Raw genomic sequence first — 268,472 nt, 5'->3', positions numbered from 1 at the left:
AAGTTTTTCAAGTCACTCACTTTAGACTCTCACTTGTTTGGATCACTTCTTGAATGGTTACAATTGAGGGGGGTCACCCCTATTTATATTACAAGATCTATACTCATGTTTTCAATCTATTGGCTAGGAAGTGGGTACAGAGATTTCTACGAAATCTCTAAAAACCTTCTAGAGTGCTCCTAGTTGCTCCATATTCTCTAGAGAATTCCTCCCTTGGCTGCCCATTAATGTATAAAACATAACCTAAGTCCATTTGCTAGTCCCAATATGATATTCTTTTTTAGTTCTTTTGCCAATTTTAAAGGCTCCTACCAAAAAAAGGATGTGACATATGCCTTTACGGAAAGTATGGTGAGTATGAGGACTGTGTCTATTTGACACTGTCAAGGCTTTGTGAGTGCCTTCGCGAAAGATAAAACCTCATACTCGTTGGTCTTGGTTCTGGGTAGTGGTGCTTATTTAACCCGTCCAAATCGAAATCAACCCATTTAGGCGGCTTGACCTGTATCATAGGCTGGACAAGCCAACCCGGGTTATATTCTAGTCCCAGGTTGGACTTGATTTTAAGTCCCACAGGTTAGACGGGCCCAACTCGACATTGAGCTTGGGTTAGGGCAAAGTCCATCGGCCCTGCCCCCTCTCAATTTTTTCCGGACACTGACAAGCATTCAGAATATGTCTGGTTTATGCACTAATAAGTGTTCACGTCTCTTTGTTTTTCTCTCAATCTGGATGAGATGTTTAGAAGAGTTTTAACGGTTTCCATAAACAAACTTCTCTTATAAATAGTTGCACTCTTTTAGCTAAAGAACTTTCAGATTAACTCTCTTCCTATAACAAATTTTAAAGAAGAAATTTAGAACTTTGAAAGAGAAATTAGAAGTTTTTAGATAATTACTTTTTTAAAATTTTATTGACAGACCAACCTAGTGCCCTAACCTAGCTAGGCATGTCCGGACACTATTCAACCCGACGTAGTTGGCCCGGATTGAAGCCCGAATGATCCGATAGACACCGCTAGATCTGGGGATCACAAGCAAAGACAATATTGATAACGGTAAAGACAATATTAATTGCAGTACATGCTTAGAGTAGTTACAAAATAGGTAGTGAATAACACATGTCTTGGTAATTGAGTTTAATTACCTTGTGAAGTAAGGGAAAATGCTAGCATCTTGTTTTTCTCAGCGTTTAAATTTGACTCGTCTTAATCTAAACGGACTCAAGATCGACCTAAATAAGCCTTTCAGACAAATCAGACATCACCAGTCAGACAAAGATAAACCGATCTCACATCTAACTTGAATCAATTCAAATCTGGAGTCAGATTTCAAATCTGATTTTGGAAAAACAATCCCATAAAAAACTAAGAAACCCTAAATTAATAAAAGACCTTTAGTCACTTCCATTAATTTTAGTATTTGTCCCCTTTAACTAACTCCACTCAAAATTAGTAAGAGTAGTTTGGGTAACCGAGCAGATGGTAACTCAAAAAGCTTGTACATGAAAAATCTCTTAAAGGAATGCGCATCATGTGTGATGGATCTTCTCATCTTCATTCACAATCTTCCCATGTACACCAATTTTATAAATGTTTGAGTGGGGAAAATATCACCAACATGAGGTCAATTCTTCAACTTCATATTTATGTCTATTTTTGTAAATTATCCAATTCTTTTGAAGTACTAGGCAATACTAACAATTGCTTTGATTTTATACAAGTTTTGCCCAACTTAGTGATTTATAAACTATCTTATTTGAGATTTTGGAGTAAATTGAATTTGATTTATGAAAATAAAAAGTTTCATTTCAACATTTGAAGAAGTATTCCAAGAACATCTTGTTATCATTACAATAAAATCCATCAAAAAGTTAAAGTAGCACATAAAATTAGAGAAGAATACAACAACTAAAAGAGACGTAAGAGAAAAATCAAGCATTGAAATTCTAGTTAGGATTTTAAACAAATACCTGGATATGAGTACAATATGGAAAGTTTATCAAAAAGTCATTTACAAAAGATTTATTTCAGTTATGAATGGCTTATTGTGGTGGTGATGGTTTTGCTTAGTTATTTGTTAGCATTGGCTCTTTTAATATTCAAGATTGTTGTATGCGTGAAATTGGTGTTCTTGTAATTCACTTGGCTTCCATGAGGTTTCTATGTAACTTTTTCTCTCTATTAATAAAAACTCTGTTTTCTCCTAAAATGGGAAAAGTATCCAATCAGGGGCGGAACCAGGATTTTAAGACGGACAGGGCTAGCCTGGGCTAGCCTAAAGTTACTAGAAAAAAAAATCAAATTCTAACCTACTTGATATTTAAAATGATGATCAATACGCAATTTTTGTTGCTATGATATACTTGTATTTGTATTCATGAAAGTGAATATTGATTACTCTAGGTATTATTTAAATTCAATCCTCAAAAATTGCACATATCATTTCGATGAAATTACTTTTAGGAAGATAAAATTGTACTAAATTTTCTTAAAAAAACGATGCTAATTTTAACGTATTCCTGAAAAATAATTTGAGAAGATTGAATACATTAAATATTAGTAGAAACCATAAATTGAGTCAACAATGAAATTATGTAGTAAACAACCTAGAGTTTTTTTTTTTTTTTTTGTTGAAGGAGTAAACAACCTAGAGTTGGTTGGGGGATAAAATAAAAATAATAATTTGAGAAGATGGGATTTGATCCTAGGTCGCTAACATGGATGGGTTACTAACCAACCAAAGCAACTAAAGAGCCTTCACAGTTAACACCTCTAACTAATTTTTTCGACAAATCCAGACCGGGCCATAGCCCGGTCTGGTCTCCACATGGGTCCGCCCATGTATCCAATCCAACATTTGAAATTGCTATATAATGAATCCAACATAATTTTCATTCTCTAATTTGTTGAGATTTTTTACTTTCTGCACTATTTTAGAATTTAAAGAAAAAAAAAACTAAAAGTTTAGAGCGATAAGTTTGATAGAGATAAGCAGGGGCGGAACTACAGCTAGGCCGAAGGGATCCATGGCCCCCGTCAACCTAGCCGTATTGACTGTTGTTGTAACCTTGATTCACAAGGATTGCAAATATTAGTTCAAAGAGTACATAAAATATAACAACAAAGACTTGAAGGCTTTATGGCAGAACCCTTTGTTGATGACTTGAGTAAATCGAGTTCAATCCCTTGTGCCTACATAACTTTTACAATGTAGTCTTTTTTTTTTTTGTTGAGGATTTTACAATGTAGTCTTAGTCTTTAAGATTAATGCTATATATAACCGTCGAATTTCTCTGGAACTTGTTTTTTTGATGAAAGAATTTCTCTGGAACTTGAATTTAAAAAAGTACAATTTATTTTGTTGAAAACCTCACACATATTTTCCAATTTTTTTTTATTTTTATAGAGTTTGAGAGAGAGACCACCACTCACATGAATTGGACAATAAAAATAAATTGTGACTTATTTAGCATAAGTTTAGTCTCAAATATCTCTATTTAGAAGACGGTCTCAAGTGACGAAAGTAAAATGAGGTTAAAAAAATCATAATTTTAACCGATGGCAGTACTGTTATTTCGAATTATATATACACAGAGATCATTTTTTATAAGCGAAGTATAAGTATAAAATGTAAATAAATTGTCAAACAAAACAACCAAATTCGTATTAAAGTGACCTCCCTTTGTCTGTACTCCTGGTTCCGTCCCTGGAGATAAGACTTAAGATGGAGAGATTTGAGAGAGATAGAGAGCGCCAAAGGGAAAGAAAGAAAGAAAGAAAGAAAGAGAGAGAGATCTGCAAGAAGGAGACACTGACGAGACAGAGAGAATATATCTCATTTGTTCTATACATACTATACCAACTTAGTTATTACACTAAGAAAACTAGAGTATGTATTAAAGTGAACATGGTAGAGAATCAATTAGACTATATGTATTAAAGTAAAAATATGAGAGAATAGATTAAAAAGGATCTGCAAAATTACCATCAATGAAGCATGAACTTAAGTAGCTTTCACTAAATCAACATGATTGTTTACTGAGCTACTACTCTTCTATTGTATATCTGCAACATTTAGCTGTCAATGATGAATGAATATGCCTATAAAGAAATTGAAAATAAAAAGGGCCTTGTGATTAGGGGGAGCAATACTCATGACCCTGCCTAGACATTAAAAACAAGGCAGCGGCCTCGCACCATCTTCTCTCTCTTTCAATCTATCTCTCTCTCTCTCCTGCTGCCTCGCACCATCTCTCTCTTGTTCTCTTAATCTTCTTCTCTTAGTCTCTCTCTCGATTTCTCATTGTCTATCTCTTACTATCTCTCTTTCTATCGCTCTCATTAAGTGTGGATCTCGATCTCTCACTGTTTCTTAATCGATCTCTCATTGTTTCTCCCTCTCTCCCACAGACACCGCTTTGGTAAAGGGAAGTGTTCTACAATGAAACCGATAGAGAGATCTAGAGTGAGAACGACGAAAAGATAGTCAGAGAGAGAGAGAGAAAGAGAGAGAGAGAGAGGGAGAGAAAGAAAGCAACAAAAGAGAGAGAAGGTTGTGTGAGTTAGAGAAGATAAGAGAGGAAAGAAAAGAGGTGGCAATGGTGGTGGGAAGTTGTTGTGGTGAAGGTGATAAAAATGATGAAGATTAGGGGGCAATGCTTGATCAAGTGAGCTTTTGAACTAAAATAAAATATTCCCTCGAGAATATACAAAAAAACATGGTTTCCCTAGAGAATTTATTCTCCAAAAATTATTCTTTATTTCCCAAGATCGCGGCCAAAAAAATACTTCTAAAGCTTTGTAATTATTTTTATTAAGATTTACGATTTAAATTTGAAAAAAGAATTGAAATGAGTGAAGGATATGGTGCCTGAAGTCTGAAGGAATGGTATCCTTCCGAAGGAGTGTCCTTCGACCAAGGATGCAATGCGTGCAATTTGGCTATTAGGATCTTAATGACCTTATTCGGAAGATCATTAGTCCGGTCCAATCAGGGGTCGTAATGCTTAGCTAGAAGCCAACTACGATCGTCGAATCAAGAGTTGATTCGCGGCTAACATAGACCGGATCCTACAAGGGTTACACAACAGAATAATGATTTGAACGGAGAGAATTGACTAGATGGATAATGGCAAATAAGTGGATTGGATCCGTTATTGGTAAGTCCAGAAAGATTCGGAGAAGTCCGAAAGAGATAAACATGTCCGGGCCCAAAAGGGAGGCCCGGAATGGCTTTAGGGAAGCCGGCCATGTGATGGCCGGCCAAGGCAATAGGGCCGGCCATGTGATGGCCGGCTAGGCCCTAAGTGGGCCGGCCAAGGAAGCCCATAAAGGGCTATGTTGGCCGGCCACACTTAAGTGACCCAATGGAGGGTATTTTGGGTGTTGCCTAATAATTAGGTTTATGGAATCCTAGTTTGAGTCTAATACCTCTTCTAGGGAATTCTATATATACCTAATTATACAACCTAAAGAGAGAGATTGAATTCTCAACAACTGAGAGGGTTAACTGAAAGAGTTTCAGAATATACATCTCAGAGAGAGAGAGAAAATGAGTTTTCTCAAGTATCTAGTCAAGAAGAAGGAGTTCTTCATCTCAACCTTCAAGAAGGTCCTAGCTGACTGAAAGGAGGGAGTTCAAGTCATTATTCGGTGTCTCAAGTAGAGGAGCTACACTTGGAGCTCTTATCTTCCGAATACTGATCGGAATTTAGTTCGTGGGAAAGCGATTAAGAGGTAATCTTCTTTCCAATCTAGTTCATTGGTATGTTCATGTATAGATCCTGGATTAGTGTTAAACATATGATGTTTGAGATTCCGCTACCAACACTAATAGACAATTAGGTGTATGAGATACACTAGGTTATTCCCCTTCAGTGGCATCACGAGCCGTTTGCATGAACTATCTTTGACTAGATGAATTAGATTCATACTTGAACAACTAGATATTAGTGTTTTAATGTTTGAATAGAGATTTAAACATAAGTTTGATGAGATCAAATTAGGGTTTTGGATGAGATTCATGGCCTAGAAACACTAGAAACAAAGTTTTATGAAAAGAGTTTTCATAAACAAGTGTTAGGGTTTTAGAATTTTGATAGAAATCATCAAAACCATGAAGATTGGTTGATGAATTGATCAAAAACAGTACCTAACAGCAGCTGGAACAGAAAGAAAGAAAAGAAAAAGAAGTTGGAACGGCAGGATTTCCAAAAAATTTGGAAACCCTACTGGCCGGACCGGCCAGGACGCGTCCAGGACGCGTCCGGGCCGGACCAGCACGTCTCGGACAGACAGTCCGAGACAGACAGGGACTGGAAATCCCAGTCCGTGAAGGACCGGGAATCCTAGTCCGAGCTGGACTAGGAGTCCGAGACTCTCGGGTCTCGGACATCCCAGAGCGTCTAGGACGCGTCTGGGAATCCCAGTCCAACACGGACTAGGAGTCCGAGACTCTCGGGTCTCGGACGTCCCAGCGCGTCGGACGCGTCTGGGACATCCCAGTCCAAGACGGAATAGGATTCCGAGACAGGAGCGTCTCGGATATCCCTGACGCGTCTGGGACGCGATCGAGGGAACCTATTTATAGTCTCGGTCTAGGACCGAGACACTGGACGGGCGTCCGGATGCATCGAGGATGCGTCTGGAGCAACCAGAAGCATCTCGGATGCGACTGGAAGCTTCCGGACGCAACTCGGATGCGACCGGAGCATCCAGAAGCGTCTAGGACGCGTCTGGACGCGTCCAGAAGGCATCCCAGATGGGATGGCCTAGCCGTCTGTGCACAGAAGCGTCTGGGACGCGACTGTGGGGCACGGGTGCATCCCAGACCAAAAATCCGAGATGGCACGTGTGCTGTCCCGAGACCAGACACGTCGGGGACGCGTCTGGGAGTTCCAACAGCTCTCGGATTAAGCATCCGAGAAGCATATGCAGCGACCGGATGGCCTGGACGCGTCTGGGACGCGACCAGGACGCATCCTAGACATCTCACCCGAGATGTCTATGGTCTGTCCTAGGACAGAAGCGTCTAGCTGGGCTAGGACGCGTCTGCCCGAGAGACATAGCATGGCAGGAATGTGTTGTCTCTAGGACCGGACCTTGACCGGGCTGAGTCAAGAGTTGACCAGAGACCAGTCATGGGGCTTTGACCAGGGTTGACTCAGATCCTTTTGAGTGAGACTCAAAGGCCTTTTGGGCCATGATCTGAAAGGGAGTTTTTCAGACTTTTCTCCCGGTTCCGAGCATAATTTTTCCGACTTAGACCCCGGTTAGAGGAGTACCCGAACGGAGTTTTTCCTTATTTTGATTTTGGAAACAATTAAGGAAGAAACGTAATGTTTTAGTTTGAGTATTGAGAATACGAAACTTTAGAAACATTAGACATAGAGATGTCACAAATTCCCACGAATAGCTATGCGATAGCAAAACCTAGAAACGAATCTAGGATACATACTTTATTTATTATGATTGTCATATTTTTGTATGTATGGATGTATGTGATTGCGTAGAATAGTATACCTTTAGATAGGATTATCGTTTCTTGTTCTAAGCGCAAGGAGTTGTGCCCGAATAATACTTAGAGTATAGGGTCTTAGAATCTATTGACGAACTGAATGATGAGATCATGGTTCAAGTGGGAGTAGTCAATAGAGGTTCTTGGATAAGAATCCAATCGAACCATAGGCGAACAAGAAATAAACTTAAAAGATTGGATCTTTTAAGGGGTAATACTAAGATTTAACAAATCATTACGCAAACCCACATAAACTTTTACGTAATAAATCATGAATGGTTATGCAAGAGTTCACAGTAACGCAACTTGATAAATTACGTAATAAGTCCCAAAAAGAATTTTGAGTAAAGCCTACCCAGATTAAGACACCTGTTGAGCCCTTGTTCATCGATGGTGGGTCATGCCAAAGCAGGGTGCCATCTTTTACCTCGGGACAATACGGGTAGATCTATGAAGAGGTCTACATGTCTAAATGGTTATTCTCAAACGAGTCAGCAAAAGGGTTTTGGATTTCGAGGCTAAAGGACGATTTAATGTTTAAATCGTTAACCAAGAGTCATATGAGATATGATCAGTAAGGAGTTACTCACCCAGGAGGGTGAAGTTAAGGGCAGTGCCAAAGTACGCTTAGCTTCACAGGAATGGGATCTTGGAATTATATTATTCTAAGGGGACAACAAAAGTAGAATAATATAGGCAAATTAGGAAAATTGCCAGGATAACAAGTTTAATCACTTTCGCATTTCTTACATGTAGTTTAATTATGACAACAAAAGACTCAAGCAGCATTCGCTGGCTTCTGGAAAAAGAAAAGTTGAATGGTGACAACTTTATGGTATGGGAAAGGAACTTAGGACTTGTCCTAAGATCCGAACATAAGGCAAACGTGTTAGACACACCTATTCCTGTTCTCAATGAAGATTCGACTGAACAAGAAAGAGAGCAAGAAAGGAACATTCGGAAGAGGTCCGAACCCATAACATGCCTCATGTTGGCAACCATGGAACCTAATCTTCAGGATAAGTTCATAGAGATGGATGCCTACACCATGATTCGACAACTTAGGAATTTGTTCCAAAAGAAGTCAAGAATGGAGAGGTATGAGATTTCAAGGACGATATTGGATATGCGTCTTGAAAAGGGAAAGCCTGTAGGGCCACATGTTTTCAAAATGATTAGTCTTTTTGAAAAACTGAATCGACTGGGAGTCGATAATGGCCGAGATTTTGCCACTGATATTATTTTGCATTCACTTCATAGTGGGTTTAATCAATTTAGAATGCACTATAATATGAATGGCTGGGACAAATCTCTAGAAGAACTACACGCTATGCTCCAAACAGCCGAAGAGAACATTGTAATAGCTGAACCTAAGAAAGAAGTTCTAATGGTTCATAAAGAAAAGGGATTTAAGAAGGACGGGAAGCAGAAATTCAAAAGGAAGAAAACGGGTAGAGTGAAAGGTAAAGAAGTTGCCATGAACAAGAGTACCCATTCTGATTCCAAGTGTTTCTATTGCGATGGCACGGGCCATTTGAAAAGAAACTGTCCAAAATTCCTGGAAGACAGAAAGAGCGGAGCTGGGAGTTCCAGTCAAGGTAAAAAAATTGTTAAAAGTTATTCAATTAAATACACATTCCTCAAGGTATGCGATACCTAAAAGACTTTTATCATTGTGAATGACAGAAGCGAGAGGGAGCTGAGTATTTATTGAAGAGGAGATGAACCTGTCGAAAGCTGAAGAAGGCAAGAGTTGCTGGAAAAGCTCAAGAAGGATCATAGACTCGATAGGCAATACTTTAAAGTAGTTTTAGTATTTCTTTTTCCTTTTTAGAACATTGACTCTGTAATGAGATTATGGGAGTGAATAAAATATGAGATATTTTATGATGTTCTTAAAAGAGCCTATCTAACTTTTAAGTAAATTTTAACGAACGATCCGACTTAGTCATTCTAAATCTTGTAAGAGTACAAGAGTACAGTTAATCGTAGAAAACAATGTTGGACATGAAAGTCTGCGATTAGTGTGATTAGAATGGACATAAGACTTGATTGTGGAGGAGTTTTAGAAACAAATCCGAAATCGAGAAGTGGATCTGGATGACTAAAGAATATGATGAGATCATGAGTTCGATAGTCGTCGGTCTTCCAAAACACAAAGTCTAATACGTATCTGCCAAAGAGAGTAAGAGTTACTCGGCTTAAAACGAAAGAGAGTAAGAGTTACTCGTCTTACGTGACAAGGGATGTCAACTTGAATGGTTCAAGGGACGATCGCCTAGAAACTTCTTAAGGAGTTAAGAAGGTTGCTCAAAAACCCCAATGAGTCTTGGGAAGATTCAAAAGAACTATAGCAGAAACCACTCTGAAATTGGATCGGAAATCCAAAGAGATAAGAGTAAGAATGGTTGAATCTTGTGAGACAAGAAGGTAAGTGGGAGTGAAACAAGAGTTGTTTCAGGGGTCCTGTATGTGGGAGACATACAAGAAAGGACTAGAAGACGAGGGTGAATTAACCATGGGCATCAAAAGTCTATGGAGATAGACCTTAGATGATAAAGACTCGTTCAAAAGGAGTTTTGGAGAGGTCTGAATAAGAAATTCTCTTGGAGAGAAATCCTACCCAACTCCCGTGATAAACACAGGAGAGACACTTATGTTAGGAAACATAAGAACGATCATGAGATGATTGTTGTTTACCCGTACATCTAAAAGGTACTTGGAGTACGAAAAGATGTCGTCGCCCATACAAGTCAGAAGATTGAAGAAAGTCATAAAAGTAATCTTCCGAAAACAAAGATAGGAATCTTTTAGGAAGGGCTAACAGATGGGAAAGAGTTTTCCATGCTGGGAGTCGTTACTTAACTCTACTAGATAAGAAAGTAAAATTAGAACTTGGGAAGTACTAATTTCAGTGGGAGAAAACTGATAATATCATAACAGCTTACGAAGAGTTCGAAAGCAAGATAATTACAAAGCAAAGTGAAAAGGAAACTAAACTGTCACCTTAGAACGATCATGAGATGCTCGGGTCTAAGGAATTAGGATCCAGGAGGAGAATCCTAAAAAGACTTGTAAAATTGAGAACGTGAAGGAGTTCACGCGGGTGCTCAAATTTTACAAACTCTTGTTATCCGAAATAAACTGGGTTTATTTCGTCATCTAAATTGTGGTTTAGAATTTAGACGACAGTCCAAAAGGATGGAGTGTTCCAGGTAGGTTTATTAGATACGTGATCTAATGAAAGAAACCCTACTAAGTGAACATGGAAGCACATCATCCTACTATCCCTAGTCCAGGTCATTAGTTGGACAATAATGACTTATGAAGACTAGCATGAGTGATTGACAAGATAGCGCTGTTTCTTGGGCTATGGGAATAGGAGTATTCAAAGGTCAACTTCATGGGTGTATAGTTGATACACTGGAAACCCGCCGAATGAGAGTACTTCAAGAGTTGAAGTTATAAGATGTCATAACTCTCATTTAAGCAAATTGGAGAGATTCCTCAAAACATGAGTACTCACTCAGTTTATGGAAGGAATGTCGAACTTTGGTACCGTCAAACGCCATCCGTAAAAAGTGGTTATAAAAGCGGCATACTGGGGGAGACAGGATAGACATGAAATTGAGTGGGAGTACAAGAATGGATTATGTTTTCCTGAGTAAAATCGGGATAAAGTATCTCCGGGCCACTTGATGAGATACAACTGAAAAATGCATGGCCGTGCTCAAACGGATTAAGAGTTAATCGTTTGGATTGGAAGTTGTTCTCGGGATCAAGAGAGTCTGATAAATATGACATATCAGATGAGATACGAAAAAACATGGGAATCGAGCATTGCACTTGTTCTAAGTACAAGTGGGAGACTGAAGGATATGGTGCCTGAAGTCTGAAGGAATGGTATCCTTCCGAAGGAGTGTCCTTCGACCAAGGATGCAATGCGTGCAATTTGGCTATTAGGATCTTAATGACCTTATTCGGAAGATCATTAGTCCGGTCCAATCAGGGGTCGTAATGCTTAGCTAGAAGCCAACTACGATCGTCGAATCAAGAGTTGATTCGCGGCTAACATAGACCGGATCCTACAAGGGTTACACAACAGAATAATGATTTGAACGGAGAGAATTGACTAGATGGATAATGGCAAATAAGTGGATTGGATCCGTTATTGGTAAGTCCAGAAAGATTCGGAGAAGTCCGAAAGAGATAAACATGTCCGGGCCCAAAAGGGAGGCCCGGAATGGCTTTAGGGAAGCCGGCCATGTGATGGCCGGCCAAGGCAATAGGGCCGGCCATGTGATGGCCGGCTAGGCCCTAAGTGGGCCGGCCAAGGAAGCCCATAAAGGGCTATGTTGGCCGGCCACACTTAAGTGACCCAATGGAGGGTATTTTGGGTGTTGCCTAATAATTAGGTTTATGGAATCCTAGTTTGAGTCTAATACCTCTTCTAGGGAATTCTATATATACCTAATTATACAACCTAAAGAGAGAGATTGAATTCTCAACAACTGAGAGGGTTAACTGAAAGAGTTTCAGAATATACATCTCAGAGAGAGAGAGAGAAAAGGAGTTTTCTCAAGTATCTAGTCAAGAAGAAGGAGTTCTTCATCTCAACCTTCAAGAAGGTCCTAGCTGACTGAAAGGAGGGAGTTCAAGTCATTATTCGGTGTCTCAAGTAGAGGAGCTACACTTGGAGCTCTTATCTTCCGAATACTGATCGGAATTTAGTTCGTGGGAAAGCGATTAAGAGGTAATCTTCTTTCCAATCTAGTTCATTGGTATGTTCATGTATAGATCCTGGATTAGTGTTAAACATATGATGTTTGAGATTCCGCTACCAACACTAATAGACAATTAGGTGTATGAGATACACTAGGTTATTCCCCATCAATGAGTAAGACAAAAAATCAAAGTGAAAAATTGAGAACTAACTAGGTTCCCACCGCGTCATACGGACGCGGTAGATCCCTTTTGGCTGCGCCGTCGTGTTAAGAATATTGTAACAGTTGAATAGCCATTTTACATTTAGAGAAAACAATAATTATACATTAAACAACCAAGAGGAGCAATCAAATACCAAACTATTTACATTTAAAAAAAGAGAATTACATTTAAAAAAGAAAAATAATATTTTATTGTACATTTAAAAAAAGAGAATTGCATTTAAAAAAGAAAAATAATATTTCATTGAAGCCTGAACTATAAAATAGATGTGAGAGATTGTTTTTTTTTTCTTACAGTGAAAAGATATCAGTCTGGCAAGAGTCCTATTTATATATTTTTCGAAGTAGTTACCTTTTTTGATGTATTTACATAAAAAGATTTTATATCCGTCAGATGTGTTCCCAACTAAATCTCTAAAATAAAATGGGCGGCTAGACTTATCCCCTAGATAACCGACTGATCTGTTTTAATATAATAGATTTCATGAAAATGAAAGAGTTCCTATTGAAAGCCTTGCATAGAACCTTATAATGTAGAAATAAGATTTCTTTAATTTAGTTTTTTTTTTTTTGATGAAATTTCTTTAATTTAGTTGTCATTTGTTATTTTGTAGAATTATATAATTATTTTTGGTGAACAACTATTTTCACGAAAATGATAATCATGTTTAGCAAATGATAATCAGTTATTCCTTATATTGTATGAATGACGTTTTTTTTATATTTTATATTGCTAATATGATATTATCGCGTTATGTTGTCAAATTGAAATTTTTACTTAATATTGTCAGATAATCTTTTTTATTAAGATTGTAAATTACTTTTTTATCCTTGTGTTTCCAAAATGACATTAGTACCCTTGTTTTGCCAAAATTACATTAGTACCCTTTAAGTTACCTAAATGACATTTTTACCAAGCTGTTAAAACAATTTTTTTCTCTTCTAAATTACCAAATGGCATTCTTACTCCTTTTAACAAAAAAACTGGCATTCTTACTCTTATGTTGTCAAAATAACATTTTATCTTATGTTATCAAAATTGCATCCATACTCTTTCTCATTGGCAAAATGACATTTTGGTAAGATATGAGAGGAAGAGAGATGGAGGAAAGGACACAAAGGGGTGTGAGTAAAGGGCGGAAAGGAGAGAGGAAGAGGAAGAATATGAGGAGAGCAGGAAAGATAATCCGATCGTTCAAAATTTTATGAGAATTGATGGCTTATTGAAATATTTTTATCCTTAATCAACTCGATTTCTTTGTAAAATTCTATGAGAACGGACCGTTCAAACATCATAGTTTGATTTCAATCTTACTAAATCATTATTCTATCAATAAATTATAACTAAATGATATTAGAATCATTTGAGTGTAGAATCAATAAGTATAGATGCAAAAGAGCTAATATTAATTATCCATTTTATTAAAGTTGGCAGAGTTTAAGGTGTCATAACATATATGAAGAGTACATTTATGTTTATTTTATGTACTTCTATCACTTACAACACTATGCCATTACTACATTTATATATTTTTCAATTTTACCAAACGTCTCTTAAGTAACACTTCCTTCTTTGGTCATCTTCAAGTTATCTGCACCCATAGAAACAATAAAGTTAGGGCAAAAATCAATGTCCATTCCTATATTTAACTCATAATATCTCTACCATAGCCCCTTATGAACACATATTTATAACTAACCTTATAAGGTTTAACCATATCATTGTCTTAATCTTTTAGTTTAGATCATAATAAGTCTTAGTTGTCTTAGAGATGCATTTGAGGTAAAACAAAAGGATTATCCAAGTAATCAAAACGATTACGAAGAATACTTTTGGCGTATATACGAAAATGAACGTAAAAATGGAAAGGAAGTTGATTTTTATTACCATTAACAGCGCCAATGGCATCGAGTAACTTGATTTTGGTTATTGGCTTGGTGATATGGTAATCCATTCCAGACTGCTTAGCTTCTTCAGTCGAGTCGTCACCAGTTACTGCAATTATTGGTATATAAACCCCAAATTGCTTCTCTAGTTCTCGAATTTGTTTTGCTGCTTCATACCCATTCATTTTCGGCATCTGTTTTCATAAACAAAAAGTAACAAAAAAAAAGGAAAGTTTTGAATGATACACAAAGAATTGCATAATGCAGCTAAAAAGGAATATATATATGAGAGACGGGGAGTCGGGTTTTACCTCGCCATCCATGAGAATGAAATCATAAGGAGGAGCAGCCTTTCCTTGTTCTTGTATATTTTGACCAATTTCTTGAAGAAAAGTTTTGATTTTCTCAAAAGCTTCTTCTCCATTTTCACAAAGTTCAACAATGCCACCAAGTCCATAGATAATAGCCCCTGATACTTTTCGTAAAACAGCAGCGTCGTCGACAACTAAGAATGTCATTCCACTTAGAGGTTTGTCATCTTCTTGTTTCACACGCTCAAGTCGAACTGAACTCTGTTTCGGTTGCAGTTGAATTTCAGGAACATGAAGCTCTTCAACTTGATCAATGGGTTGCAATGGTTGCATGTCGAAAAATGTTCCTCCGAATTCGGGTAGTAGTCTTATAAGTTCAAACAGACGAGACCCATGAAGCGGTTTTCTTATAGTATAGTCACTGATATTTAACAATGTGCTCCTATGGATCATCATATCTTCATCATCACATATCGAAGATGAGCCTAGTTTGACAACTTTAAGTCGAGGAACATAGTGCTTATTACGAAAAGTAGATATTACTGAGCACACCTCGGCTAAATCATCAAGGTTGTCGTCAATTACAACTAGTGTAAAAGAAGAAGATGAGCTTACTTTTCTGTGGTGAGAAGACCCTTCAGTTCCACTTGATGAATACCCAAAATCGGATATCCCTGAAGAGCTGAGACTATTGTTCGGGTAGCAAAACCAGGGGCTTCCATTCTTTAAACTTTTTTGAAGTTGTGTTACATTGCTAAAGGACGTGACCTTTACGCCTAGGATTTGCAAGAAGTTCTTGATGATTTTTGTTCTTTCACTGTCATCAAGTACTAATACAATATGCGAACCTTCTGAAATGGGACTTTGGTTCCTTGTACTTGGTCCTACTAAAGATTGATTTTGACCATTTATGATGACATCTCTTAGTACCATACTGTCTTCTCTTTCTCCTATAGTATAAGAAACATTATCGCCTTTCGACAGAAATATGTTAAAGCTGAAACAAGTTCCACTTTGACCATCTTCCTTGTCGACAATTCTAATCTCTCCGCCCATAAGACGCACCTACAATGCATAAAACGTAAGCTCAATAAACGTAAGCTCAATACACAAATGTGTGTGTGTGTGTGTATATATATGTATGTATAGGGTGTGGGAGTATGAAGTTTGGAGTATATACCAATGATTGAACGATACCAAGTCCTAAACCGGTGCCTCCTTGAGTCTCCTTCACTTGAACAAAATTCTCGAAAATAGAAACTCGATCTTCTTTCGGGATCCCTTTTCCCGTGTCGTCCACTTCAAATAATATCTCCAAGGAATCTTCATTCTTTTGAACAGTATGAAGTGCATTGCTATAATCATCGGAAGTATTCTTGTAAACCAACCTCAACATACTTTTCCATGTACCGCATTTCTTCGAAGGAAGTATAGAGGTTTCTAAGCTCGGTTTCTTGACCCAAGCACGAAGTACGATGTGCCCGTTCGAAGTAAACTTCACGGCATTACTAAGCAAGTTGTTTAGTATCTGTTTAAGTTTTCCTCGGTCCCCTTTAACAATAGAAGACTTTAGAATTGACCCATCACAAGGATCTAGCATAACATCTAGTCCTTTTCCCATAGCCCTTACGTATATAAAATCAACAGATTCCTCGATAACTTTGGCAAGATCAAAAGGTTCTTCTTGAAGCTGCATCTTACCCGCTTCAATTTTCGTTGCATCAAGAACAGAGTTCAATAAATCTGCAAAACATTTGATCCAGTTGATCACACAAAGTTCATAAACAATTTGTTAGACCATGATCAAACTTTTTATATATATATATATATCTATTATATAAAACAGAAGGGAAAACGATGACTGGGACAAACATCCCTTCTTTAATTATGCATATTGTCTAGAAGTCCTTCTCAAATTTAAAATATAATCCTTCGTAGAAATAAAGTTACCTATTTAAAAAACAATAATCGTTTCTTTCTTAGAAATAAAAATTCTACTTTAACAAAAAAAAGAAACAAAATAAATTTCAAGGGTTAAAAAAAGAAATTAAAATCTCTTTCTCAATAAAATAATAACTAATTTAAGAGAAAATAAACAAAAATAATAATAACTAATAAAAATCTCCCTCTCTCTCAATAAAATATAATTAACAATAAATTCCGTAACTTATTTCAACAAAAAAAAAAAAAAATCGTAACACTTGATTGATATTGTTTAGAAGCCCTTCTCAAAATTTAAAATATAGTCCTTCGTAGAAATAAAGTTACTTATTTAAAAAACAATAATCCTTTCGTTCTTAGAAATAAAATAACTAATTTAAGAAAAAAAAATTTCAAGAGTTAAAAAAAGAAATTAGAATCTCTGTCTCTCTCAATAAAAGAATAACTAATTTAAGAGAAAAGAAACAAAAAAATAATAGTACAAAAAAAATAATAACCAATAAATATCTCTATCTCTCAATAAAATATAACAATAAATTTCGTAACATTTGATTGAAACATGTGTCCGTGTCGTAGGACACGGGATATACCCTAGTATAATATAATGTAATATAATATAATATAATATAATATAATATAATATAATATAATATAATATAATATAATATAATATAATATAATATAATATATGTATATATATATATACAATGTAAAAAGCTTACGTACCTAGAAGGTCTGAGGAACAAACTTTCATCTGAGATAGATTAGTATGCATATCGGATCCAGCCGATACCTCATGAAGACTTATATCAATTAGACCTGTGATTGTTGCCATAGCACCACGAATGTCGTGGTTAGCATTTGCATAAGCCATAGTCTTGTTCATACTCTTCCTCTCTGCTTGTTGGGTGAATTCCATTTGCCTTACAAGTGTAGAACAAAGAACCATTTCCCTTCTTGCAGCTTTCCAAATCAAGGTAACAAAGAAAGCAATGGCTAAAAACATACAAACCAGCGATACTACCGATAGTGAAAACGATACATATTTGTATTTTTTAATCATCACCAATAACCCATTTTCAGGTAAAACCAATACGGATACCTACAAAACAAAGACGACATATCATAAGATTGAAATGAACACCGTATAATGTAAATTTAATGACTAAGGACGTACCGAATGAACGCCAGCTATCACAAGGGGAGAACAATAGAACATATATTCTTCTCCTGCAACTTTGACATATCTCGCCCGTAGTAACTCGTTACTAGGCTGACATGAAATGGTTAAATTTTCGTTTGTTTGAACACCATCGTTTCTCATAAATTCGAATGAGACATTGCCATTTTTTACTGTCATACTAGCATCGAGAGGCCCTGAATGAGCGAGTAACTTCCCACTGGTTGTAGCCAAGAACAAAGACCCACTGAAGGTTTCTATCTCATTAATAGATTTTGCAAAACTTCTTATGGGTATACCAAGAGAAACTACTCCTCCATTAGTAGAAGCCATGGAAAGAAACAAAGGTTCATTTTTCCCCCTCCATCCATTTCCAACAATTCCATACCCTTCACTACTATTCATTGCCTTCTGAAACCAACTTGAGTTAACAAACAGTTTGTTCGGGTTCACGACGGTTACATCTCCATATAACACCCCGGTGTCTTCATCAACTAGTTGAGTGTACCAAGTAGAAATATTAGGAGTTGTTTGAACAATAGAGGTATTTGAGTATATAGCTAAAGTTCGATTAGTTTCGGTGTAGTAGGAAAAGAATAATCCGTCTGGTTGCATATAAGAAACTTGAGCGAAGGGAAACATCGAGAACATTAAGAACAATTTCGGTACCACCTACATTACAACCATCAATATCACAATATCAAGAGCCCACCAAAAATTACCCCACAAGAATGAAAAAGGAAACATAAAGTATGCTAATTATAACAATAATGGAATGTAATATGTGTGTATATATATATATAGAATAATGTGGTTTAAATAGCTAACCATTTCTTTAATCTTAGAGAAAGATGACTCGGTTGCATCGAGAGAAGCATGTAAAAGTCTTGCCAAGTTTGCAGTCACTGAGTTTATAGGAAATCCTTCGATCTTTTGAATATCCGACAAGATTTTCTCGTGAAAGTAGTCAGAAGCAAATTGAATACTACTTTCAACTCGTGCAACCATTGTCTTGTACGAAAAGATAGCTGAAATGGGAATGACTAACACCAAGATTGCCTGAATCACAAATTTTTGTTAGAGATATAAATAATGCATTTATTTTCGTTGTAAAAACTCCATACATATATATTAATACTTTAAATAAATAAAAAAATATCATTTTGTATTTACCAAAACAGTGAACCAAAGAAAAGGTCTTAGAGCGATTGATGAGCTAATCTTCATTGTTAATGAGCCTCCTTGAATATGCAAGAGCTTTCTTTAACTGCAATATGAAAACACAAAAGAATAAAATTGATTTGAAAACTCGAATCGATCCCCTCAAGACTACTGAGGTTTGTAAAGGCCGGTTAACCTTTAGGGCTCGTTGCTCATACGATTATTCTCGTATTTATTCTAAATTTTCTAATATAGACACATTTTAACAATAAAAACCAACATTATACAATGGGAAGGCACAATTGCCACAAAAAAAATGCTTTCCGCATGTGTTTAGGTTTGTGACATAAATGTTACAAATAAGAAACATAATAAATGGAAAGGCACACAAAAAAAAGTTTTATACTAATTGAAACAAAGGTCCTTCCCTTTTTCACATAATTAAATTGACTTTGACAGACAGAAATAGATTTTTACTTTGATATATATATACGTAAATCAAGAAGTAATAAAAGTTTTATTTGTTGAAAAATAAGTACTAAAAGTTAAAGACGTTCACTATTGTTAATATTTTTATCGATGATTGAACATTTAACGGCTTTGAATACCGTTAAAAAGAGTAAAACCTCAGACCATAACGGGAATTAAACTTAAGTGACTAATCTTTGCACATATTATTGCATAATAGTAAGATGTACAATAGATTAATTGGGAAAATGCTTTATTTGCATGGGGTAAAAAATAAACTAGATTTTCCCTCCTTGTCTAATTCGAAGGGTGAAATCCTTCTAAATTTTTCCTTTTCTTTTTGTTGGACCGATTACATCATACAAATACTAGAAGAATAAACCATATGTGGGATATAAATCATTAGAAAAGTAAAAAATGAACATATGGTTATGAAGAATAGACTTGTTTTTATAATTTAATAGTTTTCCATGAAATCGACTAACGAAATATAGTTTTTGTGTAAGTTTAGTTGTTTTGGAGAATTGTGTGCTCTTATCTATCCATTTAAATCAGATCTTAAAAATACTCTTCATCTCTATTGCATTTGCATGCATGTTTTTGAAGCTAAAATATAAATCTGAATTTGAGAAGTTAGACTTTTTTAAGATGTGATTCCACCAAAATGAGTAATGAATGCAAGAGTGATTGCTTTACAAGTAAAAAATGTATGAAAAAATTCAGAATGAGAGCTAGATTCTTTTCAAAAACAAACATAACTTGAAATAGTAATATCTTTAAAATATTATATTGGAAATAGTTTAAGATAAAAAGTTTGATCTTCTTTTGATTAAACCTTATTTATCTAAGAAACCCAAAAATCAATATCATTTCAAGAAAAAGGGAATAGTGAATTTCACCTTGGAGCTTCACTAGAGAAAAGGAGAAAAATGGGCTCTCTTCGCAACTTCAAGATTTTCAAGAGTGCAACGAAATTGTACTCGAGATTACTGAGTGTAAACCTGCAACACAATTGCTTTGCTGAGAAGTATTTATAAGAAAAAGAGAACACAGTTTTCAGTCCACGGTTTTGCCGATTCAGGTTTCTTTACCACCCCTGGTTTAGATTTTACAAGTGTGCAATATAAACTAGTCATTTTTGTAAACTCTATAGTATCAGTGTCACTAAGGCGATGATTCTCTAGAAAAGTAGTCAAACTAGATCAAATAGTAGGCAAAAAACAATCTTTTCCCTTCTCCAACATAAATGCATATCAAATTTGTTTCAAATTTAAAAGTTTTATATATTAACAAATAAAAAATTTGTCCTAAAATGACTAAATAATAATTGAAAATCTATTGTTTTAAAGAGAGATCCTCCTTCATATCCACATTAATTAGAATAAATTATTTTTGTCACATAAGGTCTAAGATGATTTCATCAAATCAATGTTTATAGATGAATATACTAGGATTAATATTTTCTCGTTGGAAAATACTTTTGACACTACGAGAGGGTATAATAGATATTTCTATTCATTATTATCTACATGAAAACACGAAAAGAAGTTCATGAAAAATCGTCAAACCACTGTCAATGTGTTCTACAAAATCTACTTCATGCTCGTAAAAAATTCTCTTTAAATTACTAAAACTAAGTAAATCTCTTTGTCTGTTCGACCTCGCCTGGATGTACGTCTAGACCTCGCCTAGATGTACGTCTAGGTCTTATTGTTCATTTATACACCTCTCTTTGTTAGTTAGTTTAGTTTGTATAAGTTTCTCTATCACATAATATAACGGTAGAGTGTTTCGCACCTTAGTTTTTAATCGACTCAACTATAATGAAAGAAACTGAAAATAAATAGATAAAAATATGTAAATACATACCTAAAAAACATAAATTCCCATGGTAAGAATTCCAACTTTTCCTCCTGAGGTTGGTAGTTCATATCAATTTCAAAGCAAACCATGAACAAATGAAAATGTAAGAGCTAAAAAGCTCCAAAGAATGGAGGTAGAGAGATAGATAGATAGATAGAGAGATAGATAGAGAGAGAGAGAGAGAGAGAGAGAGGAGGAGGAGGTTCTCACTAAAAAGAGAGGAAGAGGAAGAGAAGTATCGCCAACTTGGCTCCTACAAGATTTCCATTTTATTCTTGATTTCTACCCATTATGTGAAAGCTCAAAAGATTTGGAGAAGATATTTGAATTTTTATCTTGATAACTCAGAAAGATTTGCAGAAGATATTAGTTTCACTTCTGACAATATAACAAGAAAATTACTATTTCTTTACCACCCAACGATTCAGAATTACAAAATTTTCCAAACAAAATTTAAAAACTTCCTTGTAGTGTCTAATATTGAGTCATTGGCCCTGTCAATTTCCAAAAATTGCATTAATATTACTTTTCTTTACATTCTGTACACCACAATACCTACAAAATCTAGAGAGAGAGAGAGAGTATGAATGCTTTAATTGCTTTTGAGAAGCAACCTTGCTGTTTGTTGAAGTTCACTAAGCAATGTGATGCTCTTGGCTTCTAAATCTCCATGACAACTTGAGTTGGCTAGAATAGATTTTAACTCTTGTATGATAGCCAACATTTTCTCGTCTCGTTTGTTTTCTTCTTTTAGTCCTGGCTTGTGTTTTCCATATATTGCCTCGAATTCTCTTGACATAGTTGCAGCTTTTTTGAGTACGGAGTCGGGAGTTCCTGAAAGGCCAACAATGATTAGAACATGGAATAAATGTATATGACCGGCAACTTACCCGTTAAAACTTCAATAAAAGAGAATGTAAAAATTGGGATGAAGTTATTCAAAATAAACAAACAACCAAAAAAGGACCTATCCATGCACATACTACATACACGCCCACACACCGACAGATACTTTTGCGAGATGATAGACGATATAATCAGACTATCAGAGCATGCTTATAGTATGATGCAATTAGAGTTTTCTTGGTAACACATTCAACGGCATTGCCTGCATCTGTGAGGCACGGATTGAGCCTTGGCCCTTGTGTGTCGGTGAGTGTATGTGTATGGAGAGAGAGAGAGAGAGAGAGAGAGAGAGAGAGAGAGAGGTAGAGGATAGTTTCGGCTAGTTATAAGATGACTATTTACCTGCCAACCGTGCAACATTAACACCATAACTCTTTGGACAAGCACCAGGCATCAGCCTATACAGAAACGTCACTTCTTCAACACCTTCATCTCCCTTTCCAAGTTGGCATCCCATATGGCATAAAGACACCTTCAGATACACAAGGTTGGAAAACTCAGAAACTACCTTATTTGCAAACAGATTTTTAAGACACTGTTTAAGAGGACTTATTTTGTACCTGAGGATCGTTCTTGTAGTCCACAGCTAACCGGTGATAGTGAGTAGAAAACATGCCTCGGCATTGTATCTTGTGAACAAAATGATGTAGAACTGATTCCCTGTCAAAAAATAAAGAGCATAGAGAAGTTGAGAGAGAGCTAGATTCTGATTTAAGTAAATAAAACTTTATTGAAAATCATTTGCGAGCTAAGAAAAATGAAAAAAAAAAGGTTATATTTGAGTTCTACTCACGCAATGGCTTGCCCATCTGAAGTTGATGTACCACGCCCAAGTTCATCCAATGCTACTAATGACTTATGGGTTGCAGAAGACTGCAAAATGATAACTATTATGAGCATGTAATGGTTGGAAACATGCTTATGACATTTAGATACATATTAGATAACTAGTGTAAGATTATATTAATGTCCGTGTCAAGGGTTTCCTTCTAGACGGCCTAATATTGTCTGGGTTTTAAGTTAATCAGGGTAGGCCGATCAAGTTCTTAGTTCCGCCACGTGTGTGCATATATGGTATACTTCATGCGACGTGTCGGAGGTGTGATCAAATCAACAAGCAACCAGTATAAGGAAGCCGTTAAGAAGCTCTTGTTTGTCAGTTTGTGCCTACATGGTAGTTTGCATGTAATTGTCCTAATACATTATTTAAGACTACTTGAACAAAGACATGAGACAGCTCTTCGATGACTTAAATTCATAAAGATGAGACAAATGTTTCCAACGTAGTTGTACTTTGGAGTTCCATTAACTTGTGGAAAAGCTTGCATCTTAACCATAAAATTGAGATCATAACTTCACACGTAATTATTTTGCACTTGACAGAAAAGGAAAATTTACCAGCATCAACGCAGTCTCGGAAAGTTCAGTTAAGAATGTACTCTGGCCTGACATAATATGATCTTTAGCACCCATTCGAACAAATATTCGATCAACAGGGGATAGTTCGAAGAACTCGGCAGGCACATCAGCTCCCAACTGGCAAAAACACAAAGGGTAATGTTCAGTCTACTACAGAAAATGGCATAAGTAAAGTTGAACTGATAAATCTATTAGACAAACAATAAATATCTTTTAAAACCTAAATAGGAGAAAAATAAGACAAGACCTACTTGAGTTACTTCAGTCCTATTTATAGTCATTTTAATAACATTCAAAAATTACAAGGCCACTGGCAGCATGCCAGCACATTACTTCATAGAGGAGTAAATGAGTACCTGAGCCAAAATTACGGCAATGCAAACTTGGCGAAGAAGAGTCGACTTTCCGCCCATATTGGGACCCGTGAGTAAAATAAAACTGGCGTGTCCAGGACCACCAATTGTGATATCATTGGGAACAAACGCACCCTTGCCTAAAGAGTCACTTCTGAGAACAGGATGTCCTAAACTTTTTGCACAGAAACGTGGCACGTCACTAGAGGATGATGAATCTATGATAGTTGGACGGCAGGTGGGTCCTTCATAGTAGTCACTGGCAATGGCTAGGCTGATTAGAACATCCAATTCTGAAAAAAATGTACATAAATTTTCAGGATGCAAGATGCCAAGACTAAGAAAAATTTATGTTTACTAGATTCCACATTTTAACTTTGAACCGGGGAGATTTTTTGCTACCATTTACTAATCATTTAAGGCACATAGAGTAATACCTGCAGTTACGGAGACCAATTGCCTCCACTTATTATGATGCTGACAGAAGGATCCAACCAACCGCTGTAAAATGCTTTTTAATGTCGATTCTTTATCCGCTTCAGCGTGAGAAAGCTCCACTAGCAACTTCTTTATTTCAGGGGTCCAATACCTTGAAAATCCCTGCATTTCCAGCATATGAGTGCAATTTCAGTTGAAGTGAAAACAAGATGGCAAATTTTTCAGTGGTGCTGGTGAGAATGTCCCAAGGCCCTCAGACGGGGAGTTCGGAGGAACTTCGCGGAGATCTTTACGACTGACAAAGATTGGAATTTGGGATACACCTTTCTTAGCAAATGCAGCATAACAGATTCCCTCATTGCTCAGGATAGCTCACTAAAATCATTTGGTTGGAAAATGTTGTGTCGTTTGACAAAGAACAGGCTAATCTCCCTAGAGAAATTAATCTAAGAGAATCCTGTTTGGTTGGGCGCTTAAATGTTTTACCCTCCATAGTGAAGAGAACTCTTCGTAATTGATATTTGTGGTCCTTTAGCAAACAGATGTGCCGATCCAAAGAAAGAAATTAACCTTTATAATGAATTTGTAGTGCCCGGATACATGATATAATTGAACCAAATAGGGATAGTGAGGTTGGTGGGTCAAATAGAGAGAAACACCTTAGGTTCAAGATTGAATTCCTTACTTGGCCCCTGCAGGTTTTACCCTGCTTTAACTTTCCCCAAGACAACTACGGCGAAAAATTGAATTTTAGTTAATTGAAATACCTACTAAAGCTTCTTTCCATACCTTTTTTGATGAGCACAACTCATAATTCCTCGGAACTCTATCTTGCGAACTCTCAGGTACTTCCAGAAGGTATGATTGTTTCCCAATAGTCACATAGTTGATCTATGTCAAAACCCACAAAATTGATGTTAGAGTAGTAACACAGAAACCAGGAAATAGAAAGTAGTATTAAGAGGTGAACTTTGTGGCTTACTGATGAATCTCCAAGTATTTTCTGTTGTTCTTTCAGATGATTTGCCAATTTGTACTCCACTTCTTTAACTACTTTACATGCAGAATCATATTCCATATCTGCTCCTTCATGGGGTATGACCCGTCCAGAATGATCAGCTTCAACCCAATCAAAAGCATCCTTGAAATGACTTATAACTTGGTGAAGGTCAGGGAGATCTTTACCTGTAAAAGTGGATGGTCCATAAGATGCTATACTTAACATATAAACCATATGGAGAAAAGGAAAGAATAGATATACCAGGTGTCAGTAGCCGCTGGAGTAAACAAGATTCGACATTATCTAATATCACACTAAGAGAAGAGCATGCTTGAGCCATCAATTCGCAACCACGAAGAGCAGATACAAACTCTTGAAGCTTTTTCTTTGAAGCATCCTCGTAAAGAACTACTTTATTTGCATTCCTTCCACTTGCTTCACTGAATTCCATTAGCACCAAAGATAATATATCAAACCCTAAACCAGAAAGTGTAAAAGCATGAAAAGATAATCCATTTCACCTAGCAAAAATTGCTGTTCAATTTTACCTGCTAGCAAAAAGGCGTGCCAGCAAACGCTCCATGTCTGGAAGCTTAGATATCTCCTTTCGAAAGTCAAGTACATTAGGTAGTGCATCTCCCTGTAAAACAAGTCAATTAACGCTCAAATAAATAAAGTCACGTAAAAGCCATAACTTAACTTACATCCAGAGTCAAAACAGATGAACGCTTCATAAATAGCATAAAATGGTATAATTAGCGGGACGAAGTATTTGATCAAATGACCAAAAAGCAACAACGGATGACACAATTCAACTGAAAAAGAAAAAGTAAAACTGGCCCAAATTCTTCGCTATTATATATGGAAGAAGATCTCTACAGAAAAGGCATCTCAATAAGCAAACTTAAGTAATTGTACAGGCATCACTTACTTTAAGAGAAGCTACAGCATCCTGTCTTTCCCTAATGGACTCCACCAAAAATAATGGTCTTGCAAGCCAATTTTTCAGCATCCGTTTCCCAAATGAAGTAACACATTGGTTTACATGAGCATACAAAGTCCTACATTAACAAATAAATAATCTCAAAAATCAAATGAAAAGAATTAGCTTACAAACTTAATCTCAGAAACATGTATATATACCCGGTAGAACCTCCGTCTCTGTTGTTCTCAAACAACTCAAGATTCTCAATTGCAGACGCATCAAGTATCATGTATGGTTTTTGAGGGATATCATGAAATCGAGAGCAAGGTAACAAGTCAAATTTGGCACATCTAAGCAGTGTTTGATCCAAAAATGCCTTTCTTAGATAGAAAATGCAGCCCCCGAGTGCAGAGATCGCATAAGTACCACGATCGCCAGCATTGACTAGTTCAGAAAGAACATCCGGTAAGTATCTTCTACCATCTTTTGCAATATTTGAAACAGGAGTTTCTACACCTTTATCTCTTGATCCTGAAACTAGCTCATCATTAAGGTGCCTGTAAATAGATCCCACTTCAGCCACAGTTTCTTCAGCATCCCAAAACTCCAAGACAGGAACTAATTCATTGACCAAGGGATTCCTCGTATGCTTCAGAAGAACTTTCTCACTTTCAGAGGTAAGCAATTTAGCAGGCTTTATGATTTCAACAGGCCTTAGCTCAGATAAAAGGGAACATAACGAGTTGCGCTCTGCATCGTCATAGAACTTCAAAAAAAAACAGAAAACAAAGCAAAGGGGCATTCAGCCAAAAATAACATTATACTAGTGTGTATTACTGTAGAGATATAGCTTTATTATAATAGATGACAAAAATGAATTGCTCAATTAACTTCTGATGTGGGCAGATACTTTAATTTTGAATACCCAAATAAAATAAGGTATTACAAAAGCTAAGTGGTGCACGGAAAGATGGTTACTACCTACTGCAGATGACCTATCTATATTTTGAATAGTTTTGGCACCAGAAGACTCATTACATATCAAGATTTTGTGTAGCGGAAGAAAAAGAAAACAGGAAACACTAGTGAAGGTTAAAAACTCAAAACTACAATACCTGCCCAAGCATAAACCTGCTCGTAGAGACATCGACCACACAAACACCAATAATAACACCTTCCTTCTGGTTCTCAGAAACCTTGACCTCTTCTGTAATTGCCATGAGGAAAGAAGCATCAGGTTTTGTTGTCAGCATGTCACCCTCAGTCAGTGTTCCCTTTGTAACAATTGCACATATTTCACGTTTGACAACCTTTAAAAACATAGAAACATGTCATCCACTGATATTTGAGCATAAACTCCATGAAGAAATGATGGTATAGCAACTAAGAGGTCTAAAAAGAAAAACATGAGTATGAGATAATTAGCAATTAGCTCCTTGTATAGTAATTCATTTAAAGAAGGGCAAAATCCTTCTCGGGGATGAAAAAGTGACCCCTAAAAGTTCATGCATGGAACTGTCAAGCGTGAGGCAAAAAGGCTACTAGACAAAAAATAGGGGTCCAAACAGGAATTTTCCCTTTAAAACTAGAAAGGCACTTTGCAAGCTTACTCCTTAATCATTCAACCAATAGGTACCACCGAAATCTCCAAACTCCAAAACAAGAGTGAATTACTACTAGCTCATGGATTCCAGAAAAGGACCAGTTGTCATGGCAAATATTATCTCATCCACATAGAAGTGGGGTATGTGGGGGAGACATAAAATCTGGTGCACCAAATGACACAACATTGAAACAAAATCAATTTTAACAGTCTTTAAAGATAGCATAAATCATGACCTAACCTTATCTTTGATACCCTTCTCCTTGCGACGCAATTCAAGTTGTTCAGGAGTTTCTGTCTGCTCTACAACGAGAACTCGATACCCCTGCTCAATCAAGATAAGAGTAAGGCATCCACTTAAATCAAATGGACTCTAAGAAGTTGTTTTAAAGCTCATACGAACATGTAGTAAATATGTATAACGAAAAAATATGAGTAGCACCTTTCTAGCCAATTTTTCCACATTCATTGAGAAATTCTTTTCTGGAAATCCACAATGAGGCTGATCTCCCTGGTAACACAAGCGTGTCACAAAAAGTAAAATAGGGGACGAACCAACAGGTTGCCATAATGCGCTGTCACAAACAAATATAAAGCTTGACATGCAACAGAAAACTCTAGTGAGTGCTTAAGATTTAATTGTTCTTCCTTGATATCATTGACTTGGGAATATGCTTCTGAAGTAGCAGTAGTTATGAAGCCAAATGGCTGACAAAGGGATGACAAAATGCACCGTAAACAAAAGTAAACAGCAGATAGTACCTTCATGTATTGCAAATCAAGTTCTTTTGTTCCTACATGTGCATCCATTTCATATAGTTCATAAAATTTTCCCATCTGCTCCAAAAGAAAGAGAATAAATTATCAACTGGTCCTTTAAGCGGAACCGGAGTTACACTTTCAGTTTTAGCAAGACAATAGTTGGAATACATGTGTACCTTGAAAAACAAAACCTTGTCCATATGCTTTGACTTGAACTCCCACCATTGTCTCTGTAATTTCAGAAAGCAAAAGATAAACAGATAAAGCACTAGAGCGAGAACTTCTGGAACAAATTCATAGGATAAAATATCATTCGAAATATAATTACCTGACCACCAGTCAAATTTTTTACAAAATCATGAGGCAAGTATAGAGTGGTTGGATCATAATCAACATCTCCGGGGCGTCTTCTTTTTGCATCCCTTCTTTCCCTGGAAAAGAAAGATAAGAAAGACAAAATAAAGCCTCATGAGGAATCATTGTAAATCAGAATATTTAAGGCCAAAGAATTCACGGACTCAATATGATCGAGTTGAGTTAATTATCACACAAAATAACACGTTTGCTGCAGATGGAAACAAAAATATAATTCCACAAGGATTATTGTAGTTGCTCTTGACATAAATTATCTCATCCGTTCATTGCCCCGAATCCCCCTTCTTGGTGTTGCCCCCAGCATTGAAGTTGCTTTCAGTATACAGGTTTGAAAGTCCCTATTTTCCAACAAGTTGCTGGATGGAAGCTGGCGGCAGGGCTTGCTTAACCGGATACACGGAATTGGGATCTCTCTCGCATGCAAATATTTCAAGTGGTAAACCCTCAATATATCTATTATTGTTGCAATGAGCAGCGATACGATGATGAGTATATAAAAGCTAAAACAATAAATACCGAGCAAGACCAATTTGGAATCAATGGAAGAAATGACGATGTGGAAAACAAGAAAGGCATCCGAAAATACTTACTTCCCAAGGAAGCGGAACTTTTCTGCTTCACGCTTGCCAAATCGCTCGGCATCATCACTCGTCAAAACATTACTCGGAGTTGAATGGCCTTCTACATTAAGCATACATGTATTTAATAGTCAATAACAATATTGGAGTAATTCATCTAGCTATTCATGAATCAGTCTTTAATATTTTCTGCAATATGGCATTTAAAATTCAAGGTTCAGGTAGTCCATAACACTTATAGGGTTGAACATTAGCTTTTATTGTTTTAATGGTTTAACAAGGATCTAACCTGACCAAGAACTACCCTTAAACTGTAGAGATACACCCTCGACTACACAATATCACTTTTTTTTCCCAAATATTACAACTATGGAAATAAACATACACATAAAGAAATCAAAGCAACTTCCATTCTTCATTTCAAGTTAACTACTAAGCTTTTGATGTTGAGATATCAAATATCAAGAAATTTACTTACTTTCAGGATTTGTTGCCAACCCAAACAATCCTCTACCATTATCATCTTGAGACTTCTTCAATTCAACCTTATCCCCATTTCCTCCATTTTTGCTCTTCTTAACAGAACCTAACTTTCCCAAGTCAAATGCCTTCCTCTTTCCAGACCCGGGATTACTTCCTCGTGCACGTTTCAAACTCTCCGCTTCCTCTTCATCTTCTTTAACCAAATCCATCTCTTCCATTTCATCATCAAACAACTCTTTCTCAACATTTTGCCCCCAATCCTCATCCGCCGAATCATCATCTCCTCCGCTTCCCCCTTCAACTTCATTGTCTTCTTTTTCTTCATCCTCTATCACCATTTTGCGAGAACCTGAACTCCGACTACTTCGCTGAAGACGTTTCTCCATCTCGTCTTCTTCAACATCCAAAACAACTTTTTCATTCCGTTTCAATCGACGAAAACTTTTAGGTTTTTCTTCAACCCACTCAGTCTTTTCTTTTTCTAGATCCAATAACTCTTCTTCAGCATCATCATACTGAACCAGATGTTTACCTATAACACTATCAAATGACTTAATAGAACCTTCATACCAACTCTTGTCCAAAGGCCAATAAACCCTAATTCTTTTCCCTACCACTTCTTTTCCCGACAACTTCTTTGCAGAATTAGGTGTTTTACTAGAAACTGAAGCAGGAGTTTTAGGAGAATGATCTTGTGAAGCTCCCCCAACGACAAGAAGAGGTTTTTTCTGTTCTATTCTAGAAGAAGGGGGTGAATGAGAAATAGGGCTAGTTGTTTTAGGGTTTTGTTTGGGAGGAACAGGAGTGGTGGTAGTAGTGGAAGAAGGAAGAGAAGCAGAGGTCTTTCCGGGAGTGAAAAATGACGTGATTTGACTTTGTTTGTTTACTATTGGAGATCGGCCATTGCTGAGACGACGGGAAGGAGCCATTAATGGTGCCGATAAGGTATAGAGAGACGGGGTGGAAGGCAGAGAGACGCACACAGTGAGAAAAGGAAAGTGGGAGAGAGATGAAACCCTAACAAAATCGATCACAGAGAACGAGAAATGCGAGGGTTTTGTTGTATAAAGATGGTGAGAATGGCGGGAATAATAACGGGACTTCCCGCGAAGTGTTCCTTGTGGAGGTAAATTTGGCGGGAACTCAAACTTTGCGCCGGTTCCCTCTTTCTCCTCCACTTTGGCCGAGTAGGCTATGTAGCCTAGGGGTGTACACGAACCGAGCTCCTCGAGCTTGGCTTGACTATTGCTCGTGCTCGACTCGAACATTAACGAGTACGAGCTTAACACGAGCCCAAAAATCATACTCGATTGTGTAAACGAGCTGAGCTTGATCATTCTTTAGTGTATCTCGAGCTGCTCGTGAACAGCTTGTTTAATATATTGTTATAACAGTGTAGTACATAATTACGTATTAGTATTGAAACTTGTACATGAAATATCAGCCATTAAAAATTATTATTTTATGTGACAAATGACCATTGAAGTATTTTGATAATTTAGGAATTTGTTTAATTTGAAGTATTTTGATAAATGAGCTTAAAACAATGAGAGCTCGAGCTCGAGCTCTTTCAAACTTATACGACTCGAGCTTGAACAAGCGGACAGTTACTTGAACGAACTTGAGCTCGAGCAAACAGTCAAATATGCGAACCGAGCTTAAACATCTTACTATTCGGCTCGGCTCGACTCGACTCGAGTACACTCATAATGTAACCTGCGGGCAAGAAAAATAAATTTTGACATTATAAGTCCCCTAATTAAAAAAAAAAAAAAAGTATACTCAATCCGTCTCGTGGGACTCTACTTGAACGACATGTGAGAAAAGCAAGAGTTTCTCTCTCTCTTCTCACATGTTCAGTCACGTGGAGAGAGAAACTCTTGTTTATCTCACATGCAGTTCAAGTGGGAGTTATAAGAAGCGGGTTGTGTATCCTTGTTCAAAAAAATTTGTACACCAATATCTAGTCCAAATATAGATATCTAGGCTTGTTTTATCATCTCAAGGCAAATAGACTTCCCTCTAATATCCAAATCTTTCTTTTTGTACCACGTTCTTGCTCGCTTCTTTCATTTGACCAAAAAAAACATATTTCACTCTTCTTTCTTTCGAAATGTCTGGAACTGACGAAAGCCGCAACTCCTAAAATGTTAGACTTCATCTTTGTTATCCCTAAATGGGAATTAACCTTCTCATTCTTACATCTTTTTTTATAAATACTTAGATAGGTTTGGTGTCTTTATCTTCCTAATATATCTAATGGAGTTTTAATCTGAGTTTTATCTGATATTGTTCATCAGCCTGATATTTTTGGTTCAAACTCGGTTTCATAATAATAGGGGTTTTGGATTTTTTTTTTTGCTCTAATGGAGATTTACCTAATACACCTGAGTCTAATGGTGTTTTCTAATTGTTTTCTTTTTCGATCTTAACAAAAAATCAAATATTTTCTCATATTCGTTATATTGTTTAAACCTTATTTCCAATGAACAAATAGCTTGATTATCTAACAAAATAAAATAATGAACTCTGAAATAATTGAGATGATTTATCATCAGTCTCATCAAAATGTCTTTTTTAACGAATTACACGCCTCCCGGGAAAATTAGATCAACTTCTAACTCATTAGCCATTCTCTTAACGATGATCATAGCCTCTTGAAATCAAGTTTCTCTCTGTTTCTTGAGCGAAACAATTAAGCCTTTCACTAGTGTAACAACAACATCTATGTGAATATCCTTTGATTGCAAACATTTGTTGACCTTATTAACCATCACCAATACCAAATATTGATGTCTAATAAAAACTCGAAATCTACAAGCTCGTGTCTTGCTATAGATTTTGTTTCAATTCTTGTTGTTGTCTCGTTGTCACTTTCTGCTAGTTGAAGCAAAGTTTCTCCAATTTGCGGAGGTTGTGATACAATCGTTTTGCCACTTTCAACACAACTTTCCCAATGTGTCGACCGTAGTGGTTTTAGAGTAATTCCTTTTAAATACATTTTTTTTTAATTTGCTACCGCTTTGTAGAATTTGCTACCCAAGCTCTAAAAATTTAAACTGCCACTTAAGACTTCTAGAATTTATGATAAAAGCCTTATCTAATGTAACAGACACTCCATGATGATGATGTGGAATCATTTATTATTCTCCAAGATTAGAGTGTCTTAGTTAGATTCTCTAAGTACCATTATACATTTATACCAATAGAAAACATTAGTTTTTAAGTAATACTAGTGTACATCCCGTGCCCTAGGGCACGGACACTTGTATCAATCAAATGTTACGAAATTTATTGTTATATTTTATTGAGAGAAAGATTTTTATTAGTTATTATTTTTTTTGTATTACTTTTTGTTTCTTTTCTCTTAAATTAGTTATTATTTTATTGAGAGAGAGATTTTAATTTCTTTTTTACACCTTGAAAATTATTTGTTTCTTTTTTTCTTAAATTAGTTATTTTATTTCTAAGAAGGAAAGGATTATTGTTTTTTAAATAGGTAACTTTATTTCTACGAAGGACTATATTTTAAATTTCTAAAAGGGCTTCTAAACAATATGCTTTATTAAAAAATGATGTTTGTCCCCGTCATCGTTTTCCCTTCTGTTTTATATAATAGATTGAAGAAACTTTTGACATAAACTTTTAAAGGCTTAAGTGACACTCTAAATTATAGAGTTTGAGTTTTACATTGGATATGCTCTAAGTTCAAAGCGGATGTAATACCACTGGAACAAAACCCAATATTTTTTAAACACCCTAGCCCTAAGAGAGCTTAGATTTAGTGTGCACAAATAAATCTATTAGAATAAAACATGCTAGTCGATAACCGAAGAGACAAATATGGCCGTCCACTATTTGTTTTTTTTATGAAATCACTCAAAACTATTTAAAAGAACCTCTCACATGATTCTCTTAACCACTTCTATCGTGTTTTTCTTCTCGCCAAGAATGAAATTCTTTGCTGAAAATAAAAATCATAATTAAACGTGATTTACACAACCACCATAATTTCCTCAAAATTATTTAGAGGTTAAGAGAAAGAAATTTTTTGTTGAAAATCAAAATCAGAATTCAATGTGATCTTTCACAACAACATTGCCTACGAAGGATATACAACGTCCACAAGAATTGCTATTCCAGTAAAGGGAGAGGCTACAGGCACCCGAATTGATATTCGCGTCGAGTGTATGTTAGCACCCAATAACAGACAAGGTGCCTATTAGGGAGCCACCCAGTCAGCCTATCCCTTCTTCTTCTTCTTCGTAATCATCAACACTTTATCATGGACACAGTTTTGTTTCCAAACCCATCATCATGAATCAACAATGAGGAGTTAGAGAGATAAAAAACTATGTTTTACAGAGAGAATGGGAGTAAAACCATCATGGAAAGAATTTTGATTCCAAACAACCTTGATTTATGATGAGTAGTTGGAGAGCGAAAGAAGCTTGATCCACAAACACCATTAAAAACACTCTCGAAAACCCTACTCGCGGTCTGGTCTCGGATCCGGACAAGCCTGAACCCTAATGCAAGGGCTCGGATTGGACCAGTGCGAAACCTCTCGGATTGATCTGAGTTTGAAATCTCGTTTTGAGTTTCAGACGGGTCGATTAGTGTCCGGGTGCCAATAGATGTTTGGGGTCAAAGGAGATCGACCGTAGTCAATCTCATCCCCAAGTGCTAACAACACTTTCTCCTGGTGCTTTTAGCAGCTCTCTCCAGTAAAAACATTAACATAATGAATTGGTAACAATTTGGCCTTCTCTTCCCAAATTGTTTTTCCCTAAATTAATACACATATAGAGAGAAAGAGATTAAGATTCCCCAAATTTCCCAATACCCATGTAAATAATAAGAATTGAAGGAAGCATCAAAAACAGTGATAAATTACCATTAATAAGATTTGGATTTTTGGATTGGTAAGTCTCATCAGTCTGTTAACAAGAATTCAGTTTATATGGAAGGAAGCATGAAGAACGGTGATAAATGCTTCTGGTTATGTGAGTGAAATATGTTCTTTTTACAACTCGATCTCAATTGTGTTGTGAAGAAAATTATGAGTAGGAAAAAAAATGAGACTTACTCCCATGGATCATACCCAACAAGAAGCATGTCATTTTCATAATCTACATGTACAAGTTTCCATGATGAACCTCTTGGATCATCAAGAAGTCCATCAGGGCCAAACATACACCCAATTTAGCTCATCATAGTTTTTAAATCTCGTTGAGTCAATTGATCTCCCAACTGATCCTAGCTTCTGAATCTGGCGAACAGATATATATAACTCATGAAATGAAAGAAAGACATAGCTTCTGGTTATGTACGTCAGAAGCATCTTGTTAGGATTAGTGCAAATTCTTGTGAGAAACTTCATGAATCAGGCAACAATGGTACTCGTGTGAGTATATGTGGATTGGGCAAAATTATTCTTTAAGAAGATGATTCCTTGTTGTTCATGACAACCACAAATAAAACCCTAGTTGTTCATCTTCCTGCCATGAAATATCAGTCTGAAATTTTAAAATTGTAGGAATCACTGAGATATACCCTAATATGCTATGTTACCCCTGGCTGCTTCTAAACTCTTCTTTAAAAATCTTGTCGAATTGTTGGTAGAGAAAGAGAATAGCAGAGAGAGAAGAAAAATCTTTGAAGGAGGGGAGGGAGATAGCCAAAGACGCGTGAGAGCACGGGAGGAGAGAGAACGCGTTTTGCTTTGAGGATGAGAAAACCGTTTTCCCATCTTTTTGATGGGAAAATTTTAAGACCCTTTTGCCGACCTTTTTTTTCTAATGGAACACCCCCTTTCTTACTCATGAGGTCTTATCAAACAGCGGAAATCCATTTTCTCACGAAAATGTTGGATTTTCTTACTTACGAGGTCTTATCAAACGGACCCTAAGTACAAAATTTGGGGTGTAAAAATCTGCTCTACTTTATACCATATTTTCGATCTTATACGCAATAAATCATGTAAAATACGCCCAATTTTCAAGGCAATCTGTTCACCTAATATAATCTCTCACATTCTCCCTATTTCTATTTCTAGGTTTTACAGGGAGAGATTTTCAGTGATAGATCGGGGATATGAACTTTGAAATTCATCAATTGTCGATCTGATTGTTTCTCTAATCGATTATTTGATAAGTTTTTCGGCGGATTTTGAGGAGTTTTATCAAAACCAGATTTTGAATCTGATCTCGCTCTCTCAAAAGAAAAAAAAAACCATGTTTCTTGTCGACTGGTTTTATGGCGTACTCGCATCTCTTGGTCTATGGCAGAAAGAAGCAAAGATCTTGTTTCTAGGTCTTGATAATGCTGGGAAAACTACTCTCCTTCACATGTTGAAAGATGAGGTTTTTATTTCTCTTTTTGATTTCTGATCTGATTTTATTGATCTTTACAATTTTGTTGTTGTAATTGTTGAGAACTTTTTTTTTTTTTCTTGTTTTACAGAGATTAGTTCAGCATCAACCAACCCAGTATCCGACTTCAGAGGAATTGAGTATTGGAAAAATCAAGTTCAAAGCTTTTGATTTGGGAGGTCATCAGATTGCTCGAAGGGTTTGGAAAGATTACTACGCCAAGGTGGGTTTTTTTTTTTAAAGCTCTGATTTTTTTTATTTGATGCTATGAATTTGTTTGAAGTGTTTAGTAATTTATCATCTTCTGCTATTTTGATTAGTTGCTTTTCATGATCTGTTTGTTGCTTGAACTGGAGAGTTGTAGTTCTTAATTTAGGTTTCTTAATTCATTCCATAGTTGCCTGTGTTGCTCTGTTGTTAGGCTCTTGTGGGCGTGTGTTAATTCATGTTTCAATCTAGCCTCCATTTTCGATGTGGATTTGGCTTTTTTTTTTTTTTAAATGTATGCAGTCTTTGTTTGTGTATAGTATTTTCGATCATTTCATCCTACCATTTTCTAGTTTCCCCAGGTCTAGTTTTTAGCTAGATTGTTACTGTTTAGTTATGCTTCCTCTTAGCATGTCAATTAAACTCTTATAGAGGTTAATTGTGATGGAGTCCAGTTTAAATGTGAGATTGCTCTTATCGATATATACTAACATTGGAGAGCAGGGTAAGTTCATGACAAGTTTTCCAAGGAAGGCGTAGTTTTCTAGCCAACTTACGTGTGTTCTCTTTTTTAACGCCAAGCCGTTGAAAAGAAGAAACAGAAAGAGTTCCAAGATGGATGTAAAGTTCTCAATCTGAATAGTCAAATGAAAAGCTAATCTCTCCATGATCCATAAAAGAAGAAACTTGTCTGTCTATTACAAAAACCATTTTCGCATATGAAAATCTCTATTATAAAATGACACAGCAGCCCACTCACTAAACATTATCGAAAGAATGAATCAGTCTTCTAGTTCTAGCAAGTAGTGTAGTTGATGAGAATTTGTGAAGCTCACTATGGTTGAGTGGTAACATGTGTGTCAAAGTCGCTTCTTACTGCATCCAAAAAAAGTTGTTCGGACTTCGGAAATTAAATTGGCTAATAGAATAGGCTTATCAATTATGTTATTTTGTCATCTTTGGCTGGACTCGACGATGCAAGTCCATACCTGATCAAACTTGAAGTCGACAGTTTATTTGGGCTTTCTACTTATACATTTCAATTTGCAGACACAGCCATCAATTTGTATCATGTGGTTTTCTCATGCAGGTTGATGCAGTGGTGTACCTGGTCGATGCTTTCGACAAGGAGAGGTTTGCAGAATCAAAGAAGGAACTAGATGCTCTTCTCTCAGACGAGTCCTTGGCAACTGTTCCATTTCTCGTCCTTGGCAACAAGATTGACATCCCATATGCAGCCTCAGAAGACGAACTCCGCTATAACTTAGGCCTCACCAATTTCACCACCGGCAAGGGAAAGGTAAACTTAGCCGAGTCTAACGTTCGCCCACTTGAGGTCTTCATGTGCAGTATCGTTCGCAAAATGGGTTACGGTGATGGGTTCAAGTGGGTGTCTCAATATATCAAGTAGAACAGGTAAGAATATCGGGCCCAGATTTGCGACACCTTACTATTTTCCATCACTTGCCGGCTCTCGTGTTGACCTTGGATTGAAAATGTTGAAAGATACAGATATTTAATCAAACACTGCTCTATGTAAAAGCAAACTTGTAGTAAATCTCTGTGTGGTTTACTTAGCTGCTGCTTCAATTTAGGTTTTATTTGAGGTATTGGATTGTGTTTTTTCGTTTGGAAATTAGAATTGTTTCATTTTAAAGAGTAATAATGAGAGTTAAAAGTTAGAAATCCTTGGATATAATTTGGGAGCTTTTTCTGTTCCTTGTTGCCTTAGTATCAGATGCAATTAGAACAAATTGATTCCTATTTCCTACAGCAATAGGGGCCGATTTGTTCAAGGTATTGAGAATTTGTAAAAGACCTGACATTTTGGAATTGGAAGTTGAGTTTAAGTCTGAAGATCACTTTTCGGTGAGCGGCTTAATCCACATTCTTATGATCTACAAGGTTAACCCATCTTTCTTCCTTGTGACATGAAGATGGAGATTTGAAAAATGATTTAGTTGTCATGCTGCCATGATAGACAGGTGGAAGTCTTAGATATAGATAGGTCGAAGCGATTTAGTTTTGTTAGTTTAGTACAACTTGATGAATAATGAAGGTAAATCTTTACGTGATACAACCACATCTAGAAATTATCTGTTGTGAGGGGTTGAGATTGCGGATCGCAAGGCTAAAGGAATTGGACTACTCACCTGAAGTCAGACCATCAATTCTCCTCGTTTTATGGGCGTCGACAGCGTTTTGGGCTTAATCTGCAATTACGAATGAGACACACGTACCCCGAAGATCTTTGGGTGCAGGGGTGGTTTCGATCAAAAGGGACTAGGTCAAGTTGATCGTTTATCAAACGAACATTAAGTACTTCAGTGGACAAGTGTGCAAATAGCTACTCAGACAATGGTCTGCATAAAGTGAAATTTATGCAAGGTACCTGTATAAAGTGATCGATAGGAGAGAGAAAGTGACATATGGTAAAATGAATGATTGTTGACTTTTTGATCGTTAGGAGAGAGATGAGAGAAAATGACATGGCAAAGTGAATGCACTCTTTGGTTGTGAAGAGAGAGAAAGTGATATGACAGAGTAACTGCGTGCGTGATTCTTTGGTCGTAAGGAAAAAAAATCTACCCGTCAACAAGAGAGCGAGAAATTATGTTATGATATGAAATAAGAGCTCCCAATATGTATGGGAGAGGAAAAAGGTAAACCTGCAAGAGATAAAAGTGATTGAGAGAGAATAAAAAGGCAATCAAAAGGGTTTTTCAGTGGAAGTGGGACGATCCTCTTTACAGCCCACCTCTTTCTCTTAGTGTCTGAGTGGTCAGCTGTCAACTTGAATGTGGATAGCATAACGTCTCCAACGGGTAATATTGGCCAAAGACGATTGATTGCGAGAGACGATCACGGAGAACGATCTTCACACTGAAAGGATAGAGATCGATATGCTTATCCAAGTAAGCCTCCGTTGTAGTTGGGCTGCGTGGGTATGCCCATTAGCGATTTACTTTCTGGGCCTAGGCTGACTAGTCTGGATTATTAGGGGCGTTCTGGACATCGGATTTTGGCCCATACATCATCTGTTGTATTTGGTGATTGTTCAGAATGCATATCTTATTAAAGCATGAAACTCTTTAACCTAATTCATGTCCTCATTAGGTAAAAAGAAGTTAAAACTGGCCCCACATGTATGATTCCTATCCTTTGACTTCTGTGGGTCAGATTTCACCGGCTGAGAGGCAAGAAAGAGCAGGTCAGAGTTAGCTCCGGTCAGTGCTTCAAAGTCACCAACTCCATTTTCCTCTATCCATTACAAGTTGGAACCGTTTAACAAACACATCCAACATGTCCATCATCCTCATATATATATATATATATGTGAATGTGTGTGAAATTCAATTCACTCTTAATCCATAACTTACCTCTTCAAATCTCTCTTAATGGGTAACCTCATTTCACGTCGAAAATTCGACGCAACCGGAAAACTAATACTCTCTGATGGCACGGTTCATAAGCTCAATCATCCGCTAACAGTTGCAGAGCTAATGTTAGATTACCCACGACAAGTTGTCGTCGAATATCATCCGATAATGAATGGAAACAAACCTACACCATTGCCCGCTGACAAAAAACTAGACATGAAAAAAGCTTACTTAATGCTTCCAATGAAGAGAGGGAATTCAACATTTACAGCCGATGAAGCACGTCAAATTCTTTTAAAAGCCGATGCTGTACTGAAATCAGGATCTTTTATGCCTTCGAAGGGGATACTTACTCTGTTTGCTCGAATCCGTCCTGTTAGAAATGAAGTTGTATTGAACAAGAAAGATGATGGTATAGTTAAGGAAGAAGAGGAATGCAAGACTCTGCTTCAACTTTTACCTGAAGTTTTCGAAGATCAGCAGGAGTTTCTAAGTAGACAGTTTTCAGGCAAAGGTTGGAAACCTAGTTTAGATACCATTAAAGAGAAGAAAATTGATAACAAGGTACCTCACTGGTTATTTTAGACTAACAATGTCGACAATGTTAATACGTGCCTTGGTTATTTCAGAACATTATATGGTTGTATTGTACCTACATGACTGGTGAAAAATACATATATTAAAATGCAAAGCTTTCTGATTCCATTTTTACTTGTTAACGGAAAGTTATTCGTCAGATGAGGATGAGTAATATTTATACTTTGATATAACTAAGCAGGATTATATAAATCCTCAAGAGGGAAGTTTGTTCTTACCATCAGACATGGATTATGTACCCTGAAACTAGTCTTTACAAAATATGTCTCTAAATCTTCACACAGATGCAAAGAAAGACTACATATGAACTTTAACAGACCTAAACGTGTCGCGCTGTGAGTTCAAAGGGGTTAGAGAGGGTCTAACTTGCCTTTGAATATCAGTTCGCGTTGTCAGGATCGAGAAGATCTTCCAACTGCAAAAGAATTGGTGATAGTGAATTAGTCGATCTATATAAGAGGAACTACAACTTCAAAACTTTGACTAGAAAACTTCATACCTCAGCTTGGTCGTATGCCAACTTCATCCTCCGATATTGTTGCTGTGCTCGGTGTGATCGGAAAAGAGCTTGGACTTTCACTACTGATCTTTCAACCCGATCTTCAGCTTGCTTACGACTCAATTTAAAGAAGTCTTCTTCCACGTCGTTTTCTTCCTTCTCAACTTCTACACGAACCTCTATTTGTGCAATTTGAAGCCCACGTAATCCTCTTCTCTTCTTCCGCCACCGCATAATTGCCTTTTCAAGGATCCCGACCGACCAAGTAATCTTGCGGTATTGCTTCCTCGCTTGAAGACCTCGGAATGCGGCCTAATTTAAAAAATTCAAGATTGTCAAGAATTAAATGGCCAAAAGGCCCAAAACTCCATAGACCAAGTTTTCCTTTTCAGAAAGGATCCATTAATTAGTTTCAGGTTTCAGCTCCATACGTAAGATTTGGATAGAGTAGTGTTTTCCTTTTTTTTGGAAAAACGGCATAAGGTCACAAGTTCACACGTAGTTTCAACAGGTTTGTATAGGAAGCCCGAAGACCAAGCCTAATAAATATTGACAGGTCTCTTTAAGCAGATACAACAGGAAATTGAGACTTTGGCCCAATTTCCTGTAAAATTAAATTTTCTTCCTTTATTAAAACATCTTTGATTTTCTGGTCATGATAAAATTGATAGAACATGCTTACTTGAATTTTGATTGCCTGTCGCCGTAAATAGAGAAATTCTTTTCTGATCTTCCAAGTACGGAAAGTATACTGTATTCGGACAGCAGCTGCCATCTTTTTTCGTGATTCATAGTTGCGGAAGGCCCGTTGAATCCTCATTGCAGAAATAATATTTCGAGCTTCCATCTCTGGATTGGCTTGCTGAATTGCCTTGGTACGAAGCTTTAGTGAATTCTCTCTGAAGGCTGACTGAATCCGAGATGCTGCCTCAGCAGCTGTCCGATATGCTGCCAATGATTCCTTCTGGCAAACTTCTTCTTCATTCAGGTTGGCATAGTTTGTAATATCAGTTGAACTTGTTTGCAGGGAGCCACTGATATTTCCAGATATAGACATGAGTCTGAAATGATCTGTTAATCCCTTTTCAGCAAGATATGCGGCTAAACCATCATAACCATTTTCTGAAGCAAGATCAGAGCAAGTATATCCACCAGGGAATTCCGGTGTTGGGTCTGTAACTAAGCTTGCATTTGCCCCAGCAGATAGAAGAACTGCAACCATTTCCTCCCTGCAAAGTAAGATCTCAATTTGTCAAAAAGTACTTAGAGCTAATTTTATAACTGAAAATGGTTTACACAGTCCCATCTCCTAGGAAATACATGATTTTTGTTCTGCTAGATTACTCTATCAATAGCTAACTGAGGTAGTGCTTTGTTTTTCTAAATATTCAAACAGTGTCGATGCCCGTTTTTTGTCTCTTTAATCAAATCAGTTCTTAAAGTAACCAAATTGAGACATATTCTCTAGTGAAACCTTCTGCATTTGAGATGCAAACTTGTTTTAAGATCTAACTCAATTAGATAAAAAATGAATACAAAAACTCACGTTTAACATACAAAATGAGTCCAGATTTCATAGAGAAAGAACATTACCTAACACAGTTCCCAGCTAGTTAAAAATGAGTAGAAATAAGCAGAATCAGTATGAAACAGATGTAGTTTAGAGAGAATGATCAGCCAAAAAAAAAAGACGTTAGTACCTTCCGTAGTATGCGGCCCAATGAAGAGCTGTCCATCCATGAGCATCACGAAAATCTAATGAGAGGCCAGAACGTGAATATGGGCGTACAGCCCATGTATAACCCAGGATTGAACAGAGATGGATGATTCCTTGACCTTGTTGATCACGAAAAATGGCCTTTGACCCATCAATCATTCTTTCAAGAAGCCACTCATGTAATTTGTTCTTCAAAGAGATCTCTAAAAGACCTTTTTGGGCTTCTGAAAATGAGATCTCACTTTTCCCAATTCTGTTAATCAAAGAGTCCCAATCTTTGATAATGTAAGAGGCGGTCAGTGCAAATTTCTTAGCCTCCTTTACAGCATTTGGTGATACCTTGCTTGATAGAATGTTCAGGCTATTGGTAGCTGAGAACAACAAATGAGCAAGCCTAGTTTGAAGTTGAAATTCTTCCCATTTTGGTTCATCTTTTGGTGAATTCACCTTGCTCAGTAAAGAAGGAGAACGATACTCAAAAGTTACAATTTGACTAACCGGTGTATGGCCATCAAAACTCAAAAATAGATTGACTAATCCAGCGGTATGAGGTAAAGCTTTGCATCGATATACCCCATGTTGAATCATTTCTGCAGGCACACATTCATCGCCTAACACAAGAAGTAAATTAGAGTCTGCAAGATGTGAAGGTCCTCCGTGAAAATAGCCAATCACTACAACCTGTAGAAATCATAAGCCGGAATGCCAAATTATCATTACTAGACTCCGATACAGAACTTAAATGTAAGCTGGTTCATGTTCACTTGAGAAACTTCTCAGTTGTGACAAAAAGAATATCTTCCTCGAAAAGAAAAATCTCATTTTAGAATTTAACTGATGAGCAATTTTCTTGAGTCTTGACCAATGCTTACAAGATACAAATACAAGGAAGCCCATAAAGGAACAACAACTTCCAGAAACGCTGTTACCTCTAATATATTTTGAGACTTATATCATTTACTTAATTTATTATTTATGTCGCTTGAGAATTTGAGATGTTAGTTCATGTAAAATTTTGGTGATTTCAATACTAAAAAATTGCGAAGAAAAAAGAAAAATACCTTTGTTTCTTCAGTTGAAAAAGCCCAAGCAGGTGAAACTTCATTAATGGTGAAAACTTGCTCTTGAACAGGGGACTGACTATGATCAGTTGTCCCAGTTATACCTGATCCATGACCATTTGAAATTGGGGATTCAACTAGCAGCTCATCTATTGAGCCTGGGGAATCAGTCATAATATGGTTCATCCACCTCCCAAAACTGTCTTGTGTCTTTAGACCATCTTTGACAACATTCAAGAATTGATTAGTGTTCTCCTTAATCGGCTCAAAATCTTGTCTCTGGATATTTGATGTCCGAGTATCCATATTCTGTAAGTACCCAGAACTGCCGAAAGACGACGGAGATATAGATATATTATTGGACGGGAAACTCTGGAATAGAGAGTTGCAGAAGAGTTAATGTACACACTACAGTTAGAAGGTATAATAAAGATACAAGTTCTAAAGGATTTAAACAGCTTATTATCTGACAAGATCCCAAAGCAAAGTGAACAACCGAAGAACACCAGCAACTGAAGCTGATGATTTTGATTAAATATGAAAACTAACTTCCAGAGTCCTGAGCATTTTGATTAGAAATTGAGGAGCAAAGTATAAAAAGCAAATGTATTTACGGCAAAAATCATAAATATTGGTAATATAGCACAACTGCACAAATAACAGCAGACACCAAGGAATTGTCTTAAATACAAGAAAAAACTAAGAACCAGGTATACCTTCCTAGGTACTGTAACCTTCAAATAAATGGCCATCTAGCAATACAACACATGTATAAAGATGAAAAAGAACAAGATTTACTTCACAATCACATTATGAGCTTACAAATTTAAGAATACGTTGATCCTTAGCTCTGGATTGTTTACAAAGCTAAGAATCATACATGATACCAGCAGAAACAGATGTATTCGTATTCTTTTTGGAAATGCAATATGTGCTGAGAAGAAACCAGAAAAAGAACTAGAAGCAACCAACCAATAGAGAAAATTAAATAAGAGCTATAATAGATTCTGAAGATGAAAGAAAACTTTCCCACAAAATGTCTGATGCGCTCCCAGGAGATGGATTAAAATATTCAATTTTTTATTTTGATTTCAATGACGATACGGTTTCCTTACATTTTCAAGGTAAACTTTGGCCAGAAATGAATTGATTGACATGATAGGTTGTTGCGAAATGTGTGCTTGTATCTAAGATATCCAAACTTTGAATTTGGTAATATCTTATTTGGAATTAGTACTGACATATTAATTAAATGTCACACATGTGAACTTACATTACTTTGCAAGGCGGTAGTTAAATTTTGATTCCATTGCTCCGCACATGAAACGTTGTCTGTCACATATAAGCTGGGTCAGGGTTTTCCTTCATTTTCTTCACAAACATAAGTAACAAAATGTAGAAAAGAGATATAGGTACAACCTTTTTCATTGGAATCATTCGCCAGAAGGTCATCCCAATCAAGTGTGTTAATCTCTTGAAGCCTCTTTTCATGATTGCTCACTGTCATTTTTTCATTACGTTGAATTATGTTGCCTACCAGAGAAAATGCCACAAGCTATTACAAAGTAATGCTAGACGTAGAAAACTCACATAAAGGACTAATTTGTGAATATATCTGATAGTCGCGGAATATCTAATTAATTGCATATGATTAAAGTATTATTTCCCATAAGTTAAGCGTAAAATAACTAACGAACTAACGACAGCCAGAAACTCCATGATTATCCATGTGATCACGCAAATATTTTTCTCACCAGAAGGCGCACGATTAGCCCTAGAATCCGTTTCCTGTACTAAAACTCCAGCAGCATGAGTCTCCGAGTAATATGAACCAGAATTTGAAGTAACAGGTGTTACAGGAGAGCTTTGCATCTGTACAATAGTTCAGATAAACATTAGGTATTTGTTGTCATTTTTAACTATCAGAAAGGAGAGCAGCTAAGACGCCATAAGAAGAAAATGATATCTTCTTAAGCTCGGTCATGGTGAGTTCCTAATCAGCGTGAATTCAAATTTGATGCTTTATGCCTAGGTTTTTATGGAACATCGCGATAACTAAACTATAGGAGTTTGAACCATGGCCATTACAAACCTGGCCATCTTTTGGATGGTCTGGGTCGATAATATGTTATGCAACATTTAACTATTCATGAAGATATCGATACCCGATGGATCCAGTAGCTTTTATGTTTCAAAGAAAAATAAATTAGCTGATTTTCTAAGAGACTTAAAGTTTAGAACTCGGAAGCATATTTTGTGAACGACAATTCGTGGGTGGTCGGAGGTAAATAGGTAATTTACACTAAAAGCTAATATGACTTGAACCAACCTCTGATGTTTCACGATAATGTACAAGGACTATGTGTTCGTATTTCCTGAAAAGAAGAAAGAACAGCAGAAGTCAGATCTCTGTATTATACAAGTTTTATCAACAAGAAAGCACATTAGCATATAGACCCATATCAGGAATTGATGAATCAATAATTCATATTGAACAACTGGATCAGCATAAGATTTGAAAGATACATACTTATCAAGTAGCCAGTAACATCTTCGAACAAAGCTGGGATTATCCTGCCCATGTGCATAGTAGACATGGATCCTTTCTTCACTACCTACCTGCATCAGTATTCAGTGTTAATGAAATCAAGCATGCGTTCCGGAAAATAGATGTTTATGAGAAGGATGAAGTCTTTTCCAGCCAATAAAAAATTGAACATAGATAATGAGGTGGCAAAAGAAACTGAAACCGACTCTTCATACTTCATAGAGATAGAATAATTCTTTCAGAATTGTATCATTTGAAATTTATATTATATGTATATATATATATATATATATTCCTGTTTTAGTCCTTCCTTGCTCTTTGTCAAATGAATCGTTTGGTGGAATATTATTGCATAATACACTCACCTTCCCTAACTTAGAAATATACTATTGTCTAACACAAGTGTGAGCGAGTAACTATTGAAGCGGCCAGCGGTCTCTGACAAATTTCAGTGTGTCCGATTATTGACACAGCTAAACAGAATGCTATTTAGAGAGATTCAAGTTTTTAACTCGAACATCTTACTTGAATGTGGTCAATCCAACAGACAGGAATATAAAAAACAAAACTACGATTTAGACTTGTTTAACTATGTTTATCTAAAATATCTTACTTTTAGGTGTTCATGAGCTTCCTTAACAGTCTTCCCATCATTTTTCTTCTTCCAGTTATGGCCATCTCTCCGAAAGTTCCTTAGCATTTTACGATCAAACAATTTGACCGTTCCACCTAAGCTCCAAAATTAGTAGTTCAGCAACTAAATCCAACTCAGTGAATTACGAATATGAAATAAGCATTTAAGCGAGTAAATGCAGCTCAGAAATTGAGAACACTTAGCGAGTAATTACTTTCCGGCAAGTGAACTGGTTTGACGTTGATTGTGAATAGACATGCATTATAGAGGACAGCATGAATTTCATTTGGACGCAACCACCTTGATGCGGCTTCCTCCATCATCTTTTCAACTTCTAAATCTGCCCGTAGAAAAATGGAACCATAAACATAATATTTCTTCTAAAGATGCATAACAGGATCTCTTAACCAATCCGAAAAATGATAGTAACTAATTAACTATTGTAATATATGAATCCAGAAAATACACAAACTTGAGCACAATCATCCAACCCCACAGACTCACAAACACGATTTATAGTTGTGTAGATTGCAAAATCGGGTCCTAGACTTTTTAGCCAGAGAAGCTAAAGCATCCAAACCTTTAGCAAAATCATCCAAAACCACAGGCTCACAAACACGATTTAAAATTGTGTAGATTGGGAAATAGGATCCCAGACGTTTTGGCCATAAAAGCTTAGCGTCCAAAACTACAGTATGTCATACCAATCTTTGTAATATACTTGGCAGTGCTTGAATAAAGGTAGAAATTATGTTTCAAGGGCTACCATCAATAAGTTCCCTCATATAAAGCCAAAAAACACATACAAAAACAAAAGTTAAGTACTTTCCGAAGAAGTAAGATTTTAATCAGACACTCTTGAATAAGTTAAGTAGCCCTAAAAATGGTTTTCGACTTGAACTAAAGGGTCTCAGAAACATAAGAAATAGAATGTAATCGCTAACGATATACCGATGATCCTGTACAAGATTTGTGGAAAGGAACAAAACTGTCAGTGAGTCAGATAAGCCCCAAAGAACCGAAGCGGAGAACCTTGAATTCTAAATAGTATACAATTTTTCCAAATAAGAATCCTCAACAAGGACAACCTGATGAATTCAGTATGAAGTGAACCTATAGTTATAAAGGTCTAATCTTTTGTTTCTATTTAAAAATTAAACCCAAATTTGTATCAAAATTTATAGCTTTTTCTGACCCATAACAACAACAACACAGCTAGGTTTTTTCATGATCTCATCAAATAAGTTCTTCAATAAACTGTATGATTCAACCTTAATCTCAAAAATTATCACAAATTCAACTTAATCTAAAGCAGAAAGCAGTAATAAAAAACACCCAATTAACCACAACTCCAACCAACCAAAACAAATAAATTAGTTTATAATTTTCGATCAGTAACAATAAATTCTGGAGAATAAAATGTAAAAAAAAAAAAAAGGAATTATCAGGTTTTGAATCTACCTTCCCATGTATGAAACCCATGAATCTCTGAACCTGCAAGTCGAATTACAGAACCTCTTTCCATATCCAAAACCCTCTAAAGAAGCTTAAAAAATTATGATTTAATCGAACTTGAACTGCGTAATGAAAACCCTATGAAGCTTCAGATTTGCCTAGTCGTATTAGCTCTAAAAGTTACGATTTTTTTAAACTTAAATCCCCAAAAAGAACACCATTAAAGTTACAAACTTTTAGAGAGAGAAAGAGAAGCATAGAGAGACTGATTCGTTTTACTGTTGCAGAGAGAGAGGGAAGAGAGAGACGATTGTTGGTGCTGAAACTCAAAACAATGGTCTTACCGTTTTTTTGTTAATGACGTGTAATAAAAGTTAGTATTGGTCAAGTCAAGGAGAGAGAAAATAATTAAAAGCAAAAAAACGTTTTTTACTACCGTTACAATCTATTACGATTTTGAACTTCATAATTAAAGACTTCCCCACTTCCCGTCCACGGTCCACCCGTCTCTGATGTAGTGGTTAGACACCCCTCTTAAGTTCACGAGTTCTTGAGATCGAGTCTCCAAATTTAGGCTATAAAAATGGAATTCCCCTCTCCCCAAAATCAAACCTAGATTTTACTTGATAATTATTGTAGGTATAAAGCCCAACAACAAAGATTCTACCAAAATGTTGTAGCCTTGTAGGCCTCTGAATTACACATCCGACTTCTCATAATTTGTGCTTAATTCGGAGGTCTTTAGTCGCGCACCCTCAAGGTTTTACTTGTGTTAGAACTAAAAGTCGCGGAAGCTATCGAACCTACCCTAGAAATTGATCCGATTATAAAAATTATCGAAAAGCTATGTCAAAATCAAATATGCGAACATAATTTAACGAGGTTCGGCTTTAAAACCTACGTCCTCGGGCGAACAAGAAATCTTTATTGAAGGATAGATGAAGACGACTAACACAACTCGCAAGTTCGTCCCAAGACGGTACCGTATAGAAATTAACCTTCTATACTAGATCTTCAACGACCGAGAAATTAAACACCGCTCAAAACTATGAACAAAATTTCTCTCTCACTTGCTCTCTCTCTAGCTAGGGGTGGGAATCGGTCCGGACGGGCGGGAAACGGACACTAACTCAACCGGTCCGGGCGGAACGGACACGAGTCCTAAGTGTCCACTCGGACATCCGGACAAAACGGGCGGACATTTCGGGTTTTTCTCCAACAAAGTGCCCGTCCGTGACCGTTTTGATAGTCGGGCAAACCGGGTATCGGTCGGGCGGATACCGGTCACTAATGAACAAATAAAGAAACTTTTATTCGAAATTAAAAATGTTTAGTCGCTAAATACAACTTTCTAAAACTTCCACTTTACAATTTTAAAAAGTAAATCATGAATTCAAAATCGCAAGATAAGCATTAATATTTCTCATGGATTATGATCGGTTTCTATGCTTCTTCTCATGGATTACGATCGGTATATTGTGGATTCTCGGGTTATTTATTTTTACTCTTGAAATCTAATGGTTGTAGCTAACTCTACAAATCTAAAGGCTTAAAATCAATCATATAGGCGGGCGGGTATAACGGGTAGGATAAACGGACGGGTGTGGACGGGTTCGGTCGGGCGGACGATATAAGCGGGCGGACTCGGTCGGACCACCGGGTAAAGACCTATGCCCGCGTCCGTCCGCTTAAGATCTTTCGGTCGGGCGGGTACGGACCGATTCGGGCATCGGACGGTCACGGACCCTTAGGACTCGGACGATCGTGGACGGGTTCCGGGTTTTCGGGCCAAAATCCCACCCCTATCTCTAGCTCTCTCTAAAGAAGAGTTGTTGTTGAGTTGTTGTGTTGTGTTGATGTTGTGTTAATGTGTTAATTGATGATACTCAACCCCCTATTTATATTACTTTCTCGTCCAACGCCCAAAAGTCGTATGCATTGGGTCCAATCTTTACCTGAGATCTGTTGTGCCTTCAAATTTGACGCAGTAGATTATTTATGCTACACTTATTGTAAATGAGGTTGGAATACAATGCTTATACTTTTCAAACACAATACTTATACTTTTATCTTGAAACAGAGCCTAAGACATACTTTATCCCGTTGCCTTTATTGTAACTTAAATGCATATTTTGACTCTAACAAAGGTTGATATGGAGAAATATTGAAGTTTAATTTTGACTATTACACAATGACAAACAGATTGGAACTACATTATATTATATTTTAGTTCGAGTTGAGAAGATATATAGATATGTAATGAATCTATTTTAGATAATCCTATCATCATCTTTTCTAAGATGAACCAATAAATTAGGCTTACTGGTGATGATTATGTTGTTAAGTGTTTATTTCATTTTGAATCAACGAAAACAAAGACTAGACAGACAAAAGAATAAAGAGAAGAACATGATATCATGGGTGTTTAATAATAAGTCACCCGTTCACATTTAGATTTTGCAGATAAACTTCTCTTTATAGAATTCTTTTTTAAGTTTGGAAACCGAAAGATGAGGTAGTATGTCTACCCACTTTAAACATTGTACGATTGTGATTTTTCTAATGTTAATATTTTAATATTTGTATGTAAGTCCAAAAATTATGCATTAAAAGTCTAATACCACCATGAAAAAGGACAAACAAAAAGATCTATTCCAACTAAAGTTGAGTATCCCTTCATCAAAAAAAAAAAAAAAACTAAAGTTGAGTATTTGTTTATATATGTGATTTTTATGTCTATCCCGAATTAGTTGCTTTTAACTTTTTAATTTGGTCAAATCTAAAAATAAATATTTCTGGACTACATTAGTTCTAGTTTGAATTTGAGAAAAATATTAAGTCCTAAATATTCAAATGTTATGAAACACAAATAGAACCTAAACTTTAATTTTGGTGTCCTTAGGTTACCCATAATTCTTACATTTTAAATATTTTCATGTTATTTTCGAGATCAAATTACCAAGGGAGAAATCAAAGCCTAGTAGATGAAACAAGATAATGCCTTGATATTTGATAGTTCTAAGATAATGAAATTTTAGTTGTTTATGTCTTTGACACCGTATCATAGAAACATGAAATGCCTTTAAGCTTTTACTACCAATAACTTGAGAAAAAAAATGTCAAATGGAAAAGAGAAAAAAAATGATAAAAGAAAATTCCTTCAAACTTCATTGTACCTTGCCATAAACCTATTTAATATATATATTAAAGAAATAAACAAAGTGAAAGATCAAAATAATAGACAAACAAATAAAAACTATTCTAACAGAAAAGTGGCTATATATCAATAATTCAGTATAATGGCTCACTGAGAAACCTTATTTTATTTTGTAGAAGTACAAAAGAGAAGAATCAACAATAAAATATGATACTGGAAATAACTATTATTTTAATTTATAACAATCATTTTCCTAAACAATTCATATCTAGATAATATTGTTGAATCGACCAGTAACGAGTAACAGTAAAAATCTGCAACTAACTTTTCCAAACAAAAGTTATCTTCTGCCGAACAAACAAAAAAGAAACCTCTTTTAGAATAAAAACTTTTGGTGTTCAACTTTTGTTTTCAACTTGCAACAAAAAGAAAAAAAAACTTTTGTTTTCAAATTTGATGGGACATAACTAGTGGATATCCTTGGCTTTGGAGTGGTAAAACTTTGAAGTGTTCATAGTAAATTCTATGCACCAGTGGGGGCGACATAAACTTGATGGAGGAAATAAAGCACTAAAATCACTTCCCATAGGTTATTTTGACTTCCATACTCAGACATTGACAAAGTTCTCTAGGTGACTAGTGAGGAAGAATTTGCCACGCCAATTTGGTTGATTTGTCTAATCAATTGATTAACCAATGGGGACACTAACATAAACATAATTCTGATTAAGACAACTTAAGTGTCTTTATGTAAAACTATTACTATATAGACCAATTCATTCATTTTTCTTCAAAAAGATATATGCTTTTCTTTCCTTTTGGGTAAGGTGGTTCTAAAGGTTTTCAACGGAAAACAAAGGTGGTTCTAAAGGGGCCTCTGATTTTTTTTGGTGCCCCAGTTTTTTATCACTTATATTTTCAGAAAGCTCATTAATTTAAAGTGAAAAGTATAATTTTTTGTTTTTTTTTTTGTTGAAAAATGAAAAGTATAAATTGATCATCGATATATTGAATCAAACTCAGACCGCAATCTAAATCAATCTCGATGTAAATCCTAAAACCCATTAACTATATGTTACTTCATGATACAGTAAATATGTAGTATCACCAGAGTTGTTGAAGTCCTTTCTTTTTAATGAAACATTTTAAAAATTTGGATTATTTTCCTAAATGGCCCCTAACTTTGTGACCAGCTTCCTGCCTAGCCTCTTATTTTATCAAAAATACTCAGATGGTCTCTTTTTCAGATCCCGTTATAACACCGTTAACTAGTCATATTCTCTCTCACCTCCATCTCATCGCTTCTCTCTGCCACCTCATCATCTTCTCCGGCGAAGGTCGTCGGCGGCGACCTTCATAAATAAAAAAATATAATATTTTCTCTCTCTTTAAAAAATAATAATTTTTTTATTTCCTCTCCCTCTCTCTCTCTAAAATTCCGACGAAGGGGTTTCACCTTCATTGGAGATCGAACAAACCTTTTCGTCGGAATTTTAGAGAGAGAGGGAGAGGAAATAATTTATTTATTTATTTTTAGAGAGAGAAAATATTAATTTTTTTTATTTATGAAGGTCGCGGCAAGAAAATGGGTCGGTCGGTGATATTCGCCAGAGAAGATGATGAGGTGGCGAGAAAATGAGGTACAGAGAGAAGATATGAGATGGAGGATAGAGAGAATATGACTAGTTAACGGTGTTATAACAGAATCTAAAAAAGGGATTCATCTGAGTATTTTTGATAAAGTAGGGGGCTAGGCAGGAAGCTGGTCATATAGTTGGAGGTCATTTGAGAAATAACCCTAAAAATTTTCTTTTATAAACTCTTTCAAATCAGATAATGTTGCTAACAAGAACCTTATTAAAACTATCCCTATTAATGAAGATGGTGAAGATCAGAAGAAATGGATCCTTACAGATTCAGGTAAGTTCACGGTTAAATCTATGTATAATCATCTTTGTACCAGTATGAACTCCCCTATGCCCCAGTCGCCCAACTGGAAGTGTATTTGGTCTATCCCTACTGTGCATAGAATTCAAATTTTCATCTGGAAAATTTGCTCCAAAGCTCTTCCGGTGAGAGTGAGAATAGGTCAATATATTGACAATAATCTGAATTGCCCCAACTGCAATGAAATTGAATCTATTGAACATGCTCTTTTACACTGCCCTCTAGCTAGAAACGTGTGGTTCTACTTCAGTATCATCTCCATTAATATTACATCAGTGACGGACTGGATCTTCTCTTGGGAGAATGCTTCGAACAAAGGTAAAACGGAAAGTAACATTCACTATGCTACCATCTTATGGATTATATGGAAAACCAGATGTGACCACTGCTTTCAACATGAAATCAACTCTATTACTACTATCATAACCATGATTAAAAACTTTCTGAAAACAATTCTCCCGCTGGAAAACAATAAATCTATCCTTCAAAATAGATGGCAACCCCTAGAATAGTTTTGCTTAAAAATAAAAGTTGATGTTTCCTTTATAAATGTTGAATCTGTAACAGGTACCAACTTAATTATACATAATTCGAACTCGAAATTCATAGAAGCCCACGCAACTACTATTAGAAGTCGAACCAGTGAGGAAAGCGAAGTCATAGCTATCCTGAATGGACTGCTATGGGCAGAAGCAAGAAAATATAAAGACATCATCATCGAGAGTGACAACATCGATATCATCAATAACATAAAGAATGGCAGGCAAAGAATTCAATGGCAATCCAAAATGCACATCCAACAAATTCATGAAGTAAAAAAGAGATTATTCAAACACACGATCAGGAAATACAACGCTCCTGCAGACAAGCTAGCGAAATGGACTAGGTTAAAGAATAGAACGAAGACTTGACATAATGTTCCCTATTTTCTTGTTAATCTGTATTGTAAGAATGTTTTAATTTCTTAATATTAGAGATACTGTTTCGACAAAAAAAAAACATGTAGAAGGCATGACGCAATAAAAAAGTACTTTCTTTAAGGTCTCCATTCCAAACATATTAGGTTAAATGAGTGTTCACCATATATTGTTTTATTTATGTAGATTCTCACCCCTAATTAACTGACATCAGGTGAAAGATTTCCTATTTAATTAATTAGACTTTTAAATATCTGTGAATATGAGACAACCTTTTTTTTTATGAATGGAGGCAATTGCCTTATTTATTAGCTACTTGAGCAAAAATTAATGTTGGCTAAATCTGCGGCCAACGAGCTTACAATGCCATTCGGAGTCTCATAGGTCTCCATAGTTTGATTTAATTTAAGCTTAAAATTGAACTTTGCTAATGAATGAGCGACATTATTTGCTTCTCGACGACAATACTTGATATCCACTTGTTGAAGTTTCGCCGAATCATCTTGAATTCAGTTATAATAGATCGAATCCTCCATGGTGAATTATCCGGGTGATCTGAACAAGCTTTTATAATAGTCAATGCATCTCCTTCAATGACACACCCATACTCAGGAATTTGTTTCGCCATGTATACAACCAATTGTATCCCTCTAGCTTCAGCCTCCATTGCCGTTGAAGCTACACAACTTCTCACGACAGCCATTACAAACTCTCCTTTGCTATTCCGACATATAGCTGCAACCATTGCTTCTCCATGCTCAAAAGCTGCATCGCAATTTATTTTAAGTAAGTCTGAGCGTGGAGGAACCCATAACCGTTCTAGTTGTCTTGATACAATCTCTTCCTGTGTATCTCTACTTGTGTTATAACTTGAGAAGTCATGAAACATTGTTTGAGCATCTTGTATTATTTTATAACTGTTCGGTTTTATCTTCTCAAAGGTGCATTTGTTCCGCGCTTTCCATAAAGCCCACGTAACATATAATCTCAACACGATAACCTTCTCATCTTCATTACTCATAATCCACTTGCATAGTAGTGTTTTAAAATCATCTGTTCCTTCGACCCTCACATATAATGGAGAACACATCCATGTCTCCCTTGCCTTACTACATGTACGGAATAAGTGGTCGATATTTTCATCCTCCTCTTCACAAATTGAACACTTCATGGATACGTCTGGGTTAAACTTTAATATTCTCATTTTTGTTGGTAGAGCATCGTGTAAAATTCTCCAGATGAAGGTGCGGACTCTTGGAAGTAAGCGAAATTTAGTCCACATATTCATCCAAGATAAGTCATACGATAATTCATGCCGATGAGATGAACTCGGTTTCTCCTTATGAATAGTAGTATATAGCGATTTAGCCGTGAACGTTCCTTTGTTTGTATGTATCCAAATTAACTTATCCTCAACTCTCTTCACATTCAATGGGATTTTAAGAATTTCTCTTATAGATAACTCATCGAAGGTCTCTTCTATCAATCTTTTGTTCCAATGTCCGTCCTCACTAATAATATCTTTAACAAAGAATAGATTTTGCACCTGATCATCTACATCTTTCAAATTTGGTTTGAATCCCCTTAAGGTTGGTACCCATGGGTCATCCTAAATTCGAATTGTATCTCCTTTCCCCACTTGATAACAAACTCCTTTTTCTAAAAATTCCCTCATCTCCAGTATGTTTCTCCATGTGGTCGTCGAGTCCGCTTTCAATTCACAATTCCATAGGCTACCCGTTTTAAGGTATTTCGCCTTCATTACCTGAACCCAAAGTGTCATTGGTTCATTTATAAATCGCCAAGTGAGTTTTCCAACCAATGATTGGTTTACTATTCCCATATCCCGAATACCCAAACCTCCTTCTTTCTTACTTGTTTGCATCTTCTTCCAACTAAGATAATGCATTTTTGGTTTCTCCATATTATGCCCCCACCAAAAGTTCCTTTGGTATTTCTCAATTTTTTCTATAACACCTTTGGGTACAATATTCGTAGATAGAAAATAGATAGGTATCGAGGCAAGTTCACTCTTTAAGAGTATAGTTCTTCCTGCATGAGATAATGAAGTCCTCTTCCAACCAGCTATTTTTTTTTCAATCTTTTTAATAATAAAATCATAGGAGGTGATTTTATGTTTTGGTAGTAATAGATAGTTCCCCAGATACACATCCTTTTTCTTCATCTCCTTAACACATAGAACACTCAATAACTTCTTCTTCTTTTCCTTTGTACAGTTAGCACTAAAGTGAATTGAGGATTTATTGTAGTTGATAAGTTGTCCCGAACAACTCGCATAAGACTCCAAAATATTTTTTAGTTGCTCGACATTTGATTCAGATGCTTTCCCAAAGAAGAATAAAACATCAGCAAACATGAGATGACTTACACTTGGTGCATATCTATTTACTCAAAGTCCATTGTATAAACCACTTGCTTCTGCATAACCTACCAATTTGGTAAGTGTCTCTGAACACATAATAAATAAGTATGGGATAAGTGGACAACCTTGTCGAAGTCCTCTTTTACTGTAGAAGAAACCTTTCGGTCTTCCATTTAATAAGATTGAGAAAGATGTTGTCGCCACACAATTCATAATCAATGCATAAGTATTATCGATGATGCCATACCTCTTAAGGACCTCACTCAGAAAATTCCAATCCACTCTATCATATGCCTTCGCCATATCCACCTTCAACGCAAAATAACCCTACTTGGCTGAAGTATGTGCAGTTGAATGGAACATTTCTCGAGCCACTATTATATTGTCAGATATATCTGACGTCCAGGCACAAACGCATTTTGAACTGATGATATCAGTCTATCTAACAGAGGTCAAATTCTATTTGTTAGGATCTTCGCTATTATACGGTATATGACATTGCATAAAGAAATCGGCCTGTAATCGACTGGTGTTTCTGGTGCCTGGACTTTAGGAATTAGTGTAATAAATGTATGGTTCAATTTACCAGGGAGCTTCCCTGATTCAAAATTAGTTTGATCTGCTCTGTAACATCATCTCCAATAATATCCCAACATCTTTTGTAGAATATGAGACAACCTAAATTGTGTATTCTCGTAACAAAACGCCATACTTATGTGTAAAAAATATGTGCAAACGTTATAGTGACGTGCTAATTTGTACAAACCTCAAACTAATTGATCATTTTAGACAAATCAAAGTTTGGTCCGTGGAGTATGCTAATTTCCTCCATTTTTCGGTCGTTTCATTATTTCTAGACCAACGAAATACATGTTATCCTTCAGAAATCTTTTATTTAATATCGGTAGCATTCTGAGCCAATTATAATCCTTTATTCAATATCTTCAATACAGGTAGACAATTCATATCTTTCAACAAAAAAGAGGTAGACAATTCATATGAGATAGTAACAACTGATCAATCTACCCCTCAAAATACATAAATAATAGCACATAATATCTAGCCCAGCCATTGTGCACCTCACCAAAATTCTGGATATTTGGTGAGCTTCTCATTTAATATCCCATGGCATGGATACTTGTGGGTTAATTTGGCTTCTCTCATTTATTGTTCCTTAATGTTGACGTAGACATAACTCAAGTAAGTAGTTTATATGGTCTGTTAACGGAAGAAAACAAAAATTTGGCAATTCTAGAATTTATATCAACACGGTCAACCACTCGGAGAACCAAACTTAAGATTCAGAATTTAAAGTTTGGTTTAAATTTAAAAATACATACAGTAAAAATGTATGGGCCTTTAGAATCATTTGGTAATGCCAATCTCAGTTAAAATTAATTGCTAAATCTAACCGTTTCAGATTTACCATACGGATACATTTGAATTTTTGCTTAGTGAAATACAAGGAGAGCCTTTGTATGTGTCGATTTTAAGTCCCTGTCAGGGACTAATCCATTCTACCTACATTTTCCTACATAAACATAAAAATCAACCCCACCATTTAAAATCCTACTGTTACATCTTTATCAGCCTTGGAAGTTTCTAGATACTAAAGAAGTACAATCTTTCATGGACTGATGGACCCAATTTATATGTACCCTACTAATTTTATATAAAGAACATATTGGTTCTTTTAAAGGTTGGAAAAGTGAACAATTTAAGTATGTAAAACTAATTTAAGTTATTTTGAAATTAATTATAAATTTTAAATTTATATCTACTAATTTTTTAATATGAATTAGAAATTCTAATTTCAAATTAAAATGATGTGTTTTCAGGACTCTGAACTACTTTTATGAAAGGTTGCAAACTTTTATAAAAGTTGTCACTTTGTTTGTAAATAAGACAATAGGTAAGACAAGTAAGATCATTTAGAAAAATCAGAAAATAAATTCTCGTTTATTTTATTCTCTAATAAACGCTTAGCTAAATCTTGATTGTTCTTGTGCTCCTTAAGTAAATCTTCACATATTACTTTTTACAAATTTAAATAAGGTTTGTCATATCTTGGGAGACAATTTGCTCATAACTTATAAGTGATCTTAAGTTGGAGAGGGAGCAAATATTGCTTCAAAGAAAGCGTATTTAAATATACGTTTCAAGTCTCTAAAATCCCTAATTTTATTGTTGCATTACTAATTTTTCTAACATTAAAATTGTTGTGATCCGTTGCATTTGTCCAACAATCTAATTCAACTATGAGAATATATTCTCGTTAGTTAAAATTCATATGACGAAGTGTTGTTGGTGGTGCACTGGTGGTGGGTCGGTAGATGACCCTATAACGAAGATATTCTCAAATTGAATAAGGAGAGGTGTGTGGAGAAGAAGAAAAGATGAAATGGGCACATACGCTTCGGCTCAATTTAAAGTCAAAGCAGACGTTCAATGACAAATTAAAGCTCAAAATCGAGTCAAATCACAATTAAACTAGATAATGGTTTGATACAATCATAGCATAATATCACATATTGTTAGTTTTTTTTTTTAGAAATAGACTACGATCTACGTTAGTCGTTACAAGACATCGATACATCATGAAGATGTGATGAGTACAATAACCGCTTAATTTAAATCATAATGAAAGAAGTCTAAAGTCCGACAAATTTATTATAATATTTACTTTTATGTATATTGCCTAAATTATATGGAATAAATCTTGATGGCAAATTGCTTCCACCGAGATTCGATCCCACGATCTCATGGGCTTAAGAGGAGTGTCCAACCTCTACACCAAAAGGTGGTGGACATATTGTCTAGTTATTATTCAAAAGCAGGAGCTCTAGATTGTCCCTAGTCCTTGCCCCTTAGTCTAATCCATCTTCCACTCAAACATCTCTTAGCTAATACTAAGTCTGTAGGGGAAGAATAAGGTGTGAGCTCAAATTCACAACGATAAGCATGAAAAAATAACACACGGTTTTACTTTTTTTTTTTTTTTTTTGTTGAGGATCACACGGTTTTACTTTAGGTCAAAATTGGCGGAAAAGAGAGAAGAACATTTGAAAATGTTCACCACTTACGGCACTTGGTAGGCATGCCGCATGCCTTAAAGTTTTGATGTCCGCCCCAGATAGGGTTGTGTGCCCTTTAAGTGTTTTATGCACTTTTTTTTTTGTTGAAATAAGTGTTTTATGCACTTAATTACTTCTCATTAAAACCAAACAAAACAACATACATAAAAGTCTACTTTTATGAGGGCAATTTTTTAACTGCTTTATTCTAAAAAATTCACTTCCATCGTTACGTTTATATAAAATTGTCTTTGTATTTGTGAACTAGAAGAAATTAACTCCAAATTGTCACGTAATTTCATATGTCTATTTTTCTTTTTTGATATTTTTTGCTTGCATCAATGGATCTGGACTATTTGATTTTATTTGCGTTTGTTTTCTTCTTTCTGTTTTTTCTCTTGTAACCGGTTAGCAGATCTACAGATGAAACCCCAAAAAAGAAAAATTCAAGGGTGCTTAGAGAAATAATGGCAACTAGTGTGAGATGGGGAGTTTCAATGGCACCCACATTTGTTTAATAGCACCTCCCTTTTATCCGCGCCTCTCAGTTTTAGAAACGTTTTGAAAGCGCCCTCTCCCAGGACAAGCATTCTCACTTTTGTGTTTGGACCAAATCGATGGATTAAAACCATTTGGTACACAAATTTTGTTCAACCCTATCGATTTTTAGAGGGGGGCGAAACTCTTCTCATTTTCTTCTTCAATTCATTATATCCCAAAAACTTATAATCACCAACCTCTTTTTTTTTTCTCTCTAGGCTCGATATTTTGTATGATAAATCTTTGAAGCTTCTGATGTTTGAGATAATCTCTGAAATCTTTCTTTTTCTCTTGAAATTCGTCATTGTAAGAATTTAAATTTGGTAAATTCTTGTACGTTTATGGTGTCACCTAGTGTTCTAAGCAGAATATCAAATATCTATTGCGTCTAACACTAGTATCCCGGGATCTCATGCATGAACTAATGGTTAGAGATATACCTTAAACGTTTTTCCTACGGACTAAATTGACCGCTTTATCTCGAAGATCAAGAACTCCAATTTACAGCTCATCTACATGAGACATCCAAAAATCAACTTGATCTCCCGCCTTTCAAGTTAGCTAGAACTAATAACATTTTTTTTTTAGACTAGATAGATAGATTTTGAATTTTCTCTCTCTTTCTCTCTTTAGGAGGCAGAGATAGAAAAAGCTCTTAAAAAATACATTTTGTAACATAAACTTGCATGGGTTGGGATACCTCAAAAAGCAAGACTCATTTGAGCTAAATCGAACTATGCACGTGTAGCTCGATTTTGTCCGAGCTAAATCAAACTATCCGCATTGGGTTCCGGTCGGATCCAACTATAAATATCGGATTCCCGCAGGCAGAATCCAACAATCATTATTAGATTCTGGCCGAATTTAGGCATGATCCAAATATCTAACTCGGATCCTGGCCTGTTTTTTGGGGCATTTTGTACTTCACTGGCCTAGTAGCCCCAAAATAACAATATTCCCAATTTTCACTCATCTTCTAATCTATTCCACTTATACGGGTGGCGTTTGTGAGTTTCATAAATTTTGTCTCTTACTCTTCTTATATACTAACACACAAGAGAAGTGAGAGGTAGAGAGATAGAGAGAGAGAGAGAGAATTATCAATCAATTTGTGGGTTTGAATGGCGGTGGAAGGAGGAGATATAGATGATTTGCCAAAGAACCAAGCAAATTATACAGCTTTAACACCACTTTTGTTTCTTGAAAGAGCAGCTTTAATTCACCCACAAAGGAAATCTTTAATTCATGGTTCTTTACACTTTACTTGGCTTCAAACTTACCATCGATGTCGTCGTTTAGCTTCTGCTCTATCCAAAAACTCAGTCGGCCTTGGAAAAACTGTAAGTATTTCCAAATTTTGTGCAATTTTGTTGAATGGGTTTCGCTTGATTTGATTATTTGATTGAGACTATGTGATCAAATTATGATTTATTCAAAGTGTTAAATGGTTAGAATTGTGAAATTGATAAACTTTGAGTTGTTATGGGTAATTTTTAAGTACTTGGAGTTTTAGGGTCACGAGGTAATTTACGAGTAATGCTAGAAGAGGCTACAAGTCAAAGCCTACTCTAGACCTACATGGAATTAATTGTCTTCATTTTCGAGTCACTCTTGATGGACTTTTTCACATTTTGTAGACGTTTGAAGGCTATTTAGATTCGGGGTAGGTCTACTTTTGTAGCCTCTTCTAGATAATACAGAAATGAGGATATAAATCAAAGTGTTAAGCACTTGAGCTTCTCAAAATGGAGGTCCAGAGTTATCGAGGAGAACTTGTTGGAAGAATATGGAGATGTGTAGTTATTATTGTTGATGAGCTATTTGAATAATTCAAAGAGCATTGCCCGTTAAAATCGACTGTAGAACTGATATGTGATTTTTATGCAAATAGTCAATTAGGTTTGACTTTTGTATTCCTTGGTTTGACGGATTCTCTCTTTAAAATCATGTCAAACTTTTGCCACCGACCACTAATAGTCCACGAAATACGCTTTTTGAAAGGTTAAGTTTGTATTTGAAAATTGGCCTTCATTATCTCATATCGACTATTTGTTGCATAAATGATAAAAGGAGCCCAACCTTCAAAATATGGCGATGTCCTCCTTTGGGATTTTATGCGTGACAAGATACAAGGTCAATGGTAGTATCTAGGAAGAGTACTTGTTCCTCATTCTAATAAGAGATATTGATGTGCATTCATACCGGACCTAAAAAAAATTGTTGCCAGTTTTAGGTCGATTATCAACATTTGAGCGCCGATCAATTCTGACAAGACTGCCATCGATTGGTCAGAAGTTTTAGCTTGTCCAGTTTCGACTTTAGTCAAAAATGTGCTACTAACCCAACGTAGCATTATTTGTTCCTCAGTAATATAAGCGTAGTTGAAACTTGAAATGAGTACTTAAAACTGATATTTTTCATTGTCAATAAGCTGGTGTTAGTGAGTTTTCCTCCTCACGCGCTGAAGTATGAGATTTCATTTTGCTGTTTGTTGAGTCTTAGGCAGTCTCTTGAGACACAAAATAAGAATGTATACCCATCATCAAATGCTCCAATTTTATTTTATTTACTTCTCAAATATGTATTATAGTTGTCGCTTTGTTTTAATGAAGTAATAGTATTATATTTGCGTCTCTGTGAGTATGTGGGAGTTATGTTATTGAATCTCAGGGACATGGAGAGAGGTTCTTGTAGTCATATTGAATTTGACCTAAATTTGTTGTAGGTCATGTCTTTTCTTGTGTCTTATGACAGGTAGCTGTTATAGCTCCAAATGTCCCAGCCATATATGAAGCTCATTTTGGGGTTCCGATGTCCGGAGCAGTGGTGAACTGTGTTAACATTCGCCTAAATGCACCAACGATTGCTTTCCTTCTTGGGCATTCCTCAGCCTCAGTGGTAATGGTGGACCAAGAATTCTTCCCTTTAGCAGAGGAATCATTGAAGATACTATCTGACAAAGAGAAAGGAAATTTCAAACCTCCACTTTTGATTGTCATAGGTGATGAAAACTGTGACCCTGCTCAATTCAAACGTGCACTTCAGAAAGGAGCCATCGATTATGAGAAGTTTTTAGAAAGTGGTGATCCCGAATTTGCTTGGACACCACCGAAGGATGAGTGGCAAAGCATTGCTTTGGGTTATACGTCGGGGACAACATCGAGCCCAAAAGGAGTTGTATTGAGCCATCGAGGGGCGTATTTAATGTCCCTTAGTGGTGCTTTAATATGGGGGATGACTGAAGGAGCTGTATATCTGTGGACTCTTCCGATGTTTCACTGCAATGGTTGGTGCTATACTTGGACACTCGCTGCTCTTTGTGGTACAAACATCTGTCTTCGCCAGGTATATCTCTTAACCCCGAGATTTTCACTGTTTCTTTCTAAAGAAAAATCATTATTTTCATACTATTTGTGCTGTCAGATTAATGAAACGTTCGTTCTGGAGAGCCCATAAATTCAACTACTAATTTAGGTGGTGTTTGTTATCTTGCCTTTAGTTATTGGTATTAGGTCTTTACCTAGAAGCCCGATTAGCAGAGAGAACAAGATAAGCCGATAGATGTTGAGTTACTTATTCTCGACTTGAAACCCAAGAAGTCGCAAAAAGTGGTGAGAAAACCCTTTTGCTACTTATTTGTTTCATTACCAAGAACAGATACAACGTATTAGTAGGAAATTAAAAAGAAAACCGCTAATATAAAATCATTGGCAAAGCGTAAAACGGCTAAGATTTGAAATATATGACAACTGCTAGAAGTATTTCTGAACTAATCGACGATTAGATGATCTATTACACTTGTAGAGACATATTAGAAACTTTTGTGACCTCTTGATATGGATGTAATCGGGGAATCATTGTTGTTTACTCGTCCATTTGATCTTAATTACATACATCATGTTTCATTGGTTGCTGCTATTCTAGTTTTTACTGATCAAATTACATATTCTATTAACATATATTGGTTTTGGTAGTTTTTTTCTTCGTATCTTCTAGTTTTATATCTGGGTTTGTCGTCATATTTATAAACTTGCAGGTAACAGCCAAGGCAGTTTACTCAGCCATAGCCACTCAAGGAGTGACCCATTTCTGTGCTGCACCTATTGTCCTCAACACAATTGCAAATGCCCCAAAAGACCAAACCATCCTTCCACTTCCACGACAAGTTAATGTGATGACAGCTGGTGCCGCACCACCCCCTCCTGTCCTAGCAGCCATGTCCAAGCACGGTTTCCGCATAACCCATACTTACGGACTCTCAGAAACATACGGGCCTTCCACTGTGTGTGCCTGGAAGCCCGAGTGGGACTCTCTCCCATTAGAAGCCCAGTCCCGTCTAAATGCTCGTCAAGGTGTCCGTTACATCGGGCTAGAAGGTCTAGATGTCATTGATACCCAAAAAGGAACACCAGTACCTGCTGATGGAAACACCATGGGAGAAATCGTTGCTCGTGGAAACTGCGTGATGAAAGGCTACCTAAAGAACCCAAAAGCAAATGAAGAATCTTTCGCGGGTGGGTGGTTTCATACTGGAGATCTTGCAGTAAAACATCCAGATGGTTATATAGAAATCAAAGACAGGGCTAAAGATATTATCATCTCAGGGGGCGAAAATATTAGTAGTGTAGAAGTTGAAAGTATTTTATACCAACATCCTGCAGTTTTTGAGACATCAGTCGTGGCAAGACCAGATGAACAATGGGGAGAATCTCCTTGTGCTTTCATTACATTGAAACCAGGAAAGGAAAGCTCGAACGAAGAGGATTTGTCTCGAGATATTATCAAATTTTGCAGAGAGAAAATGCCGGCGTATTGGGTACCCAAGTCCGTTGTGTTCGGCCCTTTACCAAAGACTGCGACAGGGAAGATACAGAAGCATATACTGAGAGCTAAGGCCAAAGAGATGGGTCCTGTTAAGAGAAGTAGATTATAGGCAGTCTGGTGTATAATTTGGAATGTCTCACAGGTTTATAAGTATGTAATAACAATGATATTTCGTATTGTAATCAAATACTACTTCAATCGTTAATCTTTCTTCGAAGTTCAGTTTTCTTTTTCTTGTGTTTTTACGGTCACATTTAGCAAATATGTGTTTGCTAAATGACATTTTGACATTAAATAGCCGAACTCTAGTATAGAATTATAAATTTTCTTTTATTAAATAACCCATGTATTCTGATAAAACTATAAGAACTTGATATTCACAACCAACTGTTTTCGAGAATCTTAGGCTCGACTCAACCCAGTATTAGTCCAAGGGTTTTTCTGTCGAACTACTATCTCGATTGGATGTACAAAAGGTTGAAAAGTACGAATCGTTTGATTACTTATCAACGTATTATTCGGATCTGAATCGAATATAAGATCTGATTGGAAGTAGGACCAATTTTCTTGTCCAATCTCGTGCAAGGGTTAAAGACTCTAAAATCTGTAATAGATTAGAAAATTGAGTCTTGGGTTTACATCAATCAATTTGGGGAATTGTTTGATCAGTGAGTGTTGAGTGTGGGCTCAGGTAACAAGGGTAAAATAGCAATAGAATAAACTCATATGGAAAAACAACCCTAACTATTTAAAAGCATACAAATATACTAGTATATGTTATGTCAGAGAGACTTTCTTGATCCCACATCTTAAAATTTCATAACTTTTACCATATACGCCCAAGCTTAAGTGTTTTTTAGGGCTGCCCACTCTTTTGGTGGCCAATATATGGACAACCAATTTTTATATATGGACAACTATTTTATGTGGACAAATAAAAAGATTGAAGTTTTTATATGAACAACAAAATTTAAGGGGACATCACTCTATTATTTTTCAATCTTTTCCTTTAAGAATTAGAGATTTTATTCTAAATCCTTTCTCTTTTCTTCTATAAACCCTAGACATTCTTCTTCTGCATCATCCACAAATTTGTAGAGAGAGAAACCTTGGAGAGACATTGTATTTTTGGATCAAAATCTACTTCTCTTTTCTTCCAAATTTGTTCATCTTCATGAACCTTAGAACTCATTAAAATAAAACAAAAAAAACTTAGAAAACTGGATTTTTGGATTAAACAAATCTGCTAGTGTCTCCTAGAAAATTGCATCCAACCTCGTCAACAACTACCCACAGTGCAATTTCTCTTTACATAATCGGCAAGTGGTCTCTCATTTTCTTTAAATTCCATGGGATGGACTGTTTTTGCTGGTGTGGTATTTTCTGATGTTGAAGGGTCACTAACAATGGCTGGAACCCCAAGTGCACTTTTAAATCGTTCAAGACAGTTTCAATGAGTATGATCATTTTCATGCATGAATGGATGACAACCTTTCTCCTAAGATGCACTGAAGGAGGACTCCCTTGTGGCCTTGTGAAGGAAATCAAAACATATGGGATAACTTACATCTTTCCGGTTGGGAACCAAATGAACAGCCTAGTTAGAGAAAGAGATAGATTGGTAATGGTTGATTATGGAAGAATAAGAAATTAGGTTTTTTTATTTTTAATTGATGTTTTTGTTATTGGTCCACAAATTAGTAACTATTAATATTTAAGGTTTTATGAAGTTGTCCCCTTATTAAATCAAAGTCAAGCAAACCAAACATAATTGACTCATATCGGACCCAATAATAATTGTCCATATAAGAAAACTGGTTGTCCACGTATTGCCCACCACTCTTTTTTGTCACATAAAAATGGTACTTCTAGGGCATAATACAACACCCTCTGTTTGCTATCTATGTCATTTCTTCCCCTCATTTGAAAGTAATTTTGAAAACACAAAAAAGGTGCCGCTTATGTAGTTATGTTTGTCGCAAAATTTCGACTATAGCTATTTTGTTAAAAAAGAAATTATCGACCAATAGTTTTGCTTAGTATTTGGAGGTTTTTGGATAAATTACGTATCTTATTTGTGTGTTGGTGGCATGGACTAGTTGATATTTTAATGTAGTGATTTGTATTAAACAACTATCAAAGACAACAAATAAATCTATAACATTATGTAGAGATAATTCATGACCTATATAAGGAAAAATATTTTCTAGATGTGGTCACTATATCTCTTCATTTTTGGACCTATATAATTAATAATAAAGGCAAAGAAGTTCAATATTTATCCAAAAAGGGAGGAAATAGTTGGGGATAAGAAGAAATTTATTGGTTGGTTGGGATGGCTATATATATTATAAATATGTACAAGAAAATATTCTTTTTTTTTTCTTTGTATTTTGTATAGAGCAAAATTATGATAGAGACCAAGAAACATATGTGTATAGACATCGAAGTTACACCAATCCCATGTTAGTTTGGTAGCACAAGCAAACACAAAAGATTATCTAGTTAGGCTTGTTGGAGTCTCATCCAAATGTTTGGATAATTGAGTTTCTTTCTTTCTTTTGATGGCCAATACGCGGACAACCGTTTCTCCTATATGGACAACTATTTTATGTGGACAACCTTGACAAATTTAATTTTTTAGATGGACATCAATTTCTAAGGGGACAAATCTCTATTATTTTCACTTAAGTCCCCTTAAAATCAGATTAATTATTGATGACCTCCCTCTCCATAAACCCTAGATTTAGTTCAGACTTCTATTTCTTGTTCTTCATGGTCTTCTTCATCAACAAACACACTAATTTCTAAAGAGAGAAAATCAGTGGTGGTAATGGCACCAAAGAAAGACAAGGGAGTTGCTGTAGTATCTTCTCAAAGACAAAGGTTAGAACCCTAAAACTCTAAACCCCCTTAAATTGCTAAACCTAGAATCAATATCTTCAAAACCCTTTTTTTTTTTTTTTGAAAGTAGATCTGCTCGTGTTTCGTATGAAATCAACGAAACACGAGCAGATGATCTGCTCGAAGCCCACGAACTACTACTGTTCGTGGGCTTCAACCTCCGAAATAGTAGCAGTGAAGTAGGACTTCTCTGCTACTGTTTCGGAGGTTTCTCCCGAAACCCAAACAGTAGCAGTGACTGCTACTGTTTCGGAGGTTTCTCTCGAAACCAAAACAGTAGCAGTCACTGCTACTGGTTTCGGAGGTTTCTCCCGAAACCAAAACAGTAGCAGTGACTGCTACTGTTTCGGAGGTTTCTCCCGAAACCAAAACCAGTAGCAGTCACTGCTACTGATTTCGGGAGAAACTCCCCCCATCAGGTGGATTTTGCAGATTTCGGAAGTTTCTTCCGAAATCTGTTGTAAATTTCGGGCGAAACTTCCGAAATCTGTTGGAAATTTCGGGAGATAACTCTTAACTTTGTAGATTTTTAGAGGGTAATTTTTCACTTCATGTTTACATATTACCACTCAATTTTATTGTTTTTCACTAATTTTGACTCCATTTCAATGAATTAGAGGGTAGTTTTCAACTCCACTGAACTTAAAATTGCTTGTAATTTGATTTCATGTGAAGCGGGAAAAAACAAAAAAGGGATGATGTCCCAGTCGTATTAGAGCGAAAAAGAAGAGCAGAAATAAGGTCGAAGAGCAATGCCGACCAACCAATGAATCTTGCGACCAGAGAAAGTATCCCAAATCAGACTGAATCAATGTTAAATGAAGACATTGATCACGAACAAAACACGGAGTCTGAAGAAGGATATCCAATTGAGAGGTCGTTGCTGCACATGTATAAGTGGCATATAGCGAATCGGATTTGGGATGGATCAGTAAGTTGTTGAACTTCTCAATTTGGTTTTTTATTATTAAATTTTAATTGTTAACGAGTTAGCTAAAAACTTTTTTCGTATACTTGCAGATAACCGAGAGAGTATTAAAGGTCAAATCGCCAGTTAAATGGTTGAACAAGTGGGATTTGGGAGAGGAATGTAGGGACGTACAAAAAATGGTGAGTGCTTCAGGGTTCCTTCCTTTCATCGAAACTGTTCACCGTAAAGTTGATGAAGTCCTCATCTCTGCATTTGTTGAGAGATTTTACCCGGAGACGAATACTTTTCATCTCCCATTCGGAGAGATGATGGTTACTCTTGAAAGCTTCCGCTATAACATGCCCCATTTCCGGCATGTACATCCAATTTGGCTCCTCCGCTCTTTTATCATAGCAGCCTATGGTCACTTTCAAATTACGCACCTCAACCTCAGACCACATATTCGAATAAAATTCTTCGTTATTTACAATGTGATCATACATTACTTTTCGAACTTCTCTTCCAACATTCTTTGACGAACCAAACACAAAGTATCCAACAACATGAAACCCACAGTGTCCATCGGAGGGAACGTTGTTGATGTCGATAACATATTTTTTCATTTTTTCAGGAATCCAATCCAAAAACTCAGAATTAGTCATTGGCAGATGTTCTTCTTTCTCGGTCGACCTTTTCCTAAATACAGGGAGTTTAGCTGCTTTCTGCTTGAACAAAGTTTCTATATTAGCATCAAGATGGTTTAAGGTATCTTTATACCTACTCATATCTTTAGACAATTTATCAACTGCTATCTGCTTAGCTCTTTTTCTAGCCATTGCCTTATCCTTCACAACCATCTTATCTACAACTTCAAAGTGTGATGGTTTCCTTTTGGTAGAACGATCTTTTTGACTTGATTTATTTGGTTGACGCCCTTTTCCAACAATAGGTTCAGTTGGCTCTCTCATATTAGTTGTTTTTGGAGCACCCAATAACCTAAGTTCAATCCTCATTTGTTCTCTTTCCGGTTTTGAGGCGTTAGCCCATCTTTCCTTAGCCGTTTTAAGTTCTGGTAGGTCTTCGAAATTCAAGTTTTCTACCTCCGCATACACATTATATGATAGTTGTCTCCAGTAACGGTCTACGACATCAAGTGGTATTGGTGTTTCAGAACGACAATAATCTTGCAATTCGTGTTGACAAGGAAGCCCGTGGGTACTACGCAGGATGCACATACAAACATTAGCACTTGCCCAAGTTTCAACCTTGTGTAGCTCTACCAACATAGCTTCCATTGCACGATGGGCAACCACATTTCTTAAATTATCAAATATAATTGTTTGGTGGTGATGCTTAACATTCCTCAAATCTTTCTCAAATGAGTCTGTTATTCCGATAAGCTCGTGTTCAAAACACTTGTGAGCTGCTTCCCAACAAACAGTAAAACCACCAATAGAGTTAGCTAAAAACTTTTTCAACCTACTGTGTTGTCCCTCTGCTCTACTTGTGGAGGTGGTGCCGTAGTGCCGTATTTTGTCAGTCCAACAACGCACAAAGTGTTTCTTATACGGTGTTAACCAAGTATTTCGACAATATGCTACCAACCCCCCTGAGACTTTACTCCACTTATTTGCAAACCTATCACATCTATCTGTAAATGTTTCCTCTGTATCCGACCATGTTATCATTTGCCATTCATCGAAAAATTCATCCACAATCTTATTAAGCTCATCTGTTTTATCATCAACATTTTTATCATCAGCATGTTTACCTTCACAAATAACCTTCTTTAACAATAAGGTTGCATGAGCTCGAACGTTCTTGTTTATATGCCATGAACATAAGATGTGATTAGCGTCCGGATACACAATTTCTATTGCACTCATCAAAGCTTGTTCTCTGTCAGTGACAATAACAGAAGGAAGATCATCCACTTTATACAACTGCTTCAGACAATCTAGAACCCATACGTAGTGTTCTGTAGTTTCCTTAGACATAAAAGCACATGCTATTGTGAACGATTTTCCTGTTGAAGTTGTGGAGACGGCCTGAAGTAGAGGGTGCTTATACCGATTTGTCTTGTACGTGCAGTCAAGGATCAATATCTGAGGAAAACATTGAGCAAGATCTATGCACTTTGGGTGTGCGAAAAAAAGATCTTTCACCTGATTAGAGTTCTCCTCACACCTATACTTCACGAGATAGTGGTAGTCAGTTGATAACTTCATAAACTGTTGCAATGCTGATCGTCCTTCACTCTGATTTACTCTCAACTTTGCCCTCTCATTGTACAGAGTTATCATTGAAGCAAGACTTTCTGAGTTATTTTTTTTTAGAAGCAACAAAAGTTCTTTGGGTCGCACTCCACTTTCTGTCAATCTCCAAACAAGTTCCCGTTCATCCTCCTTCAATCGAGAAACAAATGCATGACCTGTGAGATTTTGCGCCAACGCGTGGTTGTGACGTCCGTTTAATACTTCAACACTCCACTTTCCGTATTCCAAACATTTTACTCTGATAGAAAAAGGACAATCACACTTTGAAGAACTTGTGCGTCTTTTTTTGGCGGGGTCTGTGTTGGACTTGAAATTCTTCGCCTTGTGACTTGCATATGTACCACCCCTAGAACACCTCAGCAAAGTGAATGACCCTTTCCCTTCATTATTTTTGTTTCTTCCAGATCTTTTAACTAGGACGAAGAGATTGTTCTTCCCTTTCTCCGTGCACCAGTCAACAACTGACTCTCTTGACTCGAAAAACTGTGAAATTAGAGAGAAATATTTCCATCAATTTGTACAAATGGAGTATTAAAAAAATATACGAAGCGTAAGTAAAATAAGCATACCCTCTTAGTCATGAAGTGTTTACTAAAGTCAGGAAATTCAGTTCTTAAAGGTATGGCCTCGTCTCCAAGCGATGATGTTTGTGAGTCAAATTGGGTGCTCTATAACACAATTTTAAAGAATAAACAAGTAGTATTAGAAAAAATAGGATGCCATCCTGATTTTATATGTACTTTGCCAATTTCGTCGCAAAGTACATGAAATCATACCATATTTTCGTAGTAAAAGCCCAGAACGGTAACAAAATTTCGGAAATTTCATCCGAAATTCTGGGAGTTTCTACTTCAACTCGAACTTTTGCCATGAAACCGTTTTGTCTTCTTCCAAACTACAAATACTAAAATACAAAACAACATTAGCAAAGTTATAGTTTTACCTCATCATTGTTATTAATTCGTATTAAAGAAACGCCGGGAAAAACGTCTTCAGGTGAAGATTGAGGGGTTTTATCTTCTTCATCCATTAGGGTTTGATAAATAAAGAAGAAATAAGAATAACACTAAAAAGAAATAAGAATAACACTAAGAAGAAGAAGGAAGAAGAAGAAGAAGAAGAAGAAGAAGATGATGATGTTGATGAAGAAGACAGTTAGGTTTTTTTTTAATTATTGTTTTTGTTAATGGTCCACAAATTAGTAACTGTTAATTTTTAAGGCTTTATGGAGTTGTCCCCTTATTAAATCAAAGTCAACTAAGTCAAGCATAGTTGACTTGTACCGGGCCCGAAAATAGTTGTCCATATAGAAAAAACGGTTGTCCGCGTATTGGCCACCTTTCTTTTTCATTATATTGACAACCTCATCCTAACTTCCCACAGGTCAGAAGTGTTTGATATATCTTGCATGCATGAATTTACTCCATTGATTTAATGTAAGGGTTATTTGTTAAAAATAAGCGAAAAGATAAAGAACGGTAGAGTGAGTGATAAAACAAGTGGCTCTGACATACGGGGAATAAGCAAACTCGCTACAAGGATTACTGGCGAACTATCACAGTAGTTTCGGTAGAATCACAATTGAACTACTCAAATACAATTACGCATATACTTACAACTGAAAACTAACGATCGAGCTCCATGATTTTTCTTTAATTAGGTTTATGATTATATATATCAAAGTAGAAACCCAATATTTATGATTTAGTTCTAATGTTATATCAATTTGTTGGTTAGTAATTTCAAAGATCAAAATCATTTGTAATGATCTAGTCACTCAATACACTTTAAACATGATCAACTCACCTAATAATCCATATTGAACTTTTAGACAACTTATCTTTAATACACTTTCTTCAATCTTTTGATTATTCTTAGTAACATGTTCACTAGATTAGGTTAAGATCTTATTTTCATGCCATTGGTTAAATATGTCCAGTTGGATGATGCCACTTGGGCAATTGGGACCCAGCCATGGATCTATGTTGAGTGCAAGAAAAGGTGTTCATGATTAGTTTTTTCTTTTAATTTGAAGAAATATAACTTTTGCAAGGTAGTTATGACTTAGGAGTGTTGGTGTAACATAAAGCTGCACCAAACAAACTCTCAACTTCTTTCAACAAAAAAAAAACTCTCAACTTCTTTCAACAAAAAAACAGAACAAACTCTCAACTAAAGTGTAGAGACTTTATGGTTTATGGGGAAAAACTTGTTCAATGTGGTTTCCCATCTAAATACAACAAATTGACTTGTTATACGATTGTAGCTAAGAAGACACTTTTCCAACCACTTGAAATTCTATTGAATTCAACTCATTAAATTTTAAGGCATCATCGGAAAATTATACGTAGAGGTTAACCCTTTTTTTTTTTGTTGCAACAGAGTTTAGCCCTTTGAATATAGTCTACATTACTAGAATTTATTTTTAAAGAATTACTTGAATAAAACTGTCAGATCGAGTTTTCATCAGAACTCAATTAGGATTTAAGTGGTCTTGATATAATCTTGACAAGTATAAGAAAACCAACAAATTGGGAAAATGAAAAGGAAATAAGAGAAAAGATGTAAACGAAGATATAAGTTCACAGCTATACATTATGGACTAGTTTCCTTAAAAACCTATCCTACTCATGAGATACCACCTATTGCACCTTTATTTTGGTTAAACAAACAAAGTACAAGTGGGAGGTTCTTTTTCTTCCCCATACAATTTTTTTTAACTGATTCCCCATACAAATTAGAATGTTTCTTTGTATACCCTCGTAAAAGTTTTTAGTTTTCGGGTATTTAGGGTAGCGTCTATAAGGTTCAAGTGCCAAAAAAATGAAATTCTAGCCTTATACTTAACTAGGTTCCCACCGCGCCCTACGGGCGCGGTAGTTCCCTCTTGGCTAACGCCGTTGTGGTTCATTACGTCCCGGTTTTACGAGTAAAGTATTTTCGAGCATTCTCCGAGAGAGTGAAAATTTTTTTTTTTTAATGGTCGCCGGTCGGAAAATTTTCCGGCCGGCGACCAAATCGGAGAAGACAAAGAGGTGAGGTGGAGAGAGAGTGAGGTGAGGTGGAGATAGATTGAGGTGAGGTGGAGTGTTTTTTTTTATTTCCCCTTAAAATTTATTTCCCCGGAAAATCTCTAAAATTTTACATATTCCCTTTAAAATTTCACACCCCGGAAACTATTTAGCTTTCCCCAAAGCGCTAGCCCAAATTAAGCCCAAATTAATTAAACAACAAAGATGGAAAGCAGTTATATTTTTGTGCCAAATTTTTAATTTAAACATGATTTACAATTAAGGATGAAATTATTTGTAGTTCAAGGTATTCTCATTGTCTACGAAAGCTATTAATTATGGTTCTCACTTCTCAATCAATCGTTTCAGTCTTTTGGATATATATGGCTATAGTGTGGATAAGAACCCTCTTATATTTCATTCTCTCCAATTAATTATGCAAATTCATTAGTTGGGTGATTATGAAATATGTCTTTGTACCGATATGTTATGTTTTTCTTTGTTAGGAGAAACTGTAATTAAGTTTGGAATGACGAACATTCTAAAGTACATGAATATATTATGTCTCCACACTGAGAATTGAGTTGATGGTTGTTTAGTTGTAGAGTAGTTACTTTCATATATCTTATATAAGATCGAGATAACTAAAGTTGAAGTACTCGATCAACTTTAACAAGAATAAAAACCTTATTACCAAAGTATATCTCTTATGTATATGTGACATATGAGTAACTATCTACAAGTCCAAACTATGAATGACTTGATCTAGAATCCCCAGTTTATGTAATACCTGTCAAAATAATACATACAATTATGACAATTGTATTCAAATTAAGATAATTGACGCTATAATTAGATTTTGTGAGAGCGACACCACCTATAATTAGATGTGGCCCCAAATACACTAAACATCGACTTCAAAGTTTTGACACACAATAGCAAAATCATACTTCCGCAATATTTCACAAATAAGTGTAAAAAAATACCTATTACTAATTTAGGCAAAAATTAGTAAAGCTTTGGTCTTAAACAGGGCCGGCCCTGAGCCCAAAGCGAACAAAGCGTCGCTTTGGGCCCCAAAATCTGAGGGCCACATTTAGGAGGAGTTTAACTGGAGGTGCTTTTATATTTTCACTAGGTCACAACCTGTTAAAGAGAAAAAGGGCCACAATAATCGTGAGTTCGGCATATTTGGGCCCAAAACAAGGTGAGTTGATGGGGCCCACAACAAAGTAAACAAAGTCATTAATACCTTGTCGGTCTCTCATCCTCTCCTATGTTTCTTCTTTTGACTTTTTATCCTTGATTTGTTCTGTATATACAGTATCTTTAGTTTTATTATTGTTCTCACTATCATCCTCAGTAACATATCACTATTGATACTATTGTAAACATAAAATTTTATGTTACAATTTTAATACTAACAAATTCAAAGTAGTTATATACTATTAAATTAATATGACAGGGCTATTGATACAAATACAATAGTTTCATTAAGAGCACATTTTTTTTTTCAATTTGACACCATTGATTCATTGGGTTAAAAGACAGCCCATCTTAAAGATTATTTATTTATTGATAGTATCTTTTGTATATGTGGTGTTCATCTAATTCACTACCATCATTATCTCTCTCTCTCACGCTTACGTTCATCAAGTTTTTTCTTTCTTAATTGCTCAACTTTTGTGTTCGACTACCTCCCTCTCTCCCTCACACACACACAGGGGCGGACAGAAAATAGTGTTAGAGAGGGCAAAGGTGAAGTCTAATAGATAGGATCATACATAAAAAATTTGTGGGAGTCAAGTGCCCTTACCATTAATTCTTTATTAACCCAATTCTAGAGAGGGTCGTTGCCCTCTCCAACCACCCCCTAGTTCCGCCCCTGCACACACATCTAGTTGCTAGAAAAATCAGAGACCAAGATAAACAGATAGAGAGACGTTATATTCAATTTATCAGTGATGGTCGGTGATCATGTTGATGGTAGTGAAGAAGATAAAGACGAAGATAAGAAGGGACGCTTCTAACAAAAATAATTATTTTACAAGATAAGATGAAGATGAATATAAAATGAGTGGGTCTTCTTTAAAATTTTGAAATATTTCAAACAGAGAACACATAATATATTGTCAGAAATTATTTTAGAAGACATCATATGTGAAATTAAGGGTCACATTCAAAAATTTCGCTTCGGGCCACAAAAATGTCAGGACCGGGCCTGGTCTTAAACAACATGAATTGCCGTATACAGTTGTATGTTCACTTATAAATAAGTTAGGTTAATGTAACAAAATATATCATCATGGGAAATTTAAACAAGTAATATTTTTTACCAAATCATTGAAATTGATGATTCTAGATATATGCTTTTAAGCATTTCAAAAAAAAAATATGCTTTTAAGTAAAACAAGAAGTCAAATTTTGTAATTAGAACTATCAATCTCCATGAATGAGATTCATAGTAAATTGATTGAGGGTCTTGGTTTTTACTGGGGACTCACCAATCACAAAGAGATACGGCTCGTCCGTGACTTCGTCGAAAATAAACGCGCGAATCACCAAATGGACCAGTATCGTAATTTCTTCAACTTCTAGGGGTATATTCAAAAGATTATCATTAGAATAAGTAGGACTCTAGGTTACAGCTCATTTTGTCAACTACGTCTTATCTGTTTATCCAATTATCTTGATGATGTGGCAATGATTTTCAGTAGGGCCAGACACATCAGCTTCCTCTTATTATTGGATATAAATCCATGTTTGTCCTTGATAACAATTCTGCATTCTAGATGCAGAGAACAGTTGCAGTCTGATATTTTTTGGGGTTAATTCTAATTTGGATTCTAGGTTGTGACAACCGGTGAATTTGGTCCCATATTTGTCTAACATTTTAAACTGGTTGCCAAAACTATGATTATGTTCTTCAAATTGGCGTCGATGTATTTGTTTTCCTTCTACCTTTGTTTCAAAAGGTTTTTCCATCTTGTGCACTACATCATCATTGTCGAAAAGATCATTCGTAAACGGTCGACCTATCATTTTCCGACAACTATCGATTAATTTTTTTATTTCAATCTCCCTCTCTTCTTCTTCGGCCACCACCACTTAAAAAATTAAAAGTTGAAGGTCGGTCGCCAACAACTTTCTGCTGGAGAATAAGGTTAGGGTGGAGAGAAAGGCAGAGACGAAGTGGAGGAGAGATGAGATGAAATAGGAAGAGAAAAGGAAAGATGATGTATAATTAATGTGTTTACATTTTTTGGGGAGTAATTCCATTTTGGCCTCTAGAAGTATTTTTTTGAAAAATTAAAATAAGTTTGTTTATTTGGGGTCAAACCGAACTGTCGAAGACCTATGAGGTACAAAACGGCGAGTTGGTAACAAATCGGGGCCAAAGAGGAATTAACCCTTGTAATTTTGAGGGTCAAATTGGAACGATGACAAATATGAGGGCCAAATCTTTTGGTCACAAAGGGGGGGGGGGGCAAATTGAAATTGATCCTATTTCCTTTTTCTTTCTAAGTTTCAATGTTTGCAGTGAAGTAACTTGAAAGTTAGAAATCTGCAACCAAAATTCCACTTCTCGTGATCATTTCTTCCATCAGCACCCATGACCTGCTTCCTTCTCTTTATATCTCTTGTATAATTTCCTAAATTTATCGAAAAACTATGTCCTTTTATCAGTTTAATTAATTATACATTTTTAAAATTTTATAAGTATCCCCAAAGGTTCTTACTAATGCTACTATGAGATTCACCTAAGATTCTAAATTCAATATGGATCACCGCGTGTGCCAGAGCTCTCACTAGCTGACTACCTTTGTCCCTTAGATAATTGTAGTTACATATGTTCTAACCTAAGATATTCATCCCTCCATTTTGGTCATTCCCTCTGCCCTCCGCTGACGTGGCGACATAATATTTTTCTTTCCACTTAGCACGAAAAATAAGATTAAGGGTCCAAAATTACACAGACATCCAATGTTCAACATGTTAGGTTCAATCACTAAAAAAAATCCGACAATAACTCTAGTACTCTATACATCGACCACTAGAATCAGGTAAAATTGAATAATCGGATTTTACGACGACGTCTTATAGATGGGGCAATGTAACAAAAATGTACATGATATTAAAGGTCTGTAATTGTAAAAGTGAAATTTTTTTTTTAATATAGAGGAGAGAAACAAGAGTCGTGGTGTACACTCCAAAACTTATCAGCTTATCACAACACTCACTACCACTACACACTTTCTCTCTCTTTCTCTCCATCTCTTTCTGTCACTCTCCCCTCTTTGCTTTAACAGTTAACCAACGACGTGGAAATCCAATCACTAAACGGTATTTAACATCATCAATTTAAAATACACAACCCATTTTCTCTCTCTCTCTCTCTCTACCCCCATTTTCTCTCCCTATATAAACACTCACTTTCCCTCCTCATTAACACAACCTCCATCCTCCCCCATCCCCACACTCTTTTTTCTTTCTCTCTCTCTCTAAAAATGACCACCACCACCACCATTACCACCATGACAACCAAAACTTTCTCTCTCTTATGTCTAACAATCACAATACTACTTCTTTCTCTCTCTACATCAACAATATCATATCGTTCACCATTTGCTTGTAACCCAAGAGATTTAAACACAAAAAACTTACCCTTTTGTAAAATTAATCTACCAATAGAAGAAAGAGTAAGAGATTTCATCGGACGGTTGACATTACAAGAGAAGATTAGATTGTTAGTTAATAACGCGGCGGCGGTTCCACGACTCGGAATTCAAGGATATGAGTGGTGGTCGGAGGCACTTCATGGGGTGTCAAATGTGGGCCCCGGTGTTAAATTTGGTGGTCAATTTGCTGCTGCTACTAGTTTCCCTCAAGTTATCACAACCGCTTCTTCTTTCAATTCTTCTCTCTGGGAACAAATCGGACGGGTAATACAATTATTTTCATTATTTTTTTATTCATTTTCTTTAAATCATTCATAAATAAATTAGTGTTTTTTCATTAAAAGAAAATATGTGAAGCTCATTAGCTATGTTTAGCTAAGGGGTTCTCGTATTTTTCCATTTTGGAAGGAATATTTTTGTGGTAGGGTCTAAGACCTAAAGAACCTAAATTCTTTTTTAGTTTTAATTTAGATCAAGAGTCCACTTTCAAAATTTTCAAGTTCGGATCTTCTATTTTGTTTCTGAACACAACACATATATACGAAAGAAAGTTTATGTTCAGATATATGTTGATTAAAAATAAATATCATTCAAAGATTCATTATCATCACATTTACGTAACTAAATTTAAGAGTTATATTCTATTGACAGATTTAATCACGACAATATTAATGATTTAAATATACTTAGACAGGTTACTTTTTATTATTTTTAATCAAAAGAATGTGTTAAAAAGTAGAATGAGTTATCAAATTATTGGAGTCAAAATTTACTATAAAGAGCTCAAAATGATTCGAGGTTTAATCATCTAATCAGTATTTTGATTAAATATATTATTCTACAATTAATATTCAATTAAGATTATGAAGAATCCATAACATTGGGTTGTTTTCTTTTCTCATATCTTACATCATTTAATCCCAACTCTCGATTTGGACTATAAAGTAAGAATATTTTTTCATTTTTTTGGTATGAATCTACCAACCACATTCCTCCCTTTATTACGCTGATGTGGAATCTCAACAAATAATTAGATTCCGAAAATACCCTTATATTTCCCAATTCGGGTTGGCTCGTGAGTGATCTAAGTGGGACCAAGGGAAAGTGTACAGCAGTACAGGTTGAGAAAGATTTGATATTACTTGACCTAGTTTTCAGCGTAATTTAGCAAAACAATATCTGAAAATACTATAACACGCAGGTGGTGTCAGATGAAGCAAGGGCAATGTACAACGGAGGAGTAGCTGGACTGACGTACTGGAGCCCAAACGTGAACATATTACGTGACCCAAGGTGGGGCAGAGGACAGGAGACTCCCGGTGAAGATCCAGTTATTGCCGGTAAATATGCAGCTAGTTATGTCAGGGGGTTACAGGGAACAGACGGTAACAGGTTGAAAGTAGCTGCTTGTTGTAAACATTATACAGCATATGACCTTGATAATTGGAATGGTGTTGATCGATTTCATTTCAATGCCAAGGTATGAATTTATTCCTCTTATTTCAATCTATACATTTTGTGTGAAAATTGTGGACAACAGGTCTATACGTATCTCATGTTAGAAGGTTGTATGCGCAGATGACACATCCTGTCTCGATATATAACAATATAACAATGATCAAAACTATGACTAGTAAATAACAACTGTTATCACAGAAAGTCGGTTTATCTACTTATGTAAGCTTTTCATGTAAAAATTAGGTATGAGAAGTTTATACACAATGAGTTAGATCTCTCTCGATATACTTACGGAGTACAGAAGATATAGATAGCTATTGTAGTTAGACCTTAGACGTATCATACGAAGTTACTATTTGCAGACCTCTCACGTGAAAGGTATATCTGTCTGGAACCGGTGGGGTCGTTGCTTATATACTTTTTCTTTTTGGGTTGAAAACTGGCCATATACTTGGAAGGTGTAAACATATGTCTTTGGTGAGATGTATAAGGGTAAAGTCATTTTAAGAAGTTCTGCAAACTAGTCTATGGTTATTATGTATTTTTCCTAAAATTAGACCACTTGCTGAAACTTTAATGGTTTAGGGGGGCCACTTATGTTCTATGGTATTTAATGGGCTTTGGTGGGCTCCATTAATCCACTTAAAATAGTTCTGTCATGATCAATCATATCTTGAAGTAGAAAAAAATATTTCTCTTATTTCACAACTTAATCTTTTGATAGGTATAGTTTTGGCTTTTTTAAGTTTGGTTCTTTCCTTCCCAAAAAAACACTCTATTATACCATATAGACATCCTATCATTCTAGGGTTTTAGAACTCTATTTGGTTATTCCAACCCATTTGATTTAGGGTGGTGGTGATCATGTCCTAATCACTTTAATGGTTGATTCTTGCTTATATCTTCATGATAATGATTTTTAGAAGAAATATTAATTGCAAATGCTAGTTTTTGGTTTAATGATTACTTTGGCAAATTGGCTTACCATGATCAAATATAGTCCTTACACAAAACATATTACGTATTCTGATATTTGTTATACATTATCATATTTTGTAGGTCGTACAGTCACGATGTTCACTTTCTAAGAAAATAAATCAAATTGTTCTAAACAATTCTTATGAGTGATTGAACAACTGCAAATTTTTGGAATTTCCTTGATTATCTGAATTTTTTCGAGATTGTTTCGTTTTCATGTTCAACCCATATTTACTTGCATAAGTAAATATTTTTTAGTTTATATCACGGTCAACTTTACATATGCATTTGTTTTCATAAGATTCTTATACTATTAGTGTCATTTGGCCCTGTCTAAATTGACTCGATAGTCGATACATAGTATCTAATTAGAAATATTAACTTTATTATCTTCGATTAAACTATTAATGAATAAAAGCTTCAAGATCCATATTAATGGTTAGGAAGAGATCTCTGCATTGATAAGATGCAACTTGCAAATTTGCAGTGCATATATATATATATATATATATATATATATATATTATTGCTTTTACATACAAATCTAGTTAAACTATTATACTTTTCACTCATATCTTGTCTGCCATTTGACATTCTACCTTTCTTCTTCAAGACAAAAACTAGAAAACACTTCACACCCTTCTCTTCATTGTTTTTGGATAATATTCTTTTTGGTCTTTTCCATGGCCCACCTTAATTTTTTATTTCCTTTACTTGTTATATCTTCAAGTTGTTGAAGTATGAGGGCCCAATATTTAAGATTAGTTTGGGTTCAAAAGATTCCTCTCTTTAAGTATGTATATGTGAGTTATTGAATTTGTTCATACTTTATGGCCAGCAATTGACTACCTAACTAATTTTTTTATAATTATAGAGGATTAGTGTAAATATTTCGTAATCAAACTATTAATTGTAGTCTATTTGACTCAGATTTACCATAGAAACACCATAAGTTTAATTTTTAACATACCGAAGATACCCTTTGATAGGAGTAATTGTAATTCATTGCGCGTACGCAGGTAAGCAAACAAGACTTGGAGGATACATTCAACATACCATTTAGGGCATGTGTAGAGGAAGGGAATGTGGCTAGTGTAATGTGTTCTTACAATCAAGTCAATGGCATTCCAACCTGCGCTGACCCAAATCTTCTACGTAACACAATTAGAGGAGAATGGAAACTTAACGGGTAAGACCACGAAATTGCTAGATTTCTTAAACTAGACTTGAAGATTTATGGTTTTCTAGAAATCAATACTAATCTTTTTTATAAAACATTTGATCTTTTAAGAATGATTTTCTTGAGAACCAAAAATATTGGTAGTGAATTATATGAGATTTACTAGTTTCTTGGGTGCTCTTTACAGTTATATCGTTTCAGACTGTGACTCTGTTGGTGTTTTTTACGACAACCAACATTACACTTCTACACCAGAAGAAGCTGCCGCTGATGCAATCAAAGCTGGTAATTTAAAAAAAATTAGTAAAATTTTTATAGTATTTTTTTCGTAGTGAAACTTTGTGAACTTCCAAGCTAGATGAACTATTTAACACTGGCTAGAAATGCTCACCTCATATGCATAAAAGCATGGGGAAGTGGGAGGTGGTCCAAGGTGGGCTTAAACCCTAACTCACAAGAGTAATGTTTAATGTGTATTTTGGTCTTTCAAATGCAGGTCTTGATTTAGATTGTGGGCCCTTCCTAGCAGTTCATACTGAGTCTGCCATTAGAGGAGGGAGACTGAGTGAGTTGGATGTAAACAATGCATTAGTTAATACTGTCAGAGTACAAATGAGGCTTGGGATGTTTGATGGTGAGCCATCCCAGCAACCTTATGGACATTTAGGTCCAAGAACCGTGTGCGACCCGGCCCACAACCAGCTTGCTCTCGAGGCCGCCCGTCAAGGTATTGTCTTATTGAAGAACAGTGGCCCATCACTACCGTTATCGATCTTTCGCCACCGAACAGTTGCCGTTATTGGGCCCAATTCCGATGTTACCGTTACCATGATCGGAAATTATGCGGGTAAGTGGAACCAACTTTTCTTATTCTAAATTTCATCAAATAGGTTTGGATTGTGGGTAGTTCAATAAACATACCAATTTGTGCTGGTTTAGGTATTGCTTGTGGATATACTACTCCTGTACAAGGAATAGCAAGATATGTTAAAACTATTCACGAACCGGGCTGTGCGGACGTAGCTTGCAGTGGAAACCAATTATTCGGTGCAGCAGAGAACGCTGCCCGTCAAGCAGATGCAACTGTTCTAGTAATGGGTCTCGATCAATCGATTGAGGCAGAATTCAGGGATAGAGTAGACTTGTTTCTCCCTGGACGCCAACAAGAGTTGATTTCTAGGGTAGCCATGGCTTCCAAGGGTCCAACCATATTGGTTCTAATGTCTGGTGGCCCTCTCGATATTACATTTGCTAAGAATGATCCACGAATCGCTGGGATCTTCTGGGCTGGGTACCCTGGTCAAGCTGGAGGGACAGCCATCGCTGATGTCATTTTCGGACAAACTAACCCAGGTACGACAATATGACAATTTTACTTAAAAGACTTCTTATTTACTAAAGTTTGAGCTCGGCGTCGAGAGAGGTTCATGCACTCGGAAACAAAGACCTGTCCACATAATAACATGTAGGCCTGGGCTTCTTAGGAGCTATATCGACTTGGACTCGATTTGTCTGATAATAACACACTTTTTCTTTTATTTTAGGAGGCAAGCTTCCAATGACATGGTACCCACAAGATTACCTAGCAAAGGCACCAATGACTACTATGGGCCTCCGGGCTGATCCAGCTCGTGGTTATCCAGGAAGGACTTACAGGTTCTACAAAGGCCCAGTAGTGTACCCATTTGGGCATGGAATGAGCTACACCACATTTGTTCACACCATTGCAAAAGCTCCAACAACTCTTGCAGTAGCCTTAGGGGGTGGTCACCATGGTAAAAATACAACCATGGTAAATGATGCAGTGAAAGTTACACATGCGAAGTGCAATGGTCTTTCGGTCGGATTACACATAAACGTTAAAAACACTGGTTCTAGAGATGGTTTCCACACGATACTTGTCTTCTCGACTCCACCAGCTGGGCATTTAAGCCCTCACAAGCAGTTAGTAGCTTTCGAGAGAGTTCATGTATCAGCTAAATCTCAACAACAAGTTAGGATAGGAATACATGTTTGCAAATACCTCAGTATAGTCGATAAATATGGTATCAGACGAATACCCATGGGTGAACATAATCTTCATATCGGTGATATCAAGCATACTGTTTCCCTTCATGCCGCGACACTGGGAGAGCTCAAATCATAGACGAAATAAAAATTTGGGTAAGGACGGGTATACCCATGAACCCTTTACAGAATGCCGTTTATGTCCTTGCCTTTTAGGACTAAAAATTAGTCATTATTGAATTGGAAAGAAGAGGAGAAGGGCACGCAAGGTCTTTTCTCTGTCTCCATTTTTTAGTATTTCTTATAGATATTGAAACTGGCATAACTAGCCAGTTAGTAATTTACCCAAATATTGTTATTTGCAAAGTTGGAAAATTAATCATTTTCCTATTGATTCATATATATTGTATTAAGCTCTGAAAAAGATTAGGAGCATGGAATTTTATTGTTAAACTTGGCTTGAATAAATTGGTTAAATTCTAAAAAGTTATTAAAAGAAGTCATTTCTATCTTATTTTACATTCGTCCTTTAAATTGTTCAATTAAATTATGAAAACCATATTATAAGAAAGAAGCAGCCTATCCTTAATTACTAGCTCAGCAAATGTCTCTCACACTTAAATGTCTTCAATCAATAACGATGAGAAGTAAAAAAAAAAAATCGGACAAACAAACATCAAAATAGCCTCAACTCTTTTTCCACGGAATATAACATAAGTCATTCCAAGAAGAAAAGTACACCACTCCGTTTAAAAACAAACCGAAGTCAAATTTGTATTGAACTACTTTATCTCCAAGCTGTAAATAAACTTAAAACAAAAGCATTCAACCGACCCAACATCGGGGGCTAGGGTGCACAAAACAATTGCAACAGTAGAAACAAATGCATCAAACCGACCCAATATCCGAAGAAATAAGATAATTAATCCAATGCCCCAATGAGATCTCATTAAAAGAGAGATTAGGGTATGATCTTCATATCCCTAAACCTCTTTACCAATACTGGGATACTCTTAAGCGTGTCCCCGTATCCAAAGAACCCAAACTCTTTACTCTTATTCATACTACACACGTGCTGAAATTCAAAATGTAAAACCTTATTAAGACCATGAAAGTCAGAAATCTTCTCCAATTCGATCTGAGAAAGCTGATTCTCTTCAACAATGGCTTCCCACACTTCCCCTTTGCTCCTCATCTCATTAGACCAAGCATCCACCCACTCATATTCCTCATCTACTACATCCAACGGTCCTAAAGGCTCCACATCGAACACCTCACCAAGTACTTTCCACAAACTCTTCCAAGTAAAAACGTCCCCGTTTGTGCAATTAAATTCTTGGTTCTTTGCCGTGTCCGACACCGCTGCCCATATCTGTTGTTCTGCGAGTACCCGTGTATCCGTCACATCACAAAAATTCTCCCACGTGTATTGAGTACCGGGATACCTGAAAGGCGAACCCTCGTGCTTGCATATTGTAGCGTAAATTGCTAATGTGAGGAGGGTGTTATAAGCAGTTCCCGGGGATTGACCTATGAGGACAGACGATCGGTGAATCGACCAGGATAATGATGGAGAAGCGTAAGACAACAAAGTATCTTCAAGATCGTAATAGAAGTTTTCAAACGGTAACCGATCCATATCTTCACGAAACGGCATCTCAGGGTTGGGAAGCCTACTACCATCAGTCGAATCGAAAACTGGGTCCCTATAGAATTTAATATCGGTTTGGAGAGCAATATGTTTAAGTTTCGAAGAAGCAGGATTTGAAGTCAAGACGTTAACGACATTAGTCAAGATAATGGAATTTATCATTCCGTTACTTTCTTCGTCACTTCGGGCATGAATTGATTGCAAAAAGAGATGGGTGATTTCATGAGCTACAGGAGTTAAATGAAGATTTGTTTCTTCGGATTCTGAGCCGTCAAAGCAGAGGTAATGGTCGACTAGAGACGGAGGGAACCAAGATGGCATGGGACTATGAGACAAGCCATAGACAATCCATGGGCCACCGAGAGCGTTGGGCTTCTTGAGAGCTTCGGCTAGGTCTAGACCGGCCGTCCCGGTTACACCAACAACTAATGCTACATTTTGTTGTACTTCCTCCATATCTAAAGTCTTAAATTGCTAATAGTTGATTTTTCATTTCTTCTCCATTTCTATTGTATTTATAGGATGAAGTATGGAAAGTTCCTTAATGGTCAGTGGTCAAAGTTGCCAACCAACCCACATGGATGACAAGCTTGATAAGTTTTTTTTTTATGAGAGAGCTTGATAAGGTTTACCAACCCTTCTCTCTTCACCCTTTTCATTATTATGGGAATCCAAGAAAGGTCAAAAAGATAAAGAACAACAAGTGGGCAAATGGCCATTTAGTTATAAGGTTCCTGCCAAGTACTAAATTGCTAATAGAGTTACATTCATAATTTAGACTCTCTTTAATTGTCAATGGAGATGTTAATTTTTCTTCTTGAATTTTAACTATAGTTCGATGAACAAAATTAAAGTCTAGTAGAACACTTTATGTATCAATAACATAAATATGTTAGCGTTTATTTTGCCTCTTATCGATTTTGCATTAGATAAAATTGTAGAGGACAAATAATTTATGATACAATCACCCGCTCGATCATATGTTGATGTAACCTTCGAAAAAATAATACTTTCCTTAGGAAAGTCGTTACAGTTTCTTTCTCAATGACGCGTTTCAAAGTCATAATACTTTTATGGTCCAGAAAAGGCAGCATCGTAAGCATCTAGACAACGGAAAAACAATAAAAAAAAAAAAACTATAGAAAATGAGATAGATAAATAAATAATTGCCAAGTGGACTAAACAAATAAAAATATATGTGCAGGTAGGAATTAAAATAGCAGCCGAGAAGAGTGAAAAGAACAAAAATGAATTAATAAACATAACAAAGTGGATAGGCACTAGAAAAAAATACTGGAGGAAGAAAAGGGAAAGAACAAATTACTAGTAGCGAGACAAAATTACAGAAAATTGGGGCGAAAGTTGAGGGATAATTCTACAAAGTGCTATAGGTGTACCTTTCATCGCACTCCTTCTAAATTTGCCTTTGAAGGAAGCGCTAATAAAACATTGAGAAGACGTCTTTAAAATTACTGTTGAGATTAATGTGAATATCAATTACATATCCTATTACAGATTGTTTTAAACAGTCTCTAATAGGGCGTGTACGTACATACATGTATGGTTCGAGTTTTCACCTCAGGTGCCAGTGAATTGCAGCCCAACATTTTCTGCAAACTCGGCTAAGCATTATAGTGTAGCGAGGCTTCTAATGGAACAAACTTTGACATTTGGAGGTTCAGAGCGAGCTAGGAAAATGTGGCTCCACAAGTCATAAGATGTGGATATGCACAAAAATTGTAAGTCCCATTAATGTTCATTCCATCTATAAAGGACAATGATACATACTTTTTTTTGTTGAAAGAGACAGAGACACATACTATTGGATCCGTCTTTCTGAGGTTCAAGATGAGCACTCTAACTGCCACCACTAAGACATCTTGGCCCCTCGAAGTCATATAAAGATCTTTAAGGTCATCCTAGGTGGTATGAAAGTGAAAAGTCCATCTTTTCAAACTCTATTTATTACCTTAATTACATGGGACAAATCTTGATGATAAACATCAATCAATAAACATAAACAAGAAGAAGATCAACTATAGTGGAAAACCAAAACTAACTATTACAAATAAAAAAGTGAAAATTACATAAAATTTACACTCTATGTGACCACTAATCCTTATCTATTATGTGAATTGACTACATTATATTATATTGTTATGGAATGATGTTCGTATCCCTCAACCTCTTTACCCACATCGGGATACTCTTAAGCGTGTCCGCGTACCCAAAGTAATAGTCATAGTGTTAATGGAGTGTAAGAGAAGTGTAAGGAGAGTGTGTGTTAATGGAGTGTAAGAGAAGTGTAAGGAGAGTGTTAGCTTTAACCTTTCTTATTATTGTGTTGTAGTTTAATATAGTGTGGCCTGTCACACTATAACCTAAGCTCCTAACAACCTAACCACCCATAACAAACTCTCAACAGACTCTCAACTAACTCCTATATATATTTGTAAACTCTCAATTCTAAATACAAGTTTTCATTTCGTCTAATATGGTATCAGAGCTAATTCCGCTTTCTCTCTCTAGATTCTTTATCACCATCAACTTCGTCTTCATCTTCTAATCTCTTTTCTTCTGTTATAATCAACAAGTTTGGTGTTAAATCACAAGGTGTTCGACGAAATTCCTCAGAAAGGAAAGCTGTTTCAATCTTCGTCTTCTTCCTACTCGACTGTAATTTTTCTCTCTCTCTAAAATTTCTTTCTATCTCTGCTAGATTTCAATCATTTTAATGGAGTATCCAAAGATCACAACTGTTAGTGTTAGTTCAATGGCAAATGCTATCCCTATAAAACTCCAAGGTGATAATTACATAACCTGGAAATCATTACTTTTGCCTATATTCAAGAAATATAAAGTTCTTGACATAATTGAAGGTACGAGACCTTGTCCTTCTAAATTTCTGGTTAATGATGATGAATCATCCGATACTATAAGTCAATCGTATATTGATTGGCAAGAAGAAGATCAATCACTACTTATTTGGCTTAATTCTACTCTTTCTGAATCTGTCATTCCTTATGTAATTGGAGTAAATTCTGCAAGAGATCTATGGTTAACTCTTGAAGAAAATTTTTCTTCATCTTCAACTGCTCATGTTCTTCAATTACAGAACAAGCTTCGAGAAATCTCAAAAGGAAACTTATCAATTAGTGAATATCTTGGATCAATCAAGAAAATCACAGATAATCTTGCTGCAGCTGGATCTCCTGCTTCTAAAAATGAAATAATCATCACTATGCTTCGAGGACTTCCTTCTGATTATGATGCATTTGCTGCTGCAATCAGAGTTCGAATTCCACCAGTGACTATTCATGAATTACACAATCTCTTAGTTAATGAAGAGATTACTTTGACAGATAAAATAAAACAATCTTCAGATCAGATAAATCAGGCCTTTCTTACTTCTTCTTCTTCTTCTAATATGAATGTTACATATGGTCATCATCCACAAAGAGGTAAACAATTTCATGATAACAAGAAATCTCAAGGAAGAGGAGGAGGTCGATATAATCAAAACTATTATAATTCAGCCAAGTCAACTCAACCTAATCAACATGGTGGAAATTCAGCCAATTCAACCAATTCATCCAGTTCTTTCTCTGATAAGCCTCCTCCTAGATGTCAAATCTGCAACGAACTTGGTCATGTTGCTTATGAGTGCTATCACAGAATGAATTTTGCTATTCAAGGAAGGAATCCTCCTCGAAATCTCTCTGCTATGCTTGCATCAGCTAACATCAATGGTTTCAATCCCTGGTTTGCTGACACAGGAGCTTCTAATCACATTACTCCTGACTTATCCAATATAGCCTCAACCTCAGCTTATCATGGCAATGCCACTGTGAACACAGCAAGTGGTCAAGGTATGTATATATCTCATATAGGTAGTTCTAATGTTCAAGTTAATAAGCATAATTTCACTTTAAAAGGAATTTTACATGTTCCTAAAGCTTCACACAACCTTCTTTCAATTCACAAATTTACCAAGGATAATAAATGTTCAGTTACATTTGATCCTGATAAATTTGTTGTGAAGGAGCTTGTATCTCAGAGGATGCTTTTCCAAGGACCAGCTGAGAATGGGTTATATCCAATGCCTCTTCATGTTTCTTCTTCTTCATCTGCTACAGCATTACTTACTACTGCTACTACACCTATCATGTGGCACAAGAGGCTTGGTCACCCTTCTTTTCAATCTCTTCAAAAGCTCAAACAAATTTTACCCTTTTCTGTCTCTTGTAATAAACCCATCTTCTGTGAAGAATGCCAACTAGGAAGAAGCAAGAAGCTTCCTTTTTCCATCTCTCAAACTCAGACTACCAGACCCTTTGAGCTACTTCATTTGGATATTTGGGGTCCAACAAATGAACCTGCTATATCTGGCTCAAAGTATTATGTCAACATTATAGATGATTGGAGCAAGTACTGTTGGGTGTTTTTGCTTTCTAATAAATCAGACTTTAGACATGTGTTTACTCAATTTGTTGCTAGAATTGAAAATCACTTTCAATGTCATATTGATACTATTAGAACTGATAATGGAGGAGAATTTCTTCATAAAGAACTATTATCTTTTCTTTCTTCTCATGGAATTAGACATCAAACCACTTGTCCTCACACACCTGAACAGAATGGTGTTGCTGAGTCCAAGCATAAACACCTCATTGATATCACTAGAACACTTTTACTTCAAGCTTCTCTTCCTTTTTCATTTTGGAATGAGGCTCTTCTTACTGCTAATTTCTTGATTAATAGACTCCCAACTAAGTCCATAAACTTTCTGAGTCCTCTTGAAAAACTTTACAATGTTCCACCTGATTATAACATGCTGAGAGCCTTTGGATGTGCTTGTTACCCATGGTTAAAGCCATATACCTCTCATAAGCTTGAACCCAGAAGCATTAAGTGTGTCTTTATAGGCTACTGTCCTCAACAAAAAGGGTATAAGTGCTTGGATCCAAGGACAAATAGAATTTATACCTCTAGACATGTAGTTTTTGATGAGTCTTCTTATCCACTTATCTCTGGTGCTTCTTCAAATTCTCCAAGTACACCTACTGTTCAAATTAAGCCTTCTGCACCTATTGATATACCTATAGAGCATGTTACTCTACCTATACCTGAGACACCTATTGAACAGCCTACACCTGAAATTCCTACTGAAGTTCATATTGAACACAGTGATATACCCACATCTGCACTACCTACTGAAGTTCATATTGAACATAGTGATATACCCACATCTGAAGTACCTAATGAAGCTCATATTGAGAATAGTGATATATCTACATCTGAATTACCTACTGGTTCTAGTTCTCAAAATGATTCAAGTGTTCCTTTATCTACAAATACTCATCCTATGATTACAAGATCTAAAGTTGGTATTTACAAACCTAGAGTTCTTCAGGCTACAAAATATCCAATACCTCAAGCTCTATTAGCATCATCTATCCCAGACACTCCATCTTGTTTTACTCAAGCAAATAAGGTTCCTCATTAGAGAAATGCTATGAAAGAGGAGTATGATGCTCTACAAAGAGCAGGTACTTGGACTCTAGTGCCTCCTCATCCTTCTCAAAATTTGGTTGGATGTAAATGGGTATTTAAAATCAAACAACATGCAGATGGTTCTATAGAGAGATACAAAGCTAGACTTGTAGCTAAGGGTTTTCACCAAAAGGAAGGTGTTGACTTCTCTGAGACTTTTAGTCCAGTAGCAAAACCAACTACAATTAGAGTGGTACTTTCTCTTGCTGTTCAGTATAATTGGTCTATAAGACAACTTGATGTAAGTAATGCTTTCCTTCATGGACAGCTTAAAGAAGAAGTGTATATGGTGCAACCATCTGGATTTCAGGATTATCTTAATCCTAATTATGTGTGTAAGCTACATAAGTCTCTATATGGCCTCAAACAGGCTCCAAGAGCATGGTATGAAGCTCTAATAGATGCCCTGTTAGGTCTTGGGTTTACTTCATCCATGTCAGATTCTTCTCTATTCATAAGCTATGTTCAAGGAGTACGGTTAAACATATTCTAAAACTTAGAGATAGTACGGTTTTGGTTTTGATTTTGGTTTTATGATTTTGGTGATAAAATACTAAAGTACTAACACAAATAAAATAAATGAACTCAAATTGGGGAGAAGTCTAGGATTTTGGAATCCACTCTATAAAATCACTTTTTGGAACAAATACTTAAAATGATTAATTCTCTTTTCCTATAACTCAGAATTTCGGTTAATGAACTAACCTAATTCCGGGGGATGTTTTTGTTAAAACCGATAAATCATAACAATGTAATTGTATTTATTTTGAAAAACAAACCTCTAAACTATTATCTATCAAGTGATAAGTATACACCATCAAAGGATTTAACCTAAGCATGATGTATCAAACCTAAAAGTATAGATAATGAATAGAAAAGCTATTTAACAAACTAAAACAAAGTAAACCATGAAGCGTAATAAAGAATAATCAATCAAAGATATATCTCTAAAAGATCAAAAATGAGTTTCATCGTAAAATCCTAGATTAGAGATTTAGCTATTCATGATCAAAACAAATATGACAAATAAGAGAAGAAAGAGAAGAACAACTAAACTTCTTTTTGCTGATTTCCTGTCTGGCAGCCAAACGCTTCTCTGGAGAAAATAATTTTCCAGCGTCAATGGAAAATGATTTTCCAGCAACACTTCTTGACCAAACGCGGTCTTCTTCTCCAACAGAATATCTCTCTCTACTGTTTATTTCAATCTAGAGATTCAAAACTTTGAATATTCACATTACTCAACTCCCTGTCTCTCTCACAAAGAAGAAAATTGAATAATTGAAGATGAGTAATTATATTAAATGAATAATTATAAAACAATCATCTTTCTCTACAAATTACTTTCACTCTCTGTTTCTGTCTCACTTTCTCTCACCCTCTGTTTTTATTATTTCTCTCACAAAAATATAGAAAGCAGTAGAAGATCATGGTGATTCAGATATATCTCTCTTAATTTCAGTCTATTTTCTCTCAATCTCTATTCTGTTTTCTTTCTCTCACTAAAATAAAAACAGAAGAAGGAAATGAAGATGATGATGATGGTAATAACTCTCTGTTTTCCTTCTCTTTCTTTCTCTGATTTTTCTAATTTAGTTGAGCTTTTTGACCCCCAAAGATGAGATGAAAATTGATGATGCCCTATCTCTCCTGTTTATACCCGAGAAGAATATCCTTCCCTCTCTGTTTCCTTCTTTTACCTCAAAAACTCTCTTTGAATATCTTAGTAAAAAGATGAGAAGAACTTCCCAAAAATCGAGAGATCTCTCTCTCTTACCATCTCTGTAGAAATCTATAGTTGTCTCTCCATCACATTTCATTCTTTAGAATTATCTCTTTCCTTTCTCAAGAGTTGGAAATATCTTCAATAATTTCCAGCTTTCCATATTCAATGAATCTCCAGCCATTTGAAATCTTCTAAATCCATCTCCTAAAGATAGAGCTGCCACCAATAGAAATCGAATCCAATCTTCATCAATCTCTTGTCATTCCTCCTATGTTTAAAATAAATCCTCTCAATCCATTTCTATCTCTCGAGATTTTTGTTCATGACAGAAAGAAAGAAAACTTTGTCTGTTAATGGCAAAGTATCTTTCCCTCTATAGTTTTCAAGAAGAAGAAGAAAAATAAGTATTAAGTAAGAAATCCTTCCCAAATAATACCAATGATATGGTATCCATTTAGAAAGATTAAGGAAATCCCAAAATCTCCATAATAGTTGATAGAGACGAGAGAAAGATGAGGGAAGAATCTTGCTGTTTCAAATCTTCAATTAAGTGAAGCTGCTACGGTACATCTCCGGACAGATTAATAGGTTGCAACGTGCTTTAGAGATGATGACGTGTGTGCAAGGGTAGCATCCACCGTTTGATCGTCTATTGCATATATGGGGGTATTGTACTTTCCTTTCTTGCGTCACATGGAATCACCCATGTGGAAGCGCTCCCAAATATGACCCACGCTGCCCAATAGTCTACCGAATTTCACCATGAACGTTGGACTGTCCGCCACGTGTCTCTGAAGATCAATATTGACTTGATTTTGACTTAAACTTTGACCGGTTCTAGTTTGTTCATCCGGACTCCAATTCGACTTCCGTTTTCACCCACGACCTCGTCTTGGACTCTACTTTTTACCCGATCCTCAACATTGGTTAAAATACCAGAATCTCCAAATGACCAAACTACCCTTTTGTGCGTCTTTCTCTCGATTTTATCTGTTTTCGGGCTCAACTCTTTAGAAAACACCTGAGTAAGAGAAACAAGCAAATCATCAGAGTAACCGCTCGAAATTGACTAACTAGCCCGAGTTAAGAGATTCAGATGGGACATTTTCATGTCTCATCATTAGGAGCCAAGCCTTGTTCTACTCCTGCAATGGTTGGTTCTAGATTATTGCCTAATGACAGTCCTCTTTTATCTGATCCTACAAGTTATAGGTCTATAGTTGGAGCATTACAATACCTAACTTGGACCAGACCTGATATATGTTTTGCTGTTAGCCAAGTGTGTCAGCATATGCAGTCCCCAACTGAAAACCATCTTGTGGCTGCTAAGAGGATATTGAGATATCTAAAGGGTACTCTTCATCATGGTCTGGTTTTTAGACAAGGTGATGTGTTTCTCACTGGTTACTCTGATGCTGAGTGGGCTGGTGATCTTTCCACAAGCAAGTCTACTGGTGGCTATATAATTTTTCTTGGGGCAAATCCTATTGCTTGGTCAGCAAAGAAGCAAACAAGTGTTGCAAGGTCTTCAACAGAAGCTGAGTACAGAAGTCTTGCCCAATGTGCTGCTGAATCTGTTTGGATTTGCACATTACTAAAAGATCTTCATATCTTTCTTCCTTCTGCTCCTTCCTTGTGGTGTGATAACATCTCAGCTTTATCATTAGCTTCTAATCCTGTGTTTCATTCCAAAATGAAGCATTTGGCTATTGACTTTCACTTTATCAGAGAATTGGTCTCTTCAAGTCGATTAAAAGTGTCATATATCAAAACAAGTGCTGAACCTGCTGATGTATTCACTAAGGCTCTACCCTCTCCAAGATTTCGTGATCTAAAGTCCAAGCTGAAAGTGCTCGAGAGTCCCTTTCATCTTGAAGGGGGGTAATAGTCATAGTGTTAATGGAGTGTAAGAGAAGTGTAAGGAGAGTGTGTGTTAATGGAGTGTAAGAGAAGTGTAAGGAGAGTGTTAGCTTTAACCTTTCTTATTATTGTGTTGTAGTTTAATATTGTGTGGCCTGTCACACTATAACCTAAGCTCCTAACAACCTAACCACCCATAACAAACTCTCAACAGACTCTCAACTAACTCCTATATATATTTGTAAACTCTCAATTCTAAATACAAGTTTTCATTTCGTCTAATACAAAGAACCCAAATTCCCTACTCTTATTCATACTACAGACGTGCTGAAATTCAAAATGCACAACCACATTTAGTGCATCAAAGCAAGCCGGCCCATGTCCCTCAACCTCTTTATCTATTACTCCATTCCATTATATTACATTGTTATGGAATGATGTTCATATCCCTCAACCTCTTTACCCACATCGGGATACTTTTAAGCGTGTCCGCGTACCCAAAAAACCCAAATTCCCTACTCTTATTCATACTACAGACGTGCTGAAATTCAAAATGCAAAACCACATTTAGTGCATCAAAGCAAGCAATTTCCTCCATTTTCGTCTTAAAAAGATTATTCTCTTCAACAATAGCATCCCATACTTCCCCTTTCTTCTTAATCTCATCTACCAAATCAAATTCCTCATCTCCATCTAACGGCCCTAAAGGCTCCACATCAAACACTTGGCCAAGTACTTTCCAAACACTCTTCCAAGTAAAAACATCTCCATTTGTACAATTAAATGCTTGGTTCTTCGCGGTGTCCGTCACGGCCGCCCATATTTGTTGTTCTGCAAGTACACGTGTATCTGACATGTCACAAAAGTGCTCCCCCGTGTATCGGGTACCAGGATACTTGAAAGGTGTACCCTCGTACTTGCATATTGTAGCGTAAATTGCTAAGGTGAGAAGGGCGTTATAAACACTTCTCGAAGATGCACCTGTGATGATAGACGACCTGTGGACTGACCACGTTAATGATGATGAAGAAGAAGCATATGACTGTAAAAGATCTTCAAGGGAGTAATAGAAATTTGGGTACGGGAGTCGATCTGCATCCTCGTGAAATGGAGAGTCGGGTTGGGGGAGTCGTGTTCCGTGAACCGGGTCGAAAATTGGACCCATATAATGTTTAGTACCTGTTTGGAGAGTAATATGACGAAGTCTAGAAGTCGACCGATCTGAAGTCAAGACATCAACATGACGGAATTGACGGCAACGTTGGACTCTTCATTTTCGCGGACTTGAATTGCTACCCAAAAGACATGGGTGACTTCATGAGCAATAGGCGACAAATAACGATTTGTTTCTTCGAAGTTAACGGTGTCAAAGAATAGATAACGATCGACGAGAGAAGAAGGGAACCAGGTAGGTTTGGGACGACGAGCTACACCATAGACAGTCCATGGGCCACCGAGAGCGTTGGGCTTCTTCAGAGCTTCAGCTAGACCCAAACCGGCCATCCCCGTTACACCGACAACTAGTGCTACCGATTTATGATGATTTTGGGCCGTTACTGAGTTCTTTATCTCCTCCATCTCTGATTGTGTTTGTTGTTTCTTCGTTTCTTTCTCCATTTTCTTTGTATTTGTAGAATAAAGAAAGTGTTGTAATGGTCAGAAATGCTTACACATATAGATAAACACCAGGATTCTGGCTCACTAACCCTTTTTGTCTTTATTGGCGGTGTCTAAAAGGACAGATGAAAGTGGACTTTAAGTTTCCCAATACCATGAATCTACTGATAGACTGTCAATATCGGTAGAGATGGTATAATCTTGGGTTATTTAGTAAAGACCCCCCACTTATTTAGCTATATTAGAGAACCACCCCCAAAAACGATTATGCTTTAGGGGTTACCCCCATTCTCTATTTATCTTATATTTCATTATCTTATATTATTTATTCTAATTTTTATTGCTTTCTAGATAAAAATGCTAAAACAATAGGAAATTAGTTTGAAAATAAAGCTAAAATCCGATACCGATAAGGTTTTTGGACGCCCGAACCTCATGGGCAGACATACCTAATACTACAACAAAGGGAGAGTATTAATACTGAAAAGTGAGCACATGGAGTTACACATATCCCTTGTATGTGTAAGTTGTAACTAGTATGAGTGGTGAGCTTCGGCCTTCGTAAGGAAGCACCACATCCTTGAATGTGAGAGGTGGCTACAAGTCTTTTCTCCTGAACGCACCTCATCCTTTCCTCCTTAAGGATATTACATAGGCTACTACATAAAACCTAATAGCTCCGTGAGAATAGTTTATGGGCAGTCACACAATTTCCTATAACAAATTATATTTGCAGGTAGGAATTAAAATAGGAATCCCTTAAAATTGCATGCAGGAAGAGTGAAAACAACGGAAAATGATCTAAGAGCAGCACTGATGGCAGTCGACTGAAGTCGAAAATCAAAATTTCACCCTCAGCCGACTGCTCCAATGAGAGTCTATTGGGGCTGAGCGGAGGCTCAACCCTAAGAGCACCCTTCAGTCGACGCAGAGTTTTGGGTCCGCTGAAGGTGCACACATGACCGTTGGGACTCGCCAATGGTCATGTGTCCTGTGTTGGATTTGATCCAACAACCAAAGTTTTTTATTTTATATTTTTAAAATGTAATTTTTATTTTCTTAAACAAAATTAATTAGTTTTAATTTTTTTCTAAACTCTAACAAAAACTCATGCACTAGTATTAAAATAGATTACTAATTAAACTTTTATGTTAATAATCCAACGACCCAAATCAATTCATTGTAACAGTTGGGTATAAAAAGTGGAAAATTCAAAATCTGAAAACCTACACAAGAGTTTTCATATACACAAATTTAATGACATTAGAGTCTTTTTTTTTTGGAAACTGACTACGATGAACGATAGTCATTACAATGGCGTTGATACATCAAAGATGTGATAAGCACGATATCGCCAAATTTAACAAGAACAAGCCTAAAACCCAACTAACTATGACCTAAAGCCCAACTACATTATTTATACCATAATAATCTCAAATTCAATAACCCAAAGATTCCACCTCCTCTGGGGATTAAACTCGGGACCTCCAGAGACTTTTGGAGTATATGTCAACACTTTAACCACGCGGGCAACAAGTGTTGACATTAGAGTTGAATTTGGAGACTGAACTAAACGTTGGCAAAAAGTGTGGACTAAATTTAATTTAGCTCCCAGGGTAAAATACTTTATATGGAGAATTCTTCATGATGCACTTCCAACAAAAATCAAGGCTCTCAAATATATCGAACCAGCTTCACGTCTGTGTTCTATGTGGCATAAGGAAAATGATGATCTAGATCATTTGTTTATGACTTGTAAAGTGGCGAGGGAACTCTGGTTATGTTCCCCCTTCAGATTACGGGTAGATGGAGATTAGCCTTTTAATAAATTAAATTGTCATTGGATACAAGAAGAAGAAGATGAAAACAATGTTACTCTCCGATTTTATGTGGCTTGGTTCCTGTGGAGAGCTAGGAACAAGTGTGTCTTTGAGGGAGAGAAATCGAGTTGTTATAAGATTACCCATGAAGCATCGGCTATGCAGTTGGCTTTTCATGGTACATTTATGAATCCCTCAACGTCAGTAAGAAGAAATGAAGAACAAGAGGTCACAATTTGGGCTTCACCTGATAGAGGGAAATTGAAGATCAACTTCGATGCAACATTTTCGAAAGGAATAACTGATTTGGCGGTTGTGTGCAGAAACGAGTATGGGAAATTTGTATTGGCTTCTACAAACACTATTAGTACTTCCTCGGCAATGGAAGCCGAAGTTAGGGCTGCCTACTTGGCAATTGAGATGGCTCTACAATTGCCGGAGTATGAATGTGTTATTGAAGGCGATGCCTTAACTATTATTAAAGCTTGCACAGGAGAAGAAAAAGACATTCCATGGAAAATTAGATCCATATTAATGAAAATCCAAAGAGAAAGTATACGGCTTCATGGTTGCACCTTTACATTTTTGCTATCGTAATGCAAATCAAGTAACACACTGTTTAGCAAAGAATTCGACACTATTGAATTTATTTTAAGAAGGGAGATCATCGAGACTCCCTCTTGCATTGTAAGCCAACTGACGGCAGATAAAACCAAATATTTGCTCGAGTAGCTAATAAAATCGGCAATATCCCCGTTCATAAAAAAAAAAAACAAATAAAAATAAACGTTGGACATATTTGTAATTGAATTCATTGCCTGAGGGTATTTTAGGACTTAAAAAACCAAACCCTAAATCAATCGGAACCCTAATATATTAACCCTAACCTTAGAGAAATGGAAGTCTTTCAGCCGTTCTGAAACATTTGGAGAGACAAGTTCCACAAAAATTTAAGGTAATTTTATTCTGTTCAATCTCTCAAATTTTCACTACGTTTTTGCGTATTTGGTGTCTGTATGATTCATACTCTTTAACTTCTCTCGCAGATTTTCATTTTTGTATCTTCTAACTATTTCATGCTTTCAATTGTTGAATACCATTTTGTTCTTCTCGTCTGAAACCCTATTATTTAACCTAATGCTAACTTTGTACTTCTTTTTTAAATGACTTAATGGAAATCAAGCGAAGAAATATTTAATCTATCTGTTGTCCATGGTGTACTGATCTAATTAGCTTAGGTTTATACTTTTCGGTTTAGAAAACATCCTAGGGTTTAAGTTGGTATGATGTAGAAATCAGTGGTAAAGTTGCAGTTAGGGTTTTATAGAACTCGACCCCTACTTGATATAAAGTGAAAACTATTTCGTCATCGTCATTTATCAGTGTGGTTGTCAAAATTAATTTATTGTTGTTTTAGGGTTTTGTGAGATTTCATTATTACAGTAGTTTCTTTTTATGAATCTTACTGTTAATAATTGGTCTTTGTTTTGCTTAGATCAATTTCAATTTTTCTTCAATTGATAACTACTTAAATCTAGCTTTTACTACAATTTTGTTAAGAATATGAAAGATTTCTGGTAATTAACAAATCTTATAATGTCAGGTAAGAAATGGTGAAGCACAACAATGTTATCCCAAATGGTCACTTTAAGAAGCATTGGCAAAACTATGTGAAAACATGGTTTAATCAACCAGCACGAAAGACAAGGAGACGGGATGGTATGTGCTCTGAAGTTTTATGTTTTCTTCTTCTCGTTCAGTGGTGTTCGCACGATTTTGTGTATTTATACGGCATTTGGTTAAATTTGCAGCACGACAGAAGAAGGCCGTAAAAGTTTTCCCTAGGCCAACTGCTGGAGCTCTTCGCCCCATAGTGCATGGTCAAACTCTCAAGTACAACATGAAAGTCAGAGCAGGAAGGGGTTTCTCTCTTGAAGAATTGAAGGTTTGGATAATAAACGTTCTCTGCTTAATCATAATCCTGCTTATAAATATGTCCGTTCAACTTGATCTTTGTGGTTTGATTAGTCTTTTACTAATATCATCAAAATCTGATAGAATGAAGTGCTTGGAATTTCAATTTTGTAGGCAATTTTTTTCTTCTTATAGCCACTATCTCATGCTTAATTTCGTCCACTAAATCTGTGAAAGGAGAACCTTGTTGCACATTCTGAGTTAGAATATAAGATATAGAAAGTTCAGATATTACATTTTTTCCTGACTTAAAGAGTACCGTATATTGCCTACTGATAGTTTTCATGTGTTAAAGATTATTCAATGATTTCAATCTGATCATGGGATCTTCTTCTTGGGCTACAGTACAAGTGTGACGTGAAATGCTGATTATTGGAACTGTCTTTTCATGAAGGTCAATGTGTTTCCAGATTGCGGCTATGGTTATAATTGATATTGATTTGTTTCTATGTTATAATGATTTAATTTTACAGGCAGCTGGAATCCCAAAGAAACTAGCACCAACTATTGGTATTGCTGTTGACCACAGAAGAAGAAACAGGTCATTGGAGGGTCTCCAAGCTAATGTCCAGAGGCTGAAGACATACAAGGCTAAGCTTGTCATTTTCCCAAGGCGTTCAGGCAAATTCAAGGTAAAAATAGATTATTTAATTGACAGAATCGGTATTCGTTCGGAATGTGATAACTATTTTTCCATACTATTTTGTCTATTTCTACATTTATAAAGCATTCATTAGCCGTTTCAAAAATTGAAATATAAGGCTAAGCTTATCAGCAACTAATTTATGTGTCTTTATTTTTTTTTTCAGAATGGTGACTCAACTGCAGAAGAGTTGGCATCAGCTACTCAAGTACAAGGTGACTTCATGCCTATTACCCGTGAGAAGCCAGAGGTCGAGCTTGTGAAGGTAACAGAAGAAATGAAGTCTCTCAAGGCTTACCAAAAGCTTCGTTTGGAGCGTACCAACAAGCGCCACATGGGAGCAAGGCTGAAGAGAGCCGCTGAGGCCGAGAAGGAAGAGAAGAAGTGAAGTGCTAAAACTTCAGGTAGCTGAACTTGTTTGAAAAAATAGGTTCTGGTAGCGACAAAAAACTTAAATTTTGTTTTGATTATTGCAAGGGAGTTGGTTTTCAAATATTGGTTGCAATTTGATGTTTTGAAAGTATTATGTTAGGCTAATATATGATGGTTATGTATTTCACACAATCAATCAACTGTCTATGTAGATTAGTCTTGTTTTAGTTGATTTTTGTGCCAAGTCAGGACTGTGATCTGACTTCAGCTCTGAATTAACACGAGTTAGGGTTGTTGTCTGTCTCTACTTAGATTGCTGGCTTCAGTTCTATGCAAGCCTTCAGGTGAGTCAGATTCAGACCATGAGATAAAATACACCACTATGTTGGACTTGGCTGCAATATTTTAACTAGTGTTAATGTTATGAACCATTGGGCACCTGGCTTTTAATATTAGGTTACATCAAGAACTAGAAATGGGAAAAAACAAAACCTTTTTGATTTTGAGATGCGCTCTTAAGAATCATTATATTTAATATTGAATTTATGCACCTTGAAGAGTAGGATGTTCAATATGGTTCAGAGGTCTCACTATAAATGTATTAAATGAATAATTTCGATAACTAACATTATTAAAAATATCTTGGGACTTGTAAGGCCTTTCATGTCTCAAAACTGAGTTTTTGGTTTCAAAATTAGTTTGTATTTTGTTTTATGGTGGGGTGGTTGTGGTTGAGGTATGGTGGTGCCTGTGGTGTACTGAGGGGCGGTGGTTGCTGTGATAGTGGTGGAAGTGCGGTTGCAAAAGTGTGGTTGAGGTATGGTGGTGCCTGTGGTGTACTGAGGGGCGGTGGTTGCTGTGGTAGTGGTGGAAGTGCGGTTGCAAAAGTGTGGTGGAGGTGTTGTTGTGATGATCATTGTGGTGGGAAAGGCGTGGTTGAGGTTAGTTGCGGTAGAGCGGAAGTAGATGAGAAAAAAATCGTAGTTTTGAGACATCCGAAGTAGTGAGAGAGATGAAAGTGGTGGTGAAGATGAATTGATGAGGAAGATGAGGGGGTAAAAGACAAATAGATCAAGTCAATTTGGGTCAAATTTTGATGAACCAAGTCTTCATGCCCCCAACCAAAACTGGATACTCCCACTCACTGACTGTTTTTTAATGTCGAATGAGGGGTTCCTCTTTGTACGTGTACGAACCACACACCTGACAAAATTCCAAACAACCTTACTTTCTCTACTTTCATCTCTCGTTGGAAAATCTTGCCGCCGGAATCTTAATCATTTTTCGAAGGGTCCCTTTACTTTCTCCTCTTCCTTCCCTCTCTCTCCTGTCCCTGGTAAAGGGGTTCATCCCCTTCGTCAGAGACAGAAGTGAAAGAGAGAGAGGGTAGATAAGAAGGAAGAACAAGAAAGAGGTTTTTGTTATAAATCAATCATATATTGGTGGTGAGACGGAGTGTGGTGCTTCTTTTATAGAAGTTAAGCACCCTTTCCTAGTTTCCTAGTGAGCCCTTTTAAAACCATGAAGTCCAAGTGTGCCAAAGCGGACAATATCACTAGCAACCCAGAAGGCTGGTCCGCACCATCCTATAACACGTTATCAACATGATTGCTCTGTGATGTGGTTTTGGGAGGACGTGTTGTAAAACAATCAACGTGTTGTAAAACAATCCCACTTTGGTGGTGAGACAGAGTGTGGTGTTCTTCTTAAGAGATTAAATATCTTTCCCTAGTGAGGTCTTTTAAAACCGCGAGACCCCAGGTAGACCTAAGCGAACAGTATCACTAGTATTCCAGAAGGCTGGTCCGCACCATCCTATAACTATTTTTTGTTTGAGTTATGGCAACCTTTCTCGTTTTGACCAAAATTTGGGGCAAAATATATTGGCCTTTATAAGAAACTACATTACCTTTAAAACTTCCCACATTTTTTTGTAAGTTTGGGCTGCTTTAAGGGCCCATAATAAAGTTCTTTTGAGCCCATGAGGCCCAAACATCGAAATTACGATGATCTTCGTCCCCCTCCAAAATTTCTCACATTATATCTGAATGTACCCGATAAACCTTGCCTTTTCCCTCTCTGTATTCAGGAAGCCGGAGAACAAAATGAAGAGAGAACTTTTGCTCTCTCCTTCAAACTAAACCTCCATTAAACCCTAGAAAAATGCCTGAAAACCCTAATTTCAACTTTACTTCTTATCTCTAATTAAAATCCTAGTTATCGTTTCTTATTTCCCCCAATTTCCAAATGGAATCCACTCTTTCTAATCCATTTTTGGCCAACAATGGTGTTCCACCATTTTCCCCTTTATCCAGGGAAGATCTCTTGTTTAAATCTTCCTCCAGCTTCGTTTTCAATCCCCGTGTTTTTCGAAGAAAACAGTGTTGTAGTGATAGTAGAAGAAGATTTAGTGTAAAATGCTCAAACAAACCTCACAATTTCATCCAAATAAAGAGAAAATTCAGTGACTTTATCTCTATTGAATTTTCTAGCAGCTCAAAATCTGATAATTTTCGAAAAGGAGGTGAAAATCTATTGGAATCTATACGAAAACCAATTGTATTGGCATTGTTTTGTTTAGCTGTTGGTTTTATCCCAATTTCTAAATTTCAAAGACCTGTAATGGCTGCTGCTTCAGTAGGAGTTATGAACAGAGAAGAAACTAAGAACAAGAAGAAGAAGGAATCACAGTGGAAAGATCATGAGTTTTCGGGTTATACCCGAGAGTTATTGGGGAAAGTTTCCATTGTTATTGAGAAAATTGAAGAAGTTAGATCTTCTAAAGGAGATATCAAGCAAGTTGATTTAGCATTAAAGGAGGTCAAACTGAAAAAGGAAGAACTTAAGGGGCAAATTCTTGATGGGTTGAATTCTGAGCTGAGAGAATTGAGGAGAGAAAAAACTGATCTTGTTAAGAAATCAAAGGAGATTTTTGACTCGTTTTCGAAAAATAAAAGGGATTATGATATGTTGGTAAAGAAAGTTGATGGTGGAGAAGAAGTGAAGGAACAGATAGCTAGATTGGATGAGAGTATGGGTGAGGCTGAGAAAGAGTATAATGAGATTTTGGAGAAGGTTAGTGAGATTGAAGATATAATGTTGAGGAAGGAGACAATGGCTTTGAGCATTGGAGTTAGAGAGCTTTCGTTTATTGAACGAGAAACGGAGCTTTTAGTAGAGAAATTTAACCGTGAACAAAGTCTTCGGAACATAAAAAGGTATTGCTTTCTTACTCGTGTCGGAGGTATACTAGTTGAAGTTATTCGTAGGAAGATATACTTGAGCTCTATAGTATTGCCTACTTGTTAAGTAGAAATAATGTACTCTTCTAGACATACTTTCACATTATTCATAGTTTTGTGCATGCTGATTTTGCATGCCGAGTTTAAGTCTTAGAAAGGTCTTCAAAACATACCCTCCGAATTTCAACTATCGTTGTTGAAATCTGATTTCACTTTTGAAATCCGAAGGCCAAAATGCGCTAGTGATAGTTCGCTAACTCTAGGCAATGAACTATGTAAAGAACTGCAAATTGCATGTTTTGTTCCTCACACATTGAGGGATGATAACATTGTTTGGATTGATAGATATTTAACTAGACAATGATGTTTTTGGTTGCAGTGTGCCTAAAACTACTACTAAAATTCTCTCCAAGTCAGATATCCAGAGGGAACTAGAAAGTGCGCAAAAGTTATACTGGGAACAAATGATACTGCCTGCTGTTTTGGATGTTGATGATTCTGAACCTCTTTTAGATCGGAATACTAACGATTTTGTGGTAAATATAAAACAAGCTTTTAAGGAGTCAAGAGAGTTCCAAAAAAAGGTGGAAGCTCGTATAAGAAAGAAAATGAATAGGTTTGGCGATGAAAAACGCTTTCTTGTAACCACTCCGGTAGATGAGGTTGTAAAGGGTTACCCAGAAGCAGAACTAAAATGGATGTTTGGAGATAAAGAGGTTGTTCTTCCCAAAGCTGTACGCTCAAACTTGCTACATGGGTGGAAGCAGTGGAGAGAAGAAGCTAAGGCGGACCTGAAAAAGAATTTGTTGGAAAATGTCGAAGATGGGAAAAAGTATGTGGCTCAAAGACAGGTAGGTCGAGCGAGAGTTACTTCCTTATCTTTTTGAATGAGTACACCGAAATTATACTGATGATGTTTGGTATCCTACATTTGCTGGCGGTTCTGATCCTTCATTTGTCTCCTAAATCCTGATTATCAGTTACTTCAGATTGACATAATTCAGATTATTATTTTTGATTACTCTTTTTTTGATGGCTGTCTTTTTTGATAGCTTTGTCTTTTTTGATGGCTCTGTTGGTTAGTTTGTAAGTGATGTATTCTTTCCCTTATATGAGATGGCATAGTTAAATTATTTAAATATTTCAGGAACGAATCCTTCTAGAGAGAGATAGGCTGGTTGCCAAAACATGGTATAATGAAGAAAAGAAAAGATGGGAGATGGATCCAGTAGCTGCTCCTTATGCTGTTTCCAAGAAACTTGTAGACCATGCCCGCATTAGACATGATTGGGGTATCATGTATATTTCTCTCAAGGGTGATGACAAGGAATATTACGTCAATATCCAGGTCCCAATCGCATATTTAATTTGACATCTTCATATTTTTCATGTATATATCCCTTTTATGATTCTAACATTACTTGGTACAGGAATTTGACGTTTTGTTTGAAGATTTTGGAGGATTTGATGGACTCTATCTTAAAATTCTAGCTTCTGGTATACCAACTGCTGTACAGTTGATGTGGATCCCATTCTCTGAATTGGACATGCGCCAGCAGTTTCTCCTGAGTACAAGGCTTATTCAGCAATCCTTTCTTGGATTATGGAAGACTGGAATTGTGTCTTATGTGAGACATTGGTGTCTTGAGAAAATAAAAAATATTAGCGACGATGTAATGATTATGATTGTTTTCCCCATTGTAGATTTCATCATTCCTTATCCGGTAAGAGATTGCTAAAAGTAGAAAAGCTTTTCTATGTTTCTTCTTTTTCATTTCGAGTCCTTTTTTCTAAGAAACAAAAAAATGCATTTTATTGTAAGAGAATCACAACTTCTCATTTGATGATGTTAGAATATGTCTCATTCCAGGTAAGGATGAACTTGGGAATGGCTTGGCCAGAAGAAGCAGATCAAACTGTCGGATCTACTTGGTACTTGAAATGGCAATCGGAGGCAGAAATGAGTTTCAGATCCAGAAAGGAAGATGGCCTCAAGTGGTTTCTTTGGTTTTTAATTAGAAGCGTGATTTACGGCTATGTGTTGCTTAACATTCTCCGCTTTCTGAAGAAAAATGTTCCACGAGTTCTAGGTTATGGACCTTTACGTAGAAACCCAAATGTGCAGAAGTGGCGAAGAGTGGTATAGCCTCTTCTCTGAATCTAGTTATTGCCTTGAATTCTTTTACTTAGTTGGTAATTTGGTAATGACAAATAACAAAAATCAGTCTGAGTAAAGTTTCAAATTAAGGTGAACTCTTCCTCTGAAAACGTCATCATGTTTGGAGTTTATCATATGATGTTTCACACAAAAGAAAATGTGGCATTGATCTAATATAAAATGTTTATAGAAATCCAATGCTGTGCAAGATTACAGTACCCCTGCCAAACTTCTGTTGATATATGTAACATTCACACAAAAAGATGGTCTTCTCTTAAAAAGTTCAGTGTGATACGATGATACTATCAGTTTCCAGAAGAACGGAAAATATACATAACGTGTTAAAATACTTCTTCGACAGATCCTAGCATGGCAGCCAGTTTGTGCTCTATCAGTGTTGCACGCTGATAGTTGTTGAAGCAATGACCCGGAATAACACTAACTATAAGATCATGTGACTAGAAGTTCAATAACTCTACTTAGTCGTTTTATTTTTCTAAATGCATATTGATTATGTGCAAGGTGGATCAGTAGAATTGCAGATAGAACAAGCTTTAAGTGTTTCCAATTTAATGAAGGTTATTAAGGTCATATTTGTAGACTGTAAGCACTCTTGCTCATCCAGTGATCCAGTAATCGGTTCGAACATCTGGTAGCTGCAACCTTGCAATTAGAAATCGGAACTCACCGTACTCTGGTATCTCATAAAATATAGAAAACAAGTAGAAAACTAGAAACCATATCTTTTTTCTTTCTTCCTTCTTTCTTTTGGGACTTCTTGCAAAATCACCATTAGCTCTTGATTTATCTTCAGTTAGTTACTTTGTTGCACTACCTAGTTTATCAGTTGCATCACTTGGTTTTCTTTTTTAGTTGTGACTTCTTTGGAAAGCTGGCATTATAGTGCTCATGTTCATTTCTTTCTTGCAGAAATCTTACTTTAACTTTAGGCTACGTAGAATCATCCAGAGGAAAAAGGAGGGTGTCGATCCCATAACATCTGCTTTTGATACAATGAAGGTTCGAATGCGTATGCCTTTTGAAGTCTCATTCATGATATTTACAGTAGCTTCCAACCAAACAACTCACAATCATCTTCTGTAATTTACAGAGAGTAAAGAATCCTCCTATAAGGTTGAAGGATTTTGCTAGTGTTGACTCAATGAGAGAAGAAATCAATGAAGTTGTAGCATTTCTACGAAATCCCAGTGCTTTTAAAGAAATGGGTGCACGACCACCACGAGTACGCTAATCAGGATAATGCTCTCCAGAGATCACTTCCCCTTTATTTGTTCTTAGTTCCTATTCATTTTAATTTTCAGTTATTGCATAATTGATTAACCCATTAAGTTTAGTGTTCTATTTTTAGCCTTCGTGGTTGCAAGTGTCACTTCAGACTGCTCATGACTGCGTTTTTGTGCCTATCTCGTAATGAGACTTTGTGACTTTATAAGTGAAATGGGCCCAAATAGAAAACTGATTTCATAATAAGCATTTTCCTCTCCACTATTGAGCGAGACATTTGAAGTTCATTTTTACCAATTATTATTGCAGCTTAAATGGAGAACGTAATTTGAATTTAATATCTTTGACTCAGATTGGCAGTTATGGGTTCTGCAACGTCCCAGTATCTCAGATGACACTATTGATCAATCACATTGAAGGGTCTTCATGGTGACTCTACATTTACCTCTTAAGTTGAAGCTAGAACTGAAGTTGTTTACCATATACATGTTACGTCGACTTTGGATAGCAAAGCTTGACTAGTTATATTAGCTGAGAAATACTGGTCAGTGAGTGGCTGAAACTAACTTAGAGTACAATAATAAGATTGAGAATCCAAGTAGATGGAAAGAGACAAGGAAAATGAAGTTAGATTTCTCAATCTAAAGAATAGAAACGTCCTGGAGTTTAGGGATTGATTAACTGAATTTCCACCACTAGGATGCGTGCCTATTGTTTCCGCTACTTCTGTTCATTTCAATAATTGTGCTACATGTAATAGTTTTTGATAGTTGTGGTGCCAGTGCATGCTCGGCCGCACTTTTTGTAACAATTTTTATTCTTACATTGCAGGGAGTTCTCATTGTGGGTGAGAGGGGGACGGGGAAAACATCCTTAGCAATGGCCATAGCTGCTGAAGCTAGGGTTCCTCTTGTTGAAGTTAAATCCGAACAACTTGAGGCTGGACTGTGGGTTGGCCAAAGTGCATCAAACGTTCGTGAATTGTTTCAGAATGCAAGGAGCATGGTTGGCCTCTATAAACTTGGTTATCAACTTCACTATGCAAATATTTTGCATGATGATGTTCTTCCAGCAAAATTCTAGAGTATATTTGTGTCACTACTCACTATTGTGTTGTTCTGTTGTTTTGACTTATGAGGTTGTATGTTTTAGCTTAACCCGATCTCGAAATTATTTTGATATAGTTGAATATTTATTAACTTACTATTGAGAAATTACAGAATTATTTAAAGTTTATTTTCATTCTCATAGATGGACTACACTTTTCATATCTATTTCGTTGAATTGCCACATTGATGCTACTTGTAGGCACCAGTGATAATCTTTGTAGAGGATTTCGACCTGTTTGCTGGGGTTCGTGGCAAGTACATCCATACTAAAGATCAGGATCACGAGGCTTTCATTAATCAACTTCTTGTGGAACTTGATGGGTAGAACTCATATCTCCTTCTCTTGTATTTTGTTTGGATATTGTACTAACTACTAATATTAGTTATACATTAGAAGAATAAGTGATCAAGTTAAAAGCAATTATCTAGCATTTATATACATCTTAATAACTCGGTATACATTCTACTTAGTGTTTCTGTCACTCATTTTTGAGATTTGGTCTGTCTATAAAAAGAGAAAATCAACAAGGCAATTATCTCAATATTGAATATAAGAATGTGCAGTCGCTCTTCACGGCTAGGGCCCTCACTTATGAGAATCAAGTATGCTGCTCCTTGCTCAAATCAACACTATCAGCACTCAGCAGATGCAACTAACAACGCTGTTCTACTAGAACTCCAGATGTTTATAACAGAAAATATGCGAAGGCGAATCTCAATATGGACATTAAACTTAATCTCTTGTCGTTTATGGATTGCTTTCATCTTGTCTTTTCTGGCTCACTTAAAGCAAGCTTTTCCTAGTTTTGTTTGCTATGATTTTCAATGCCTCCTTTCAGAAATTTGTTTTACTTTGTGCAGGTTTGAGAAACAAGAGGGGGTTGTTTTGATGGCGACCACCAGAAATCTTAAACAAATTGACCAAGCTCTACAAAGGCCTGGTCGGATGGATAGGGTATTTCATCTTCAAAGGCCAACTCAAATGGAAAGGGAGAAGATATTACAGATAGCAGCAAAAGAAACTATGGAGAGTGAACTCGTTGATTTTGTTGACTGGAAGAAGGTAACTTTGACCAATTATTATCTAGGTGTATAAGCATGGTCATCTGGAATATTCTATGCATTTGGAGAGTTATGAAGATTTCTGTAACTGTTAATATACTATTTGCTCTATACATCTGTTCTAAATGGGTAATATGCTCTTGTCCCAGGTTGCTGAGAAAACAGCGCTTCTACGGCCGATAGAGTTAAAACTTGTTCCGGTGGCCTTGGAAGGCAGTGCGTTTAGGAGCAAATTTCTTGATACTGATGAACTGATGAGCTACTGTGGCTGGTTTGCAGTAAGAAACTAAGAAACTGTAGATAGTTGTTTTTGGCTCAGGCTGAACCTATGGCATTAGCATGACAAATATATTAGTATAACTTACCCTAGCTTTATTTTATTTCCATTGCTAGGTTTTAAATACCATTGTTATGTCCCCTGAAAATGTACATTCCTCAGATGTTCTTACTTATACATCTGAACACAATAAATACTTTTAGACATATCTATTCTAATTAACATATCTATTAGATTATTCTTGCTATTCGAACTGTTTACCTCTATCCATCTCATCATGGGTACCCCTTGCTCTGTATCTGTAGACCTTCAGTTATGCTGTTCCTAGATGGATGAGGAACACCAAGATTGTCAAAAGTGGCAGCAAATGGCTGGTAAATCATCTTGGCCTGGCATTGACAAGGGAAGATATGCAGAATGTGGTGGATTTGATGGAACCATATGGTCAGATAAGCAATGGAATGGAACTTCTAAACCCTCCACTTGATGTAAGAAGCTAAACGTGCTTCTTTTTCTCCTACTTGTTGTTCATTTTCTTTCTCTTCTTAACTGATATATGGTTTGCTTATCAGAAAAATAAAAAAGAAATTGTGGCTTTGACCAAGTAAATTGTGTAGTTGGTGGTTCTAATATAGGCACCTGTATCAAGTTCTCCAGACAATGGAGTACATCTCGACTAGGTTCCTCACAACAAGGGTGCATGTATTACTGCAGGCACATCCTGTGATCCTTGTGAACTTACTCAATATTAAAAAATCTCTATTCTAAAGAACCATCTCTTCCTGGAGACTAATATTTTTCATTCATCGCTTCTCTGTTTTCTTCAAGTAAGATATGAGCTACAAGTTCACAACTAAAATTTCATATCTAAGTACAATTGGAATTATTTCTATATTTGTACTTACTAGACTGCTTTAGGAGTATTTATCATTGCAATTTTTTGTTTGATGTACTTCTTTTGAAAAATTAATTGGAGGTTCCCTACACCTACCCATGTTCTTTAGAGTATTTCCACCTCTTATGATAATCCATTGCTTGTGTTCCTTTGAACTTTCTTTTTGATTAGTTAGTCACAAAAAGTCGAACTTCTTGTTGTTGTTAGTGGAATTTGTATCTAATATACGGTTGGAAATAACTTAATCTTTATGGTTTTCCAGTGGACAAGGGAGACCAAGTTCCCACATGCTGTCTGGGCCTCTGGTCGTGCTCTAATGGCTCTTCTTCTTCCAAACTTTGATGTTGTTGATAACATATGGCTTGAACCATTTTCTTGGGAGGTTAGTTCTTCTCTTCTCTTCTTCCTATTTCGCATACTTAAAGCCCGCGGTTCTTATGTGTGTAAAGTTCTTATTAACATCAGGTCTAGTTCCTCTAAGAACAGATACAGTAACACTTTATGCGTGGGTGTACCGTCATTGAAGTCTTTCATTCCCTTCTACTAAGTGTATTAATCTTCAGATTGGATCATCTAATGATCTGACCATGCAGTTATGTTGATAGACAACTTCGAAGAGTCTAATTAATGGAATGGTCCTAAGTCTTCTTTCTACAGGGAATTGGATGCACGAAGATTACAAAGGGTAAGAATGAAGGTTCTGTGAATGGAAATGTAGAGACAAGAACATACCTTGAAAAAAGGCTTGTATTTTGCTTTGGCTCATATATTGCTGCTCAAATGCTACTTCCATTCGGGGAAGAAAATTTTCTTTCATCCTCGGAACTCAAGCAGGCACAAGAGGTAAATGTTATTCTGCTGCGTTTATGCAACTGCTGGAGTGTAACATTGCCTATTCGTTTCATTTTTACTCTAATCCAGCCTGTATTATAGTTCAATATGATAACAGCTTTAACTTTATCTGACTTCCGGAACAGATAGCAACAAGGATGGTGATTCAATACGGATGGGGCCCTGATGACAGTCCAGCTGTTTACTATAGTAGCAATGCGGTATTTACCTTTCTTGGGTTTCCTAAATTTCTTTTAAGTGCATTTCAGTAGGGTTTCAGATGCTGTTTTGTATCCTTATTTGGACCATCAGATGTTTTTTAGTTCAACCCAGACTTACTACAGATAGGTTTTCCATTTCATAACTTGTGAATAACATCATGAGACTGAACCATTCACTCCTTCGATGTGTGAAGGTAGGAGAGGAAGTTCACAAAAGCACAAACTGAAGTTAATAAAACACAAATTGTATTTGAATACCTCCACTTGGCATTAATTCAGTTATTGTGACATGCTTGGTTTTACCTCATAATTTTCTTCCTCAACCCAGTAAAGCTTATGGCAAATATGGTACATAAAAAATCTCGAACGATGAAATGATGGTGGATAATACGTATACTTTTACTCCAAATAACATTTTCTCCTACTAGCTTAACTTGTATACTTTCTAAGCTGGTTGATTGGTGCTACTTATTCTTCAATAACACAGATGACAGCCTTGAGTATGGGCAACAATCACGAGTATGAGATGGCCGCTAAAGTTGAAAAGGTATAATCGTGTGTTCACATAGATGTACTCTCTCTCTCTCCCTCTCCCTCTCTCTCTCCCTCTCTCTCTCTCTCTCTCTATATATATATATACATATGTTTTGAAGTGCTTCCCAAAAGGAAACCAAAAGAAAATGTAGCAGAATAGAAAAGCATAATATTTGTAACATTTGTGTTGCTTTCTCGAGGCTTGTCACATCTACTATTCGTCTAAGTGTTTCCTGTTTATGCAGATGTATAATTTGGCTTATGACAGAGCTAACGAGATGCTTCAAAAGAATCGCCGGGTGCTTGAAAGTATTGTGGATGAATTGCTTGAGTATGAAATCTTGACAGGAAAGGTAAAGAAAGCCTAACTCTGAGATCCTTCCATGTGAAAATAACAACTTTTGATAGTTGCATCCAGTCTAACTCAAAACCTTCGCATCTTACGTCTCTTTCTTAGTAACATCTGAATCATCTTATCAGGATTTGGAAAGGATTTTCGAAGAAAATAGTGGGATTCAGGAGAGAGAGCCATTCTTCTTGTCAAAATCGAGTATTAAGGAGGTATGCTCTCCAACTCCCAACTGAACTATGTACCAATATATTCTTAGTTTGTTTGATTCTAAAAGCATTGACTTGCTACAAAAGTTCCCGATGCCAGCATGTAAGGTTCACGATGACAACCTAGAACCCCTTGATCTGTTTTTATTCTTCCGATGAGTTTTATGTGTTTAAGATAGATATATCAAAGCTCAAATTCCTCAAAGAAATGATTAAAACCCACCTGACCTGAAGAACTATATCTCATTTTCTTCTGTTATTTTGTTCCTGTTAAACAATAGATTAGGAAAAGTTATTGCGAAATTTAAATAACTAGGTCTTGTTTACGCAGCTTCCTTCTAGCAGCTCCTTCGGCAACGGAGATGCATCTGGTATTACTCTTTTAGGTGCGACGACATAGAAATGCATCAGGTTTAAGAAAGTAACCTCTGAGAAACAGCAGAGTGAAAACCGATTCAACATTTGCCGATGTGGTCTTTGAGTAAGATTCATCTTTTTATTCCCCTTTGTTTTTCTCCTTGAGAATGTAGAGTTCTGAGATCAAAATGTTTGTGTCAGAAGCGGCTTTTTTTCTTTCTTTCGTATAAGCATTATTTCTTCTAGAAATGTAAATTATTAATCAAATCTTTGATTTTGTAAGATAGATCTTGATGTGTATTGTACAAGTCTTCAATTCTTCAAAGAAATGCTTTAAAAGAGAGGAAGAAAAAGTGAATATTGAGATTGACTGAATGCCACGCAAAGGGGTGACCTAGTACTCCAGGAAGGTTGAAGCCCGACACTGTGATACTTCTACTTTTTCATTTCTGTAATTCAGTAGGGGCCAATAGTTATTATCATATTCGGATAGATAGAAGTCAGACGATCGGTACATAAACCAAAGCTAGTAACAAAAACACAACGAATAAACGAGTGGTTACTGAGGCAACTAGTCTAGTGAACCTATTCAATTGCTTTATCGCAATTTGAACAACTCGAGAGCGTGTTTGGTTGATGTAATTGACAGTCTTGACATTATCAGATTGGGGATGTAGCTCAGATGGTAGAGCGCTCGCTTAGCATGCGAGAGGTACGGGGATCGATACCCCGCATCTCCAAATTCGATTGGTCTTTTTGTTTATTTCCGTTTTCTAACCTACAAATAGAGGGACTGTTGATACAAAAAGTAGCAGGGTGTTTGGTCTAGTGGTATGATTCTCGCTTCGGGTGCGAGAGGTCCCGAGTTCGATTCCCGGAACACCCCCTTTCCTTTTTGATTTTGTAATATATCCCACAACCACCCACTTCTGCCATTTATTTCTGAAGAAACTAATTTCACACCCACCGAGGGTAGGGCCACCGAGGGTAGGGGGGATTTTCTTTTCTGATAACACACCCCTTGTATCACAAATCAAAACGACGATCAATATAGAGAGGAAAATTTTCACAAATTTTACGTACACATTCAATATAGAGAGGAAAACGACGATCAAACTTCTCTTTGGGTGACATTGCTTTGAACCCGTTAAAAGTAAGTGAAAGCTTGTTTCTTCGGAGAATTTTCACTAGTAACGGGGAACATTCATAATATGCGAGGAATGATACTTTTTGTACTTGGGAGAAAGTGCACCTTGTGTTCTCAACTATAACAACAACAGGATGTGAAGGCCCATGCACTCTTGCTCACTGTACCATGCTGGCGTATAAATATTTTCATAGTTTGGTGAAAGATGGGGATGCTCGTGCAATTGTACAAGCTCTATTCTTTCCGCTTGCAGACTCTCTTTGGGGTTGTTGGTCTCTTGTCTCTTACATACGTACGCATGTTGGCCACGCATCATAGGGTAATTGGATTTCTTTTACTTGTTGTCTACTAGTTGTAGAATGTTACCCCCATTTTTCCTTCAGAATGATTTCACTCTCTCTCTCTTTCAAAGATAATATCGAAAATAATGAACGAAATTCTATGTTTTGCCAAGAAATTAAAATACTAAAAGGCAAAGGGATAAAAACAGACAATTCAATACTTCAGTATCAAAATATCTTATAAGTCTTTTTCTAATTAAAAGTTAGAATCTCGAAGTAAATAAGAAAAATGTAGCTGTAGGAATCAGAAGAGTTTGAAGAACCAGAACAGTTTGAATAAGGAATATAGCAACAACAAAAAAGAACACTACTCATAAAAGCTCCTGGGATACCACTACTCTACCTCAGCTCGCCTTATAATAAATGGTTCTGATCGTTCATGACATATTTGAAATCAAAATTATCGGGAAGAAATTTGTTCCGGTTCTATGCAAAGACCTCCTTAATCTTTGTCCTCTGATCTTCTGTTAGTGATGAAGGGAAAAGAACTTCAAAAGTAACATATAAGTCTCCTTTCTTTGAGCTAAAATGCAAAGGCATTCCTTCCCCTTTGAACTTCTTCACTTCCTTGGGTTTAGTAACTCCCTGGCGATAATCCGTGTGTTAACTAGTTGTGCTTCTAAAAAGTGTTCAAAATAAATGCCATGGATAAGTGAACGAAGAGAATTTGTTTACCTTGGAGCTGATGTCCACTAGATGCTCGTCAAGATGTTTGATGTTCTTTTCAAATCCAACAAGAGCTTGTACCTAAAAAAAAAGTGGATTCCTCAGACAGTGGGAAGATTACTTTTCCCGATTGCTAACCCATTGGAGAGAGCGACAGAGAGAGTTTTCAAACAATAGAACTAAAGGAAAGAGTACCAAGGTTATTGTAACAGTTGTGTGAAGGTCATTTCCTTCCCTTCTGAAGATATCATGGGGGGCAGTCCGGATTTTAAACTGCCAAAAAGGACAAAGAAAATGTTTAATATTCAAATTCGACATCGGCAGTTCTAGGTCCAAGTTAAATTGAACGGGTGGACAAAACCTTCAGATCTCCAGCCTCCCCATCTATTTTAGGCTCACCATCCTCATAAAACGAAACCTCCTACAACATGTCAAGACAGAGTATTCAGGGTTGTAGTATACAAGTAAAAAAAGTAAGCTTTCAGGTAATCGCAATACATAGAATATAAGTCTGAAAAACAGGTTACACATGAAGGTGAAAGACCCAAACCACAGCAAGAGCAAAAGTAACAAATATTTCGGCTATCTCCAAGTTCAGAAACCCAAAAAAATTACGCGTGCATTTAAGGGACAGAATGGTTCAAAAGATGGGAATTACAAGCGTATATTATAGGCAAGACTACAAATGGAGAATCAGACATTGTGTGCTTGTGGCGAGAGTGTAACACAAAGTTTCTCAACTGATCAAGACAAGACACGGAGCGCAAATAGAAAACTAGAAATATGAAGTACAAACATCTGGGAATCAAATTCTGCAACAGAATGTTGTACGTTACACTACTTCTCAAGTTCAAAGAAATTAAAGATGGCAAATATGACACATTAAATCCGAGGCTATAAAACAAGAATTACATGCTCCCTTCAGCTTCAACATGAACAGGAAAAAAGATTTTGTGCAAAGAGGATGAACAGAAAGCAACAAGTATATGCTATAAATATCTAGTCTAGTACTAACAAATAAAATAATCAAAGATATACGAAAAATTAGTTGAAGTTATAAAGCTTACTTGGCCATCTTGCATTCCTTTCTCAATATCAACTGTGATAAAATACCCCTCCCTTGCATATTTAACATTTGGACATTCTTCGCAGACCTGAAGACAACATCATTAAAACATGAAGATGATATAAATGACATGAAGACGTTAAATTTTTTATGTCGTTATAAGTTTGAAAAGATTTTGACATCTGAGTGAAATACCTGCTCTGTCATTTGTTGAAACATCCCAGGACCTATTTGCCGGTGGTAAACCTCATTTCGGCAGTTGCAACGCCTTTTACCGGGTGCTGGCTTTAAAACGTTTTTCTCTCTCCATACCTGATAGATTCATCAATATTAACATTTAACAGATGAACTGGTGAGAGGTGATTTTATGGGCCTAACTGATTGAATTGTCAAATGTCATTTTCAATGTTCTAAATGAGAGTGAAAAGCTATAGAAGATGACAATGAGGTAAAACTCGTTATAAATTTTTCAAGCCACAATATTGAAATCACATAGTCATGAATAAGTTTCAAACCATCTATAAGTAGGTTTTGTTTCAGCGTGAAGAGAGTCAGTACCTTCAAGGTACCACCCATGTATAAATCTTCCAACGAAGCATCCAAATCAACAATAACATCATCGCCTCTTGCAACCCTCTCTTCCTCTTCTTCTCCACCTCCACCAAAGAAACTAAACGGAAAATTCATCTAATCAGCAAGGCTAGACAGCAAAATCCAATACTTTTGAACTTACAGAAGCACAGACACAATAGAAAATGACCATGTTAAAAATAATTAAAAACAGCAATAATAAAAAAGAAATAAAACAGACAATTTCATCTTAGAGTGCCAAGTGGACAAAGAAACATTAAGTCTAAAACTACGAGAAAAGAGTCAGGTTGTCGGAGTAACATGACAAAGATATGTAATCACTATTCACTATCACTTCCTTTTTCTTAACAAAATAGTAAATCCATCTGCCAAGGGCCAGACCCACCCAATTCTCTAAATTGGAGGAAAAATGAGAACAAAAACGAAGAAGTGCTCTCAGTGTTCAATATATCCATAACCTCGCCACTTCGTTCTAAGCATGCAACTCGTTACTGATCAATTTTCAAGTAACAAAAATCCCATTTTAAGTAAATAACCTAACTCCTTATCACAAGAAAACACCATTTCAAGTAACCTAACCTAACACCTTCATCAAAAAAAAAAGTAAATAACCTAACTCCTTATCACAAGAAAACAGGATTTGTACCACAAAAAGCAAGCTAATCAGATCGAAATAAAAACTTACGAGCTAAAGATGTCTTGCATATTCATCCCTCCACCTCTTCCACCACCACCCGCGTGTTGCTTTAAACCCTCTTCACCGTATTTATCGTAAATATTCCTCTTTTCTCGATCACTCAACACTTCATATGCTGATAAATGGAGGGTTTTGGAGTTACATCAAATGTGTGCACAACATTGTAAAGAACTAAACTAAAAATTATACATATTAATGGTTTCATTGTTTAACCCTAGATGGCTAGATAGTAATAATATGAACTCAACAAGAATTAGTAGAATTTGTATAAAATCATTAATCATATATGCGTAGTAATTACCATTGCTTATCTCAGCAAATTTCTTGTTAGCTTCTTCATTTCCCTGGTTCTTATCAGGATGATATTTCAATGCCAATTTTCTATAAGCTCGTTTGATTTGTTCATCTGAAGCACCTTTTGAGAGTTGCAATATATCGTAATAGCTTTTCCTACATGAATTCAATCACAAGCTCAATTACAATCTAGAGAGAGAGAGAAAGATGAACTTAGCTCAAGTAAATGAATCATACCCTCCAAGAACAGAAATGGCATATGAAATAACGAAAATGAATAACAGAAATCGAGCAATTTGATTCTCCATTTTTAAATCTTTACTACTAATATCAGGAGAGATTTGAATCTATCTCTCCTTTTAGAGAAAAATCTAGGGTTTAGCTATTAGATCTAGGGCTGGATTGAATGGAGAATCATGAACAAGAGAAGATCGCAGATTCAGAGTAATTTCTAGGGTTTTATATCTGGGAGAATTTCTTCTTCTCTTGTGTCGCAGATTAAACTGACTCCGATGTCAAAAGCCCCATCTTTTATTGCCACGCAAGCCTTCCGGATCCAGTTTTTCCTGACGTGGAAATCCCAATCAGATTACCACGTGGAATTTCTGTAGTATTAATTATTTCGATGTCAGCATAAAAACAATAAGAATTTAGCATAGATTCATTGTCACTTCCTTCCTACTAATCATCAGAGTGGATGGAATAAATGGAGCTCGCTTCAGAACTCAAGTGGCAGGTCCAAGAGAAAGGTGGCCAATATATGGACGACCAATTTTTATATATGGACAACTATTTTATGTGGACAAATAAAAAGATTGAAATTTTTTATATGAACAGCAAAATTTAAGGGGACATCACTCTATTATTTTTCAATCTTCTCCTTTAAGAATTTGAGATTTTATTCCAAGTCCTTTCTCTTTTCTTCTATAAACCCTAGACATTCTTCTTCTTCAACACCCACAAATTTGTAGAGAGGGAAACCTTGGAGAGACATTGTATTTTTGGATCAAAATCTACTTCTCTTTTCTTCCAATTTTATTCTTCTTCATGAACCTTAGAACTCACTAGAATAAAACAAAAAAACTTAGAAAACTGAATATTTGGATCAAACAAATCTGCTCGTGTTTCTTACAAAATTGCATTCAACATCGTCAACAACTACCCACAGTGCAACTTCTCCTTACATAATCGCCAAGTGGGTCTCTCATTTTCTTTGAATTCCATGAGCTGGACTGTTTTTGCTGGTGTGGCATTTTCTGATGTTGAAGGGTCACTAACAATGGCTGGAACCCCTAAGTGCACTTTTAAATCCTTCAAGACAGTTTCAATGAGTATGATCATTATCATGTATGAATGGATGACAACCTTTCTCGTAAGATGTGCGCTGAAGTAGGACTCCCTTGTGGCCTTGTGAAGGAAGTCTAAACATATGTGATAACTTACATATTTCCAGTTGGGAACCAAATGAACAACCTAGTTAGAGAAAGAGATAGATTGGTAATGGTTGATTATGGAAGAATAAGAAATTAGGTTTTTTTTAATTTTAATTAATGTTTTTGTTATTGGTCCACAAATTATTAACTATTACTAATAAAGTTTTATGAAGTTGTCCTCTTATTAAATCAAAGTCAAGTAAAGCAAACATAATTGACTCGTATCGGGCCCAATAATAATTGTCCATATAAAAAAATTGGTTGTCCACGTATTGCCCACCAAGAGAAAATCATATGATTCAACTTATTGTTTATTTGAATCAAGAAGGCGGTTTAATTTCTATCTTTTTTTTTTTTGATGAAGAGGTTTAATTTCTATCTAGTCATATTTGTTTTCATTTTTGAGACAGTGTCTTGCCATTCAAACCATCATAAACCTCTTTTAGATCTGTAGCTTTTCCTATTTTTCTTCCATATCTTACGTACAACATTTTCAATGACAAAATATCTTATGTTGTCCGCATTAATTTTATCATAGATTATACATGGTTATCCCATTAACCTTATATAAGCAACTCCATTTTTGAAGATGCAGCCTCCGATTATATATTGTTATCTAATGATCGCCATTCCTGTTGTTTCATTCATTTCCTATCCCACTTATGAAGTTGTTTGATCCCACGCCCACCTCAGGGGAAGCAAACATCTGCGAAGGAGGGCAAACGAACAACGACAGATGGAGATGGAAGGATAGCTACGAAGTGATGGGGAGGATAAGGATGGAGGTTATCTTTCCTGGGGTGGGGGATGGAATGTTAGTTTCTTCTTTGCAGAGGAGTTTGAAACTCCGATTGGGCCTCTTCACGTATGGGAAAACAGAAGCTGTTCGTGGACCGACCGAAACACTGATACCTTGTTAAATTAGGGGATATCCAAATAAATCAACAACTACCAGCTATATCAATTTCTCTTAACCATTTGCGTTATAATGCTTGAATCTTAAAACAAAGATAGACAGACAAATAATTCAATTATGATGTTTTATTTTTGAAACAGTAAAACTAAAACCCTGGTCTCTCCAGTAGAGAAACACAAGTTCCCAACTAGCCAAAGTGAGCTTTTGTTTGATTAAACTACACTATGCAGATGCTCTAGAATTAGCTTATTATCTCATTCCCTTTTGCAGATTAAGTTTCTAAGAATAAAACATCGGTGAAGATTACCATGTCGTTCTCTCTCCCATTGAGTTATAAGACAGAGCCAATCTCATCAAACTTCGAGATCTGGGGAGGAAAGAGATCATGGTACTGGTTTGGCTGCTGCTGGGTTTTCCCCAAAGATATCTGTTCTTTTTTTAGAAGACTCCTAGAAGTGTTGCTCCGGCAAAAACAAGAAACAAACTTCCACCAAGATACCCAACCTGTCCACGAATAATTAATAATGTTAAATTGTTTGTATTTCACACAAAATAAATGAAGAAATATGTGAATTATGAAATTGTGATATTCGTTACCAGTTTCTCGGAGATGTAGTTAGCAAGTAGTGCCCCTCCTATAATAGCAACTAAAGTTGCAATAAGATGTCCAGCAATGGCTCCACCAGCCACACCCCACGGAGACTGTATTGATATATAATATATATCATACAAATTATTCATACTATTGTTATCTTCTATTACGATTTGAACTCAATCAAAATATAGATAACTAAAGCTATGTGGATCTTGTAAAACAAAGAATTTAGGAAAGACATATTTTATCTTGCGATATTCTTCAAGATTCACGAGGAACACCGCATACCTGTGCAGCACCTAAAGCTATTGTCGCAAGCATTGAACGATCCCCCCATTCCTGCAAGTTTTCATGATTTTGTTACTGTGCTTATTTTGTAAGACTTGGAATTTCTACTCAACATTTTCGCTTTGTATTTTTACCACTAGTGATCAATTATAAAATGGTTGTACATGACTTATAATAAGTTTCCTTTCCGAATGACAATCTGTTGCGTTTTATAAATCGAAGGAACCTAATATTTTCTAGAATCGTGATTTATAAGAAAACAATCTCATATTTGTTTCCAATTCTGTACTCATTAACTAGATCAGTTTTTTACATGAATGTATGCATTCTTTTGAGGGTTCCATAATATAAATAAACCAACTAAAAGCATGAACTAGATTGAGAATCTAAATATGGATGCTTTACTCACAGCAAAGAACACGAGGCTGAATGATTTCCAGATTATTTCCAGTGGATTCGTTAGCCGCTTTGCCACCTGATATTGAGCAGATAATCCAGTATCAGGAAGCAAGAAAGATAATAGAAATAAAATTCGAAAGATACAAATTTTGTGGAGTCTTCAACCGTCAGCAAGGAACTTTAATCCCCAGAAATCTACTTCACAATAACATAGAATTAGACTTTAAAAATATGACCTTTTCCTTCACGAGCTCCTCCGCTTCAATGTATTCTCCAAGTTCAGGGCTCTTTTCAGTACTCTTCTTCTCATTTGATGGAAGATCCCATGCGTCTTTTAACGATTTGAGACCAAAGAACATAAGAAGAGCCACCGCTGCATATTCTCCAATCGGTAAAGCTGTTCAAAATGCATTAAGTCATTCAGAAACCGCAACGAAAAAAAATAAAATCACTGCGACACAATTTTTTTCAGTTTTAATCAAAGTTCTCATTTTATCACATATTTGTGAACTTACTTGTCTGAAATTGTGAGGGTACTGACTGAAATATCCTTCCAATTACCACAGAGAGGACTGTCATTAGTGAAAGAGCTCCCATTGATCCTAACAAGACCTGCTCAGGTAATTACACGGTTAGGGAAATGGTTAAAGCTTCTTGACCATATCTTGATTTCTCAAACTTTTACTTGTTTCCTTCCTTTAATACTTCTTCTATCTTTTGCCTCTTCTTTCCACTCATTTTCTAAACCTAGAACTCTAATGTATAAGAATGGCCACGAGAGAATCTGCATGATGAGCATGATATTAGATTTTTATTGTCGTTACGAGGTAATAGTCAACTCTTCATCTTCGAATGATCTGAACAAACTCAGTGACAGATTTGTTCAAACTCAAGTACCTGCTTAAGATGTTCAATAAATAATTCTCTTATTTATAAAGGTAAATGTAGGTTATACTGTGTGAGGTCATGCCATCTTGACTTATGAGCCTCAGGTAATAAGATGGGTGATTTATCACAATTTATGTAGCGGTCCCGTTCATTTCAAACATTACAATATGTTCAGATTTAAAGCCTGATATACATAACACTCACCCTTGAAATGCTTCTATGATCAAGTGAAATGCAAAACCTTGTCCTAAAATAGATCAAATAAAGAACTAGACAGAGGAGAAAATACCAGAAATGGGAATAAGCTAAGACATGTTCGGAATTTCTAAATATAGAGGGCAAGATTACATTACCAGTCCTTTCTCATATTGCATGGCCAGCAATGCAGCAATGAAAAATGTCTGTTCAAAGAAGTAGAGTATCAAGCCATATTACAAAACCACTTTGCTGAAGGAACCTTAGCATCACAGACAAAATAATAGGTACTATTACGAAAGAACGAAAGAAAATGCAAAAATTAAGCAGATTAAGTCTCTTAATCACTTAAAAGAACTTCTTTAGCTAACCCAAAGCCAACAATCTCTAGAACTAGGGGAGTAATGATCCAAAAACTGCACAAGTATGAGGTGTTAAAGTCTAAACTAGCTGAATCAGATAAAGAAAGAAGTTTTGCCTTCTTCAATAGGCAGCACCAAATCCAACAGTAAGCCATGAAAACTATGTAACATGCGGATGGGCGTCACATACACAACCTAAAAACCCAATACATAGACACAGTTGTATACATATATTTTCTTTTTTAGTATTTAGGTCCTTTATCTTCACTCTAGAAAGAGTTATTTTGGATCAACCATTTTCAGAGTAAAATTATATAAATGACACAAACCTAGAGTGGCATCGTAAGGACTCGGTACAAACTTGTGCACGCACACACACAGGATGTACATAATCTAACGAAAACTCGCTGAAATGATTGCTAGTAACCGAGTATTGGATACGTCATACGAGTAAGCAAGAAATGGTGAAATACTGAAAAGGACTACGGAGTACCCGTGTTACATATCATGAAAATTATAACGCGGTACTATTTTTCCTTGAGGGGTACAGTCTAGTGGGAGGGATGTTTGTTTAAGAGCGGGTAGATGGATATCAATACAAAAATGACTAGAAAAAGGAAAGACAACATGAAGAGGCAATTGAATATAACAGACAAGTACAATTTTTTGTATTAATTTTTTATGGTCAACTCAATTTGGTATGTCGACGCAAGGAAACAATTATATTTAAACCACCAAGGTAAACTTAACGGCTTTACCTTATCCCCTATCTCAGAAACAAATATCAATGTGAAAGCAGCAGTGAAGCCTGACTTTGCAATTGCCGCTAAGAGAGATTTAGGTCCACCATTCACAAGAGCAATTAACAGAAATGCTGAAGCACATCCAAGTAGCACAAAAATGATAGACGCCAAATATGGACCTAAAGGCTTATCCCTGATTAATAACAAGAGTTATAACAATTATCAGCTCCAGTTTAACATAGTAAAAAAAAAAAAGCTATTGCATCGTTCAGCAAGTACACACATTATGAAATATCTCAAGAAAGGTAGAATGTGAGTGTCTCCTTGCAGCAGCAGCCAGCAAGTAATGTGATTAAGGAACTGAAGGATCCAACAAGGAAAACTTCACTTAGGATGTGCTTTACTGTATTCAAGTGATTTTTATCCTTTTGTGTCATCGAAGTACAGAACATGGAACTTTTCTCTAAGTGTAAGACCGATTGGTTTAATCCTGATAACATTTCAATTCAATTTGTAACAATTTTGAAAACAAAACTAATCTCTGAGTGTCTACACAGTATGGAACAGTGTTCCAAATTTTGAGTTTATAACTTCAAACTGTTACTCGAATCATTTCTCTTAAAATTTTAAGCTTATGGCTAGGGCCATATTTGACGTGAGGGAAAGGAATATGATTACCAAGAATGACAATACCGTAACACAATACCTTACTTCGCTATTTGGTTTGGTCAGGATAGGAATGGTCGGGGTTGATTTTTTCCTTGGGCTATTTGAATTACGATTCCAATGGAAAGGGAATAGCAAACCCACCCACCACCCTGAGTTTTGGATAGCCCCTCTTAGTAGGAATTCCATCCAGCTATGGATGCGATTGTTGATGCATTCCCTTGTACCAAACATTAGTTTTGTAACAGCATTCTATTTCCGCAATCGAAAAATGGCACAGGTGTCTAATTTTCTTTACGTCATTAAGATTTGTGACTATATTTATATGTATAAAGTCGAAGACTTTCTAATGTTTTCCAGCATAGCATTATCGATGAAGTTTCGAAAGCTAAAATTTCAGTTCAATGTTTTAGACATCATTTTCCTAGAGAAAATAAATCTTCATAGATAGTATAAAAAACACAATTTTGAAATTTTTACACAAAAATTGCTACAATTAGTTAACTCACGATTTAGATTTTGATGAAGAATCAATAATGATCTTCTTATCCTCATTTTCATCTCTTCCTTCATAATCACCAGATCCAATACTGACATTTGCTGCTTGAACTCTAATTGTATGACGAATTGAACTCGTTCTTGAAATTACTCCAAATCTCACTATAAGCAAGTTAAATGCACTATTAGCAACTAGAAGAGAAAAAAAAAAACACAAATAATAAGAAAGATGATAACAGATTCCAACAAATCAGTGATTAAAAAGATAAACAATAAAATTCAGCTAGTTTAGTTGATTCTTTTCTTGAATACATGATCAATTCAACTATACTTAATTCATTCATATTGAGACTAATTAAGGAATTTAGAGCAGAAAAAATTATAAAAAGTGTTAAAGACGAAAGGAAACGAAGGTGATGGAAGAACACTTACTTGAAGGTAAAGAGGTTTTAGTTCTTCCTGATAAATTGGCAGAGGTAAAGAGTAATTGCTTCTTCTTCTTCGTGCCAAGAAATCTAGGAGGAGAATGAAGAACCCTAAGCCCTTCCATCTTCTCTCTCTAGAGAATCTCCCTCCGTTTCAACGATAGACAGTTCAGTATCAAAATTGGGGATTTGGAAAAGAAGATCAAGTACAAGGTGTATTGAGTATTTACGAGCTGCCACGTGTACATAAGGAGATAAAATGGAAATCAGCTAAAGCGGCATTTATCACGGTTCCATTTTCTTTCTGCTAAAGTTCTCGTCCAAACGACTTCTATACTATATTTTATACATTTTACTTGTGATGTCTATAGCTTCGATCTGATCTAAGGGTGGATGTTCCGCCACCTTGGACTCTATAGCTTCTTCGTCTTCGTCAAGTAGAAAGTGGAATGTGTGGGTAAATAGTCAATCATCGTGTATGTATGATTTACGAAGACTTTCTCAGCATGGTATAGTGGAGACCTACTGCATTTTCATCCTGGCATATGCCAATATAAGCTACAATTTTTTAAGTCTTGCACTTCTAAGATTGTTGTTGTGCATGACGGAAAGACGGACGGAAAACGAGTAATGGTGGACCTGTAAAAGATGATAAACTCATGAAGTCTTGGGACAGGGGGATGGTATCGACTAAGGGGGCTTTGGCGGTCAAATTAACTATAATAGTAGATAAAGAGTTAAAAGAGGGAACGCTAGAGATATTAGCATAGTTATGCCATCGAGGTATAGCTCATCTCATAAAGTGTTCAGGGCTCAGTGAGTAAATCGTTGGACTAATTTCGTAATATCCGGGACTAAGAGTAGCATTTCAAATTATCTGAGGAGTATAGATCAAACAAGGAGCGCAAAGGCGTAGCATTTCCAGATGGATGGAGACAGAGTATGTGTGAGTCCAAAATCGAACAAGATATGGTGGAAGACTTCTAACCAAAACTCTTCAGCTTATCTAGTAGTCAATGACTACCAGAGGAGAGAGTGATATCTAAAATGTTAGGTCAAAGGTGAGAATATTAGAGATTTTTGTCTGAGGTTCCACATAACCTCCAAGAAAAGAGTTTATCTCTATTATAACTTGTCGAACGTGTGTAACCCTCGTAGAGGCAAAGAGCACAAATCTGAAATAGTATGATCAGGGATGTCTCTCGGTCCTACTAGGTTATACTTAGAGCCAATGATCTCTTGTAGAGAGAAGCTTCATCTTACTATATGCGTTGACTCTAATTTTGGCGTGTTTGTGGTAGAGGAGATCTCTTACTCTTCGAGATAGCTTGAGACTTGATCGTCTATACTTGATGAATGGACTTCAATATAAGTCGAGGTTTCAATAGGTTGGATTTTGGACTAAAGTAAACATCTCAGGCATGCTACAAACGACTACACGAGTAGGTATATCTTATATTGGGCATGTTGGGTTGGAGCAGACGGGCGGGAATGTTAGACTTATGTTAGACTTAAGTGGGCGTGGTGGCCATGTTGGGCTTGAGTAAGTATGATAGGCTCGAGTAAGCTTATTTGCATGTTGGTCTATAGTAGAAATGTGGGGCATATTGGTCTTTAATATGCATGCGTGTTCGGTTTCTCGTTGGGGAGTGTCAACAAGTTAGACATATTTGTAAGGCACAAACATATTAGATGCCCTTCATGCGAGGCTTAGGAGGTCGTAAGTAGAGCCGGCAACTTTACATCATATTTTGATGTATATTGAGTGCATCATTGAGCCAACTACCATTTTTGGCCAATACATCATTTATAGTTCTCCTATCACTCGTATATTGTGTTGCTAGCAATCTAGAAATAATAACTTCTTCAAATCGCATAGTATTTTTTCTTTCGTTTCACCCATTCAAAATCTTCGAAAATAGTGGTTCAACTATGACCATTCTCTAAGAAAACATAGACTAAAATTGTGTTCCCTGAAAGACTATATGGCAATTGAATCAGGTTAAAACATAGATAAAATTTGCAATCTGGTCAACATCAGAGGGATTTTTGTAATCAGACGAATCTTAAGGACCTAAATATAATTTTAAATTAAAACACAAAAGGACTTCTTTTTTTTTTTTGGTTGAAACAAAACACAGAAGGACTTGCCTCTCTGTTGTTCGTGAATTTGTCTCGTTGCCTCATCGGGGTTGGTGTTAGGGAAAAAAGGAAAAGGATTTTGAGTAGATTTTTATAGATTGGGAACTTGTTGTTCTTTATAATTAGGTGGGCTTGAGTGTTGTAATCATGGTTTTAACACGATTTTGGTAGGCATTTGTGAAATTGTAAATACGATGTAAATGCTAGTGAAAGTAAGTTTAGAGTAATGAGAGAAGACGAGATTTAGAGATGAATTCTCTGTAGTTTTGTATTGATAATCATATGTATTTATAGAGTACAAGTCGGTGTTAGGATATACATCAAAAGATACACATAAAATCATAACTAATATGTATACAAATCACATGAAATCATAACAGTTTGGTTAGATCCGATTGTGCTGTTGTGGGGCGCCTCTATGCTGCTGGTCCGTGGGCTATGTTGCTGGTCCGTGGGTTATCTTTAGTATTTGACCCGTAATACTCCCCCTCAAGGTGGAGCAGATATAGTAATGATGCCCAACTTGCCAATTGTTTTCATAAACGCGTCACCACCAAGTGGTTTGGTAAAAATGTCGGCAAGCTGATCAGCAGTTGGTGTAAAGCGAGGAGCAATGGTATTGTCTTTAATCTTTTCACGAACGAAGTGACAGTCGATTTCAATGTGTTTCGTTCGTTCATGAAAGACTGGGTTGTCGGCTATGTGAAGGGCCGCACGATTGTCACAATAAATAGACATAGGAGAAGAATGATTAATACCAAGGTCACGGAGAAGTGACTTAATCCATTGAAGTTCACAAGTGAGATTTGCTAATGCACGATATTCAGCTTCGGCCGAAGATTTTGCAACAGTGGGTTGTTTCTTGGATTTCCAAGATAATGGGCTGGATCCAAGCATAGTGAAAAACCCAGTAGTGGATCGTCTGGTTGTAGGGCAACCAGCCCAGTCTGAATCACAATAGCCCGAAATGTGAAGTGGACTTGTGGCCGAGAGAAATAAACCATGATTAATACTTCCCTTAAGATAACGAAGTATTCGATGAGCCGCATCTAAATGCAAGTTTGTTGGATGTTGTAAAAATTGACTTAAATTATTTACTGCGTAACAAATGTCAGGCCGAGTGACGGTAAGATAGAGTAGTCGGCCAATGAGACGACGGTAGATGGATGGATCGGAAAGAGGATCCCCATCAGAAGGACCTAAGCGTAATTTTTGTTCCATTGGAAATGGGGATGGACGAGAAGCTGTGAGTCCTGAATCATTGATGATGTCAAGAGCATATTTTCTCTGACATAAAAAAATACCTTTCGAAGACCGGGATACCTCAATCCCTAGGAAGTATTGTAAGCGTCCAAGGTCTTTGATAGAGAAGGTGGTATGTAAGAAAGATTTCAAATCAGAAATCGCAGAATCATTGTTACCTGTGATGATGATATCATCTACATAGACAAGGACATAAAGGACGATGGAAGATGTCTGCAGAGAGAAAAGAGAATAGTCAGAGAGTGATTGAGTGAAACCGCGACGGATAAGAACAGAGGAGAATTTCGAGAACCATTGCCGAGAAGCCTGTTTAAGGCCGTAAAGGGATTTATGAAGTTTACAAACTTTCGACTCCCCCTGTCGAGTGAATCCCGGAGGAAGTTTCATAAAAATTTCTTCATCGAGATCTCCTTGAAGAAACGCATTGTTGACATCTAACTGATGAAGGGACCATCCCTTGATGGCAACAATGGAGAGAAGAATTCGAACGGTGACAAGTTTAGCGACCGGAGCAAACGTGTCATGATAATCGAGACCCTCTATTTGAGTGTAGCCTTTTGCAACAAGACGTGCCTTATACCGTTCAATAGAACCGTCGGAACGAAACTTGATCTTGTAAACCCATTTACAACCAATGGGTCGTTTACCTTGAGGAAGATCAACAATGGACCAAGTTTTATTTGATTCTAAGGCCGAGATTTCTTTGGACATGGCGTCCCGCCAATGTGATGATTTCATTGCTTGGGAAAAAGAAGTGGGTTCATTATTGGAAATGACTGAACCAAGAAATGCTTGATGAGTTACTGAAAAAGCATCCAAGGAAAAATAATTGACTAGAGGATAAGGAATATTGGATTTTATAAGAGGAGGTGTAGAATTATAACAAATGTAATCATTTAGACGAATTGGAGGACGTCGGACACGAGTCGGTCGAATAGGAACAGTGGACTCGGGTGAATAATTGTCTACTGTTAAGTTATCAAGTGGGGTTTGGTCATTAGATTCCAAAGAAACAGGAGTGTTATTAGAAAGGGTAGGAGTTGTGGCGCCTGTAGAATCAATGGATGGGCCAGGTGTTGTGGCGCCTGGAGAAGCAGGGGTGCAAGTAGACGTTGTGGCGCCTCTAGAATTAGGTGCTATGATGTTTTCAGAAAACCGGTCCAGAGCTGGACAGGAGCTACTGGTTCGGTTAGTATGGTAGTGGGACCGATTTTGTGATTGATGAGAGTAAGGGAACAGAAAAGAACCATTGTCGGAAATGGATATATGAGTTTGTTGTCGAGGAAGAGAAATGGACGACATAGGAAAACGATGTTCATGAAAAATGACATCACGAGATGTGATAATTTTTCGTGTAGAAAGATCATAGATACGATAACCTTTTTGGCCAAATGGATAGCCAACGAAAATACCGGGAGAAGCACGGCTATCGAGTTTTGTTTTGACGATCGGACGACGGAAGTAACATAGACAACCGAAAATTCTAAGATGGGTGAGGTCAGGAGAGGTACCAAGTAACTTCTCATGTGGTGATAATCCATTGAGAACGGGCGTCGGTAATTTATTTATGATATATACCGCCGTTAATACACACTCACCCCAAAAGGAAAGGGGAAGGTGAGCTTGTAAGCGAATTGACCGAGCAACTTCGAGTATATGCCTATGTTTTCGTTCAACAACCCCGTTTTGTTGGGGGGTATGTGTACAACTAGTTTGATGTACAATACCTTGAGATTGAAACCAAGATTGGAGTTCCCGATTTGTGAATTCGGTTCCATTATCCGAACGAAACGTTTGTATTTGTGGGATTAATATGGAACTATTTCCAGATTGAATGGAAGAGATGGAAGTACGAAATTGATTGGTAACAAAATTAGAAAAATTAATAATGTGCCTAGTAGTGTCGGATTTGTTATGTAAAAGAAAAATCCACGTGCAACGAGAATAGTCATCGACCATAGTCAAGAAATAACGACATCCAGAATTAGATAAAACAGAAAACGGACCCCATAAATCCGCATGAACAAGTGCAAATGGACGAGAAGAGGTAGAGGTACTAGTTGGAAAGGGTAAACGTACTTGTTTTGATAAGGGATAAATATCGCACGGTTTATTAATAAATGAAATAGATTGCATACATGGAACTTTCGAAATTAAATACTTAAATCTAGATGGCGATGGATGACCCAATCGCCAATGCCAATCATTGAAAGTTACATTATTAATAAAACTAGAAGAAATAGAAAACGAGCTAATCCTAGGGTCCGTACGAAGAAAATAGAGTCCCTCATGACGATCACCAAGCCCAATCCTCTTGTCCGTCGCTGGGTCCTGAAAGACACACGAGGTAGAGTCAAAAATCACAGTACATGATAGTGAGATAGTAATTTCAGAAACAGATAATAAATTAAGTTTGAAATCGGGAATATGTAATACATTTTTGAGATAAAATGAATCGGAAAATGAAATGGAGCCGATGTGAAGAACTCGTATTCGAGTTCCATTAGGAAGACGTACGAAGTAATTGGGAGGAGCAACAACATAAGAAGAGAATCGTTTCAAAGAACAACATATATGTTTTGCCGCCCCCGAATCTATAACCCATGGAGAGGATTTGAAACACATACCTGTGAGATTGATGGTCGGTTCTGTTGAACTGTTAGGTACTGTTGGAGTGCCTGTAGCAGGACGGGTCTGGTCCAATAAACTAATGAGGCCCTGGTACTGTTCCCTGGTCAGGGATGTTGCTGACGGCACCACTCCTTGCTGGGTCTGTTCATTGAGTACTGGAGCAGCTAAAGGAAACTGTTGTGGGCGGGCACGAGGTCGTTGCTGTTGCGGACCAGATCGAGGAGGATATCCATGCAACTGAAAACAGGAAGCTCGAACATGTCCATGGTTGTGACAATAGTCACAGTATGGACGTTGTCTCTTTGGGCGAGAAGGTTCAGTACTTGGTGGTCGAGAAGGATGTCCAACAGCCAAGGTTGCAGCTTCGGTGACGATAGAGTTGGAGTTCATGATATTCTGCTGGACCTCTTCTTGTTTGACCAACGAATGGATCCGTAAAATGGACGGAAAAGGGTCCATGAGAAGAATCTGGCTCCTGATAGCAGAGAAGCAATCGTGGAGCCCTTGAAGGAACTCCATTGCACGTTCCTGATTAAGTCGATCAAGTAAGGACTTACCTTGTGTACAGATGCATGGTTCAACGATCATAAGAGATTGCAACTCGTCCTGTAATGACTTCAATTGGGTGAAATAAGTGGATACATCTAATCCCTCTTGTTTCAATGAAGATATCGCTCTTTTAAGTTGATATATCTTTGGGGCATTTGTTTGAAAGAAGCGATCGTATAGGTTTTTCCAAGTTTCGGCAGCCGATTCATCATATAAAATAGATGATTGAATATCCGGGGATACGGAGTTGAGAATCCAACTTGCAACTAAGTCGTTGCAACGTTCCCATGAATGTAAATCCGCGGGAGAGGTTGGTTTGACAATAGTACCGTCAACGAAGCCAAGTTTATCCTTGGCACGAAGAGCTTTTGTCATACCACGAGACCAGGAGGCATAGTTATCTCCTGTGAGTAGCGGAGTTATCAACACCGTAGTGGGTGAATCGGAATGATGAACGTCGAAAACTTGAGAGTTTTGAGCAGCGGAATGAGAAACAGTAGTACCATCAGAAGAAGACATCGTAAAAAAAATCAAATCAAAAGCAACGAGGCTCTTATACCATGTGAAATTGTAAATACGATGTAAATGCTAGTGAAAGTAAGTTTAGAGTAATGAGAGAAGACGAGATTTAGAGATGAATTCTCTGTAGTTTTGTATTGATAATCATATGTATTTATAGAGTACAAGTCGGTGTTAGGATATACATCAAAAGATACACATAAAATCATAACTAATATGTATACAAATCACATGAAATCATAACAGTTTGGTTAGATCCGATTGTGCTGTTGTGGGGCGCCTCTATGCTGCTGGTCCGTGGGCTATGTTGCTGGTCCGTGGGTTATCTTTAGTATTTGACCCGTAATAGCATTCTTAATTTATCTCTGTACAAGTTGGTATTTCTCTGCTAACAATCCTTGGTTGGATTGGTAAGAACTTAGAAGTATAGTCTTTCGCTTTAGAGGTTAAGGATTCGAAGTACGCTAAATTTGAGGCGTTGTCATCTAAATTAGGGTAATTCTTTAACGAATTTGGTTTTTTGTATGTTTCCATACAGTTTTAGGTTTTAGATACTTACAAATCAAGTGAGTTTGAAATTAATGTTAGAGAAGTTATATGATATAGCTTATTGATCAAATGACTATACTAATGACTCTAAAATTCAGTTCATTGTCGAGCATTTATGGGTTCATTATAGTACTCTGACAAAATTTCTAAAACAACAAAGTTGTATACTAGGATTAGCTTTCCAGAAGAGTATAATACAAATCATTTGAAATTATAGTACTCCAAAACACCGAACGTTACAGAAACCACTAAGAATTACTACAACAACAAATAATTAACATCTTGAACATGTCCTAGTTAAAGAAGGCTACGAGATGATGTTGAGTATTGTGAGAGAGAGCAGGAGTTCAACTTTTCGAGTTGGAGTGGTGATTGAGATGGATCAATTGATGGTATAAAGTTGCTTTTATAAGCATGCTTTCAATGTATCTCGAATAACTATATCTATTTCTATTATGATATAACCGAGAGATTAATTACTTTAATGATAAGAAAGTTTAAGTTATCCAACAACTACTGGATAAAGACATCAATTTTGGTAATGTTAAGTGATTCCTAATTAGGCATATCTAATGAAAACTCATGAGAGAATTGTCCATAAATAAACAAAAATATCAAGTAAGGAAAATAACACTACAAAAATAGGGTCTTTTAGCGACGGTTTCTAGCGACGGTTTGTATAATCTGTCGGTAACAATTACTAATACCGACGTTTTTTTAAAAAGCCGTCGCTAGAAAGTTGGATTACTTCGGACATAATTTTTTTTCTAAGGGGGTAACACCAGTATTCACCCCACCTTCTTGCTTCTTCCCGTGCCTTTCATGTTTTCCTAGGTCAAAAAATTTCAGAGAAGAGAGAGAAAGAGAGGGAGAGAGAGAGAAAAAGAGAGAGCTAAAATCGCGAGATTATTGAGAAAGAGAGAGAGAATATCGTGAGATGTAAACCCTAGAAATGGTGAGATGAAGCTACTATGATGCGAAGTTTAGGGTTCTTCGGTTCGCATCTTGTTTAATCGATCAGTCCAGGTTAGTATTTCCACTCTCTAGATCTTTGTTCATCTTTATTTCTTCTGTATATCTAACGACGTGAATACCTGATTCTTAGTTAATTAGAAGTTTATAATTGATTTCATCATTTTAGATTTCTTGTGTTGATTTAGTAAATGGATGATTTTAGTGGGTACAATTTGGATTCAAGCTTTTACAGGAACAAATTACTCATCTGATCTAAAATCAGTACTTGGGATATACAGATTGAGTTAAATTATTTAACTACAGCTTCAGATCTTGAAAAAGTTCTTGGTCGATCTTCTGGTTTAGCTTACTATATTTTCCTCTATGGGTTGTACTTTTCATGGCTAATTTTATGAGTTTCATTGTTTTTATGGATTGTTTTCTTTCTATATAACAATAGAAGATAAGACAGTGAGAGCATTTCTTGTTTAGTTTCATGTCTTTTGATTGATTCCTACTTATTATAGTTTTCAACTGTTTAAGACCATGAATTTTCGATCCTTCAGTGCTGCTTTTATTTCCTACTTAATGGTGATCATTTGAATGAGCCTAATGAAACAGGGATTTTTCACATTTCTTATCATAAAGGCAAGGAAAACCCACCAAAGTTCCTTGCTCTAACTTGAACCTTGAGTTACCATTAACTAAAGGAGAGTTATTCTTATTCTAGTGTAAAAGTGCGGCACTGGTCACATGGAACGTGTTGTCGAACATGAAACTGTTCGCTTTTCATGTGTTTGCTTCAAGATTATCCTAGTGTAGCAATGTTCAGATGGTCCTCTACTTTTGCAAGTTACTTTTTCCCTTCCGTAAAACGTCTTCAAACATTTTTCAACAGCATATTAGATTTTAGGCTATTTCTGTTTTATACTTGCAACTTGCATATGCTGTCTTACGTTACAAATGTCCAACACAATATGTTCTAATTTGCACTATCTACATTGAGTTATTGTTAGATGCCTTCTCACATAGTGATGTACCAGGCTGCAATTACCATGTAGCTACTAATTGGTAGGGTTTGAACTGGGAAGTGTATAAATGTATTTTTTGTGCTTGTTATATCTGGCTAGACAGATGTAACCTCAGTAGGTGTATGGTATTTTCCTTCTGTAAGTACCTGAGATCAACTTAAAGCATGTCGTTTGAGCATGTACATGCCAGAAGACTGCGATAAACGGTTTATTGTGTAATAATAAGTCATAGAACTGGATTTGATTCCATATTGGTGGTAGTGAAGGTGGTTGTTAGAAGTTTTGCTTAATCCAGATGGGGAACTCAAAGTGCTCCTACGTTTAGTTGATCAAGTAAGTGTATAAGGTGATAGCTTTCCTTTCTTGGTCATAATTCTCTCGTCCTTTACTACCAAACTGCCCTTGTATTGGAAGTATATATGCTACTGTTATTGTGATTTCGAACTTGAGCTTTTCTTTCTTATTCACTACTGTTAACATGAAATATGTGGTAGAAGATGCTACCCTATAACGACAGGTACAACCGACATTAGTATAACCATATTACCTCTTTGGTGTGCTAATTTTGTCTTATGAATAGGTAGTCGAAGACAGCAATGTGATCATATTCTTTCAAGTTTAAATATACTTGTAATTTTTTTTATTCCTACTGCTCTTTCCCCTTTTAACACTGGAGCTCATTTGTTGCCGACCCAAAATGAAGAACCTTATGTCTTGGCATCTCAGGTTCGACAAGTGTTTTACGTTCAAGATCCAAGTGAGCCTGAATGGAATGTTGTTGTAAAGAATAACCCGAGGGACACTTTTGACATGGGTAGTCGTGAAGATAATGACCAACTATTGGATAGTGATCCATTTCTGATTCCTATTAATGTCAATCTTGACGATGAAGAAATTAGTATTGTTAATATGGATGTACTAGGCGAGATTGTTAGTGCGGATGAACCAACTAATGTAATTCAGAATGAAAATGATGCCAGAGACAAGGTCGATGATGAAGATGTGGAGCTAGAATATACTTGTGATGATGATGTTGAAAGTAATGAGCTCGAGGACATGGAAGATGAATATACTTCAAAGGTATGGGTTTTTGACATCAAATTTTTAATAACCACTTCTTTGCTGATTTTACATTTTAACTATTGAATATCTTTGTAGGACTCTTGAGATTCATCACAAGCACCAAATCACTCAACTGAAATGGAACAACAAATTTTCTTTTACAGGTAATTTATTATTATAGGACAATACTTGTTCATACGCTCCTCCTCAGCGTAGAACTTCAAATGAACAACAATGTTGTCACCAACTTTAGCTGTAATAGTAGGACTAGGAAACTGACCATTGTGGGTTCAATCAACTTTAGCTGTAATAGTAGGACCAGGAAACTTCAAATGAACAACAATACTTGTTCATACTTCTTCTTTGATGATTAGTTTTTTGATACTTCCCATTGTGGGTTCAATCAATTATTGCTGCTATATCACTAATCAAGAAGAGTTTTGTCTAGTATTTATTGAACACCTTGTCATTTTTGAATATTCCTAGAGTAGTACAAAAAGTAATGCCTTAAATAAGATTCATGAATACCCTAATCATATATCTGGTTTTGTTTTGATCCTCATAATTGCCTGTAATGTCCTGAAATTTTCTAGACAATGTAAGAACTGGAAGTAGTAGTTGACCTATGGAACTCAATTTTTCTCTCACACTTATAGTCTTTGTGTGGAGTTATGCACTTAAATAATGTTGTTGTTGTCAGATTTGCTTAATTTATTGTGGGAGTCTAGGGTTCTTACTGTTGAAATGCTTAAGTTAAATTGTTTGTTGCAAAAATCCTATTCGCTTATTATTTGATTTAGGCATTGTAGTCAGGTTGGGTTGAATGGTGTCTAGTCCTAAACACACTACTTGAAGATACAGTAGTAACATATGATAATACTTTACAGTTGTTATTTGTGGTCATTTATTTTTTTCCTGTTACGGGACATTTAATTGTTATTTAAACATTGTTTCAAACTCATGTATATTTCGGATATTTGACTGCAGGATCTCAGAGATGAGCACAAAACAAGGCACATCTTCGATGATCTATAACTGGTTTGCATCAATTTTCCACAAAAAGCAAGAGCCATCTCTAATCTGTGGTGGAAGAGTGGCCTAGTATCACTTTTATACAAACAAACTAAATAGTCTGAGATCCATCAAGCAACTGCATTTCCATTTCTGGTTTTCAATTTTAGTTCAATTCAAGACTAGTTTAAGATATACATTAAATCAGAATTTGTTTGTATTACTGAAGGTCAATTTATTATAGTATTTTGACAGATTTGTAAATGTTTTAGATTCCAAATCGGAGGGTCAATTTATTGTTTCAAAATACAATTTTTTTTTTTTAGAAAATTAAAACTTATCAGCGACGGTTTTCTGTCGTCGCAACTGTACAGTAGCAACGGTTTTTCGGTACAAAAACTGTCGCTAATAATCAATTTTAGCGGCGGATACCCAACCCGTCGCTACCAACTGTCGCGAAAAGTATCCCCGACGGAGGCTTCCACGACGGATTCTGTTCCGTCACTAAATAGTTTCTGCGACGGTTTTCTTACATTACCGACGGTTTTAATCCGTCGCTAAAGGTCTCCATTTTTGTAGTGTAAGGAGAGAAAACAATCACCTAAGATAAAAGGCGGAACATATGGGGTGTACTATGTAATTAAATACCTAACCAATTTGGTACAACTATCAATTATATGTATGTCTTTTTAAAATTGTTTAAAATTTACAAATGAATTGGGATTCAGTTCATCTAATTATCTGACATATTGTACCACATACATCAAAACAAATATAATGACTAGATGTGATTGATAGTTTTTGCTTTAATGGCGATAAGAAATGGTCGTATGAACGGACCCTTCGTACAATGAATTAATTTTTCATCAATTATTTGCTTTAAGCAAATTAATTTATTATACGATTTCTGTATCACCATATGTTGATAAGTTATGAATTTTTTTCATTTCCAAACTAAAAAAAATTTGAAGTCGGTAAAATCAATTAAATAACTTGAAATTCAATGTGTGGAACACATGATTTAATTTGGGCACATAATAGAACAACTCTTATAAATATCAAAGATCTAGTTGTACTTTCAATAATGTTATTTGTACAAAATGAGTCTCAATTTAATCCAATCAAACTCGATTTCACAATCAACTATTTAGATTTTTTATTTCAATCTTGAGGAAAGAAAGTACTAGATCTTTTCCATTCTACACAAGGGAAAGAATTGAAGTATACCCTCATTGACTGTTTGGTGCACCACGACCTAGCCTACGTGGCTAATAAGATGAGTATTTTTTTTCTTTTCACACCCTTTCGAACGATGTGAAAAGTTGTTATTACTTCTTGTTTTATTCAAGGCGGTAAAGTGGGGGGGTCAACGAAGTTGAACGAGAGTGCACCTCTATCAAGATTGAACGGGAGTCTGCCTTTATCAGGGTTGAAGATGTAATATATCCTAACATAGTACATTTTGGGTCCAGCCATTACAAGGACAAGACTGTATAAAGAAATAATAACCCATTCAGAGTGTCATAACAATATAAATGTTCATATTGACTTGGTTCCTGAATTATTGGAGTTGATGATCACCAATTCATGATTCATAAGAAAACACTCAATTTCCTCGAGTATTGGAGTACTTGAACTAGGAAACAAACTATTTGTACCAAATCTGGTCCTATAACTACTGATACAGTCGTTTTAGATCACAAAATTTGAGGAGGTATCACATTAATTAATTTATTCTTTTTTATCTAGTTTTTTTTTTTTTTTTTTTTTGTTGAACGTCTTTTTTTATCTAGTTAGTATATATTTCAAAGTACGTACCTTTGTTTTTTTTGTTAAGCGATATTTTCAAGTACAGTGCTATGAAAGTAAATATTTTGATAAATTTCATTTGATTGTATTGCTATATTCAAGTGAAAGTAATTTATCTCATCGAAAAAAAAAAGTGAAAGTAATTTACAGGGCCGGCCCAAGTATATCGGAGGTCCCAAGTGAAATAAAAAATCGGGGCCCCGTAGAATGGTTATTAAAAAAAATTAAATAGAATTTAAACAATGCAAAGGGTAGGAATCAAACTCTTAACCTTTTTTCCAAGATCTAAACTCTTTACCACTAAACTACGTTTTAAATTGGTTTAAATTAAAATTAGTTTTTCGAAAGTTACATACGAAATAGGATACATGAGGCCTTGATTATTTGGGGCCCAAAGCGACCGCTTCCCTGGTAATTTATTTGAAATTCACTATGGGGCCATGAACATCCAAAATGCTAGGCAGGACCAATGCTTGCATTATTAGGAGAAGTACCTTGTCCTTTTATATGTTAATATATTGAGAAATTTATTAGATGAACGAAGATTTGATCGATCAATATCACAGTAGTTGGTCACATTATGAACACATGTTATATGCCATGGTTATTTCAACAACAAAAAAAATATGCCATGGTTAGTTGCTATCAATATTCTCTTTCAAACTTTAAACCTAACATTAATTTGTAGATGTCAATTACCATTTGAATAGAGAAGTTTAACATACCTAACAGAACAGTCATTGTATTAGAGAACACGATTGTGAAGGAAATTAATCCGAAAGAGATACAACTCCACAGATATAATTTAGTGGGTGGGTCACATAAATTTGTGAGTTTTTTTTTATATGGGACAAGTTTTGATTTTTAACTTTTGAATAAGGGAATTAGTAGGGCTTTCATAGAAAAAAAGAACAAGGGAAGTAGGGAACTAGACAAACAAAACCCATATTTTATTTACTAGCTATTTAAGCTTAATTTGCAATAACTTTACAAAAACATGATCAAGAAAGAAGCCAATCAGCTAAAGCTTGTTGCTTCTCATGATCAAACTCCTCAACTACAACATTTTCATCACTTCCCCACAACCAAGAAAATAACATATCTTCTCTCTCATCCCATACTTTGACATGATCTTGATCAACAACATTTCCACTATTAATTCCAAAATCAAAATCCCAATTACCCCATTCTTCTTCAATACCTAATGTCATTAATGAATCACAAGAAAACTGATTTTGATCTCCATTTGAGCTTATAATCCCAAGACTACTAGTAGTGGTACTACTTCTCTCTTCACTAGTTGCATTACCCATTAAGCTATTTTGACCTTCTTGATTAACTTCACTACTACTAAAGCTCATTACCCCACTTTCTCTCTCTTCACTAAATGTTGCCACACTATGTTGGCCTAACATCTCATAACTCATAATTTCATTAGGGCAAAGTATCCCATTTTCTAGTTCAACATAAGGATCTAGCAACAACCCACTTTCTCTTTCCTCAATATTATGACTCAATAATATTCCTCCACCATCATCAATATGACAAGGACTTGGTATAACTATGGTACTTTCTCTCTCTACTTCATATGAGTCCAATAACATACTTTCTCTCTCTTCCACTTGATGTACCATGACATTACTCATATGGGTCTTTTCTACTTGGTTGGATTTGATTGTCATTGCATCAGCCTCACAACCACTTTTGGCAGTAGTTTTCAGTATTGTTGGCATTTTCAGTGGTTCACTTTTTGGGGGAGCCTTTACATTAATGGTGATGTTCTTCTTCTTCATTGCTGCCCTGCTTTTCCGGCCACCTTTGGGTTTATTATCACCACCACCCCCACCATTAATGTTCATCTTTGCAGTAGCCAACTTCTTCATGAGCTCCTCTGGTAGAATTGAAGAGCGAGACTCATTAACACTGGAGATGGGTCTTCTGATGAAACTATGAATTTTCCTACTTAAATGAGAATTCCAATAATTTTTTATCTCATTATCTGTTCTTCCTGGCAGTTGCCCAGCTATCACTGACCACCTATAGAACGCAATTAAATCCTAGGTTAAAAATCAATAAAATAATTATATATAAGATGGATTTTTGTATTTGATAAGGTAACTTCAATGTTAGTACAAACGGTCCCTCGAGGAGCTACTTATGTTAATTGGTGTACCCGACTTAAGTTAAAAATGATAGTAATTTGATAGTTATGTTTATGACGAACAAAAGTTGTTATCAATGTTAATAACGTTCATGTTTTTTTACGTGTCAGCTAGCAGTTTAAGTTGTACGTTTAGATTTCTCTACGTTCAAAAATCTGGGGATTATTAGGATGGAGTATTAGGGTTTAAGGTTTAAAATTTGAAGGCTGGGTAGAGTCGTATGTCGCTTATATACTGAGTCATGTCAGACAAAAACAAAAATACGTAGACTAACACAATTGCAATAATCTGTAGGCCATACTTAGAAGTTAAAGGTATGTCGGAACAACGGAAAAATTTCCGGTTCTAGGATTTTTTTTTCGGAACAAAAATGCTAAATGGCTCAAAAAATGAGGCCGCCCACAGGTCGAATGCTGATGTGACTGGCTCCCATATGACATGCCACTTCTCTCTCAACACGACTTGTTTGATGGGAGCCAGCCACATTAGTGTTTGCCCTGTGATCAGTTCATTTTTCAGGGCGTTTAAATTGCTATCAGCGACTACCAATGATTTAAAGTGGAAAGTTATTTAACAATTCATCATCTCCACAGAACAATTCATCATGTCTAAAGACAAAAGCAACTTATTGTAGGTACGGTTTGAACTTTCATTTTTATCACAAAAAGAAAGACACAAAAAGGTGGTTTAATTGAGGCAAGAAAGTGTTTTACTACTAGTATTTTTGTGAAGTAACTAAAACAAGGATGCCTTTATAAGAAAAGTCCTAACTAATTGATAGCAATAACTGTCTTGGAAAAGAAAAAGAGAGTAGAGTTTGTTGTCAAAAGATATTGATTGGTTGTACTTAAACAGTTAAATGCATATTTAATTATCACTTCCTCCTCACAAGAGAGGAAGTGAAAGTCTAGATGATTAATTAGACAATAGAGTACTGTGATCACCTTCACAAGAGAGAGAGAGAGAGAGAGAGAGAGAAAATTAAACTCACCTGTTCCCCAATGAGTTATGCAACTTAATTATCACTTCCTCCTCTTGAGGAGTTATATTTCCTCGCTTTAAGTCCGTTCTCAAGTAATTAATCCATCTTAATCGGCAACTTTTTCCACATCTCAACAATCCTTCAAAATTTTAAAAATGTAAAATTAGAAACATCTATCAACATCGTAATTAAGTATTCATTAATAAAACTAGTAAAAAGAAAGATGTACAAAAAAATGTTGATGTAGAGACAACTATCTGTTACCTATGTATCCTCTTGCATAATAAAAATGATTACGAACTCAACAAATTATGTTAGAACCAAGAATGTGACTCACCCTGACTATCTATTCAAACAAAAAAAAAAGAAAAAGAACAAGAGAAAGTGTAACTATACAAAACTGTCGTTTGTACGGACAAACTACTTATATGCCTGCAAACACTAGATAGCCTCTCAGACAAAAGGTTGTTTTACGAGTCGTCTACAGATTGTGGCGGTCAAAATGTGACCAACCCATTCGTTTATTTTACAAATGATCATACTTAGAACCAAGATTGTGAAAAAACAAGAAAAAGTGTAGCTATACAAAAATGTCGTTTGTACGGACAAACTACTTGCGTGTCTGCAGATACCAGATAGTCTCGCACACAAGAGCTTATTTTATGAGCTGTTTCCAGATTGTGACAGTTAAAATGTGACCAATTCGTTAGTTTATTTTACAAATGATCATACTTAGAAACAAAAATAGGAAAAGTAATTTAGAGCATGCTTATATGATTTGATGTACTAACCTGCATTCTTGGGTAATGATCTCCATGATCCTTCACCATGAGTTTCAATGTACTTCAACAAAATCTCATCTTCTTCAGCTGTCCATCTACCTTTTTTCATCCCAATTTTCTCACAACATGGTGCTCTCCCCATTGTCAAGTAGTATCAACAACAACAACATACAAAAAGATCTAGAGAGAGAGAAAGAGAAAAACAGAGTTTCACTTTAGAAAGTGCTCGAGTGTGTTTGTTTGTGTAACTGTCGGATTCGTCAAGGAGGGGTTTCTTAAATGTGTAGAGAGTTGAAGGTTTGAGAAGGTTAATTAACATAAAAACAAATCAAAGAAAGGGACTCTTGTCTTGTCTCTCTAAATAGAGAGAGAAAGAGAGAGAAAGTTGAATGATGAGCGGTGAAGAAATATGACACGAGAAGAGAAAACGGGAAAAGGGTAATCGTGGCTGGTTGACTATCGATAGGTTAATCACGGGGCTTTTAATCTCCCACGTTGATGCCGGCTATTGTACAGTAAGTCAGTGTACCCCATTTAGCACTATTTAATGACAATGTAACAAACTTATTTAAACAACTCTCTCTCTCTCTCTCTCTCTCTCTCTCTCTCTCTTCACTTTCTTTCTTTTTCTACTTTATTTCTACACTTTTCTTCCTTTTATTTGGCCCCCCCTCTATTTATTTCTCATAGCCTTGTCTAGATGGATCTTCTACAAATGTGCCATGAGGATCTCACAAGTTAAAGTAATATGTTCTTTAGATATTTTGAGAAATTATTTGTTAATTGTGAGCATAGAGGGTTTTGATTTCACTCATTGTGGGTCACCAAAGTTAGGGTTTTCACTTAAGAAGTTGATTGACATGAGTTATATGTAGGTTGATTATAAGCTTAAATAATGTGCCTTCATTAAAAAATTTAGGAAATTTGTTTGTAGGTTCATTTGGTTCTTTTTACAAAAAATCTACATGTGTTACGTTAAAACCCGACGAGTATAGATGCTTTCACATGCCAGACTTCCGATCATGTTCACGTTGTAAGAGTCACGTCAGCCAAAAGTATGTTACACAAAGAGACAAATGCAGTCGACAATAAGCTTGTAAGGTTGTTTCTCGAATATATCACTAACCAACACCATACTTGGAAAAGAAATAATATCTTTCCGAATCATGGGAGTTGGATTTTACAAACATTGGTAAAGCAAGTGTAGTAATATGGTAGGTGAAAGATGTAGAAAGAGTTAAATAATGTGGACCATTTTACTTCAATGTTATTTGGTACGCTCTCATAAAAGAACGACCAAAATATCAACAAACCATCTTTTAAATATTGTAACAAATTCATTGAAGCTTTTATATATTTCTTTAAAGAATATAAAGATTTAGAACTTAGGAATATTCTAAGGTAGGTTGGCAAAATGTCTAGTTTGCATCACTAAAAAGTTGTCATAAAAAAAGGAAAAAAGAAACAAAAAATGAACCTTGTGACTTGTGAGATGTAAAGGAGGAGCTAGGTCAAATTCAACTCTAAAAGAGTTTACCATATCATATATATATATAGTTAGTTTATTTTGACAGGACAAAAGGAAAATGTACAAGTAATTTACTAGGAAATTGTATTTGGTGATTTTTCTTTTGTTAACTCCAAATTTCTTGGAATTGAAGTATGAACACTGCAATGTGCAGGCAAGGACAATAACCATCAATAAGCCGGCCATAGTAATGTGAAGGCAAATACTTAAAAAACCCAACAAGAGCTCAAAATGACTAGAGTGGTATGAAGTGTGTCATGGATACATTTTGTATTCTATAATTAATGCACTAATTTTGAATTTTCAAGGACTAAAATCTTTCATATGCATTTATATTTTGCAGTTTGCACCGCCTGCGGTGGGCCAACCAGGCCAACCAAACCAGTTGAAAACTCACATTGGGTTTAGGGAAAATCAGGCTCGTACTGATGACTTCCACCATGTCAAGGTGCATGTGGTTGATGTATATGTTGTTTAAGGCCAACAACAAAGAAACAAAAATGAAAGCATCGGCGTGATTGTGATGTATACCTAGATTTTAGTTTTACTATCGACAAGAATAATAATCGTCACTAAACTATACATTTTGTTCAGACATAGATTAACTACTTGTAGATTCCTTAACTTTTTTCATTTTGGAAGTCGAAAAACTTGTAACCTACTTTATAATTTTATAGTTAAGTTAATCAGCTAACCTCAAAGTCTCAAACCAATAGACAATAGTATATATTTCCATACCAAAAGTAAAAAACATAAAGAAAAATTTATAAATAGTTACTCTAGCACAATATTAATTACGAAGAAACAAAATATTTCTTGGACCATGTGAGTCGAATTCAAACCTCTGTTTGAAGATAAGAAAAGATTTGAAAATAATGAAAGGATGAAAGAAATGGGGTAAAAGAGGACAGAGGTAAATTCAATTTTACATTAAAAATGGTAGTTTATCATACTTGAACATTTATAATCTATTTGTGATGATTAAAGAAAATAAATCCTTTTTTTTTTTTTTCGGAAATTGATAATATATTCATCATAAGAGTGGTGAGGAGACATGTAGTTACAACTTACAAGATAAGTGACCTAAAAGAAAAAGTTAAAATTACATGTTTCTTACTAAAACTTTCCAATTCATATTATACGAATCTCAACTTATATCATCAAAACAACAAAGTGAAGAGCCACATATAAACAAGAAGTGTTTGATCCAGATAATCAATTGAGTGACAGTCGATCTAGTGTCGTGTAAAGCTCGGTTGTTTTTCTCCTTCCAAATTGTCTACCAAATAACAAAAGGCAGTTATTGACAATGAAATGTGTGCATCAAATTGATTAATTTGGAACTCCTAACAAATTTTGTTTCCAAACAGTGGGAAGTTTTAGAAATGCAACCAATAAGTGTTAGAGGCGGCTCCTTCCTTGGCAAACTCCCCCTCTAATTTTTCTTGAGGAGGGGGCCGCCTCTAAAAGTAACTTCCTTAAAAATAGCATCTTCATTTACTCATCATATGTAATTTGAGACAAGTTCAAAAAACCCAAGCTCATGTAATCAGCAGCAGAAAATTGATTAGGCTATTAAGCAGTTGAAGTAGTTGTAGAAATTAAAAGCAGTGGGTAAAGTAGTCCACTTGGGTTTTGGGTGTTTGTCATTATAACTTGAAAATCAAATCACTATTAATGAGATACAAAGTCTATACTTATTCTTACTCGACATGCAGAGTAGTACGTAGGGCTGTTATATGTTTGGTCGAATCAATTTTAGGGTTGAAGACACACTCTAGTCTAGGGTTGGGCCACTGTGGCAGGTTTCCAATACCATACTTGTATAACATTTGAATCGTACTTTACCGATTAACTTAAATGAATCAAAATACACATATACTTGACCTCTCGTTCAATAGTTGTAACACCTACCTATTCCAAAACCAACTAGTGTAAATCTTATAAACAATATGTTTCAACGCTGAAATATTCTTGATGTTGATTTTTGAATTGGGAAGTTTTTATAGGTAATGTACTAATGTCTATACAAGTTGACCAAGTATTGTGAGGCCATTTCTTTATTTCTCATTTTTTTTGGGTGTTTATCCTATGCTTCTTTTTATCTCCCAATCAATAAGCCGAGGTGAAAAAAAAAGAAACACACCGGTGAGGTTTATGTGCGGGAATGCTCATAGACGGGTGCATGCAGATTGCTTTTGTTGATCCAAGACAGTGAGAAGAGACTGGTATTGATCTGGAGTAAGGGAAGTAGCTAAAGGCATCGTGAAAAAGATACAATCACTTGTGACAGGAGCAGTTAAGGGGTCGTTGCAATTCCTGTTGCGGGATCGCGGTGCCAGACTGAGCGTGGTAACCGTGCAACTACTAGCAAGTAGACATGAGGTGACCGTGGGTTTTGCAATTGTTGTAGTAGGGTCTGGCCCATTCCGCCCTGGGTTTGTTAGACCGACCAAACCGTGAATAACCCCGTCTTAGGGGACCGACGACAAGATTAGCATCTTCGACATCAACGTTGGTGGAGGAAATAATGTTTTGTTGAACCTCCTCTAATTTCATAAGAGAATGAATGCACAAAATCCATGGTAAAAGGTGTTTTTATAAGATTTGGCTTTATGACTGAAAATGGTCGTGAAGACCTTGAAGAAACTCCATTGCTCGGTTTTGAATCGAGCGATCATGGAGAGATTTGCCATGTCCACATATGCAGGGATCTGCAGTCATTAAAGACTGTAACTCATCTTAAAGAGACTTGAGATTAGTGAAATATATAGAAACATCATACCCCTCTTGTTTCAGAGAAGATATAACTCTCTTAAGTTGAAAATCTTGGGAGCATTGGTTTGATAAAACCGATTGTAGATATGTTTCCAATCATAAGATGCATTCTCATCATAAAGAATAGAAGAACAAAGAGATGGGTCAACAGAGTTGATAAGCCGACTGGATACTAAATCATTACATCGTTCCCACAAATGCAGCTAATTGGGATTGGTGGGGTTGAAATGTCTCTTCAATAGAGATTGTCTTTAGCTCGAAGAGTTGTTTGTTAATTTAAATGTAAACTCATATTTTAACTAATAAAGTAATTAGAGATAAAAGTTAGTGGGGAGTTATTTTCTTTTGTTGATTAAGTTAGTGGATTAATGGATGAGTTATCATGTTAGTTGTGGTCATAGTTTGTGGGTAGAATTTGGGTCTATAAATAGACCAGTCTTCGTAGTTTATTTTAATCAAATCAAGTCAAGTAATTCAATTCAATTAAATATCTTCTTTACTCTTCTTTGTTTGTGCACGTTATAATTTCCTTCATCATTCGAAAATTAGACACCTTTAATTTCTAACACTGTTGTCATTCCTCGAGACCATGATGAATAATTATCACCATGAGAATAAATGTGATTAAAATAGAGAGAAAGAGACGAGAAATGGAGAGGCGGATAGAGAGGGAAGCGAGATAGAGATGGAAGATATAAATAAATTTGGCTCGGTATTTCATGTAAAATGAATACAAGTATATATAGGCATACATAAAAGAAAGAATTTAAGTATGCTTATCTAGGATATAATATATTTTTTTTTTTGGAAGTCGACTACGATCAAAGTATGTCGTTACATTTGGCATTGATACATCAAAGAAGTGATAAGCTCGATAACCGCCCACTGAACCTCTAACAGAACCGGCCCTATAGCCCAACTAAACAATGACCTAAAACTCAACTACATTATTTATACCCTAATAATCTCAATTCAAATAAACCAAAGATTCCACCTTCTCTGGGACCTTCTCTGGGATTTGAACCTGAGACCTCCAGGGCTTTCTGGAGTTTATGTCAACACCTTGGAACCACTTGGCCTATCAACCATTGACATTTAGGATATAATATCTAAACTGTGTTTATCTATCTAATAGATTGGTGATCCAAGTGGAAGAGACTCTCGAGCGGACAAGTAAAACTAGGTCAGGTGACGGATCGGGGTGGATGCTAATAGAATTTCTATGGGCACACATTATTGTTACCATATCTGCCCAAATCACACTTGATTTGGTCAATTGACTATGACTAAGTCAATTGTTAAGCCCTTACGATATTAAAAAAAAAAAAAAAAATTCTCATCTTTTTGTTTTTCTTTTCCTTTTAAAATGTGGGCTTCTAAAACTCTTGATTTAGCTAGAGTGCCTTCATCAACGAGTTACACGGGTAACAAAGTAATGTGTGCCCTTAACATTTTCAATTTGGAAGTGGGAGTCCGTTAACGGATTCGGTCGGCCGGATTATCTAACCAGGCGGACTCAGTCGGATCAAAGAACCATGCCCACGTCCATCCGCTTAAGTTCTTTCGGTCGGGCGGGTACGGATCGATTCGGGTATCGGACAGTCACAGACTCTTCGAACTGACGGTCGTGGGCGGGTTCCGCATTTCCGGGCCAAAATCCCACCCCTACCACTAGCTTAGTAGTTAGTACTGACCCAATAGGTCTTTTTTTTTGTTAGAGAGGTGTAAATGAAGTGTAAAATGGAAGGTGCAACGAATAATACGTTTTCTCCACACCACTGAAATCTCAATCCTGATTTGACCCGCAATCCTGGGTAAACGGGACGCCGGAACGGGCTATTTCTTGTAAGTCCTTGAGATACGTTTTTCGCAACACAACGAATTTGAACCGTCGATTAGCTTGATGGATTCGTGAGAAAGTATGTCACCCTCGCGGTAAAACTAAGGTACCAAAATTTCTAAGAGGACTATATAAAAATCAGTCATTTTTTTTTCTTCTATTAAGAAAGTGAAAAAAAGAGAAAAATGGAGAAGACTCAGATCTGGTTTGCTTTTGGAATTCTAGGGTTGATACTCGTATCAGCTATTGCTGATGATGTAGTTATTCTTACTGAAGAGAACTTTGAGAAAGAAGTTGGACAAGATCGAGGAGCACTTGTTGAATTTTATGCACCTTGGTATCATCTTTCTCTCTCTAGATTTTATTATCTTTTTCCTTTTTTTTTTTCCATTACAGTTCGATCTTCTTTTCAATGGATTTATAGTTTAGTATTGTAATGATCTGTTAATCCTGTATCATATGATGAATCTTTTGTTATTCAGTTTTTCTTATGTAGATCCGTAATCTATTGATAGTTAAACCTGTAAATGGATTCCAATTCTTTTCCGATTTTGTGGTTTTATTGATGTTAAAGTGTTTTCTGTTTAATTGAGCTAGATATTTCGTGATTGATCCGGGAAGATCTCTTTTTTTGATCTTTTGCTTGAGTTTTTTTATCTGTTTTGTGTTTGAGTCTTGTTGAAGCTTAGAGTTTGTGATCGATTATGGATCCTTTAGACTTGTGAACTGGTTATTGTTTTGAGATGGCAACTATAAGGGTATAAGTTTGAGCTAAAAGTAAAATTAGATTTCTCATTGACTGGAAACTATTAGGATATGGTTAAGTTTGATTCATGTGCTGTTTATGGTTTTGGATTAATCTTGTCAGCTGATGTTTATTCTAATTGATCTCACCTCCAAATATGAAACCATGAATTGTAACGATTATGATGTATGACGTTGCCCCATCTCAGGGAGAAAAAGTGTAGCTATAGGATTAAGTATATGTGTATAAAAGTATAGCACTAAGAAGTTCGAAGGTTTTGGTTAAACTATGAATCAAATTTGAATTAGTACTCGTGTTTTCACTGTTTGAACAAGCGATTTGCGCATAAAGATTTGACTTTGGGTTTGGTTTTGTCTTGTCGCGGCAGGTGTGGTCACTGTAAAAAGCTAGCTCCAGAGTATGAGAAGCTTGGTGCGACCTTTAAGAAGGCTAAGTCCGTTCTTATTGGAAAGGTACCTCCTTTACTTTTCTCAGTTTTATGATTAGTTTGGATTCGGAATTCAGTCTTCTTAAGAGATAGCACTTATGGTACAAAAATGTTCTGTTAGGTTTATATAGTTATTTATTGTTTTCTGTTGTTTAACAAATTAATGATTGAACATAATATAGGTAGACTGTGATGAGCATAAGGGTGTTTGTGGCAAGTATGGAGTTTCCGGTTATCCTACACTTCAGTGGTTTCCTAAGGGCTCTTTGGAACCAAAGAAGTAAGCATCATCTTCTGTACTATCTAGGCTTGCAATATCATTCCCAATTCCTACCGTCATTTTTTCTTTTTTCTGGATAGTTTTGACGCCAATATCAAATCTTCTTTGACATATTTCAATGTGCAGATACGAAGGTCCCCGTACAGCAGAAGCACTTGCTGAATACGTGAACACTGAAGGCGGTAAGTGCATAAAAAATCTTGAACGCAGTGATGGTTGAGGACTTCAACTCATCCTACATAATGTTATTTAGAATTTTAGGTTTTGACTAAATTATTTTATTGCACATCTTGACTAGTTAGATTTATTGCCTGGTGTCGTTTCTAAATTTTATTTTGGTTGCTCGATGCATGTAAACAGTGGTAATAACAGTTTCTTTGACAGTCATAGAGTTTACACAAGACTCCAAAGCTTTTTTAGCTTCTTAGTTGTCTCTGAAGAAGGATTTTGGAAGCATGCATTGATCTCCTGAGTCAGCTATTTGCTTGCTTATCTTTTTCTTATGTTGACCCAAACCTGCATTAAATGCCCCAGTTATCTTGATAATGGTGTCTAAGACAAAATCTACCTATATCTGGGCATGCTTGCGATTTGTTTAAGATACTTTTCCATGTGTACTATGAAAGTATTCAATTGATATGAATGTTAATGATTGTGTGAAACATCTACTTGATTTCTAAATGTATTTGTGATGACAGGTACCAATGTGAAGCTTGCAGCTATTCCTTCAAGTGTCGTCATTCTAACAGAAGAAAATTTTTCTGAGATTGTCTTGGATGAAACTAAGGATGTCCTTGTTGAGTTTTATGCACCATGGTAAACTAGATCTTCATTTCTTTTAAACTATGCCCATGAAACTCCATTTGTTGCAATGTTATATAACATAGCAAACCTTTTTTGATACTTCAAGAATAAACTCTTCTCAACTTATCTTGAACTGCTCTCTGATCTTATAAATAATATCACTTGTTGCAGGTGTGGTCACTGCAAAAGTCTTGCTCCAGTAAGTAGATGAATCACAATTTTCTCGTCCATATTAAAATTATGTTAGTGCTGAATGTCAGTAGTCTTATATATTATATCCATTTGTTTTCACAGATATACGAAAAGGTAGCTGCAGCATATAAACAAGAGGGAGCTGTCGTAGTTGCTAGTCTAGATGCCGACAAATACAAGAACCTAGCTGAAAAGTGAGTCAGAGCACTTAAAATCCTGTAGTATTGGTATAACTGTGTAATTAGTACTTGAGAAACTGATTAAGATTTGTTGTGACTACCCATGTAGGTATGGAATTAGTGGTTTTCCTACATTGAAATTCTTCCCCAAGGGAAACAAAGCTGGTGAAGACTACGACGGTGGACGAGATGTGGATGATTTCGTGTCTTTCATCAATGAGAAATGTGGTACTAGCCGGGACGGAAAAGGACAACTTACTTCCCAAGTCAGTAGCAACTGGAGACAGAGTCTACTTCCATAATCTATTGATAGATGTTTTTAAACTACTCGTTCTGATACTTTTTTATTGATTCAGGCTGGTATAGTTGAGAGTCTGGATTCCTTGGTAAAGGAATTCGTTAGTGCTAGCAATGATGAAAAGAAGGCAATCTTTTCTCGTATTGAGGAAGAGATCGAGAAGTTGGAGGGATCCACCGCAAGGTAAAGAATTCGTCAGTTAAAGAGATTTAGGTGATTAGGTAGCCGGTTGAGTTGAGTAAAGAGTTACTTAAACTCTTATGATATCTCACTCACTCACCTATTTTGTTTTTCTTTCTAGGTATGGTAAGATCTACTTGAAGGCAGCCAAGAGTTCTCTAGAGAAAGGTACCGACTATGCCAAGAAAGAGATTGAGCGTCTCCAACGCATGCTTGACAAGGTAAAAACCGTAGTGATGAATAAATTCATAACAAAAGAAAAACCGATCTTTTATTTCCTTGCAGATTTGACCACATATACTAAGCATAACCTGCACCTGCACCTGCACCTGCACCTGCACCTGCACCTGCACCTGCACCTGCACCTGCACCTGCACCTGCACCTGCACCTGCACCTGCACCTGCACCTGCACAACCAATCTTTTATTCCTTGCAAATGTGACTACGCATTCACAGGCACACACATATTGACACACACGGAGGTTAATAAGAGCATAGAAAACCCAGTGTTCTTGAAACGGAATAACGAAACAACAATCACTTTTTTGTACCTTCATTTCAAAGATTGTGTCATTTTGTGATTCTCTTCCTTATCTTATAGTACTTTCTTAATTTTGCAGTCAATAAGCCCAGCAAAAGCAGATGAGTTCATCCTAAAGAAGAACATTCTCTCCACTTTCACTGCTTGATCTCAAACTGAAGTTGTCTCATCCTTTTGCCACATCCAATAATAGGTTCGAATTCATCTTCCATTATCATCTTTTAAGCAGAGTTTTCTTGCAAAAGGGATCCATACAAGGGCACTTCAGCGATTGATTTAAATGCAGTTTACGGTCTTTTAGTTAGCGAAGGAGATGAACATAGGAAAGTTAATTTAAATTCAGACTCTTTTCTACAGTTTTCATTTTGTGTTCTTAGATATTTTGAACGCCTGTAAACGCTTTACTGATTCAAGTGAGACAAGAAAGTCACGGCTTCTTAAAATTTAATCTGGTAAAATTGTTCCCGATGATATTTGTTCCCCGTGTTGAAAATTTTGGCAACCCTCCTTTCGGGTTTTGGATCCAAGGGTTTCTTGAGTGGGAAGAAGAGAAACTGGAGAGAATGTGATGAAGAATCCAAAATCAAGTCACTTGATTCAAAATTAGCTTGTTTGACCTCTTTCCCTAACTAATCAATGAACTAACCAGGTAAAAGATGTGGTAGGATCAAAGTCATCTGTGTGAGGTCAAACTTAATAGGTATCCAAGATCTTTAGATGGTTTATGGAACCTCTTCTATGAAGAAAGCACTGTATAGATAATAGTTTGTATTTTTGGGTCATTACCATTATCACGCCCAAGGAGAACTCTTGAGAAGTGAGGGAATGCGACTCTCGCATCACTCAAGAGTGCAACCTCAAAGCATCTCCAACACAACACAAAAATTCTAAATTCACATAGGATTTTTTAGAGTTTTTCTTTAACAACTGTCTCCAATGTAAAATTCAACCTGAATATCTAAAATAACGTGTCAAGATTCATTTCAGAGCATCTTTAGATGGCCAAGGAGGAAAGAGACTATTTAGAGATTCACTTTTCTAGCTCGCCACATAGGATTTTCAGAGTTTTCCTTGAGTAATGCATTGGCGATGCTCTTAGTAAGTAACCAAATCACGATCATAATATTTATGATGTGACCTAGGATTTTTAGAGTTTTTCTTGAGTAATGTCTTGACGATGCTCTTAGTAAGTAACCAAATCACGATCATGTGTAGTGCAGTATTTATGATGTGACCTAATCATGACCATGTGTAGTTGATTCAAGTGGCAGAGGAGAACCTCTCACCAAGCTAGGTGGAGTATAGGCGAGGAATGTATCGAGCCTGCTAGGAGGTTGGGCGTTATTGTGCCTTTCTCTAATGCGGAGGTCTTTAGTGGGCTCATGGCCAGAAGAAACCCGACCTGTTATGCTTAGATCTAGGTGTCAAAATGTAGAGAAACAATAACACCTAAGATTTAGGTCGTCACACTTCAGAGGTAACTGGATCACCCATTATGGATAGCCATTCTGATCCTAATTTTGATGTCATTTAAGAAAATCCAAGAATCTTCACACCTGCTAGAAGCCAAGAACTAGCAAATCATGGGTTCTCATCCATTGTATCAAAAGTATTGCTCCCCTAATACATTGTTTTTCACTTTCTTTTACATGACTTTCCATAGGATGCAAGAATGTTACGAGCAAAAAAAAAAAGCATAGGTTGCGCCGTTGCAGGGACATCTTAAATATTTTTCTTTGTATAAAGACTTTGATCAATTAGGATTAACTTAAGCATTACCACGTCCAGTAATTTTCACCTCCACCTCTGACCACCGCCCACCACCTCCGACCACCGCCCACCAACTCTCTTTTTCTCTCAACAGTTAGGCGGTGGTCGAGGGTGAGGCTGAAGATTTATTAAGCACAGGAGGAACAAACAAGTTGTTTGTGAAGTTGAAACAAAGTTGTCCCAAGTCAATTCTAGCTTACCGAAGTCTTTGTGGTGAGGCTGAAAGATCAGGAAGTACAAGAACAACAAGATGGTTTGTGAAGTCGAAAGGAACTCCCCTCAATTCTAATTAACCAAATTCTTTCTGACCGAATAATATATAAATTGTCCCAGACCACGACCAAAAATAAGAAAGTATTAGATTCAATATTTAAAAGGAATCCTAACATTATAAATCTCCATTGAGGTAGCTATGAACTTCCTAGTTCTAAACACTACCACCTACTCTTAGAATATAAACAAATAGAGAAATTCAAACTGAGATAGTTTTCAATGGTCCCATCTGATTTTTTTTTTGTTGAAAGGTGGTCCCATCTAGTTGAAAACAATCTTATAGTAGACATTGAAAAACCAGGAGATTTTCATTGGTCCCCATCCTTTTCAATTTTCATAGTTAACCAAGAGAACCCCAAAAAAAAAAAGTTAAAAAGTTATTATCCTTTTATTGTCTCTATTAACTTTCTTTTTCTCTCGTCACCAAAATCATGACATTCAAGCAATGCAAAGATACTCACGCATTATTGTTGCATCACAAAATAACAAAAAGTACACACCATTGGTACTGTTTCAACTACCCCTAGGGTCCCTCCACCTTTTTTCTTATTCAAAAATCAAAGAAATGTCTCATCTTTTTAAATCATGCCATAATAGTTCCAATAGATATATAATTTTCACATCAAGTAAATAAAAGGTATTCAAGACACTCAACTAGAGTAATGCAAGGATACGCTACGCTAGATCTACACAAAATCCACTTTCTATTTTGGAAGCACATTCTATCATTTTGTGTCAATTTAGTAGTGAATTTGATATCTACAAGCTTAATATCTTATTAGTCTAAAGTTTGCACGTGACAACACTGTAGTCACACGTGATCCACGTCACTAAATAAAAATCTTAAATTCCCCTTAAACACACTTAATAGATATGAGAATAGTCCTAGACAATTCATAATTTCAATTTCTAGTGATTCAAGTGGGTTGTTGTTTAATGTCCTTGTCTAAATCAATCTAAACTTTCATAGGTAAGGATTTTCCTAGTGAGGGTAACCTAATCAACTTTCACCTTTTCAAAGATCTCAATGATTCACTCATTCTTACCCAAAGTTAAATTCTAGACCTCAAAAAGTAGATGAACAAAAAATCAAAGACTAATGATAATATATATTGAAATTGAAGAGATGAAATAACCCCCAAAAGAAAAACACAATTTATTTATAAATTGGGGAAGAAATCTACTAATAGAAAAGACAATGAAGATCTAAATTATTAAAAACCCTCATGATCTTCATCACAAGCATAAACTATATCTGATTATCAACAGATTCTAATTAAAAAAAAATTAAAAGAGATTAATTTATATGAATCTCTAAGAAAAAGGGGGAAAAAACTATACATAATAATTTAAAAAAAGGTGATAAATTTACCTAGATGAAACTGGCTTTAGTGATCTGGCAAATACATTCATGGCTCCATAACCCTTTGAACTAAACCCTAAGCATCCCAATAATCCTTGTCTGTATGGCAAGTATGTCTTCTTCTTCATCTCCTCAGCTTGAGCTCTGTTTGATGTATAAAGAAGTTCATGAGCTGATGGAGGTACTCGACGTTTCCCGATACCGTTAATAGGTTTTCCGGTGACTGATCTTTTTGTTGGGATTGATTGACGTTTAGGTTTAGATGTTTCTTCAGATTTCTTTTCTTTAAGAATAGGAGAGAATGAAATTGAATTCCAGAATTTCTCTTTCATAATGTTTCCTCTTCCTTCACTTTTACTTCTTAGAAAATCTTTCAAGAAAATCCATCGTTTTGAGTTTCTACCAGATGATGATGACCTAGAAGAAGAAGCTGAAACAGAAGGCGTTGTTTCTGTTGATGGATCATTAATCTGTTTTTCTTCTTCGTTTTCTCTCTCTTCATTGTCTTCAAGTTCTCTCCATTCAGAAGGTAATGTGCTTCTTAAAGGAGACATAGATCTAGCTCGCCGATGAAGCGATCTATTACGAGATCTCATTTCTCTTCCAGTCATTAATGAATCATCTCGTTTTAGAATCTCAAATCCTCTTAAATCCTTTCTTTCTTCTTCTTCATCTTCTTGTTCGACATCTAGATCTAGTAATGGAGTTAAGATCTGAGGTCTCTGTAAGTGAGATGATAACTTCATCGGTCGGATCTGACCGTTTAAGAATAACTCATCAGCTGAACTCATTGATCCAGTTGGTAATGAACCATTAGAAGGAAACCTAGCTGAAAATTGAAACTCAAATGATCCAGAACTAGATAAATGATCACGAGATGAAGAAGAAGAAGAAGAGATGAAAGCTGAAGGAGATCGAGACGAAGAAGATGAAACGAAGTGCGTAGGACTTGCTGGAGCACTAAAAAAGTAGCCATTATGACACCGGCCTGGACTTGAAGGAGCACTAGCGTAAGGAGTAGAACAGGCACTGTCAATCTCATCGGTGAAACACTGACTTTGTTGTGAATCAGATGGCTCGGCATTGATAAATATTCCAAGTTCATCTTCTTCGGATGTCTGGTATTCGCCATTTTTAGGGTTTTGGAGGTCCATTTTTACAGTTGAGAAAGAGTGAGAATGTTTATCTGGTAGAGAGAGAGAGAGAGAGTGTCTCTGCTTCACTGTTTGTTTGTTTGTACTCCAAGTCCAACCAACCTATAAGCATTGGATTTACTTTTATTCTTGTTTTAGTACTCCTAAATACTCAATTTCCCCCATTAAAGAAGACCAATGCTTTGGGGACCAAGAAAAATGTTGTTCGGATGGAAGACTTCTGCCGCAAGTATTCAATATTTTTTTTTTTTTTTAATATCGATATAATGGTCATTACAAAGACGTTGATACATCGATACGATGTGATTAACATGATAACTGTCGAATCACTATTGTCTAAAGACCAACGAGATTAATATCCTAAAACCCAACGAAATGAAATGGCCTAAAGCCCACAGAAACTACTTAGATTTGCACTCCCTATATTCAATCTATTTTGATCTGATTGACTTTATTAAGTTAAAGACAATACCTTTAAAATATACTGTGTGTTTTTTTGTCTCACTTTCTTCTGTTCATCTTCTTCACCAGATGACAACCATGATCGTCAACGACCACCTTCCATCCTTATCTCTTCTACTCATCTATTTCTCTCTATCTTTGGCATTACAATTTTTGGTGACACCTCAACGTGAGGTTTAACCACTAACATAAAATGAACGCTTCATCTTAGTACCCCAAATTATGGATAGACCCGATGGCAAAAGGATATAATATGACGATGATATAAGTGGTGGTGGTGGCTATGAAGAAAAACGAACAAGATAAATATAGACGGGAGCGTTTGTCGTGAAAATAAGTAAAATAGGGAGCTTCAAAAATGATTGACCCCTAAAAATGATCTGCCTCTAACTATAGAGTCTCACAAACTACACGACTTCCTCTTGAAATTGTTGTCACGGACTCCCCGTAAACTATTTCCTTCGTCCACATAGCATCGCCGATAAAAAAAGAGGAAAAGTTTTCTCAACGAGCAACCGCGAATCTAATCCTGCGCATAGATCTTCTATGTCACGTGGATGGTTGACATCGGTCTGGTAATAAACCGAATTTGTCCACTTCTTTTAACGAGGGTAAGGAAAACCTACCATCTCAGACTTTGGTATCATTGCGATGATTGACGTTATTCTCGGCTAGTTACCCACGGTAAGGTTAGGTTCAAGGAGCTATTTATAAATACTTTTTGGTCGGTTCAAGTAAAGGACATAATTTCCTTAAAGTTAGGAATTACTCGTGTAAAATGTTAAATTTATATTTTACCCCATTCAAGCCCCACTCAATTACTCCATATCAAATATCCATATTTTACTGCCTCCGGTGTCTATCGGATATGAGTCCAAACTGACAGTTTTTCAATAGGGTTATTTAGAATATAGACCCCAGTTATTTACCTATATTAGGGATCCACCCCCAAAACGATAATGCTTTAGGGGTTACCCCCCATTCTCTATTTTTCCGTCAAAAGCCCGTTAAGTTGCGAGCGTGTCAGTCACGTGAGTTTCTTTTGACAAATTTGCCCTCTCCATCAGCTTTACAGTTGGGGGTCTTTCCCTAAATAGTTGTTTTACAGTGGGGGTCATTCACCATTTTAACACTACTTCCTATTTTTCATAAGAAAGTTGTGATTTTAGTGAAAACAAAGTTCAACCCTCTTCTAAGTGAGTAACTAGGTCGAGGTTTAACCTGGGTTTTGGAGTTCAGCTATAATGGATTTCTAGAAAAGAAGGTTTCAGATAATTGCCAGCTAAAATTCAGAAGTTTTTCAATCTTTTTCTCTTTTTCTCAAGATCAGACTGTTATTCGTGTAATGTAGTTGGTATTTCAATCTGTTCAAGATCAAGATCAAGAGAAAAAGATTGAAATACCAACTACATTACATGAATAACAATCTGATCTTGAGAAAAAGATTGAAAAACTTTTGAATTTTTTTTCAAAAGCAAAGAACTTTTGCTTAATTGCTTCAAATTCAAGATCAAGTACTGAATTGAAGAACACAAATTTACGAAGAAAACATTAAAATTGAGCATAATGACTCAAACCTAACAATTATCTCCAATTTTAGCTGGCATTTATCTGAAACCTTATTTTCTAGAACTCTATTATAACTGAACTCCAAACCCAGGTTAAACCTTGACCTAGTTACTCACTTGGAAGAGAGTTGAACTTTGTTTTCACTAAAATCACAGCTTTCTTATGAAAAGATAGGAAGTAGTATTAAAATGGTGAAGGACCCCCACTGTAAAACAACTATTTAGGGAAGGACCCCCAACAGTAAAGCTGATGGAGAGGGCAAATTTGTCAAAGGGAGCTCACGTGACTGGCACGCTCGCAACTTAACGGGCTTTTGACGGAAAAATGGAGAATGGGGGGTAAACCCTAAAGCATTATCGTTTTGGGGGTGGATCTCTAATATAGGTAAATAACTGGAGTCTATACACTAAATAACCCTTTTCAATATTTGGGAGGAAATAATGTTCATAATAATATAACTCTTGCTTGTTGGACATATTCATGCAAGTATAAGCTAGTTGCTAGGCAAAAAAAGAATATTAATGGCATATGACTATGCATATATTTAACAACTGTTGAAGTCAGAAAACTTTAGTCATTAGGGCACTGAGGTATAAACTAAATTTATGCTTGCAACTACTGTGATATAACAAACAAAAGTTGATAGACTTTTTCGAACAAATTTAGGATCAAGAAGTATTTCTCTTGGTATGTCACTTTTGTTGTAAATAGTTTCTAGCACCTCCGTTGGATCACCTTTATTAAATAAACAAATGCAATTGAGAAAACAATATAAAGACATAATGCAACCATAGCTTTGGTATTTGAAGTGATTAAAAATGTATTTTTATGTGGAACTTTGAGCATATAAACAAAGAAATCTCAAATCTTTCACTTTTCTTGATTCTCCCAAAGAGGAATCCACATCCCACGATTATCAAGAAAACCTTTACTCGAGGTCCTCCACTCCTTACTAAAACACTTCAGTGGGTAGCTACTTCGCTCTGATTAAGATTAAAATAACATTCAGTTATAATATAGATAAATGCAGATAAAGATACCGGAATTGATCAGTCTAACTTGTAAGATTTTTGTAGTATAAAGTGGAACGTTGAATTTGAGTAGAAGACATTGATGTGAATTTGCATTACCACTTTGTGAGAGCTTCTTACAAAATTGGGGTTTTATATGAGAGAGGAGCATTTGAAAGTAAAGAAAATCCTTCAATCCATGATGTTTTGGGTGGCAAACGGACTTTTTCTAACTCAAATTGTTATCTTTTGGTGTACATAACCCATCTAATACTCTATTTATACTCAAACTATAATACATTGAGATTGAAATGTTACAAAGCTGGAAAACTTATTTTGGAAGATAATATCATCTATGGAGTATAATATAGCAATTTCTTATGAAGGTAGACGTTCTTTTTAAGAACTTGACTACGATCTACGTTACTCGTTACAAGCCATTGATGCATTATGAATATGTGATACGCTCGATAACCGACTAATTTAAGTGACGAACGAAAGATGCCTAAAGCCCGACAACATGAAAGAGGCCTAAAGCCTGACAATATGAAAGACGCCTAAAGTCCGACCAATTCAATACATTATTTACTTTATCATATCATAAATTATATGAGATAAATCTTGATGGTAAACTACTTCCACCGAGACTCGATTCCACGATTTTATGAGCTTAAGAGGTGTGTCTAACCACTACACCAAAAGCTGGTGGACTACGAAGGAATCTTAACGAAACAACAAAACTTTAATGTTTTAAGATGGTCTCCAGTAATCTTAATTAGCTATGGGCTCTCAAATCCACAAAAAAAAAAATCAAAGATTGGATAACATTGTGGGGTTCCTAATTCAAATTTCTAATTCGGAAGCAAAATCAACAAAATCATAATCCAAGTGATAAAGTTAGTAGATGACATATCTTGTTATCAAAAGTTCTTCTCTAATAAAGTAAGATGAAAATATGGGGGCCATTTTTGTGGTTCTGATGTACTTATATTAATGACTTACCTATAAAGTCTGTAAGTCAATTATAAAGCTTGAATGGCATGTCAGTTTCACAAATCAACCTCAATTATTTGATATCTAGAAACTTTATTTGGTTGATATAGGATTCTTCCATGGTAAAAAGAACAAGGACAAAGAGAGAGATTTGGTGGTAAAACTTCAGGATTCAGAACCACAAAATTAGGGCCCCAAGCTATCTCTACTGTCTCCCATTCCAAGCAAACTCTCCATTATTGAACTAGGTAGAAGGTGGAAGCTCTGTGATAAGAAACCTCAAGGGCCCATGCCTGATATGACTCCTATCAATCACAAGTCACAACAAAAACCTTCATGATTTTCAAGTAAACATAAAAGTAAGGGTGCCCTAGAGGGACCATCCTTTTGCTCTTAGTCCATCCCTATCTTGGCACTCCCCGCCCACGGATTGGGGCAGTCCGAGGGAATTCGGACTGGGCCTTACGCCCTTACCCGCTATGCTCAAGCCGAACATGGACTAGGGTAGTCAGAGTGCCCTCTGACTGCCTCAATCCGTGGGGCGAGAAGATAGAGAGGCCCAAGTCTTCCAATTCGTGACGCTGGAGTTAGTCTAACAATTGATTGTGGGAGTAGGCTTGGAATGAGAGGAACCCAAGACTACATACTGAGTATGTTGCAGACATTGCTGAAAATTGAAGTAACATGTATCTAAGCTAGACTAAATACAATTTCGTCAACAAATGAAAGACCTCAATTTTTTTCTCTTAACATCCAATCCAACTTCATTCATATTCTTTAATTTCGAAGGGGACACATCTCCAATATTGATTATTCATATCTTTATCGACAACGTCTATAGTTGAAGCTTCCATACTTCTCCACCATGATATATCTTTCTAAATCCATCTGCTACAAATTCATTCCTTCTGGCAACACTTTGCCATTTTTGCTTCCCCCGTCGACCATTCATCTGCGCCTCAAATCCAAGCGTTCACTCACACAATTAAAAAAGATTTTCGTTCACCAGTTCTTCCAAATTTTCATTTGGCCAAACAAATGAGGATAACTTATATGCTTCTACTATTAGTACTATTAACTTACCATTCTATTCTACTCCATGAGATAGTTCACATTTAACATCAATGGGCGAAATTTACCTGTACCACGGACTACTGCACAAGTTAACACATTGCACATAGTGAAGGAGGGAATACTGGTAAACATTTGGAGCTGGAGAAACTGCATGCTCTTCAAGATAGGCTATTCTGGTAGCATTTTGATTATCACATAACATGTCCATGGTTGTCCGACCGCAAAGATCTTACCCTTATGAGTTCAGCCGGAACTCATTACACACTAATCAATGGCATGGGTGACGCCTATAGTAATGTGACCTAAGGGGCTTTCACTTGAGAGCCCTGTGCTGAACTAAGAAGGGCTAGTGGGACATCCTTTCTGAAGTATAGCCCACCTAAGGTTCAAGGAGAAAAAGAGAGGCATGGGGAATCCACAAAAGTTTTGTGAAAAGGATGCTCTTATCATGTTCTTGGTAGAAAAAAATCCAAATTCCTCTATATGATTTCCACTCATCGTCGTCATCGACACTTTTATTCCTTGTAGAGAAGGATAGCTGCCTCCTGGGCCAGAGCTCTATGAGCAGTAACATCCATGTACGACTCGGTTACAAGGGCGGTGAACAAAAATGCCTTTGTAGCTCACTTCCGTCATCAATGGGTTCCATTAATAACTTCTTGGAAGAGCACGTAGATATGATGTTAACGAGGTGCGAGACTTTTTATCTGACATTTGTTGAGCTTCTCTCTTCGGGAGCTCTGAGAGAAGGGCGGGCTAGTGCAATAAGCACACCAATAGTTCAGGTATTGGTCTTAGTGATTTTGTGAATTTGGAACTTTGAACAATCTAAGATGTCTCATCGATTCTATGTCATGTTGACCCCAATCGTTTGGTGTTCAACTAAACAAGAGTGCAAAATATAAAAACAGAAGTAGAACAAGAACTTCGGAATCCAACCAAGAATTTTGAAACAACTGAGCTCGAAATAAATGATTAAGAGATCATAAAATTAATTATATCTAGCAAATCATGATCCAAAAAAGTAAGGAAACATGTAGGTTTCCCGAAAATACGTATTAATCAATCTTAAGACCTAATTATCACTCTCAAATTCATCTTCTCACCTTCTGATATTGCTGGTTCTTAGTGTTGTTAAATCCTGAATTCATTCCTCTGTCCTTGCAATTTCCACCTCCTTGTCTCCTCATCATTGGAGGAAAGTCGAACTCGCCCGAATCAAGTTTTCGCCTCTGGTACTCGAAGTTTCTACTACCCTTATTAATGGTTGGTTGTAATGGAGGAAGATTAGATGGAGCCATGATTTTCTCTTCTGAAAAGTTTCTTCTTTTACTGTTTGAGTTCATATTCTGCGTTTCTCTTTCTCTTTTTTGAGCTGAAGAATGTTCTTTCATTATCAAATTAGAAGACTCTGATCTCCTCAACTGATGATTTGTTGACTCCTTAACTATAGAATTTTGCCTCTGGTTTTCTCGAATTGATTTATCGACTCTTGGGTTGTGAAAATTAGGCGAAATTTGTTCAGATTTGTGGGAGTGATTAGACCCATATCTGTCATTAATTAGAAACATGTAATTTTTTGGTGGGTACATCAATGGTGGAACTAATAGATCTTGTTGGTTCTGAATTGTTTCATAATTGAATTGATTCCTCCTCTGGTTATGACCTTTTTCTGAGTTCTGTTTTCCATTGACGAGTTCTGTTTGAGCAGGAATATTTTCTTTATCCTTTTTAGCTACATAACTGTAAAATGGGTAAAACAAAAAGCTAGGGTTTCGAATCATTTTGTAATCATAAGAAAAGGGGAGGTCAATCTAATTCTGAATTAAGAACTGCAGCTAAGAGATTGAAAAATTGAGAGTGAGAAAAGAAAAGTACCTAAAATTGGAGGTTTGATGTATTTTCTGGTCGAGGTTTCTCCAATCTACGCCTTTTTCTTGAAGAACAATTTCTCTAGGTCTAGCAAAACCAAATGGATTGGGTTTCTGCTGATGACAGATTTGAGTTTCTTCTTTCTCAACCTCATCAGCCCATGAAAAACCTGAAGTTTTGTTGTTTTTGTTACCCACCACCATCTCTCTCTCTCTCTTTCCTCCCTGTTTTTTTTTTGGCTCTAACGGCTCTCTCAAGATTAGATTCAAAGCAAATGTTTGAAATTTCAAAATTGACGTATTGCAACGGTAAAATAGGTGAACAAGAGAATGGATTGGGCCAGTAGGACAGGGTTATCCGGCGGGCTGGGCCAGTAACAAATTTTATTGCACATTAGGGTTATCAGACTGAGGCCTCGTTTGGTTCCGCTTAAAAAAGCTAAAAGCCAGCTTTTAGCATATTTTAAGCGCTTATTGAAAACTTTACGCGTTTGGTTCAAAAAAGTTGTAGCTTATTTTAAGCTAGAAAAGCCCATTTTCTCTATAAAGCAGAAGCCACAGACTCAGGTAGGATAAAAACCATTTATGGTATTGTTTAACGAAGGTATAATCCGTGTCGATGGACACAAATAGGTTAAGAATCTCAACCGTTAGAACTAAGTTTGTGAACTGTAGTCTCAACCATTGAAAATAAATTTGAAAAATATAATCTCAATCCTCGTAAATCCCTGCTTTGACTTTCAACAAAAAAAAAAAAAAAATCCCTGCTTTGAAACACATTACCTTTTCTTGCCCATAAAAATGCTAATCGTAAAAGATTCCATGCTCCACCACTAAAACCCTTTTCTTTCTTGTCACCTTGGAATCCCCATCCTTAAGCATATTTTGATTCCATCCTTTTGAGTAATGGTGAAATGCTGCGGAAAGAAGCTTTGAATTTTAAATTTTTGTAGTTTGATTCGATCACATTAAAAGTAATTAATGACTATATTTATATGATGATATTTTGTACGGTAATTGCATAAACACGGTGGTGAGGTGGGATCCACATGGACCGCGGTCTATTCGACCGAATGCCAGTGGTCAAATTTTGCCATTTTGTTACCCTTGGTTTCCTAGTTGACATGTTACACAAGAACACTTACTTTGGTAAGGGTAATTTTAAAGTGTTATTAGACCTTCTTTCCTTCACAATCTCACTCTAAAATCGGTATTGAGAGAGGCGCCAGTAACACTTTGAAGGGACGCCTTAAAAGCTAACCTTCTGGTAATTATGTCTAGATTTTGAAATGTGGAACTCACACACTTTCTTATGGTGCTGCTAAAAGCACCCAACTGAATGAATGGCTCTTAGTGGGCAACTCTATCATCACTCGACCATTTCCAATTGTTTTGTAAGCACCCGAACCAATGGCCCAACCACCACTTCTTCGTCCTCTTCTTCCACCACCTGTTGTCCACCATCACTATTTCTCTCTTGACTTGAGAGATTTAGTCAACCCTAAATAGATAAAATGGAGAGATATATCATAATGACGGTGGAAAAAGTGGTGGAGGCGACATTTTTTGTTAGAAGGGTCGCTGTCAACCCTTCTCTGGAGTCATATCTGCATGCTGATAGCTAATAGAATATTCGGGTCAACGGCCATTGACTCTAGTTAAAATAACTAGAAAGGATGTACATGGAATAAGTTCAAGTTTTACCATACAAGCAAGGGTGGAGCCAGGAATGAAACCTAGGCCTGGCTAGCTAAAAATATATTGGCAAGGTCAAATGGCCCATTGATGGTCTGGTTATTCCAACTCAAGTTACAAACATTTTTTTCAACAACAAAAAAAGAAAAAGTTATACACATTTCAAATTTAGCAGATTAAATTTTATAATATATTTATAGATTTTCTTGTTAGTGACCATAGTAAATACATTGAGATTTACACAGATGTGTGCGAGATCTACACTGATACATTTGAGACTTCTATTGAAAATAAAAGAAAGAACAAATTGTTCTTAGACAACATGGTTATTTCTTCAATGATTATTGTAGTATTCATTTCACTTGTTCTTTTAAAAAATAAATGATAATGAGCCAGAGAAAGGGAATGAAAGAGATCAAAAGTAATCCTTCTATTCTATGTCATCTAAGTGACTATTATCTCTTCTTCACCCTCTTTAGTATCCGACTCTCTGCCTCTCTCTCCAAAATCATAGTTGAAATTGCAAGGTATTAATAAGAGCTAACCCTAACAATCCAACGGTTTCAATCTTAACCCTAAAATCTAAGGGTTTAGATGGGTGCAAAAGAAGGATGACAAAATTAAAACACAAAAAACAAAGGTGGGACTCGAACGAGGAACCTAGAGCACGGGCGTCCTTCACTATGAGTGTATGACCAACTAAGGTGCCTCATTCATGCTGAGAGTATTAACCACTTTTATTATAATATAATCCATCCCTGGCTGCAGCCTAATTCATGCTGAAAGTCTTAGCCACTTTTTATAATACTAGAAATCCATCCCTGGCTGCAGCCAGGGATGGTCTCTATATAGATCCGCCCTTGCATCAAGCAAAAGAAACATCTCATAGAATGTTCACATACTTCCATATTTATGGTAATATGAATCAAACGGTGGGATATTCCTATTTTTTTTTTAGTTGAAGGGAATACATTAACATAAAAGAGTCTATTACAGTAAACTAAGAAAAAAAAAACACAAATACAACAAATAAAGTAGTACATCAAAATATCAGAACTGAAAAAGTGCATTGTATAACTTCGGTTTGTGGAGCAGCCTTCTTTTTAGTTTTTTTTTTATTTTTTTCAAGTGCTATTTGGTTTTAGTTTTTTTTTCGATGAGTAGTCGATAAAAGCTCATTGGAGTGGACCCTAACTTTAAACAGGTAGGAATGGGTTAGTAGAACAAGAATAGGAAAATCATGATCATGCATATTTTGCCTCAAGTCATGAATCATTTTCTTACGCCACTAAACTTTGAGTATTTTTGAAGAAATCACTACCACATTTTCTTTTCTCTCTCTCTCTCTCTCTTTGGAAACAACCCTCTCTGGCTCTCTCTCTCTCGTCCATGACCACAAATTTCTCCCCTCTACAGATACACGCTCCGTTTTCCTGCCCTAAGAACCGCTTTCACGTCATATTTCACACTACTATTTTTCTCCTTGTTAAAGTAAACCTCCAAATTCTCTCTATTTACTATTTTGCCACCTCATAAACAAACTAGGTTTGGTTTCCCATTTTGCCCCAGAATCTTAAGACTTGACCTCCTATATCCACCTTATAAACCCTGACCCGATATCCACCATTACATTGAGTCAAGGAGTTCATAATGACAGAGTATGTTTATGTTTAAATCTTATTTGAAATATGACTCAGAGTCTAAACTAGTTTTTTTTTTGAGAATTCGACTCCGTTCTACGTTAGGCGTAACAAGACATTGATACATCATGAAGATGTAATAAGCACGATAACCGCCTAATTTTAGACCAAGAATGAAAGAGCCTTAAAGCCCAACAACAAAGAGGCTTAAAACTCGATAAATTATTACATAATTTACTTTATTAATAACCTAAATTACATGAGATGAATCTTTGATGACAAACTACTTCCACCGAGACTCGATCTCACGACCTCATGGGTAAGAGGGGTGTCAAAAACCATGACACCAAAGACTGATGGACGAGTCTAAACTAGTTCAAGTTACGTTTCAGATTATTTTTTTGTATAACTTGTCTGAATGACTGATTCTGCTTGATTTTGAGGCTATTTGACTTTGGCGACTCTTATTTAAGCGAGTGAGATTCACGCAAAAAAAAACATCACCTAAGTGGAGGTGTTACCCCTGTAATTGACCAAGTGGGTCGACCCGATGGGTATTATCCGAGTCACTGTTTGCTACAATGGGCAAGATCGTCATTTACATCCTTTTTCCGATATATAAATAGTTTAGGTACGTCTCTCCTCTATTACACATTTCTTTCTTCTCACCCTGCTTAAAGCAGGGAGGGACCAAAACACAGAGAGACCCTCCGACCTTCATAAGAGCACATCCCAATTAAGGGTCTCTCTCTCTCATGGATAAAGAAGGCAACAATGCTGCCATCATCATCCCCACAACCAACAATGGCACCACCACCATGAACAACAACAACAACAACAACAACAACAAAAGCCAAGGTAAGGCAAAAAAGCATGGCCCCTTACATGTTCTTAAGGTAGCTTTGTTTATGTTAAGACGTCGATCGAACAAGAAATCGAATTCTATTCATGTTGAGGTTGCTTCTAAAGGAATATGGAAAAAACTTGTGAGTGCAATGCGTCCATTACACCATCACCAACTTCCAAATCAAAATTCCCCACCACCCTCATCAATTGATATGGGCCCTATTGATATGGGCCCTATTGACATGGGCCCTATTAATATGGATCATCTTATTAACAATGATGCTTCAAAGGGGAATGATTCTTTTCATGACATGAACTCTCAATCACCAATGTCATCACCTCATGTGATTGTTCATGGGCCGGGTTCACCATCTTCTTCTTCGGGTTCGGATGATAGCATGAGTCGTTACGCTTCCGCTCAAAACCTTCAAGAACTAGATCGAAGCGAAGATCAACACAATAATTGTGATTTTGTGATTGAAGGAGATGAATATTTTTATGGTGGTGATGATTTGATTGATGCGAAAGCCGAGGAATTCATAGCCCAATTTTATGAGCAAATGAGGCTTCAACAGTTGGATTTGATGAACCGTTATAATGAGAGGAAGAAGAAACAGAAAGAAGCCATTGAAGGATATTAAATCAACATACTTGCATGCAAACATGCAATCTTCTCTATTTATATCCTTTTTATAGTTTCATAAATATATAATATGATTTGAATGCCATATAAAAATAAGGGTTAAAAATGGGGTGGTGATAATAAATGAGGGGAGTGCTACTAGCAAGAATGTGTGGGCATATTGGATTGGTGTTATTTTGAGAAATATATATCTCACATATAATTTGTATTATTTCTTCCTTATTTTTTTTCTTCTATTTTCCCCTTTTTGTAGTGTTTATGTAGAAGAAGTGAGGTTGTTAAATTAATTTGGGTGCCTTGTCAGATATGATATACCATTCACCACTTGCTAATGTATTCTTTTGAGTTTTTTTTTTTCACAAAAATTTGTTTGTATTCTTGATAAATAACAATTTTCGAGCGGACTCATATTGATGTTTGTTTGTCCTCTTCTTTTTGTGGCAGTGGACATCTCTCGCCTAGGAAACTAGTTCTTAAAGGGTGAAAGACCCATACCTTTTACGATTTTTTTTTCAATTTAGACTTGAGAATTTCAATCTAGACCTGAATCAATACTCTTAAAGATATTATGCTGCCAAACATAGGACTTTAGAGAGGCCTAGACATAGTTACTCAATAATTTTTGAATAATCAATATAAGAAGCATTACAATTTCAATTCAATTATAATCTTTTGTCCTTTGTAAAACACAAGGTTTTCTTTAGGTTTGAATACCCTAGAGGCCTAGACATAGTGGACTGTCTGAATTCGAATGTCTTAGTGTTTTCTCTCAGATATCTAAATTTGAATGTTTTAGACACTCCTTTGACTGTCTCATATGTTTGGAATTAAATATTTCACATAAGACTCTAAAGAGTCTTCATCCACTAGAATTCCTATACTTTTTTTTCTCCTTCACTTTCCCTAGAGGAAGACAAAAGTTATTCTCCTATCTTTTCAAAATTTATTTATGTCCAGTTGGATTTGGCCTCGTTATTAATTCCATTCCTAAGGAAAGTGTCAAATATATCCACTAGCCATGGAACGGACTTCTTCAAACCCAATGGTAATTTAAATTGAAAAACTATGAGAGTCCAAGTTAGCTGAACAGATTGATGTCATTTGTAACTATCTTTTATGTCCTAATTACAATACTAATAAAAATTAAATACTAATTCTCAACTTATGAGGCAGTTCCACGTGTATATATATTAAAACTTTAGGGTTTATTTATAGGGCTTTTAGGGTTCATAATGTCCCTTACCCGAGATTTTTTATATGTTTATTCCGCTTAATTAATATATCAATGGATAACTATATGTTGCCCCCCTACATATGACTATTTCACCAAAAAGACCCCCAAAAGATGTCATATTTCTGTTTTGAATGCTATTTGATTTTTTTCATCGGTCAACTTTAACTGTTATCTTCTCTTTTCATTTTCTTACCTCTCTCTAATAGGGAGAATTTGACATACACCCCCACTATTATATGAATATTAGGACTACACCCCCACTTTTTGAAAACTTTTGATATACAACCCCCACTTGGACGGAAATCGTCAACTCAGAGTTAAGTTGGGTGTGTGCGAAACACACGCGCCAACCATGACGATTTTACCCTTTTGTAGTTGTTGAAATATTTTGAGCGATTTTGACATACACCCCCACTATTATATGAATTTTTGGTCTACACCCCCATTTTTTGAAAAAAACAAAATTTTTCAATTTGCCCTCCAACGATCATCTTTTACCTTTTGTCTTATAAATTTATTTATTTTAGACAAGCTAAAAGGTCAAAGCGAAAGAACTATTTGAGATATCAAACTATAGAAAAGATGGGAGGAACTATTTGGGATATCAAGCGAAAGAATTTATTTATCTTATATGGGAGGAACTTATTTATCTTATTTGACATATAAGATAAATAAGTTCTTTCGCTTTGATCTTTTAGCTTGTCTAAGATAAATAAGTTTATAAGAAAAAAGGTAAAAGATGATCGTTGGAGGGCAAATTGAAAAATTTTGTTTTTTCAAAAAATGGGGGTGTAGTCCAAAAATTCATATAATAGTGGGGGTGTATGTCAAAATCGCTCAAAATATTTCAACATCTACAAAAGGGTAAAATCGTCATGGTTGGCGCGCGTGTTTCACACACACCCAACTTAACTCTGAGTTGACGGTTTCCGTCCAGGTGGGGGTGTATATCAAAAGTTTTCAAAAAGTGGGGGTGTAGTCCTAATATTCATATAATAGTGGGGGTGTATGTCAAATTCTCCCATACTTTTTACCACGACTAGCAAAAAAAAATGTGATAGAGGATAGGAAAGAGTTCTAAAAAGAGGGGTAAAAAAAGATAAGATAGGTGACCTGTTCAAGTTGACTAACGGAAATTTTTTAAAAAGGGCCAAAATGGAAGTTGGGCATCTTTAAGGGGTCATTTTGACAAGTTGGTCATCTTTAGGAGGCCAAATTAGAATAATCCCATATATCAACATTGTCGAGCCAATATTTAGTCAACCGGGTCAATATGTCAACGAATTAACCTGAGTGGTACGTGCACTCATGTACAAAAAACGAGTCTTCGATAGAGCTATTGGAGAGGAAACCTAAATCATCTATGCTCTCGCGCCCTACTGTAACCGGAGAGCTTAGGAAGGCCGCACGAGTCTATAGAGCACCTTGAGCTCCAGTGCAACATAAGGGGAAATAAGGAGGTGGATGATAACAACCAATGCCACAAAACCAGGCTCTGACCAAAGAAACAAAGCAGTGAAGTTTGTTCCACACCTTGACCTTTGTGGTGCCAAGATAATGACGGTTACTCAGAAGGTCAGATAGCCAAAGTCTATTTTTCTAATTGGAGACATTATTGACCAAACATACAGTCACAATTAGTGATTCTTTCCATGTACGTCCATTCCACCTGGCTAGCAAGAACAGTGGTCGGTTACCGCCTCACAAACCTCTACGTATCACACAAGTTTGCCTTAAAAGGAGATCATAGCCGAATTTAATCTTTACAATCCTATTGATCTCGCATACTTTTGCACTGAAGTGACTTGGACGTCCAAGTATGTTCACAAGTACCCCTCACACCTCAAATCTACATTACAAAAACAAGAAGAAAGAATCAAACCAGAGTTATGAAAGTTATTATCCTATTAATACGAGGAAGCTACTTTTCGATACTAGCAAATAGTATTGCATTCAAAGAATATCACGTGTGTATGTGTTGATTGTGTGGGAAATACTCATCAAAAGGACTCGAAAAACATACATTTGTGTTCCCGTCATCGAGGACTTTTCAAGCTAAGAATCAAACAGAGTTGGTTGCATATAAACGAGATATTAACCTTCAAAGACTGCATAACATATATAGACAAATTTGTGCCCGTAGGGCTATATCCTAATCTAAATAACAAATGACTTTTTTTGCCGGGTCATAGCTTAGTTTGCGTCTATAAATCTCACGTTCAATTCTTATTTGCCAATCTTAATTTTTCTTTTAAAACAGTCTTAAGATAAATATTTAAAAGTCAAAATAACTACCTACTTGTTATAAACTCTCTTATTATTTAAAAATTCCAACGATCATTTTTAATGTATGTTTACTATTTGAAAATCTCGGAAGGACTAAAATATTTTACCATAACCTCGCGTAACAAACATATATAAAAGTAGGACATCCACTATACCCTAGACCCCAGTACAATAACAATTGTGTACCTACTAATCTAAGTGGGCACAAAATAAGTCACACAATACTAGGATCAACCAAACATTTCAACAAAAAAAAAAAGAAAAAGAAAAAGAAAGATCAACCAAACACTAGACATTAACAAAACTAGTCTGTTGCAACAAAAGAAAAAAAAAAAAGTAAAACTAGTCTAAATTTCATCATATAGACACAACCATCAAATCCCTAATAAAACTGTTCATAAAGATCATCACCATATCAACACTGTAAACCTAATTCAAATCAAACATTAGAACCAGATGATGATTCTAAACCATCACCCAATCTTCATCATCTTCCTCACATTTACTCTCCACCTTCACCTCTATTTCTTCATTAATTTCCAACTTCTTAACTTCATCAGTCACAAAATCAGCATCAACAATATCATCATCATCGTCTTCATCATCATCATCATCATCATCATAATCATTCCCCAATTCATCACCTCCCCTCTCACCCATTTCTTGATCATCATCCATCCTCAATAGAGTTTCACCAATATCTATCTTTTCATCTTCTTTCTGAACGATAAGATTTGAAAAATTAGGGAAAAATCTACTACTATTACTACTAGTAGCACCAATATCTTGATGATGATGATGATTCAATTGCTGTGGTTTCTTAAAATCAGTAATCAACCCTCCAACATGCTTCAAATTATTAAACTCTTCATTAGAAATTTTACCAAGATTATATTCAATCCCTTCTTTCTTAAACAAATCCACTTCAATTGCTTCATTTTTGAGAATTGTCAAAACCCCATCAGCAGTAAGACGAAGAAGAACAATATCAGGCTGATTAACTTTAATCAAATTTTTAATCACATCAAGAAACAGATGATAATTTCTCCAGTTCTCTTCAGTAGTTGGATTATAAGAAACCTCATCAAGATCATTACTTTGATTTTGTGGGTTTTTTCTGTAATCATTAATCCAATCAGAAACCATGACAATTTGATTGTAAGTATCAATAGAAATTGGTCCAAACAATTTTTCCATCTCTGTTTTTTTAGCCATGGGTGTTGGAAAGATTTCACTTTTAAGAACTGATAAAACTTCATCTGCTGCACCACACAAAACATGACGAGGAAACCCACCAAATTGATCTTCCAGAATACTGATTAATGCTTGGTATGAATCCCATGATTCATCTGAGCAAGGTTGATAAAACCCTTTTTCAGGGATAAAAAGGGTTCCTCCATTTTCATCTTCTTCTAAGCAAGGTTGATCAAACCCTTTTTCAGGGATAAAAAAGGTTCCTCCATCTTCATCTGACCAAGGTTGGTAAAACCCTTCTTCAGGGATGAAAGGGGTTCCTCCATTTTCATCTTCATCTGAGCAAGGTTTAGAAAACCCTTTTTCAGGGAGAAAAGGGGTTCCTCCATTTTCATCTTCAATTGAAGGTTCCATTGGTGTGTCGTCCATAGAAGTAAGAAAACCTAGAGAGAGAAAGTAGAGAAAAGAAGGACTTTGAATTAAAGAAATTGAATTAAAGATCAAAACTAAAACAGAGAAGAAAGAATTGAAAAAAGAAAGAAAAGAAGATAATTGAAGAAACTTACTTGCGAAAACGGTAGATAATATAACTTCTTTTTAAGTTGTGGAATCTTGCTTTTAGTTGTTTCTGTGTAAGTTCTTGAAAGACTTTGAAATTCTATCAAAGACGACTTCTAAACTCTCTCTCTCTCTAGTTTCTCTTTCTACAGAGGTAGAAGAAGTAAAAGAAACGGTATAAGGCTATTCTTACTGCGGCACGATAGATTTGTATCCCTAGAAATACTGTTGGTTGATATACCCCGCAAGTAACGTCGAAATCCCAATAAAATCTTTGATTGGTTTATCATCAATTCGATAATAAGGGTTAATTGGGAAAAATCAAATACTTACCCTAAACATAAGATAATTTCAGTTCTTTGATAGTAGTTATTTTAGGGAAGCGAGCAGTTAACTTGAATGGGCCAATATCCAAGTTAAGTTTTTTTTTTTCTCTTTTTTTTTTTGTTGAACCAAGTTAAGTTTTGTTGGTTCAAAACTCCTGTTTTCTATTATTCGCTTGGATGTCTATAGAATTTGAGTAATGGGCTTTAGTAGTCTTGCACCTTTTGGGTATGGGTTTCAAATGATACAAATAAGGACCTTAAAGATGCCCCTATTTTAGTTGAGGCGCCCCTACGTATGAAGGAAATTATCAAGGGGGATAGGGAGTTTTACTTTGGGCGCACAACTCTCTTGACTTTGTTTAAGAGCCGCACATTTAGTGCTAGAAGAATGTGAATTTAAGAAGTTAGTATACTGGACATTTTCCTTGTGAAGCTTAGTCTTGGGGCCCGGGGGTATATAAGAGCATCTACAATGGGAGACTGGAACTCATTAGAGTTTCTCTTCAAAATCCATTTCCAATGCAATACTTAACTTGGATCTATAAAATGAGGTTGCGTGAATCTCTAAAATTAAGTGACAGTAGCTATTTTAGAGATCCTTAAGAGGGCACTCTAAATTTAGAGTGTCCTCTTGAGGATCTTTAAGTATCTCGTAAGCAAATCAATTAGTTTTACACTAAAATATAGGTTTTTAGAGTTTATCTTGAGTGTTGGATTGGAAAAGGCTTTCGAATAGAGTATCTCTAAATAGCCAAATAAGAAAGAGATTTATTTTTCACACTTGACGCGTTTAGAGTTTTTCTTGAGTCTTGCGTTGGAGATGCTCTAAGGATTAAAGAAGAGTTCACCTACTGCGACAACGACGCAGGTATTTTATTTTATTTTTTTTTTGTTCACATTAGTCAAAGTTAGTTGACATCTCAAACTCAAAATATTTTTATTTCATGGCCCAGATTGAAACAATTTAATTTTATGGCTCAAACTTAACTTGTCAGTATTACTTGTGTTTGCCTATTGAAACAATTTATCTTTTTTATTGAAAGTTTTGCAAATGCCAATGGAATGTCCTTAGTGTTCGTGATTGATTTAAAAGACTTCATTATGATATTAAACGTTACAGTTCGACGATGTTCTACATTGTGTCACACATGGCCAAATAAAATATGTTAAAGACCTGGTTATTGTAGATAATTGTAACCTAATCTATTAAATCAGAGATCATTAAACGTGTTACATAAGGAGCATTGCCCAGAACAATAAGGCGGGACTTAAGCTTGTAAAAATACAAAGTGTAGCTAATCGAGATAAGTTGGGGTTTACTAACAAATCTCATCGATCTTTATTATGTGGAAGATCTACGATTTGAAATCAGGAAAAAGAGAGATTATATAACACAAAAACATTATACAATATAGAGTAGTATAGATGTATAGGGAATCAAGAGCAGATTCAAATATTTTTGTTAGGCAAGGCTGGCCAGAAAAAAATATCGATTTTAATGACTAGCTATGGAATCTATCACAGGAATATAATTTCACATTGAAAACTAATGAAGAATTCTATGGGACTGTGATAATATAAACTTATCCCACTCCTTCATCCTTCAGAGCCAAACACTACTTCACTAACCCACTAGGAATTCTCTCGGGCCATAGCAATGCATTGGTTCGCGTCATTGCCCTTAAATATAATGTTTACCATCTCAACTAGGCCTAGCAACGTGGACCGTTGGGCTTCATTAACTCAAAAGATTGATGTAATCTGGTTGGTTATCACTGAGTGACGCTAAGTGGGTGCGGGTATGGACGAGCGTGTTTGGCGGGTTGTCTCCGGGATGGGCGCGGGCGTTCATGGTCTTCGTCGGGTTCGGGTGCCAGTTGGCGGATTCCGGTGCATGGGCATCATTCCCAGCCCTAGGTATAACTCTGCCCTATGATTTCTTGGATTTGGGACGGTTGCCCATGGTGGGAATTGGGATGCTTATATCTGAGGTGGCTTGAGAGACAACCTCTGCCTTTTCTTTTCTTTTTTCCTTTTTCGCTTTCTAGTTTAATTCATTAGTTTCTTCAATTTACCAATGTTTGGAACAAAAATACAAACCTTTCAATGCTTATTGCAAATTCTTTAATAAAACCAGTAATATGCTTTAACACAACTGTTCTTCCTCGTCTCGCCATTGGGGAGGTTTCCAACTACTTAAAAGTCCAAACTAATTCTGAAAACAAATATTGTCTGAACTTATTAATCTTTTGCAACGAAAACTTTACTTAAAAAAAATCAATTAATAAGTATTTGTTTATAACATTTTGCAATAAAATGATGAAGTTGTTGGATATTTTCAATGGCCATTAGAAATAAATCTCTATATGAACACACGGAATTCAAACGAAACTACATGGTCGAGTGATTAGGCGAAAAATCGAAAAAGAAAATCTCAAACTAATTAATAATCACTATTAATTCAACAACAAAAAAAAAAAATTAATAATCACTATTGTCTATTCACTACTATTAAGAATCAAGAAGTAGAAGTCAAACTCTCTCCCTCTAACTCCCTTTCACATAAGGGGCTTGAAATTACAACAAAAAAGAGGCAAAAGAAAGAAAAGAAAAAGAGAGGAAAAAAAGTCAAAAAACAAAAATAAATAAATAAATATACATAAAAATATTTTCGTAAAAAGAACATCTAGAAAGAAAAAAAGAAGAAAAAAGATCATGATCGAACATACCAAATGAGATCAAGGAGTAGAAGAAGGTGCAAGACTAAGATGTAAATCAAGTCCAACATCAACATCCAAATTCTTCCCAGACAATTCACTTACTGAAGAAACTCCTGTATCATTATTGTCCACAAATGTATATGTTTGTGGTCGAGGGACATAATACCACGACGGAACTTGTTGACTAACTGACGTCAACATATGATGTGACGACCCCTCACTTGTATAATACTCTTTCGTTGTTGGTGGATGAAATCGCGGAGCCGACCCACCACCACCACCACCTGCGCCACCACCTGCACCACCACTATATAATCCACTAGAATAAATGAACGGTCCTGATCTAACACCATGAGGACTAAGAATTGGTGAACCAGTTGCGAACCGTCGAATATTTTGAAATTGTGCCCGTTTTGCCCTTTGTCTTTCCTTCTTATGTGCATTTTGGTGTCCCCCTAATGCTTGAGAATTAGCAAATTCTCTACGACAATATTGACACTCGAATTTCCGATTTTCAGATGGAATTGGTGCTTCTTCGTGTTCCAATACTGAGAATCCGAACAACTTTAGAACGGAATTAGGTCTTCCATCGGTGCTTGATTTTTCCGGCGAGGATGATGAGGACTTGAGTGGAATTGAATTCTCTGTCATATTTTACATCTATATAACTATGGTTTTGGTTGCTCTCATTTATAGGAACACAGATCAATGAAAATAAGGTGCAAATATGTTTGGACCAAAATACCCTTTAAAGTGAATTGGACTATTGTTAGTCAATTACTAATAATTTCAGGGAGATTTCGTTAGATTTCATGTTCTCTAAAAAGTGCCTGTTGAAGTCAGGATGAGAGGTTCTCTTCTCCACGCATTTGGGATTTGATTAGATATTCATGGAGATCAATGTTCATTGAATCTTGATCGTGATCTTCGTCATCTATGAGATAATTTAGCTAGTGTCTGTCTAGGCCGAAGTTATGATGATGACCTATGGTTTTTTTAGTTGAACAAGCGATACTTCTTCGTAGACCACAACTTACGTTAGTTGGATGATTGAATTCTTCATATACTTGAGTTGGAGGACTGAATTCTCGATATGAAAACAAACTATTGGAATAGAATTTCAATTTTCCAATTGGTTTCTTTATTTTCAGTCTTTGCTAAATTTGATAACCTTGGTACTAAGTTCGACTTCTTTTTAAACATCACTAAAACTCTTAACAAATTGTTTTCGTAGAAAAGTTGGGTAAATTAGTCTACAAGTTTTACTTTCTCAAATTATTTTTCTTGTTTCAAATTACTATTCCTAACTATCAGAATTAATTGGGTGATGATCTTCAATGAGTTGGGAAAATGAGCCCTCATTTTCATTTAATCAAAACTAAAAATAATTTGAATAAGATACATTTGGAGCGCGTTGGATCGATGAGTTGGAAAGGTACTTTATCATACATATATATATATATATTATTAGAAGTGCGAAACATTGTGTTATTGGACTAACACATCATTCCCTTGGGTTTATACATTAAAGATTACTCTAAATTGCGGGAAACACGACCGAACCGAAGTCATTAGAAAGAACCCATGATCATAATCCTAAAATTGATTTAATTAACTATAAGGTGTGTTAGATTTTATATATTCAAGTACAACTTACAAGAGATTTAGTATGAAAATCACTTGGAAAAGACAAGAGTAGGTTAGACATGTGATTGATTCATTTAAAACAATATTATAAATTCATTATGGGTCCTCCTTGAAAATTTGAAATCAAGACTTTATAATAAAACATGGATTAATAATTAATCGTATAACTTAAACTTGTAACAATCAAAGTGATTGCAAAAATATATGTATAATTATGGGTTGCGTGTGTGAATATCATATAATCGTTAATATAATTTTGATCAATTGATAAAGAGTGAGAAATATGGAGAGTGTGTCGGCCACTAAAATAAGCTTGGATTGACAACACAGTTTGCCCTAGAAGTAGATGATGGAAATGTTTCCCACCATTCCACCGTGATTGACGTTTTCCTTCTCTTCCAAATCTCTACTCAAACTTTAAAACCCTAAAGTCCTAAACCATACAAAACAATAGGGTTTAAAAGAGATCTTCCCAATCTTACCCACAACTCTATAAAGTTTTCTAGTTTTAACATTTACTTGCCAACTTTTCTTATTCTCTATATTTGTCAGAGAAATGTTAATCAATTCAAACAAACCCTAAACCTAATTACCCCACCACTTACTAATGCTATGTCAAGTCGTTTGTTCTATTCGTTCGATTGGGTTAGATGATCTAATGTGAATCTTTAAAGTGACGATTGGTTCTTGATCTAGATACGATTCATTATTATTGTTTTTAAATACGTGTATCTACATGTTCTATGATTCTATCTATGTTTTAAAAGAGATAAATAAACTAATGTATTAGTTAAATCAAATTGTTTATGATAGCTTTTGGTTTCCTAGTCAATTTGTCTATGGATCTAATCACAACCTGACTGAATATTAGAAAAAGTCGATATATGTTATATATAGTGTTGGTTTATTTTCATTATTATTCCGAGTTATTTATAGGTAAAATAAAGTTGTAAGTAGTTAATAAATGTTAAGTTTGTAGTCGTCCAGCTCAAAACCAATTGGAAATTAGTGGAGAGTGCCTAGATATTATATTCTTGGTCCTAACACGTTTTTTGTTTTCGGGTGATATGGAGCACGTGTGACTTTTAAACCTATCACATGTGAGCCTAGATCTGATACCTTGTTAAGTTTATGGTCATCCAACTCAAAATCAATTGCCAGTAGTGAAGATGAGCTAGACATTATATTCTTGGTTGCTAGATACCCTTTCTGGCATGTGAGACTATTCTCACAAGTAATCCTCACGAAGTAATCCTTAATTCCTTTTATGTATACGTGGTGTACATTGCTGAGGACATTCATGGTATATGCCATGAAATTTTTTCTAGAAAAAAGAAAGAACAAGTTATCTTCACTAAGTCATTGTTACGCAACCAGATATCGTGTTTTCGGCAATTTATCTCAGTTAATGTATGCAACAACTGTGTTTAAAAGATATAGAAACGACAACTCAGAGTTCTATGATATCTAGATAGTATTGGCTTTGATTAGGCCAATTTCCATGTTTTTTGTCAACCACCGTCTACTTCACAATTTTGTCGTATAACGTCCTATTGGAAATATATAAAACAAACAATAGTTTCTTGTCCAAATCTAATGGTTGAAGATTTTTTTAAAACCTTTTTAATTCCAATACCATAACCTCTTGATTTCAATTCCAACTATTTGAGATTTAATGTGACAATAAAACAACACAGCATATCATAACAAATCTAGTTTATGAGATAACAAAACACAACAAACAAAGTGTGAAAAACTTGAACGTGATCCTATTTAGACAACTCAGATTCACTCCGCTAACGAGGTAACTGAAATTTCCACTGAAACATTTCTTTCTAATCAGTTTCACCGGTTGCTTTCGTAGTTAGGCTTCACTCAATTTTTTTTCTCCGACTCTCACTTGCAAGGCATTGAAGTAAGGATGGGGAACATGGGCACCACCCAATTGACCACCAAAGGAGACTAACCAACCGGTCATGTTATTTTCGCTCATGTAAAAATTAGGTCAATCCTCCAATATAAATTTTTCGTTTTGAATGAAAAAAGTATCACTCAATTTTTCCTAGTAACTTCCTTGTTATTTTCTTGATTTGCAAGTGCTTGCAAGAGGTTTGCACCTGTTTGCAAAAGGATTGTGACTGCTTGCAAAAGAGTTATGACTGCTTGCGAAAGGGTTGAAACTGCTTGCAAATTATTGACCTTCGACCCAATTTCCTGACTTATAATAGTATAAAAAAGGTTAGAATGATACGACCCATTAAAAAGAAAACTAACCGGGAATTTGGCCTAGTTAATTTTGCCAAGTGAGGAGAATCTATGTTCCCAACAAGTTGGTCAATTGGCCATGTCTTAAGTTTGTCCAACATAGAGTTAGGTATCTAATTGACAGTTGACTCCAAAAGTACTATGACAAATTAAAAGTCCAAAAAAAATAATAATAAATAGTTAGTTCTCCATCCAAAACAGGAGTCGTTAATGGAACCCTAATATAAATTATAAAAAAAAGTGTATTGACCTAAAGACTATTCATATAGTATTTACTACCATCATTTTTGTGTTGTTGCTGCAGGAGTAGCTAGGTAACTCAGATGTGGCCTAGATGTTTAGAAAGTCGACAAGTATGCTGTTTGGCTGTTGTTGTGGGAGGGGTTTCGAGTGGCAACTCAAGTCAAAAGTGCTCTAAAGTAAGGACTTCCTTTTCAACATTAAGTACACATATTTTGGCCCACCATGCTATTTTCTTCCTATCTTCATATGAAGTTCTTTACTTACCAAAGGAAATTAAGCCCATCTCTGATCAACTTTTCATCAAACTCTCTTTCTTTTTCTCCTCTTTTAATTTCTCCTGGAACCATCAACCATGTGATAGAAACATGAAGTGGTTTGCTTTCCCTTGAAAAAGAGTTTCCTATCTCCCTAGTTCCTTTTTATTTCTTTTTGTGTTTTTTTTCCCTTTAGCCCCTCCCTACTAATTGACAATTGAGTTTAGCCCTTAATAATTAGTAACTGAGTGTACCTACATAATTGGTTCTTATTTTTGTAAAAACACTAAAATGTCATATTCGGTATGCAGAATTGAATATGATTACCAGAAGTCAAATTTTGGAATAGCATTTGATACATAAATTTGCATTATTAATTACATTTCTAGCATAATAGAATTCCCCACCTAAGGGTGATTTCTTAAATTCACGAAGCAAAGTAAGTTTGTTATTCCCGTTCCCCTAGAATACTTGATATTTGAAAAAAATCCATCTGTATCAATCATATTCTTAACAAAATCAGATAATAAAATAAACAATTACCAAGAATCACGTTATGAAATTGCTTCTCTGGTGATCGTATTCTATTATGGATGTCAAATTTGACAAAAATAATGAGTTCACTAGATAAGCTTGATTAAAAATTATTGAATGAGGTAAACTCAATGAACAATCATGTTGAAGGAGTAAACTAAACAAACTTATTTTTAAATAGTATACTATAAAAAGGTTGATACTCTTTCATTATGATACTAGTATCTAATATTGTAGTTAAATACGACCCCGCCACTTGAACAAGTATTGGATGAAAGTTTGTCCTTGCGACCTAAATTGTATGGAGAGGACAGCCAAAGTTAATTCCAATTCTAAATGAATATTATGGGAGAAGGAAAAAAAATATAAGTAGGGCAAGGACTATCTAAAATTTATCATTACTACAAGAGTAAGAATGAATTGGGAACTAAAGTTTGGTAGGTTAAAGTTGATATGACAAACATTTCAAGACTTACAATTCAATATGGGTGGGATCAGATAAAGAAATTAAACTTGGAAGTAAAGAATTTTAGGGCTTCAAATCCCTTAGCTTTATCTCATCATAATCACATTTTTCACTTTAAGATAGATGATTGATTACACCTCTTTTGTAGTGGTTGTTAAGCCAATTAATCTTCCTAAATTGTTAACTTAAAAGTATTATGCATTAATTAATCTAGCTATTAGATCTGATTAGATAGATTTTGTCTCCTTATTACTTTGCATAAATTACTTACAAGTTGTTGATAATTGTTAGGGAGAGAGAGAGAGAAAAAGAGAGAAGATAATACTAGAGAGAGAAAGATAGATGAAAGTAACATCTAAAGATTTTGCAAATCCATAATATGACCCACCAAAGTCTTTCAATGTCCTTGTCACAAGGAACTATAAAGCAAAAGCTAACCTAAGTGATTAAACACTAAAGGTGTTTAAACACTAAAGGGGTTTAAGTGCATGGCAATTGGGGTTTTGTTTTCTTTTATGTTAAGGTCAAACATTACACACATGAAATGTATCTATTAGCTTGTCTTATTTTCAACTAATCTCATGTCTTCCACTCATTAGTAATCAACTTCCTTTTTAGTAAGAAGTCTTTAACAAGTAAAGTATAGAGAGAAAGAAAGATAAAGAAATATTGAGAGATGTCTACACATGTAATTACATGAATTATGAGCTAAAATACTCTAGCATTTTGATAAAAGGAAGCTCCAAACTTAGGAGAGCCCGCAATAATATTAGATCACCTTTTTATATGACCACCTATAAATTACACCATCTCCGATCATACAACCATCCATTAGCATAACTTTAGTAGGATACAGCTAATTAGTCGCAAAAAAATGAGTGTCATAGTGTAATTGTTGGATTCATGACCAGCATTCCTCATTTTCAACTAGTTAAACTAATAGAGTTTTGCCACGTAAATATATAAATTATTTTCATTGTCGGTTTCTCTGCGCGCCTTCAACTTATAATAACACAAATCCCATTAAATTATGAAGGTTTAGTTGGGATAAGTTGGATGATGATTTGTTGATATTTTATTCAAAAAAAATTTAAGTGGGTTATTAACCATCATACATACTTGATTATACAAATCTATAAAACTGTAAACCATAAATCTTGAAAATGATATCACTTATTTTGTTGGAAGTTACAAAGTAAACCAGCACATTGTATATGATGGATTTGAAATTTTGAAATAATTGTACTTTGTGAACAACCTAACTTAACTAAGCATTTAAGACTAAACTCTACCTAAAAAATTATGAAAAAGATTACAAGTTGCTCTTGTTTTTCTATTAATAGCATCAAATCTAAAGTCTATAAACACTTATATTTAGACCTACCAACAAACTTGACCACTCTTATTAATGGAGAATTGAATCTTAAAATCATGTTTTGCTTTGTTCTTACCATATTCTTTCATAGACTTTTTGTTGGGAAACGGCTTAATTGTGCTATTGTGTTCAGAGAGCGAACACTAAAGATATGACAAAAAAAATTAAACGAACAAGAGAAGAAATAAAAATTAATTACACACAAGTATTAGTTAGTTTAATTGGTGGTTTGTGTTTGTATCAACACCTTAAACAAGAGCTCATTCCTGTAGTTTTAGCATTGGGTGACTTCACGAGTATCACGATCTTTTTATAAAAATTAAATATCACAACCAATTAAGGAAATTATAGAAAGATAAAAATAGAACATAACATGTTAATTTTACTCAAATGTTTTGACTTATCCTCTAAGCTAAAGCTTAAATGAATCATTACAAATGTCTCTTTCAAAATGTCTACGACACTAATGTAAATTTTGTATTAGGTTGTAATTAATTTCTCTAAGATCCACTAACGACTTCCACAAGCTATGGAACCCAACCAATTAGCCCAAGCCCGTCCCAGCCCACTATCTACTAATAGGCAATCCTGGGCCTCCTTGGGTAGAAGGTCTTTAGTCTTTTTTTGTTTGTTAACGAAGGTCTTTAGTCATTATCATCAATAGGTTTTTCTCATTGAAATAAAGCATCATATAAGAAATAACATATATTTTTTAAGTTTATAGAGTATCGACTTCTCTACACTTAAACCTCCCACAAGAGAGTTGTGGGTGGTAGACTGTGACGGGTTTGTTTGAGACCAATCAGTCAAACCACCTATCATGTGAGACGTGTACATGTACATTTGATTTATTTATGTAAAACAACTGACATTAATTTGGTGATCAAGTGTACTACATTTCTTCAAGTACTGACATGACTTACCATCAAGTGAAGCACAAACATTTTTCTAATTTGGAGAAATATTAATTATCAGCAAAAGAGACCTTACTTAGCCTACTTGACAAAGATTTAACATCATTTCTTCCAACTTTTCTACTTCCAATTCTCCTTCTATTAGACCCATATAATGCTCTTTGTGCAATTGCCCTACCTAACTCTGTCTTCGACTTCGATTTCGCTTCTCTGTTTTCTGTTCTTTCAATGACTTGCTTGCTCCCCACGGTGTCTGGCGACCCGATATCTTCTTGCTTAGAAGCCATAGTTCTTGGGTTTGAGTTCGTCGTTGGCAAGATTAAGGAGGAGAGGGTTAAGGCAGTTGTTTTCTTATAAGGTTAAAAAAAGGGAGAGTTTGTGAAGATAAATGTAAAGCAATGGATGAGATGCTTAATTGTCTTGGGTGGTAAGTAATATAGGTTCTTTTATCTTTCTGTTTGGGAGTGGGATTCTTATATTCAGAGCCTAGCTTCTCTCAAGCAAAAAAGAAAAAAAAAATTATATGTTAAAAATCATTGAAAGTTCAAAGTGACTTACTTTTGGATGAAGTTGGGGTGCTTTATTGTTGGAGATGGGTAATGAGAGAGAGAGAGAGGACCCTGCAGGAGTATGCCCTACTTGGTTGGTTAACTGAATTGTGGATGGGACAGGATTCCATGGAAGCTGGGATCATTCAATTTGTGGTTGTTTGTACATTTACCCGTCTAAAATGGGCTCATTTCTCGTGAGTTTCGGTTACATTTTTCACAAGACTTCCACATATTTTGCATGAGACTTCAATAAAAATGATATATGGGCCTTCGGACTGAAATCGGTCATCAATTACCAAGATATCCTACCACCAAAGTGAGATGTCGGCCCCAAAATCATTGCCATCCCAAACTGGTTTGGGTGATTCTTGGCTTTGACTTTCGGACCGTGTATCATTCTTGTACTTTTGGGTTGAATTCGTCAGCTGAATTTGCAGTTGGGTGAACTCGCTTAAACCCAATCTGTCCATTGGGTCAAATGTTGTGGATTAAAAGCATTAGATTTTATCACTTCCATAAGTCCATTTAGTCATAAAGCCTATGTAACAGAGGCATTTCAACAATAATGGGTGCCTATAGATTCTTTTGCATTTCAAAATAGTAATGTGACTTGAATATGTAGACAGTCCATTAGGCCGAAGGATAATTTTACGATATAAATGTGGAGATTTTTGTTATAAATACCACAATGACACTTAACTTGATTAATTTACTATGAACAAAACGGTGTGAATAAAGAAAACAAGCAGTGTGTATAAAAATTTCCAAATCTGGATTGTTTTGCAAGAAAATAGGAGATTCCAATTACGAAATGGGACAATATATTCGGTTAGCTAATATATATTTTTTTTGTTGAAATAGCTACATATAGCTTAGCTTGAGCTCCGCAAAAAAAAAAAAGTAGAAAATTGGAAAGAAGTGCTTATTTATTTATTATTGGTATGTTTTCCTGTTTTCGTTAATATCCAATTATTAGATTGTAAAGAAAACACATAATCTGTACGTAACACCGAAGATGACAGAAGATAACTAAACAAAAACTAAAATCTCTCACAAAAAAAAGCAAACAAACAAAACCTAAAATATTCAAAAATGAGAGGATGACGGGCCAGACCAGCCCGAGTTATATCCCGCCCCAGGGATGGCCTGAATTTGAGCCTTGTTAACTCATCAAATCGAACCCTAAAATCTCCCTTCAACTTTCTCCCTCAAATCCGTCTTAGTTCCCTAAAAATTTTGAGCAGTAACTGTGAGAAAGTGAGTTCACCATTTGATCTTTCTATTAATGATACTTTAGGCCTCCGATTTGGTTGGAAGGCTAAGCAATCCCTAAACCCAAATGCAAAAGTGCCCTTGAAGTCTGCACCATTAGTAAATATAGTCCCCTATTTTGATTTGACCCGTTACAAAGTAGTCTCATGAGTCATGATAAATCCATCTTTAAATTCTTTTCAATGAAATCTCAAGATGTTACAGAAGTATGCACCCAAAGGTGGGACAAAAATGGCAATGCAATCCATTAAGAAATTGCCCCTACATCTTGACCCTATTTTTTCTCGTATTTGGACTGAAATTAGTTTAACGTTATTCAAGCCCCAGTTTTTCGTAACTATAAATAACCTACATTTTCATCAATGATATTGCATTGTCATAAAGGAACGACTAAAAATTTTCACTACATAAAATTTATAAAGGAGTACGGAATAATATAGTCTTAATTGAGCTCTTTTTTCTTGTTTATTTTCAATATTTATTTATTTTCCAAACTCTAATCACGAAAAAAACATTTTATTTTCATAATCTAAAATTTAATTTTTCACTACTTTATTTATTCATATTAAATACATATTAAGTCTTTTGTATCTTTTATTTATCTATTTAATTTATATTTAGATCTATCTTTTATGATGTTTATAATAAGATTCATTTATATATTTAATAAATAAAAAATTGTAAATGGATGTTTTAGTAGAAAATCAATACAGCTTGTATATCTTAAAAACAATTATATGTAAAATAAAATATTCGTAAAAATTAACAATTATTTATACTAACATTAATAATAACAAAGAATATTTGATGGTCAATGTTAGTGGATACTCTAAGATGTCTTTCAGAAGTTAATTTATGTTCTTACTGTTTCATTTACAATTTAAAAGACGTACTAAACAAAACATTCCAATATTCTGGTTCCTGCTTAACTCCATCTCATTACGTATATAGACACGGACATTTGTTTATCATGTACCTTTCTTTCAGCTAATCTTTGTTTAGTAATGTTCTTTATCTAAATTTAAAATATTAATAAATTAGACCACTTACATTCTAGTTTTATTTATTTCCACCGTCTCATTTCTACTACTGTCATCTTGTTTTACGAAGATTTACTTTTTGATTTTGCAAGAAGGTTATGCCGTTATGGCATGCCATATTTCCTTTCGGGGTACGTTTATTCTAAAATTGTGGAATACCTTTCGAACATCATATATCTAACAACACATTTATTGTAAAATATTATTAAATAATGTCAATAAATTTATTAATATCTTTAAGTTGTAATCATTTTTTTCGTAGCTAAATTAGATTTTAAATATTATAGCTAAGATCTAAGTTATTAAAAGAAAAAGTGAAAATTAATAACTCGTTATCTATAGAATAGGTATATAATCATAAATTTCTTTTCATATAATCTCTATTGTGAGTGATGAAATTAATGCCTTCAAATATAAGAATCACATCTTCAATAATAATAGTAAACATAATATAGTAAATATTTAAAATTAGTATTTTAAACCACTAAATTAATAAAATAATTAATTTATATTAAATATATTAAATTAATATGTTTCGACTATTTAAATCTATTTAATTTTTTTGAATTCATTAATCTAAATAAGAAAATTTATAAATATAAAAGCAAAAGGTTTCTTTAATTATGTAAATATTTTTTTTAAATAACTATTGCTATATCATGTAAAACTATTATCTATTTATAACAACTAAAAGTTTAAAGTAATTTATTTGATATAACTCGCAAGAATTTAGTTTTTTAAAACTTATTAAATATCAGATATTTGATATATTTCATTAAATATATAGTTATATAGCAAGTATATAGATATCATTTTATGTAACCTAATTTGGTTTTGCTTTGTTTTATAGATATGGGATCACTTTTGAAATAATAATTTTGTCCTCTTTTTGTGATGCTTCATGTATTAATTTTCTTATTTTTGATGCTGGTTTACTTTTTATTTTATAATCTAATTTATTTATTCTATTATTTAATCTCTTTTTACGTCGCATATGGTAAGGGTATTTATGTGAATATCATAAATGAAAAAAAATCCTTGTGGGACGTTAGTGTTTCCATTATCTAGTTTTTCTTTTTGATTTCGATGTACGATAGTCATTACAATGACACGGTAACTGTCAGATTAAATAAGAACAGACTCAAAGTCCAACTAAACTATGGCCTAGAACCCAATTACATTATTTATACCCTAATAATCTCAAATTACATAACTCAGAGATTCCATCGAACTTTGGAACTCCAGGGACCTTTGGAGTATATGTCAACACTTTAACCACTTGGCCAACCATTATGTGAATCTATAAGTGCAAGTCCCATTGTGTGAATCTACTTTTAAGTTTAAGCTTTAAAACTCATCAAAAAAAAAGTTTTAGCTTTAAATGCTAATGGATTTACATTTTATTTTTATTTTATTGCTAAACTTTTACATTAGGTTGCCTATTTGATATCTATCAATTATAACTTGACTAGATATATAACTCGCGTTTTACGGTATTACATAAAATTAGGAAAACTATTTTCGCTTGCAAAAGAATTTCAAAAAATCGGTAGAAATTAATACTCCTTCATAAGAAAATAAAATAAAAAGTGCAAGACAACTTTAACATTTGCCTAAAATCTTCACAATTCTATCAACATTTTTCTGAAAAAATATTTTCCAAGGCACGATTCATTAAGATGTCAAGAATTATGAAGATATTTGATCATTATTGTTTTATTAATTTTCTTCATAAAAAAAACTTGTTCATGATTATCTTGAAGCACACACGAAATCTGAATTGTTCAGGGTCAAAATGAACATAATCGATAACCTAAGTAAGGGATTAGATGTATGATAGTTATTTTGGTTTAAAATTACCACGACTGAGTTCTAGAGGAAAAATTCATTGTCGTCCTTGTAGAGTTGTAGACCTTGTAGTTACTCACTAGGAAAAGTCCAAAGTCAAAAGACTACCTTCTTCCGATGCAGCGAAGTTCCGCACATGAGCTTTGTTAGTGTTACTCTGTCAATATAGTATGCCTCCATATATAATAGTAAATTTTGAATTTTCATTCATGTGGAAAATTTTGGAATTGGAGCTGATTCTGGCTCGACTCCACTTGTCAAACTCAGAAATGGAGCGAGCCATAGCGTTTGTCTCGTCGAGTTCTTCAATTTAGAGTCAAGAATGTCTTAATCCAATTATGGATGAATGAAAAATTCAAATTTAAAGATTGGACGAAGTTCGGTTAAGTAAGGGGCTAAACTACAAAATGATATATCCATTTGGGGGGGTATTTAGATGAAACGAGCACGTCCAAATCTGGACGAGTCGCGTTTATCGCGCGGATTCACTCAAGATCCGACAGTCGCGCGACAGATCTTTCGGGATCTTGGTGGGACGCCACAAAGATCGTTGGATCCGCGAGGATCCAACGATGGGCATTCCACCCTCGTTGATTAAGGGTGGGATTTTGGTATATCTCAATCCAATAGCCAAATTCCTCATTTGTTGGGTTTCATTCGAGCCAGATCGAACGGTAGGCGTTGCACAGAGCATCCAACAAGATCTGTTCATAACTAAAATTTTTTCAATAGTTTTATGTGCCTAAAAACCAAGGGATGGGTCCCTAATGAACTGCCTATTTGATTCCTATATAAACAGCCCAAATTCATTCCAAAATTCATCCAATTCATTTTCTACTTTTCTTCTCTTTTGAAATAAGTATTCAAAGTGTGTCTAGAATATAATTTTGATTTCAAAAATATTATAGTGTGTCTACAATTTCGAAAAAAGAAGCATCCGAGTGAACTCGCAAGCATTCAAGTGTCTAGAAGATCAAGTTGCATATGTCCAGGAGATCATATTACTTCCGAAGATTCGCCCGCTTCCAGAACATAAAAGTATCATCATAGTTCTGAAAGGGTAATCGTTGTTTTCCAAAAGCATAAATTTCAACTGTCATTACTGTTACAGGGTTGTAAAATGTCTCAAGGAGAGAGAATTTATTCTCGTCTTAGACTACAAAATTTTATGTAACTCGGTTAATCCAAAAGAAGAACTACTGATAAGTCAGCATTTAGTTTTATGCAGGCGCATAACATGTGGGCCCACGTCCACGCGTGCCCACATCCTATTCGGTCATAATAGTAGTCCTAGTTAGTATAGGATTAGGAAGTTACTTTAATTAGATATTTCTTTATTTTGAAGTTTCTATGTTTTGAGTATTTTATTATTTTAGGAATCCTAGTTTGAGTCTATCTAGGAAAGTTTATTATCCTATAAAAGGAGGTCTAGTCTATTTTATTATGGAGATTGAAGAGAAAAACCATTGAAGTTATTAAGAGTTTTAGTTTATTTTACCGTTTCTTATCGTTTTCTTTATCGTTCTTAGTTTAGTTTATTATTTTTCTTTAATTCCGCTGCGACTACATCAAGTGGTATTCAGAGCCATCAAAATTCTTTCCACGTTTATCTATAGATACATCTCCTCTTGAATGTTGGAAATTTTTTCCACGTTTATCTTGGGATCCTATTCGAGATACAACTCAATCTTATATTGATCGAGAAGATGAAAGAAAAATTCATCAGATTTCTAAAAATTCCACTCTTCGAATGTCAATTTCATATAAATTTCTGGATTCAACACATGGAAGATTGGTTCAGAAATCAAGACGTTCCCGACGAAGATTAGGTTTTTTTGGTTGAACAACATATGTCCAAAAGAATCTATGAACAATATAATGCCCTGCAATGGAGACTTATTGATCAAGGAAAATCGATCATTGATGATTGGGATACATTGAAAGTATTTTCAGGTATGATTTTCTTCCTCTCGATGAATATTTTCCATATACGGAAACAAAGATTGAATCTGGAAGACAGTTCTCCGAAGTTACTTCAATCACTAAGATTGATAATATTGAAGGAGAGGTTCTTGATAAAAAAAAATCATAGTTTTTCAATAATGGAGGAAGAAAATTTTGATGAGACAGATAAGGAAGAAGAAATCCAATTGGATAACACAATCTCCGACAATTTATTTGATCCGTATATAATTCCGGGAGAAGAATTAGTTGTTTCGAATTATAAAAATTTTCCGAATCAATTATGTCCCACATCGCCGCTTTCTCTATCAAATCACTTCCTACAAAATTTTCTTCAAACAATTAAGAAAAAGAGGATCAATTTCCCAATTCTTACAATGAACCTATACTCAATGGTCAAAGATCACATACCAATTGAACAACTTCCATCTAGGTTTCACATATCAATTGAAGAAAACAAACAGTGGGATCCAGGTATTGATCACGTTAGAGTACATAAACTACATGAAGATGAACTTGGAAAAGTCAATTTTGCGTGGCATATCTACACTACATGGTTCCATATTGATATCTTAGTTAGCGATGGTTATGCTTATACTTTGGCTATTGATGAAGTATTTTGGAAATTTGTTACAATTACTCTTACTTCACACTTGCTCATAGTACTTCACACTTTCTTGAAGATTAAGTGGTTGAGCCTACCGTGGGAAGATGGCGAGATGAACATTATTTATTCACTAAGGTTAATTTTGCGAGAATCATTGGCATATGAGTTTGGGTACGAGATTGACGATTACTTGCACATTAGTATCCTTCCATTCCAGTGCAAACTTCTTTCGAAGTGGGAATTACGGATCGCCATGACAAAGTTCATCGTCTGCGGGTGCATCAACTTGTTTTCTTCATCGAAATCGGTTCGGAACGAACCTTCTGGGGAACAGGGTGCTGATGCAGGCGCATAACATGTGGGCCCACGTCCACGCGTGCCCACATCCTATTCATAATAGTAGTCCTAGTTAGTATAGGATTAGGAAGTTACTTTAATTTGATATTTCTTTATTTTGAAGTTTCTATGTTTTGAGAATTTTATTATTTTAGGAATCCTAGTTTGAGTCTATCTAGGAAAGTTTGTTATCCTATAAAAGGAGGTCTAGTCTATTTTATTATGGAGATTGAAGAGAAAAATCATTGAAGTTATTAAGAGTTTTAGTTTATTTTACCATTTCTTATCGTTTTCTTTATCGTTTTTAGTTTAGTTTATTATTTTTCTTTGATTCCGCTGCGACTACATCACAGTTATTGTCTATCTCTAGTGGTGTTCAAAAGGTCGGGTCAGCCCGGGTTGGACTCGGGACTAATTTGTTCCGTACAAGCCCGACCTGACCCCTACGGAAAACGGGTCAAGTCAACTCGGGTTCTGTCTAGTGAATTAGAATCATTAAAATCACGAATGACAATAAGCCACATCGGTTGTATGTTTGGATTTTCTTGTTCTCTCTCATTTTTCCACCCTTAGAGCATCCCCAACGACTTTCCATAACGCCATTATATGGCGTTATGGAGGGGTGGGGACACCTAATGGCAAGGGCGATCACCAAAGATCTCCCGTGCCATGAACAGTAGCCGGCCATATCTGGCCCGGCTACTGTTCCCCTTCACCAGTTTGGTGATATGGTGGGTCCCATAGTTTTTCATATATAATTCACCCTCTTTTGAATTATTCTTTCCCATTTAGTCCCTTTATTTATTTTAATGTTTATATTTGGTCCCATAAAATATTTCTGTTTGGTCCCCTTGAAACAATAAAATGTCGTAATGATCTTAATTTGTAATTTAAATCTTATAATTCTAATTACTATTTTAATATATTATTTGTCATCTTATTTTATTTTAAAAAATGAGTATTAAAAAATGATAAAAATAAAATCTAGTGTAATGAATAGTGATTTGGTGGGAGTTTTAGTGTTTGCCTTTGGGTTCAAGAATTCGAAAACACCAAATAATTTGGTGAAGATTCTTTTTTGGTGACTAATTTGGTGCTAACTATTGGGATGCTCTTAAAGGCTTAAATTAATAAATTTGCATAGTCGTGTTAGAAAATAATATATTAAAGACATGGTGCCATACTTTAACAGAAAAAAATAAGAATAAAAAAGACATGGTACCATCCCATATTTTTAATGACAGCAATACCCTATTCAAGTTTTAAAACTAAAGTAGGAATTCTCTTAGCAAAAATCATAACCCTTTAGTAAATTTGAGTACTCAGATAGGGTTAATTCGTAAATTCGAATTAATAGTTTCAGATGTCCGTTCTGACTCATTTTAAAAATAGTTTCATGTTACTACTCATCAAGGAAGAAGACATCTTCTTTCCCTTTTTATACTAATTTGGAAAATTTCCAGCTACCCATAATTAATAGAAGAATACAGATACATATTTCATCAAGATCCAATAAAATTTTCAAAAAGAAAAAGTCGGGAGAAGAAGAAAGATGAGAAACCCACTATTTGCATCAAATGGGGAAGATGAAAACGAGTCAACTCGGTCGAGTAGTTTCTGTTGGTGGAGAAAAGCAAAAGAGTTCAATGAAAATGATCAACTTAATTTAGATCTTAATAATTTGAAAGATCTAACACCAAGATTGAAGGTTCTTAGAGAAATGGAAAGACTTGCTTTAATTGCACCAGAAGGACTTGATGATCTTAGACACAAACTAATTACTTATAAATCAGGTGAATTTTGGTTACCCACAGGTGGAATCAAGAAAGAAGAAATGGAAATTCCTGAAATTATTTCAATTTTGTTAGTGGGTTTCTCTGGTTCTGGTAAGAGTTCACTTGTGAATCTCATGTATAGTGTTCTTGGTAGATCTGGTTTGATCCCTTTTGCTCAAACTTCAGGTAATTCTCTTAAAACTCAAGAACTCCTCTGTTTTGATCTGTTTTGTTCAGAAGAAAATAAATTCCTACTTTTTTCTTTTGAGGTTTTTAGTGTTTGTTTTGGAGTCTTTGGGAGGGTGAAAAAAGTCTGTATACATTATTTGTTCTTTCCTTATTTTACCCTTTGACTTATGAGAAGGTTCGTAGAGGTAAATATCGGTAACTCGTAGAAAAATGAGAGATGTATCACCTTACGAAATTACCATTTTACTACTTGACTTATTTGATACGGTCAAGAAGATGGTACACGGGGATGGTACACCTATGGCTTTGATGACCCTTTGTGGTTGGTTCCCTTTTTTTAACTGGATTCAGACGATTAGACCTAAAAGTCACAAAGATGATAGACCTACGATGGCGCATATTTCTTTTCTTCTTTTTTTTGATGAAAATGCATAAGAATTGCTAGTTTCAGATACGGTTAGTACTTCGATAATTGACCAAAATACCCTCCCTCATTCAACAAAATTTTTCGAGCAATAGGAGTCTCCTTAGTCTCCATCAAGAAAAAGAAAAATATGATCCTATGAAACCTCAATACTCTTGTTTTTCAAATTATAGGTCTTTTTTCTATCGCCGTATTTTTTGTCAGGTTGTTTCTAGAAAACCTTTATGTACTACTCTTGTTATGAAACATTTCTCTATTTTGTGTAGGAGTGTCGTCGGATTATACAACTATGTTCTTGGAAGAACACAATGTTTTAAGATCTATGAGAAGTGGGTTCTGCATTTATGATTCAAGGGGTTTGGATTACAATAGAAGAACCAGTGAGAGTCTTGAAAGGTTGAGAAGTTGGATGAATGATGGAGTTCACCATCACCAACTCTGTTCTAGAATAGGAGAAGATCAAGACTCTTTGTTATCTAATTCTTCGATGTCTTCTTCAAGGTTCAAAACGAGAAGAGTGAATTGCGCTGTAGTAGTTGTGGATGTTGCACAAATTTATAAAGCTTTAATGAAAGGTGATTCGAGACCATTAGAGGCGACGAAAGAGCTCTTCTTCTCTCCTTCCATGAGGAAATCTAGTGAGTATTTCTCCTTCTCTAATGTTTTAGGCCATATTATGATATTACTTAAAAACTATCTTTATTAGTATAGCTAATTGAATAGTTGTATGAAATGGCATTGTGATTGATTCATTACAGATGAAAACCCTATCCTTATCATGACACATGGCGATATGCTAACAGTGGAAGAAAGAATCGACGGACGAATAAAGATTTGTGAGTTCCTTGGTATATCGGAAACGACAGGCGCGTACGACATTGTTTGTCTTACTGAGCATGGATTTCTGGCAGAGGAATCGGACCCGGTTACTGCATATGCCTTGACAGAAGCAATTTATAGAGCATTACTATTCTCAGACAGAACTCATTGTCCCAAGAAAAACTGGAAAGACATAATGTTGTTTTTCCTTTCATGGGTTTTGGGTCTCATATCTGCTTTCTTTGCTTTCCTCGCTTACTTCTTCTCGAAATTGGCCCCATCCCATAAACTCAAACACTGATTATAAGTGTTATAAACACTTAGAATTTTAATCAGAGTCTTGCTTAATGGATTGATTGATGGTTTGTATTTTTGATTTTAAATTATTGAGTTTTGAAACAAATTGTTGGTGGAAGAATATGTGAGTAAGACTCTAAAATGAAAGAGGAATTTCTCTGCAGTGTAATCCTTGAGCATTTCTGTTTGTGTACTACTTATGATTCATGTCTTTACGGAGAACTTTCGTGTTTGTTGTATTGTTATTGTAATGATTATGACACTCTTACTGTAATATATGGTTGTTTTTTTGTGGATGATGCTATACAAATACTAGGAAACCGAGTACTATATGCCGCTCGTTGAATTGTGGATATATTATTTCAAGTTTTGTTATTCACATATCAATGATCTTCAATTGATGCTGAAATTTAGAAAATTCTAGTACTTTGTTTGTTGAATAGGAGTTTGTCTATCTTTTCTTTCTCATATTTTGTACTCAGGACATATATTCGGAGGATCAAAATATCTAGACCAATTTGCAAAAAAATGTTTTCTTTATTGTTGAAATTGCTATTTGTGTTATAAGGTAAATCTTGTGAATGTAGGTCATGTTTTATGTAATGTTATCCATACCGGTAATTAACAACTTTCAGTCAGACTGTGACACATTAGTTCCACTGTTGATTCGTGGTATTAACAAATATTGATTTGAAGTAGTATGAATTTCTACTGTTTTGTTTTTCATTCGCTACAGTGTCACCTGTGCACGATTTGTCTCTTCACATATCTTAAACTTTTTGGAAAGAAAATAAAAACAGCTAGCTATAGTTAATGGTTTTAGAATAAATCATATAATACTCTAATAAATTAATTATGATTAAGAAAAGTAAGATCTTGGGTTTTTTTTTAAATAATGAGGAGTGCCAAGAACTTTAAAAATGAAATAAACATGATTTCATGTTATCGAGGAGAAAAGAACACAGCTTTTCAAACTCTACTCTCTCACTCTCTCCCTTTTGTTCTGCAAGATCATAGAGAGAAAAAAAAAAAAAAAAGTAAAGAAAGCGTATGTTTAACATAGGGTCACGACCATTCTAGGTCAGCTTTCCAATAACCTTTCTATAACTATGGACCTGACACAAGGCATGCAACTTGATGTTTTGATAGTTCAGATCGAGATGTATTTTAGCATCAATCCTATTCTGAGTATAAGATAATGGGGCTGCCGCTCATTTGAGTCAGGTCAACTTGGAAAATGAATTTTGCGTACATATAAATCTATATCGTTTGAATTTTGGAGGACGAATATGGGGTGTCCTTAGACAAGGGAACCACCAACCAAGATCGGCCAGGCTGAGGGCCACCCCTCCATCAAGATTTAACGGCTCAAGATATTATAATCCGACAGGATTTATTTAATGTAAATTAGGTTTAGGATTTTTATTACTATAACTTTATACATATATAGTCATAGTTATCGTCAATGAAATACCTTTGTTTAAATCAATTTTGTGCCTGTTTGATTCTCACAGGTGCCCTTAACAATGTTTAAATCTTTTTCATTTTAAGTTAATAATTTTGAAAATGATACAATCATGTACTTTTAGTATACATGGTAAAAGGACCCTAAGGTGCTGTTTGTTTTTTTAAATTTTCAGATCTGAAATCTGAATTGATCTCAATTCAGATTTCAGGATGTTCGTTTTTTTATTTAGCTAAATCTGAAATGTTGTCTGAATTTATTCTATGTCTGAATGGGCTGAAAACTAGCCCAAAATTTTCAGATTTCAAAACAAGTCTGAAACAAGGACCAATATCTGAAATGTGTAAAAATGATTTTAATGCCCCCCATGAATTAGAACTATTTTCGCACGGTCGTCACCACCTATAACCCACCACCGCCACCACCTATAGCCTACCACCGCCACCACCTATAGCCCACCACCGCCACCACCGCCACCACCACCACCACCTATAGCCCACCACCCCCACCACCCCCACCACATATAGCCCACCCCCACCACCAACCATACTGTCAACACACAGAAACCGCCACCACCCATACGCCCTCACCACCCCCAGAAACCGCCACAAAAAATAGACCACCACCATATGAGGAAGATCGGTTAACCCTCGCCGTCCTGCGAGGATTTAACTGTGTCGATCTATTGTTAGAGAGAGAGAGAGAGAGACGAAACCCTTTTGCCAACTTACTGCTAGAGATCTACTGTTAGAGAGGGGGAGACGCAATCCTTCACCGATCTACTGTTAGAGAGAGAGAGTGAGACGAATCCCTTCGCCGATCTACTGTTAGAGATCTACTGATAGAGAGAGGGCGAGACGAAATCCTTAGGTGTTCTACTGCTAGAGGTTTACTGTAAGAGAGGGAGCGACTGAGAGAGAGAGAAACACACACTGTAAGGAGATGGATGAAGAGGTAGAACGTAGGGTTTTCTTTTTCTCAGGGAGATGGAGAAAGAGGGAGGAACTTACTAGGGTTTTGTATTTTCCCAGAGTGATAGAGAAAGAGGGAGAGAGGAACTTATTAGGGTTAGGGTTTTCTTTTTATCTATAATAGAGAGTAAAATAAAGATTAGGGTGTGTTTGTCAAAGAGACCAAAAAGGGGTATAAATGTCAAAAATTTAATTCAGACTTAAAAAACAAACATCAAACTTGTAAAATAATTATGTTAATTCAGATTCAGCAAATTCAGTTCAGACAATTCAGATTCAGACATATAAAAAAAAAACAAACACCTCCTAAATCTTTGTCTTTCCTGTACATAGTGAGGGGTTTGATGCGGTGAGAGAAGTGATGAAACTCATTTTCTTAAATTTAAATATGTCGACTAAAGGAAGAACTTGCCTCTCCCCACTAGGGGTGGGAATCGGGCGGGTATGGGCACCCGCGGGTAATTCTAAGTCGGGCTCGGGCGGGTTGGGTAAGTTTCTCCTCTGCCCACTCGGGTTCTCGGGCGGATTCGGGCGGGCTTTTCTGAAATCTCCTATGATCAAAGCCCGCCCAAGCCCACTAAAGCATCGGGCAAGTCGGGCTTCGGGCAAATCGGGCATCGGGTTTCTTTATCTGATATTTTTCTACCAGATCATAAAACTCTAGAAATTTGATATTGTTCAAATAAGCTTCTCTAAACAAATTAATACCAAATCTTTACAAAACTTATAAATCAAGAATGAAAGAAATACTCAGATTCCGTAACATAAGAAATCAACAACTGATATAGATCTATATATGCAAACATGAGACTTGGTTGTCTTCCACTTTTTTCTTGTCTTTGTATGTTTCATTAAGTCTTCTTTGTTCTTCCTTCACATCAAAATAATCTTAGAATTTGACCACTACATAGAGATGGAAGATGATCCCAATTACTTATTTAATAGAGAAGAAGGTTGGCACAAGAAGGTCTAGTAAATAAGAGAGAAATGGATAGAGAGACAACGTAGATTCTTTTTCTCTCTCTATGCTACCGAATTTTTCAGATTCAATGTGGTAAACTATTAGGGATGCTTCAATGTGTAGTTTATATATCTCGGGAGAAACCTTAAATCTACTTTGGGCTTTATAGTGAAGTATAATCGACACTCAAAGTGATTGGCATCTATAGGCACCCGTCGGGTGAGCATATTGGGCTCGGGTATGGGCGGGGTGGCGGGCAGAGCTTTTCACCCGAGCCCGCCCACGAATAATCATCGGGCTGGGCGGGTAGTACCCATCTTCGGGCGCGGGCGTCCATGGACATTGTCGGGCGCGAGTAAATGTGACGGGTATCGGGCTTTCGGGTAGAAATCCCACCCCTACTCCCCACCTATTGTTATTTGGATTTTGGGATTCCCTTTCACCTTTTGAGAGAGTAGGGTGTTGAATATGACCCCTTATAATTCAAATTATTTTCAAATCAACCTAAATATGTCATTCAGACGAACCAGCGTTATTAATTTCGACAGAAACAAACACATTAAGATCTAAATTAAGCTAATTCAAAATTCGAGTAAGATCTTGCATTTGCCTTGGAAAATAGATGATAAGCTTTCCTTAAATCTACAATTGATATGCAAAAACACTAAATAGGCAAAGATCATGTCTCTATCTACACATTTGAGACAGAGCAATGTGGCCAAATAGACTTTTTTTTTGATTTACAATCTCCAACTGATAAAAAGCAAAAAAAAAAAAAAAAAATTAAAAGTTGTACATAATTTATACGACAGGTCCTGCATTTTCCTCTTGAAATATTTATATAGTATTTATTTATTTACAGTGGTCCTTGTGTTATTTGTAATTTTTAATGTTGGGTTGTTTGTGACTTTGTCTTGTTCTTTTGCCACTTGATTTCTCTCTCTGCTCTGTCAGTAATTAAGGGATGGAATTTGAGCCTCATACTAACTATCTTTCTCTTGATCCAGGTTTCTTCACCTAGGCTAGAATTTACTTGTTCAAATTTCAAACCCTAACCATTCTTTTTTTTTTCCTTTTTGTTTTCTCGTTAAAGATGTTAGTAATGAGCAGAGAGTAATTCTCTAATTCTTTTCCAATTCCCCATCTTTCTGCAGCTGATTGTGAGAGATAAACTATATACTCGCTAACTAATGTTAAAAATCTAAAATGTTAGTAAAAAAATTTAGTAGCCTAGCATCCTAGAGGGGTTAAAGATTTGGCCGTTAGACCTTGAATTCATCTTGATGGTCGAGTAAATTATGTGAAACCCCAAGTGAAAAACTAGAGGATTAATTTTGTGTGAGAGTAATATTGTCGTCTATGTCCTTCGCATCAAATTATAACAAAATTATCTCATAATATTGTTCTCAAAACTATCTCCAAATTATTAAACTTGTCCCTTTGAGTTGTCCCAGTATCAAATGAAAGTCGATAAAGTCAAACATATTTAACTTACACCGGGCCTGAAATAGTTGTCCATATAAGATAATTGGTTATCTATATATTTGCCACCATGTGATATACAACAATGCTATTTGGTCCGACAGAAAGTAGTCTGAATAGTCCAATAAGGTAATTTTACACATTAGATAAGTAATTTTTCTTGTTCGGGTCATTCATTTAAGTTTTTGTCGTGCCGAACAACATTTTCTATGCAAAATTACATACATGATGTCAAGAAGGTAATTTAGCTCATGGATCTGGTGAAACATATAATATTACATAGTAGAAGCACCAAATGGATTCAGATTAGTACTTATTGACAACCTGGTGAATATAGGATGATGTGCACAACTACTATTAATTGGGACGTGTATAACAACTTAACCAGACAATCACTTGGATCACGTATGAGACTTTTTTGTTGAACCTTCTACAAGTTCAATAAACCAAGAGGCAAGAGCTAGTTGTATGATAAAAATACCACAAAGATCACATCAGCACCAACAATCTAATTTGTTTCTGAGTAGCCTGATACATCTGGATAAGTGGGTCAACCCTAACTTTGATGTATCAAGAGAAGCCAACCATTAACCATACAAATTGCTAAAAAAATGTATCTATGAAGGTAGTTAGAATGGGTTTTGCCACAAAACTTACAAATCTTATCTTTTTTGAAAGGGCTTTATGTGAACCATATTCACAAACAGTTCTTGCAACAAAAGAAAAATATTCACAAACAATTCTTATCTTTTTGAAATGGCTTATCCTCATTCCTCTTACCATCCTTAATCTAGTAGCTCACCAGAAAATATTAAGTGATGCATTATCTAAATCACTCTTTACTTGATATTCTCACAAATCAAAGACACATTTAGTTGAAGAACCTTGACAAAGAGATAAAACAATACTTTTTTATTTAAGCTCAAAATTTCAGTGTCCTAAATATTTCATGTTGTTCTTCTGATTATGGTTTGAGTTCACATTAACTCTGTCTTGTCTTGATTAAGCTAGAGTCTGGGTTGAAGTAGGGAACTTCATTTCTCTAATTTCTAGAGAGATAAACGATAAGAGAATACCAACTATATCAGTAATTCCTCCTTTCAGATTGACCGAGATAGACAAAAGATAATGGAGTCGAGGCGAAAATAAATTCTCTTTCCATAAGACATTTTACACCCCCGTAACAGTACCAAACGTTAGGGTGTATGCCTTCGGAATACAACGACTATCCTTTCAGAATTTTAAGATGGTATTTCTATATTTTGAAAGCGGACAAACCTTCGTAAATAATATGAGCTCTTGGACTGATGCCAAATCTTTTAGACGCTTTAAGATTATAAGTTCACTCAAAACTTCTTTCTTCCTTTTTCTAGAAATACTAGAATTACTTCCCAATCAGATATTCCAGACACACAGAATACTAATTGTTAGAAGTGAATAGAAGAAGAGAATGACTTGGATTTTCTAGATGCTTTAGAATTCAAACTTCACTCGAAACTTCTTTCTTCCTTTTTCTAGATATACTAAAATTACTTCCCAATCAGTATTCTAGACACACAGAATATTAATTGTTAGAAGAAAGGAAGAGAATGAATGGAATGAGAATTGGAATGGTTTTGGGTTGTTTATATATGAATTGAATGGATGCATGTGTCTATTGGGTTAAAAGGACACACCTATTCGGAACTAGGGACTCAACTTGAAGAGTAACGGATTGATATAGTCGGTTGTAATCTGAACCGTCAGATTTCTCTAGAAAACGCGGAGTGAACGACCGCCGTTAGATGAAGATAAGTGTGGCCCGAAACATGCCCAACATGTGACACATTCGACCGTTAGATGAAGGATCAGAAGTAATCCCACCAGGTGCCCAACACGGAAGTAACGCGGGTCGTTGGATCTATCTGATCCAACGCTGTTAGACGCGTCCCAACACTGTCCCGAGAGAATTACCGCCCAACCGTCAGATCTGGCGCAATCCCGCGAAAGGAACACCCACCGTCCAGATCTGAACGCGTTCTCCTCACTCAAATGGGTCTCAATCCGACTTGTCTGGTTTGACGCTTTAGTCTTTAATTTCACCGATCTTCGACCAAACTTTAAACTTGAATTTCTCATTCATCCGGAATCAGATTCGAGTGATTCTTGGCTCTAAGTTTAAGACCTCGATGAGACGAGTGCAAAGGCGCGTTCCTTTTTTGAGTTTGACGAGTCAGGTCGAGCCAAAATCGGCTCCGATTCCAACATTTTCTTCATCCACATACTTGAGTTTTTGTCGAATAGCTCCAAAATATTTGGATTTTTAGGAAAGACTTGTTTTAGTTTTCAAGGTTGTGGAATATTCAGAAACCAAACTATTTGTTATATTGCTCGTATTTTGTGAAAATCCCCCAAAAAATTGGCCCGATGTCGTGGCAATTTTGCCTCTAACATCCCAATTTTTTAGGGATTCTCACGAAATTTAGTCTCTCAGAGGCACAGTTGCCACGAAACGGGGAGTTGATCTTCATCCATTGAATTTTTTTCCTTTCACCATTAATGACTTGTAAAAATGAATAGTGAGTGAAATTAAAAAAATTAGAATTTAGATAATTTTCCTTCGTATGTTTGAGAATGATGTAGGTTCTAGTTTAGTAGTAGTAACGATGAAAGAAGAAGAAAATCCCCTTATGTAATATATTGAGAGTAATGGACGAAGATGAAAGAGAAGAAGAAGATTCTATTTCATTATATTCTTGAACGCGATAAAGGTTGTAGTTTAATGGTAGTGAGGGTGAAAACAGAAGAAGGTGTTTGTTTCTTGATTTAGTATATTTATTTTAATCTTTAGATTAATTTTTGTTTTACTTTTTGGTTCTTACCGTTGTTTACGCCAATTAAGTAGAAGTCAACTATGTTTAACTTAAACAAGTCACGATAAGTTTTTTTCATATAAGATTTTTGCTTTTCATTGTATTGCCGACCTAAGATTGCAAAATTGCAAAATATTTTCAATTGCTCGCATATGTCACTCAACCCATATTTTTTTTATTGACTACACTAGTCATTACAAAGGCACTGGTACATTGATACAGTGTGATAAACACAATACTTGCCTGATTTTAAACCCTTACATTAACGGTCAAAAGGCCAACGAATCTCGTCTAAAGGATGTAACTACTTTATTTAGATCGGTGTTTCGGGGAAATAAGAAAAGTTTCCGGGCAATAAATTTTGGGTGGAAACAAATTTTTTTGTGTTTCCTCCAAACATCACCCTTTCAATTTTTTGTTCTTTATCTTCTCCTCTCACCTCAACTAAAACTCCGGCGACCACCACCGAATTCCGGCGATATCCACCATTAATTCAGATGATCACCATCACCAAAGTTCTTTCTTCTCTCTATTTTCTTCTCTCTTCTTTCTTTCTCTTCTTTCTTCTCTCTCTCCTTTATCCTCTCTCATTATCTCACGACAGTTCCGACGAAGGGGATCTCCCTAGTCGTCTGGATCTGGTTCTTCCAAATCCAGAAGAAGGTTCGGGCGAAGGGAAAACCCCTTCGCCGGAACTGTAACAAAGAAAGAAAAAAGAATGGGAGAGATGGAAAGAAGAGAGATATAGAGGCAGATAGAGGAGATAGGAGAAGATAGAGACAGAAAGAAGAGAGAGACAGAGAGAATTCATCGCCGCCCGACAACTTGAGGGGAGTGTTTGGCGCGTGTTTTTTGAAGTTTCTACCATTTTTTCCGGAAACTATTTTGCTTTTCTCAAAACACTGGCCTTTATTTACACCCAAATTCAAATCTTAATTTTGCACTTCCATGAGATTGCACCTAAACCCACCATATTGGCAAATATATGCACTACTAGGGTACCAAACCACTAGGCATTGTTTGGATTTTAATCTTTTATTTAATGAAATCAAAATTTCCCTCTCAAATTAACAAAACGGTGTAAATATCCAACCTTTTCCTTATTTTGGGCTGAGACAATCGGCGCCATTTTTCCCACAATAGTGTATTTTGGCGGGTGAGTGAAGAGATCAAATTATTTTGAAAGATAGAGGGTAATTTCGTCATTTAAGGGGCAATAAAGCTAGGGTTTCGTGTCTCTGTGACGATCTGTTATTGCCGTATTCCTGATACGAATGACCAAATGGAGGCTGTGCCGGTTCGTTTTTCTTGTCATTACTCCCCCTCTCTCTCTTTCTCTCTCTACTTGTATGTCGGTCTCTTCCTATTTATATACTCCCCACTATTTCCTCTCTCTTTCTCTCTCTAACATCTCGACTACCCTAATAACTTTGCTTCCTACCACCCTTTTCTCTCTGCGTTTTCATTTCTGATGAGTAGTATTAGTTCTAGTGTTGTAGTTATGACGGATCTGAGTGAAAAAGTAAGTGATCATTACCTTATCTTTAATGGGTTTCATTATCATGAATCCCTCTCTTCTTTAATGGGGTTGTTTCAATGGTTGATCTACCTAGTTGTTCATTTATGATCTATCTGTATTAAGAGTTACTGATCTTTAATCGTCTGTTTTTATTGAATCAGGGATCAAGTTCAGGTTCAGGTTCTGAAACAAGTAAGAAGAGTTGTGCTGATTGTCAAACATCAAAAACCCCTTTATGGAGAGGCGGCCCAGCTGGTCCTAAGGTGAATTAGAAAAAAAAACCCAAACTCCATTTTTCTTTACTTTCTCTCTCTACCCATCTCTGGTTTTCATTTTGATTTGGTTTTAATTCTTAGTAAAACCCACTTTTCTTACTTTCTCTCTCTACCCTTTGTTAAGTATTTGAATGGGTTAGTGCTAGAAATTGATTTTGATTTTAATTTTGAATCCTCTGTTTTTACAGTCACTCTGCAATGCTTGTGGAATCAGATACAGAAAGAAGAGAAGAGCTATTTTGGGTTTGAAAAAAGAAGGATCAAATGATAAGAAAAAAGAAAGAAGATCAAGTAATAACAATAATAAGATTGATTCATCTTTGAAGATTAAATTACTAGCTTATAAAAGAGAAGTGATGTTACAGAGATCAACAATGGAATCACAGAGACAATTAGGAGAAGAAGAAGAACAAGCTGCCATTCTATTAATGGCTCTTTCTTGTGGATCTGTTTTTGCATAAAAGAAGAAGAAAGAATCAAGGATCCCCTTAACCAACAACTTCCATACCTTCAATTATATTAATTAATCATGATTCAAATCAAATCATTTCTAACCCTTTTTAACTTTTTTATTGGAGAGGGTTTTAGTTGTAGTTTTTTGTGAGAGAAAGTATTACTAGTAGAAGAAGAGTTGGATCCTTTGATTATTTTACTAACCTAGGTAGTATTTACTGATATTATAGTATAGTTAGTGATTCTGAATGAGTATGTTATCTCCATTTTAGGGTTTGGGGATGACTTGATCAATCAAGTTGAAACTACCCTTTTGATTATGGTGTATGATGTTTATTTTACTTTGGAATATATGAGAAATTATGAGTTATTTTAGAGATTGTGGTGCATCTTTTATGTTGATCTTTTTCATTTCTTTTACCTACTTTTTAGGGTTTTGTTTCAATTTTTTAGGGTTTGTTTTCAATGGGTCTTGAGAGTTTTATCTTCTGTCCTAATCAACAAATGGGTCCAATTGACAACTCTTTAGTCAGACACATTTGATTGTGTACACTATGAATTGATGGTTCCAAATTCATCCTTAATGATCGAAAGGGCTCAAGTTTATTGTATAACAGTATGTTATATTGTTATAGGAGTATGAAAGAACAGATGGTGGAAAAGTAATGAGCTCACCAAGTGATTATTTAGGTTTTGGTTAGTAGGGTCTCACACATCACTTGGATGATCGTTTCGAGCTTGAGCTATTGATGTGGTTCAAGTTCAGCTATATGGTTGATGTTGGTCATTATAGCGGGTCCAACATCAACCCTATTCGTTCTTCATGGACATGAGAAATTATTCAGGCACGTTTGGGTGGGCGATAGCTCCTCGAGCTCCTTCCAACTCAAAGGAAGTTGCGTGGTGGCCCTAAATTTTGCGTTGAAGGAGGTGCTTTTAACACAAAGGGGGTGATTCTTGTCACCCCCCTCGGGTTAAAGGTACCTTTGAGCCCCTTCGGAATTCTCATTTGCCCTCTGGCTTGGGTACGGAGTATGAAGTACAAAGAGAAAGGCGATCGAGATGCTATAGCCAAGCGCCCAAGCCACAAACCGAATCCAAAGGTATTGCGGTGACTTGGCGGCCAGATTTGAGGGAGGTAGTTCGTGATAACATGTGTGAAAAGAAAACATAGGTTTGAGTGGTGTGCAGAATTTCCCGAGATGATGCATTAGCATGAGAATAACTGGGCTGGTGCTCTAGTGGTGGCTATAGCATAAAAATCCAAAATTTGATGATGTTAGCTGGGGTGCCTTAAAGTCACTTAATAGAAGTAGGGAAGCTGTATGGGAACGCCCCCTAAAATGTTAAAGGCGCCTTCCTCAAGGCTAATATTAGGTGAGCTTGTGAGGACAGGAAGCACCTTTAGTACTCCAGAAGGACACTTTCAAACCCTACGTTGGTGCCCGCCCCATAACTACTGTGCTACAAACCGGATGGGCACCACACTTAGATTTGTTGGCCAACAACTCTTGGTTGGAGTGGTAAGCGATTCAATCTTCCACCTTAGAGGTCAAGAGTCCGAAGCACGTTGACAAATAAAAAAAGGGAAGAAAAATCCTTATGGGATGTTATATAGGCGGAACACCCCTTTTACATGGAACATCTTGCAAATTTTGCTTCTACAAGAAACGCCTATAGCAATAATGGTGGGGGATACGTATGGAACTTCCCGATCCCTTAGTTTTACAAAGAATAAAACAACTGCAAAGTTTGTAAAAATGAATAGATTGTCTGAAAGGGAAGGGAACCCCCTAGCTGACGACGATGAAGAAAGAGAGATGGAGAGTTCCAATGACAGAAGTGTCAAGGGAAGAGCCACGATTAGATTAAAGTCGGGATTCAAGTGTGGGTATGCTTGACAAAATTTTCTACAACAAAATCACATTAGATTCCTAACTCAACTAATAGCGTCCGAAGTACTATAATAAGTAAATAAATAAACAAATAAAATATGTAATGTATTGACTTGAAACACAAAACAAGCAAGAGAACATGGGCATCTAGAAGAAGTAATTAGAAATAATACTTAGGATTAGCTAATATAGCTCTGTTGCATTAGCCCCTTGAAATATGTAGTAATACAATAATAGCAAACTAACTCTCATTACTATATTCACATGCTCATGCTTTGATGTTTGAATATAACATCACTTTATGACTATTTGACTGATTCTTGTGGGAAAAAAAAAATATTCATTTAGCTCATTGCTTGAATATATATGTCCATAAGTGGAACCAAACGAATGTATAGCGAGAAACGGGTTGTTTGTGTCATTATCTTATACAAGAGTGCTTATTTTAATCTTATAAGGGTGATTAACTTGTGGGATGACAAAATCAAGGACATATCCCATGTATGAAGGGTTTTAAAGTTCTCACTTACACTCAAAAGTTTCAACCTCACTTGGTCCTTAAGAGTTCATATTTACAGCCAAGCAATTTTGCATTGTTGTAACTTTGCCTTATATTGAACCTTGTTGACTTTATGTTTAAATAAAGTACTTCCTTCAACAAAAGAAAAAAAAAAGAAAAATGTTTAAATAAAGTACTTTTTGCTTTCATAAAAAGAAAGTTGGACATTTGAGAAAAACAAATTGTCTTTTTTAAAGGTAGATTTATATTCTCATCACTTGGATGATATTGGGAAAGAAACAAAAGGCAATGTCATCTGTTAATACTCAATTGGAGCAACTCCAGCCCCAGCCAGACGGAGGCCATAAATTCAAATTTATGGTCTCCGTCCTGTGCTCCAGGCCCAGTAGCCTGGGGCGGAGGCTGGAGCCGCACCTTCGGTCGCTCCAAATATTAGGGGCGACTGAATGCTCCCCAACATGACCATTTTATCCAACGGTTAGGATCTTCTCCCAATTATTTTTTTAATGTAAATAATAATTTTGTAATTTTAATTAGTTTTAATTCTTTTTAAATAAATATTAATATTAAAATACATCCCACCAAATGTCGGTCCCCGAATAATTTTTCAACCTTGGAAAAAAAAATATGATGGAGACCGTCTTCCTATTGGGCCTCACGGCCATGGTGATAGTGGGCCTCACGGTTAAGAAGCTACATTAGCGTAGTTTCTATAATTAAGTATTTAGGGTTTCCATAATTATGAGTCTTAGCAATCAAGGAAAGTATTATTAGTAGTTATCTTATTTCCTTATTTGAGTCTATCTAGGAAAGTACAATCTCTATATAAGAGAAGTCTAGTCTGTCTTTGTTAACCAGATCAGAGAATATTATCAACCAAGTTTATTATTAATCAAATTATTAATCAAGTTTATTGTTTATCATTATTTTATCAGTTTTATTTCGTTAGTTTAGTTTATTAACAATGGTGAATTCCATTACTTTTACGCTTCCGCAACAATCTACATCAGCTGGTATTCAGAGCTTTAAGAATCTGGGAACAGATAATTTTTTTTAAAATACTTCTCATCTTGAATGTTGGAATAATCTTCCGCGTTTAGGTTGGGATCCTTTAAGAGATGCACAACAACTCTATGTTGATCGAAAAGATCAAAACAAAATTAATGTCGATTCCAAAATTCCTATGTTTGATTATAAATATCGTATAGATTTTTGGATTCAACAGATGGAAGATTGGTTTATAAACCAAGAAGTCCATGACGAAGATAAGGTTTTTGTCATCGAACAACACTTGTCTAAAAGAGTCTATGAAAAATTCAACGAGATGCAATGGAGACTCATTGATCAAGGAAAAAAATTCGTCGACGATTGGACTACATTGAAAAGCATCTTTAGGTATGTTTTTCTTCCTTTAGATGAATACTTATCTTTTATAGAATCTCAAATCCAATCGAACAAATTATTATCCGAAATTCCTTCGACTACCATGGTCAATATTATTGAAGGAGAGGTTTTTGATCAAAAAAATCCTAGTTTTTCAATAATGGAGGAAGAAAATTTCGATGAGACAGATCAAGAAGAAGAAATTCAACTGACTATCACAAGCTCGAATAAGTTGTTTGATCCATATATGATTCCGGGAGACGAATTAGTTGTGTCGAATCATAAAATACTTTATCCTCCATTGATTTCTTCATGGCTTTCAACTTCAAAGAATCATACAAACCAATCTTCATGGCCATCCATTGTTTTTCCAAGAACAAGACAGGTTGTATATATGACCTCTTTCGTGAAACTAAAAGACGACGGGCGATGTCGCAATTTACTAGACGTATCTACGTTGGTATTGCTTTTGCGAGTATCTTGGCAATATATGTTTCACATTATAATTGGTGATATTGTCAATATTTTTCTTCTTCGGATTTTCGGCAATTTTCGTGAAAAGTGGGAACTAAGGATTGCCTTCAAACTCGTCGCCGAAGTTACCTTCAACATCGCTGATATATATCCTCATTACTTGGACGATCCGCTTTATGACAACACCAACTTGGGGGCAAGTTGTTCCGCAGCGGGGGAGTATGATGGAGACCGTCTTCCTATTGGGCCTCACGGCCATGGTGATAGTGGGCCTCACGGTTAAGAAGCTACATTAGCGTAGTTTCTATAATTAAGTATTTAGGGTTTCCATAATTATGAGTCTTAGCAATCAAGGAAAGTATTATTAGTAGTTATCTTATTTCCTTATTTGAGTCTATCTAGGAAAGTACAATCTCTATATAAGAGAAGTCTAGTCTGTCTTTGTTAACCAGATCAGAGAATATTATCAACCAAGTTTATTATTAATCAAGTTTATTGTTTATCATTATTTTATCAGTTTTATTTCGTTAGTTTAGTTTATTAACAATGGTGGATTCCATTACTTTTACGCTTCCGCAACAATCTACATCAAAATATTATTTCGAAAATAGTTCAAACACGTGTCTTATATATACATAAAATCACACACGTTTTTCGCACACCAAATAAAAGTCCACACACGCGTTTCCCACATGAACAAAGTTTCGGCCTCAAAAGAGGCTGGGGCTGAATTTTAGAGGTTGAGCTGAGGCAAAAAAATTTGGTTGAAAAAATGGTTTTTTCGGCCTAAGACATGTCGGGGTTGGAGATGCTCTTACTAACCTTCAAAAGATGCAATTTGAAATTTGTACCGTTTTTTGGATTATAATATTTGAGAATTTTTTGTGTCTTAGTATGGTTTAATGTTTGGTTCGACCAGGAATAGGAATTCCATTCCCGATGGACTCCTAACTTGTTGTTTGGTTTGTGTAGGAATAAGAATGTAAATTTTTACGAAAGTCCTGTTATACCCTTTACTTAAACTACATAAATTATAGGTCAATTTTGTTATATATATTTTAATTAGTATTGTCTATTCAAATTTATAGATATGAAATAGTAACGTAAAACACTAATTTAAGTTGTATTTAAAGATTTATTTAAAATAAATAAGGTTTCGACAAATTTTTTTAAACGTTATGAAATCGACTTTTAATGAACATAGAGCAAGAGAGAAGAAAAAAAACTAGAGATATGAAAAGAGAGAGAGAGGGAGAGTTACGTTCGAGCGAGTAGGTGGGAGAGAGAGAGTGTGTGTGTTGCTATGGTGGTGGTTGAAATCCTAGGTTTTTAATTTTTTTTGTAAAAATATTATGAGAATGACGATTTTAATATTAGTCATTCTAATATTTTATCAAGGATTATTTTGTCCATAAATATTAAATCAAATCATTCTCGGGAATGGGAATCACAAACCCACCCCCTTCCCTGGGTTTGCTATTACCCCATTTGGTGGGAATCCCGTTCCTCCAGGAATAGGATTCCCCCTGTATTCCCGCGAGCCAAACAGTAGTCGGGAATGTGATTCCCAGGAATCACATTCCATTCCCACGCGATTCCCGCGTGCCAAACATGGCCTAAAAGTTGGGTAACCTTCGCATGTTCCCTTTTGGTACAAATTAAAAAGACATTGTCAGCAACCTTGGTTGGAGTGGTAAGAGCCAAGAGGTTTAGCCTTCCACCCTAAAAGTCACGGGTTCGAGACATTTATGTGAACATCAAAGTTTTGAAAATCATCTTATCTTTTCTCTCTCTTTTTGTTTTTTTTTTCTCAAAAGAGAAATACCTTAGGGTCCGTTTGATACATAAGAATGTCTGAGTAAGAAAACCATTTTTTTTCTAATAGGAAAGAAAACCAAGTTTTTGTAATCAGTAATCTATTTTATGTTGTTTGATAAGACATTAGAAAATGTGATGGGAAATTCTAAAGGCGCTCGACGTTTTTGTTATTGACACTTATTTTTACATAGAAAAAGGGTGCTCGACGTAATAACACTGGGTGCTTTTAGAGCTTCCCCAATTTAAGTCTGGCCATTTCTTCCCCTCCGTCTCCTTCATCAGGTTGATCTTCAAATTGGACAAAGACGAACTCTTTTTAAAAATCAATGTGGATAAGGGATCTTGTAGCCAAGCTTCTTAAAAACCCCTTTAAATCACAACTAGGGTTTGATTCTTCCATGATTATTCAACTAGGGTTCTTCAACTGAAGGTTGATTCTTGTGTTGGTTCTTCAATAGGGTTTGATTCTTGCGTTTTTCTTCAATTAGAGTTCGATTCTTCACCAATTGATCTGCTTAGACTTATAATTGACAAATGTAATGCCAAATCAACTAATATTCAGCTATTCACCCAATATTTACCAAACTTTCTAGACCAGATCGGTAGAGAGAGGGAGACAAGAATCGTCTAAAGGTTTGCCGATTTGCTAAGAATCACCATGAGGTTGATTTTCTAGAGAGATTAAGAACAATAAAAGAAGATCATTTGAAGTATCAATGGTTACTTTGCATCTGTTATGGCATCAGTGTTCTTCTTCTCTTTAATCTGCCTATAACATCAAGCATGAAAACGATTTCAGTCTTCAAAATATAGGGTTCTATTATCTATGAGCCCTGCAATTATCTTGATGATACTTTAAGGGGTTTAGAGAGACGAACAGATCGATATGGCTGGTGAGCTTAAAGATGGAGATGATGATAGAAAGTAGCAGACGGAAAGAGAGAGTTGTGCGTTAAGAGAGGAGAGAGAGCGTGTTTTTTTATTTGGTTGAGTAAGAAAACCATTTTACCACCTTTTAGGTAAAAGGTGGTAAAATCTTTTAGTGTTTTTTCTAACCTTTTTTTCTAATGGATAACGATTTTCTAATCTTTTTGGCCTTATCAAACAGTGAAAAATGGTATTTTCTTGTGAAAACGATTTTACCACTTTATTTTCACACGTATCAAACAGACCCTTAGTTCAACAAAAAAAAAAAAAGAGAAATACCTTCTATTAGTCTAATTTCAAACGAAATAGAAGAATAAAACAATCATCTTAACCACTACCAAATTCATGAAACAATTTAGTAAGTATCATTATCAAACTTATTTATTTGGGAAATTGAAAGCTAACCATTTGTCTGGTTCTTAAATTATTCAATGAGTCCCTTAACAAGAAATCTCAATTTGAACAAATCTCTATTCTCGACCAAAGTATGTTAATCCTTTTTAGGTATGCATCACTGTTTTCAAAACCAACGTAGAATAGTAGAAAAGGGGATCCACCACTTCCTTAAGAGGCCTATTAACTAAAAATGATATTGATAAATATCCTATTTGTTCTTCAAAATTTTACTTGTGTTCTTTAATGCAGATTAAAATGATTAAAACTGCAACAATTAGACATTGCTTCCGGTGATAATAGACAAGCTCTGGCATTGCTATGTAGAATTCGATCTTTTGCGAGCCTCAATTTTAGTAAGTTGGATTCTCTTATTCAATGTGGGAATTTCACATTGTTTAGATTGTTAATCTTATTTGTTGTACATCATTCTTCCTGGAAAAAAGTTTAGCCTTTCTAACTCACATTTGATTCAAAATTAACAGATAATAAATTTATTATAAGCTTGGGCAAAACTCTCCAAGTCCCACCTCTCTATTGCTTTTATTATAAATTTAAAAAACCAACTGTCACTGACATAAGTTTACCTAAGTTTTAGCTTCCCAAGTTGATATCAATCTCCCATTCAAGAAAAGATCTAAAATTTAGCTGAACACCCTTAAAAATATGGGGTCTCATGTTCTAACCCATCTTAAGTTGTATGTATTGATAATTAAATTGTTAGTACATAATATCTTGCCATTTGACCTAGATCAATTGTTTTGATCATAGGAATCGATTAGAATAGTCTGTCTTTATTAACACCATATTCATTTTATAAACCTTACTTCAATTAACAAAATGACACATTGGGCTCTAGCATAATACTGGCTCGAAAATGCTTGATAATTTAGCAATTTCTACACATTGGATCTCAAAATAAACGATCTCGATTTTACTTGAACAGATTGAAATTGATGGGTTAAGTTAGATATTCGGCCCACTTGCTCTAAGTGGACCTATTAGACAACCATTATGATAATACCACGTGTCATTATCATTTAAACGTGATAGACACAGACGACATTAAATTTTATGACACTCCATCTTGTTATCTTACACCCCCCCCCCCCCCCCAACTTCTCAGCTTTTTATAAACCATTCGACCATCCCTCACTCTCAATCTCTCTCACTCCAACACTCTCTCTCTCTCTAGAATATTAAGTAGTAGTTTCTCTCTCTCTAGATTATTTCGAGTATGAACAAGCTAAAGGGATTTAGAAGATACTGGAACAGAAAAGAAGGGTACGTGCGTCTCAACGGATCCGGTCTCCGACGAAATAAAAACCGCCGGCGAGTAGAGTCAGCGAAGTTCGGGTCAGAACAACCGAATAAAAACCGGCGGTTTTGGGGTGTAAGAATAAGTCGGAAACTAAAAGTATTATTGAAGAAGAGGAGTATTATATTATCACCGATAAAAATACTTAAAGGTATTAGAGATTCATACGTGAATATGATGCTAGGGTTGGCGAATTCAACCGTATTTAGTTCCGGGTTTGGTGGTGTCGGTGCAGAATTTCCAGGTGTGGCGGGTAACGGGTATGGGTTTAGTAAACCCGCTTTGAAAGAGTATGATGAGAAAGTGATTGTTGATTTTTATAGGAAATTGATGGAACAAGGAAGTTTGAAGCCTCGGGATGCTGTTAAAATTGTTAATGATGGTGGGATTCTACTTTGTCAACGCCCTTTACCTTGAATTAAATTTTTTGTGGTTTTTTTTCTTTTAAGTTCTTTTTTTGATAAATGGAGAAATTAAATTAAGTTGAGATCCAAACAAAGAGTAGGAAATTTTTAGAGCACAAAAGTTTAGGTTATCTGACTTCAATTGTTATTGCAACTTACCGATCTAGGGAGGATCCCCTTTGACAGTTTGTTTTGGGTATGCTCTTACTAGTTGCCACCATCCGTCACAAGTAGATAACTAAACGGCGAAAATGATAGTTTATCCAGCATTGTAGGTTCGAAAATCCGTCTTTTTACCCATATGACTGGTTCTCTTGGACCATTACGCTAATCTGATTCTGCTCATTCGATTAAACAATATTTAGATTTTAAGAAAAAAGAAAATTGTTAGAAGACTTTAAGAAGTTATTAGTTACACATATAGAACTAGATAAATTATTATAGGGGGGTAGTGGTTCAGGACATTGGAGGACACTCAGAGACAAAATGTTCCAGAGACATTTCAAGACATTTCGGGACATTTGTTCGTAGATAAAATGTCTTTATGGACATTTCAGGACATTTGATTCATAGACAAAATGTCTCAGAGACATTTTAAGACATTTGGTTCATGGACAAAATGTCCTGGGGACATTTCAACATATTGAATCCATGGACAAAATGTGTAGTGGATATTATTATTATTATTATTATTATTATTATTTATTATTATTATTATTATTATTATTATTATCTCATCATTGAAGGATAATTGATAGACATTTATTATTTTAATATTATCATTATTGTCAAACCATATGAAATAATATATTTGTACTCATGTTTCAATAATATATTTTTCGACTTTTGTGGACATCTGTGGATATCTGAGGACATTGATGGCAGTTGGTAGACATTTATTATTTTAATGTAATCATTATTGTCTAATCATACGAAATAAATTTGCCCTACTACTTTGAAAATATATTTTTCGACTTTCGTAGACATCCGTGAATATCTGTGGACATTGATAGATATTTAGTTGATATTTATTATTTTTAATATTATTACTGTCTTACCATATGAAATAAAAAAAAATTAATTAATATTTCCAAATATATATTTTTCGACTTTCGTAGACATCCGTGAATATCTGTGGACATTGATAGATATTTAGTTGATATTTATTATTTTTAATATTATTACTGTCTTACCATATGAAATAAAAAAAAATTAATTAATATTTCCAAATATATATTTTTCGACTTTCGTAGACATCTGTAGATATCTGTGGACATTGATGGACAATTGGTAAATATTTATTATTTAATATAGTTAAATATTAATATAATAATAATAATATAATATAATATAATATAATATAATATAATATAATATAATATAATATAAGGTAATAATAATACAATAATATAGTAATATAATAATAAGATAATATTATAATAATATGATTTGATAATAATAATTATTTTTATTACCTTCCTTACTCAAATATATAATAATAATAATAATAATAATAATAATAATAATACAATAATGTAGTAATATAATAATAAGATAATATTATTATAATATGATTTGGTAATAATAATTATTTTTATTATCTTCCTTACTCAAATGTCCCCAAGTGTCTTCCATATTTTGAGAGACATTTTCTCTCCAAAAGCTCTCCAAATTTACACTAAAATGTCTCCAAATGTCCCCAAAAACAATTTGTCTTGAAATGTCCCTAATTTCGTGTCCCGAACGAATAACACAGACATTTGGAGACATTTCAAATGTCTCCAACCAATAACACGGACATTTGGGGACATTTGGAGACATTTGAAATGTCCCCAACCAATAACACGGACATTTGGGGACATTTCAAATGTCCCCAACCAATAACACGGACATTGGGGGACATGAAAATGTCCCCCAATGTCCCCAACCACTACCCCCCCTTAGTTACACATATTTTGCACATTGGTGCTTTACTGTATCTATAGATAGGAACTGGAACTGCAGATGAATATAATTGTGGACCATTGTGTCGCCTATTGGCATATCTTATGAGCTCGATTTATTGTTAGAAGGTAGTGGATTTAATGAATGTGTGGTGAGGGTACCCGATGGGCCAAATTAATGTGGATAAAATTGTTCACTAATACATTTGAATATTAGTAGGGCCTGATGTCCCCTTTGTGTTACTTTTTCCTGCAGAAATATTGAAAGTTAGCAGGTCTTAATTTCATATACAATTTATTCAGCACATGAAGTAGTCAGGAAAGATTAATGTCAGGTCATATCATGTCTCATCATATTATATAAATAATAATAATTGCTTCTTATCTAAAATATTTTTAGGAAATAAAGACTATGTTTGCCTAGGGGAGAATCCTATTTTGAGTCTAATAAAATTGATTTGTTTGCTTTTTACCCTCCTAAATCTCATCTCCCACTTTTGACCATCATCGTCCACTCTGACTACCAACATTTTCAACCACCACCATCTCTATCTCCATTCTGGCGGAGGATTTTCTCCGTCGGAACAAGCAATCAGGTTTGGAGGAAGCACCAAATCAGACCGGATACCTAGTTTGGGGGAGATCTTTCAAATCAAGTTGAGATTTGGTTATGGGGGAATCCTCTACACCATGTTGAGATCTGGTTCGACAATGGAGCTACAATACTACTAGTTCTTTATCTTATTATGTATATATATCTGCTAATGTCATTTATTAGAAATTCTAAGATCAATTGTTTGGGAAATATTTATTTCACACTTATTAGTGAGGAAACAAAGTTGATTATCTGATTTAAAACAAGAAGCTGAAAAAGAATTGTCTAAGTTTTGTTTCTGTTTCGTTGCACCATTAAATAGTTGAGTGGAACACAAGCGTAACTCATTTCATACAAATATTTTTGGTAGAAGATTATTCTTTGCAAGGCGAGTTTGGTCCCGATTTGTAGGAAATGTAATTTTATTCTCTATATCTCTACTTCTAACTTTCTAAGTGTATTATGAATGCTAGTTAACTACTACTTACGTTAGCGTAAATGTGAATAAAATGATAAATTTTGAGGTTAACAAGGAATTCCTCCCCTTAGATTTCGTCTTATGGAAGTAAGAAATCCCCTTTTTAATAGTACAAGAATTTATACGAATATGTGATCTGAAACATCCATGGAGAGCATTCGTTCTCGCCTTCTTAAAAAAGGAACCCTTGTTAAAATCACTCAGGGATTTAGTTCCCACCCTTAACTATACTATGGCCTCCTCACTTTACTACGTTAGGGATTGTCGTGCCCCACATCCCCTTTTTTAGGATTAGATCCCCTTGCAACTTTCAAATCCCCAGTTTCTGGAAAGACTCTCGGATCCGTTTCCACACACCTTTTATAGTTATGAAGTGGGGTTAATTACACAGATCCATTGTAGTCCAGCCCGGTTAGGATACCTGGCTTTCACCCAGGCGACCCGGGTTCAAATCCCGGCAATGGAATGTCTTTTTTTTTTATTTTTTTTTATTTGTTGTCGGTTTAAACGGTTTTCTTTTTCGGTTTAGGGAATAAAAAAAAATTCCCCGGAGAATAACGATTTATTTAATAAATATCGATTCATGGACATTTTTTTTTTGTTCAAAAATTGATTTGATAAAAAAAAACACTGAATCTAATAAACTTTTTGAGATGAAAAGTTCAACATGAACATTTAGCAAGCTTAAAAAATTCAGTTCCACGCCATACATACTATTTTTTGGTGTACTTATGAAAATTCAAAACACATTTAACAGAATGTAATTCAAATTTCGCAAGAATCGTAATGCATTTTACTGGGAGATAATGAAAATACAAGAAAAGTTACATGTTTATTTTTGCACTTTACAATATGTAATTTAGTATTCTTGATCTTCTTAAAGAACTTTCACCATTATTTCATCACATATGTATAACAAAAAATGCTTGCAAGAGATACTTCAAACAACAATCAAAGGTATAAATAATGTAGTAAGTTTGTCTGGTTGGACCTCTCCATGTTGTTGGGTTTTAGACCTCTTTCATTATTTGTTTAACTTAAGCGGTAATCGTGCTTATCACATCTTCATTCCAAAGTCAGTTATCGTGATTATCACATCTTCATCTCAAAGCGGTAAGCGGTCATCAGGCAAATACTAGAAATGCTGTTTATTTATATCTTATGTATGTATCTGCTAATGTCATTTAGAAATTCTGAGATCAATTGTTTGCGAAATATTTATTTCACAATTATTAGTGAAGAAACAAAGTTGATTATCTGATTTAAAACAAGAAAGTGAAATTGTTTGAGTTTTGTTTCTGTTTCATTACACCATTAAATAGTTGAGTGGAACGCAAGCTTAATTCAATTCATACAAATATTTTTGGTAGAAGATTATTCTTTGCAAGGAGACATTCGTCCTGATTGGTAGGAAATGTACTTTTGATTTATATCTTTACTTCTAACTTTCTAAGTCTATTATGAATGCTAGTTTTTTTTTTTGATGAAGTAATTATGATTGCTAGTTAACTACAACTAATGTTAGCGTAGATGTGAATAGAATGATAAATTTAAACGAACATGTGATCTGAAACATCCATGGAGAGCGTTCGTTCTCGTCTTCTTAAAAGAAGGAACCCTTGTTAAAATCGCTCTCGGATTCAGGTCCCACCCCTAACTGTATAGGCCTGCCTCCCTTTACTACATTAGGGATTGTCGTGCCCCACATGCCACTCTTAGCCTCTCTTAAGATTAGATCCCCTTGCAATTTTTTTTTCTTTTTTTTGAGAATTCAACTACAATCTACGTTGGTCGTTACAAGACATTGGTACATCATGAATATGGAAGAAGCACGATAACCGCCTAATTTAAAGGAAGCATGAAAGAGGCCTGAAGTCCAACAAAAGTGGTTGACGAAGAAGAACAAGAAGACATTGATTATGAAGAAGAAGAAGATATTGAAGATGATGAATACAGACTTAGATTTGATGGAGAGATGAATCTTTTGGATTTTATAAAGGATAATAATGCTTCTGGAATTCAACTTTATCAACAGTTTGAACGGCTTGAATATGAGGCTCTAGCTGAGAAAAAACGCAAAACTCTTAATGATCCCCGCCCACCTGATGGTGGCTTGCAAAAAAGGCTAGGCATGAAGATGATTTTCTCAAAAGATATGATGAAATAAATCAATAATGGAAGGGATGAATATATGCCCGCGGCCAAGAAAAGGAAGGAAGCATAAGAAAAAAAGGTAGAAGAAAGGGTTCAAGTAAAAGACCTAGCCCTGAAGTCACTAAAAAACTTGGCCAGGGTATTATCTTTTATGCTAAAAGCCAATATGAAGAGGCCAAATTTGTACTTAACTAAGCTATTAAGCTTGCACCAAATTTCTACGAATCGTACTATTTTCTTGGCCTTGTATATGAAGATTGCTTTAGAGAGAATAAAGATATGGTACTAAAGACCATGAACTTTTACATGCTTGCTGCTCATCTTGCACCCAAGGAGCAAGCTGCTTTTCTATGGAAATGGCTTGTGGACCTCTCTTTTAAGCAAGGTAATACAGGTCAGGCTACTTACAGTCTCTCAAAAGCAATAAGGGCAGATCCTGATGATACGAGTCTTCAGAGTTTATCGTGCCTCACTTTATAATAGTCTGGGAAATTATCACAAGGCTGCTGAAACTTATGAGGGTATACTAGGATTTTGTTCGGAAAATGTTGAAGTACGAAAGATGTCTGCGAAGATGTACCAAAAGTGTGGCAGGGTTGATAAATCCATCAGCATTTTGGAGGACTATTGCTAGAATCACAAAAGATTTTGACAAAAAAAAGTCCACACCCGCCACATCAGCTGAGAATTTTTTTTTGTCAAAATCTTTTGTAACTTTATCATTTCCCATGAAAGAAAGGTCAAAAGACGCTGAATATTGGAGTGTGATACATCTTTTAGCTACCATAAACATGGAAAATAATGATCATGCCAAAGCACTTCACCATATTGAGCATGCAAGTACATCATGAAGATAGAATAAGCACGATAACCGCCTAATTCAAAGGAAGAATGAAAGAGGCCTAAAACCCAACAACAAAGAGACCTAAAACCCAATAAATTATTACATTATTTATAACCTAAATTACATGGAATAAACCTTGATGGCAAACTGCTTCCACCGAGACTCGATTCCACGACCTCATGGACTTAAGAGGGGTGTCAAACCACTGCAACAAAGGCGGGCGGACCATTCGCCATTTTCATATTCCCAATTTGCTTGGAAAGCCAGTCCTGTAGTCACTTCCCACGTAACTGTCATAATCCATTGTAGTCCAGCCCGGTTAGGATACCTGGCTTTCACCCAGGCGACCCGGGTTCAAATCCCGGCAATGGAATGTCTTTTTCCTTATTTTTTTTTATTGTCGGTTTAAACTGTTTTCTTTTTCAATGAGAATCCCCCAAACCCTAGTGCCAGTCAATAGACAAAACCCTAATCGTCAAAAATTTTGTTGATCTTATTTAAATATGGGAAATGCTAAATGTACAAAGAATCTTTGACAAGATTCTTGACAAAATGCTAAGTGAACGGTCCCGATCAAAGTCAAACTTTGAAAAACTTTGATCTACTCTTGTCTTTTAGTGAAAATGAGTCATTAAGTCAAGAATTTTGTCAAGAATTTTGATCTACTCTTGTCCGTTTAAATATTAAACCTACTGCTAGTAAAGGAGAACCTCTTAAAACCATATTCACTTTGAAATCGTTGAGGAAGTTGGAGGTGAAATGTGAGGATGACTTTGATAATTGTCCAAAGCTTAACATACCCCATTCAATAAGTTTACCTAGACTAGAGGAACTTAAGAATATTTTGTTGAAATGTCATGCTCTTGAATCATTGTCTATCAAAAGCTGCGTATTAAATCAAAACCACCTTGAGATATCTTCTCTCAATCTCAAGCATTTATCAATGTCTCATTGTAAATACGTTGACGCTTTAGACAAACATAGATGTACGACAAAGATTATTGCGCAAAACCTCTTGTTATTTAAGTTAAGTAATCCAGAATTGTTTCGTCCTTATTCTTATACAAAAACTAATGTCTCTTGAAATTCAAATCACTTGCGAATCGTTGAAGATATTTAAGTTGAAATCTTCTAATACGAGACTTCGTATACCTAATGATGACTCAACGTTTTTACCTAAGCTCAAGAAATTAGTCATTGATACTGTCTAGTTAGAAGGTGGCAGTGGGTTTAATGTCCTTAAAACTATCTTCTCACCGTGTCCTTTTCTCGAATCATTGTCTCTACAAGACTGTAAGTTTGACGACAACGCCCTCGATATTTATTCTATTCAACTTAAGCATTTGGTAATTTTTGGCACCTTAGTTAAGGCTGACATTGACATTGGAGTTATTAAAGGGTATGACTATGAGTTTGGGTATCGAACACTAGATATTTGATAATGAGATGAGAAAATTATATTTACCACAGATTGCTAAGTTGCTTAGAGCGTTTCATAACGTGAAAGCTCTAACATTATCACCTATATTCGTTATTTTACTCTCAGAAGCTCCAGAATGATTAGAAAACCTACTTGAGTTTGGGTATCGAACACTAGATATTTGATAACGAGATGAGAAAATTATATTTACCACAGATTGCTAAATTGCTTAGAGCGTTTCATAACGTGAAAGCTCTAACATTATCACCTATATTCGTTATTTTACTCTCAGAAGCTCCAGAATTATTAGAAAACCTACTTGAGTTTCGTAACCCTTACACTTTTAGACCTCTCGATATGGCTTTTAAGAGACTCCATTAATGTAATAGCATATTGCATATTTACTCGAGATATCTCCTAATATAGAGTCCTTTATTATGAAAGCATATTCAAGAGAGTGTTATAAAGGATTACAACCAATGGAAGACTCGCTCCGAAGATGCATCTTGTTTCACCTCAAAGAGGTTGAAATTTCAAGTCCTGATTTTACTAGCTATCTTCAACTAATGTTTCTAAGAGCACTGTTGAAGAAGGCCAACAACTTGCGAAATGTGACACTGAATTTATTATCTGAGGAAAGAAACTTCATGCAATTAGCAGAAATTGCTAGGTTTGTACAAGATTTCTCGAGAGTCTCTCTGTATGTAACATTCTTGTTGATTTAAGCATGGAGCGAGCAAATTTTGAACAACTTCAATTGCATGTGATTAGTTCACTAAGTTATTTTTTATGATACATTTTTCAAGCTTATGTGATTCTTTCAGTAAAATTTACTTTTTAATGATAAGGTGGGTTTCCTATAGAGTTGGTTTCGTCTCTCCATATGTAACATTCTTTTAGTAAACTTTATGAGTTTATATCTTCTTGTTCATGTAACCATGCTATATTATCTAATGCTGAATATTTGTTAGTCATCCAATTGCAAGATAAACAAAAAATAACAGTGAGGGAAACTGAGTGGAGAGCATAAAGTAACAAACTGACTCTTTATGTTGGGTGTTAGAGAGTCTACTCCACTCGGCTAAACCGAGTGGATTAGTCCATTGATTAGGAAAAGGTTTCCTACTATAATTAGGAATCCTAGTCCTAGTTTAATTAGGAATGTTGTAGTAATTAGTTTTTCTATTTCTATTTTCTATTTCTAAAACTTCTTCAATGTAAACCTATATAAAGAGATCAAACCATAATGTAATAATCATGTTATTGTGAATAAACAAAGGTTTTACCTAATCTCTCTCACGATCAACATCTTCTTCTTCTCGACATCATCGAAGCTCTCTCACTCCATCTCTCGGTCTCACCCGAAGCTGCTACACAGTCCTCTCGGATTCAACCGAGTTTACTCTTTCTCTCGCTCTCGGTTTCACCCGAGAGCCATTATCATAGCTCTCGGGTTCAGCCGAGAGTTACTTCTCCTCCTCTCGGTTCACACCGAGAGCATCTCCTTCCCACTTCTCGGCTTCAACCGAGATATTGCTACATCACCCTCGGCTTCATCCGAGTCGATCATCAAGAGGTTAGTACCTCTTCACATGGTATAAGAGCCTAAAGAATTCAAATTTTTTTTTGAAAGATGACTACCGCCGAATCTTCGGAAATCTCTCAAGCTAATCCTAGCACCAATAGTGGGCCGTTTGATGTTCACCACTCGGATTCTCCTACTACTATTCTCATCACACCGCTTCTAACCGGTGACAATTACTCCTCATGGTCACGAGGAATGACTAAGGCCTTAAGGGCTAAAGCTAAACTTGGTTTCGTTGATGGAAGCATTGAAAAACCCACCGATCCAAAAGAATTAGAATTATGGGGACGATGTAACGATCTCGTCTCTAGTTGGCTCATCAATTCCGTTGATCCACCTCTTCGTGATTCAATCTTATATGATGAATCGGCTTTTGATATATGGCACAATCTATATGATCGCTTTCACCAAAGCAATGCTCCCAAAATATTCCAATTGAAGAGAGCTATTTCTTGTCTCAAACAAGATAATTTTGATGTTTCCACATACTTTACCAAACTCAAGGCTCTTCAAGATGAACTCAACTCTTTGCTAATTACCGAGCCTTGTACATGTGGTCATGGTAGATCCTTGATTGATCGAACAAATCAAGATAGAGCTATGGAATTTCTCCAAGGTCTTAATGACCGATTCTCGTCAATTAGGAGTCAAATCCTATTGATTGAACCCTTCCCATCAATCCTACGTATTCATTCCCTTATTAAACAAGAAGAGGTTCAACAAAATCTCATTACTCCTATGCATATCGACTCCAACAATGCTGCCCTTGCCGTTGGTAACAATGAATATAATCAAAACCGTTACAACGGTTCGGAGAGGCAACGCACAAAAAGACCTAGACCTTTTTGTGACAATTGCAAGATTCATGGTCATGACGTCACTTCTTGTTATAAGATACATGGTTATCCACCCAATTATGGCCAACGCAATCGAAATCGCACTCGAGAAGACCCTAGGGCCAACTCGGTTTTAGATCAAAGTATGGGGGTGCCTACAGCAACTTCTTTAACCAATGAACAATACCAAAACGTCCTTGCTCTATTGGAACGATCTCAACAGCCCACATCTACCAATTCTAAGGGCACCAACAAGGATCCTCTTGTCAACTTAACGGGTACGTATTCTTCCTCTTATCATCCTCCTTGGGTCATTGATTCGGGAGCCGCTAAACATATTTGTTCAAATCTTTCTCGATTTTCTTCTTATTCTCTTGCACCTCCGGATTTCTATGTTCGATTACCGGATGGTTCCCGAATCAAGGTTGATCATATTGGTACAATTTATTTCTCAAATAAATTTTATTTACAAGATGTGCTTCATATTCCATCTTTTCAATTTAATCTCTTATCTATTTCTCAAATATCTAAATCACTTCGTTGTACCGTCCTATTTGACCACAATTTGTGTGTTTTTCAGGACCGATCAACGAGGACGGAGATTGGGCATGGTAGTCTTCATGATGATCTTTACTTCCTTCGCACGGAGCGTCCCATCCTTTCGGTTTCAAGTTTAGATAGTTCTAGTCAAGAGTCTTTTCTTTTATGGCACTCCCGTTTGGGACACCCATCCTTTAGTCGTTTTCAATTTTTTAATTCTAAACTTCCATGTTTAAATTTTAAGTTTTTATCGAATAAAGTACCGTGCGATGTTTGTCCACTTTCTAAACAAACTAGGCTACCCTTTCCACTTAGTACTTCTTCTTCTACTCATATATTTGAGTTAGTTCATGCCGATATATGGGGTCCTTTTCCGGTTCCCTCCACCTCCGGGTGTCGTTATTTTTTGACCCTTGTTGACGATTTTTCTCGTTGCACTTGGATATTTCTCATGAGTTCCAAATCGGACTCAAATACGTTAATTATAAATTTTTCTAATTACGTTAACACGCAATTCAATTGCAATATTAAGACAATTCGTTCGGATAACGGTTCCGAATTTATGAACAATTCTTTACAACATTGGTTTCTTGAAAAAGGAATTTCCCACCAACGTAGTTGTACCTATACACCTCAACAAAACGGAGTTGTTGAGCGCAAACACCGTCACATTCTTGAAGTGGCACGTTCTTTACGCCTTCAAGCTCATCTCCCGCTTTACTTTTGGGGAGAGTGCGTCCTAACCGCCGTCTATCTCATTAACAAGTTACCTACACCTATCCTTGATGGAAAATCACCTCATGAAGTCCTCATGGGTTCTCCTCCAAATCTTACACACTTACGTGTATTCGGTTGTCTTTGTTACGCCCGAATCCCTTTGGTCAACACCAAGATGGACGCTCGTTCCTCCGCCGGCATCTTCCTTGGTTATCCTAATGGACAAAAGGGTTATCGAATTTATGATATCTCCACACGACGTATATATACTTCCCGTGATGTGACTTTTTTTGAAAATCGTTTTCCGATGTCAACCGAACCGACGGATAAACCGTCTAGCTCGCGCCCGACACCTTTCATCTCCATCGACGACGACGACACATTCGAGTTTCCGGCAACCGATAAACCTCGATCAATATCACCGCCGGACAGCAGCAGATTCAACGATGAACCTGCTGTTGCTGTTCCGGCGAGTCTGAATTCGGGACAGGGGGTGCCTTCAGACACCCCCGATGACCCGCCTACAGGCCCTGTTCACACAGGACCATCTTCCCCATCAGGAGTGCCTTCAGCAGACCGTGATGGGGATCCAGTCTCTGGAGTGCCTCCAGAACAGTATACTCCACCGACGAGCAATGAATCCTCATTGCCGTATCCTTCTTCCGACACAGCTGTTGCCGATTCCGGCCGACCAGTCCGGTCCCGCCGACCACCTAGTCACCTTGATGATTACGTGTGTTCCAATACAAGCAATATTAAATATCCTCTTGAAAACTACTTTTCCATCAATTCGTTTTCAAATTCTCATCAACAATTTCTCTCTTCGGTTTTATCAACTACCGAACCAACCTCTTTCACTCAAGCAATGAAGTCCCCTCATTGGAAAGAGGCAATGGCCAAGGAAATCTCAGCCTTGGAAGAAAATAAAACCTGGACAATCACTGTTTTACCACCCGGTAAAAAGCCCATCGGTTGTAAATGGGTGTATAAAATTAAGTTCAAATCCGATGGTTCTATAGAACGATATAAAGCCCGCTTAGTAGCCAAAGGATACACCCAAATCGAGGGGTTGGATTATCATGACACTTTTGCTCCGGTTGCTAAATTAGTAACCGTTCGTGTCCTTCTTTCAATTGCCGCCATTAAAGGTTGGAATCTCCATCAATTGGATGTCAATAACGCCTTTCTTCAAGGCGACCTCGATGAAGAGGTTTACATGAAATTACCCCCCGGTTTTTCATCTCAGGGGGAGTCTAAGGTATGTCGTCTCCATAAATCCCTTTATGGTCTCAAACAAGCATCCCGGCAATGGTTTTCCAAGTTTTCCTCCGTTCTCATCGAACGAGGCTTTTCTCAGTCTAAAAGTGACTATTCTCTTTTCACTTTTCGATCTCACTCCACTCAAATTTATGTCCTTGTCTATGTTGACGACATAATTATTACAGGAAATAATGATCATGCTATTTCCCAGTTAAAAATATTCTTAAATAAAGCTTTTTCACTAAAAGATATGGGCCGTCTACAGTACTTCCTTGGTATCGAAGTATCTCGCTCATCACAAGGCATTTTTCTATGTCAAAGAAAATATGCGCTTGATATTTTGAAAGATTCTGGACTCACCGCTGCACGTCCTTCTGAGTTTCCAATGGAACAAAAACTCCGCCTCAGTCCCACTGACGGTACACCTTTACCAGATCCGTCAGTTTACCGCCGTCTCATAGGCAGATTACTTTACTTAACGGTTACACGGCCGGATATCACCTTTGCCGTAAACAACCTCAGTCAATTCATGCAAACACCTAGCCAAGTACACTTAGACGCAGCTCATCGCGTTCTACGATACTTGAAGGGTACTCTTGATAAAGGAGTCTTCTTATCCGCAGACAGCTCTCTCCATATTACAGGATACTGTGATTCGGATTGGGCTGGCTGTCCTTCAACCCGTAGATCTACTACTGGGTATTTCACAATGTTGGGATCCAGCCCCCTCTCCTGGAAATCAAAGAAGCAACCCACAGTTGCAAAATCTTCGGCAGAAGCAGAATATCGAGCTTTAGCCATCCTCACATGCGAATTACAATGGCTCAAGTATTTACTACTTGATTTTGGAATCAATCACTCTGACCCGATGACAGTTTACTGTGACAATCGGGCCGCTCTCCACATTGCTGATAACCCCGTCTTCCACGAACGTACAAAACACATTGAGATAGATTGCCACATCGTTCGTGAAAAGATTAAAGACAACGTCATTGCCACACGCTTCACCAGTACAGAAAATCAGTTAGCGGATATCTTCACAAAGCCACTTGGGGCAGAACCGTTCAAGAACATTATTGGCAAGTTAGGCGTTACTTCCATTCCCGCTCTAACTTGAGGGGGAGTGTTAGAGAGTCTACTCCACTCGGCTAAACCGAGTGGATTAGTCCATTGATTAGGAAAAGGTTTCCTACTATAATTAGGAATCCTAGTCCTAGTTTAATTAGGAATGTTGTAGTAATTAGTTTTTCTATTTCTATTTTCTATTTCTAAAACTTCTTCAATGTAAACCTATATAAAGAGATCAAACCATAATGTAATAATCATGTTATTGTGAATAAACAAAGGTTTTACCTAATCTCTCTCACGATCAACATCTTCTTCTTCTCGACATCATCGAAGCTCTCTCACTCCATCTCTCGGTCTCACCCGAAGCTGCTACACAGTCCTCTCGGATTCAACCGAGTTTACTCTTTCTCTCGCTCTCGGTTTCACCCGAGAGCCATTATCATAGCTCTCGGGTTCAGCCGAGAGTTACTTCTCCTCCTCTCGGTTCACACCGAGAGCATCTCCTTCCCACTTCTCGGCTTCAACCGAGATATTGCTACATCACCCTCGGCTTCATCCGAGTCGATCATCAAGAGGTTAGTACCTCTTCACATTGGGGAACTTTATAATTATACACACCACCCAATTCTTTTTTAACCAATTGGGCATACTTGTTATTTACATATAACACACACCACTCATTAGTTTTGAGTAGGGTTAATGAACATTGACCCAAACACTCCACAAGCACCTAGTTTTGTAAGTGTTTTCTTATATATTTTTCTTCTCAAAACTTAGGAAAATGATCCTCATCCCGGCACGAAACCCGGCCGAAACTCGGCGGGTTGACGTGCCGACCGGGTTTCGTGCCGTGATGTGTATCGCGGTTGCAAAACTTAAAAGAAGCAATAAAAGTTCTTTCTTTCCGAGTTTAAGGGAAGGAAAAAATCTCTGGTGAGATATATAGACCGTTTGCTTGTAGTTGTTTTGGAAAGTAACTCAACCGTTTGCTTGTAGTTGTTTTGGAAAGTATCTCTCTCCCCCTGTATTTTTCTCTCTTGTCTCTCTTTTTCTCTTTCTCATACCTAGTCAAAGAAAACCCGCTGTGGTCAATTAGAATTTTCGTTTGCCGGAACCGGAAATAGAAACCTCTTGTAACCCTTTGCCTAACATGAAAGGTTTCTGATCTTGAAATCCTTAGTGATGGACGAAGGGTTTTTTGAGACTAAAAACCTTTGTTCAACATGAAGGATTTAATGGGGGGACCTTAGCGAAGGAAAACAACACTTTGTCCCGTAGGTGTAACCATTGTTGATGTCAAACTTTGTCACTTTGGTATGAGTAAGAATAGTCAATCCACATTGTTGGATCCATTGTGATTGATGAACCATCTTCGTTGAATGCCGCTCCTTTGAACTTGGAGAAAAAACCTGTAAGGAATTCAGAAACTTCTCCGACGCTCAAGATAACCAGATTTCCCTTGCAGATTAAAGATTGAGTATTGAGTGAGTCGTCGAGTTTGTACTTTGTTCAAGGTGATTTGATGCCCTTTAATAGGCTTCTTTTGTTGACTGTTGATAAATAGTGATAATGAGGCTGTGAGATCACTGTCTGGGATTGAGACTACTATTTCGTAGTTAGAAGATTTAGGATTTCCTTCTGAAGTTATCTAACATCTTTGATATCTAGAAGTTCATATGTTTTAAGATCTTTGGTAGATACTTTTTTTCGAGTTAATAGATCTTCTAAGAGATGTTTCCTCCTTTTGAGACGCTTGAAGTCCATGCAAGTTAGTTAAATACTCGAGATCTTCATCGACTGAGATCTTTGATAAGATTCAGCGGTAAGCGTGAGGACTGAGGCACGCTTCTACCTTCCCATGTTTCTGGTTTAAGGTATCGACCTTGCTTACATGGACTTCCCTAACCTTTTCGCAAATCGTAGAACGGATCTGGTTCTATTTGAGTAAGGGCAGGACTTAATGCGCCTAGGATAATCATGCCGATCCCCCAATTTTAAACTTGAGTGTCAGAACTCCTTCAGAATTGACATCCCTATTGACTTGACGCGAGTTGAACCACTAAGCTTTTGGTGTTCTTTTGACTCATTGACTTCATTCAACTGATGACCATTTTCTGGGTCACCAGGAATGACAGAATGGCCAAGTTAATGTGGATAAGATTGTTCATTAATACATTTACTAGTGGGGCCTAATATACCGTTGGTGTTACTTTTCGCACCGAGACCTTATTAGTTAGAAGGTCTTAGTTTTCCGACACAAGTTATTCCTTTCCTATCTCTATCTAATCACAGTTGCCACACGTTAAGTAAGCCAACACAGATGATGTGCCTTATCATGCCATATTATATGAACAATGGTGATAGAATGCCACGCCACTTTCCGGGCGGGATACCAAGCTGACTGAGATTTAGACGAAAAGTACTTAACTTTCTCTCTCAAAATCTTAGCCGACCAAATACAACGCGTGAAATATTGGCTGGTAATTCTCACATTTATTTGGCATATAGTTCACATCAAATTTCGATACAAAAGTGGGGTTGTGATATATAATAATGAAGAAATTTCTAGGGTATAACCCGTGCCCGAGGGCATGGACAGTTATATCAATTAACATTCAACGAAATTATTGAAGAAATCAAACGAACATCAAGTTGTCATAAACACATATTACCAAGAAATGTAATAATGAAAAAATCAAACCAAACGATATGAGTACTAAACCCTAGAACTTGTTAGTTTTCAATTTGATAGGTTATTTTGGAGACAAATATTATGAAAAAAAGAAACAAAAAGGAAATAGGTTATTTTATTTCTAAAACTGTGTTGTGCAAGAAATAGTTATTTTATATAGGTTATTTTATTTCTAAACCGGAGAATTTTTTTTTCTTTATATAAATTATTTTTCTTAGATAGGTTATTTTATTTCTACGAAAGACTATATTGTCATATAAGGGAAGGGCTTCTAGATAATATACATAATTAAATAAGGATGTTTGTCCCAATCAGCATTTTTCCTTCTGTTTTATTATATAGATAGATAGATAGATATCAGTCTATTTTGGGTTGGGATTACTAAAATTGGAGTCCACAAATTTTTTTTTTAGAGGATATTACTTAAGGCCAGCGCTTTGAGGAAAGCTCAATAGTTTCCGGGGTGTGAAATTTTAAAGGGAATATGCAAAATTTTGAAAAGTTTCCGGAAAAACATATTTTATGGAGAATATGGTTCAAAATAAAAAACTCTCCGGCAGGAGACCTAATCGGAGAAGAGAAAGAGAGAATGGTAGGGAGAGAGAAGATGAGGTGGAATGAGAGAGAGGCGAGGTGGGGTTTTTTTATTTTTTCCTCTAACAACTTACAAAATAAAATTGTCAAACAAAATTGACCAAGTCTTGACACCCCGGAAACTATTTTGCTTTCCCCAAAATGCTGGCCTTACTTAATCAACAAGTTAGGGTTTGCTGCTTCTTATTTAAATGGTAAGACCTGATGCTAGTAAACCCTAGAATCAATAAGATGTGGTGGTGGTGGGACAATAACGATGGAGAAGACAGGATAAGTGTGTTACCACTAGACATTATTCATCGCATTCTCTCTTTTGTTAAGATTAAAGAAGCCATCCAAACCTGCGTCTTGTCTAGAAGTTGGAGGTACGTTTGGAAATCACTTCCATACCTAACTTTCAATTACTCAGATGAAGATCAGTTTATTGCTTTTGTCGATGAAGTATTATATCTTCGTGAAGTTTCTTGTCCAATTAAGACTTTCCGTTTGAAATTTCTAAAAGGTCAAAGTCCTTTTACCCGTAAGTGGATTGAAACTGCCCTAGAAACAAACAATGATCTCCAAGAACTATTTATTGATGGCGACGCTGACATAAAATATCACTTACCTCTTGAAAAACTATTCACTTCGAAATCGTTGAGGATATTAGAGGTCATATATGATTCTAATTTTCCAAAGCTGCTTGATATACCGAATTCAATAAGTTTACCTAGATTAGAGAAACTTGTTCTTCTAGGGGTTCGGCTGGAATATTATGATCTTAAGAATATCTTGTTGAACTGTCATGTTCTTGAATCATTGTCTATCAAAAGATGTGTATTAAGTCGAAACCACCTTGAGATATCTACTCTCAATCTAAAGCATTTAGTAATGTCTTTTTGTAAATATGTTGACGTTCTAAACGAACATAAATGTACGATAAAGATTATTGCCCCAAACCTCTTGTCATTCAGGTGGAGGTCTCCTCAATTGGGTAGTACTTATTGTTATAGAGAAACTAAATTGTCACTTGAAATTCAGATCACTTGCGAATCGTTGAAGATATTTAAGTTGAAATCTTCTGATAGTGTATTTCGTATACCTGATGATGACTCAATGTTTTTACCTAAGCTCAAGAAACTAGTTATTCATCATGTTAAGTTAGAAGGTGGTGGTGGGTTTAGTGCCCTTAAAAGTATCTTCTCAAGGTGTCCTCTTCTTGAATCAATCAATCTAAGATACTGTGAGTTTGATGACAACGTACTCGATATATGTTCTCTTCAACTTAAGCATTTGGTAATTTTTTGTATAGGTAAACCTGAATCAATCAAGTTATATGCTCCAAATCTTATATCAATTAGTTGTGGATATTTCAAGTGGAAATGCTTTGATATTGAAGGGACCTTTAGCAACTTAGTTAGGGCTGACATTGACGTGGCTGCTGTCGAAGAATTTGAGTTTGAGTGGGGGTATAAAAAACCCGATATTGATGATGAGATGAGAAAATTATATTTACCACAGATTGTTAAATTACTTGGAGCGTTTCATAGTGTGAAAGATTTAAAATTATCACTTGTATTCGTTACTTTACTCTCGGAAGCTCCGGAATTATTAGAAAACCTACTTGAGTTTCGTAACCTTACACATTTAAACCTCTCGATATGGCTTTTAAGAGACTCAATCAATGTAATAGCAAAATTACTAGAGTTATCTCCAAATGTAGAGTCCTTTACTATGACAACATTTTCAAAGTATGGTGATAATGGATTACAACCAATGGAAAACGCCCTGCAAAGATGCACCTTGTTTCACCTTACAGAGGTTGCGATTTATGGTTCTCGTTTTAAAAGCTCTTGTGAAAAATTCTACGGTTATGATCATCTTATGTTTCTACGACCACTGCTGAAGAAAGCCAACAATCTGCGAAGTGTGCAACTAAAGTTATCTGGCAAAGTAAACTTTGAACGGTTAAAAGAAACTAATCGGTTTCTACAAGATTTCCCGAGAGTCTCTCCAAATGTAACCTTCTTCCTGTAAGCATGAATAAATACATTTTGGACAAATTCAATTGCTTATGATTAGTTCACTGCGTTACTATTTATTACACATTTTTCGAGTTTATGTGATTCTTTTAGTGAAAAATTGGAGTAAGTTTTTTTCAATGGTAACTTGGGATTCCCATGGGGCTTGTTTCGTCTACATACTAGGAGAATTACTTTGATTTCTTATTCATTGTTGCAGTTAGAACTTTATGAGTTCATATCTTTTCCTTCATGTAAGCATGTTATATTATCTAATTGTGGATATTCGCTGGTCATCTAAATACAAAGATAAACAGAAGACAGTGAGGGAAACGAGTGGAGAGAATAAAGAAAGAAACCTACTCGTTTATGTTGGGAAATTTTATACATCCCATATCTTTTACCAATTGGGCATACTTGTTGTTTAGGCACACCACTGGTACCTCTTTTTGTTCTTTGGAAATTGACTACGATGTACGATAGTCATTACCATGGGCCTAAAATGTCTAAATACGTTATTCGTATTTTTAATAATTCAAGTTCAATAATCATGGATTTCATCTCTTCTCTGGGAATCGAATCTGGGACTTCCGAAGTTTTGGAGTTTATGTCAGCTTTCTCAACCGCAATTGACCACCAATTCTTCTTTTAGATGCTGCTAATAACACCCAATTTTTATGATATAAGAGGCCAACCTATTAGTTTAATCGGGCATACTTGTTATTATGCTATAAGAGGCCAACCTATTAGTTTAATCGCGCATACTTGTTATTCAGGCAAATCATCATTCTTCTAATATTTTATCAAGGATTATTATGTCCAGAAATATTATATCAAATCATTTCCGGAAATGGGAATCACAAACCCACTCCTCAGTGGGTTTGCTATTACTTCATTTGGGAGGAATCCCATTCCTCCAATAATAGAATTCGCCATGCATTTCTGCAAGACAAACAGTAGTCAGGATTGTGATTTCCAAGAATCACATTTCATTACCATGCGATTCTCGCGTGCAAACATGACCTAAATTTTTTTCTTACTAGGTGTCCACCGCGTCCTACGGACGCGGTAGATCCCTTTTGGCTAAAGCCGTCTCAATAATTATGAACATTAAGATAAAAACAATTGATAAGAAGAAACTCATAAACATGATCTATATATTGATTGACATGGAAGAAACGTTAAACTATTGGCAAAAACAGTTTCTTCATTTCTAATATTTTGAGGAGAGACTAAATTTAAAACTATGAAATGAAACAGATGAGTAAAGTGGCTATAATTTCCTTTGTTGATGTTTTTTCTTTTCAGATTGCCTGTAAAAAGAAAAATGAAACATATGAGTTATATCTATATGGTATATAACAAATGAAATAAGAATTAATAAACAGATATATTAATTTTTAAAAATCAAACTAAGTTACAATAGAAAAACCTTTCTCTTTACGGTTTAGAAGAAGATATAAAGAGAATTCGAGAGACATGAGAGAATAATGAGAGGAAGTCGAGAGACATTTAAGGAAGTTATGACAAAAATTGGTTGAATTTCAGTGTGAATGAAAACGTGGGAGAGTATCAAGGCAGTTAGAATTTAGTGGTTTTCAAATTGAATTTTAGTGGGATAACCGTGAGAGAGTGAGTAATTAGAGAAAATGAAAACTAACCGTGAGAAAATAAAGGAAGCAATTATATTCAATTTTTTTGTTTTATTATTGACTTTAATACCCTTCCTTTTGAGTCTATTTACATAAAAAGATTTTATATCATCCGTCGGATGTTTTCCCAACCAAATCTCTAAAATATAATGGACGGTCAGACTTATCCCATAGATAACCGACTGAGCTGTTTTAATATAATAGATATCTTTTTCTTATAAAATTAAAAAATAATCAATAAAAGTTCTTACCTATATTTTATGGGCACATTTCCTGACTCATTATTTGATGTTTGATGTCGTCATGTGTAAGCGGTAACAAGTAGGGGTAAGAAGGTCGGGTTCGGGCTTAACAAAGACGGACTCGGGCAGATCGGGCACCGAGATATTGAGCCACTACATACAGTCGGACGAATCAGGTCGGTTAAATGTCCTTATTGTGCTACCCGTAGCCCGCCAGCCCGAGCGGGTTTCGTCGGTCACGAGCCGAACGGGCTCCGGGTTACCCGAGGCAAAAAATCATCAATAATAAAAATAAATCTTTTGGAAAGAAATTATAAATAAATTTTCTGTTTGCAGATTTACACCAAATACATAAAAAGTATTACACAAAAGAAAAAAACAAAAACCCAAAAAAAAAACTTGGATTCTTACAAATCTTCAAGCCTTAACTTTCGTCTGCAAACAGAAAAATTTACATTATCACCATGAGAAAAATTACATATCTTATTCATCAAAATATAGATCTGTTACAGAATATACGTCAAAACAAAAATAAAACAGATCTAATTCATCAGAAGAAATAGTTGAAATTTAAACATTTACATAAAAATAATCAAAAGAGATTCATTAGAGAAAAGAAATTCTTCATTGATAAATATATATCGGGTTCATTAATGTAATTTTCATCTAGATCTAGAGAAAGCGAAGGTAGTATCCGTACCGTTTTTCTCCGCCTCTTCAAAACTCCATTTGATCTTCATCTAGACATTGAATTACTGAAAGCAAGGATTCTTCAGAAAGCATGAGTCGATATTATAATAAAACCCTAAAAGGTTAAACTCTTAAGGTTAAACTATAAAAAACCCTAAAAGGTTACTAAAGATTTAGTCTCTCTCTCTGTAAAAGAATCACCCTCTCTCTCAATCAGTAAACACTAGTTCAGGAGATTTAGTCTCTCTCTCTCTCTCTCTCTCTCTCTCTCTCTCTCTCTCTCTCTCTCTCTCTCTCTCTCTCTCTCTCTCTCTCTCTCTCTCTCTCTCTCTCTCTCTCTCTCTCTCTCTCTCTCTCTCTCTCTCTCTCTCTCTCTCTGTGTATTGAAGAATCATTATCTTTCTTTGTAGAAGAATCGTTCTCTCTCAATCTATCTCAAACTCATAACAAACCCTAGAACGTAAAGATAGTTATGCAAAAACCAGTTCATGTAGACTAAACCTAAAGGACCACAATCGTTGGATTATTGAATCCTAAGGCTGACATTGACATTGGTGTTATTAAAGGATATGACTATGAGTTCAGGTATCGAACACTAGATATTGATAATGAGATGAGCAAATTATATTTACCACAAATTGCTAAATTGCTTACAGCGTTTCATAACGTGAAAGCTCTAACATTATCACGTTTAGACCTCTCGATATGGCTTTTAAGAGACTCCATTAATGTAATAGCATATTTACTCGAAATATCTCCTTATATGGAGTCCTTTATTATGAAAGCATATTCAAGAGAGTGTTATAAAGGATTACAACCAATGGAAGACTCGCTCCAAAGATGCATCTTGTTTCACCTCAAAGAGGTTCAAATTTCTAGTCCTTATTTTACTAGCTATCTTCATCTTATGTTTGTAAGACCACTGTTGAAGAAGGCCAACAATTTGCGAAATGTGACATTGAATTTATTATTCGAGGAAAGAAACTTCATGCAAATAGCAGAAATTGATAGGTTTGTACAAGATTTCTCGAGAGTCTCTCCGTATTATGTAACATTCTTGTTGATTTAAGCAAGGAGTAAGCAAATTTTGGACAACTTCAATTGCGTGTGATTAATTCATTAAGTTATTATTTAGGGTTAATTCCCATTTGGCCCCCTACTTTGTGACCAACATCTTTTATGGTCTTATATTTTTTTAAAATTCAAATTTGACCTCCTATTTTCATATAAATGCCATAACTACCCATTCCATTAATATATTTTTGAAATAAATTTAATTAGTAAATAGTTCTCTCCACCTCACATCCCTCTCCACCAAACATGTCTCTCCACATCATCTCTCTCTCCACCTCACCTCTTTCTTCTCCGACGAAAGTCGCCGGCCGAAAATTTTTCCGACTGGCGACCTTCAGCATATTTTTTTTAACTCTCCTCTTTCTCTTTCCTACAAAAAAAAATTCCTCCCTTCTCTCTCTAAATATTCCGGCAAAGGGGGTTCCCCTTCGCCGGAAAAACCAAACCTTGAAGGTCTGGTATCTGGTCTGGTTTCACTTCGAAACTAGACCTTCAAGGTATGGTTTTTCCGGCGAAGGGGGTTCCCCTTCGCCGAAATATTTAGAGAAAGAAGGGAGAAGCTTTTTTATTATTATTTTTTATTATTTTTTTTAGAGAGAGAGAAAGGGGAGAGTTTAAAAAATATATATATTTTTTTTTATGTTGAAGGTCGCCGTCCGAAAAATTTTCCGGCCGGCGACCTTCGTCGGAGAAGAAAGAGGTGAGGTGGAGAGACATGTGTGGTGGAGAGGGATGTGAGGTGAAAGTGAGGTGGAGAGAGATATTTACTAATTAAATTTATTTTAAAAATATATTAATGAAAGGGGTAGTTATGGCATTTACATGAAAATAGGAGGCCAAATTTGAATTTATAGAAAATAGGGGGTCATAAAAGAAGCGGGTCACAAAGTAGGGGCCAAATAGAAATTAACTATTATTTATGATAAATTTTTTGAGTTTATGTGATTCTTTCAGTAAAATTTACTTTTTAATGATAACGTGGGTTTCCTATAGAGCTGGTTTCCTCTCTCCAATATGTAACATTCTTTTTGTAAACTTTACGGGTTTATATCTTTCTCTTCATGTAACCATGCTATATTCTCTAAAGCTGAATATTTGTTAGTCATCCAATTGCAAGATAAACAAAAAATAACAGTGAGGGAAACTGAGTGGAGAGCATAAAGAAAGAAACCGACTCTTTATGTTGGGGAATTTTATACACACGCATTTTGGTATTTATACACACCACACAATTCTTATTTAACCAATTGGGCATACTTGTTATTTACACACACCACTCATTAGTTTTTAGTAGGGTTAATGAACATCTACCCAAACACTCCATAACTACCTACTTTTGTAAGTGTTTTCTTATATATTTTTCTTCCCAAAACTTAAAAAGAAGCAATAAAAGTTCTTTCTTTTCGAGTTTAAGGGAAGGAAAATTTTCTAGTGAGATATATAGACCCTCTGCTTGTAGTTGTTTTGGGTGGAAAAGTGGAGTAACTCAACTGCTAATAGAGCCTTCCACTTATAGCACAAAAGCCAAGTGCTTTGAGCAGTGCCCTCTTTTTTTTTGACCTTAAATAGCTAGGCTCTATATATCTCTCTCCCCCTGTATTTTTCTCTCTTGTCTCTCTATTTCTCTTTCTCATACCTACTCAACGAAAACCCTCTGTCATCAATTAGAGTTTTCGTTTGCCGCAACCAGAAAGAGAAACCTCTTGTAACCCTTTGCCTAACATGAAAGGTTTGTGATCTAGAAATCCTTAGTGATGGACGAAGGGTTTTTGAGACTAAAAACCTTTGTTCAACACGAAGGATTTAAGGTGGGCAAAGGAAAACACTTTGTCTAGTAGGTGTAACCATTGTTGATGTCAAAATTTGTCACTTTGGTACGAGTAAGAAAAGTGAACCGCATCGTTGGATCCCATTTGAAAGTCGCTCCTTTGAACTTGGGAAAAAAACCTGTAAGGAGCTCGAAAACTTCCTCGACGCTCAAGATAACCAGATTGCCCTTGCAGATAAAAGATTGAGTATTGAGTGTGCCATCGAGTTTGTACTTTGTTCAAGGTGATTTGATGCCCTTTGATAGGCTTCTCTGGCCGAATGTTGATAAACAGTGATAATGAGGCGGTTGAGATCCACTGTCTGGAATTGAGACTATTATTTCGTAGTTAGAAGATTTAGGATTTCCTTCTGAAGTTATCTCGCATCTTTGATATCTAGAAGTTCATGTGTTTTAAGATCTTTGGTAGATACCTTTTTTCTAGTTAATAGATCTTCTAAGAGATGTTTTCTCCTTTTGAGACGCTTAAAGTCCAAGTTAGTTAAATACTCGAGATCTTCATCGACTGAGATCTTTGATTAGATTTGATTATAACGGTAAGCGTGAGGGTTGAGGCACGTTTCTACCTTCCCATGTTTCTAGCTTAAAGTAACGACCTTGCTTACGTGGACTTCCCTAACCTTTTCGCAAATCGCAGAATGGATCTGGTTCTGTTTGAGTAAGGGCAGGGCTTAATGCGTCTAGGACAATCATCCTAGGACAATCATGGTGATCCCCTAATTTTAGGCTTGAGTGGCAGACCTCCTTCAGAATTGACCTCCCTGTTGACTTGATGCGGGTTGAACCGCAAAACTTTTAGTTTTCTTTTGACTGATTGACTTCATTCAACTGATGACCATTTTTTGGGTCATCAGGAATAGTAGAATGACCAAGTTAATGTGGATAAGATGCTTCATTAATACGATTACTAGTGAGGTGGGGCCTAATATACCGTTGGTGTTACTTTTGGCACCGAGATCTTATCCGTTAGGTCTTAGTTTTCCAACACAAGTTATTTCCTTCCTATCTCTCTCTAATCACAGTTGCCACACATTAAGTAAGACAACACAGATGATGTGCCTTATCATGCCATATTATATGAACAATGGTGGTAGAATGCCACGCCACTATCGGGCGGGATACTTAGCTGACTGAGATTTAGACGAAAAGTACTTAACTTTCTCTCTCAAAATCTTAGCAGACCAAATTCATCGCCCCGAATATTGACAGGAAATTCTCACATTTATTTGGCATATAGTTCACATCAAATCTCGATACACAACAGGGGTTATGATATTCCTTAACAAAAAAATAGCGGGGTTATGATATATATATATATATATCAGTCTATTTTGGGTTGGGTTTACTAAAATTGGAGCCCATAATTTTGTTTAGACGATATTACTTTACCAACAAGTTAGGGTTTTGCTGCTTCTTATTTAAATGGTAAACATTAGTGCCAGTAAACCCTAGAATCAATAAGATGTGGTGGTGGTGGGACAATGACGATGGAGAAGACAGGATAAGTGTGTTACCACTACACATTATTCATGACATTCTTTCTTTTGTTAAGATTAAAGAAGCCATCCAAACCTGCGTCTTGTCTAGAAGATGGAGGTACGTTTGGAAATCTCTTCCATACCTAACTTTCAATGACGCAGATGATTATGGTAGGTCTAATAACTTTATTGCTTTTGTCGATGAAGTTTTATATCTTCGTGAAGCTTCTTGTCCAATTAAGACTTTACGTTTGAAATTTGGAAAAGTTCAAAGTCCGTTTACCCGTAAATGGATTGAAACTGCCCTAGAAACAAACAATGATCTCCAAGAACTATTTATTGATGGCGACGGTGACATAAAATATCAGTTACCTCTTGAAAAAATATTCACTTCGGAATCGTTGAGGATATTAGAGGTGGTATATGATTATAATTGTCCAAATCTTGACATACCGAATTCAATAAGTTTACCTAGATTAGAGAAACTTGTTCTTCTAGGGGTTCGGCTGGAATATTATGATCTCAAGAATATCTTGTTGAACTGTCATGTTCTTGAATCATTGTCTATCGAAAGATGTGTATTAAGTCAAAACCACCTTGAGATATCTACTCTCAATCTAAAGCATTTAGTAATGTCTTTTTGTAAATATGTTGACGTTCTAAACGAACATAAATGTACGATAAAGATTATCGCCCCAAACCTCTTGTCATTCAGGTGGAGGTCTCCTCGATTGGATAGTACTTATTGTTATAGAGAAACTAAATTGTCACTTGAAATTCAGATCACTTGCGAATTGTTGAAGATATTTAAGTTGAAATCTTCTGATAGTGTATTTCGTATACCTGATGATGACTCAATGTTTTTACCTAAGCTCAAGAAACTAGTTATTCATCAAGTTAAGTTAGAAGGTGGTGGTGGGTTTACTGCCCTTAAAAGTATCTTCTCAAGGTGTCCTCTTCTTGAATCACTCTATCTAAGATACTGTAAGTTTGATGACAATGTACTCGATATTTGTTCTCTTCAACTTAAGCATTTGGTAATTTATTATATGGGTAAACCTGAATCAATCAAGTTATATGCTCCAAATCTTATATCACTTAGTTGTCGATGGTTCAAGTGGAAATATATTAATATAGAAGGGACCTTTAGCAACTTAGTTAGGGTTGACATTGACGTGGCTGCTGTCGAAGAATTTGGGTTTGAGTTGGGGTACAAAAAACCCGATATTGATGATGAGATAAGAAAATTATATTTACCACAGATTGTTAAATTACTTGGAGCGTTTCATAGTGTGAAAGATTTAACATTATCACTTGTATTCGTTACTTTACTCTCGGAAGCTCCGGAATTATTAGAAAACCTACTTGAGTTTCGTAACCTTACACGTTTAAACCTCTCGATATGGCTATTAAGAGACTCAATCAATGTAATAGCAAAATTACTAGAGATATCTCCAAATGTAGAGTCCTTTACTATGACAACATTTTCAAAGGATGGTGATAATGGATTACAACCAATGGAAAACTCGCTCCAAAGATGCACCTTGTTTCACCTCAAAGAGGTTGCGATTTATAGTTTTCATTTTGATCGCTATTGTGAAAATTTTTACGGTTATGATCATCTTATGTTTCTAAGACCACTGCTGAAGAAAGCCAACAATTTGCGAAATGTGAGACTACAGTTACCTGGCAAAATAGAAACTAATCGGTGTGTAGAAGATTTCCCGAGAGCCTCTCCAGATGTAAAATTCGCCTTGTAAGCATCGAGGAAGCAAATTTTGGACAACTTCAATTGCATGTGATTAGTTCACTGAGTTACAATTTATGACACATTTTTCTGAGTTTATGTGATTCTTTTAATAAAAAGTTAATTTGTTGAACGATAACCTTGGTTTCCCATATGGCTTATTTAGTCTAAATCGATATTTTTTTTCTTTTTGAACCATTGAAACCTTTTTCAAACATGAGTGATTAAATCACAAGTTACATGGATATAATTGTTTAACTGTTTATTTCTCTCGGTTCAGCAGCATGAGAGTTACATAAGTAAATTCTCAGAATTTCGAATGTAAAGTGCCTCATGAAGTGAGAGAAATTGGACTAGACACTGACGAAAATAAGAAAGAAGAAAGATGAAAGGATCCTAAAGATCACGGATGAAAAGACCCTAAAGGTCAACAAAATAACTGATAATACAAAGTAAATAAAAACTAATTGACATCCCCGTCGCTTTTGCTGGAAAACCTTCATTGTCGTCGGAAAACCGTTGCCGGAAAACCAACATTTTCGCCGAAAGGCCGCCATTTTCGCCGGAAAGCCGCCATCACCTTTCTTGTTATGGAGTGGATCAGGGCAACTGGGTATATTTCTTTTGATATCTTCAATCCATTTTTACTTTCTTTGAGATCATAATGAGTTTTTAGGTTTCCGATATAAAAGAACATTTTGAACATTTCTTCACTACTACGATGATTTGTGTTTGGAGCAGTTAATAGTATCCGAATTACTTCTACTTGAGAAGCAGAACAAACCCAGATTCTAGTATAAATCTCCTTTTCTGGAACCAAAAGAAATCTTGATAATGTTGTTCAAACCCATCCAAAATCCTCCAATGATGATACTCAAATAAACCAATTTCTTCAATCCAAACCCTACATACCCAAACTGTTTAAATAGAATAAAATTCCAAATCCCAATTTCAATTGATAACTCCTCAACTATTGAATTTCTTCTTGATAAAGAGAAGTAGAAATGAGACAAGAAGATGATGAAGAAGAAGGGAATAGGGATGTGATCTCTCCATTGATGATTGGGTGGTGAAAGAAAATAGATTTTCGGTGAAAGGGGACAATTTGATGTGGAAGTGGAAGAGGAAGAAGATGAGAACAAAGGGTGATAATGAACAATTCTCAACATAGAAGTCCCTAGAAACTATTAATGGATAAAAACAAACTACAAGGGAAAGAGAAACGGTTCCGTCGAAGGGATGACCCTTCGCCAAATACTATGGATATATAATTACTTTGATTTCTTGTTTTCATTATTGCAGTTAGAACTTTATGAGTTTATATCTTTCCCTTTGTGTAAGCATGTTATATTATCTAATTGTGGATATTCGTTGGTCATCTAAATAAATACTAAGATAAACAGAAGACAGTGAGGGAAACGAGTGGAGAGAAGAAAGCATACTAATCTGATTTTGCATTTGTCAATTCAACAATATTTACAGACTTTAAGACATCATTAGTTACACATATTTTCCAGATTGGTGCTTTACTCTACAGATAGGAACTTGAACTGCAGATGAATATAATATTGTGGATCAATGTGTTCCCCTAACAGTATATCTTATGAGCTTGTTTTATGGTTGGCATCTCTAATGGGACACTCAATCTCTAACATTTAGAGTATCACATATGACTTTTTGAAGTATTATATCATCGTAACATTGCATGTTCTATTCAGACTTTTCGTTTAACTTTTCAAGAACTTAAAAATCGCTGTTTCTGTGAATGGATTGAAACTGCACTGGAAACAAACAAACTTGCTGATGTGACACTAAAATGTCACATTTGGAGAGCCTAACTTAGACTAATTATTCCTTTTCGAGTGATATCAATAATATTTTATGTGTTTTTCATGTTAGGTACCTATTTTGGAGTTAGACATGAAAATCGGAATAAAGGGAGCGAATCATCACTATCATTTCATGTGCCGAAAATGAGAGAAAAAGACTTCAAGCAAATCAAATGACAAGTATAGTCAATGACGAGTCCGACGGTGAAAACGGTATTCAATTCGGAGTCCGGACGGGGAAGATGTGGAAAAAAAGAAGTCCGAGGGTATTCTAGTCCGTTGTAAGAATTTGAAGATGTAGAGACAAGGATGGAGGCACTCTCTTTGTTTCTAAATCAAAGCCCAAAACCAAGTCCAAGCCCAAGAAATATTAAGAGAAGAAGAATTGGGTAGAGATTTTATAGGCACCCATTTGTGGTCTAAAGACTTAGTCAAGTTTGACTAAGTCTAGGGTTTGACTCAAGTTAGAGTAAGGGGTCAAAGGCTACTATTCATCTTCTTCTTCATTCATCAACTACACAACTTGGAAGAGAGAGAGGCAAAAGGGGCTAGGGTTCTTCATCACCAAAAGAAGAGCTTGAAGTTAGAGAGTTTGAAGAGAAAGACAAGAGAGAAGAAGGAGGAGTGCCGGCCAACTTTGGCCGGCACACCAAGGTCGCGGGAGCAGCCGAGCTGCTGCTCGGGAAGCTTCCCGAGCTCGAACAGCAGCTCGGACGGAAGCTTCCAGCAGCAGCGTCTCGGGCCAGGACGGAAGCTTCCATGAGATGGCCGGCACGGGACGCATCCTCAGTAGCACGGAACGCAAGCAGCAACGGGACGCGAGCTCCATAGCTGCTGCCCGGGATCTTCAAGTGCTCGGATCTGCTCATCTTGCACGGGACGGCTCGGGTATAGCACGGGACGGCTAGGGACAGTAGCTCTCGGCCCGGATCTAGCCATGTTTGGCCGGAACTTCATCATTTGGCCGGATTTGTTCTCAACTTGGCCGGACTTTTTACGACTTTTCCGGCAACCTTTTTGATCCGAAACCTTAGGGCTTTTGTTCCTCTCATCCTTGGCTTGCTTCCCATGTGGTTTGATTTGATTTTGGGTGAAAAATCTCTAGAGAGAGAAAGCTAGGGTTAGCTTTAATGGAGGTTTTGTTCTAAATGGAGAAGATGATGGTGGTCGCTATGGGGAACTCAGAAATTACTAAGGGGAGATCGGCTGCAACTAAAAACTCTTATTTTCCGACGATCTTAGCCTCGAACCATCACCGAAAAAGGGGGATTCTCTCACCATTTTCTTTCCATTTCTTATTCAATCACCATGTTAGCTAACTTTAGTGTATCGATTATATGAGATGAAATGTGATGAATTCGTGATTATGTTTAATATGATTTGATGTTTTGATTATGAATTGATGTTCATTTAATTCGATTATCGTTTTGATCGTATTTTCATGTGTCTTGTCAAGCACTTCGCATAGTTAATAGACGAAACGAAGTATTCGATATCGATCGTAGTCTAAGTCATATTTTCATGTGTCTTGTCATGCACTTCACATAGTTAGGCGACTAGACAACACTTTCGTTGACTCGGGATTAACCGATTATGATGTTTGTTTGACTAAGTATGATCTCCGGATATACGTAGTGCTTATAGACATCACTTTAGGAGTCGAACATCGATTATACTTTGAAACATTAGATCGGACTACACATAGTCGTAGATTTATCATTATGGATTCCCGGACTTCGACACCTCTCTCGATTATTTGTTGCCCGAATCGAGTCTTACCATCTCCCGACTCTTGTTCCCCCGACACTTCTCTCGAATCTCTCTCGTCCGTTTACATATATTACTTAGTTAGTTTTATTTGTGTTTCTTCTCTTGTTTACTTATTCGATCAAATTCCCCCATTATCTTTGTTTCTTTCCTTTTTAGTCTAAGTTAGCTTTTAATATCTAGACCGAGGGATAAGACCCTTCGATATCTAAACTACCTTCCTATCCTTGGATCGATCCCGGCTTTGCCGGATTACTACTTGATACCTCCGCTTGGGTGTGCAACCTTTTCGGGTGCATCAAGTTTTTGGCGCCGCTGCCGGGGATAGGTTTAGTAGTTTAGATATCGATTACGTGTTTTGTTCATTAGCTTAGTGTTGTTTGCTTACTTGGACGTTTATTTTCTTTGTTTTTTTTAGTTTCTTTTTAATTCTTGTTTTCTTTGAGGTACTTATCCAAGGAGCTTTAAAGGACGAAAGCAAACAAGTTTGGGGATAAAAAGGTAGAGACAAGAAAAGGGAAGAGGATCCAATTGTGGTAACAAACGCCACCTCTAGTATCGTTCTCTAACCTTTACCTATTTGAGCAGCTTAAGTGCATTTGCATCTTGTCTATTATTGATAGTTGTAGTCGAATTGAACACTTGTGATTGCTTGCATTTTTTTTAATTGTGCTTCAATGGATGTTAATGGGACTGATAGTTGGAATGATGGGTATGAGGTTCATCGACCGCTTAGAAGTCTTAGGGACTACCTTGAACCTAATATGGCTAGCATACCTTCATGCATCATATTTCCGAGTAATGAGTGTGATTTAGACATAGACCCTGAGATTATCCCATTACTTCCTATATTCCGAGGCCTAGAGAATGAAGATCCATATTTTCATTTGAGAGAGTTCGATGAGATTTGCTCGATACTCCCAATCAATGGAGTACTTGAGGAAGTCGCTAAGCTCAAACTATTTCCATTATCATTAAAAGAAAAGTCGAAGATATGGTTTCATTCTCTAAGGCCTAGGACTATAAGAAGTTGGGATGAGATGACTAGGGCGTTTTTGAAAAAGTTTTTCCCAATCCATCGAACCAACACCTTAAGAAGAGAAATTATGAATTTTGAGCAACACAAAGAGGAGACCTTCTTTGGGTGTTGGGAGAGATTTAAAGACCTCCTTCTCGCTTGTCCACATCATAACTATGAAATATGGAGGGTCATCGGGTTCTTTTACGATGGCTTGACCTCCAAAATGAAACACTTCGTGGAAGTGATGTGCAACGGAGGGTTTATGAGTAAAAATCCTAATGAGGCTTGGGAGTATCTCGACCTCTTAGCGGAGAAGGCCCAAGATTGGGACACACCCGTTAAGAGTGACAAAGATATAGCCGAAGGAAACCATTACTCAAAAGGAGGCATATGCTTTTTAAAGGAGAACGGGAAAGTAGAAGATAAAATTGCCTACATGACTCGGAAAGAATTTATAGATATGCATGATGGTGATTTAGCGATTGATAGTGTCTGTAGCATTTGTGCAAGTCGAGAACACCTAGCGAGTAAATGCCTTACTATTTCTCTTTGTCGAGATGTCTCGCTAGGATGCACAAATGTCGTAAACACTCATATGAAGCCCGTAGGTTCGAGGAGTGATGTCTTTACCAATGATTATGAGAATCTTCAAGAGCCCTTAGTTAGTTCTTATGCGTCTCATCATGAGAGAACTCTTGAAGATGTTTCGAAATCATTTTATGAGGCAAAAACTCAGATTAGCCAAAACACCTTGCACGCCCTTGAAGAGATGGAGGAAAAATTAAAAGACATCGAGAAAAAGGTTTCACAACCCCAAACTCCAACAGATCTCAAGGGTATAGGTGAGGGTAATACACCTAGTGCTAATGTTAAGTCCAACTTCATTCTTGGAAGTGATGAAATGATTAGATTGGATACTCCTATGAAGGTAGACATACCCGAGGATCTTACAAATTCCGAGAGAGGAGATGGACATAACGAGGTTTTAAAGTCGAAATCTGAGTCTGAACTAGTTGATGAACCTCATTCCACTTTTCATAAACAATTGTTCCCTACTCGTGATATGAATATGCTTGCAGTGATAGTTAAGAGGGACAATACTACTAGTGCTCAGGAGAATCATAACGACATGACTAATTTTTTACCTGAGACCTTTGTAGCTAGTAAAAATGGACGAGATGTGGATGCCCTCTTGAGCGGGGCTATAGATTTCCCTAAGGACACATATGATATCGAGACAAGAATAATGTTTAAAGGATTGGTTGAACCCTCACTTAAGGAAACTTCTGACTTAGTCTTGAGCCTTATGGGCAACCCCTTAGGTTTTAGTTCGACATCTCAACCAATATCTCAAACATATGTAGATCCTTTTAGTGAAATGCATGTTTTCCCTGTTATTATATCAAACTTTGTTGCGTTGTCATCATCCAAGTTTGGGGATTACCTCTTATTTTTTACCGTCTCACTTATGTACCAATGTCATTACATTGTTGTGAGACGGTTCTTACCGGTTACATCTTTTCTTTGGGAAGACCCCCAAATCTTTCGTCTTTTGTTATATGATTGGTTGGTCTATTGAGGTGGGACCTTGATGTTTGTGGGTAGCATCTCTGAAAACCCTCCACGAGACAAAACTCGTGCTCTCGTGCATACGAGAGACTAAAAGGCTTGTTGCATAGCTTGATGCAATCGAGTGATCCCGCGTGAGTGGTCATTTTTATATGGTCATGTTTATGTTTCATTCTTATTCTATTATTGATGTGTTAGGAGCGTTTCTCAATTTGTATACTTTTGGGACGTGGTTCGTTCCAAGTTTGGGGATGGCGTTGGACTTATCATCAACTTGGAACTCGAATACTTAAGTCTTGGTAGTATCACTTTTTATCTCCTTCGGCTATGGTAATATCCTTCCACTATTCTCTTTAACTTATTGTACCTCTTATCTTTTGGTGAGTATATGTTTAGTACATTGAGGACAATGTTAGTTTTAAGTTTGGGGATGGGGATACGACCATTTAGTCGCATGACATCATGACCTTAGATTTCAAAAGGCAAGAGGGTTCAACAAATTGACCAAATTTGAAATTTTTTGGGTAGATTTGGTATGACTCTAGTGGTATTTTTAAGTATGTTGATACATGTGGTTCTTTCTTGATAAATCTTATGCATGCTCTTAGTCTTTTCATGAATGTTTAGCCCTTTGGTGTTGGTGTGTTATCATGTGATTAGCATCTTAAGGAAGAAGGAACACTTCTAAGTGACCTAAAATAGTCATTAGTGGAGACTTAAACCCATGTGAGATATCTGAGCCTTTTTATTGCTTTTGAGTGTACTCTTCCGCGCTAACTCCGAGTAGAATGAAGAGCTACTCAACTTCGCAACTTTCAATGGAGCTTAGAAGATCTCATGAGCTCAACTTCCTTAGCCACTAGGAGTGACATCAGGATAGCGAATAAACCTTACTCTTGTAGTCCATGAAACCCGATAATGGTGTCAACTTTAGGAAAACGGATACTCCACCATCCATTCATCATACTACTCTCGAGAATGAAGGCATGAAAAGTAAAGAAGAAAAGATGTGAAAGCAAAATGTGAAAGCAAAGGTGATTTGTTGAGAATACTAGTTGTATTTTTGTTTTGGTGTTTGAGTATGTGTGTAAAAAAGAAAAGAAAGGGAAAAGAAAGTGAAAAAGTGAAAAAAAGGAAAAAAAAAAAAAAAAGAAAAAAGAAAAATAAAAAGAGAAAAGGAAGAAAAAAAAAGAAAAAACAAAAAACAAAAAACAAAAAACAAAGAAAGTTTATTTATATGTGTTATTTTGTGTAAGTGTTATGATAATAAAGTATTCAATGCAAGAAGTTAAGTTTAAAGGTTGTTTGAGTGTTCTTTTATCATTGAAGGCGTCGACATTCTCGGAATTTTATCATCTTCCATTCCATCACTTGTATCCGTTTACCTTTAGGAGACATTATTGGAGGGTAGAGTGGGTGAGAAGGGTGAATGAGCTTCCCCATTTCGTCAGTGGTTATTTCCATTCCTAAGAGATCATTTCGTTTTATAACTTGTTATCCTCATTTAATTTTGTATGTGTTGAGTTTACTTCATTCCATACTCACACATGAGAGTAAACCATCATGATTCGTTTTTGAGTGATTTCATGTTTAAGAGCGTATGACCGTGAGGCCAAAGTCGAGGCGAAATGTGCTATGATAGGAAACAAGGTTTTGTTACTTTAACCTTGGATGATACTCATGATGATGGGATACTTACATTTGAGTATAAAACTATTAGTGAGGAGATTCTTAGCATGCTTTTGTGTTTATTGGTGCTTTACTCTACAGATAGGAACTTGAACTGCAGATGAATATAATATTGTGGATCAATGTGTTCCCCTAACAGTATATCTTATGAGCTTGTTTTATGGTTGGCATCTCTAATGGGACACTCAATCTCTAACATTTAGAGTATCACATATGACTTTTTGAAGTATTATATCATCGTAACATTGCATGTTCTATTCAGACTTTTCGTTTAACTTTTCAAGAACTTAAAAATCGTTGTTTCTGTGAATGGATTGAAACTGCACTGGAAACAAACAAACTTGCTGATGTGACACTAAAATGTCACATTTGGAGAGCCTAACTTAGACTAATTATTCCTTTTCGAGTGATATCAATAATATTTTATGTGTTTTTCATGTTAGGTACCTATTTTGGAGTTAGACATGAAAATCGGAATAAAGGGAGCGAATCATCACTATCATTTCATGTGCCGAAAATGAGAGAAAAAGACTTCAAGCAAATCAAATGACAAGTATAGTCAATGACGAGTCCGACGGTGAAAACGGTATTCAATTCGGAGTCCGGACGGGGAAGATGTGGAAAAAAAGAAGTCCGAGGGTATTCTAGTCCGTTGTAAGAATTTGAAGATGTAGAGACAAGGATGGAGGCACTCTCTTTGTTTCTAAATCAAAGCCCAAAACCAAGTCCAAGCCCAAGAAATATTAAGAGAAGAAGAATTGGGTAGAGATTTTATAGGCACCCATTTGTGGTCTAAAGACTTAGTCAAGTTTGACTAAGTCTAGGGTTTGACTCAAGTTAGAGTAAGGGGTCAAAGGCTACTATTCATCTTCTTCTTCATTCATCAACTGCACAACTTGGAAGAGAGAGAGGCAAAAGGGGCTAGGGTTCTTCATCACCAAAAGAAGAGCTTGAAGTTAGAGAGTTTGAAGAGAAAGACAAGAGAGAAGAAGGAGGAGTGCCGGCCAACTTTGGCCGGCACACCAAGGTCGCGGGAGCAGCCGAGCTGCTGCTCGGGAAGCTTCCCGAGCTCGAACAGCAGCTCGGACGGAAGCTTCCAGCAGCAGCGTCTCGGGCCAGGACGGAAGCTTCCATGAGATGGCCGGCACGGGACGCATCCTCAGTAGCACGGAACGCAAGCAGCAACGGGACGCGAGCTCCATAGCTGCTGCCCGGGATCTTCAAGTGCTCGGATCTGCTCATCTTGCACGGGACGGCTCGGGTATAGCACGGGACGGCTAGGGACAGTAGCTCTCGGCCCGGATCTAGCCATGTTTGGCCGGAACTTCATCATTTGGCCGGATTTGTTCTCAACTTGGCCGGACTTTTTACGACTTTTCCGGCAACCTTTTTGATCCGAAACCTTAGGGCTTTTGTTCCTCTCATCCTTGGCTTGCTTCCCATGTGGTTTGATTTGATTTTGGGTGAAAAATCTCTAGAGAGAGAAAGCTAGGGTTAGCTTTAATGGAGGTTGTGTTCTAAATGGAGAAGATGATGGTGGTCGCTATGGGGAACTCAGAAATTACTAAGGGGAGATCGGCTGCAACTAAAAACTCTTATTTTCCGACGATCTTAGCCTCGAACCATCACCGAAAAAGGGGGATTCTCTCACCATTTTCTTTCCATTTCTTATTCAATCACCATGTTAGCTAACTTTAGTGTATCGATTATATGAGATGAAATGTGATGAATTCGTGATTATGTTTAATATGATTTGATGTTTTGATTATGAATTGATGTTCATTTAATTCGATTATCGTTTTGATCGTATTTTCATGTGTCTTGTCAAGCACTTCGCATAGTTAATAGACGAAACGAAGTATTCGATATCGATCGTAGTCTAAGTCATATTTTCATGTGTCTTGTCATGCACTTCACATAGTTAGGCGACTAGACAACACTTTCGTTGACTCGGGATTAACCGATTATGATGTTTGTTTGACTAAGTATGATCTCCGGATATACGTAGTGCTTATAGACATCACTTTAGGAGTCGAACATCGATTATACTTTGAAACATTAGATCGGACTACACATAGTCGTAGATTTATCATTATGGATTCCCGGACTTCGACACCTCTCTCGATTATTTGTTGCCCGAATCGAGTCTTACCATCTCCCGACTCTTGTTCCCCCGACACTTCTCTCGAATCTCTCTCGTCCGTTTACATATATTACTTAGTTAGTTTTATTTGTGTTTCTTCTCTTGTTTACTTATTCGATCAAATACCCCCATTATCTTTGTTTCTTTCCTTTTTAGTCTAAGTTAGCTTTTAATATCTAGACCGAGGGATAAGACCCTTCGATATCTAAACTACCTTCCTATCCTTGGATCGATCCCGGCTTTGCCGGATTACTACTTGATACCTCCGCTTGGGTGTGCAACCTTTTCGGGTGCATCAAGTTTTTGGCGCCGCTGCCGGGGATAGGTTTAGTAGTTTAGATATCGATTACGTGTTTTGTTCATTAGCTTAGTGTTGTTTGCTTACTTGGACGTTTATTTTCTTTGTTTTTTTTAGTTTCTTTTTAATTCTTGTTTTCTTTGAGGTACTTATCCAAGGAGCTTTAAAGGACGAAAGCAAACAAGTTTGGGGATAAAAAGGTAGAGACAAGAAAAGGGAAGAGGATCCAATTGTGGTAACAAACGCCACCTCTAGTATCGTTCTCTAACCTTTACCTATTTGAGCAGCTTAAGTGCATTTGCATCTTGTCTATTATTGATAGTTGTAGTCGAATTGAACACTTGTGATTGCTTGCATTTTTTTTAATTGTGCTTCAATGGATGTTAATGGGACTGATAGTTGGAATGATGGGTATGAGGTTCATCGACCGCTTAGAAGTCTTAGGGACTACCTTGAACCTAATATGGCTAGCATACCTTCATGCATCATATTTCCGAGTAATGAGTGTGATTTAGACATAGACCCTGAGATTATCCCATTACTTCCTATATTCCGAGGCCTAGAGAATGAAGATCCATATTTTCATTTGAGAGAGTTCGATGAGATTTGCTCGATACTCCCAATCAATGGAGTACTTTGAGTGTGGTTTGAGTATTATAAGGTTACAAAATAGAAATGTGTTAGATTGAAAAAGTGATGTAATAGTGAAAAGAAGAGAAAAACGTGAGGCAGCTTCTCAATTTGAGATCTAGAAAAACCTAGTGAGAGAAAGTGAAAGAAAGGTGATTCTTTGCTAGGGTATATGGTATTTTGAAGACTTAATAGTTTAATGGTGTTTTGTGTTGCTTGCTTCTAAAGGTTAGTAGTTAATTACTTTGTTATTAAAAAGAGATTGAATTCATATTTGAATCTAAATTTGATGAGGTTTATTGATTGATAGTATTGGGTCTTATAGATATTGTTTGTGTTTTTTTGTGATTAATCTTTGATCATCAAACAACATGGTATCAGAGCCATAATGCTTTAGCATTTTAACACTTTGAGAATCTAGGGTTTGTAAAAAAAATTGGGATCTTGTAAGAAAGATGGCAAATATGGTACAATCTCAAATACCTAGATTAACAGAAGAAAACTATGGACATTGGTCTATCCAAATGAGTGTATTGTTGGGTTCTCAAGATTTGCGGGATATTGTTCAAAATGGTTATGTAGAACCAAGTTTAGAAGAAGAGGATAGTATGAATGATTTACAAAAAAATGTTCTTAAAGATTCAAGGAAGAATGATAAAAAAGCTTTGTTTCTCATATATCAAGGGATAGATAGTCCTACTTTTGAAAAAGTATCCGAAGCAAAATCATCGAAAGAGGCTTGGAATATTCTCAAGAATTCTTTTAGAGGAGTTGATAAAGTAGTGAAGGCTCGTCTTCAAATTTTGCGCGGTGAATTTGAAAGGTTGAGTATGAATGAAGGAGAACTTGTATCCGATTATGTTTCAAGAGTATTGTCTAATGTTAACGAAATGAAAAGGTGTGGTGAAAAATGTGATGACGTTCGGGTGATGGAGAAGATTTTACGGTCTTTAACACCTAAATTTGATAATGTCGTTATTGTTGTTGAAGAATCAAAAGACTTAGAATCTATGACGGTAGATGAATTGATGGGAACATTGCAAATCCATGAACAAAGGGTGAATAGAAATGTTGCGAACTCTTCAAATTATTCGGTTGATCAAGTGCTTCAAGCAAAACTAACTTTAGAAGAAAAACAATGTATATCAAAAAAGGAAAAAGACTATGAGAGTTATGGAAGAGGCTATGATAATCATAGAAGGGGCTTTGGAAACCAAAGAGGAAGAAATCCTTTTAATAGAGGAAGAACAAATGAATCAAGAGGAAGAGGTAGAAGAAACTTTACTAGATCTTATAATAGTCATGGTAGAGATAAAAGGGATATTGAATGTTACAATTGTCACAAACTTGGACACTATAGTAATGAATGTTGGTATAAAAATGAAGTGAAGGAAGAATCAAATCTTGTTGAGAACGATGTAGAAATTAATGTGGATCCTACATTGTTATTCTCTTGTGATGGGTTTGATGAATCTCAAACAAATACTTGGTATTTTGATACCGGTGCAAGTAATCATATTTGTGGGAAAAGAGAATTGTTTGTTGAAGTAAATGAAAATGTAAAAGGGAATGTAAAGTTTGGCGACTCTTCAAAGATTCCGGTGCTAGGAAAAGGTAATATCCTCATTCAACTAAAAAATGACACCCATAGTTATATTTCCGATGTTTATTATGTTCCCGATATGAAAAATAATATTTTGAGTTTCGGACAACTTTTAGAGAAGGGATATGATATTAGATTGAAGGATCTTCACCTCACATTAAGAGATAGAAGTGGAACTCTCATTGCCAAAGTGAAGATGGCGAAAAATAGATTATTCCCTTTGAACATTCAACATGGTGATGTAAAATGCTTAAACTCTATTGTGAAAGATAAATCTTGGTTGTGCCATTTGAGACTTGGGCATCTAAACTTTGATGGGATAAAGACTTTGGCAAGAAAGAATATGGTAAGGGGTTTACCATATATTGATCACCCACATAAAGTGTGTGAAGGATGTATCTTTGGTAAACATCATCGAACAAATTTTTCGAAAGAAGGAAGGTGGAGAGCTTATAATCCATTAGAACTTGTGCATACCGATGTTTGTGGTCCATTGAAGCCGATGACAAATGGAGGTAATAATTATTTCCTTACTTTCATTGATGATTATAGTAGAAAAACATGGGTATACTTCTTGAAAAATAAATTTGAAGTATTTGAAGCATTCAAAGAATTCAAGAATATGGTTGAAAAACAAAGTGGTTATGTGATCAAGAAATTAAGATCCGATAGAGGTGGAGAATACACTTCAAGAGATTTTGATATGTTTTGTAAAAATCATGGGATTATTCATGAACTTACTCCATCATACACACCACAACTAAATGGAGTGTCCGAGAGGAAAAACCGCACCATATTAAATATGGCAAGAAGCATGTTAAAAGAGAAAATGTTGCCTAGAAATTTTTGGGGGGAAGCCGTGACATGTGCCATATATTTGTTGAATAGATGTCCCACAAAAAGTGTGTATATGAAGACACCGGAAGAGGCATGGGGCTACTACAAGCCAAGTGTGGCTCATTTAAAAGTTTTTGGGTGCATTGCTTATGCAAGGATACCGGAAGCAAGAAGAACAAAACTTGATGACAAAAGTGAAAAATGCATATTCCTTGGTTATGATGAACAAACAAAATGCTACAAGTTATTCAACCCTATTGCCAATAAAGTTCTCCTTAGTAGAGATGTTGTATTTGAAGAAGAAATGGCATGGGAGTGGAAAGGAAAAGAAATTACTCAAGTTGAACTTGAGCTTGAAGGGGAAGAACATGAAAAAGAAGAAGCACAAAGAGAAGTTCAAAGAGAGCCACAAACACCACCGATGTATAGAGAAGCATCATCATCATCATCACCATCATCCTCGTCTCCATCATCCTCATCATCGGGGGGAAGTTCTAGTGAAAGACCAATGAAGACAAGAAGTTTGAGAGAAATTTATGAAGTTGTAGATAATGAAGAAGAATTGAACTTGTGTTGTTTTCTCATGGATTGTGATCCTATTAGTTATGAAGAGGCCATCCAAGAAGAAAAATGGAAAAATGCAATGAATGAAGAAATTAATGCAATTGAAAAAAATGATATGTGGGAGTTGACAAATTTGCCAAAGGGATACAAACCTATTGACGTGAAGTGGGTGTATAAGACAAAGAAGAATGCAAGTGGAGAAGTCCAAAGATACAAAGCAAGACTTGTAGCTAAAGGTTACAAGCAAAGGGCCGGCATTGATTATAGTGAGGTATTTGCTCCCGTTGCTCGTATGGAAACAATTAGATTGTTAATCTCTATAGCGGCTCAATATTCATGGAAGATTTATCAACTTGATGTCAAGTCGGCATTTTTAAATGGTATCCTAGAGGAAGAGATATATGTTGAACAACCTTTGGGATATGTTAAAAAGAGAAAAGAAGATAAAGTCTACAAGTTGAAGAAGACCCTTTATGGGTTAAAGCAAGCTCCACGTGCATGGAATGCAAGAATTGATAAGTATTTTCAAGAAAATGGGTTTGAAAAGTGTCCTCATGAGCACACTTTATATGTGAAAGTGAAAGAAAATGGAGGTATGTTATTTGTTTGTCTCTATGTTGATGATTTGATATTTACCGGCAATGATTCAAGACTATTTGATGAGTTCAAGAAGAGCATGGTTAAGGAATTTGATATGACCGATATAGGGTTGATGGGTCATTTCCTTGGTATTGAAGTGAAGCAAATGGAAAATGACATATTTATTTCTCAAAGAGGATATGCTAAGGAAGTCCTTAAAAGGTTTAAAATGGAGTCATGTAATCCGGTAAACACCCCTCTTGAAAGTGGAGTGGAATTGAGAAAATGCACAAGAAGAAGTGATGTCGATCCTACATATTTCAAAAGTTTGATTGGAAGTCAACGTTATCTTACATGTACAAGACCGGATATTCTCTATGGAGTTGGGCTAGTGAGTAGGTACATGGACACACCGGATGAATCTCATCTTAATGTTGCAAAGAGGCTCCTTCGATATGTTAAAGGTACTATCAATGATGGTTTATTTTTCACTTGTGAACAAGATTTTAAGCTTATCGGTTATTCCGATAGTGATTGGGGTAGAGACTTAGATGAAAGAAAAAGTACATCGGGGTTCGTATTTTTTATGGGTTACACGGCATTTACTTGGTCTTCGAAGAAACAACCCATTGTGACTTTATCTACTTGTGAAGCGGAATATGTAGCCGCTAGCTCTATGGTTTGTCGTGCAATTTGGTTAAGAAATATGTTGAAGCATCTTCAATGCCCCCAAGTCGGTCCAACCGAAGTGTTCCTTGATCGGCTATTGCTTTAGCCAAGAATCCCGTTTGTCATGAAAGAAGCAAACACATTGATACACGATATCATTTTATTCGTGAGCATGTTAAAGAAGGAGATATTGAAGTGATGTATTGCAAGTCTCAAGATCAAATTGCGGATATATTTACGAAACCTTTGAAGCATGATGTCTTTGAACGATTGAAGTGGATGTTAGGTATGAGAAGCTACGGAAATTTGGTTTAAGGGGGGATGTTGGAAAAAGGGGCTTTAAACCAAATTTGAAGTTGGGCCTTGCATGGAATATTATGTGGGCTTGAAGTTTGAGTGTGGTTTGAGTATTATAAGGTTACAAAATAGAAATGTGTTAGATTGAAAAGGCCGCGGCATTGGGGAATAAAAAATAATCTCCGGGGAATAAATTCTTTAGGGAATTCATGTTTTTTTTGTTCATTCTCGGGGGAATATTTTATTTTAGTCTAAAAATTTACTTCATCAAATATTACCTCTTAATCTTCATCTTCTCTATCACCTTCACCACCGCAATTTCTCACCACCACCATTGCCACCTCTTTTCTCTCCTCTCTTCTTTTCTTTCACTAAATGTTACCTTCTCTTTTTTACAATTATACTTCATTATAAATCCCATCATCCTTTATCCCTAACTTTCTTCTTCATAACTTGGTCCAGCTTTCTAGAGAGAGAAAAAAAAATCTCTAAATCTTTTTAATCAAAACTTCACATCTAAGTTAGCCGAAGAAATCTAACATCAAAGATATGATCATGGTTTAGAGAGAGTAGCAGTAGGTAACCCTAACAGTAGGTAACCCTAAGAGAACTAGAGAGAGAAAAAAAACTAAGAGAGAAAAAAACTAATGGTGTGTTTGGATGGCGGAATCATGAATCGGCGGATTCATGAGTCCTTGGGATTCATGATTCCGCGGATTCATGAATCCAAGTAATATTTTTTGGCTTGTTTGGCAACTAAGAATCCTATGATTTATTATTATTTGAGTATTTCTAAACGTCTTTAGAAAAATTATGATTTTTGAAAAAAATAATGATTTTGAAAAAATAATGATTTTGTAGAAGGAAATATTTTTTTGTTGATTTTAAGTTTGAAATTTAGGTTCATTAATCCAAAATCCTAACAAATCCTAGGGGATAGGGTGGGATTTTGGTCCAATACAAATTTTAGAATTAGGAATCCTTAGGATTCAAGAGTCCTAGGATTCTTGGTAGCCAAACAGACCAAGGATTCATGAATCCTACCAAATTCCACTTTTCATAGGAATCCTACTTAGGAATCTTGCAACCAAACACACCATAAGAGAAATCCAACATTATAGATATGATCATGGTTTAGATAGTAAAGTAAGAGAACTAGAGAGAGGAAAAAAACTAAGAGAGGGGAGAAAGAAGATGAAGATTAGGGATCAATGTCTGACTAAATCAATTTTTGGACTAAAACCAAAATATGTGCCCAAGACAAATATTAATAGACTAAAACTTTATTCCCCCGAGATTTTCTTTTATTCCCCAAAGCCGCGGCCATTGAAAAAGTGATGTAATAGTGAAAAGAAGAGAAAAATGTGAGGCAGCTTCTCAATTTGAGATCTAGAAAAACCTAGTGAGAGAAAGTGAAAGAAAGGTGATTCCTTGCTAGGGTATATGGTATTTTGAAGACTTAATAGTTTAATGGTGTTTTGTGTTGCTTGTTTCTAAAGGTTAGTAGTTAATTACTTTGTTATTGAAAAGAGATTGAACTCATATTTGAATCTAAATTTGATGAGGTTTATTGATTGATAGTATTGGGTCTTATAGATATTGTTTGTGTTTTTTTGTGATTAATCTTTGATCATCAAACAACAATATCTTCTATCAATCTCAAGTATTTATCAATGTCTTGTTGTAAATACGTTGACGCTTTAGACAAACATAGATGTACGACAAAGATTATCGCCCAAAATCTCTTGTCATTTAGATGGCTTTATCCTGAAACTAAATTGCCTCTTGAAATTCAAGTCACTTGCGAATCGTTGAAGTTATTTGAGTTGAAATGTTCTAATACTATACTTTGTATACCTAAGCTCAAGAAACTAGTTATTGATGGTGGTGGGTTAAGTGCCCTTAAGACTATTTTGTCAAGTTGTGCACTTCTCGAATCATTGTTCCTAAATTCCTGTAAGTTTGATAACAACGTCCTCGATATTTATACTCTTCAACTTAAGCATTTGGTAATTTTTTATGGTGAAACTATATATATCAAGTTATATGCTCCAAATCTTATATCACTTAGTTGTCGATGGTTCAAGTGGAAATACTTTGATATAGCAGGGACCTTTAGCACCTTAGTTAAGGCTGACATTGACATTGGTGTTGATAAAAGATATGACTATGAGTTCAGGTGCAAAAGACTAGATATTGATGATGAGATGAGAGTGTTATAAAGTATTACAACCAATGGAAGACTCACTCCGAAGATGCATCTTGTTTCATCTCAAAGAGGTTGAAATTTCTAGTCCTGATTTTACTAGCTATCTGCATCTAATGTTTCTAAGAGCTCTCTTGAAGAAGGCCAACAATTTGCAAAATGTGACACTCAAATTATTATATGAGAAAAGAAATTAACTTCATGCAATTAGCAGAAATTGCTAGGTTTATACAAGATTTCTCCAGAGTCTCCATATGTAACATTCTTGTTGATTTAAGCATCCAGTGAGCAAATTTTGGACAACTTCAATTGCATGTTATTAGTTCACTACATTATTATTTATAATACATTTTCGAGTTTATGTGATTCTTTTAGTAAAATTTACTTTATAATGATAACTTATTTTTCCCATAGGGTTTGGTTCGTCTCTCCATATGGAACACTGACCGGTCGGCGACCTTCGCCGGTGAAGATGATGAGGTGAGGTGGAGAGAGAGAGGTGAGGTGGAGAGAGAGAGGTGAGGTGGTGATTTTTTATTTTTTCCCCTAACAACTTAAAAAATAAAATTGTCAAACAAAATTGACCAATTTTTGACCAAGTCTTCACACCCCGGAAACTATTTAGCTTTCCCCAAAGCGCTGGCCTTTGAGAAATAAGCCCACTCCAAATAGAGTCGTCCACTTATAGCACAAAAGCCAAGTGCTTTGAGCAGTGCCCTCCTTTCCACGTGAAATCGTACTAATCACCAATGATCTCTTTCGATTAGGTCTCCCCCCTCTCTCTCTCTCTCTCTCTCTATATATATATATATATATATATATATATATATATATATATATATCCTCTCTCTCTTACCTAGTCAACAACAACCCTTTATCGTCAATTAGAGTTTTCGTTCGCTGCAATTGGCGTAAGCTAAACCTCCTGCAACCCTTTGTTCATCATGAAAGGTTTCCGGTCTTGAAATCTTGTGATGAACGAAGGGTTTTGAGCCTAAAAACCTTTTGTGTGACACGAAGGATTTAAGGGGGGACCTTGGCGAAGGAAAACAACCCTCAGTCTCATAGGTGTAACCAATGCTGTCAAAATTTGTCACTTCGGTATGAGTATGAACAGTGAGGCCGCAACGTTGGATCCCGTCGTGATTGATGAGTCACCTTCGTTGAATCAGGTTCTTGTTCCTTTGAACTTGTGAGAAAAAACTGGAAGGACCTCGGAAACCTCTCTGACGCTCAAGACAACGAGATTGCCCTTGTAGATAAAAGATTTAGTATTTAGTGAACAGTGGAATTCATACTTTATTCAAGGTGATTTGATGCCCTTTTATAGGCTGCTTTGGCCGACTATTGATAAACGGTGATAATGAGGCGGTTGAGATCCATCGTCTGGGATTGAGACTACTATTTCGTAATTAAAATATTTAGGCCTTCCTTCTGAAGTCATCTCTTATCTTTTTTATTAGAAGTTCGTCTGCTTTAGGATCCTTGGTAGATATCTTTCTGAATTGATAGATCTTCTAGGAGATGTTTTCTCTTTTTGAGACTCTTGAAGTCTAAGTTAGTTAAATGCTCGAGATATTCACTGACTGAGATCTTTTATAAGATTTGGGATTAAGTCGGTAGCGTGAGGCACGCTTCTACCTTCCCATGTTTATGGCTTTTTTTGTTGAAATATTGTCCCATGTTTATGGCTTAAGATATCGGTCTTGCTTACGTGGACTTCCTTAGCCTTTTCGCAAATCGCAGGGTAGACCTGGTGTATTTGAGCCAGGGTAGGGCTTAAGGCGCCTAGGATAATCATGCTAACACCCATGTTCCGTGCTTCAGTGAAAAACCTCTTTCCGATTCGACTTTCCTGTTGACTTGACGTGGGTTGACTTGCTGGACTTTTGATCTTCTCTTGACTCATTGTCCTCAGTCAACTGATGACCATTTTTTGGATCATCAAGAGTGACTAAGTTGACGTGGATAAAATGGTTCATTAATGCGATTACTAGTGGGGCCTAATGTACCATTGGTGTTACTTTTTGCCAAATCTTATCAGTTAGTAGGTCTTAATTTTCCAACACAAGTTATTCCCCTTCATATATCATCGTAGTTGCCACACATTAAGTAAGTCAACAAAGGGAATGTGCCTTATCAGGCCAATTATATGAACAATGGTGATAGAATGCCAGGCCACTATCCCAACCCTGGTATGTAGCGGACAGAAATTTAGAAGAAAAGTACTTAAGTTCTTCTATCAAAATTTTAGCTGACCACATACACCACCCGGAATATTTTCAGGACATTCTCACATTTTCCTTATGGAATAATTTGACATCTATTTGGCTTATAGTTCACATCAAATTTTCACAGATCGGGATATAAGCAGGTTTATGATATGTCAGTCTATTTGGGTTGGGCTTTGTACTAAAATTGGAGCCCATAAAAAATTCTTTATAAGTGTTTGTCAAATATTCAAGGAAAGCGTTGCTAAAGGAGAACGTAAAAGAAAGCAGTAAAAATTCTTTATAAGTGTGTATTTAATCAAACCCACCTTGAGATATCTACTCTCGATCTCAAGCATTTATCAATTCCTCATTGTAAATACGTTGATGCCTTAGAGGAACGCAAATGTATGATAAAGATTATTGCCCCAAACCTCTTGTCATTTAGGTGGAAATATCTTAAATTGTTTCGTACTTGTTATTATGCCGAAACTCCCTTGTCTCTTGAAATTCAAATCGCTTGCGAATCCTTGAAGATATTTAAGTTGAAATCTTCTAGTACGAGACTTTGTATACCTAATGATGACTCAATGTTTTTACCTAAGCTCGAGAAATTAGTTATTGATCGAGTTGAGTTAGAATGTGGTGGTGGGTTTAGTGCCCTTAAAAGTATCTTCTCAAGGTGTCCTCTTCTCGAATCATTGTCTCTACAAGACTGTAAGTTTGATGACTGCGTCCTCGATATATGTTCTGAGCAACTTAAGCATTTGGTGATCTATAAAGGTAAAACTAAATCAGTCAAGTTATATGCTCCAAACCTTGTATCACTTAGATGTCGACAACTCAAGTGGAAATACTTCGATATATCAGGGACCTTTAGCACATTAGTTAAGGCTGACATTGACTTGGGTGGTATTAAAAACAAATAACTATCATTGTTTTGAGTATGAAATACTAGATATTGATGATCAGATGAGAAAATTGTACTTACTACAATTTGTTAAATTACTTAGGGCGTTTCATAATGTGAAAGCTTTAACATCATCACCTTTAATCGTTATCTTACTCTCAGAAGCTCCGGAATTATTAAAAACCCTAGTTGAGTTTCGTAACCTTACACATTTGGATCTCTCGATGTGGTTTTTAAGAGACTCCATCAATGTAATAACATATTTAATGGAGATATCTCCTAATATAGAGTCCTTTACTATGGAAACGTATTCAAGGGATGGTGATAATGGATTACAACCAACGGAAGAATCGCTTCAAAGATGCATCTTCTTTCACCTCAAAGAGGTTCAAATTTCTGGTCCTAATGTTGATAGCTATTGTGAAAATTTATACGGTCATGATCATCTTATGTTTCTAAGATCACTGCTAGATAAGGCCAACAATTTGCGAAATGTGACACTATATTTACGTAGCAAAAACGACTTTAACCGATTAAGAGAAACTGCTCGGTGTTGGGTGCTAAGGAAGATGATGGATTTATATAACTTGAGAAGGATATTTGATTGCTAGATAACTTAATTTTTTTCTGATTTTTTTAACTTGTTTTTTGCTTCATCAACAACATTACAAAACACCTCTATTTATAATAGAGGATTTAGCACATCTAGCAAAGCCTAGAGACTTCCACATTGGAACTTACAAGTCATAGTCTAAGCTTATCTCTAGTCTAAACTTATCTCTAGTCAAACTTCTCTAGACCCATCTATCTTGAAGACCACCACAATTCATTTACTCCCCTCTAGATTTTTCTAACACACTTAGAAATTACAAATTACATTTTTTAACACCCCTTCTTAATTTGTAATTTGCATGTAGTTCTTGAACTTGAGAAATTTTTCCGTTGTAATAGCTTTTGTGAAGATGTCGGCCCATTGCTCATTGGTGTTGACAAATTGAAGTTGAATTTCTTCTTGTTGCACTAAATTGCGATTGAAATGATGACGAAGTTCAATATGCTTTGTGCGGTTGTGAAAAACCGGATTTTTCGTCATTGTTATTGCGGACATATTGTCACAATAGATAGTTGTCGGACCTTGTTCCTTTTGAAATAAATCTTCTAGAATTCTCCTTATCCAAACGACTTCACATGATGCATCGGTAGCGGCAATATACTCAACCTCTGCGGATGATAAGGCAATAGTCTTTTGCTTTTTTGATGCCCAAGCAATAACTTTAGATCCCAACTTAAAAACATATCCGGACGTACTTTTCCTATCATCAAGAGAACCAGCCCAATCACTGTCAGTAAAACCCACTAATTTGTTTTCATCTTCAGTCACATATTTTATTCCATGGTTTTTTGTTCCTTGAATGTAGCGTAAAATCTTGGCAGCGGCAAAGTGAATTTTACTCGGCTCACTCATGAATCTAGAGATGAGACTGACGGGATAAACAATATCTGGCCTTGTATTTGTTAGATAAATAAGAGACCCAACCAGACTTCGATAAATTTTAGGATCGACCTTAGGTGCTCCGTCATTTAATTGCAATTTTTCATTTACACCAATAGGTGTAGCAACAGGCTTGCAATTTGACATTTGAAATCTTTTTAATAGGTCTTCAACATATTTCTCTTGGGAAATAAAGATTTCTCCTTTTGATTGACGAACTTGAATTCCGAGAAAGTATTTCATGAGACCCAAATCTGTCATCTCATATTCCTTCATCATGGATTTCTTGAATTCCTCAACCATCCTTAGATTTGTGCCTGTAAAAATTAGATCATCTACATATAAACAGACAATTAGAAAATTATTTCCTTCTTTCTTCACATATAAAGATGGTTCACTTTTGCTTTTGTGAAAATTATTTTGCTGAAAATATCCGTCAATTTTACTATTCCATGCTCGGGGGGCTTGTTTTAAGCCATATAAGGCTTTCTTTAGTCTGTATAATTTATTTTCTTCTCCTTTTATTTTGTATCCTTCCGGCTGCTCAACATAAACTTCTTCTTCCAATTCTCCATTTAAAAATGCTGATTTAACATCAAGTTGAAAAACTTGTAATTTCATTTGAGCGGCTAATGCAAGAACAATTCTGATTGTCTCCATTCTTACTACCGGAGCAAATGTTTCATTAAAGTCAATACCGGGTTGTTGAGAATAACCCTTTGCAACTAGGCGAGCCTTATGTTTTTTAATTGATCCATCTTCATCAAATTTGGTCTTGTAGATCCATTTTAATCCAACAACATCTTTTTCTTTTGGAGGATCTACAAGTTCCCAAGTTTGATTTTTTCTATAGTTGTCAATTCTTCATTCATGGCATTTCTCCATACTTCTTCTTTTTCTGCTTCTTTGAAATTTTGTGGTTCATAAGTGAAGAAAGAAAACCCACATGATTCGTAGATATCATTTAGAGAAAGTGTCTTTCTTGGAGGTGATTCGGAATCCGAAGAACCCTCATCAAAATTTGGAGAATTTTCAACTCCTCCATTTTCAGAAATTTGTGGCATCTCAGATAAATTTGATGAAGGAGAACTTTGATCTTCTTGAAAATCATTAATTTGGAAAAAATCAGATTTGTTTTCAATTTGAGAAGAACTTTCTCCCCATTCCCAAGATTTCATCTCATCAAAAATAACATCTCGAGAAATTACCAATTTATTAGAGATGGGATCAAGAAGACGATAACCTTTGGATTCATTACTATAACCAATGAAGATGAATTTCTCACCCTTCTCATCAAATTTTCTTTTCTCAAAGGAATGTGAGAATATGCCAGACAACCAAAAATTTTGAAAAAATCTACTTGAGGTTTTTTTCCATGCCAAGCTTCATATGGAGTAATATTTTGAACTGCTTTTGTCAGAGACCGATTTAATAAGAATATCGATGTATTTACTGCCTCAGCCCATAGATTATTTGGAAGTCCTTTTCCCTTCAACATGCTTCGAGCCATTTCTGCAATTGTCCGATTCTTCCTTTCGGCCACACCATTTTGTTGTGGACTGTAACGAACTGTGAGCTCTCTTTTAATTCCTTTTTCTTTACAATAATCCATGAAGGGTTTATAAATGAATTCTCCACCTCGGTCAGTTCTGAGAGTCTTCAATTTTTGGCCTTTTTGTCTTTCTACAAGAGCCAAAAATTCTAGAAAAAAACCAAATGCTTCTGATTTTTGCTCAAGAAAATAAATCCACATCTTTCTTGTATAATCATCAACAAATAAGAGAAAATATCTCTTATTACTAAGTGAAGGTGTTTTAGTCGGTCCAAAAATATCGGCATGTACCAATTCAAGTGGTGCACGGGATCTTGAAGAGACTTTTGGAAAAGGAAGCCTATGCATTTTTCCGTAAATACACCCTTCTCAAATTTCATCATTTTTTGAGATGTAAGGAAGACCAACCACCATATTTTTCTCTTTTAATAATTTCAACCCTCTATAATTCAAATGACCATATCTCAAATGCCAAATATGAGCCATATCAACTTCACTTTTGAATGAAACATTCTCACATTTTGGCATAATAAGATAGAAAACATTATTTGAGG

General features: G+C 36.0%; 25 protein-coding genes, 2 long non-coding RNA genes, 4 other non-coding genes and 2 pseudogenes across 39 annotated transcripts; 19 read left to right on the top strand and 14 right to left on the bottom strand.

The window, feature by feature from the left end:
- Positions 1-13,851: 13,851 nt before the first annotated feature.
- Positions 13,852-20,419, bottom strand: LOC147559563 (histidine kinase CKI1-like). The gene is made up of 9 exons (XM_086657832.1): positions 20,311-20,419; positions 18,956-19,049; positions 18,611-18,841; positions 17,780-18,454; positions 17,329-17,704; positions 15,842-16,404; positions 14,662-15,726; positions 14,352-14,544; positions 13,852-14,055 (listed from the first exon to the last, which is right to left on the bottom strand). The coding sequence occupies exons 2-9, from the start codon at positions 19,007-19,009 to the stop codon at positions 14,018-14,020; spliced, it is 3,195 nt and encodes a 1,064-aa protein (XP_086513958.1). The 5' UTR covers positions 19,010-19,049; positions 20,311-20,419; the 3' UTR covers positions 13,852-14,017.
- Positions 20,420-21,661: 1,242 nt separating this feature from the next.
- MSH6 (MUTS homolog 6) lies at positions 21,662-31,424 on the bottom strand. Its single transcript, XM_086661447.1, has 21 exons — positions 30,112-31,424; positions 29,646-29,736; positions 29,009-29,111; positions 28,857-28,910; positions 28,681-28,755; positions 28,361-28,429; positions 28,160-28,243; positions 27,431-27,625; positions 26,534-27,081; positions 26,322-26,451; positions 25,939-26,030; positions 25,652-25,830; positions 25,373-25,575; positions 25,180-25,281; positions 24,390-24,552; positions 23,956-24,245; positions 23,579-23,716; positions 22,974-23,053; positions 22,741-22,840; positions 22,523-22,652; positions 21,662-22,108 (listed from the first exon to the last, which is right to left on the bottom strand). Exons 1-21 carry the CDS (start codon positions 31,418-31,420, stop codon positions 21,867-21,869), a joined length of 4,377 nt encoding a protein of 1,458 aa, XP_086517573.1. The 5' UTR covers positions 31,421-31,424; the 3' UTR covers positions 21,662-21,866.
- Positions 31,425-35,037: 3,613 nt separating this feature from the next.
- Positions 35,038-38,383, top strand: LOC147559561 (small COPII coat GTPase SAR1A-like). The gene is made up of 3 exons (XM_086661454.1): positions 35,038-36,481; positions 36,582-36,713; positions 37,788-38,383. Exons 1-3 carry the CDS (start codon positions 36,353-36,355, stop codon positions 38,106-38,108), a joined length of 582 nt encoding a protein of 193 aa, XP_086517580.1. The 5' UTR covers positions 35,038-36,352; the 3' UTR covers positions 38,109-38,383.
- A 1,546-nt stretch (positions 38,384-39,929) lies between these two features.
- Positions 39,930-49,673, bottom strand: LOC147559559 (calmodulin-binding transcription activator 5-like). 8 transcript variants are annotated; one of them, XR_015234621.1, is made up of 15 exons: positions 48,595-49,673; positions 47,348-47,473; positions 47,113-47,228; positions 46,482-46,570; positions 46,281-46,326; positions 45,706-45,823; positions 45,371-45,484; positions 45,225-45,283; positions 43,952-44,323; positions 42,874-43,571; positions 41,856-42,402; positions 41,174-41,485; positions 41,045-41,089; positions 40,538-40,600; positions 39,930-40,450 (listed from the first exon to the last, which is right to left on the bottom strand). XR_015234621.1 is itself a non-coding variant. In XM_086661449.1 (14 exons), exons 1-13 carry the CDS (start codon positions 48,656-48,658, stop codon positions 41,054-41,056), a joined length of 2,697 nt encoding a protein of 898 aa, XP_086517575.1. In that variant the 5' UTR covers positions 48,659-49,673; the 3' UTR covers positions 39,930-40,450; positions 41,045-41,053. The 8 variants fall into 8 exon arrangements, 6 of the variants coding, with proteins under 6 accessions (XP_086517575.1, XP_086517576.1, XP_086517578.1 ...); XR_015234622.1 differs by having other exon boundaries at positions 45,371-45,451; XM_086661449.1 differs by lacking the exon at positions 40,538-40,600.
- On the top strand, positions 40,096-40,782 carry LOC147559560 (uncharacterized). The gene has a single exon (XM_086661455.1). The coding sequence runs from the start codon at positions 40,096-40,098 to the stop codon at positions 40,660-40,662; it is 567 nt and encodes a 188-aa protein (XP_086517581.1). The 3' UTR covers positions 40,663-40,782.
- Positions 49,674-60,752: 11,079 nt separating the features above from the next.
- Positions 60,753-65,647, top strand: LOC147559558 (acetate--CoA ligase CCL3-like). Its single transcript, XM_086661446.1, has 3 exons — positions 60,753-61,946; positions 63,361-63,951; positions 64,643-65,647. The coding sequence occupies exons 1-3, from the start codon at positions 61,728-61,730 to the stop codon at positions 65,537-65,539; spliced, it is 1,707 nt and encodes a 568-aa protein (XP_086517572.1). The 5' UTR covers positions 60,753-61,727; the 3' UTR covers positions 65,540-65,647.
- Positions 65,648-69,453: 3,806 nt separating this feature from the next.
- Positions 69,454-72,828, bottom strand: LOC147559557 (PKS-NRPS hybrid synthetase cheA-like). The gene is made up of 3 exons (XM_086659186.1): positions 72,090-72,828; positions 70,699-72,003; positions 69,454-70,662 (listed from the first exon to the last, which is right to left on the bottom strand). Exons 1-3 carry the CDS (start codon positions 72,099-72,101, stop codon positions 69,454-69,456), a joined length of 2,526 nt encoding a protein of 841 aa, XP_086515312.1. The 5' UTR covers positions 72,102-72,828.
- A 4,483-nt stretch (positions 72,829-77,311) lies between these two features.
- On the top strand, positions 77,312-85,329 carry BXL2 (beta-xylosidase 2). Its single transcript, XM_086661445.1, has 7 exons — positions 77,312-79,474; positions 80,412-80,690; positions 82,666-82,835; positions 83,014-83,111; positions 83,323-83,673; positions 83,766-84,179; positions 84,371-85,329. The coding sequence occupies exons 1-7, from the start codon at positions 79,040-79,042 to the stop codon at positions 84,970-84,972; spliced, it is 2,349 nt and encodes a 782-aa protein (XP_086517571.1). The 5' UTR covers positions 77,312-79,039; the 3' UTR covers positions 84,973-85,329.
- A 465-nt stretch (positions 85,330-85,794) lies between these two features.
- LOC147559555 (3-oxo-Delta(4,5)-steroid 5-beta-reductase pseudogene) lies at positions 85,795-86,940 on the bottom strand (annotated as a pseudogene).
- A 9,071-nt stretch (positions 86,941-96,011) lies between these two features.
- On the bottom strand, positions 96,012-97,268 carry LOC147559554 ((S)-8-oxocitronellyl enol synthase pseudogene; annotated as a pseudogene).
- A 2,611-nt stretch (positions 97,269-99,879) lies between these two features.
- Positions 99,880-102,276, top strand: LOC147559553 (large ribosomal subunit protein eL13y). The gene is made up of 5 exons (XM_086661444.1): positions 99,880-100,015; positions 100,664-100,779; positions 100,872-101,005; positions 101,508-101,666; positions 101,844-102,276. The coding sequence occupies exons 2-5, from the start codon at positions 100,671-100,673 to the stop codon at positions 102,063-102,065; spliced, it is 624 nt and encodes a 207-aa protein (XP_086517570.1). The 5' UTR covers positions 99,880-100,015; positions 100,664-100,670; the 3' UTR covers positions 102,066-102,276.
- A 1,756-nt stretch (positions 102,277-104,032) lies between these two features.
- EMB2458 (FtsH extracellular protease family) lies at positions 104,033-114,891 on the top strand. The gene is made up of 19 exons (XM_086661443.1): positions 104,033-105,267; positions 105,671-106,142; positions 106,439-106,639; positions 106,722-107,015; positions 107,162-107,431; positions 108,380-108,469; positions 108,561-108,692; positions 109,526-109,699; positions 110,003-110,124; positions 110,665-110,866; positions 111,015-111,143; positions 111,448-111,630; positions 112,300-112,419; positions 112,695-112,880; positions 113,015-113,089; positions 113,577-113,636; positions 113,869-113,976; positions 114,104-114,184; positions 114,513-114,891. Exons 1-19 carry the CDS (start codon positions 104,297-104,299, stop codon positions 114,579-114,581), a joined length of 3,939 nt encoding a protein of 1,312 aa, XP_086517569.1. The 5' UTR covers positions 104,033-104,296; the 3' UTR covers positions 114,582-114,891.
- A 314-nt stretch (positions 114,892-115,205) lies between these two features.
- On the top strand, positions 115,206-115,278 carry TRNAA-AGC (transfer RNA alanine (anticodon AGC)). The gene has a single exon. It is a non-coding gene; the product is annotated as a tRNA-Ala (tRNA).
- A 74-nt stretch (positions 115,279-115,352) lies between these two features.
- On the top strand, positions 115,353-115,424 carry TRNAP-CGG (transfer RNA proline (anticodon CGG)). The gene has a single exon. It is a non-coding gene; the product is annotated as a tRNA-Pro (tRNA).
- Positions 115,425-116,166: 742 nt separating this feature from the next.
- Positions 116,167-120,016, bottom strand: LOC147559549 (dnaJ protein ERDJ3B-like). Its single transcript, XM_086661442.1, has 10 exons — positions 119,578-120,016; positions 119,348-119,496; positions 119,035-119,161; positions 118,317-118,428; positions 117,954-118,070; positions 117,760-117,846; positions 117,054-117,113; positions 116,888-116,965; positions 116,702-116,773; positions 116,167-116,611 (listed from the first exon to the last, which is right to left on the bottom strand). Exons 1-10 carry the CDS (start codon positions 119,646-119,648, stop codon positions 116,453-116,455), a joined length of 1,032 nt encoding a protein of 343 aa, XP_086517568.1. The 5' UTR covers positions 119,649-120,016; the 3' UTR covers positions 116,167-116,452.
- A 1,770-nt stretch (positions 120,017-121,786) lies between these two features.
- Positions 121,787-127,086, bottom strand: LOC147559548 (protein PAM71-homolog, chloroplastic). The gene is made up of 10 exons (XM_086661441.1): positions 126,756-127,086; positions 126,335-126,485; positions 125,175-125,352; positions 124,213-124,260; positions 123,487-123,583; positions 123,208-123,368; positions 122,982-123,047; positions 122,573-122,623; positions 122,287-122,391; positions 121,787-122,193 (listed from the first exon to the last, which is right to left on the bottom strand). Exons 1-10 carry the CDS (start codon positions 126,871-126,873, stop codon positions 122,128-122,130), a joined length of 1,041 nt encoding a protein of 346 aa, XP_086517567.1. The 5' UTR covers positions 126,874-127,086; the 3' UTR covers positions 121,787-122,127.
- A 5,149-nt stretch (positions 127,087-132,235) lies between these two features.
- LOC147559547 (uncharacterized) lies at positions 132,236-133,977 on the bottom strand. The gene is made up of 2 exons (XM_086661440.1): positions 132,781-133,977; positions 132,236-132,484 (listed from the first exon to the last, which is right to left on the bottom strand). The coding sequence occupies exons 1-2, from the start codon at positions 133,850-133,852 to the stop codon at positions 132,450-132,452; spliced, it is 1,107 nt and encodes a 368-aa protein (XP_086517566.1). The 5' UTR covers positions 133,853-133,977; the 3' UTR covers positions 132,236-132,449.
- Positions 133,978-137,022: 3,045 nt separating this feature from the next.
- On the top strand, positions 137,023-138,739 carry LOC147559546 (uncharacterized). The gene is made up of 3 exons (XR_015234620.1): positions 137,023-137,466; positions 137,545-137,612; positions 138,436-138,739. It is a non-coding gene; the product is annotated as an uncharacterized LOC147559546 (long non-coding RNA).
- Positions 138,740-141,197: 2,458 nt separating this feature from the next.
- LOC147559545 (uncharacterized) lies at positions 141,198-144,841 on the bottom strand. Its single transcript, XM_086661439.1, has 3 exons — positions 144,204-144,841; positions 143,422-143,551; positions 141,198-142,305 (listed from the first exon to the last, which is right to left on the bottom strand). The coding sequence occupies exons 1-3, from the start codon at positions 144,334-144,336 to the stop codon at positions 141,270-141,272; spliced, it is 1,299 nt and encodes a 432-aa protein (XP_086517565.1). The 5' UTR covers positions 144,337-144,841; the 3' UTR covers positions 141,198-141,269.
- A 5,530-nt stretch (positions 144,842-150,371) lies between these two features.
- On the top strand, positions 150,372-154,450 carry LOC147559544 (protein disulfide-isomerase like 2-1-like). The gene is made up of 11 exons (XM_086661438.1): positions 150,372-150,677; positions 151,474-151,558; positions 151,716-151,813; positions 151,940-151,995; positions 152,512-152,629; positions 152,789-152,816; positions 152,912-153,003; positions 153,098-153,254; positions 153,345-153,469; positions 153,588-153,687; positions 154,087-154,450. Exons 1-11 carry the CDS (start codon positions 150,526-150,528, stop codon positions 154,153-154,155), a joined length of 1,080 nt encoding a protein of 359 aa, XP_086517564.1. The 5' UTR covers positions 150,372-150,525; the 3' UTR covers positions 154,156-154,450.
- A 2,732-nt stretch (positions 154,451-157,182) lies between these two features.
- LOC147559543 (uncharacterized) lies at positions 157,183-158,772 on the bottom strand. Its single transcript, XM_086661437.1, has one exon. It carries the CDS (start codon positions 158,565-158,567, stop codon positions 157,419-157,421), a length of 1,149 nt encoding a protein of 382 aa, XP_086517563.1. The 5' UTR covers positions 158,568-158,772; the 3' UTR covers positions 157,183-157,418.
- A 5,848-nt stretch (positions 158,773-164,620) lies between these two features.
- On the bottom strand, positions 164,621-165,922 carry LOC147559542 (uncharacterized). Its single transcript, XR_015233622.1, has 2 exons — positions 165,554-165,922; positions 164,621-165,418 (listed from the first exon to the last, which is right to left on the bottom strand). It is a non-coding gene; the product is annotated as an uncharacterized LOC147559542 (long non-coding RNA).
- Positions 165,923-169,537: 3,615 nt separating this feature from the next.
- LOC147559541 (uncharacterized) lies at positions 169,538-170,581 on the top strand. Its single transcript, XM_086661436.1, has one exon. It carries the CDS (start codon positions 169,637-169,639, stop codon positions 170,366-170,368), a length of 732 nt encoding a protein of 243 aa, XP_086517562.1. The 5' UTR covers positions 169,538-169,636; the 3' UTR covers positions 170,369-170,581.
- Positions 170,582-174,161: 3,580 nt separating this feature from the next.
- LOC147559539 (uncharacterized) lies at positions 174,162-179,352 on the bottom strand. Its single transcript, XM_086661428.1, has 3 exons — positions 178,698-179,352; positions 175,651-178,183; positions 174,162-175,527 (listed from the first exon to the last, which is right to left on the bottom strand). The coding sequence occupies exon 3, from the start codon at positions 175,511-175,513 to the stop codon at positions 174,356-174,358; it is 1,158 nt and encodes a 385-aa protein (XP_086517554.1). The 5' UTR covers positions 175,514-175,527; positions 175,651-178,183; positions 178,698-179,352; the 3' UTR covers positions 174,162-174,355.
- On the bottom strand, positions 178,390-179,339 carry LOC147559540 (zinc finger protein GIS3-like). The gene has a single exon (XM_086661429.1). The coding sequence runs from the start codon at positions 179,337-179,339 to the stop codon at positions 178,707-178,709; it is 633 nt and encodes a 210-aa protein (XP_086517555.1). The 3' UTR covers positions 178,390-178,706.
- A 15,844-nt stretch (positions 179,353-195,196) lies between the features above and the next one.
- Positions 195,197-197,802, top strand: LOC147559538 (uncharacterized). Its single transcript, XM_086661427.1, has 3 exons — positions 195,197-195,963; positions 196,657-197,028; positions 197,149-197,802. Exons 1-3 carry the CDS (start codon positions 195,555-195,557, stop codon positions 197,508-197,510), a joined length of 1,143 nt encoding a protein of 380 aa, XP_086517553.1. The 5' UTR covers positions 195,197-195,554; the 3' UTR covers positions 197,511-197,802.
- An 8,625-nt stretch (positions 197,803-206,427) lies between these two features.
- On the top strand, positions 206,428-207,872 carry LOC147559537 (GATA transcription factor 15-like). 2 transcript variants are annotated; one of them, XM_086657830.1, is made up of 3 exons: positions 206,428-206,759; positions 206,918-207,019; positions 207,220-207,872. In XM_086657830.1, the coding sequence occupies exons 1-3, from the start codon at positions 206,709-206,711 to the stop codon at positions 207,490-207,492; spliced, it is 426 nt and encodes a 141-aa protein (XP_086513956.1). In that variant the 5' UTR covers positions 206,428-206,708; the 3' UTR covers positions 207,493-207,872. The 2 variants fall into 2 exon arrangements, with proteins under 2 accessions (XP_086513956.1, XP_086513957.1); XM_086657831.1 differs by having other exon boundaries at positions 206,490-206,534.
- Positions 207,873-216,043: 8,171 nt separating this feature from the next.
- On the top strand, positions 216,044-216,711 carry LOC147559536 (uncharacterized). Its single transcript, XM_086661426.1, has one exon. The coding sequence runs from the start codon at positions 216,132-216,134 to the stop codon at positions 216,627-216,629; it is 498 nt and encodes a 165-aa protein (XP_086517552.1). The 5' UTR covers positions 216,044-216,131; the 3' UTR covers positions 216,630-216,711.
- A 3,313-nt stretch (positions 216,712-220,024) lies between these two features.
- TRNAE-UUC (transfer RNA glutamic acid (anticodon UUC)) lies at positions 220,025-220,098 on the top strand. Its single transcript has one exon. It is a non-coding gene; the product is annotated as a tRNA-Glu (tRNA).
- A 2,831-nt stretch (positions 220,099-222,929) lies between these two features.
- TRNAE-UUC (transfer RNA glutamic acid (anticodon UUC)) lies at positions 222,930-223,003 on the top strand. Its single transcript has one exon. It is a non-coding gene; the product is annotated as a tRNA-Glu (tRNA).
- A 10,559-nt stretch (positions 223,004-233,562) lies between these two features.
- Positions 233,563-235,549, top strand: LOC147559533 (putative F-box/LRR-repeat protein At4g15060). The gene has a single exon (XM_086657829.1). It carries the CDS (start codon positions 233,574-233,576, stop codon positions 235,356-235,358), a length of 1,785 nt encoding a protein of 594 aa, XP_086513955.1. The 5' UTR covers positions 233,563-233,573; the 3' UTR covers positions 235,359-235,549.
- Positions 235,550-242,167: 6,618 nt separating this feature from the next.
- Positions 242,168-244,192, top strand: LOC147559532 (putative F-box protein At3g58860). Its single transcript, XM_086657828.1, has one exon. It carries the CDS (start codon positions 242,291-242,293, stop codon positions 244,064-244,066), a length of 1,776 nt encoding a protein of 591 aa, XP_086513954.1. The 5' UTR covers positions 242,168-242,290; the 3' UTR covers positions 244,067-244,192.
- A 2,146-nt stretch (positions 244,193-246,338) lies between these two features.
- On the top strand, positions 246,339-251,343 carry LOC147559531 (uncharacterized). The gene is made up of 2 exons (XM_086661435.1): positions 246,339-249,833; positions 250,035-251,343. The coding sequence occupies exons 1-2, from the start codon at positions 248,327-248,329 to the stop codon at positions 250,247-250,249; spliced, it is 1,722 nt and encodes a 573-aa protein (XP_086517561.1). The 5' UTR covers positions 246,339-248,326; the 3' UTR covers positions 250,250-251,343.
- Positions 251,344-268,472: the final 17,129 nt, after the last annotated feature.

This window comes from Eschscholzia californica, unplaced genomic scaffold (assembly GCF_041429995.1).
Source record: "Eschscholzia californica isolate CP2 unplaced genomic scaffold, dmEscCali1.0.p SCAF_2, whole genome shotgun sequence".
NCBI classification, from domain to species: domain Eukaryota; kingdom Viridiplantae; phylum Streptophyta; class Magnoliopsida; order Ranunculales; family Papaveraceae; genus Eschscholzia; species Eschscholzia californica.
This window is presented reverse-complemented; position numbering and strand designations above follow the sequence as displayed.

Coding starts and splice junctions, on each gene's coding strand:
- LOC147559563 (XM_086657832.1), bottom strand. CDS start 19,009: ATGAAGATTAGCTCATCAATCGCTCTAAGACCTTTTCTTTGGTTCACT. Junction 16,405..17,328: donor TTGTTCCTCAGACCTTCTAG/GTACGTAAGCTT, acceptor AATGTTTTGCAG/ATTTATTGAACTCTGTTCTT. Junction 15,727..15,841: donor TTGGTATCGTTCAATCATTG/GTATATACTCCA, acceptor TATGCATTGTAG/GTGCGTCTTATGGGCGGAGA.
- MSH6 (XM_086661447.1), bottom strand. CDS start 31,420: ATGATTTTTGGGCTCGTGTTAAGCTCGTACTCGTTAATGTTCGAGTCG. Junction 29,112..29,645: donor AAGTTCCGCTTCCTTGGGAA/GTAAGTATTTTC, acceptor TTTCTTTTCCAG/GGAAAGAAGGGATGCAAAAA. Junction 28,430..28,680: donor TTGATTTGCAATACATGAAG/GTACTATCTGCT, acceptor TTGTGTTACCAG/GGAGATCAGCCTCATTGTGG.
- LOC147559561 (XM_086661454.1), top strand. CDS start 36,353: ATGTTTCTTGTCGACTGGTTTTATGGCGTACTCGCATCTCTTGGTCTA. Junction 36,482..36,581: donor TTCACATGTTGAAAGATGAG/GTTTTTATTTCT, acceptor CTTGTTTTACAG/AGATTAGTTCAGCATCAACC. Junction 36,714..37,787: donor GGAAAGATTACTACGCCAAG/GTGGGTTTTTTT, acceptor TTTCTCATGCAG/GTTGATGCAGTGGTGTACCT.
- LOC147559560 (XM_086661455.1), top strand. CDS start 40,096: ATGGGTAACCTCATTTCACGTCGAAAATTCGACGCAACCGGAAAACTA.
- LOC147559559 (XM_086661449.1), bottom strand. CDS start 48,658: ATGGAAAGAGGTTCTGTAATTCGACTTGCAGGTTCAGAGATTCATGGG. Junction 44,324..45,224: donor CTACCGCCTTGCAAAGTAAT/GTAAGTTCACAT, acceptor TCTCTATTCCAG/AGTTTCCCGTCCAATAATAT. Junction 41,486..41,855: donor GACAGGCAATCAAAATTCAA/GTAAGCATGTTC, acceptor TTTTTAAATTAG/GCCGCATTCCGAGGTCTTCA.
- LOC147559558 (XM_086661446.1), top strand. CDS start 61,728: ATGGCGGTGGAAGGAGGAGATATAGATGATTTGCCAAAGAACCAAGCA. Junction 61,947..63,360: donor CAGTCGGCCTTGGAAAAACT/GTAAGTATTTCC, acceptor GTCTTATGACAG/GTAGCTGTTATAGCTCCAAA. Junction 63,952..64,642: donor CAAACATCTGTCTTCGCCAG/GTATATCTCTTA, acceptor ATAAACTTGCAG/GTAACAGCCAAGGCAGTTTA.
- LOC147559557 (XM_086659186.1), bottom strand. Junction 70,663..70,698: donor AAAAGTTTTTAGCTAACTCT/ATTGGTGGTTTT, acceptor GAAGCAGCTCAC/AAGTGTTTTGAACACGAGCT.
- BXL2 (XM_086661445.1), top strand. CDS start 79,040: ATGACCACCACCACCACCATTACCACCATGACAACCAAAACTTTCTCT. Junction 82,836..83,013: donor GGAGAATGGAAACTTAACGG/GTAAGACCACGA, acceptor TGCTCTTTACAG/TTATATCGTTTCAGACTGTG. Junction 83,674..83,765: donor CATGATCGGAAATTATGCGG/GTAAGTGGAACC, acceptor GTGCTGGTTTAG/GTATTGCTTGTGGATATACT.
- LOC147559553 (XM_086661444.1), top strand. CDS start 100,671: ATGGTGAAGCACAACAATGTTATCCCAAATGGTCACTTTAAGAAGCAT. Junction 101,006..101,507: donor TCTCTCTTGAAGAATTGAAG/GTTTGGATAATA, acceptor TTAATTTTACAG/GCAGCTGGAATCCCAAAGAA. Junction 101,667..101,843: donor GGCGTTCAGGCAAATTCAAG/GTAAAAATAGAT, acceptor TTTTTTTTTCAG/AATGGTGACTCAACTGCAGA.
- EMB2458 (XM_086661443.1), top strand. CDS start 104,297: ATGGAATCCACTCTTTCTAATCCATTTTTGGCCAACAATGGTGTTCCA. Junction 110,867..111,014: donor ATTTTGTTGACTGGAAGAAG/GTAACTTTGACC, acceptor CTCTTGTCCCAG/GTTGCTGAGAAAACAGCGCT. Junction 114,185..114,512: donor CAAAATCGAGTATTAAGGAG/GTATGCTCTCCA, acceptor TTGTTTACGCAG/CTTCCTTCTAGCAGCTCCTT.
- LOC147559549 (XM_086661442.1), bottom strand. CDS start 119,648: ATGGAGAATCAAATTGCTCGATTTCTGTTATTCATTTTCGTTATTTCA. Junction 118,071..118,316: donor ACATGGGTGGTACCTTGAAG/GTACTGACTCTC, acceptor TGAATCTATCAG/GTATGGAGAGAGAAAAACGT. Junction 116,612..116,701: donor TAGTGGACATCAGCTCCAAG/GTAAACAAATTC, acceptor GATTATCGCCAG/GGAGTTACTAAACCCAAGGA.
- LOC147559548 (XM_086661441.1), bottom strand. CDS start 126,873: ATGGAAGGGCTTAGGGTTCTTCATTCTCCTCCTAGATTTCTTGGCACG. Junction 123,584..124,212: donor TGCAATATGAGAAAGGACTG/GTAATGTAATCT, acceptor TTACCTGAGCAG/GTCTTGTTAGGATCAATGGG. Junction 122,624..122,981: donor TCAGCCTCGTGTTCTTTGCT/GTGAGTAAAGCA, acceptor GAAAACTTGCAG/GAATGGGGGGATCGTTCAAT.
- LOC147559547 (XM_086661440.1), bottom strand. CDS start 133,852: ATGTCTTCTTCTGATGGTACTACTGTTTCTCATTCCGCTGCTCAAAAC. Junction 132,485..132,780: donor ACCGACCATCAATCTCACAG/GTATGTGTTTCA, acceptor TGTGTCTTTCAG/GACCCAGCGACGGACAAGAG.
- LOC147559545 (XM_086661439.1), bottom strand. CDS start 144,336: ATGGGGAGAGCACCATGTTGTGAGAAAATTGGGATGAAAAAAGGTAGA. Junction 143,552..144,203: donor ATCATTACCCAAGAATGCAG/GTTAGTACATCA, acceptor AAAATTTTGAAG/GATTGTTGAGATGTGGAAAA. Junction 142,306..143,421: donor CATAACTCATTGGGGAACAG/GTGAGTTTAATT, acceptor TGCGTTCTATAG/GTGGTCAGTGATAGCTGGGC.
- LOC147559544 (XM_086661438.1), top strand. CDS start 150,526: ATGGAGAAGACTCAGATCTGGTTTGCTTTTGGAATTCTAGGGTTGATA. Junction 150,678..151,473: donor GTTGAATTTTATGCACCTTG/GTATCATCTTTC, acceptor TTGTCGCGGCAG/GTGTGGTCACTGTAAAAAGC. Junction 151,814..151,939: donor GGCTCTTTGGAACCAAAGAA/GTAAGCATCATC, acceptor TTCAATGTGCAG/ATACGAAGGTCCCCGTACAG.
- LOC147559543 (XM_086661437.1), bottom strand. CDS start 158,567: ATGGACCTCCAAAACCCTAAAAATGGCGAATACCAGACATCCGAAGAA.
- LOC147559541 (XM_086661436.1), top strand. CDS start 169,637: ATGGATAAAGAAGGCAACAATGCTGCCATCATCATCCCCACAACCAAC.
- LOC147559539 (XM_086661428.1), bottom strand. CDS start 175,513: ATGGACGACACACCAATGGAACCTTCAATTGAAGATGAAAATGGAGGA.
- LOC147559540 (XM_086661429.1), bottom strand. CDS start 179,339: ATGACAGAGAATTCAATTCCACTCAAGTCCTCATCATCCTCGCCGGAA.
- LOC147559538 (XM_086661427.1), top strand. CDS start 195,555: ATGAGAAACCCACTATTTGCATCAAATGGGGAAGATGAAAACGAGTCA. Junction 195,964..196,656: donor CCCTTTTGCTCAAACTTCAG/GTAATTCTCTTA, acceptor TATTTTGTGTAG/GAGTGTCGTCGGATTATACA. Junction 197,029..197,148: donor TCCTTCCATGAGGAAATCTA/GTGAGTATTTCT, acceptor GATTCATTACAG/ATGAAAACCCTATCCTTATC.
- LOC147559537 (XM_086657830.1), top strand. CDS start 206,709: ATGAGTAGTATTAGTTCTAGTGTTGTAGTTATGACGGATCTGAGTGAA. Junction 206,760..206,917: donor TGACGGATCTGAGTGAAAAA/GTAAGTGATCAT, acceptor TTATTGAATCAG/GGATCAAGTTCAGGTTCAGG. Junction 207,020..207,219: donor GCGGCCCAGCTGGTCCTAAG/GTGAATTAGAAA, acceptor CTGTTTTTACAG/TCACTCTGCAATGCTTGTGG.
- LOC147559536 (XM_086661426.1), top strand. CDS start 216,132: ATGAACAAGCTAAAGGGATTTAGAAGATACTGGAACAGAAAAGAAGGG.
- LOC147559533 (XM_086657829.1), top strand. CDS start 233,574: ATGTGGTGGTGGTGGGACAATAACGATGGAGAAGACAGGATAAGTGTG.
- LOC147559532 (XM_086657828.1), top strand. CDS start 242,291: ATGTGGTGGTGGTGGGACAATGACGATGGAGAAGACAGGATAAGTGTG.
- LOC147559531 (XM_086661435.1), top strand. CDS start 248,327: ATGGATGTTAATGGGACTGATAGTTGGAATGATGGGTATGAGGTTCAT. Junction 249,834..250,034: donor ACCTGAGACCTTTGTAGCTA/GTAAAAATGGAC, acceptor AAACATATGTAG/ATCCTTTTAGTGAAATGCAT.